At 45.1% G+C, this 288,358-nt stretch overlaps 1 protein-coding gene across 2 annotated transcripts; it reads right to left on the bottom strand.

Moving 5' to 3' along the window:
* Positions 1–94,861: 94,861 nt before the first annotated feature.
* Positions 94,862–278,680, bottom strand: ZDHHC24 (zinc finger DHHC-type containing 24). 2 transcript variants are annotated; one of them, XM_069207842.1, is made up of 6 exons: positions 277,733–278,680; positions 238,750–238,922; positions 225,590–225,890; positions 175,048–175,325; positions 158,538–158,850; positions 94,862–95,196 (listed from the first exon to the last, which is right to left on the bottom strand). In XM_069207842.1, exons 3-5 carry the CDS (start codon positions 225,865–225,867, stop codon positions 158,540–158,542), a joined length of 867 nt encoding a protein of 288 aa, XP_069063943.1. In that variant the 5' UTR covers positions 225,868–225,890; positions 238,750–238,922; positions 277,733–278,680; the 3' UTR covers positions 94,862–95,196; positions 158,538–158,539. The 2 variants fall into 2 exon arrangements, with proteins under 2 accessions (XP_069063943.1, XP_069063941.1); XM_069207840.1 differs by lacking the exons at positions 238,750–238,922; positions 277,733–278,680 and adding an exon at positions 238,012–238,148.
* Between the last annotated feature and the right edge of the window lie 9,678 nt (positions 278,681–288,358).

Here is a 288,358-nt window from a genome sequence, read left to right as displayed (position 1 = left end):
CATACTGGAGTCCAAATCAGGCGTATCTGACACTTTGCCTAACAGAGATGGTGCGGACACTCCTATCTCAGAGTGTTGCGGACATCTTTTTCAAAGCCCTTCAAAGCAATCTGTCCTGCACATAATGTGCCACCTCTGCACAGGGGACTCACTCCATGAAGCAGAATGAATGATGTCCTCTGGCGTAAAGAGGAGATGTTGACCACCAGGGGCAGAGATCCAAGATGATAAATGGTGAGATTTATGCTTCTTTTCAGAGGTCGGGTGTCTTTTTGCGAGTCTTCCCACTCCAAGGTTGAAGTAGTACTCCCATGTGAGTCATCTTGAGGCCGAGGCTGCATGGGGAAGAGGTACACCGCATCATGAGGAGTAATTCCCCCATGTTTGTGGTCATGCAGCACAGAGGCTGTGATCTGAGCCAAAATCTCAGCTGGTGAAGGACACCCTAAGCGTTGTAATTGGAGATTGAGGACCTCCATAGGCATGTGTTGTTGTGAATGTGCTGACTGACTGGCTTCGCCCAGCAACTCTCTCTCGCCAAAATTAGTCAAAGACTGAGTGAATGGCTTTAAGGCCTTTATCAGGGCTTGCGAAATATCTTGATATTGGTCCTCCTCATCGGCGTAGTATGCCATAATTGCTCAGCTAGGAAGTAAAGAGGAAGTTCATGGGGGGGTGAACCCTGCAACAGGTGCGAATGCCAATTCACCTTCAGATGGCAGTAATACCACTGCCTAGCCAGAAATATTATGTGTGTTGAGGGAGCTTACTGCTGCCAGACACAAGTATTCAAATTTTAAATTAATCCCCCCCTGGTCCTTGCCCTCAGTGATTACTTTAGCCCCGTCTGGCGTTCAATGAGGCCAACACACTTGCCGGTCGCACTTGAGCACGACGAGTCAATCTGAAAAGGAAAATATTCCAATGGGACCTGATGCACACATGCATCAATGGCAATAGAAAGAGCACTTGCTCCTCAGCAGAATATGCAGAGAGAGCTCCGCTGGCCTCTCTTCTGCTCCACTTCTGGCTCAGCGTTCGGGATTGGAGATCCCGATACACCCTCAGCAAGCGCAAAGCATGTGTGGTATCATGAAACAGTTATGAAAACAGCACTATGCAATTCAGCAATAATAACATGATAAGCACTTAACTGGCTGCTGCAGCAGCAAAGAAAGAGAACTGACTTGTGTATTGCATTTATAAGGCCTTGGGGAAAGGATATGATTGGATAAGGTTATGTCTCATGGGATATGTAGTTTAACATTGTGTTCTTTTTATTGGCTGCTGTTGGTCAGTAAAGAAAGGAGAATGTATAATCTAAAGCCTCCAGTCCTGCCATAGAATTGATGGCTGACAGTCCAGCAATTTCATGGGAGGATCGATCGTTAATGATTAAAAAGGATGCATAGGATCTTGGCAAGCGCTCAAGAAGACTTGATAGCCGTCTTTGTTTGCCCGTTACAGATTTATTTGACTATTTTCTTCTCTAATGGTTCATTTGCAGGATAAGCTGATATAAAGTGTTGATTACCCAACTCAGTTTTCAATGCTGACCTAAGTTGATTTTTCACTATTATATTTTTATCTGTTTGATGAAATTGCTTGTGTTGTTTAATAAAAGGTTCTACATAGAAATTCTCTGAACCTGCTTGCGCTTTTTTTTGACTGAACCACAAAGAGGATCATAATAGAGGATTCATTGAATGTGAAGAAATAGTCCATGGTTGAACACATAAATACAGTATCTGTGAATGAGTTGCAAAAAAGTTGGTCTGGTAACTGGGTGGATGTATGAAGAAAGATCCATTACCAAAACACTGGGGAAGAGGCAGCTGCAGGAAATCTGCATCATCTACCTATTTTCTTGACCACTGTAAAATGTGATCAGGTGTAAGAGTGAATGTCCCAGGTTATTGAAACCTTTAGGTAACGCAGCGCAACACCCAAAGTTGTAGCGCTGTGTTCCATGAGAGGGAGAAAGCAAGAAAGCACATATCTAACAGGACATGGCTGTATCCTGCTCTCTCTCTTGACTTTGCACACAATTATGCATCTGAGAGCCATGCACATAACTTTGCACCATTGTGCAAATGTGTCTACGTGAGCCTAGCATACTTTTGTACTGGAATCTTACCCCTTCAGTACAAAATGCTATGCCTCAAACTTTTAAAACTTTTCCCACTTTGGATGTGTGCTGTACAGTGCAGGAAATGAAGAAATAAATTTATTTCTCCTTTATAATGCTCGCTTTCAAGTGGTGTTACTTTTCTGGGGCAAAAACTTGTCTACTATCGTTAGCAGGTAAGTATTTGCATCAAAAATCATGGATGGTTGCATTGATTGCTCATGTACCTCCTATGAAACAACCCCATGAAATAGACTAATGCAAATGCAAAGCAGTACAAATAAATAAATAAATAGATAAAAAGAAAATGTAAAAAATGTGCAGGTTTGTGACAGAAATCTAGCACCAAATGTTTGTTAATCTGGCCCAAAGGGCCATCATTGGCTTTCTAGTGAGGTTCACCATGTCTAGGAGGTTTTGACATCCCTTTTTGAGGCAGTTTTGATTTTGTGATTGTCAGGGTGATGAGTTTTGCATTGGTAAGTGAATGGAGGTGAAGTGCCCTGGTTTGATTCGATTGCCAGTGTTGGATAGTTGGTGTCATGGAGCTGATGAGCAGAATGTCAGTATAGTGTTATCAGTTCAATTTCATTTGGAAGACTACATGGTTGTGACAACCAGATTTCCAAAGTACACTTTTGTATCGTTTGATTCAGTAGGCTGCTTGATGTTTATGCAAAAATATTGAAGAGTGGCTCTTTAAAGGTCTTACTGGAGGAACTATCAGTGGGCTTGAAAGCCAAGAAAAACATATTATTTGATTACATGGTGGAATGAGGTGCTAATTTGGGTCGCTGATTTTCTCAATTAAGGTTTTGCAGGGATTAGGTCTGCTGATCAAGTTAAAGTAAAGACAGTTGGCTGAGAGGGGCAAAGGCCTAGAGTAGTTACATAAAATTAATAAGAGGTTCCTACATTGGCATGGCCATTACAGTATGTGGATGAGAACAAGGCCCTGGACATATGTAATTGTAACACTTTATTTAGGAGTCCCCAAAATCCTTGGAATTTCTCTCAGTGAGGGGTGTACAACAGACATTAACCCAAAAGAAAGAAGCCCATTTCCATCTATCGTCTTTATTTAGGTAACCTACTGGACGGAGCTGTATCTTGCTCTTTAACTTGTTATGTTATATTAAAGGGATTTGTAAAGCACAGCTTCTCACGCAGGGAGTATCCAGGCACTGTTCTGCTTCATAATTTTTGAAGAACATCTTTCAATATCTTTCCAGTACCAATTTATATTGCATGCCATAAAAATAATTTTTTTAAGGGTCATTGATTTTGATTCACTCTGCAGTTCTACACTGAGATCTTTTTTCTAGTCATTGAATATTTTGTCATTGCTGGATGATATATCAAGTTACAGCAGTTAAATAAAAAGTAAATCTTTAAAGGTTTTTCTTTCAAAGGAAAGCATAACTTTAGGGAAATCTAGAAAATCAGCAACAGGGGAGTTTATGATTGCCAATCCAGCAGAGAAAGCAGATTTAGGGGGTCATTCTAACCCTGGCGGTCGACGACCGCCAGGGCTAAAATGACGGGAGCACCGCCAACAGGCTGGCGGTGCTCCCATGGGCATTCTGACCGCGGCGGTACAGCCGCGGTCAGAAACGGGAAACCGGCGGTGTCCCGCCGGTTTCCCGCTGCCCTAGGGAATCTCAGCGCCGCCATGGGGATTCCGACCCCCTTACCACCATCCTGTTCCTGGCGGTAACGGGTGTCGTGGGGCCCCTGGGGGCCCCTGCAGTGCCCATGCCAATGCCAATGGCATGGGCACTGCAGGGGCCCCCTAACAGGGCCCCACTAAGATTTTCAGTGTCTGCATAACAGACACTGAAAATCGCGACGGGTGCAACTGCACCCGTCGCACCCTTCCCACTCCGCCGGCTCCATTCGGAGCCGGCATCCTCATGGGAAGGGGTTTCCCGCTGGGCGGGCGGGCGGCCTTCTGGCGGTCGCCCGCCCGCCCAGCGGGAAACTCAGAATAACTGCGGCGGTCTTTTGACCGCGCAGCGGTATTCTGGAGGTTCCCGCTTGGCGGGCGGCTCCCGCCGCCCGCCAAGCTCAGAATGACCCCCTTAATGTGTTGTCGCTCCAAAAGGTACTGAGGGACAGGTGAAAGTTGTTGCATTGTCCTTAAATGAAAATACGTGGGTGATTTGTTATAAACTGGCCTGTGAAGAGAAATCCATGATTAATCAAATCGTGCCAGTGGATCTTTTTTTCCTGAACTATGAAATGATCGGAATAGCCGCTCATCTCATTCTCACTACTCCCTCTGGGGAGTGCCACATAATGCCCTGCTGGGCTTTTTCTTTTTTTACTTTTAGAGCCTGGTGGTGCCCCTAAAAGGAGTAAGGGCACCATTAAGCATTTTTTAAATGTGTGGGGCTGCAGGAAGTGCAGCAGCCCCCCCAAGAACATTTTTAAAAAACTGGCACTAAATATCCATTGTCATTGAATACATGGCTTCAGGAAAGCGTATCTTTTTTTATAGCACTCTGAGCTGGAGCTATATGCTGTTTAGCTGGAGTGCAGGAGCTGCTTGTGGGTGGTGTTATGGCTGCGCTTTCTGGCTTGAAGTGTGTGGAAAGAAGACTTAACATACGTTTATGGTTGTTTGAATTACCTAGTCATTGTCAAAGTGGAGGAAACATTTGTCAGTGAGGAACCAAGACAGATGTGCGAAACACATCAATAAAAACACTGAAAACAGAAGAATCAACATCACCGCACAGGGTGGCTCCTAATATATGCTAGTGACAACATACCTGGTGGACTGAGTTGTAACTGGAGAGGTAAGGTTCCACTTTGTGGTGCTGTAGAGTGATTTCTTGGGAAATTGTTTCCAGACCAATCTGAAGCCTGGAGGTATATTTTTAATGTGAGAAATCTGCAGGAATATGCATCCATTAGTAACAAGTGTTACAGTTAAACATTATGTTTGTTTTGCAAATAAACATACTGTAAATTTGCATGCTGTGAATTGTCTATTAGTATCTCTCCTAGAGTAGAGGATGTGAAGAGAGAGGAGCATTAAACAGACGTTTCAGTACAATTAGTCTGACTGCTGCCTCTATTTGTGACTGAACACCTACACAATATCGTTTAGTAAAACTATGCATAGAGGACCTTGCCTCTGCTGCCCAAATATCTTTTATCAATATATTACATATTCTGCCTAGCTGAATGAGGTCATTGAAATGGTCTACAAAATGTTACCAGTCAACAAATAAAGTTGAATTGCTTTCAGAATCCTTCGCACAATTGTTCTTTTAGTGGCTGCCTTTCAAAATAAATGAGAGGCACAGGATTCAGACAGTTGTTGAGTACTTCAAATCAACCTTGTCCACTTGATAATTAGATTTGTGTCTGACATATAATACTGCATGCAAAGCTCTTTCTGGCAAGAAGGTTGGATCTTTTAAGAGGACAAGCAACTGTGTAGACTAATTAATGTGAATAGATTAATATACTTTTGCAGTGAACGTGGGATGTGTTCTCATTACTAGCTTAACTGAATGTATCTGTACATTTAGGCCCTCATTATGACATTGGCGGTAAATCCCGCTTACCGCCATGCTGACGGGCACCAACTTACCGTCGCAGTGGCGAATATCTGTTCACCATATTATGACACTCCAATCCGACAGAATACAGCCACATACACAAATCCGCCAGCCCAAAGGTCAGTGCAAAAGTGGCAGTCCCAAAACCCATACTGTTACGGCAACAAAACAACGCCCACCACATTATGACCCACAAATCACCACGGCGGACATTCAACGGTGGTAAACCACTGGCGGTACATACCGCCGTGCTCAAAATGGACACCCCTATACAAAACAACACAACATTGGCCAATACCAAATACAAGCACCTGACACTCATACACACACCACACCACACACCCACACCACTATAAAACACCCACCCACATTACCCACAACCGCTTACGAACAACAATTGCCACCAGGAGACTGAGAAGAAGAGCACAGAAACAACTAAACACACACATCACATACACCCCTCACGCACTCCACATCACACACCCCACCACATCACCCAACACACCCTAACCAACACACATCACACATGGCACCACGAAGGCACCCCTGTTTCACTGAGGAGGAGTTAAAGGTCATGACGGAGGAAATTGTCAGGGTAGAGCCACAGCTGTTCAGAGCACAAGTACAACAGATATTCATTGCAAGGAAGATGCAGAGAATCGTGGACACGGTCAATGCCGTGGGACAGCACCCAAGAACAAGGGACGACATCAGGAAGAGGTGTAACGACCTACGGGGAAGGTACGTTCCATAGCAGCAAGACACCGGCTTGTCATACAGAGGACTGGCGGTGGACCCCCACCTCCTCCCCCACAACTCGCAGCATGGGAGGAGCAGCTACTGGCAATACTGAATCCTGAGGGACTCGCTGGAGTAGCCAGAGGACTGGACACTGGTAAGTCAACATTTAACACTTATCACCCCAGTACCTGCATGCCATCTCACCCTCACCCTCACCCTCACTCCCATCACTCCACTCCATCCCACACACTGCACCCACACATCTCACTATCCCAATGCCAAGCCCTGCATGCCATACCAATGCATGAACACCCCTCCCAGCCCTGCATGGACACCCATCATCAAAGCATGCACAGCATAGGGAAACTAACAATCCCACAATACATCACAATACACAAGCAAAAGCTGGCAGGGCAAAACCTACCATAGAGGGGAAGCTAGGGAAGTACAAATGTCATACACTTGAAGCATAATACATCATTTACATCCCCATAGGTACCCCAGCCAACGTCAGTGGAGAGGAGGTGCCACCACTATCCAGTCCCCCAACAGAAGAGGCCCACAGTGATGACAGTAACTCTGGACTTCATGATCTGGAGGACCTACCTGACCCATCAGGGACCACTGGACAGTCAGTCACCCAAGCCCACTCACAGACCACCACAGATCCTCCCCCATCAGGAACCAACACCACAGCACCCACGCAGCGTACCCACACCTCTGTCCCCAGGACACGTCAACCAGCAGTGAGCCCACCTGTACAGGGACCCCAGGCCACATCTTACAGCCAAGACAATCTGGGACCTGGGGTCAGTGGCAGTGGGCACATGGTTCAGGGGACAGAGGCACAGGCCAACAGGGACACTGGGAGGACTGCTGTGCAATAGGGGAGGACAGAACCAGGGAACTGACTCTCCTGGAGGCACTCTACGAGATCCTGGGAGCCTACCAACATTCCCAGGACATGATGGGCCACATCCTTGACAACGTGCAGGAGAACAGGCAGTTGCAGGGAGGACAGTATCAGGGGATCAGGGAGGACTTGCATGCCATCAACACCACCCTGATCTCCATATCAGGGGTGCTGGTAGACATGGCCAACATCATGAGGGAGGCAACAGCACAACAGCGGGCCCCTATCACTAGCCAGTCCATCAACCAGCCCTCCACTTCCGCTGCCACTAGTGGGCAGGAGGCTCTGCCACAGGACCCACAGGCCACCAGCATCCCAACATCATGAGGGAGGCAACAGCACAACAGCGGGCCCCTATCACTAGCCAGTCCATCAACCAGCCCTCCACTTCCGCTGCCACTAGTGGGCAGGAGGCTCTGACACAGGACCCACAGGCCACCAGCATCCCTCGCCCTGCAGAAGGTGAACCACCCCGCAAACGTTACCTGTAAACCAGACAGAAGCCAGAGACAATTACCAAAACCACCGCCAGGAAATGAGACTCTCCTGATTGTCCCCCTTGTGCCCCACTCAGTCACCTTTTCCACCTTGAACTGCCATTGCTCTCCTTCCTATGTCCCCCTTGGACACTGCACCTTTGCTACAAACAGACTGGAAAAATACACTGGACTTTCCTCCATCATCACCCCATTCCATTGCACTTTCCCCTCTATTTTTTAGCACAACAATAAATACCCTTGGCTAAAACTCGACTACTAGTATGTCATGTATTGCAAATTGTATTGACTGAAACAGCTACAACCATGGCAAATGAACTGTACATAGTGAGAGTATAGGATGAATGACCTGTTGCTGGCTGTTGTGATCACATCAGGACATTGTTGTCATATCATCAGCATCTGTAAAATGACAATCCATAGGTAACAGTAAGTAGGCGAAACATGTGGGTAATGCCAGCATGCCAATACCACACAGAATACAACAATAGTCATAGAAATGTGAAGTTGCACTGTCTCATCTGTGTGTTGCTGGAAGTACTGACGGATCACTAATGTTCTGTTGTCCACATCCTCATCCTCTGCCTCCTCATCCGCACTGTCCTCAGGGTCCACTGCTGCCACAGGGGCATCTCCAGTCTCCTCCTTCTGCAGAAAAGGTACATGGCATCTGAAGCCCAGGTTGTGCAACATGCAGCATGCCACTACTATCTGGCAGACCTTCTCTGGTGAGTAGCACAGGGATCCACCTGTCGGATGGAGGCACCTGAACCTGACCTTCAGGAGGCCGAAGGTTCTCTCAATTATCCTTCTGGTTCACCCATGTGCCTCATTATAACGTTCTTCTGCCCTTGTCCTGGCATTCCTCACAGGGATCAACAGCCACAATAGGTTTGGGTAACCAGAGTCACCTGCAAATATTGAGGGACAACATTGAGCCTCACACTATCCTATTTGGCCAACAGCATAGGCATACACCAACATACAGTGGTTGGGGACCAAGGCTCATCTATAAGCCACACCCTGTGACTGTAGTTGGGCCACCACATTTGGGATGCTGCTATTCCTCAGAACAAAGGCAAAAGCACCGACCCAGGATACTTAGCATTGATGTTGGAGATGTACTGGTCCGCCAGGCACACCATCTGCACATTCATGGAGTGGAAACTCTTACGATTCCTGTACACCTGTTCATTTTGCCGGGTGGGGGACAAACGCAATATGTGTCCAGTCAGTCGCCCCAGTAATGTTGGGGATATGTCCCATTGCATGGAATCTGGCCTTCACAGTGGCCAAATCTTCCACCTGGGGAAAGCATTGTAGCTGCAAATGTGTTTCATCATGGCGAACAAGACTCTTGCCAGCACTATTGAGAACAATGGCTGTGACATTCCTGCTGCCAAGCCCACTGTCACTTGGAAAGAACCAGTTGCCAGGAAATGGAGCACTGATAGAACTTGAACAAGAGGGAGGAATCCCAGTCGGATGACAGATAGCTGATATCAGGTCAGGCTCCAATTGGGCACACAGCTCTGTGATTGTGGCCCTGTCCAGTCTGTAGGTGAGTATTATGTCAAAAAAGGAACGGTGTACCCTTTTTTGATGTGTTCAATATTATGAGAGACTGTTCACTGGACCTTAACTAATCTCCCTGTCCCCCCTCGTTTTTTGACGGTGAGTATTATGTGCCTGTCCTCCAGTGTAGCTAAGTCCACCAGGGGTCTGTACACAGGGGTATGTATCCATCTCCTATTCATCCGCAACGGTAGGTATCTAAGGGACACAAGAGGGAGTAGGCTGCCACAATTTGAACATCTATACCACAACAGCAGTCCACATCGTGCAATCATGTTTTGGGACAGTGGAATTTAAAAGTATGTGCTTTTTATCCTGTGACGCAGCAATTATCGATAGGCCTGTTCACCCCCCCCCTCGAAATGGCGACCACCTGTCCTGTGTGGAGGGACAGGTGGAAGGGAGGTAATTCTGCCGACGTTGTGCGCCGTGGCGGTATGCGGTCGTGAACCACCATGCAATTCCTCATTCGCTAATATTGGGCCCTATAGGGTACAGTGGCCAATGGGGATCTACGCCGGCGGTGACGGTATACACCGCCGCGGACATGACCGCCATTTTATTTCACATTCTTCATTTGTTTCCTGACCTTCCACAGGAGAGGACCTACACTACATGTGCTGCTGAGGAGTTGGAGCGACTGGTGGATGGGGTCCTACCCCAGTACGGACTGGTGTATGGGCCTCCAGACCAACAGGTGAGTACATTGTGGGCACGATCAGTGTGGCATGAATGCATGGAGTTGTGAGTGAAAGCATTGTGTAAGGGTGGGTGGGAGGTGGGTGGATTTCCTCTTGGCGATGTACATGTTGTAAGCTGGCCTATGTGTTTTGCAATGTTGATGTGATCGGGTATGGTGGGCCATGTGTGTGATAGGCTGGACTGTTTGTTTAATTGAGTTCTTCTGTATGTATTACCTCTGCAGGTCAGAGCCCATCAAAAAAAGGGATTATGGCGTGCCATCGCCAAGGAGCTGCGGACCCTGGGGGTCTATGGCAGGCGGAGCACCCACTGTCGCAAACGGTGGGAGGACCTGAGACTCTGGGCACGGAAGACCGCAGAGGCCCAGCTGGGGATGGCCTCCCAACAAGGGAGGGGTGTCCGTCAGACCCTGACGGCCCACATACTGGCGGTGGCCTACCATGAGCGCTTGAGGGCATCACAGCAGCCACAAGGAGGTGAGTACAGTGGGTATCATTACAACTTATGGTTGGTGGGGTGGTATCCAGCTGGTGTTTGTGTGTTAGTGTGTGCCCCTGAGGACAGGCCAGATATAGCAGTGTAGGTCCTCTGAAGGGCAAGGGTTGCATGGCAAATACAGGTATCCTAGCTTTCTAGTATTCACTGATAGGCAAGGCTGTGTGGGTCCCAGGTGTGATGCAGTTGGTGGTGTGGGCTCCTCCTCATGCCTTCGTGACTAGCCATATCACTGGTAGTGCAATGCATAGTGCGTAGGCCTGTTCCATGTGTGTGAGGGTGCTGTGTACACCAATGGGGGTGTTGGTGCAGTCATTGACCTGGTGTATCCTGTGTCTCTCCCCCCTTTCTTGTTTTGTCATCCTGTCCTTATGTGCATTAGCATCATCTGCCGGAGGAGCAGAGGCACTGGCGACAGAGGGAGCTGCATCCCACAGGAGCCTGGAGGTAGAGTCCACCGACGCTGAGGGAACCAGTGGGATGGAGGGCGAGGGGAGCACCACAGTGGAGACTGGAGGGGACAACACAGACTCTGATACCTCCTCCGAAGGGAGCTCCCTGGTGGTGGCAGATACCTCTGTGACCACCCCAGCTGCTGGTAAAGATGCCACCCCCGTACCAGCACCACCCTCCCAGTAGCCCCTCAGCGAGTTGCCCGTGCCCGCTTACCCAAGAGGGTGGGCATCTCCTTCATGCCAGGCACCACCTTAGGCCCTGCTCCAATGAGCCATGCTGCCCTGAGTGAGGAGGCTATTGACCTCCTGAGATCCATCTCTGTAGGGCAATCGACCATTGTGAATGCCATCCAAGGGCTGGCATCCCAGATGCAGCAAAGCAATGCATTCCTGGAGGGCATTATCAGTGGATTGGAGGCCCAACAGAGATCAATTCAGGCTCTGGCCTCCCCTCTGATGGCAGCCATTGTCCCTGTTTCCACCGTCCCCCCTCCAACTTCCACTTCCCAGTCCCATTCTCCTCAACCCCAACCCATCCCAAGCACACAAACAGATGAGCATGTACACAAGACAAAACCCAAGAGTGTCACAGGCAAACACAAGCACCACACTTCATCCCACAGGCACTCACACTAACACCATACTGTTGCAGACACAACAACATCCACTGCCTCCACTGTCTCCCCCTACTCCTCCTCCTCCACCTCCCTCCCAGTTACATCCACACTCACACCTGCATGCACTGCATCAATATCCACTACCAGTATCACCACACCTAGCAGTATACACACCTCACTGGCACACACCTCCACAACATCCATGAATGCGTCCCCTGTGTCCTCTCCTACCGTGTCTGCCCCCCCTCCTAAAGGACACAAACGCAGGCACTCAGACACCCAACAGACATCCACCTCATGACAGCATACAGCCCATGCACCTGCACCCAAATGCAGCACACATACACCTCCAACAACCACTCCCTCATCCTCCACTCCCATTACTCCTCCCGCCCCAACGTCCCTAAAAGGCTTTTCCTTTCCCAAATTGACCTCTTCCCTACCTCTTCCCTACCCCTCCGCCCCACTCCTCCTCCACGTATGGGCAGGGTACCAAGGACACAGCCCAGCACCTCAGCCAACCAGTCCACGAGGACAGTGGTAGCACCACCTACTCGTGGTGGTGAGCAGTCAAAAGCTACAACACTGAAGGGGAAGGAGCCAGCACCACCTGGGATAAAAGGGAAGAGTCCTGCACCAGCTGTGAGGAAGGGGAAGGAGTTTTGCACCATCAGGCAGAGAGGGGAAGAGCCCATCCACCCCTGCCAGGAAGGGTAAGGGATCCCCGACCCATGAACAGGAGGACAAGAGGCACTCTACGCCAGAGTAAGCTGTCAAACTAACACCGCCACCACCACCAGCTGTCACTTGGCCCCCATCACCAGCCGTGGATGTGCAGCCATCAGTGAGTGCAGGGGCTGCTCAGGAGCCTCCCCCAATCACCACCACCATGCAGCCATCAGTAAGTGCAGGGGCTGCCCAGGAGCCTCCCCCAACCACCACCACCATGCAGCCATCAGTGAGTGCAGGGGCTACACAGGAGCCTCCCACAAACAACACCACCATTCAGCCATCAGTGAGTGAATGGGCTGCCCAGGAGCCTCCCCCAAACAACACCACCATACAGCCATCACCGCCGGCAGACCCTATGTAGTCCACCCTCCAGGGGCTACTGTGTCAGCAGACCCCTCTATAACCAGTGGGCAAGACACCCACTCCAGAGACTGTGGCCTTGCACTCCCCAGGACAGAGCAATGGGCATGTTCCCCCTTCCATAACCAGTGGGCAAGTCACCCACTCCAGGGACTGTGGCCCTGCACTCCCCGGACAATGCAATGAGCATGTTGCCCCCTCCAGAACCATTGGGCAAGACACCCACTTCAGAGATGGTGGCCTTGCACTCCCCAGGACAATACAATGGGCATGTTGCCCCCTCCAGAACCAGTGGGCAAGACACCCACTCCAGAGACTGTGGCCTTGTACTCCCCAGGACAAAGCAATGGGCATGTTGCCCCCTCCAGAACCAGTGGGCTTGTTCCCGCATCCGGCCTAGGTGCTCCCCCTCCCCCTGAGGTGCCTGCCTATTTGCAAACTGATGCCCCTTCAGTGTTCTATCCTGATGTGATCAGAATTTGAGTTGGGCCTTGGACTTTGCCCTGTGGCCATTTGGGCCCTTTGAAATTTGGACTGGACAGGGTTGCTTTTTTGTACATGTGTACATATCTGTTTCACTGCCAATTCAACCTATTAATTTTGATGTTGATCTGATTACAATCACTTTCATCAATTCCTGTTGTCCTTGCATTATTCTGCCGATTTTCGGGGACAAATTGTTTTGTGTGCAGCTATTTGTGTGTATGGTGGGTGTGTGTCGGGTGGGTGTCGTGCGTGTGTGTGTCACTCTCTTTTTCCTCCCTCCCTCCCTTGTGTGCTAGACGGCTATACCCACCGTTGTCGTCTTCATCCGTGTTGGTGTTCCAGGTGGAGCATTACGTAGAAGATCATCGGGAACACTTGCAGTTCGGGTCCCATGGCGATGTGGTTCTTCCCTGTGTCTCCAGTGGTGAGTCCTTTCACTTCTGCTCTCTTTTCCTGCCATGCTTTTGTTGGCGTTGGTACCGCCCCGGTAAAGGTATCGTTTTCCTGTGTCAGAATATGGTGGGCGGAACTTTGTCTTCCACCTGGCTGTTGGTGGCTACTGCTGTGGTGACTGTTGTTTCCACCCTGGCGGTAGCTGTGGTACATTGGCTGTCTATGGGAGGTATCTCTGCCATGGTCATAATTTGGCGGTAATTACCGCCAGCCTGTTGGCGGTATTACCACAACTTTATCACCCACCGCCGGGGTCGTAATGAGGGCCTTAGTTGCTTTATCGTCAGCTTGGAACTCACTCACCCTTTTCAAGAAGGTAATTGCTAAAAATGCAGACAAAAAAAGTGAGATGGTTCAAAGCTGTTTTATGCATTTGTTCAGTACATGTAAAATAAGTCTACTCAGAATTCTGTTTGAATTCCATGATAGTGCTGTGAGGCGTGGGGGATAATGATGCTTCATTCCCTCCAGCAAAGTATGGCTAACATGTGAAAAGTTAATCATTTTGTGTTTCTTGCATGTAAGCCAAGATAGCAGATTAACAAACTCTGACGGAAGAATAAATGACACGTCTGTCAGTCTTATCCAGTATTTGATCTTTCATAGATTCACATGCTTGAATCATTCGCTGTCTTCGAAGTGAGTGTCCCACTGTACCTTAGAAAACAGTATGTAAGAAACACAATAGGCTATAATGGCAGGAGGCCCTCAGTTTACTAGCCTAACTAGATCCTTTTTAAAAAAGGCCCAAACTTAAACTATGACTAATCAGGTGCCTGCACTCTCTAGAATACTCCCAAAAGAGGCTCTTTCCCCAGTTTGTCACCACATGTCAAGTGTGAAGGGAGTCTCCCGGGGCTCTGCTCAGTTTCCCTCTATTTCAAGCAAGGTGTTGGATTTTATCTTACCTACCATGTCTGATTCAAAAGGCCTTTTTTGTCCCTGCAAGACCTTTGGGGGAAAGAGGGTTAATGTGGATGATCCACATAAAAACTGTATTTACTGCCTTTCCTCAGACCATAAGGCAAAAGAATGCAAAATTTGTTGTACTTTCTCTACCAAAACTTTGAGAGATAGAGAAGGAAGATTACTATAGTGGCTAAAAAAGACTAAAGCCCAATAAACCTCTTCAAAAGACATTGACTCTTCTCAAAACTCACACAAAAGAGCCAGATCTTTATAAGGCACTTCTGAGGACAGCAGAAAATCCTTCAAAACTCACCATGAATAGAGAGACTCAAAGAAAAAGGAAATTTCAGCTGCTCCTACCACACTTTCAAAGCCACTGAAGACATGCCTCAGGCATCTTATTTTGACCTGTCGACGATGAAAAAAGAAATCCCCCTTCAAGATTCCGTCAACGAGAACATCACAGTCGACAAGATCATCGACGGATGACCATCACTAACATACTGTCACCGAGACCATCTACGGTATTGACAACGATGCCAACCTCCATTGATACTTCCATCTCGTCGGTGAAGATTGTGGAGACGAAGGGTGCAGCTGCGCCACCACCAACGACGACCCCGTCGATGAAGATTCCTACATCGACAACCTCATTTATTACTATGTTGACAAGGATGTTGACGATGACAGCCCCGCTGTCAACGACTCCACTGGCAAGTCACATTTTGCTGACGATGACACCATCTACAACACCGTCAATGACACCATCGATGAGGGTTAAAATCGCAAAAACACTTGTCAAACCTGAATCTTCATCTCCCACCACTATCTCTCCTCTGATCCCAAGCCATCTGTTATGCAGGGACGATACAGACGATAAGGGACCAGCTCACAGCCCCTGTGAACTCCATGTAAAATACCAGGAAGAGGACTATTATAAGGGTGAACAGGAGTGTCAGGGTTACTATTATCAACCTCCTGCACATAAACACCCAGAGCGTTTCAGACATCATCCTGAGCCCCAACACAGACAGGATGACATTTTTATGCCTAGTTCTTTGATTCAGAACCCTCAGGCTATGCTGTCCGAATATATGAAACATTTCCCTCTACACCAAGAGGAACCACCAACAACACTGCCACATTCTGTCTCTCCCCCTCCACCAAACTTTCCACCAACTGCCACCCCTAGAATGACACCTCTATCCCATATAGTTCCATCACATGGAAACAACTCTTTAAATTTAAATGACAATGACAGAGAGGAAGGCGAGATCTACAAGCATCCACCCCAACCAGATGATTTGGATGACTATGTAATTCCCACACCATCTCCAGCACAATATCAGCTGGTTGAATCTCCTCCAGAGGACATTGGAGGATTACATAGCCTTCTAGAAAGAACAGAAGAAAGAGTTCACCTTCCTATAGCAGTCAAGCAATCTGACTGCTTTTACTACGACTTTAAAAACCAGGCACGAAAATCTATCCAGTCAATACCTATTATTGACCACATCTGGCAGGAGGGTATGACAATAATGAAAAATCCTGCTACAGTGGCAACGGTCCTACCCCGAATTGACAAAAAGTACAGATTCACATGCATGCTTGACGGGGCATCCCAAACCGGATTCCATTGTTTCCCAAGCAGCCCAGAGAAGATTGAAGAATCCATCCACCCCAATATCAGTGCCATCATTTAGAGATGTACGCTGCCAGGACACTATAGGGAAAAGGTTTTTCATTATGTCAGCCGTCACAGTCAGAGCTGCCAATTCTTTAGTTATTCTGGCATGCTATGACAGACAAATGTGGTCAGACATCAAAGATATAATTGACCTCATTCTGGAAGATCAAAGGCCAGAGGCAAAAAAGATTCTCCGGGGGGGGGAGCATACCTCTTCCAAGATCATTGAATGCACCATAGATATAGCCTCCACAGATTTCAGGCAACTGGCAGGTGCAGCCGTCTTGAGATGCCAGAGATGGCTCAAAGCATCATAATTTCGACCTGAGTTTCAGTTAAAGATATTGGATATGGCCTATGATGGGGACACACTATTTGGCAAGCATATAGACAAAGCCCTTCTTGCCATCAAAACAGATACGGATACGGCTAAGTCCCTCTGAACCTTCCAATATAGAAACCTGCCCTTTGTTGGTACACAAAGCTTTCCTGCCTAGAAATGAGCACCAGTGCTCACAAAAGTTCCAGCCTTCTCAGCCTCAATACAGGTCAACACAAGGTTACTGCCAACCACCCATAGCTGGTTTCTCCAAGCAAGGAACATGCCGGAGATCATCACATCAGGCCAGAGACAAAGGTTGCAAGAAATGACCTAAGCCAGGTACCAGTTACATCACACACCCCAACCCCCTCACCCTGTGGTGCGAACATTTCCAAACATCTCCACCATTGGGAAAACATCACTTCAATCAAATGGGTGTTGGAGCTAGTCACTTACACTGGAGTTCACGGAGAAACCACCAAACAATCCCCCAAGGGGTTTGCACCCCCTTGTTTTCACTTATTACAGAAAGAAGCCCTATTGATGCTTTCCAAGGAAGCGATAGAGAAAGTGCCAGTGGAGCAGAGAGGAAAATGATTCTACTCCTGTGTTTTCCTCATATGCAAGAAATCAGGGGAATGGAGACCTATCCTAGACCTCAGCCAACCAAACAAGTATCTCCGCAAACAATCCTTCAGTATGAATACCCTCTCAGACATCCTGCGCCTACTGAACAGCAGAGGCTCTATGACATCTCTAGACCTGGAGGATGCATATTTTCATATTCCTATTCATCTCAAACACTGCAGATATCTCTGATTAATGGTAGCTGGTACCCATTATCAATTCAAAGTTCTTCCTTTCCGACTCAAGTCAGCCCCCCACATCTTCACCAAGTGCTTGACACCGGTGGCAGCTGCTCTCAGAAAACAAGATCATCAGGTATTCCCTTACTTAGAACATTAGCTGCTAACAGCTTCAACTCCACAGCGAACACTTCGCATACTGGGTCTGACAGTCGACAAACGAAAGTCCTTACTTACTCCTACTCAAACGATTAAAGTTCTAGGTGCTTTCCAGAACACAATTCAAAACAAAGCCTACCTCTACCAAGAAAGACAATAGAGGCTAACAGCCTTTGCCAGCAAAATATCAAGAAAAAAGTGGGTTTCAGTGAGATTGTTCAACTCACTCCTGGCATGATCTTTTCGGCAATAAACCTGGTCCCATTTGCATGTCTCAAGATGAGATCATTGCAAGACGTACTACAGCTCCAATGGATTCAGTCTCAAGGCACTTCGAAGACTTGATATCCATCACACCAAAAATTATAGATGTGTTAAAATGGTGGTCCCAAAAACCACATTTGTCTCAAGGCCTTACGTATCTACCATTAGTTCCTGATTTCATCATTATGATGGATGCTTCAATAGACGGCTGGGGAGGCCACCTCCAAGACCTACAAATCCAGGAGAAATGGTCAACACGTAAACCGTTAATGCACATTAACAGCTTGGAGCTCAAAGCTATTTTCCTCACACTATAAGCCTTTCTCTTTCGGATAGAAGGATCTTCGGTCCTTGTCCATATGGACAGCATGTGTTATATCAACAAGCAGGGAGGCACGAAATCTCTGACACTCTCACAGGACACCCAGGAATTATGGAACTGTTTCAAAATACACAACATCTCCTTGAAAGCCGAACAGGTCTCAGGAGTGCACAACACTCTTGCAGATGCTCTCAGAAGGGCCAAGGACAACTGCCACGAATGAGGACTAGACCATACCCAACTAGACAAGATATTCTCACAACAGGGAAAACATACCCTGTATCTCTCTGCAGCAGACAGCAATGCCAAATGGCAGTTTTACACCAGTCAATACCCCCTCCCAGGAACATGGGGGAATGCCCTTTTGATGCGATGGTCCAGAATTTATGCATACACTTTTCCTTCCATCACGTTGATTCTCAAAGTCCTCTCCAAGATGAAGACAGAACACTGTTGCCCTTATTCTTGTCGCTCCTAAGTGGCCCAGATGGTTGTGGTACACGGAACTCATTCTCGTGTTGGAAGCCAATGAACCAGGGCTAGATACTACACCCGAAACCAGCTTCGCTACATTTACATGCATGGCTCCTGAATAATATGAATTTACACATTTAAACATCACTCAAGAGTGCAGAGACATAATATCTAAAGCTAGAGTGGATAGCACAAATAAAACGTACGGATTAAAATGGAAACAATTCTGTTTCTGGTGCCAGCAGAGTGACTTACACCCATACGAAGCCTCTCCAGAACAGATCTTTCTGTATCTCCTATCACTAGCACTATCGCTAGCAAAATTGGCTTGGTCCCTTCTTCATTAAAAGTACACTTAGCAGCAATTTCCAGATACAGGTGATCGAAAGACACAATGGGGGTCATTCTGACCTCGGCAGTCGGTGTTAAAGCGGCGGCCAACCCGCCAACAGGCAGGCGGTAAAAAAAATGGAATTCTGACCCTGGCAGGAACCGCCAACACAGCCCGCCACTTTAACACTCCGACCGCCATGGCGGGGCAAACAAACAGCGCGGCGGTCACCGCCAACAGACAGGCGGCAGACAATGTACCGCCCACCCTATCACGACCCACCAATCCGCCACCTTTTCCGGGGCGGGAGCCCCGCCGATAAAAACACGGCGGAAACAGACCACGAACGGGAAAACGCTCACCTCTATACACTCCACGAGGAATCTGGACAGCATGGAACCCGAATTAAACATCCTACCAGCGATTGTCTACCTGCTCCTCTACCAGGAGCACGAACGCCGCCGCAGGAGACAACGGTGAGTACTGCACCTACGACACAGGGGAGGGGAAGGAGAAAAGATTACGGGCACACACATACGTGACACCCCCCCCCCCCAAATCCCCACACACCAATGCAGAGCAACAAGTCAGATTTACACCCCCCAAACCCCCTGGAATAATTCAAAGACAAAATAAAATGATCATTAAAATAGAAGTATATTAAAGCATATTTGAACTTAAGTGAAATATGAGATTTTTAAAACAAATAAATCACAACATGAACAATGTATACATAGTCCAAAAGTCCGGCACATATTGACTACATGCCATTGTTCGTGGGCCAATGTGCATAAACACATGGGCAAAGCCCACACACGAGACCCGATTCCATTGGAGAGAACACTGCTGGGGCATCAGATAATAAAACCACAGGCACCTCAGGGGGAAGGGAAGGGGGGGCACCTCAGCCACATGAGTCCACGACGCCAGATCCACGAGGGGCCTCCATGCCCACTGTACCATCCTGGGGAGTGCAAAGCCACAGTCTCTCAAGTCTCTACAGTGGGTGGATTGCCCACTGTACCATCCTGGGGAGTGCAAAGCCACAGTCTCTCAAGTCTCTACAGTGGGTGGATTGCCCACTGTACCATCCTGGGGAGTGCAAAGCCGCAGTCCATCTGGTGGATTACAGACTCCAGTGGTTATGGAGGAGGCATGGTGCCCAGAGTGCTTCGTGAAGCCCTGCCCGACACAGATCCGGCCCTGCCAATGGGCCAGCGGTGCTTGAGATGAAGGGCCCAGCGGAGCGATGCTTGAGATGAAGGGCCCAGCGGAGCGGTGCTTGAGATGAAGGGCCCAGCGGAGCGGTGCTTGAGATGAAGGGACCAGCGGAGCGGTGCAGAGACGGCGGGGCCCAGCGGAGCGGTGCTTGACAGGAAGGGCCCAGCGGAGCGGTGCTTGAGATGAAGGGCCCAGCGGAGCGGTGCTTGAGATGAAGGGACCAGCGGAGCGGTGCAGAGACGGCGGGGCCCAGCGGAGCGGTGCTTGAGACGAAGGGCCCAGCGGAGCGGTGCTTGAGATGAAGGGCCCAGCGGAGCGGTGCTTGAGATGAATGGCCCAGCGGAGCAGTGCTTGACAGGAAGGGCCCAGCGGAGCAGTGCTTGAGATGAAGGGCCCAGCGGAGCGGTGCTTGAGATGAAGGGCCCAGCGGAGCGGTGCTTGAGATGAAGTGCCCGGAGCGGTGCTTGAGATGAAGGGTCCAGCGGAGCGGTGCTTGACAGGAAGGGCCCAGCGGAGCGGTGCTTGAGATGAAGGGCCCAGCGGAGCGGTGCTTGAGATGAAGGGCCCAACGGAGCGGTGCAGAGACGGCGGGGCCCTGTTCAGCGGTGCTTTTCACGGCGGGGCCCTGTTCAGCGGTGCTTCTCTTGGCGGGGCCCTGTTCAGCGGTGCTTCTCTTGGCGGGGCCCTGTTCAGCGGTGCTTCTCACGGCGGGGCCCTGTTCAGCGGTGCTTCTCACGGCGGGGCCCTGTTCAGCGGTGCTTCTCTTGGCGGGGCCCTGTTCAGCGGTGCTTCTTACGGCGGTGCCCTGTTCAGCGGTGCTTCTCTTTGCGGGGCCCTGTTCAGCGGTGCTTGTCTTGTGTTCCTAGGGAACCAGATCTGGGCAATCATTCCTGCTCAGTTGCCATCCGACCTATCGCTTGCGGGGCCCTCCTGTGCTGGACTCCTGGGCCCGGGGGTGTCCTCCGTCACACCCCAAATGGGGCTGGTGGGGCCCTCCTGGGCAGCTCGCCTGCTGCCGGACTTCTTCGCCCTGCTGCCATGCCCTCCTTGGAAGAATCTCTGGGGCCCTTGCCTCCCTTGGAAGAATCTCTGGGGCCCTTGCCTCCCTTGGAAGAATCTCTGGGGCCCTTGCCCTCCTTGGAAGAATCTCTGGGGCCCTTGCCTCCCTTGGTGGATGGGCCAGGTGACGGTGCAAGGCTGGTGTCCTTGGGGGCAGCCGTCTCAGGCCTGTGGCGCCGGCCCTTGCCTTTTTTGCTTCTTTTCCCAGGGGGTGGGCTGGCTGTCCCCTTGCTGCTGGCCGATGTTCCTGCCCTAGGAGCTGGTGGACTCCAATAGCCCTGAACGATGGTCCTAGTAGGTGCAGGGCTTGTGGTGGCTGAGGTGCTGGTTGGAGTCTTACGAGATGGAGGGGGTGGGTCAGTTGTTGGAAAGAGGTCAAGGTTGGAAAGGAAAATCAATTTAGAAAGACAGGGACGGGTAGTTGTAGTGGGTATGGGAGTGGAGGAAGAGGATGTGGTTGTAGGAGAGTCAAGTGTGCTGTCTTTGGGTGCAGGTGCTTGTGACGGAGGCTGTCGTGAGGTGGATGGCTGTTGGGTGGGTGGCTGCTTGCGTTTGTGTGGTTTGGAAGAGGGGGTGACAGACACACTGGGAGAGGACACAGGGGACGTGTAAATGGTAGTGGGGGTGGTGACTGCACGTGTGCGGACTGTTCTGGTGGGTGTGGTGGTGATGGACGTACTGGCTGATGGTGGTGTGCATGCAGGTGTGAGTGGAGACGTCACAGGGAGGGAGGAGGGAGACGAGGAGGAGGGGGACACAGTGGAGGCAGTGGGTGTTGCTGTGTCTACATGTGGATGTTGCTTGGGTGAATGCTTGTGTGATCTGTGGTGCTTATGTCTGGATGAGCTGCCCTTGGGTGTTGAGGTGTGTGCAGGCTGGTCTGTAGGTGTGTCTGGGATAGGCAGAGGAACAGGGGAGTGGGACTGGGTTGAGGACGTTGGAGGGGGGAGGCTAGACACAGGGACAATTGCTGCCGTCAGTGCTGAGGCCAGAGCGTTGAACGATCGCTGATGGGCAGCCTGACCCGAATGAATGCCCTCCAGGTATGCATTGCTCCGGTGCACCTCCCTTTCTACCCCCTGGATGGCATTCAAAAGGGTAGACTGCCCAACAATGAGCTTCTGGAGGAGGTCAATGATCTCCGCACTGAGGGCAGCAGGGGTAACTGGGGCAGGACCTGAGGTGCCAGGGGCGAAGGAGATGGCCGGCTTCCTGGCCGAGCGGGCACGGGGCGAAAGCTGAGGGGCTGCTGGGAGGGCAGAGCTGGTGCGCTGGGTGGCGGCTGTATCTGTTGTTGCGGTGGGCACGGATGTTGCCGCCACCACAAGGGAGCTCCCTTCCGAGGACGTGTCGGTGTCGCTGACGTCTCCACGCGTCCCCGTTGTGGAGCCCCCCTCGCCCTCCGTCTCACTGGTGAACTCCGAGTCGGTTGCAGGGCCCTCCGGGGCCATGTGAGATGCAGCTCCCTCGTGCGCCGATGCCACTTCTCCTCCGCCTGATGATGCTAATGCACACATGAACAGGAAAACCAAAAAAAAGGGGGGGGGAGAAGAAAGAAAGACATGTTGAGTGCATGCATTGGCGGCACCGTTGGCGGAGAGGACAGACACAGAAGCCCCCTGCACTACGCCGCGCACTCGGGGTACACTACTCAATTATAGTGACTTGGCCTACAAGTCTATGGACGACAAATGCACCCATAGGTGAGCCCGGGCCATGGATGGCTGTACTTAGCACCATACAGAGGTGGGGGGCGGGGCACAGGGCCAAGTCTAACGGAGGGGCCTAGCCTACAGAAACCGCCCTGGCCTAGAGATAGCCACAGCCCTCCTCCCCCACCCAGACGCCTCCACTGTGCGCTAATATAGCAGAATGTGCTAATACTCACCCCCTTGTGTCTGCTGTGATGTCCTCACGCGCCCATCCAAATCGGGGTAGGCCACCGCCAGGATCCGGGACATCAGGGGGGTCAATTGACGACTGGCACCCCTCCTACGTTGGGAGGCCATCCCCAGCAGAGCCTCGGCGGTCTTTCTGCTCCCGCGGCGGATGTCCTCCCACCTCTTGCGGCAGTGGGTGACCCGTCTGTTGTGAACCCCCAGGGCCCGGACGTCCTTGGTGATGGCACGCCAAATGTCGATCTTCTGATGGGCGCTGACCTATGTGACATGTACAGGGTTGAAAAATAAATATCATCACTTTTCTGCATGGTCGATGTGCGCGGCCCCCCCTCCCCAACCTTGCCATGTGGCACATGCTCTCATCTGTCGTGCGTTGCACTCCTCATTCGCTCCCCTCCCCACCATCCTACATCCACCCCACTCAACACAGGCATAGCCCATACTACGTGCTCCCAGTGTACTTACCTGTTGGTCTGGAGGACCGTAGAGTAGCGCATACTGGGGGAGGACCCCATCAACAAGTTTATCCAATTCCTCAGATGTGAAGGCAGGGGCCCTTTCCCCAGTCGCAGCAGCCATTGTCTCTTCCAGACTGAGTTCACAGCAGCACTTGCAGTATAGGTCCTCTCCTGTGGATGATCAGGTCTCGAGTGATTAAGCAAGTAGAAAATGGCGGTCATACCCGCGGCAGTGCGTACCGCGGCGGTGCGTACCGCGACCGCCGGCGCACATCGTCATTGGCTGCTGAGACCCATAGGGTTCAATGTTAACCAATTCTGCTTTGCGCCGCGGTCTTCGACCGCCTACCGCCACGGTGTGCCACACCAGCGCATTGACCTCACATCCCATTGTCACACTTCACAGGTCAGGCAGCCGCCATTTCAAGGGCCCACATGGCTGAATTTCTACGGCGTCACACAGGCCTAGGCCTTGCATTGCCACTCATACAAGCCATTCAATGCATAGCGAATCGTGTAATGTGCAAGCTGTGGTTACGTACCTGTGGGTTGCTTGACTCTGTGCTCCATGTTGTCCTTCCTAGGCACCGTCCGCTGGGACTTGCGAGGAGATGGAGGAATCCTCCCGTGTACAGACCGCTGGTGGACCTGTCGACAATGGAAGAAAGACATGTCATACTTACATACAGACTTGACCGAGCCACTATACAGGAATGTGTGCCCAGCTGGAGCCAGACCTGATGTCCCCAATTCGCCAACCCACAGGGATTCCCCCTCTGGTGCAGGTTCTGTCAGTACTCCATTTTTTGGCAAGTGGATCATTACAAACAACAGTGGCCATATGATCAGGGATGTCTCAGCCTATGTTTTCTAAGGTTTTGTCCAGAGTGTTGTCTGCCCTGATGAAATACATGCAGAGCTACATTGTTTTCCCTGAGGTGGCCGATTTGGCTACAGTGAAGGGTGATTTCTATGCCCTTGGACATATCCCCAACATCATTGGTGCCATTGATGGGACCCATGTGGCCTTGGTTCCCCCCAGTGGAAGTGAGCAGGTGTACAGGAACAGAAAAAGTTATCATTCTATGAATGTCCAGGTGGTCTGTTTGGCTGACCAGTACATCTCCCATGTAAATGCCAAGTTCCCTGGGTCAGTGCATGACGCGTACATCATGCGAAATAGCAGCATCCCTTATGTGATGGAACAGCTACAGAGACACCGTGTGTGGCTAATAGGTGACTCTGGTTACCCCAACCTGTCGTGGCTACTGACCCCAGTGAGGAATCCCAGGACAAGGGCAGAGGAACGCTACAATGAGGCCCATGGGCGAACTAGGAGGATTATAGAAAGAACCTTCGGCCTCCTGAAGACCAGGTTTAGGTGCCTGCATATGACAGGGGGATCCCTAATGTACTCACCAAAGAAGGTGTGCCATATCATCGTGGCCTGCTGTATGCTTCACAACCTGGCTTTGCGACGCCAGGTGCCTTTCCTGCAGGAGGATGGTCCAGATGGTGGTGTTGTAGCAGCTGTGGAGCCTGTGAAGAGGAGGAGGATGACGGGGACGACACAGACAACAGGGACACAGTGACACAACAGTATTTTCAGTAGCACACAGGTACGAATCAACCACGCCATTTTACATTTACTTAAAGTCTCCTGCCTCTCTACTGTCTGAGTTCCCCCCCAGTTACTGTTAACTGAGTTGTGACTTTCCCTTCCGTTTTCAGAGCTGTGGGCCCCACTGCGTGACGTCTGCTTTGTTTGCCCATGGACTACAGCTGTGTGACAGTGGTATGTTGTCATCACAATGTAACTGAACATTTTGGCACCGTTATGTCTAATACATTTGTTCAAAATACAAGCAGACTCCAGATTTTTTTAGTGCAAGAAGTGATTTAATTCAAGTGCTAAATTTAAGGAACATGATTGTAAAACGGGGATGGGTGATGGTGGAGTAATGTCCATGGCAGAGTCCAGTTCTCAGTCGCACAGGTGCATTGTCCATATGCCTGTGGAAGGATGGAGCAGGGGCAGTTCAAGGTTGGACAGGGTGACAATGTGGGACAGTGGGATGACATCAGGGGGTATCGTTTGCTGGCGGGGGTCTTGCAATCCTACTCTGTCTTCTTGTGAGATCTCAGGTTCTGCTTGTGGGGTGGTTCTTCTTCTGCAGGAGGTGGGGTTCTGGTGGCCTGTCGTTGTGTGGGGGCCTCCTGTCCACTAGCGCTGGCGGAGGTGGTAGGCTGTTCCTGGTCCAGGCTAGTGACAGGGGCCCTTTGTGGTGCCACATGGTCCCGCAATGTGGTGACTATCTGGGTTAGGGCCACGACGATGGTCCCCATTGCGGAACTAATGTTCCTCATTTCCTCTCTGAACCCCATGTACTGTTGCTCCTGCATGACCTGGATCTCCTGGAACCTGGCCAGTACCGTAGCCATCGTCTCCTGGGAGTGGTGGTATGCTCCCATGATGGAGGAGAGGGCCTCTTGGAGAGTCGGTTCCCTGGGCCTGTGCCCCCCCTGTCGCACAGCAGCCCTCCCAGTTCCCCTGTTTCCCTGGGCCTCTGTCCCCTGGACGGTGTGCCCACTACCACTGCCCCCAGGTCCCTGTTGTTGTTGGGGTGGTGGGTCAACCTGGGTGCCCTGTAGTGGTGGACACACCTCTGATTGACGTGTCCTGGAGACAGAGGCATGGGCCCGCTGGGTGGGAGCTGTGCTGGTGTTCCCAGAGGGGGTTAGGTCTGGTGTAGCCTGTGGCTTTCTGTGGGGAACCGACTGTCCCGAGGTCCCCGATGGGCCGGGCTGGTCATCAGGGTCCAGGGAGACAGAGCTGCTGTCATCACTGGGGGCCTCTTCTGGGGGTGGGATGGACATCTCTGGACCCTCCGTGGCGGTGTGGTGGCGTTCGGGTCCTGCAGGGGTATAAGAGTATGGTTATTGCTTCTGTGTGTGGCATTTCGTGTAATAGGTGGGTGGCTGTGTCCCCCAGTGCTGGCATTCCCTTGTGGGGGCTTTTGTGACGGTGGCTTGTGGGGGTGATGGGTGTGTCCAGTGGGCATGCTTTGGGGATGGGTGTCCATGCTTTGGGGACGCACGCAGGGCTAGGTTTTGGGATGGGTGGGATGTGATGGTGAGCCATTTGCAAGGAGTTGGTGTGATGGGGGTGGGGGTGAGGGTGGGGGTATGATTTGGCATGCAGGTGGGGTGGGGGGAATGGAGTAGTGAAGATTTGACTTACCAGAGTCCATTCCTCCGCCTACTCCTGCGAGGCCCTCAGGATGCAGGATGTGCAAGACTTCCTCCTCCCATGCTGTGAATTCTGGGGGAGTAGGTGGGGGTCCGCCGCCAGTCTTCTGCACCGCAATGTTGTGCCTTGATACCATGGAACGCACCTTCCCCCGTAGGTCGTTCCACCGCTTCCTGATGTCGTCCCGATTGCGTGGATGCTGTCCCACAGCGTTGACCCTGTCCACTATTCTTGGCCATAGCTCCATCTTCCTGGCAATGGTGGTGTGCTGCACCTGTGCCCCGAAGAGCTGGGGCTCTACACAAACTATTTCCTCCACCATGACCCTGAGTTCTGCGTCAGAGAACCTGGGGTGTCTTTGGGGTGCCATGGGGTGGTGTGGATGAGGTGAGGGGTGGTGTATGTGTTGTAGAGTGTGGTGAGTGTGGTGGTGTATGGTGTTTTGTGCGTGGAAATTGTGTGGGTGATGTTGTGATTTGCCTCTGTGTGATGGTGTACTCTATGCTGTGCTCTCTCTCTCTGTCGTTCACTCGCAACTGTGGTCGTAGGGGTTTGAGGGTGATGTGGGTGTGTGTTTTATATTTAATTGGGTGTGTGGGAGTGGTGTGTGTATGTGTCTCAGGTGTGTGTATTTTGAATTATCCAATGTGGTAGTGTTTTGTAAAGGTGTGTGTATTTTGACCGCGGCGGTGTGTACCGCCAATGGAATACCGCGGTTGAAAGACCGTTGCAGGGATTTGTGGGTCGGAATGGTATGGGCGTATTTCTGTTGGCGTGACGGTGGAGGTTTGGTCATCGCCAGTTTCCCGCTGACCTTTGGTGTGGCGGACTTTTGTGGATGTCGGGTTTTTGGCGGTTTGCCAGTTGCGGGTCAGAATGACCGTGGCGGTTTACCGCGGCGGTGTTATGGCGGCCTTCTGGCCGGCGGTAAGCGACTTTTACCGCTGAGGTCAGAATGACCCCCAATATCTCTTTGTTCCTCATGACTGATTCAACAGTTCATGAAGGTTTTGTTCAGGGTGTTTCCTCCAGAGATGGCTCCTACCCCAGAGTGGCATTTTAACGTAGTCCTCTCACAATTAATATTAATGAAGTCTCCATTTGAACTTATTCATAAAGCTGAACTGAAGTTCCTGACTTGGAAGGTGGCTTTCTTGCTTGCTATCACGTCCACCAAAAGGGTTAGTTAGATTAAAGGTTTCACTACACAAGAAACTATGAAAGAGATCAATACTGGATATCTGCAGTTACAAGTAAGTAACTAAGTTTGAAAGTCAGCAAGTACCAAATAATAATGTGATATCTCATGGGCAATGGTGGTGCTCATTAGAACTGTGGGCCTGATTTGCGTTTTGACAGATGGTACTCCGACCATCAAGGTGACCGAGGTCATTATCTCCGCCAACCTGATGGACCACCATCCATCAAATTTAGAGATAACCACTGGCCCAGTGGCCATTTCTGACATTGAAAGGATACTTTTTAATTTACAAAAAGTTCGGTGGACAGCTGACGTCCGCGCTGACGGACGATCACCAACCTTCCCCAAAGTTTTTGTTGTTTAGAAACAGACTCCCAAAGTGGGAGTTTCTGTCAGAAAACCATTGCTGTTTTTTTCTGTTGCTCACCCAGCAGAATAAAATTGACATTGCCGCGTCCACCCTATGCAGGGAGGGTGGTGTAATGTCCTTCCTCCAACGGTTTCTACGCCATTGCGTTGTTGGAAAAAGCTTTCTGTTGATGGAGTTGACAAGGCCTATGCTGACGGAAAACTTAGGGCCTCATTTCCAACATTTTGGCCCAGGGCTGCGCTTCCCTGTGTCAAAAAGAAAGGGCAGCAATGTGCTGTATTAATGAAATACAGCGCATTCCATCCCTTTCTGCCTGCGCCAGCTAACACATTGTGCAAGGGTGTCAGGGTTGCTGGCACAATAGCTTTTGTGTAGGATGGGCACCGTCCTGCACAGAAACAATCAATGGAGACGTTTTCCTCTTTCTTTGTGTGCTGTACAATGCAGCAGACATAGAAAGGGTGAAAAACAAGGAGAAATAAAAGTTATTTCTCCTTGTTACGCCTCCCCTGGGCAAGTGCACAGTTTTGACGCATTACCAGGTTTATAGATCCTCATAAATTTGTGAATGTGTCAAAACCCATGGGCGTTGCATGGGAAAAACCCATTGCAATGCCCATGGAATACCTTCTTGACATAGAGTAAGGCAAGGCAGCACATTGCACTGCCTTGCCGTACTCCATATCTATGAGATCATGCAAAGCCATGTAGGGTGGCTTTGTGTCACCTCACAGATATGATTTAGAGGCCTGCACCACCTCAGTATTATAAAAGGTGACACTCCAGTGGCACAGGCCTCTTGCAAATGAGGCCCTTAAAGTCTATCCGTCTAAATGAGGCTGGCGAACTGAGAGTTTGGCAGACAGGTTACACCATCATGTTTTTGACAGAGTACCCTATCTTATCTGCAAACCATAAATCAGGCCCTAAATCAAGAAATTCCGTGTAGTTGGCCTGCATGCTTACTTTAAATTAGTCATACACCAATATGTTGTTTAAAGCTCCAATTTCTAAGTTCAATATGTGTGGCCTTCAGAGGGAGACATTCCTTTCTTAAACTTCTAAAAACCGTGTAAGTGATTGAAAATGTTGCTGTGGCACCACAGACATGCTTCTTGTGAGAGAATCAGGTTGTCTTGCCCATGTTGATGGTATGATGAAGTGCCCGCAAATATTTCTGCTCTTGTTAACCTGTAATGGAATCAGTCGAATTGGGAGAAAAGAGTATGAAAAGAAGCCTAACCAACTAATAGACAGTAAAGTTGACCTTGTTGTAAGTAGTGAGAATCCTTACACTGTCACGGCATTTTGTGTGTCCTTTAGTTGTGAATACATCTATGCAGGGGTGTCCCTACTGTGTGAACATACTGGCTACACGTGGCTAATGCAACTCCCATTTGTGCCACCCCTAAATGTCAGTTTCTAGGGTTTGCTAGAACGTTTGTTTTTCCTAGACAGTGAGATGCCACTATATTCACTTGTGACCAAATGCTCAATTCCATATATTTTAGGCAGTCATGGTGTGACCTTGCTCATGCTATATCCCAACCAACCTGTTAAGGTAAAGCTTTGCAATTGTAGTGTCTGTGAGACCGTACACCAATGATTTCCTGAGAAGTGCCTTCAGTGCCAGATGAGGAGACTTGAGCACCAGTAAATTGACGTGCTTTAAACTCTAATCTGTTTCCACTGATACATCACATTAAGGCGAATCATATGTGCTCCCCACTTTGTGTCAAGAGCATCTGTGCTAATGATAAAGGCTCTACATCCTGTCTCTAGTCTACAGATTTCACCAGCGTAGTACTTTTACAATTATTAAGTAGAGCAACATTAGAATACCCCCAGGCCCACTTCACTTACAACACGACTTTTAAAAAATGCCCCCCTTTCCCCAACTCTGCTTGGGACAGACTTTTAATTGTGAATAAATATCAGTCCGAAGAACTTTGTATATTTTTATTACATCTATTAACTAATTGTTGATTATATAAGCCATTATGCTTTTGTTTTTTACACATTTTTTCCCTTATCTATTTACAGGTTGAAAGATGTGTGTATTGGTTCCACACATTTAGAACTGTTTGTTTTGCCACAATTCATCAGCTTATACAAAAGCAGTGGTCTCTAATGTACCAGTAAAGAACAGTTCATAACACATCCAAATGGAATTTATTCATAAAAGGTAAAACAGAGAATGTATTACGATGATGCAGTGGGTATCAGTGACTAAAACATGCTCCATGCTCTCTTAAACACAATACACAAGTGTGATTATAAAATATTTATCTATAAGTTATGAGTGATCATGGTGCATATCAAATATATATAAGAACAGCAGAGCCTGTTAATATATGATATGATACAAAATATTTTTAAGAGTCTGTGCCACAGTCAACGACGTTTTGATCCAGTCAGAAATATGGGATCATCAGCAGGACTCTGAATGGCAGAGCCTGAGTATAGAGTTGAAATTTGTACAAAAAAGAAATAAAGGAAGATGGCTAATATGTGTGACTAAACGCCCCATACATAACTTGCACGTATTAAAAGTCAGAAGAACTAAAAGGAAAAAGGAAAATCAAGAAAAAGAGAAAATATGAAAACAGGTTCTAACTGAAAATTTTCCCCGAAGAAAGGAGCAGTGGATAAAGAAAACAATGGGGAAAAGGCTCACCAGATGTCAGGGTGTCAGATGGCCCTATGTTTGGTTAAATAGTGTCACAAATAATAGTTGAGCCCTGAAAGCATAGAAAATGCTCCTTAGCTCCACGCCTGCATCAATGCGGTGGGATTCTTTTTTTTATATAAATCTTTTTATTAACATTTTGCATCATACAGCAAATATGCATTATGAGCAGCATTTGATATTCAACTTCAATCCCTCAAGGGGTTTACAGAAGGTATAATCTGTATAGCTATCTTACTTTCAGCGCTTTTACGGCCTCTGAGATTTCCATAAACTCCTACTGCACGGCAGGTTAGTTAAATGATAGTCATTCATGGGTCCTTTCCATGGTGTTCCTTTCACCTTCAAAACCCTCTGTAGTCCCTCCAGGCTCCCCATATTTTCCTACTTCTTTGGGCACCCCCTACTCCAATATATCACCTCCCCGGCCTGCTGACACCAATCGAGGGCTACTTCCTAGTCCTCTACTTTTGGGGGAACTGGTGTGCCCCATGCTCGCGCCATATCACGTTTGGTCGCTTCTGCTTCCAACATCATCCAGAGTTATTTCTGCATTTTATCATTTCCCGTAATGGCTAGTAGGAGACATTTTGCTGCTGTGGGGACTGTCCATGAGAGTACGTTAGTCATTACCCTGTGACTTGTTTCTATTATTCTTGAATTCTAGGGCATTCCCAAATAATATGGAAGAATGAGCCTTCTTGATTACATGACCCCTTATTGTCACGTTGCCCATTCGATGTAGTGTTGTTCTTGGGTAATAGGATCTATGTTGGACTAATTGGAATCTGGTTCTGATTGCTATTACTCTGTGGGCTTGAATAGCTTCCGTCGAATCGTCGTCGTCTAAGTTTCCTAAATCGTTAGTCCATGACTCCCCAAGTGTTCCCAGGGGCTCTGGGGTGTTATTTATTATTTTCCTATAAATTGAAGAAATTATTTTTTTGGATAGGGGTTTTGTAAGGAGTCTGTCCTCTAGGGGATATGCCTCTAGAAGTTGTCTTCCTTCTGGAATATGTCTACTCAAGGTGTGTTTACGTTGTAGGTACCGATACTGTTCAGTATCTGCCAAGGCATATTCCTGATGTAGATTTACAAAGTTTATGAGTGCTCCTCCTCTCCATAAATCTCCAAGGTGTTAAATCTCTATTATTCCCCATTTCCAGAACCCCTGTAGGTCTCTAACTTTTCGGAGTTGGTCGCTATATCATAGTGGAGTCATAGTGGTTAATTTGCCCCTCCAACCCAGGTGGCCTCCATACAGGCTGTAACTGCCGTCGGCGTGTTGGCTGGCAGAGTTCTCTCCCTCTGGGTACAGTATAGGATAGCTTCATGACCCACTCTGCCCATTGCCTCCCTGTGCACTCTTTAGGCTGGGTCTGTCTACTCTGAAAAGACCCAATCAATATTTATTATCAGTTGCGTTGCCCAATAGTATTTACGGATATCCAGTATTGGCAGCCCTCCATCATATACTTCTCTCTGTAATTTTGTCATGCTATCCTTGGAGCATTACCATTCCAGAGGAGGAGTCGGACTTCCTGGTCTATTCTTTTAAATATATCAGGTGGCATTGTATATGGGGTGTTCTGCAGGAAGTATATCAGGCATGGGTGAGTCATCATCCTATACAATGATGCCCTGCCCACAAGTGACAGAGGAAGTTTCCTCCAGTGCGTCACATCATTACTCAACCTGGTGATATGAGTAAGTATGTTCCTATTAATGAATTCCTGGGAATCCTGTGTCACATATATTCCCAAGTACTTAAATCCGTCCTGCCTCACTGGTGCGGTACAGTCTGTCGGTAGTCTGGGGATTCCACCAAACAGGGGAAATATCACCAATTTGGACCATTTTATTTGGTATTGCAAGTAGCTGCCAAACGTATAAAAGACTTAGAGCACTCATCAATGGATAAATGTGGTTTTGTCATATAAAGCAGGATGTCATCCGTATATAAAGATATGCGTTCTTCCCAACTGTCCCCAATCCTGAGACCCGAAATCAAGGGGTCTTGTCGCACCCATGCAGCGAGGGTATCCAACTTAAGTGCAAAAAGCAATGGGGAGAGTGGGCACCTCTGCTAGGTTCCCTTATAAAGGGGAAATGTGCAGGATAGAACCCTATTGACTCCAACCGTCGCCAATGATGCCTGATAGAGAAGCCGCACCCAACCACAGAACTGAGGGCCGAAACCAAACTTGGTCAACGTAGCAAACACATAATTCCATTCTATATGATAGAATGTCATTTTGGCATGGAGGGACATCAATGCTACCTGCCCCTCAGTGAGTTTCCCGGTCTTGTGCAATACACCGTACAGCCTCTGTAGATTAAGGTGTGTGCTCCTAAAGGGCATAAAGCCGAATTGGTCCAGTGTATCAGTGTGGTAATGATCCCGTGCAATCTAGGTGCTAATATCGTAGCGAGCACTTTAGCTTCTATATTGAGCAGGGAGACGGGTCTATATGAGCTACAATCTGTTGGGGGCTTCCCTTTTTTATGAATCACAGTTACGATAGCTAACCTATGTTCAGGAAAGAGATAGCCACCCTCCCATGCCCTAAGAAACATGTCCAGCATGGGCTTTGTGGTCTCCGAGCCTAATATTTTATATAACTCCACAGGTAATTTGTCTTCTGTTAAAGCGGCGTCCAAGGCAATGTTATGTCTTTTAGGAGGTCAGTGCAGTCTTCGTCCATTTTAAGTGTATCGGAGGTATAAATCTCTTCATAGTAGGACGCAAATGCTTCTGCTGTGGATACATTAGCTAAGTCTTTTCATGCCTGATCTGCCCTCTGTCTCTAGTGCCCAGGTCCTATTGCGGTCTTTTTTATCTAACCAGGTTAGCAGCTTCCCTGTTTTATCTCCCACATCGTATAACTGACGCTATCCTGCCACTGCATATTGCCTGGCCTTATGTTCCACCAGTGAGCAGAGTTCCTGCTGTTTAAGTTGTAACTGGTGGATTAGTCTGGCCGTCCCGTCCCTAGTCACCCATTCTTCTAGTTGTATCAGGTCTTTCTAGGTTTCAATTTACAGTCTGTGCTCTTTCTTTTTTCCCCCTATCAGGGCTTATGCTTGGTCCCCCAGCGCCGTTTTAAAGGGTTCCCAAAGGGTGCAGACTAATCCCACTGTTCCCTGATTTTCTTTAAAATAGAGTGCTGCCCCTTTCTTGACCTTGTCTTTCATGTCGTTGTCCCTGAGGAACCATGTGTGTATCCTGTGGATGCTTGTATAGTCTCTAATAGGTCCCTGCAGTCGTACCCCTACCGGGAGTCGTCAGGTATGTCTCTAGGATAGTTTTGTGCTCCACTGAATCTTCCAGCTGTCAACTGGTGTGTGAATATATGGTCTAAGTGGGAGAAGCTTCTATGTGTGGCTGAGTAGTAAGTATCTTGTCTACCTGGGTTGTGATCCCTCCAGAGGTCGGCCATCCACAATGCTGCTGTAAAGGACTGTAAATGGCTCTGTGTCCCTCACTGGGTCACCATACTCAATCTGTCAATTCCCGAATCCATTACATCATTTAGGTCCCTTCCCAGCACTACTATCCCTGCTGGAAGGGCCAACAGTAGTTCTCCAATCTATGTGAGGATTATCTTGTGGAGTCTTGGTGGTACGTAAAAGGAACAGAGGTTGAGTACTTGACCCTCCCATAGTCCCAAGGACGCTACATATCTGCTGTATGTATCATTGCAGACATGTTCGATTGTGAATGGTAATGTTTTCCTAATTAATATCCCCACCCCTCTCGAATCAGTGGTAGATCCGGCATGTGCCACAAGCCGGATTGGGTGCCCCGTAGGTGTGTCTCCTGGATCAAAACCAGGCCGGGGCCTATCTTTGGAAACATTGGAGTACTAATGTTCTCTTAATCTTTTGCCCTGATCTGTTAACATTCCATGACCAAATGTGTAGATCTCTTTCCTGTGTATGTGCCATAGGGTCATGGTATGGAGTGGATACGCTTTAGATTTGTTGTTCCCAGGGAGAAAGTAGCTATTATGGCTCTTGCTTTGAACTACATAGCTTCCAATATTTGGGTCGATTCTGACTTGTTATGATTCAACAAATTAAAAAAACATTTGAACTAGTCCCCATAACTCTCCCCCATGCTACCCTGTGTTGTGAGCCTATAACCGCTCATATTGCCATCTTGCAGAGTGCCTGTTGCCCATTAAGTAATTCAGTTCACATGGGTGGGCCACTTACGCCCCTTCTAATCACCAGTAGGTGGGTGACCTAGCCACTTAATCCCAGTACGAACATCTCACATGTGAGAATGATGACCTGTACCAAAATACATTCTAACCCTTGGATGCTTTAACATTGTTCCTTCCGGGGATCTTTAGGCTTCTATTAGTCTGACATCCACCCCGAACATGTGAATTCTTCACTTCGCATTCCCAGTAGTTCTCAAGTCTTTCTTGTGGTAAAATCAGATTTCGGTTGGGTGTCTGGAGGGGATGCTGCTCAGTGTGGGGTGGGTTCTGTGGATCTTGATTTTTGATTATCAGGGAATGATTCTTACTTTTTGCTCCCTTTCGGTTCATTGCCCTCCAGCCCTCCAACCAGTCCCATGCCTCCTCCGGGGTCATGAAGTGCCATGCCTTACCCTCTGCTACCACTCTGAGTTTGGCTGGGTACATCATCATATATTTGATTTATTTGCCCCGAGGCGCTAGCTTGACTTCTTCAAAATCTCTTCTCTGTTTTTGTACTTGTAGAGTAAAATCAGGGAAGAATGGAATTGTGGCATTGTCAATGTGAAGATCTCCCTGTGAGCGGGCTGCCTGCAGGATTGCGTCCCTATTGTGGACGTTAAAGATCCTGGCTATTATAGTCTGAGGAGGTGCACCTGGTTTTAGTGGCAGGCCCGGGTCCCTGTGTGCCCTTGCAATCCAGAAGAATTTCGATAGTCTCCTGGGTCAGAGCATGTTTGTTATGAGATCCTCCAGAAAGAGTTCCACACTTGGTCCCGCTGACCCCTGTGGGACCCCTACCACCCTAATGTTATTCCTGCAACATCTGCCTTCTTGAGCCTTGAGTTTGGCTGCTACAGTTGCATTTTGTTCCATCAGTGTATGGACCTGATCTTCTAGTCTCTTGGTGGTAGATTGCAGGCCCGTGATTTGAGACTCTGCCGTTTTTACTTTGTCGGACATGTTGCCCAAGTCCGCTCGTAAGAGGTTCACTTCTGTCATGACGGCATCCAGCTTTAGTTCAACTATGCTACGCATAGTTTGGATCTCGGCCATGATCTCATTCAATGAGGGTTTATCCGGGGGTTGGCCAGTTCGCCTCTCTAGTGCTTCTGCTGAACATGGTGACCCACCCTGGGCTGTCATTATCACTGTATATTTATCTAGATTGTTGATTTGCGAGAGTTTAGGGTCTTGGTTTTTTACCATGTCTTTGACATGATAGTCCTCGTCTTCCTTTGTGTCCCGCGCTCCCTCCATGCCCGGTCCAATCCGGGTGGTGGCCCTGGGGTTAACTGAAGAAACTGCGATAAAACACAGGAGGCCTCGATATGTGCATTGTCACCGGTTGCAGGACCTGTGGTCTTTTTTAAAGTGCTCCGTTGAATGACAGGCTGACATGAGAGAAATATGGTGGCAATGTTGCTTTTCAACCTAATGTTGTCCCTTAGATCCCACTTCCACGAGACTAGTTGCAAGTCTTATTCATCACATTTATCAATTGGGAGGAAGAGACTGTCTTAGGTCGCACTTTCAGTGTTGTCTCACCTCCCTCAAGCTACCTATGTGCTCTGAGCGTTGATGATGGTGTTGCCCCAGCAGTCTCCCTGTTCTGTATATCTTCAGGGTTTCACCTATTTTGCAGGCCCTCGTCACTATGTCGTACTTGTGTGCGTGTCGGTATGCTTTATTTTCTCCCACTGGCCGATTCACACTACTCTCTGGGGCCTGTGATCAGTTATAGAGAGGGGAAAGATGGGCGAGGAAGAAAAAAATGTCCCACTGTTTATCATCCCCTTCGCCAATGAATGTGCCTGTGTCAGCCAGGCACCAGAGGAAAGGGGAGGCTCTTCACCCAGTTCCTGATTCTACCTGCCATGATCTCTTCCAGGCAATCGGGTCCAGTGTATGGCTCGCCACTGAATCCACTGCCTCTGTGCTCGTCTACTCCATTGGTTATCCCTCAGGATGTGGGCCCTTGAAGAGTGGCCGCCAACCTGGGCAAAGCTCCCTTAAACTGTAAACTTCGTACTTGTATAGCGCACTACTCACCCGTTAGGGTCTCAAGGCACTGTACGCATACTGCTGTGGAACCCCTCCTGGCTTTTTCCCTGTGAGGTGCCCACTCCTGGGCAACCTCCAAGGTGAAGCCAGGCATCCCAGCGCTGTTGGGGCCGTTGTGGAGATTAAGCAAGCTATTGCCCAGAGTTACAGAGTGGGACCCATGAATTAGATTAGGTACCAATGCGAGAATTATCAGGTCTGAGGAAATTGAGCCCAAGACCCGCCGAGGCGGGAATTGAACCCTGGTCCCGGGCCAGATTTCTGCATCAGGGTCTGCCGCTCTAACCTTTGAGCCACACTTCTCCACTTGCTTGCTTCCTGTTGTCAGGTGGCCCAATCCAGGTTGCGATGCTCAAAGCCACCCTAGTTCGTCCTGCCACCAGCCGCCGTTGCAATCTTCTCCCCACTCAAAACTACTCTGCACTTATTGGAAATATCGAGTGGGTAGCTCTGCTCCTTTTGTGACCAGCTGGTTTTGCTCAGCTCTGGCGGCCTTTCTCTATTGGCTACACTACGCTGATGCAATCACCACCACTAACTGGCTTTCCATCGCTTTGCAGAATCACAACTGATTAGGGGTTATGGTGGGTTAGTTTCTGTGAGATACAGTCATGTCTGGCACAAGTGATGAGGGATGTAAGTGGCAGCAGTTGCAGAGCTAGCCTACATTGTGGCCATCTAGGTCAGTGAATAGCCACACCCCCTGTGGTGGGATTCTTCATCAAAAAGGTGGCAGACATTCATCTTCATCTGTCCAAAGATGCTAAGATCAATCCCTTATTTAGTGTCACAGCCATTTCTAACCACCCCTCGAATCACTCTCAACAAGAGCAGATCTGGCTCACCCCTGCTATGTCTTCTTGCCCCCCCCCTTGACTTTTTTACCTTCTCTACAATCCTTCAATTCATCAAGTCAGGTTCCCCATTGGACTTTCTACCACCTTCCAAGCTTTGCCTGTTGCATCCTACACTACTACTGATGATGGTGGACATCTTGACCACTTTTTTACATGAGGGCCATGTCCCTCACAGCTGGAAGCATGCCATGGTTCTTATGCTCTTAAAAACAATCTAACCTGGATGGGTTGATTTGGTCGAATTTCTGACCAATCTCTAGGCTATCCGTGCTCTCCAAAATTTAGGAGAAGCATGTGAATGCTCTGCTTAAATCCTATGTGAAGGTTCAAGAGGTTTTTCATCCCTCCCAGTCAGGCTTCAGGGCTAGTCACAGTACTGAATCTGTCATCCTTGGAGTCACCGAACACCTCAGGTGACTCCTGGATGGGGGCGGTACAGCTGTGCTGATCTTATTAGATCATAGCGCAGCCTTTGATACTGTGTCTCACTCCATCTTGTTCAAATGTTTGTCTTCTCTGGGTTTGGAAGGCAAAGCCCTTGCCTGACTAACATTGTTTTGTAAGGACCTCACGTTTCAAGTCTCTTCAGCCAAAGCTAGATCCAAAACCTGAGTCTTAACCTCTGGTGTCCCCTAAAGCTCTGTTCTAAGTCCTCTGCTATTTAATATCTACACCCACCCTTTGGCAGACGTAGCGGATATTTGCAGTTTGACCCTTTTTTCAAAAGCAGATGACACCAAAATTATTTTTCCTTTGTCGTCTGCTCAGGATCATGGACCTTCTGATCTTAACCTGGGCTTGAGCCAAGGGAGCACTTGTTTGAGTGCTAACTCTCTCAAGCTTAATGGTGACGGACGTCATGGCCCTGGGCAACTAAGTCCAGTTTTAGGGCCCCCAACACTTGCCCGATTCCTTAGGATCTCTTCCCATTCTGTCCTCTAAGGTTAAGAATCTTGGTTTTGTTCTTGATGAAAAACCATCAATGAAACCTCAGGTGTCTAAAGTTACCTCCACCTCTTTTGCTGTGCTGAAATTGGTGAGGAAGATCATCTGGCTGATCCTCCAATCTGCCGAAAAGATTGTGATTCAAACCTTAATATTATCTAGATTGGATTACGGTAATGCCATATATTTGGGAAAGGGCCAGGCATCTAACAGGCGTCTGCAAATGGTGTAGAATTCGGTGGCTAGACAGCTGTTTTGGCTTCTCAACCACACCTTAGCCTCTCACCTTTTTCTTGAGCTGCACTAGATCACTATCTCTAAATGAATCCAATTCAAGGCTCTCTGCTACATGTTTAAGGCCCAAGCTAGAACAGGTCCACGCTACATCCACGACCTAGTGACATCTTAAATCCCTTCTCATTGTTTGAGATCTTCCAACTTGGCTTTCTGCACTGTACCTAGGTTTCACCTGACAGTGATGGGTGTGCATTCTTTTGCAGTGTTAGGTCTGAAACAGTGGAACTCCCTTTCCAAATCTCACAGGGACTGTACCTCTCTTCTTGAGTTCCGCAAAGGCCTGAAGACATGACTATTTTAAGTTGATAGTTTGGCTTTTGTCATGCGTAGCGCCGGAAAAACCCTTTAGGGTATCTGTGCGCTCTACGAGACTATAAATAATATTAATAATAATAGAGAGAGTGAAACAAGGAAAAGGGATTATCCTAGAAGGGAGTCAGAAAAAAACGCCCTGTGATAGTGCCACCCTGTGAAGAATGTATCGGGTTGTGTGGGCTCTGTGGTGGCAAGGTTGCATCTTGTAGCATGTGAGGAGCGCGTGGGCGCTAAGCTGAGCACACTTACCAGAATAGTTTACTCTACATGGCCTTCTGTAGTTGCTGCTGAGAATTGCCTACTGTTTAGTTCACTATCTCCTCAAAAAGAGCAGACAGCTGCAATCCGGGGGAAGCAGACGCGGTCCAGAGGTGGGCGTACAAAAAATATGGAGGCTTGGGCAGTAAAATCAAGGAAGGATCAATTGTTAGAGTCAAGCAGCAGCAATCTTTAAATGGACAATCAAGATGGAGCAGAAATGGAATGTGAGGGGAAAACAAGTTAGACCTTAATATTTTAGGGCAGGCAGAAGTGCCATAGTAAAAAAAGATAAAACAAAACTCCCAAAGGGCTGAATAGGGAGAACTGAGAAAATTGAAAAAAAAGAAGAGGGAAAAATTGGAAAAATTAGCCATAACCAACACAGTCATATTAAACAACGAAGACCAATCATGCAACATGCAGAAAGCACAAATTCCCTGAACATTCTATGAGTCTTTAAGGCCCATTGGGGACACATTAGGGCTGAACAAGGTGTCATCACAAAGCAGGTGTATTGGAAAAAGTCTGATATTGTCAACCCATGGGGCAATCCCTGAAAGTCATATTCACCACATGGAAGCTATACGTTTTTGTGGCGGTCTTTTGTTTTTGGAGAATGTCCAAAACTGGATGCTTTTAATAGATAATATTTTCTTCATTTGGAGGGATAAGGAGGAGGTTTTAGAGGAATTTCTCTTATAGCTCAATTCTAGTAACCAGAACTTTAAATTTACAGTGCAAACTGACAGAGAAGGTTGAATGTCTTGATATCTGAATTATAGGTTCGGTTGGTCGAGTGGAAGTGGATTTGAATAGAAAGCCTACTGCAAGGAATATGCTCTGTCACTTTTGAGTTTTCATCCAAATAGCGAAATACTCAGTGTAGTTTAGGCAGGTCCTGAGAAGCAGGAGTAAAAGATAGTGGACTATGTAAGGAATGCAGGAGAACTGAAAAGAAAACTACACCAAAGAGGATACCCCAAACGTCTAGTAAATAACTTTTTAAGAGAGCTAAATGCTATAATTGAGAAGCCCTCTTGCAAGCCAAGGAGAAACATTTGATAATAGATTGGTAAATGTCACCAACCATTCAACTATCAATAATAAGATAAAAAGAATATTGGACTCCAACTGGAAGCTCTTAAACACTGACGAAAATGATGGTCCCATTGAGAAATCCTTGTTTGTATTCAGGAGAATGGTAATCATGGGAACAAACTAGTTCATACTTTCATGATGCAGCCATTGGGGTGGGTATAAAGATCTATTGGAGGTAGCACCCCTGTGAAGGGAAATCATTGTGGTGATACTCATCATGCTTGCAAAGCGGCCAGTATTGCTGATAAATGGGAGTATCAGGGCTAGAGGATGTCCTAAGGGAAATTACTAACTGCAGGAGTTAAAATGTTGTATATCTCATTTTGTGCCTATGTGTTTTGGGGTATGCTGGAGAGACGGGTAGGGAATTTCAGATGAGATTTGGAGAGCACAAGTCAGTGGTGTGTATTAAGAAGATACAGGCACCTTTGGTTGAACCATGCCTTAAAAAGGGACATCTTGACTCCTCACTGAAATGGCTGATCTTTGAGAAAGTTAAATCCTATGGCAATAGAAACTATCAAACATAATGAAAAAGAAACGTATTGGATCTTTACCCGCAGGACCAATGAAATGGGTCTTAACAAAGAGATTACTTGGATAGGGCTTTGATATAGAGAGTCCTTACTATTAACATGTATAACATTGAAGTTGTGTTCCCAGACTGCTTATGAGAAGCTATTTTTTCTTGAAGGGATTAGGGTTATAGGCTCATTGTATTGTGGATTGGTGGTTTAAATCTCATGTTTTGATATTGGACAATGTGTACAAAAAGCTGTTCTTTTTTGAGGATACTGAAGTATAGTCTTATTGTATTATGGTTATATGGACAAGACCTCTGACTCAATTTTGGACAATGTATTCTAGATTATTACAGTTGTATGTCAGAACTACGCTGGCATTTACCACGCCTATCTTAACAACGCATTCCGAACTATCAATGCGTTTTTACAACACATTCCTTTACCATGCAAGACATTACAACAACTTGCTTTAGGGAAAGCACTAGACTTTGGAATAGTATAATTCACTATTCCAACTACAGTCTGTCAAGAGTAGAGAAAGTGTTAGACCTAAAGTCGAACATCAATCTGACAACGCTTCCCTTAACGCGAGTCATTGTAATGACGTGTGTGGTAGAGGCATGAGTTATAAAGACGCATTTGTGGTTCAGACCGCATTGTTGAGGGACAGTTTGGTTCGAGCCCCGTTGTAAAGGCTGTTTTCCAATTATTACAAGAGAGGAGTAAGTGTAGTGGATCCTATTTAGTTTTAATGGGAATCAGGTGTTTAGCGTAGCCTTCTGGCTTGCAGGCCTCTGCCCCGTCACCTGGTGAGTTTTAACCTACTTAGCCAACTCTGTTTTAGGATATTTATTTAATTATTTCTTCCAAGATGGGTGCTATGTCTATAGTTAGGAAGATGTTTTGATTTCACGTTATCAGTGCCACTCTGTGAAGCCATCACTATCAGCATCAAAACAAGTGATAAACCTAGGTATTCACATCATGCTCCTTTCCCACTTACGTGTGACAGGAACATAATGTACTTTTGGAGGGAATTGTTTATGTAATTGCCGCCCCAAGCATGCCTTCTTAGCTATTATTTGGGAACATACCTGCATCAAGGGTCCTACAAGATCTGTATAAATACATCTCACCCAGACATGGTTATAAGAGGGATTCCTACCAGATGCCATCAACACTATCTATGCTGCATGTCACCTTGATGCAGACCCAGCCTTCATCTCCCCACAGAGTCTGATCTAGAGACCTCCTTCCAAGGTAACGAGGATTTGGGGGCTCCTCACCTGGACATGGTTGTGGCAAATTAGGTATAACACACTTAGGTCTCTTTAGGTTACAGATTAGGTTCTCCATGCTAGGGTTTTAGGAACATTTCACATCTCATGTTGTTGCAAGATGGTGGGGGTCTTTATATTCACAACTCTTGTTTTTACAATTCTCTTTCTTGCATTGTTCATTATCCTAATCATTGCAGCTCATGCATTTTACCGGAGATTGCAGTCTTGTTAATAAAACCTATTGAAAACTTTACTCAATCTCCTTCATTGCCTGTGTGTAACTGAGACTTGTTGCTCATGTGAGATAAGGGTAATCTCCGTTTAACCACGACTCCCCCGGGATGTTACACTCTTGAGTCCATGCGTAAAGGCTGCCACCAATCAACTTTTAGGGGGTTATTACAACTTTGGAGGAGGTATTACGAGTTCCATAGGATATAATGGACTCGTAATACGGCTGGTGGTATATCCGCCACTTTACCGTCACTTTTGGGATGGATTAACACCTCCTCCAAAGTTGTAATAACCCCCTTAGTATTTGAGTTTTGGTGAGGTACTGCTTGTGAGCCGGGAGGGGTGGGCTATAGTTTTGACTTGTTGTAGGATTGGCCTAGTCGCCTACAAACAAAAGTGCTGTCATCCCTAAACCAGCAGTCGTGCCTAGAGCAAGAGTCCCAACTATGACATAGGTATGCAACCATATATATGTGTGACGTAGTGTGATAATGGTTAACATTGTAAAGTCCCCTGCTTCTTTGTGGCCTTTGGAATGAATCTTGAACCACATTAAGACGGACATATTTTGAGGTTTGACACTTATGAACATTTGGCTTGATAAGCGAGGACAAGTGCTGACATCTATGCAAGTGCAGCGTGAGTTGCTTTAGACTGATGCTGTTTTGCACTGGAGTCCCTATGGCCAAAGGGTCTCTTTCAATCTAACTGATTATACATGGTGGCTAAAATGTGTATAGGTAGGCTTATTTTACCTTGATTTTTATGTCAGCTGTAGTGTTTTACTTCATTGTACATCCAGCAAGGTCAGATTGCATGGGATGAAGTGATAATGCGTCCCTTTATGACAAATGTATACACTCGGGGGCTCGTTTTAGGCCAATTAATCTTTCGACCCTGATTGAAGACACCTTAGGACGAGATAGCTAATCAACCTGTCAATCAATATGCCAATAATGTCATCAATATTTATTATAACAAGGCAATTCACTTTAGTCAAAGACATTTAATAAGACTCAGGACAACACCATGACCTTTCAGTCATGAATAACCACACCAGTTTAGTACGATTTTGTGATATTTATTCCCTATTGACTACAATTCTACTAGCAAGTTTATTAATCTCAAGACCAAGAAGCATAATAGCATAGTCACAATATGGCAAATCTGATAAGACTTCATCAAAGCAAGTATCACGAATATTAGAACATAACACAGCGTCAGCATAGATCAACCTAAGCAGAGTAACATTAGCGCATTGTTCAACAAAGTATAGATTCAGTCATTTGTCTATTTGCGTCTGTTTAGTGAACCCCTTAACTAACCTTGAATTGGCATTGGCATGCTGGACTTCATGCAAAACAATTTAGTAACATCAATTTGGAAAAACCTCTATCTATGGTCTCTGTCAAAATAGCAGTTGGTACCTAGAAAGGAAAAGCAAACAGAGAATCACAACATCATTGTCATATAGTTACCCTCCGTATTGGGTCAGCACTCAGATTCTGTCTTCGTCCTTATGACATCAGTTGATTCGCCATCGGTCAGGACTCAGCTCATGCAGGAAGGGCAAAAGGGTACTTCCCTCCTCTTAATGCCTCCTGGGTCATTACTCCCTGATCACACAAACCAGGCTTATCTTGCGCATACAGCGGTATTGGTGGACCAACCGTAATTGGCAATGATATAGCAGCTGGTGACTGTCCAAGTCCCACACCGTGCGGAGCATTAACTCCCATAGCTTGATTCTTCATGGGTGCTGTAGCTACTGACTGTGATCCTACAACAGAAGTGTAACTCTGGACAATCTGTTGCTGCGGCTGGGGCAGCAATTGTGGAGTTGGCTCAATCTGCACTAGCTTTGATCTAGTGTATACTGGATCAGGCGGCACCATCAGACTCGTAGTTGTCTCTAGTACTGGGACATCTGGATAGAGCCTCTGAATCGGCAGAGGTTGCAACTGTATCTGCGTGTCTGGCGCAGTGGGTACACTGGCACCATTTTGTATCAAAACTGTATCACTTGTCTGCACTGTATTTGTAATTCCCTTATTCTGTGCTGGATCTTCAGGACCCACACTAGTGCTCGGTGCAGTGTCATTTATAGCATATGGTGGCCGGCGATCATGTAACAACTGATTAAGAATCTCTTCATCGTCTGAATCATCTTCATCTACCCAAGACCTCCACATCTCCCTTGTCTTACTAGAGCCCTTGTCTGTCCTACAAGTGGCTTTCTCTACCTGTGTCTCATCTTCTTGTGTTATTGCCAGGAACAATTTAAGTCAGTCAACTATACCCCTTCTCCACATCTTGGTCTCATTATCCCATCTAGCCTCAGCTAAAGTCTTTTCTGCTCTTTTCATTCTCCTCTCAAATTTCTGCTGTCTTTGTCGTATGGCCATCAAATCCCAGATTGCCAATCCCTCATACTGAGCTGGTCTCGGAGGCGGTTTTTGTACACTTAACATCATTCGCAAATTCTCTAAAATTCTTGTATTAAACGTTCCGTACTCCGGAAACGCTAAACATCCCTCCTTCTCTGTTAATTTGCACCACTGCTTCATCCAAAGACATGGCGTGACTCCCTTTTCCTCCATTACAATATAAGATGGAGTACTCTCAGGCAATGTGGCCTCCCCTTCACTTGCCATAACATATGTATCTCCCTTCAAAGCACTCTTTAAAGCCTTGAAAAACTTAATTTTTGCGTCTTTTATCTTGTTCAGAATCTGATCAGAAAGTGACTTTAATTCCCAGAACACTCTTCACTCACTTTTCTCAACCAATTGCCTCTCACGGACGACTGTCAATCGATGCGCGACCCCTCTCGGCAACTGACCTATCCCAGCGGGGCTCAACTGACGTCACACTCACACACACTGCGGCTGACAAAGTCTTGCGGCTTGTCCTCCTTACACTGGATTCACACCAAACTAATGCAAAATTATTGCGAGCACCTTTACCAACAAAAAAAAAAAAATTTGCCTGTTTACTACAGGAAGGGTGCACAATCGCTTCAGAACTTTACAGAGATTTCACTTGAAGCCTCGGCCGCTACTCTCTCCTTCTCAGCTCCCACACTCGCAAGCAGAATTCGACCCGCAAATCCTACTCTCGACTTGTCAATGGTTCGTTCTAGTGCACTTTAGAACTTGCCAAATCTCCATCGAAGGTTTCACTTACACACTTTGACTCAAACTCGACTTGTCAACCACGCCCGATTGACCTATTAAACCGCACAAATTACAACATAAACCCAAGTGTCTCCTACACTTGTCAATATACTCCGGAGTCTTAGGCCACGACGGGTCCGTACATCAGTAACAACCACGTGGATTATTTTTTAGCACAAAGCGCCACACTCACATGAAGTTCGCCGACTTCCCTACTCTCATACTGCAGAGTATGCCCACTCCTACTAAAACAACATTACCTGGCCTAAATTCACACAAACTTCACAAATCACCTGCAATATGCATAAGATGAGCAAGCGCAAATTGTACACCACACATGCTAGAACGCCAAGAACATACCCAACTTACTTAAGCAGGCTCCGAGATTCCGGGAAAGTCATGTGGAATTTAGAAACACATCATACCTCCAATTTGCATTATTTTGAAAAAAACAAATCTTAAACAATGATTCTCTGTCCTAGGGCCCCCAAAGGGCCAAACCGTCACTCTGCTACCAGAACTGATAACACGTCCCTTTATGACAAATTTATACACTTAGGGACTCGTTTTAGGCCAATGAATCTTTCGACCCTGATTGAAGACACCTTAGGACGAGATAGCTAATCAGCATGTCAATCAATATGTCAATAATGTCATCAATATTTATTATACCAAGGCAATTCACTTTAGTCAAAGACATTTAATAAGACTCAGAACACCACCATGACCTTTCAGTCATGAATAACCACACCAGTTTAGTATGATTTTGTGATATTTATTCCCTATTGATTACAATTCTACTAGCAAGTTTATTAATCTCAAGACCAAGAAGCATAATAGCATAGTTACAATATGGCAACGCTGATAAGACTTCATCAAAGCAAGTATCACGGATATTAGAACATAACACGGCGTCAGCATAGATCAACCTAAGCAGAGTAACGTTAGCGCATTGTTCAACAAAGTATAGATTCAGTCATTTGTCTATTTGCGTCTGTTTAGTGAACCCCTTAACTAACCTCAAATTGGCATTGTCATGTTGGACTTCATGCAAAACAATTTAGTAACATCAATTTGGAAAAACCTCTATCTACGGTCTCTGTCAAAATAGCAGTTGGTACCTAGAAAGGAAAAGCAAACAGACAATCACAACATCATTGTCATCTAGTTACCCTCCGTATTGGTTCAGCACTCAGATTCTGTCTTCGTCCTCAGGACATCAGTTGATTCGCCATCAGTCAGGACTCAGCTCAGGCAGGAAGGGCAAAAGGGTACTTCCCTCATAAGGAGGTAAAGTATAAACGGGCAATCTAAGGGCAAGGTTGGCTCCAAGAACCAAACAGCAAAGTCTCTATGCAAAGTGACAAATTTTCTGGATCATAGCAAATCGCATCAGCATCCCCCTAACTAACTCATTTCCGTGTGTCAAGGGGTTTTATCCCTTTTTCGATGTCCATTCCCCTAAAAGTTAATTGGTTAATGGGTTGCACCCCACTATCTCCCTCCAATAGAGTTTTGATTACTTCATCAAATTTGTCACCCCATAACTGTTCTCACGTAGTTTATTGGTCCTTATGATTGACGTCTTCAGGGGGTAGAGTGTCCGGTATGATTTCATCCTCTTGTGATTCTTTGCACATCTTTAGTCAGTGGCTCCATTGTCTATACCAGTTCAGGCGACCTTGTACCAGGTATAAATCTACACTGTTGCATTCAGCTAAAATGATTCTACAAGTAAGTCGAATTTCATGAGAACGGATCTACTACAGTTACATTCAGCTTCTAGCTTTGAAAAAAACAAAAGTTCATGTCCTTTAGCAAGTCAGCACACTGCACATTAGAAAAACACATTTAATATGAGAGCCAGGCAGCTAGGCCTCGACTCATGCTTACTAAGGCCTAATGATTTATTAGCAGAAACTTTAACATCATAACCTATAATAATTAGTGTAAAACTATGTCTTAACATAATAATTCATCATTATTAGCCATTTTCATTAGTTCCCTTATATATTGATGGCCACTCCCCGTGGGCACATTTCAAGCATGCATTTTGCAAAATACATTAGTACATTTTCTATGTGGAATTATTATACATTAGTTCATAAACATTTCATGTTAATATTGATTATATAAGCTACGCTCTCTCAGAAGAACTAGCTTAAGGCAGTGGCGTTCCTGAGCTCCGCGGACGTTCATTACATATAGAAGCTACCCAATGTTAATTGTGCAGGTACGTTTAGCAGTTCCTGATGATTATTAGTAGGCTTTGGGCAGTATTGTACAGTCTTATTAGGGTGGTAAATCTATGTCAAGATGTAGAACATATTTAGTAAAAAAATACCGGTCCAAAATGGCGGAAAGCTTGAGCTTGTTTAACACGTGCACGTGAACTCAGCGCTCTGAAATGCATACACACATGCCCCCCACCCCCTTCAATTCAATGTGACAACAGACACAATTTATATAGGCACCAGTATTTTTCTTGCATTTAAGACACAACTTAGGACAATGGGTATTAAGGGGGACCGTGTTTCACAGGTATGTGGGACACATATAACAGTGATGTAGCAATATATGATTCAAGTGTGGCGAGCTTCCCGAGTTGAAATACCCTGCATTCTAGCTTTAATCTGTAGAATTAGCAGGGCATGTAGTGAATAAGGTAGTGAACTGGGTAGTCTGTAATTTGTCCATTAGTTAGGGGTTTCATCTCAAATTAAGATGACTGTGTTTAGATACTGTGCTCCATATGATTGAGTTGTACCATTGACAAGTTTATAGACTAGCTTCGCCCTATATTACGTCTCCCTTGAATGGTAAAATTAGAGTAATTTTATAAAATAGTAACATGACGAATTATGTGCCAGTAGATACGGATATTAAGAAAATCCTATATAATTTTTTATCTTGACTTTTTAGGTGCTATGGGGCATATTTACACTCTGTCTGCGCCGAATGTGCGTCAAACGTTTTGACGCACATTCAGCGCAAACGTTGCCCCGCATTTAAACTTTGACGCCCGAGCCCGTGGACGACAAAATTCCGCTGTGTGCGTCATTTTTTGGATGCGGCAACCCGCCTTGCGTTAATGATATGCAAGGTAGGCGTTCCCGTCCAAAAAATGACTTAAACAGCTGTGCGTCGTATTTATGCTTTCGGGCAAAAATTACGCACGGCCGGGAGGCGGAGCCAGAAAATGACGCACAGCCCGATTTGCGTCAAAAATTAACGCCTGGGTCAGGGCAGGCCTTAAAATGGGGCAAACACACCTGTATTCAATCAGAACACACAGAAGCAACAGCAGAGCAGCAGAGCAGCAACAGGGAGACATGGAGGTGATTCTAATCCAGCGTACACACAGACACAGAGCCCAGCAGCAACAACAGCAGCTACAACAACACCAACAGGGACCCCAAAGGCAGCGCAGAAGGCAGGAGAGAATATTCCGCCCCAGAACAACCCTTCATGGCCTCAGGGAACACGACATCATCCAGAGGTACAGGTTGAACTGGCAGGCCATTCAGCAGCTGCTTCGAAACATTGAACCGCAGTTGGCACCCACTTTGCTGACACCCCGCACCATCCCAACAGAAACCAAGCTGCTTGCCGTACTTCACATGCTGGCAAGTGGCTCATTTCAAACAACTGGTGCCCTGGTTGCCGGAATTTCACAACCATCATTCTCTGCCTTTTTGCCCAAAGTACTACATGCCATCATTGGACTTACACCCCGCCACATCTGCTTCCCTAACACACTGCAGAAGCAGCAGGAAACAAATCAGGGGTTCTACCTCATCAGTGGCTTCCCACATGTCCTTGGTGCAGTCGACTGCACACATGTAGGCCTTGTGCCACCTGCTGCAACTGAACACCTCTACCGCAACAGGAAGCACACACATTCCATCAATGTGCAGGCCATAGTCGATCACCAGGGATTGATCACCAACATCGTGGCTAAATATCCTGGGAGTGTCCATAACTCATTCATCTTCCGTCACTGCACCATCAATGAACACTTCCAGGATGGACGGTATGGCAATGGACTACTTGTTGGTAAGCACAAAACCTACTTATATACACACTGCACAGCAAGCCTCTAGGACACACAACACATACACCGCAACATGTGATCAGGAACACACTGAGGTCGTGACATCGCTAGCCATGTTTCTTAGGTCTGCAGTGAACCTGTCACACATCTGAAATGAGTGTACAGTCTAATGTTAAAACGTCAGTGATCACAACGTGTGGAGTGGGTTGCCTAAATGTCACCTTGCAAAATGTAAGTGTCCCAATGACGTTTACATTAATCCATTGCATAAGTCTAAAGATATGGGATATCCAGGGTACATTGATATGAACGTGTTAACAACACTGTCAATTTTAACCTGTGTATGGAACTATCATCTCACCCCCAGTGAAGACACAGGGACACTTGTATCACAAGTCACAATGCTAGGGAGGGCACACTGTACTGCAAATCCCAAAACATACTGCTGACAAACGGTCAGCAGACAAACACTCATTCAGCCAAGGAAACAACACAATGCAGATGGTACATCCTACAAGCCTAGGATGCAACATTATAACACAAAAGAGTCACAGACAACACAAGACAACTACTGCCATGAAAGGTCATTTCAATAGGGCCAGCTACATCAACATGATCCCATTAATTTTCTCTTGCAGCTGATCAGGGGTATGGCATCCAGCCATGGATAATGACACCTATTGGAAACCCGAGTACTGCAGCAGAGCGTGCCTACAACAACGCACATAGGAGGACACGCACCATAGTCGAGAGGACCTTCGGCATCCTCAAGTCAAAGTTCCGGTGCCTCGACATCACTGGTGGTAGCCTCCTATATTCCCCGGAGATGGTCTGTAAGATCATCCTAACGTGCAATATTGCACAACATTTGCATCAAAAGGAACATTCCCCTCCTGGAACCAGAGCCACCCATGCCTGAAGAGGAGGATGCTGGCCTGCAACATGAAGGGGAACTACAGAACACGGGCACTGGTATACGCAGGCGGCAACATATCGTCAACAATTTCTTTTAAATATAATCACCATCACCACTTTAATGAACTAATTTAAATAAACACCTATAATAATCACCATATCATGGTCTGGCTAATCATTTTTGCACACCTTCATCTCTACTTATCAGAATAAGAGTGTTGCCTCTTGGAGCATTGCTGATATACTGATTAGGACACTGAAAATCCAAGAGCTAATGTGATGCCTAACATACAATGGTCACATACACACACACTGTAAATGACATATATCATGTAAATTTCTCCTTTGAATGCCAATAGCAGAGGACCACACCTATTTCACACATACATGTTGAAATCAAGGCCCAACGCAGCATATGGCACACAACTAGGACACCATCACTCAATAAGGGGAAAACAAGCCTCATACATGAGGCAGTCAATGTGCTTTTGCATCAGTAACAGGAATGTCTGACCAGACCCTTGACAGTAGTAAGTCCAACTGCATCCAATATTTGCAAGGACTATCTGTGACTAGAGTTCCATAGAAGCAGAACATAGACAGCACAAGTGCCACTCATATGAGCAGCATTGCACACATGACATTCCATGTACATGTCAGCCCATTTCCTAACTCCTGACACACCCATGCACCTGATCACAACCCACCTGTCTGAAGAGGTCCCTGGAATACTAAGATGTGTACCCTGATATTACCTCCTCTACACACACAGACTAACAATAGCAATCCAGTGTGCTACACCCTTTCCTATGGTATGCCATTGTCATAGAACATCTGACTGCATGGACGTCAGGTCAATTTATACACTGTCTTCTAGTTTCTAAGCCCTGTTAGCACCTGTAGATTGCTTCCCGTGTGAAAATGTCTGTTGGCCCTTAGAATGCAAATCTCACCTACAGGACTTGTGAGAAACAGATGCAGCCCACACCTGTGATCACCTCCATGCACACCACCCATTTCAACAAGCACTGCACCTGCTGATGCCTGGAACAGCATAGGAGTTGCCATTATGTCAAATACACTGTTAAGCATTGATACTAAATAAGCCGTGTAACACAGCCCTTGGGTTCATTTGTCACCTTCAAAAACACAGGACATACACAGTTTGACATGTCAACTGTCTAGTTCGTCCTCCAAACAGTCTGAGTCAGACCACTGATTATGTAACTTGTCAAATTGCTGGATCCTGATTCACCCTGCATTCTGTCAGCCTGACTGGCATCTGTCTGTGCGTCACACTAAAGTATCCCTGTGTCTACATATGTACCACACTTGTGTTAGCAAACCTCTCATTCATCAGGGGGTATTGGGCATGGGCTTCTTCAATGCATACACAAATACATTGTATAGCATCATCTGCCTTTTAACTGTACCATTTGAGTTAAATCCTCTGTGAAAAGCAAATTTCATGGCCCATCCCTTGTCTGGGTCTCATTTATGCATGAATGACAAAGTGTGACAGTGTCCCAGGGCCGTATGCAGGGATTGGGTACGGGGCCTTCAGCAGAACTAGCAACCTCTGATAATGTCCATGAAAAATCCACACATGTCAGGACCCTGACAGTTCACACACAGAATCACAGTGCTCACAACATATTGATGGGCCTTGTGTGTTTAATAGCTGCGAGAATAATCAGCACAGAGGCTATGATGTTCCCAGATGCAGTGGGAATTGCAGAGGCCAACCTGTGTGCAAATGTTGTAATAACATCTGCCGGAACATGACACCTGAGACATTATCTCACTCAGCACACCAAGGTTGCCCTGTTGACTGTCTCATTACATGTCTTTAGTGACAGGGTGGGACCATCCCCATGTAGGTTCACATGTCCTCATCCACTTTACTCACATTGATCAACCAAGGATACTCAGTCGATACAGGAATAGCTGCCACTGACTCATGATGAGTCCTGGACCGAACTGTTACAAATTACACACCAAACAATTTACAGGATCATCATTGGACTACACGCATGAACAAGACACCTATGTGCAATTGATCACTGGAAATATGTGGACACGTGCTGCCTCGTATGCTGGTCCACCACAGCCACTTGAGAGTTGTGGCTCACTTCTATGACCTCAACTGTGGTGTAATCATACATTTGTGATTCACCCTTGTCTGTCTATGCAAACAACATGGTACCCACTTCCTCAATGCATGTCTATGACTCACTGTGGGATTCACCAACTAGTGCCTAGGAAGCTGTTACCAAAACTCTAGGACATAGGATTTTGAAAATGTGGACCATTGACATGAACAAGCATCTGCCATCTATCTGGTGCATGCTTTGTCACATGTGGTGTCTACATTACCCTAAATCTTGGAGGTCCACATTACGGATGTTGCTACATGTATGACTAACACATGCCCTCTCTCAGTTCCACAATGACTTGCATCTAAGGATTGGACACATGGACGTCACATTCATACAAGCATATGTGCAATAATGCTTCATGTGATACACACACACTTGGTCAACAAATACATTAGTTGCCAAAGCACACACTTTGAGCAAAAGGCATTTAGGTATTGTACATATGTGCGTCACATTGCTATCCTCTCCTTATGCCAAACATGCCCAATTTGTGCAACACGTATATGTAGGCCACACTTATGACCATCTATTGCGTCAGCCAACCGTAAAAATACTGTGAAGGGAGTAGTGGATCATGGTCCGCTGCAATATGATCTCACACATGTGAACATACACCATCAACACCATAGTGGGTGCAATCAGCCTATCTCTGATGTGTTCGAAATGTAACATAACATAAAAACAGAATAAATGCCCTAAACCAGTTCATGCACTGAAATTTTGACGTTCCTAGCGTTACGCGTCATTTTTTGCCGACCAATACTGTATTTGCGTCATTTTTTTTGACGCACAGGAGTGAACATTAGGCCGCATCCAGATATTTGTACAGGCCATGTACTATTATTTGGATGCAGGCTAATTTTCACTCCTGTGCGTCCAAAAATTTTACGCAAATACAGTAATGGTGGCAAAAAATGACGTAAAAAAGGGTGGACATTTCATACAGGAAGTGATGTAATAGGATATCCTGTTTACAGATCATGTACAGTGGGTGTACTTTCACTTTGCAGTCTATGATTCTTCTAGCCTGTGTGGCTATGTAGAGAGTGGTGTCCTAAGATTATGTGCTTTTTTGTCCTGTGTGCTGTCTCTATTGTCAATTTGTGAAATAAATATTGTTGGTGTATACTGTCCTACTGTGTTTTGTGTACATTTGTCCATTTACCTAGTGTTTTTGTTGTTTGTGGGAGTCTGTTGTGGGTAGTGGTAGTTTGGGGATAGTTGGGCTCTTTTAGTGGTTAAGTTTACTTTTCTTCTGTATTTGTACCCCTACTTTCCCCATTTTCCCCTTTCTATATCTTTAACCCTATTCCCTTTCACATTTCTAATATGTCTGGTAGGCCACGTCTTGGCAGGATGGGTGAAGAGGAGTTGGGGGGCTTCATCTGGCTTGCGTGCCATTTCTTGCCACTGATGATCGAGGCAGGGGGCAGAGTGATACAGGGGTATCACACAGAGGTGGCAGAATCCGGTGGGGAAAGGTGCTGCATCACCTGCAGCGTGTGTATGCCAGCCAAAGGAGTGACCACCAGCTGAAGCACCGGTGGGCTGACCTTATCACCAGGGAGCAGGATCTCTTGGACCACCTGGGAATCGTGATTGGTGGCCCTGTTGGTGAGTACTAATCATGTAAATGTGCACGATTAAATGCTCTGTAGTGACATCAGATGATTTGTACTATGTCTGCCAGCTAAGTTACTGACTGTGTGAAATGCTGGGGAAGCATACAGGGATAATTGATGCATTATGGTAAGGATCACAATTGCTAGCTGTCAGGTAGCACGTGCTCAGCAAACGTACAGGATACTTTTCCATGAAGTAACTTGGTGCGGCCTTTGTGTCAGACAACCAAATAAAATAGGAGCCAATCATGTCTATATAGGGCACTTTTGCCAGAGAAGTATAGATGTACCAACATATTGGCTAACTTTGTTGACGCTATAGCTAGACTGACTTTAGAATCACTACATGATGCAGAAAATTAGTGCTGGCTTTACGTCAATTGATTATAGCAAGTGGCTCGGACATATGTCTCATGTGAGTCTGGTGAGTGTGGAAGGAAAGCGTTCACGGAAGTACTATGAATGTTTGGGATTATTGTGGTCCTTTATCTTTGTGGATACATGTCAGATCTGGATTTGAAAACATCGTGAAAAGGTGTAAGGTGCCCTCAGCTAACATCTTAGAATGTTCGTTTGAGTTAGTTGTGCCACATTCCAAATATGGATGGCAGTCCAAAGGTATGCACATGGGTTCACATCTCCATGGTTGGTGCAAATCACCATAGCTGGGCCACATCAATTGAATAAAATGTAACAACAGGAGGGCTTACAAAAGTCCCTGTCCCTCCCTCTGTACATTGTACCTATGTGTAATAAATGTGTCATGGCCCCAAGGCATGTTTGACTGGTAATGCAGTCCTCAAGTAACCAGGCTTTGGATGTCTCTCTTGGATGCACATGATGAGACGATTATACTCCATATTTTTTTCTGGTCACCAATTACGGGGCATGTTTGCCACCACATGATAGTTAGGGCCAATGTATGTGTGCAGATATGTGTGTAACTGTCGCAGGAGACCCATGCTATGTACAAGTTGGCCGTGATATATCAGATGCAGTATCATCATGTCTGAATGGCTGCCATTTCCTTATTCAGCCTACACATTGTATATGTTTATGAAATTGTTGCTCTGTGCACAGAGTTTGAGCACATTTCTTCCTTCCATGCCTTACAGGTGGACCGGCACCCTACACTGTGGGAGAGGTGGCGACATTTGAGGACCCGACCACTCCAGTAAGTGTTGATATGTCTGTTATGTGTTGTGTTTGCTGTTTATGGACTCGTGTGTTGAACGCATAGCAAGTTGTGATGCGTTGGGCAATCATTTCTCTTGTTCCATGAGTGGGATTTCAGTTCTCAAATGTTTTGAGTTGGCCAATGCGTATCCAATGGTATTATCTAGGGATTGTAGGCCATTCCTGTAGGCCCCACTGTGAGTACTGGAGTGAGTCATGTGGACGACACTTGTATCAACAAGAGTCACACTGGAAGTCAGCTCCGATTTAGTCAGCCTTTCAGACCCACATTCTCCAAGATTGGTACAGCAAATTGTTTTCCAATAGACTTCTGCTTCCCTATTTACCAAGGTACTTATGAAACTGTAGGTAGAACCTCCTAGCAGCATGTACTTCCACATGAAGTGCTACAAGTATGTGGAACTTGAGTGCAATGGCCTAGGTGTGCATGCTAATCATGATCATGGGTGTTTTTGCAACTCTGTGTCTGATGTAAGTCAAGCCTTACTGGAAGTATATGTTGTGTACCAAGTTCTGCATTTCCTGACATGTGTGGCCCTATGATTGGTCTAGGGTTTGCTGACTCCTCATTGTTGATAGACCTTACCTGTGGTGTGTGTGTGTAGAGCCAAACACGTGCAGAGTTTTCTATACACTCCTCGGTCTACATGTTGTTGGAAACTGATAGTTGTTTATCCATCCCCCCACTCTCAAACACAGGCATGGGTTTGTGAATGGGGTACCTAGTACTGATGCTACCAGTATGTTACACATACATGTGACTAAGTGACTGTTTGGTTGGAACCTAGTATACACACTCAGGTATGGAACTTGGTACTATACTGGCAAGTCCAGTTACAACTTGCAGACCATGTGGCTTTAGTTTAGCATTCCATACACTGACATTTGTAACCCAGGTCTTGGCGGAGGATATGCAGCATGATTCTTAGCTGATAACTGGCAGAACTCAGATGGCAAGTCAAAGCCAGTTTTTACCCATCTTGTAGGTTATGGATGTGCTATGTGTTGTGACCTTTGTAGGCTGGCCTGCCATGTACTTCCTCAGCGACATTCAATGATCTGTATTGTGATATGAGCTGTTACAAGTACAGTAGATGTATTGTCTGATTAACTTCTTGTGCCATTTCACACAATGCAGTTACAAATGTAGAATATTTGCATTTGTCTTCACAGCTGCAAACATGACTCTAGACCAGGTCCGTGAATTCCAGCGCCGAGCCATGAGATACCAGCACATCCTGCTGGTGGAGTCGGGGGTTCAGGAGGATGGCCCATCGATATCGCCATGAACGGGCCTCTGGGGCATGGAGAGCCTTCCCACAGGGTGGGCCTACTTTGCCCAGCACAGCCACCACCAGCACAACTACCACTTCAAGCCAGGTGGCCCCACCCACAGCTGGGACTGTTGTGCCTACATCTGCTGGACTTCCAGGCCCCAGCATTGCTACAGGTGCAGGACAGCCCACTGGCCCTGGCTTCACACACACACAGACCTCCTCCACCGGTACCCAGGCTGCCACAGCTCCATCTGTTGACCCTGCAGCCTTCCACAACATGGAACGGAAGATGGACCGTGTGCTGCGCAAGTTAAGCCACCTGAGCCGGGATGTGCGCCACATTAACCGGCGTGTTAAGTCTATCAAGAGGACCCTCCGCAGGGCCAACCTCTAGACTGTTTTTGAAATGGACATGATTCCCTCCCCTCCCTCCTCTTTCCTTGTTCTTATAGTTAGTGGGCTTAGGGGGCTTAGTGTTAGGTTAGTATAGGCTGTTAGTTTAGTTAGTGTTAGAGGGTGGGAGGTCCTGATTCTTTCTATTTTTACTTATTAAGTGTGTGGGTGGGTGGGGGGCTATGTTGGGGTTCTTGTGTTTTAAAAAAAAAATATATATATATATATATATATATTTGTTTAGGATAGAATAGTATGTGTTTAGGTTAGTATGTGTTGTCCTCCATGTGTCCCGTCTCATAAGGGGGGTGGGGGGTGGATGTTTAGAACATTTTGTTACATGTGATAAGTAAGTGTAGCTTAGGTTAGTTAGGGACAGTTGTGGGTAATGAGTAGTCAGGGTAGATTAGGGTAGGTAAGATTTTTCCCTCAGTTTCCTCTTCTGTGATTAGCATTTAATAAATATTTGGTTAACCCTTAACAGTATGTGTTAAATGGTACTTGATCCTGGGTTTGGAATCAGTATGCATTAATTTTGTACTATTACATTTGTGTCCTAAGCTACAAACAAATCCCAACTGAGCTGTACGATTGGCAGCTACCCCAGAGCTACCTTGCAAAGTTTCCACAATTCGTTGCAACCACCAATCACAGTTAATATGGATGACAATGTGTTTCTGTTGATAAGTGTGTTTTCTACGTCACAAACTGTGCTTCCAGACTTGGTATTGGGGGAACAGTTTTAGGTCTGACTGCAGTGTGATGATCAAGGACACCCTTATAAGATGAGTTCCCATAGGCACTCTTGTATTCTTGTCTTCATGACTCTGATATGTCATTTGTGACACAGTTCAGCATGATTACCTAATTGTATGTAAACTCAGACACCTTAATTTATGCAGTTTTTGTAGTGTTTGCTTAGATTAGTGTGCACTGTTATATGTGTAAGTATTGCATGGTGACAACATTTTGCGGCCACTATTTGATGACTTAGATATCCCTTGAGGAAGCATTCTTCTGTCCAACACAGCATGATGGTGTATGGTTTCTCACTTCATCAGTTATGTCCCTCAGGATGGGCAGAGTATGATGCAATCATGGGCACTGTGCTGATTTATCTAACTACATAATATCAGGACAGTTGTATTGACAAGCTACGTAATTTGACAGTAGGCACATTTCAGTTATCTACTTCACAGCTGATATGTCACATTACCCAGAGACAGATTTGTTGTGTAAGTGCTATTTATTGAAAAGTGCTGTAGTGCTATCTGTACATTGTCTATGATTGTGAGTCCATTATAGTGACATCTTACATTGTGATCCTACACAAGGGGTTCCGGAAATGCTTTTGACATGCTGGGGTTGATGTTTCAGACAGTGCAGAGGGACAGGATTTGCCAATGAGTAGGATAGAGACAATCACTGGGCAGGCTGACAAGATATACAGTGGTAAGCAGAACAGTCATTAAGTGGAGTTGTTGCAAGACTGGCAAGTTACAAAGCGCAGGACCTTGGTAATAGTTGGCCATGTGGCAGGGACTAGTGCTTCCGGGTACTTTTCCTTGTGAATGTGATCTGTTCCATGTCTTCTTCTTCTGATGTGTGTGTTGCCTCCTCTGTCCTTGTTGGTGGTGGTTGTGAAGAGGCAACACACACCTCAGAGTTAGAAGACGTGGAGTCAGAAATCCCGGTCGCTGCTCCCTGTGAAGGTCTTAAGGGCAGTACTGCAGCAAGGAGGATCTGCTGGTTCTTGAGAATAGCAACCACATCACGATGGTAGGCAGCCAGGTCGGCCCTGAGGGGTTCAACATTGCATTTGTGCACGTGTTGACAGGATTGTTGTTGTAGGTGTTGGGTCAACTGTATTACAGCTGTGCTGATTTCCTTCTGGGTTTTTTGCAGTTCCTGCAAGATAGATGTTAGGGCTTGCATAGCTGCTGCCTGATCTGCAGATGACATCATGCACGAACGCACCCCCTCTAGGCTGGCTGCCATAGTTTGCATCACCACGCGCACCTCCTTGGCCAGCTTCCACTGTACTCCAACTACAGTTCTCTCAAAGCTGGTGCCAGTGGCGTCTGAGTCCTCAGCTGTATTGGAGCTGGCAGGTCTTACAATTGGGGTGGTGGGTGGATCCTCTGCGATGGCTGCTTGTTCTGTGCTCCTCCTTGTGACTGAAGGTGGGGTCTGGAGGGTTTCAAGGACCTTTTGGATAGTCTCCTGGGGAATGTTTATCGGCTCGTCATCCATGTCATCAGGGTAATCTGGGACAGGCATATCCGCAGGAGATCTATCTTCCTCTGCAATGAAACAGGGTACAATTAGTGTGTCTGTGTTGTGGCATGGGTGATGTGACATGCGTGCCTTGTGATGAATTCACATTGTAATCTTGTTTTGTGTTCATTGCTCCAGTCCTTCAGATGGGCATTCTCCCAGGCCTATGGCCCACCTGCTTGTCACATGTATGTTATTGAGTTATTAGACTTGTCGGCATCATCTCCTCTAGGTGTTGATTTTGGCCAAATAGAGAATTGCCACCTTCTTGTCCTACTCAACCCTCCGTCTATATCCATTCTCATGGTGAGACCTTTCACTGGCTGTGGGTGTTCTGATGGCCCTGGCAGCACACTTAACAATCTGGACCTGCCCCAATCTCTGATCTTTCACATCCATTTAAATGTATTTGACATGTGGCATATCCTATGCATAGCAATGTTATGACACCATATGGATGTTGGCATTGGTAATGTGTACTGCTGATGTTGGGGAATGTGTGGTACATTGGATTGCCCTGATAATCGTATCAGTGTCCTATTTCCTCCTCTGACTGTGCAGGTGTATTTCAGTGACCAGTTACATGTGTCCCCCCCCTCAATGCTGTTGTCTGAGCAGTATGACTTTTGGGATGTTACATTGTGACCCAGGCACAGGATGGACCCTGACATATGCAGCATGGGTGTGTCCTTAGTGCTGTGTAGCTCCTATTGTTGTTTACATTGGCTGATGTTTGCGACAACTATGGGCATTGACATTTGACAGTACTGGGGCCTTTGTCTTGTTTCAGGGGATTGTTGAAGTTGTCATCCTCAACCCCCTAATTTAGGTGTGTATGATCCATGGAGAGGTTACTGCCATTGGCTATTTGAGCTGCACACAGAGCGGAGGTGGTAGTGGCAACTGTTGGCGCAGTTACATTCCAGTTGTCGGTATGGCTAGAGGTTGTTAAGAGGGCCCTAGTTAATGTAGGGGGTATGGTGGCTGATGTGTGCCGGGATGTCAGTTTGACGTTGTGGCCTTCCCTCCTGGCGTGGATTTCCCTTTGCTCCATCGTTGGCATGACAGCATGCCCCCATGGGACTGTTGTTGGTGTAGTGAAATGGTGTGCCCCAGCTTCTGTTTGTGCAGGCCATGCTCCCATGCCGTGCCCCTTTACCCATGCCACTCCATGTATATGATGACTTCCATGCATTTTGTGGTCGGCATCCCCCGCTGCTCACAGTTGACATTAGTGCATTTTAATTCCCCATGCAACTTACCCTGCATGTGCGTTGTCTCCTGGTAGTCTTCACTGTCCTGTCCTTGAATCCATGTAACGATCTCCTCAGGGATGACGGCTGCGACCATCTCCTCAATGTGGTCCAGGGCCTCCTGGTGTGCTGGACTCCCCCCTCCAGTTTGCAGTGCTGCCTTCCTGTTCCTGGCCATCTTTTCCTTTGTCCTGCACTTGCAGTCATGCCAGCGTTTCTTGCACTCAATGACTGTTCTGCGTACTTCTGCCACACTGTTAATCTTGTCGACAATTTGTTCCCATATAGCCTCTCTCCTACTGATTGGCAACTTTGAGGTGACAAACAGTCGGTGCTGGTGTACCGTCACCTCTTTAACCAGAATTTCCTGCTCCTCTGCACTGAAGCGACACTTTCTTTTCTTCTTATAAGTGTCCAGGTTCTTGTGTGGGTCCTCCTGGCTGTTTCCTGGTCTGTTGTCATCTTCCTGGGGTCTGTAGTGGCATCTGGAATCCATTTTGGCTCTCCTCTGGTGAAATGGCAGTGTTCGCGGTTTTTTTTTTATGCTATTGCGTCAAAAAACGCCGCATATCCGGTTTGCGTTGTCGTAAATAAACCCACAGTCATTTCCGCCTCGTTTACGTCGTTTTGCTTTACGACTTGACGCTGCGGTCTGCGTCAAAAATAATGACTCCCACCTGTGGTTTGCGCCGCCGTGCGTCAAAGTATAAATTTGACACCCGAATGGCGCACCAAAATGGCGTTAGCCGGCGGTAATATTTTTGATGCAAAACTGCGCCGGCGCAGTTTTGCGTCCAAAAGTATAAATATACACATTTTGTCTATCTTTTTGACAGTGACATATGAGAAGAACAGTAGTGGACACCGACGTGTTCCATATAGACTTGTGATGTGATAAATATGTGTTTTTTTTTAAATGATAAAATAGTAGGCTGGAGCCCTTTCGATTGGAGACTAGGAAACTAATCAGAGTGCTTGCTGTCCTTTTTAGGTCGAGTGTGCAAGCACTCCGGCGTGTTGTAATCTATCTATGGGCTTTTAACCATGCCCACCGAACCCCACCACTATCACTCATTCATGGGCCTGCCTCTCAAAAATCCTTTGTTATCATTCGTAAATGCTTTACATTTGTCCCTCCTGGGGGCAGTTTTGTTACCAACTTGGCTATCGACCCTGTTACATGGATAATTGCACGTCTGCTGATATGTTTGACTGCGAGCGAACTTCTTTTGCCTTTTGTGTCTCTCCTCACACTCATGGCAGCCGTGGCGCTTTGAATCGTCTCGCTTATGTCAACTGTTTTACTTTTTCTTTTCAATTTATGTGCCAAGAAAAGTCCAGTTAGAAATTTACAATGCTAACAGCTCTAACTCGACCAAACACGAGACCCATTGTATTGCAAATGCTTGTTTTCTGTAGGTAAACCTGCAAATTACAAGGTTTTACTGCCTGATATTTAAGTGAGGGCCTCAAAAATCATACATATGGCTTAGATTGATGAGGCATACCGGATGCAGGAATTACAGAATGGGACATCTAGTGAGTCTTTTATGCATATAGACAGTGTGGTGGTTTTGGCCTATAAAACACATGAGCTGGAGCACCTATAAAACAATTTTGGTGTGATGTTTTGGCCCACAACAAAGTAAAAGATGGAGCACAAATAGGACAATCTTAATGTTTAGTCACTTAATATATGGGTGCTACTTGTGACGGTGTTCTCAGCACCTGTTGAGGTTTTAGGGTGTAGTGTATTGAAGCTATCTAGTGCAATCTTTTTATTTGCTGGTCCTTAAAAAATAAATAATTTGTTGACATATTTCTAAACCACGTGCATAATAAAGAAATTAATTTATTTTATTCAGCACAAACCCTACATTTTCGTAAGAAAAAGGACACTGAAGAAGGCTGTTATGAATCATTGAGGCCACCGAAACATGCGTTGACTGTGTGCTGATCTCCCTGATCAAGACACATTGATGGAAGACTGAACATGGGTCTCCTCTTTGTGTTGCGATGAAGAATTCTGGAGGGGGGAGGGTTGTGCTTGGAGTATGTGTTATTGAGTGGTTGGTATGAATGGGTGAATGATTGAGGTTTGTGGTTCTGTTTTAATTTATTCTTTCTTAAGGTTGATGAAATTGTTAAAATGAAATATTACATTTTTAATTTAATTTTGGAAATAGAAGTAACTACACTGAATGTACAAATCAAAGAAGTGTGTTCATGGGATTGTTATGACTTTTTATGAATAATCAAAGTCGATGAAATAAAAAGTTTTTTTGAAATGTTAGTGGGCTAGTAATGACTGAAGATTGATTTGTTGTAAATGAACTCGCTAGCGGGTTCTTGAGTAAATATTGATCTGCTATCCCCTGTGCCGAGCCGCAAATACATTTTTGGGGGTACCCTTCATTAAATCATCATATCAGTGATGTTCAGTCCTATTGTCGGTTTAATCCAGATTTCATAGTGTCCATTTTGAAAACCAACTCCATTCTTCTCTGTTCAGGAGCTATGCCAAAATATAATCTCTTCCGGGGACGGAGACAGTCGAAATCACCTGCCATCTGATGTCATCCTCTGTGTGGCCATATTCAATTAAATGCGTGACGAATGGTTCAGTCAAGGCTTTGCGTCTGAGCATGCTTCTGTGTTAAAAAATGGGGATTTTCATTTTATCGTGTTGTTTGGCCGATATAAAGAAGATTACATGGGCCAAATATTGCAGGAACAACATTACATGTGTTGCTCCTGGAGAATCTCTTGAGAGGCATGTTCAAATTATTGTGGCTAAACACATTTGTCCCGATAGTTAAGGAACATACAAAACAATGTCTACATCTGAAATGTCTAATCAGGGGAAGAATGCCCCAGTGGTCAGTGACAGTGATATGGTCCTCCCCATGGGAAGGCCTCAGAGACAAGGTGGTTTTCAAGGGCCAGATGTATGAATCTGGCCCATTGCGATTCGGTAATTGCGATTTTTAAGAAATCGCAATTACCGACTCGCAAAGGGCCATGTATCACATTTGCGATTAGGTAATTGCGATTTCTGAAAAATCGCAAATGCAATTACCGAATCGCAAATTGCGATAATGGCCCCATTCGCAGCTATGGGCCTGTTGGCCCATAGCTGCAAATTTTTTGCATTTCCTAAATTGCGATTTCTGAAACAGAAATCGCAATTTGGGACATGCAAAAGGCCAGGGTGCTGGGGGCCTAAGGCCCCCTCTCCTGCACCCCAATTTTTTTTTTTTTGTCCATGTAAAGTACACACATGCCGAAAGGGCATGTGTGCTTTACATATTAAATTTAAAAATGCAGTTTTACTGCATTTTTTAATTTTGCACCAGGTTATCACCTGGTTGCAGACAATGGTATTTTGCAAGTGCAAAATACCATTCTGCGAAAAATCGCAATTTGCGATTTTTTGCAGAATTGCCTTGCGACCTGGATTTTGCGAATCGCAGATTGCGATTTGCAAAATCCAGGTCGCAACGCAGAAAATCGCAATTTTTGCGATTTTCAATTTGTGGTCTGCAAATGCCTTTGATGCATTGCAGACCACGATTTTGCACTCGCAAACGGACGATTTCGCAGTTTGCGAGTGCAAAATCATTTGATACATCTGGCCCATAATGTTTACCTTTTCGGATGCAAATATTGGGGGCTCAAATGCCACATTACCAGCTGCCAGAGTTTTCTGATACATTTAGAGACCTTTGAGGCTGGGGAAAATGCAGTACCACATACCATCCTCTCCATTTTTCTTTTGACTGTGGTATCAATAAAGTGTCCCCAAGGCAATACCAAGTTCATTTTGCTGAGTTTTACCAGGTATTTAGGGTAGCTTCGCACCAGGGGTTTATCAATTAGAATCTAAGCCTCTCTAAAGAAATCTGTCTTGTTCCTACAATTGCAACGGATTCTCAGAAACTGGTTGTAAGGCAAAGAGTCCCGAAGGGAATGTTGGTGACAACATTGATAGGAAAGGAGTGTATTTCTTTCTGTAGTTTTCCAATACAGAGTAGTGTAAAGATGATTGTGTTCCACTTCCCAACTTCCAATTTAAGGACAGTACAATTTTGGTTCAGCCAGCTCGGGAAACGAGTGAAAGAGGAATGTGTCCCTCCCCATATGTTATGTTATGTTATGTTATGTTAAAAGCATTTTATATAGAGCAAAGGCTCATTCTCATAGGGAGCTTAGAAGAGTCTGGCCAAAGAACCCAGATAGAATGACCAGGTCTTCGGATGTTTTTTAAACATTCTGAGGTGAGAACAAGATAGAATATGATAAGGAAGCCTGTTCTAGTGATAAGGGGCAAGGTATGAAAAAGACTGGCCACCAAATCCCGAGGTACAGTTATGGCAAGGACACAATAGCAATTTACCTTTAGATCTAACATTTCTGCCAGGGTAGTAGTGAATACGTTTCTTACGCAAGTTGGACCCTTGCTATACAAAGACTTACAAGTGAGGCAGAGAAAGTTGAACAGGGATTGTTTCCTTACTGGGAGCCAGTGAAGGCTTTTAAGCGAAGGAGTAGATGGGGAGCCTAGAGGAAGCGTATTAAGCAGGTATGTAGTTGTATTTTGAATGACCTGTAGATTGGAGAAGAGTGACTGAATGGCCGCTACCAGTAAGGCATTCCTGTAGTTGAAACAACTCATTATAAAAGCTTGAATGAGAGTTCTACTACGCCTTAACTGAAGCCACTGGAATACTTGTTTTAGCAGAAGCAAATGAGAAAAATATTGTTGTTAGACCTGACAGCCTTAGTGTAGTCATCCCGCAACTTTTTGCCTGCCTCCCTCCATTTTTCTGACCCTGTTTTGCTAGTTTTAGGACTCTGCACACTTTACCACTGCTGACCAGTTCTAAAGTGCCTGTGTTCTCTTCCCTAAACATAGTAGAATTGGTTCCCACCCAATCAGCATATTTAACCTGTATGTCTCTATTAAAGTGCACTACATGTGCCCAGGGCCTGCAGCACTGATTGTGCCACGCATCTAAGTAGCCCCTTAACCATGTCTCAGGCCTGCCATTGCAAGGCCTGTGTGTGCAGTTTCACTGCCACTTCGACTTGACATGTAAAGCTACTTGCTAAGTCTTAAACTCCCCTTTTTCTACATATACGTCACCCCTAAGGTAGGCCTTAGGTAACCCACAGGGCAAGGTGCTATGTAAGTAAAAGGCAGCATACGTACCTAGATGTTTTACATGTCCTGGGGGTGAAAAACTCATTCATCTGTTTCCACCACTGTGAGGCATGCTCCTCTCATAGATTAGCATTAGAACTGCCCTCATATACTTTTAAGTGGTAGATTCTGATCTGGAAGGAGTGGCCCTGTCATATTTGGTACTGTCAGAAAATCCTACTTACTGGTGAAGCTGGATTACATATTACTGTTTTAAAAATGCCACTTTTAGAAAGTGGGCATTTCTCTGCACTCACTACCATCTGTGTCTTACAGCCCTGTCTCCAATCCACGTCTGGTCTGTGCTGGTTGACAGCTACCCTGGTGCATTCTGCTCAGACAACCATAAACACAGGACAATCAGTCACATCTGCATTCATCTGCATATTGAATGGGTCTCCCTGCAAAAAGAGTGCAAATGATGGGCGGAATGCAGAACCAATTAAACTTTCACCCCCAGTCACATATCAGTGTTTAATCCATCAATTCTTTTTTCAAACTTAATGGTGTTTTTGTGTTACTGTATGCAACTGAATTCCTGTATCGTTTTCTCAATTTTCACAATAACAGTATATGCGTCAGCAATTGCATCAGATTCTCTTATTTGTTTCTCTAGCTCAGATTTTTTTTTACAGAATTGTTTTTTTATGTTCTAGTTCTGTGTCGATACCCAACACTATCCAGTGAACAAGTGGTGCCAATATAGCTGAACCGCTGTTTTTTACATTTTATCGCAAGTAAATACCACTGGTACGTTTTTTACTTGTAGTTTAATAGGAAAGACATAGCCTTAAGATATTCTGTCATCATTTTAATCATTAACTACATACAGGAGTATTTGTTTCTTGCATTTTCCTTCTTGTCCAGACAAGTTGGTTGTACGAGTATCAGTATCATATGTACTTTCTGTGAACAAAGATGGTCGGTCCCTTAACAATGTTCTTGATAGAGTCCTCTAAGTAAGATGGTGTGAAATTTGACATAATAACTAGGTCTAACAGGAAAAAGCGGAAAGTGAAACTGGATCCAATCTCGGAAACAAAGAAGCCTTGCGATCCTGCGATTGCACACAGGTAGTTTTAGTGACACAAGTGTAAACCCATAAATCATTAGGGACCTGGGGTATTAAAGCTAGTACAAAAACAATGGTCCCTAATATACCAATAAATAACAGTTGATAGTACATCCAGATCGAATTTAATCCTAAAATGCAAAGCAGAGAATGTATGGTAACAATGCAGTCGGTGCCTTTTAATAAAACATGCTTGGTACTCTCTTAAGCTTGATTCACTTGTATGATAAAAGTGATCATAGTATGTGTCAAATATACGAGAACAGCAGGGTCTGTTAATATATAATACAGATTATTTTTAAAGGTCTGCACCACAGTCAGCAATGTTTTGATCCTTTCAGAGGCATGGGATCCTCATCAGAACTGTAAATGATGGCTTGTACTTTAGGGTTTCACTCAATATCTTTAGTTAAAGTTACGAGCTTTTAGCGTTAATGTACATTATTTGGTTTTGCTTTAAATATTTTCTTTTTAAAATCTGTACAGACCCATGGCTATTTCTGTATTAGTCTCCTGTAGGCAGGCATGTGGCGCCAGTTGTATAAACAAAGCTGCCATTCCCATTATTCTTATTGTAGATCTTATTATAGATCTCACTATCAGACATTACAATATCTGGTAAAGGCAAATGCTTCAGTTTATTGCTTTCTGATGCAGTTGATGCCCATTTGCCAATGCAGTGTTTAATAAGCAAGTCATTGCTATAATCCCTATGTGGCCCGACGTACTCCGGATCCCATGGCCCAACGTACTCCGGATCCCATGGTCATGCCTTACATTTTCTCTCCACCCTTAGTATCACTAGCAGCCTTGCCAGTGGCCGGTGCTTTAAATGTTTTCTTATCCTTTTGAATAATGGCAGGCAACTCAGGCATAAATTAACTTTTTCTTACTTTGTGAGAAGCATCGCTGATTAAAAAAAAATCGATATCTTGTTCCTCTAAATGGACAACATATACATCAGCAGCTGACCTTAAAACCACATGGTAGGTAACGTTTTCATCAAGGGCCTACATGGTCCTGTTGTGTTTATGTCCTCCAAAAACTTCATCTCCTTGAGAGGGTAACTGTGACCCAACTTCATTCTCTCTCCACTTTTGGTTTGTTTGCTTCTGCATAGCTTTTTCTGGATGACATAAGATTTTAAGGTATTGTCAAAATACCTATTCTTGGAATGATCTTCCTCTCTAACTGCACAACAATGTAGCTCTCCATCGTTCAGAAAAGCTTTGAATTATTATCTTTTCTGTGAATCTTTCTGTGGGTTCATTTTGTGAGGTTCACATATACATAAGTTTGGTTGTCGAGCACCAAGATGCTCCTTGGAGTGCAAAGTTGCACTTTATAAATATTAAAAATAGTAATATAAGAGTGAGAAAAGTATTTCTAACATCAATTGGTTTTATGAAACTCACTACCATAAAGCGACAATCAACATATTGGAATCTCGCAAGGGCCTGTCTGACACAGTCAAAAAATGGTTCACCTACTCGCTCTCCAAACACCACCAGTTTAAACAAATTAGACTAGCAAGTTCCCAGAATGTAGAGTGCACATCCTGCTGAGTACCCAAGGGATCCATTCCCTCCTGCATCTTCAACCTTTGCATCAAACCCCACCAAGTTATACACACCAACATCAAGTCAAACAAATAGCCAGACACTCAACTATACCTCCTAATCTCCCTAACCAACAACCGGCAACTCAAAACCTGCCTCGAGCTAATCCAAAATTGCATATCAACCCCCTAACTAAAGCAGGGAGTCTGGCTGAATTCCTTTTGCTTACCAACAGCTACAAACCCAAGTTCATTTCCCAGTTGGCAGACAAACTGAAATCTCTTGGCTTCAACCAAGACAACACAGAAGCAGCTTGCTCCTTCCTGATTCAGAGTGAAACCCATCCCTTTGGAAGCCAATTTCTAAACAGCTGAGTAAGCCCTGGTTCTCTCCTTCCTATACTTAGCGTAACAGAGCACCAACACCACTTTTGCACCAATAGGCTCCCTACAAGGTGCTGAATACTTTCATGAAGAGGTATAAGAAGTTCAACCACATCACTCAGTGGTGAAGAAACTACATTGGTCCCATCTGTCTGCATCATCTACAAGCCATCTGAAATGATACTCCCTCATCTTTGGTCAAGAAACTAACCACCTCAGAGAGCACCACACCAAGGAGCGTGGGCATTGCCAGCCTGCAGACGAAATGCAAGATGTGTAAAAAACAGAAGGCATGTGTGCTCCATTTACATACTTAAGACCTGGAGCAAAATCCCCATCAACATACTCTCCTTGAATTCCTAAAGAAACATGAAAGCACCTCTCCTTAAGAAGCACAAACCTCCTACACAGAGGGAACTTACCTGTCACGTGCCTCTTTGTAAACAACTCTGAGTCGAAGACGGGGATCCCACCCACTGTGCCAGTACCTGCAGGTAGATTTGCTATGTCATTGGTACTATACATACATATGACTTAAACAGTTATAGCTGACTCTGCTGGTTATGGACACTAACAATTTTGAGCTTACTTTGTTTTCTTAACTAATTTTGCTACATGTTGTTTAAAATGTTTGTATTAGTTTGTTTCTATGCACCTAGAAGCTAAGGTTAGTTCTGCTATTTGGTGCTCCTTATAAATAAAATAAACACACAAGAAATAAAAAATAAAAACCATGTTAAAAATACAAACCTGAAAGCATGCCAGTTCAGCATTTGCATTGGTGGCAGGCTGAAGCATGAGTCCCTGACACTAGAAGAGATGAATTGCAGTCGTACATATCGAAATCTTAGACAACCCCGCACAACACGTATTACAGAAGTAGAAATGAGAATTGGGTAGCTTTGCAGAATTTGCAAGCAAAGTAAACAAGCATTTGCAATGCAATGGGTCTCGCGTTTGCTCGAGTTAGAGCTGTCACCATTTTAAACTCCTAACCGGACTTTTCTTGCCCCGTAAATTGTGGCAGTATTCTTGCACTTTATTGCCTCGGGCGCCTTGCAAGCGGCACCGGCACGCTCTACCATCACCCATGGAAGAACTGTTTTTACCTGTGTTATGTGGGGCACACTGGCTACGGCATGGGCCACCGATAAAGGAGGCCAGGTATGTGACAGGCTGCCACCGCGCTGGCTCGCACCCCCTACCCCATGTATTTTTTGTGGTGCTTTTCAAGGCATGAAATATAACGAAATGTTGTTTATGTACAGAAGTTAGATGCCACCGATTTAACGTTTGATAGTGCTACAAGGAACAGGTAGTACTATTAAGCCACCAAATAGTATTCATGTTATCAGCCTTAGAGGGATGAAGCTCTGAGGTGGCCCAGTCAGGATTGGAATCTGTGACCTAGTGATTGCACACACATCCTGCTTAGGCGGACAAGTGCATAACTCACAAATTTGTCTCAGTCACTGGACGACTCAGAGCGCTATGTGAATCTTAGGAGAGAAGAGACGGCGGGGTAGAAGCGCGGTGGCAACGGAGGAATGGTGCAAGCGGACGACCATGCATTAACAATGCACCTACGTGTAGTTTTAGTGCAGCAGTGTAGGGGGCATTACTCCGTTCATTGGTTCTGTTGAGAGAGACTGTACCCTCTAGTGACATAATGCATTGCTTTGCCTATATTTAATGTTTACTGTGATATTCCATTGCACATACTTGCATCTGTTTACTGATTCGGGCGAAGTTAATAATATGCAGTAGATCAGTGGGTGCTGCGCCTGCTGCGGATGGCTGTGACCTTGCCATCACATGTTTTAAAGCCGCTGGTCAAAGTCTGCCTTTCATCTTTTCTGGGTTGGTAAAAAAAAAAAAGTGCAGTGGATCACTACATGACGTGGAGATGGGGTCGGATGCAGAAAAGATACCCAAGTAACATCACCTCTACTTACAAAAAAAATCTTACTACTTCCCTTAATGAACACACAAAAAATGAAGAGCGCAGACCTAACACAACTAGTGCACAAAGGAATTACAAAAGTACTACTTTACTATTAACCTCTAATGTTGGGCTCCGAAGTAGCGTGTTACTCGCTGAAAAACTCTTCTCGTCAGGGGTAGTAAGCGCTATACAACTACAATTTACAAAAAGGGATGGACGTGCATCGCTTGGCAGTACACCTTCAGTCACTGTGTGAAGCTTTATATCAACATTTCCGATCTCTTTGTGGGAGTTATTTTGCTAATAATGTGTTATTTCCATGCCATTTAGGGCTGCATATTTGCAGGCTCCAAGTGCTGTTCATTACAGGTGTTATTATTTTGTGGCATCTAGTAGTACGGTTTTCATTAACATCAGCTGATGAAAGGCTGAGTTTACACGTGACTTGCTGTTTGCACATGGAAGTGAGAAGCTACTGAGTTTCTTTCACCGTACAGTCTCAGTGCTTGAACTGACGCTTGTTCTGTGCACTGCATTTTGCAACCTACTCTTTTTTTGGTTGGGCAGGCTTCTCTGTTTTTAAAGGCGCTTTAAGCAGCCAGGCAAGTGCTCATCGCTGCAAAATGTGACACTTCCAGCCTGTCATACAGTGTGTCAGATCGACTTGGTTAAATATTATACAAACCAACTCATTTATATGTGCGATTTTTACCTGTTTTGGAACAATTAGAATAACCAATTTTTACAAAAATACCAGTTTCTTGTTTACATCTATAAATTAAGCATGCAGTGCTGATTATAATAGTAATAACACGTGTTGGCTTATGCTGGGGTAAGCATACCGAAAACACGACATAAACAGCAGGCGCTCCGGGAATATTCCCCAGACCAGCACACCCGACTGCAATTACTTATTTTTTTTGTCAAATATTTTATTGGTTTTATATCTCAGATATACGTTACAAGCTATACAATTGTTATCAACAGGATCCCATTTATCTGCTTAAAAAAAACATGTAACAACCCCGAACCCCACACATTAAACACGTCTCGGAACACTACTTAACCTTCAGTATCATTACTTGCTGCAATAGCTGAAAACTTTAGCGTGTGATAAATAGCTGAGGGGGTACTCGCGTGTGACCAGTGTGGGCACTTTACTGCTGGAACTGTACAGCGTGTCGCCTGGTGGTGGCCTGGCATGGGCCTTGTAACAACTGCAATTACTTATACTCTTTGCAATTGTGAGCAATGGAGACAGAGAACAGGAGTTAATAAAGAAAGGGCCAGGGATAGACAAACAGCATTTTTTCAAGGCATAATATAGTCGTCTGTGTGAAAATTGTGCGCAAGGCCGTATCGCGCGTACTAAAGTAACACAAACATTTTCAATGCAACGGGTCTCGCATTTGCTCGAGTTAGAGCTATTAGCGTTGTAATGTCACAAGACTTTTACAAGGAAAATAAACAGCGCGATCTCGCTGAAATCAAAAACGGAAAAACCGAGCGATCGCGCTATGTAAACCCGAGCGCGATCGCGCTGCGTGAAAAATAAACAGATAAAGTAGTCCGGACCTCAGGCTGAAAAATCGAGCCCCAAATGTTTTCAGTAGTTTACCGGTGCTGTGTAGGTGGGCTAAACACCGGAAAAGGCATGACGTATGCATGCCTTTCACAAATGAAAGCAAGCGGATTTTAAAAGGCAAGCCCACGAACCAATGTAAGTGACTGACGTGAGATGGGTGTGGTTTGAAGCCCAAAGAGAGATTACAGAATGGACAGAGCGCTTTGTGCTCGCCCATAAAAAGTACTTACCTGCAGCCAACTTGTTGGAGCTTGTCGTGTTGCAGATCATATGCCTTCAACTATATTGCCTTCTAGCGTTGGGTTTGGAATATTACAGCTTGTTTACTTCAAAGACTGAGTTTCGGTTTCAAGAGTGATCCGTTAGCACAAAGTCAGACCCAGAGGGCATCTACAAGCAAATTAAACCTTAGACTATTGTCTTTTTCTCCACCACCACAGATGTTTTTGCATGTGTGGTTTGAGAAATTAAACAGCTTATTTAAGCAACTCCGATAAAGATTTGGAAAGTAGTGCACGTGAATCTACAACATGGTGCTACAAAAAACTGATTACAGTTAAGTAATGTTTTCCATTTGTCTCTGTGGTGTTGTAGATCACGTGCTGTCAACAATCTAAAAAGTAGTGCGTCATTCCCTCAAGGCTGAAGAGGACGAGCATTAGGTGAAGAGAATGCTGTTTTAGAACAGTTTGGACCACTTGGGTTTATTTGCTTGCACAAACATCACACTGTGATGTTTGATGAATGTATATGTAGATGACTATGTCGCTTTCTTACAAATATACACTTCTGGTATATTTCTTCAATGGCATCTTTCTTCTTGTGGAAGGAGCCCACGGATTTTCCATCAGCTGGCTGTCTGCGTATGCACAACTGACCTAAATGCATTTTACAATCCCATCTTACTATATTCCTTTTTGAAATAGGCTTAACCAGCTGGGTTTTGGAAGAGAAACAGCCTTGTATTTGCAATGCAGTAAATGAGTGCATGTTTGACATTGAGAAAGTGAAGTGCTTTTTTTGTCCCAGTTGAAGGATTTTGATTAGAAGTTCAAATGTTTGCTTAAGGTAAAAAAGTGGCACTATTTTTTTTGAGAAAGCGCTGATATGTATGTACTACCTTGCCTTTTTGAGACTATTGAAAGGTTTGTCTAAACCTAGGGCTTGTAATTTGCTAACCTTGCATAAGAAAGTGACTTCGACCAATTAGCGCTTGAAGTTAGCATAAATCTAGTGGCTCAAATGCAGATCCATTAATCTTGTTAAGACAATTTTAAGATACTAATTGGGCACCCAGATTTTTGTTAGGATACCCCTTCTGAACCCTTTAATGAGGGTTGTGAAAACAGGAATGAATGTTCCAAGGTGTAAAGGATTGTCTGTTTAGTACATAGGGAGCTACTGTCAACAAATGAACTCAAATAGAAGTAAAGGCTACAACTACGTTTCTGAGAGAGAAAAAAATTACAGTATGGGAAGGACTTGGTGAAAGAGGAGGCATAACATTTTGTTCACACTAATTTACAAACTGTTTATTTTGCTGCCTTGCACACCCTGTAAGTAGGATGACAAGCCTTCTTAAGAATAGTCCTTCATTTTTGCATATGAAGACGTGCATTGGGAACAAGGTTTAAGCGCAAAGCCATCAGGTGCAACATCGTCAGCTTCAATCTGTCACATATGATAATGTCTAGAAAATTGGAATTGGTCTTTGATCTGGTAGTACTGTCCCCATTACTAGGCAAGCCTGAAGTAACTGGATGTTTAGGGTTGCCAACTGATAATTTTGTGTCTACTGATGAGGCTTTTTGGCATTAATGGTCAACCATGTGTCATGTTGTTGGGACAATGTTTCCTATTGTGTAGGAAACAGGTATTGTAGAACTGTTTTCACTTATACCAACAATCGTCTTGATAAGGATACATACAAATTCACTGGAGGCGAAGGTATGCCACCATCACAGCAAGCAATCTGATAAACACTTGTGGTACAGATTTTATTCAGAATAAACTGTGAATTTGCAATGGTTTGCATCTACCATAAATTGACAGCACTTGCAATGACTTGTTTACATCATAATAGGAGAACAGGCTACATGCCACCAGGAAGTTACCTTCTTGCAGGAGTGGGATCACCTTGTATACTCATTATGTTTGCTTGAGGAAGGTATTTAAGACTGGCAGATATAAGAGAGGAAGCAGCATGCCGTTCTTCTTTGGTATGAGAAAGCACGTTATAGACTCCTTGCTTATTCAAAAGTGTTTGCTATCCCACCGGATTGTAAATCTCTTCTAGTGACTGAGGCATATGGTCTTTAATGATCTGTTTTTGTGTGTTTTTCATGAAAGTATATATTTTGGGGCAGGTGGATGAACTTGATAGAGTATCTGTTCAGCACTGTTGATAACACCCACTTATGTGTTGTTATATTGCTACATTCCTGATGATAGTCACTCATCCTTTCCTCAACAACTTTGGGATTGAGGGATATGAATACAAAGTGACTGGTAGCGACAGAGGCTCCTGTCGACCCACTGATTTTGAAGCATCTATGTCTGTTTTGACTTCTTCCAAGATCTTATCTACATTAGGCCAAAAAAGGTGAATACCATCAAATGGTATCTCTAAAAGATGTTATAACTCTGTGCGGAAACCGGAAATACGTAATCAAAGAGTGACAATATGACACTGGTGTTATTTCAACAGCATGCCTTATCAGAAGCACCTAAACCAACGAATAGTAGCATTTTAAATATTTTGTTCTTCAATAAATTCTTATTCTTTCTTCTAATATTTCTTAGAAAGGCAGTCAAGAAGTTCTTCAATTTCTACCCTTTGGCAGTGACTGTGTCACTAAGCAGTGCTTTTGAGTTCACAGTGCATTGTGAAGTACCCAGGACCATAGCCACCCGTTTTCTGGCATTATTGAGGAGTTTTACTTTCTTAACTGGTGATGAGCCTTCTGTGACACCTTGGTTAGAAGATCGTTTAACAACTATGAGAACCACCATGAAATCTCGAGTAACATGGCTCAGAATGTGCAGTAGGTCTTGTGCAGCTGCTGTCTACCACTGTTGCACTTTCGCAGGATTTTTAAAAACCGTGGCTGTGCTTCTAAGAACAGTCTTTAGACATGGATGATGTTGCATTGTGTGCTCAGTTTTGGACAACGGTTTCATAAGCAAATACGTTTTCTTCTGCTCAGGTGCTATGGTGATGCCATATTCCACTGCTGCCTTTTGTATTACTGCATGGTGGGCAGAGATTTCGACTGGCATTGATGCTCTATTGGTGAACAGTTCCAGTGGCTTTTCAATATCTGACTAACTATGAACTTATTTCATGAGTCTTCCTCGTGTTAGCAGAGGTCATCATATAGCTGGCTGTGATACTCTTTATCATCCGTGTGGTTTTGGTGGTATGACAAAGATGATGAATATACAGAGTCATCTCTAGGGGTAGGTTCTATGGGTGGCGGAGGAATAATATGCTGGTACACTTTTGATTAAGTGGTCTGTGTTTAAGAATGCGATAGTGGCACATATCTGGTGAGAGATTTTGCGTTTACTAGCAGTCCTGCCTGAAGCTTGTTAATGTGATGAAGAGCGTGTTGGCTTGGACGAGTCTGTGGATATAAACATATCCTTTTGATGTTTTTTTCAAAATATAACCTATGTCAATAAAAATATGTTTTTATTTGAACTGAAATTAAATGTTTACAGGATTCACAAGTGTTTCCAAATGCAATAGGAAAAGTGGTTATAATGGCAAATCCAGTTCAGACTATCATTGGTTAGCCTATGTGAATGAGAAAAAGAAACCTTTTGAATGCGTGTTTATTGAGAAAATAGTAATTTTAATTACAAAAAAGTCCATCTAGTGCAAGGACCTAAAGAGGTAAATATGGAGCAAACCAGAAAACCAGGAGAAGGTGGGAGTCTTTTGCAGTCCCGCAGCCAGAGATAGATGTTATGGGGGTCATGGCTCCAAAGAATAGCTACAGGAGGGTTTCGGTTCTCAATGTTTGACATTGGGTTGTTTCTCTCGCAGTATTTTGTTTTTTAATTAAAGGCATAATATGGTGAGATTTTAAAGAATGCAGCATATATGCATTTTTTTAAAGTGTTACCATTATTCCACATTTACAACTATTAGTGATAATAAATAGTAAATTGTATCATTTAAAGCACAGTGGGCAAGGAACCCTGGGAATTGTTCATGAAATCTATGTTAACTGGTAATTGCCACATTCTTATATCCAGTAAAATTGTAGAAAACTAAATAGGGCACAAATACAATTATGGATGCACCTCTGTACCCTCCCTCAAGACACCTTTGGGGAACAGTAAGGCAAATTCAGCTTTTCTAAATACATTTTCTAAACAACCATTGACAATAATTGAATGGGTTTTAAGGCAGTTCTAAATCATCTTCAGCGAGAGGGACCTCAATGGAACAGGCAGTAGGAGAGATAGACAAGGTAAGTGTAGGAAGTAGCCTTTTTCTAGCTTGGATACCCCCCACTTTTGGCCTGTTTGTCAGTGTGTTTGACTGTCTACTGGGATCCTGCTAACCAGGACCCCAGTAGTTATGCTCTCTCCCTTAAATGTAGTTGTTGGCTACTGTTGTCACTGTATTTCTCCCACAATTGGCACACTGGGGCCCCATTATAAGTCCCTAGTATATGGTACCTCGGTACCCAGGCCACTGGGGTTCCAGGGATCCCTATGGGCTGCAGCAGTTATTCTGCCATCCATAGGGAGCGTATACAAATGGTTCTGCAGGACTGCCATTGCAGCCTGCATGAAAAGGTGCAAGCACCCTTTCACTGCCATTTTTCACTACACCAGGTCACTTAAAAGTCCCCCCTATGGCAGGCCTTCTAGCCCAGAGTGCAAAGTAATTGTGTGTGAGACCACCCCTGCACTAGCAGAGGTGCCCCCACAGACTCCAGGCCCATTTTCCCAGGCTTCTTGAGTGCAGGGACGTCATTGTACGCGTGTACTGGACATAGGTCACTACCTATGTCCAGCTACATATTGGTAACTCCGCACAGGCATGTTTGGTATCAAAAATGTTGGAATCATACCCCAAGGCTTTTGCAAACATTGGTTGTATGATTCCACGCACTCTGGGAGCTCCTTAGGGGACCCCCAGTCTTGCCATAACAGCCTTCTGAGGGTTTCCAGGCAGCCCAAGCTGCTGCCACCTCCCAGACAGGTTTCTGCCCTCCTGTTCTTGAGAAGCTCAAGCACAGGAAGGCAGAACAAAGGATTTCCTTTTGGAGAGGGGTGTTACACCCTCTCCCTTTGGAATAGGTGTTACAGGCTTCGGAAGGGTAGCCTCCCTGAGCCACTGGAAATGCTTTGAAGGGCACATTTGGTGCCCTCCTTGCATAAATCAGTCTACACCGGTTCAGGGACCCACCAGTCCCTGCTCTGGCACAAAACTGGACAAAGGAAAGGGGAGTGACGACTCCCCTGTCTATCACCACCCCAGCGGTGGTGCTCAGAGGTCCTCCAGAGGGTCTCTGGGATTTGCCATCTTGGATTTAAGGTTGCAGGGAACTCTGGGAGCATCTGAGTGCCCAGTGCGAGAAGGTGGCGTCAGAGCCCCCCTCCTAATAGGTGGTCAACCAGCTAGGTGACCAACCCCCCCGTTCAGGGCTATTTAGGGTCTCTCCTTTGGGTGGTTTCTCAGATTCGGATTGCAAGACTCCAGCAGCCATTCTCTGCAACCTCTACTTTGACTTCTCACCGAAGAAATTGCATCTGGAGTCTTTAGGACCAATCAAGCTGCAAAAAGTAGCAAGACGCCTTTTGCAACATTGTATCTCCTGCTCCTTCCAGCAACTGCAACATTTCCCCAGTCATGCATCCTCTGAGGACAGCCCGTCTTCAGCCTGCAACAGAAGAACAAAGGAATCTCCCTTGGAATGAAGGAGTCACGCCCTTCCTTCTGTTCTGCAGGCACCAACTACGACGACGACCGGCTACGTGGACCCCCTCTCCTGCTGAGCTGCATGGATCCTTCATCACGGGTGGTGGACTGAAGTGGTCCCAATGGTCCTCTCTTCCAACTGACCAACTTGGGTGGAGGTAAGCCCTTGCCTGCCCAAGCAGGATAGTATCCCCGTGCACCACGTCATTTGCAGCTGCCAAGGCTAGTTGGCATCCTTCCTCCAAGATCTTCATGCTTCTTGAAGCTCAGGCCCCCAGCACTCCGTCCTGCGACGCACAGCTCCCGGAGTGGTTCTCCGGCACTTCTTGTAGTGCTGCGTGGGCATCTTCTGCGACTCTCCTGTCCCCATCCTGTGGGTTCTGCCTGGGCTTCTGTGAGCTCTCTGTGTTGCGGAAGGCCCCCTCTGACTCACCCTCCTGGGTACAGTCCACCTGGTCCTTCCTGGTCCCCGGCAACTCCACGTTCCACTAACCACGGGTTTTGCGTGTGCCAAGGCTTGTTAGCAGAACCCAAAGACGCAAACAGGTCTGCAATCCTCCTTCCGGCGTGGGACATCACCTGCATCCTCTAGGAACCTGACTTTTTCTTCTTGGGTGCAGTACCGACTCTTCTTCCTCACCCTGTGGTTCACTTCTTGCACTTTCATCCTGGTGGGTAAGGACTCCTGCCCTTCTGTAGGAGGCTGGCCTGGTTTGTAGTGGGTACCTAAGGTACTTACACCTTATACCAGGTCCAGTTATCCCTTATTAGTGAAATGTAGGCAGTGTTCGAGCAGCTTAGGCTGTCTAGGGGTAGCTGTAGCAGAGCAGCCAAGGCTGAACTAGGAGACATGCAAAGCTCCTGCAATACCTCTATAGTTACACAGTACTTATACACAATAAAAGACAATACTCAGTGTTACCAAAAATAAAGGTAATTTATTTAAGTGACCCAAGGCCAAAAATATCTTAGAGGCAATACTCCTTCTGGAGGTAAGTATTAGACACAATATATACACTAGTAACCAAAATCAGTTAAGTAAACAGTCATAGAATAGTGCAAATAGTAGAAAATACAATAGATTGCAATGGACCTACGGGCAACACAAACCATATACTAAAATAGTGGAATGCGAATGTCGAATTCCCCCCTAGGCAAGTGTAGTGTGTAGAGGGGCACTGGGAGTGTAAGAAAACACCAAAGGTAAGCAAAGTACCCCACCCCAGGGCCCAGGAAAGGAGGAGTAAAGTACAGCAAGTTTCCTCAGGACACACTACAAGTCGTGATAAAGGATTATGCAAGAACCAAGTAAGACTGCAAGCAACAAACGATGGATTCCTGGACCTGAAGACCTGTGGAGAGAGGAGACCAAGTCCAGATGTCGAAGAAGAGTCCAGGAAGGAAAGGAGCCCCTGCCAACCTAGAAGAAGGTGCAAAAGTGGATTCTCCAGTTAGAAGAAAAGTACAGAAGTGCACCAAAGAAGTTGGCTGCGGGTTCCTGCTTGGTGCAACAAATGTCCCACGTCGAGTTGTTGCATGCAGGCTGTTTGCCTCGCTGGATTCCACCAACAAGCCTTGGTTCAAGCAAGTACGCGGTTTGCGTCAAAGAGGAGCTGCCTGGACCCAGCAGGGACCTGGGGGTCTCAACTCGGACTGAGGAGACAGACAGGTCTCTCTGCACTTCAGAGAGCCATCAGAAGACCAGGCAGCACCCACAGGAGTCCCAGAACACAGGGACAAAGAAGATGCAAAGTGCAGTTGTCGCAGCACTACACTGGTGGGTCCCACGCCACCGGCGAACAACTCGGAGAGCTGTGCATCACAGGATGGAGTGCTGGGGACCCTGGCTACGCTGTGCACAAAGAACATTTGGAAGAAGTGCACAGAAGCCCAAAGAGCTGCAGAAGATGTGGTGCACAAGGGTACTGTTGCAGCACGGGGAGGCAAGCTCTTACCTCTACCAAATTTGGACAGTCCGGGTCACTTCGGTCCACCACGTGTGTTCCAGGGAGCACGCTTGTCACCAGGAGAGGAGTCCTAGAGTACCGATTGTCATCGCAGAAGGGTACCTGCTGAAGCAGGGAAGTGACTCTGTCACTCCACAGGAGATTCCTTCAGTTCTTCTGGTGCAGGGTGAAGACAGGCAGTCCGCAGAGTGTGCACATCTTGGAAACTGTTACAAATGCTGGCTGGAGCTGAAGTTGCAGGTCACAGGAATGGTCCTGGATACTCTGTTGCAGTACAGCGGTTCCTGGAGCAGTCTGCGGTTTATTCGACGATCAGAAGCTGAAGCAGAAGATGCAGAGGAGTCCTTGAGGAATCTTGCAAACCGAATCTGAGGAAACACCCAGAGGAGAGACCCTAAATGGCTGAGAGGGGGATTGGCTACCTACCCAGGTATCCACCTATCAGGAGGGGCCTCTTGACATCACCTGCTGGCACTTGTCACTCAGAGGTCTCCAGAGGGTCCCCACACCTTGGAATCCAAGATGGCTAACGCCAGGGACACTTTAGAGGAGCTCTGGGTACCACCCCTGAGGTGGTGATGGACAGGGGAGTGGTCACTCCTCTTTCCTTTGTCCAGTTTCGCGCCAGAGCAGGGACTGGGGGTCCCTGAACCGGCGCAGACTGGATTATGCAAGGAGGGCACCATTTGTGCCCTTCGAAGAATTTCCTGAGGCTCTGGGAGGATACCCCTCCCGTGACTTTAACACCTATTTCCAATGGGAGAGGGTGTAACACCCCTCTCCTAAAGAAAATGCATTGTTCCGCCTTCCTGGGATTGAGCTGCTCAATCCCCAGGAGGGCAGAAACCTGTCTGTGAGGTGGCAGCAGCTGGAGCTGCAGTGGAAACCTCAGAGAGCTGGTTTGGCAGTACTGGGGGTCCATGGTGGAGCCTTGGCTGCTCATCCACAGCTACCTTTAGAGAGCCTGGCTTCTAGACACGGACTGCACTACACTAATAAGGGATACGTGGACCTGGTATAAGGTATAAGTACCATAGGTACCCACCACACACAAGGCCAGCCTCCTACAGTAAGCATGGGATGTTGGGGGAAAATTGGCATAATTGAGGAAGGGAGTATGGTGATAGGCCCCCTTTTACTACTTAAAGCAACAGGAACTTGCCAGGCAGATGCCCAGTCATCGTTTCAGAGCCTTGTACCCAGTACTTCATCAGATTTTGACCCAGACCAAAAGCAAGATGGGCAGAAAAGAAAGGAGGAGGAATAGAAATATCAGAAAATGATGACAAGGACAGAACACGGGGTGAAAAAGAGCTTGCAAGAGTAAGAAAAAGAGGTAGAAAGTGTAGGGTGATGTTTCTGTTTCGGTAACCTATGTTCCAGTGCCCTAGTGTCAGTGTTGATTTGCCTGTCTCATTATCTTACCGACAGTGCCCAGTTGCTACTGCCCTTATGCTAGTGTCCCCCTGTGCCAGTGTCCGAGTGTAAGTGCCAATTTGTCACTGTGGGCCTTAATGCCCGCATGTTATTGTTGGCTCTTCTGTGGCAGTGTGCTAGTGACAGTGTTGGAGGCCCTTTGTAAGTGCCCCTGAGTCAATCTTGGTGCCCCTGTGCCAATTTTCTAGTTTCAGTGTAGGTCTCACTGTATCACTGTACTAGCCTTAGTGGCTCACATGATGGAGTTGTTAGCTTATAAACTACTTATCCCATCCTATGCCCACTTTAAAGCACCAAGGGAATAGAGAGTCACAAGTCCTGGAATACAGATGTACGAGTGATTTGTTGATATAAAAAGTGGATCAGAGACGATAAAGTGTACTCTGAAGTATAAATTGGAGAAAAAAAAAAGAAATTAAATAGGATTTTTGGAAGGAGACCCTTTAAAAAAAGGGAGAATTGAAATGCATACCAAGCATTTTAATAATAATTTTAATAATTTTTGAAAATAGCAATGCAGGAGAAGTTTCAAGGATCATTTGAAAATTAAAGAAACAGTTTGAGGTTTTGTTTCACAATGCAGTGGAGCAGTGCTTAATTTGTAACAAATAAATAAGTACACGTCCAAACTTTTTCATAGGAGGCCAGCCACTCCCTTCTATAGAGCATCCCACTTCTACTATTGTCACCATCCATTTCCACTACTGCACGGATAATGATCAAAATAAGACTATGGCAAGTGTGCCTGCCTTCCTCAAGTGGGTCAAGTAGTGCAGTGTTATGCGTAAAATGGGTCCATATTTACGAGGCCATGGAAAGCCACGCAAGGCCTTGTAAATATAGGCTGGCACACAGAGCCACTGGAGTGTCAAAAACTGACGCTCCAGTGGCACAGTGTGCTGTTAGGGCCTCGTAAATGAGGCCCCAGTGCTTTGATGCCCAGTTTTTGTTGGGTGGGGAGAGCAATTTATTTTACTTCACTGCTGACTCAACAATCGTGTGTATTATTATTGAGAGCTGACTTATCAGGATTAAAAAAGTCTTAGCCACTGTGTGTGGTGCAACATGTGTGAAAGTGATTTTCTCAATGACCTGTTGGGGCTGGGAGTCAAGATTGGTACACACATAGATACTAATTGCTTCCTTTTTTACAGTAAAGGTTCACTGCAAATTGAGGTACTGTGTGTAAACAATAACAATCCTCACTTTTCATTGAAGCAGGAACAACTGTTAACACATAGGAGCACTTTCTGCACCTGCACCAGTTAGGGAGACCGACAAAGTGCAACTGAATATATAGCTGTGCATGAGGTGTGTGTGTTGTGTATAGTTTTGTTGTGACCTGTGTTCTTTATGCTCTTATATATTCATGGCTTCTGTCGATGTGTTGTAATCATGATGACTTATTTTTGTGTCCGCCATCTGTAATTTTGCTTAATTTGTGGTGTGCTTTGTGTTGTCTGTATTGTGAAGTCTGTGTGCGCTGCATTCATGATTTGGTATGTAAAGGCTGGTTGACAGGATTAGTTGTAAATTCTTCAACGGTAGCTGGTTATCCAGCAGCCAAAATAGTGTGCTTCTTATAAATTCTGTCTCTCCTGAGGTTGATGAGCTGGATGTGAAGCCTGCAGTGCGTACTATTTTAAATAAATGTCAACTCCTAAATATATTCTTACCAAGTCCCTATAAACTCTGCCTGCTGCCAGTGTCGTGCAATATACAGTGCCCAATTGTACAATGTACTGCACCTTACTGATGTCCAAATAGGTTTGAACATAAGTACCAATATATTGGAGACGGCTTTTTTCCCAAATCTGTAGAATTCCACATTGGTGCAATGTTGGATTGACCTAGAGTTGTTCTTTGTTTGTTGAAGTAGCTTTTCTATTACTGTTTCCCTTTGCATTCTGGTATTTGTAGCCCTGAATATATAATACATTTCAATCTACTAGAAACAGGATTGGATGAAAAAATCTAATTCATAGGTTACTTATATTTCTAAGGTTGACTTTAGAGCTCCTAGGTTTCAAGTCTAAATGTAAATACAACCTTACAAATAACAGATCCAGATCAGGAAGCTGACACCATTTTACTGATTGTCCTGGACCACCGTGCCTCTTTCAAGATGCATCAGGCCTAAAACGGAAAGGGTGATTTGGTGTAACTGGTACCACTGCAGCCTTTCCGGTCATGAAATAAAGTGTGTCTGTCACTAAAAATTAGCTGTGGTGTTGTGGTGGTTTATTCTGTTAACAGACACTGAAATGATGATTCAAGAACCCCAGTTTTGTCCTGGTGCTCTAAAATGAATTCCTGGCAAACTGATCAACTTTAGAGCTGCTAACACTTGTCTCATATTCTTTGCCATCAGACCGTCTTTGGTTCTCCTGCAAGGTAAGAACAGTGCAAGGCAGATTTTTTTCTTGCATCCAGGAAAGGGAATAAGGCGGTTGAAGTAGACAGTCAATTTAGCATGTTCCTGCATATAGTGGCATATTTAAGCACCCCCCTTTACCTTGCAAGGCTTCAGGGGGAGGCTGGGCACTGGGAGATTCTGGGCATCCTCAAGAGATTTAATTACTCCATCATCCAAGAAACAGGCACACCAGTGAGCTGGGCAGTGACTGCTAAGAAAGTGGACTCTTGACCATACACATTAACATGATGGAATAGGTAAGATGAAGATGTACCAAAGAAGTCATAAACATTGTATTTTCTCCATTAGTTCACATTGACCTGGAGGATTTTTTCAAAGCAGAGGAAGCAAATATAAAGGCTCTTTTGCCTTAAAAATGCTAAACACAACAAAACTGGTAGTGTATATCTGGGGAAACATCCGGAACAACGAAGTCGTGACCAACAAAAGCGGAACAACGCTTGCGTGAACGACAACTTTGTTTTTCTGTTCCTTACTACGCATGTGCTGAACAATGCACATGTGTGGTTAAGGCACAGAAAAAGGGAGTCAGCATCGGGAGAGGCCGCGGTCAGGCAAGTGGGCCTGGGGCAGGGTTGGGGGTAGTTTTTAGGGGTGAGGGTAATTTGGTTTTTAGGGGTCGGGGTGGGGTAGGTGTGTTTTTAGGAGCAGGGGTGGGGTAGTTTTAGTTTTAGGGGGTGGGATGAGGGGGTTGAGGTAGTTTTAGTTTTAGGGACAGTGGTGGGAGGCAGGGTTGTTTTAGTTTTAAGGGTGGGTGGGGAGTCTGCGTAGTTTTAGGTTTTTAGGGCAGGGTGGGGGGGTCAGGTAGACTTAGTATTAGGGGTGGGGTAGTTTTAGTTTTTAGGAGCGGGGGTCAGGGCAGTTTTGTTTTTAGGGATGTGGGTCGTTTTAGTATTGGGGTTGGGGTTGTTTTAGTTTTTAGGGGCGGGTTGAGGGTTCGGGTAGTTTTAGTTTTTAGGGGTGTGGTGTCGGGGGAATTTTAGTTTTAGGGGCGGGGGTTCAGGGTAGTTTAGGTTTTTAGGGTCAGGGTAGTTGGGGAATGCAGGAAAGTATTAAAACACAAAAGAGAGTGGCAGGAGTAATACAACCCCACACGTACTCCCAAAAGGAAAGAGCACATCCATATACCACTGGAGGTGTGGGGTGATCAAATGAGGGTAGAACTGGATTAGTGAACCCTCACTAATGGTGCTGATTCAGCACATAATTCATAGTAGGCAGAGAATTGGCCCTCTGAAAAAACGAGGGAAAAGAAGAGGGTGATGAGATAAGAGAGAGGTACCATCTTTCTTGGCATGTTACCCCCATTTTCACCTGTATGTCAGTATGTTTTTGATGTCTCATTGGGATCCTGCTGGTCAGGATCCCAGTGCTCATAGTTTACGGCCTAATGTGTGTATAGTGTTTGACTGTCACTGAGTCTCTGCTAATCAGAACCTCAGTGCTTATGCTCTCTCTGATTTTAAATTCGTCACTATAGGCTAGTGACTTCATTTACCAATTTCAATTGGCACAACGGACCCCCCCTTATAAGTCCGTAGTATACGGTACCTAGGTACCCAGGGCATTGGGGTTCCATGAGATCCTTATGGGCTACAGCATTTCTTTTGCCACCCATAAGGAGCTCAGACAAACCCGTCCACAGGCCTGCCATTGTAGCCTGTGTGAAATAGTGCACACACTAATTCACAGCCATTTTCACTGCACTTAAGTAAATTATAAGTCACCTATATATCTAAGCTTCACTTGCTGAAGGTTAGGTGCAAAGTTACTAAGTGTGAGGGCACCCTTGCACTTGCAAAGGTGGCCCCACATAGTTCAGGGCCATTTCCCGGGACTTTGTGAGAGCGGGAACGCCATTACATTCGTGCACTACATATAGGTCAATACCTATATGTAGCTTCACAATGGTAACTCTGAATATGGCCATGTAAGGTGTTTAAGATCATGGAATTGTCCGCCCATTCAAATCTGGTATTGGGGAGGCAATTCCAATGCCCTGAGGCCTCCACCATGGACCCCCCAGTACTGCCAAACCAGCGCTCCAAGGCTTGCACTGCAGCTACAGCTGCTACCACCTCACAGACAGGGTTCTGCCCTCCTGGGGTCTGAGCAGCTCAGTCCCAGGAAGGCAGAACAAAGCATTTCCTTTGGGAGGAGGGTGTTACACCCTCTCTCTTTTTAGATAGGTGTAACAGGCTGGGGAGGGGAGCCTCCCTCAGCCTCTGGAAATGCTTTGAAGGGCACAGATGGTGCCCTCCTTGCATAAGCCAGTCTACACCGGTTCATGGACCCCCAGTCCCTGCTCTGGCGCGAAACTGGACAAAGGAAAGGGGAGTGAACACTTCCCTGTCCATCACCACCCTAGGGGTGGTGCCCAGAGCTCCTCTAGTGTGTCCCAGACTCCAGCCATCTTGCTTTGCAAGGTGTGGGGGCACTCTGGAGGGCTCTAAGTGGCCAGTGCCAGAAGGTGACGTCAGAGACCCCTCCTGATAGGTCCTTACCTGATAAGGTAGCCAATCCCCCTCTCAGGGCTATTTAGGGTCTCTCCTGTGGGTTCTTTTCAGATTCTACTTGCAAGTTTCCAGCAGGAATCTTCTGCAACTACTACTTCATTCTCTGACCTCGGATCAACCGCAGCCTGCTCCAGGAACCGCTGTAACAGCAACAAAGTATCCAGAAGGGATACTTTTCCTATGCAACTTCAGCTCCAGCTAGCAACTGCAACAGTTTCCACGGTGTGCACGCTCTGAGGACTCCCTGTATTCACCCTGCAGCAGAAGGACTGAAGAAATCTCCTGTGAGGTGACAGAGTCACTCCCCTGCTCATGCAGGTTTGTTCTAAGTCGACGACCGGTTCTCTTGGACTCCTCTCCTGGCGATGAGCATGCTTCCTGGAACACAGAGGGTGGACCCCATCGACACAGGCTGTCCTGCTGTCGCAATTTGGAGGAGGTAAGACATTGCCTTCCCCCAGAACGACAGTACCCCTGTGTACAGCGTCTTCTACACCTCCTGAGGCCTCTGTGCACTACTTTCAAGATTCCTTCATGCACACCCAAGCCCAGGTCCCCAGCACTCTATCCTGTGATACTCAACTTGCTGAGTTGTTCTCCGGCGGCGTGGGATCTTCCTTTGTAGTGCTGCACCAACCGCATTTTGCACCTTCTTTGCCTTTGTCCCCGTGTCCTAGGATTCCTGTGGATGCTACCTGGTGCTCTGAGGGCTCTCTGAAATGCTGAGAGCCCCCTCTTCCTCCTCACACAGAGTTGAGGCCCACAGGTCCCTCCTGGGTCTAGAGAGTGCCTAGTTGACACAAAACGCGACTTTGCCGGAACCAAGGCTTGTAGAAGAAATCCAGTGCCAAAACTCACCTGCATCCAACTTCACGACTTGGGAGATCCTTTGCATCATGCAGGAACCCGCTGGCATCTTCCGAGGGTGCATTTCTGCAGTCTTCATCCAACCGGGGACTCTCATTTTGCACCCTCTTCTGTGTTGGTAGGGGCTCCTGTCCTTCCTGGAACTTCTTTCGACTTCTGGATTTGGTCTCCTTCCTTTGCAGGTCTTCAGGTCTAGGAATCCACTGATTGTTGTTTGCAGACTTGGTTGGTTCTTGCAATAATTCCAATTACGAGGTGTATTGTGTCTTAAGGAAACTTGCAGTACTTTACTCCTGCTTTTCTGGACTCTCGGGGGGGGGGGTAATTTACTTACCTTGACTGTATTCTTACTCTCCCAGCGATTCTGCACACACTACACTTGTCTAGGGGGGAATTCATGATTCGCATTCCACTTTTAGTATATAGTTTGTGTTGCCCCTAGACCTATTTTCTCCCATTGCATTCTATAGCATTTCCTATTGTTTGCACTATCCTATGTCTAATTACTTGCCTTATTTTGGTGTCTAGTGTATATATTGTGCATAGTACTTAACTCCAGAAGGAGTATTGTCTCTAAGATATTTTTGGTAATGTGTCACCCAAATAAACTACTTTTATTTTTGGTAACACTGAGTATTGTATTTACTTGTGTATAAGTACTGTGTAACTATACGTGGTATTGCATGAGCTTTGCATATCTCCTAGTTCAGCCTAAGCTGCTCTGCTATAGCTACCTCTATCAGCCTAGGCTGCTAGAACACTACTACATTTCACTAATAAGGGATAACTGGACCTGGTATAAGGTGTAAGTACCCAAGGTACCCACTACAAACCAGGCCAGCCTCCTACAGGGAAGTTTTAGTACTAGGGGCGGGGGTCTGGTTAGTTTGGTTTTTATGGGGTGGGGGGTCTGGGTTGTTTTAGTATTGGGGAGGGGGTCGGGGTAGTTTCAGTTTTAGGGGTGGGGTGAGAGGTCAGGGTAGTTTTGTTTTTAGGGGTGGGGTAGTGTTGTTTTAGTCTTTAGGGGCAGGGGTGGGGGGTCAGGTAGTTTTACTTTTTAGGGGTGGGGGTAGTTTTAGGGACGGGGTGGGGGGGTCAGGATAGTTTTAATATTAGGGGTGGGGTACTTCTGGGTGTTTGGGTAGGTTGGGGGTCACAGGCTGTAACCATAGATGCCGTCCCACACATACCTTTACTAGGCATGCCTTTACAACGAAAAAATCATTGTTACGGCATGCATGGTAAAGTCATTTGTGGTAACAACGGGGTCGTTGTTCTGACCGTGTTGTTTAGGCATGTGTGGTTCCAGGATGCGTTGTTCAATCATATATTCGTATATCTGTCTTAGGTTGGGAATATAAAGTCAACTTACCCTCCCCACATCCATCACACAGAGAAACTCACCCACCCACTAGCATACATATCAGTGGACACATATGCAGACACAAAAATGCATGTTGTTTGGCACCTTGGTGGGCATGAAGTGCTATATCATTACAGTACAATACAGTACAATATACAGACTTTGTCACTGCCATTAGTTCTGCTTAGTGCAGCTACCAGCCCATAATTTGTATTTTCTGCACTTGACACTGTCTCCCTCCATGGTTCCAATGCAAGCAATGGCCTTCATGTCTTTATCCAGACATTTTTAATGCTGCCCTTTGAAAAATATTCACCGTACAACTGTAAATACATACAGGCATGTATGTCTCTGCTATAATACATTGCTGGAATGAGCAAACATTTTTTCTAAGACCGTGGGAGTGGATTACTTCTTCAAAGAGAAGAGGTCATGTCAGGTATTTTTGTCTCTTCAGGATCAAACAGAAGGACTCGAATGCTTAGGGGGTTAAAAACATATTCACTGAAGCACTACAACAAACCTATCTCACCAACCGATGTTCTCATAATAATGCAAAATAATTTTGGTTCCTCGCTCATCAACTCGCTTTCTAATACCTGCTTCAACTTTTAACAGTTTTTTTAGGCCATAGTCATAGGACCACAGAAGTTGGAACCTCTGCTACCCTTCTCAGCCCGAGGATTGGACTGTGACAGAAAATGGCCTGAGCACCAAACTAAACATGGGCACACTAGTAAATTAGTTTGCTAGAAAACATCACATTTGCAAAACAGAGCAGTTTTGAGCTTGCAGAAACGCACTGTATGGGTACTTTGCACGATACTGGAGACTGCATGCACTTGCTCAATTGTTAAAAAGCAGCCCTCCAGACCAAAAAACAGACAACAAACGGCCAAAAATACTCATCCTACTGACCTGTCAGACCAGTCCTACTGCTACTGGTGAATTGTTCCACAGGTCGGACATACCGTGCTCAGACCCCATATACCAGCAACAGGCACCCTGAGTGTGACTGTTTATTCACTAAATCAATGCTACTTCAAACACAGAGAATAGGTTTGATTTAATTTGCTGTGTAAAACACTAAATAGAATTGAAACTGAACTGACCTTCAATATGATTCATGGCCAGCGTGTCTTGCTGCTGTAGTCTGAAGAGGAGCAAAGTCTGGGGAGAAAATGTCTTGTTTGGCTTGGGGGCGTGTTGGCTAGGGCTTGGGAGGAATCTGCTTCCTCCCCTGCCCTGTGCAAAATCATTACAATGTTGCTGCTTGACCTATGTAAAAGCCTCCTTGGCTCTAGTAGTTCTTTCCTTGCAGACAGTTTCTCACTCCTAAATCCTCAGCAAAAGCGAAAGGCATCTCTGTAAGAAGTGAGGCCCCTTTTCATGATTTTCTTTATACTACTTCCTGCGGGAGGACCTCATCAGTCCCGTAAGCATTGTTTTCATTCTGAAAGCAATCTCTGACATGCTGGCATCTGCTTTTAGGTGGGGCCAGGCATTTTTATGGGGGTGCCCGGCCCCTTCAGGCCCCCCCCATAGCTACGGCCCTGGTCTTGTGGGAGCCAGCTGACATTTATGCATAGGGCATCAAGCTCAGGTTCATGGTGCACTACATAAGATGGATTAACTTCAAAGCAATGTGCATATCACATCAAGCCATCCATAGCAGTGGTTCCCAACCTGTGGTATAAATAATATTAATGGATTAGGTCCCCACCGTACAGTAATGGCTCAGTGGGGGGTCCCCGGTTTCCAATAATGATTCATTGGGTTCCAGTAATGATAAAGTGGGCGTCTACGGAAGTCAAAAGGTTGGGAACGATTGATCCATAGTATTCGACAAGTTTCTTCAAAATAAACTCCATACATACCCTAAGGCGCTGCACTATACATTAGTTCCAGTCTTGGCCATCCCTTCATTTAAAACATTATGAACTGGCAAGAACTGCTGTTCAGTTCAGACAGCCAAGATATGGAAATCAAAACTTTCCATAATAAGAATTATTAACAACTGCTTGGAATATTGGAGAGCATTAAGAAACTAGTTCTTTCCTTGCACTGAATTGTTATTAAAAATACATCTCTCACTTTAAACGGTTGGTATCCGCATACATGGCTATGTCCAACAGCCATTTTCGGCAACAACAGATGCATATGCATATTGGAACCTCATGTATTTACGATACAGATTTCACAACAACCAATCACACCATATCAACTATGCAATCTAAAAGGTCACCCTAGTGTGAATCTTAACACCTTAAGGCATCATCATGCGAATTAAGTACCATACAAATTCTGCAACAAACTGCTTGCCAATTGTGTTTTATACAGGATATACATCAGAACGGAAAGTGGATTCTTGGCCTGGAGACATATCTTTTTGGGTGATATATACATCTCATTAGTACTAGAAGTGGAGTTATTGTTTGGGAAACAAACTAGTAGTAGACGACAATTAGAAGGAGCTTACGTAAACATTTTTCTAAACTCCTTTAATAGAAAGGCAATTGAATATAGCTGCATTGGGTAATTTTCTAGTCTAGATAAGGGACAAGTGGTTTGAAAACTAAGGTGTATTTGCACTGCAAAAATCACTAACTACCGATTTATTATTGAAAGAAATAACATATTGTTTCAAATACAAAGAGCCATTAGTGATGTGATCTTAGGGATCTTATCTTTTAATGCAAGTGTAGCAGAGGGCTTCCTTAACTTAGTGTGAGTTAGATCTAATCTAGAGTAGGCCTACCTCTACTGTTAAAATGAGTTTCCAGGCAAATGAGACCGCCATGCCTCCTAGGCTAAGGACCCATAATGGTAGCACTCCATCATACTGCCTGGTCAGTAACACATTGGTTTTGGGAAAAAGGGGTAGCCTAATTAGTTATGCCTCTGTGAACAAGTACGCCTAGTGAGGCCAACAAGGTGGGGGTGCTGGATAATGTGACTTTAACTCCACCATTTGTATATTTTTATAAGAAAAAGAAGGGGGCTTGCTCTGAAAGTAATCATGGAATATTCATCAATAACTCAAAAACGGTCAAATTAGTCAAACTTGCAACAGAGAATTCTTGGAAAATATGCTATAAAATTCGCTCCCATATTTTGAGCTGATAGTACAGCAAAATGTATCATTGCAAGTATACTTGTAATTTTGTTGTTCCATGAGAAAAGTTATAGCTTATTGACTAGACCACCACAACAAACTGAGAGTAAGAAATCTGAAGATGGGATGTCTTACTTCCAAAGAGGCTTTATGGAGGTTAAAGAGTGGATGAAGAACATGGGGACTGCTGGCTCTGATTTTACTGTACAATTAATCTACTATAAAAGAAGAACAGCTCAAACGAAAAGGGTGTATGAAATAGGAATCTGTGCTACTTTTAAACCATTAGGTCCAGGGATTTATTGAAGCCTGTTGCTGATGGCAGCTCCTTTTTTAGCTTGTTCAAGATTTCGCTATAAATGTGGAGGCCTTCTTTGGTCCTTCATACCACCTTTGTTGTGCTTGCTTTCATAGCAAAGAGTGGTATGTAGTTATGTTATTAACAGGGGAGATCTCCGTATTCAAGCAAAAGCAATAAATGTGAAATCACATTATTTAAATCAATCAGGACAGGCCCACACACCCTGATAGGATACCAGCAAATGTGTTTACCTTCCATCCTGATAGCTGAACTCCAGTTCTTCTAAGGCTTTTAACATAGTGGTAAGTAATCTAAAATGCCCGGACTCATGGCATAGGGCTGAACAATAAAGGCAAAGAGGACCTGATACTAATCATAATATGTGAAAGCCCTGTTAGGTATGCTTGGTAAATTAGTTCGGAAACACTAACAGAAGATACTTATGGACTGTACTGAAGAGATGACCATACTTGTTACAATCAATATAAATTGTAACCAAAAACAAAATATACAGTCGACTAGTATATGCACATCAATGCAATTGCATTACATCAGGGTTTTAGGAAGCACTACATTGATCCTTTCATTTGTGGATTTAAAAAAAACAGTGACTTGAGGGCTGATGTGGTCCTCCTTCTTAGTGAACTTCAGGATAGATTGAAGCCTTTTAAATTGTGACCTGGTGTTGCGCCATGATTTAGGCAAAATGATTAACAACAAAGAAACCTTAGGTAAAAAGAGATGCAGAGTATGTCTTCATTCTCCCGGACCACTACTCTTTCTTTTTTTTTGTAATGAAACTACATTGGCCAATCTACGCTTCAAATAATGCCCAAACTCTACTCTAGACAAATGTAGCCCTACTTTTGTATAACACACCGTGGGTGCTCTGTAAGAACCCCTCTCAAATTTGCAAACAACAATCACCACAAATGCTGCTGAGGTGAGAGGTAACAAGTTGGATTTTACTGAGACTATAATAAAAATATGATTCTGTCCTTTCACATGTAATGGGATAATTTCAATGAGATCTGATGGGTCAGACACATCACACTGAAGAGACAATTATACCTTCCTGCTTAACGGGTTAAATCAAGACAAAAAGATTCTTATTTATTGGCAAAGTATATTTAATCTCTTGGATATGAAGATCCCTTGGTTGGAATATGTTTACAGGGTTTATTTCAGCCTAGAATTGGGAAGCTGGTATACAAATCATAGGAGACTTCCAAAGGAGCTTTCCAGCCTCAGCGTATAAATTATGTAAAACTACATCTCCTCAAGTGTTTTGCAACTCAGATGTTCATATGAAAGGATACCATTGTAAGCTCTGCTTTCTGTTAAAGTGAGTCTGTGTCTGATGGATTAATGACCACTACCTAATATCATGCCCTTCTGTTGTTGTTGCTGACCTCAATGGTATACCCTCGTCCAAATATGCAATAGTTTTCTGTGTGATAAAGTTCGAGGCCTACACTGCACAGTGATATTATTTAAACATAAACCCATAGCATCTGTCCAAGGTCCACACCCATGCATGAAGTTGAGATCATTTAGATCACGACCTTTGAAAACGCTTTTACGGAATACCTTTAAAAAAGACACGATGCCGATAGGATTACTACATATTTTAGAAAATGAAACAAAGAACCTGTAAAATATAAAAATAAAACAGACAAACATCTGCTAATGTTATCAGCATTTCCAAGGCACCATCCTGAAGTGAAAAAAGACAAATCACAGATCTAACTGCAAAACAGAAAGTCCATGTCTGCTCTCAGTGCAACGCTTCAAGAGATGAGGCAACGAACACTATCAAAACCGAGGCTTCTAACCCTGCCTTGCTGAATTGTCCGTCGTTCCTGTTGCAAGATGAGGGTTAAACCTGGGGCAGCCATTCAAATCTGAAGCCAGGTGGAAGTGATGTTCGCACAGCTTTTCATAGTCAAGCTGTAATCAAAACAAGGAAAGGCAACATATTTAAAACAAGTTTTAATTATTTACAACATGTTCAATACAACACACAGTGCGCTTATTCTGGTTGCACGTACTGAACTACTGAATTAAACAAGCATTTGCAAAGGAATGGGTGTCGCGTTTGTTTGAGTTAAAGCTATTAGCGTTGTAAATTCCTAACTGGACTTTTCTTGCCACATAAATTGAAAATGAAAAGTAAAACAGTTGACATAAGTGAGCGAATACAAAGTGCCATGGCCGCCATGAGCATGAGCCCGAAGGAAAGACACAAAAGCAAAAAGAAGTTTGCTTGCAGTCAGGGGCGGCTTTAGGGTGTTGCAAGCGGTGCAGCCGCACCGGGTGCTGACCTGAATTGGGGAGGCACTGAGTTTAGCAATAACTTAGAAACTTAAGATTTAAAAGCACATGCTGAAAAGTTCCATGTGGATCCAGGTTTCAGGAAGAATTCAAATGCCAAGATACCTCTTGTGATTAAAGTTCCTGCTAGGGAGACCAATGGGATTTTTGCCTAGCAGCGGTTTGGCTCGCCAAAAAGTAGCACAGGGGGTTAAAGTGCCTGCTGCAAAGAAAATAACTATATTTTATGGGGATAGCTAAGTGGAATAGTAAAGCCAGTCTTTACAAGCCCTTTAAAACTAATTAATGTATCTGAAAGGGGGGCTACGGGCAGGTGAGGGGCACATTTACCGGGTGGTAGTGAGGGAATCCGAGGAGGTGGTCATAGGGTAGGAGGGCGCCAAAAAAAGACTGTCGCACAGGGTGCCACCATTGCTAAAGCTGGCCCTGCTTGCAGTCAAACATATCAGCTAACGTGCAATTATCCATGTAACAGGAGGGATGGTCAAGGCGGTAACAAAACTGTCCCAAGGAGGGACAAACGTAAAGCATTTACCAATGATCACAAAGGATTTTTGAAAGGCAAGCCCATGAACGAGTGATAGTGATGGGTGTGCAGTGGGCATGGTTAAAAGCCCATAGATAGATTACAACAGGCCAGAGCGCTTTCAAGCTCGACCTAAAAAGGCCATTCACGCTAGAAAGGGCTAAGACTTCACTATCTGCGCCCCAACAAAAGGACACTGGTGAGTTTTTAAATTACAGTGCCATAATACATTGATGGCATTTAAATGTCTTGGCAATGTAATCGACTTGACTAGAGGGTTATATATACTTCATTACCTTCTCATGCTGGTGTTAGTCTACTGGGCTACGACTTCATGCTAATGGCTCAGAACATGCCTGTAATATGTGGACCATGATACACCTACTGTATAGTGTGAGCACCCTGCAAATTACCATGGATGTTTTGGACCACTTAGACACATGAGGCTGCAGGCTGAGTACTCGCAGAACTCCAAAGAACTCCAAACTGTTCCTGAAAAGAATGTTGAACGTCACATAAGAGTTCTGTGACCCTATGAAGCTACATAGCCTGTACAGTTACACAACCCATCCATGGCTGGAAATATTCTTTTAAGGTACAGTTGGGGGTATTTTATGCCATATCTCATGTATACAATAATACAAGTCCCTATGGTTCTGGAGCTATGCAGTACTTTTAACAGATCATAATGTACCATTGCTCGGAATAAGATAAATATGTCTTGCATACCTTAAAAAGCAGAGAGTGTAATACAATGCTCCTGGCATCTGTATCATGATGGCCTCAAAATCCAAATCGTGTCTGCCTCATTTAGTCTGAGAATGGCCAGTAGTTGATGAATGAAACTTCTCCCCTGATTTATGTCCACAAGACCTCTGGATTAGAGTCTCTGATCTGGGCTGAACCATGCTAAACAAGGTTCAGCCAGTTTTACCACTTTGGTAAAAGAACATATCCTTCGCTCTCAAGGTAAACCCTGAAGGCTTGTTTTGTTCAAGTTCAGAAGACTAAACTGGGACTGATCTATCTATAGACTGAACAATCAAAAGGTTAAAGCAATGTTATAGTTATGTGGGCATTTTAGTGAAAATGTTACCCTTTAAACTAAAAAAAAAAATCACTCAAATTCACCAGGTATAGTTTTCTGAAATAACTATAACACATGCAAGGTAACAATAACATGCACCCCCTCCATGCAGCTTTCTCAGCAATAATTTAATTACAAATGTTGCAGTGATATTAATAATGATGTCATAGAAGATGTTATGAGTGATGTAACGTGTGGTAATAAGCAGTGAATGGCAAGAGCAACAGTTATAGTTACCTTAGGGCATGTGTTATAGTTATTTGAGATCACTACAACTGGTGAATGTATAGTTAAGTTTATAAAAATGTTTTTAGTTCAAAACATTACATTGTCACTGAAAATTTCACCTAACTATAATGTGACTTTAACCTTTGCTTTTTTCAGTGAACTTCTATAGTTTGTTTTTTAATGTAAAATCATTTTTTATTACCATGGGTAATGCCAACCAGCCACACTGCCATGTGCAGCATGGGATTGGCCACAGGGCTGGTAGCTGCATACGTTTTATTGCAGCAATCCAATCCTCCCATTTCCTCCCAGGTCACTGACATTTGTTTTGGCTTCATTCCAGTGCTGTCCTTGCTTACCTCTGGCTCCTAAAATAAGCTTATTTTACAAAAGAAACGCCCAGTTGTTTAGCTCACTGCTCACCCAAGCCACAATATGCCCCTTCTGGTAGAATCTTGCTAAACCTAGAAGCAAAGATGTGAAACTTGCTTAGCCTTGCATCTGTCTCACTCTCTCTCTCCCCAGGGCCCCTTCCTGCCAGCATTCACTAGATCGCACACAGGGCATTGCTTAACTTCTTAATTGGGGCCATTAATCTTCTCAGGCAGCTCTGCTCCAAGACTTTTCATTCTGTTAAAATAAAAATAAAATACTTTTCCAGCCTTATTTTCCAATTTCTGTTCAGACGTTTACACAACACGAGGTAGTGCAGTCATCTTCTCGTCTCTTCTCAAGAGCTTGTGATTTCTGATGTTAGTAGCTGCCAGTGACCACCAAAACATGGCAGGAAAAGATTCAATTATGAGTTCTGAATTTACAATGCCAATAGCTCTAACTCAAGAAAATGTGAGACCTATTGCATTGCAAATGCCTGTTAAAGGTCCCATCAACGGAAAGCAGATATGCCTTCGCCAGAGGCTTGTCTGCTCACACTCAGCAGGGCCTTTAAAAATGCTCCCGCCAGTTGGGAGCAGACATAGGTTTCCCTGCCCACTTAATGAGGGCAGGGAAATTACTGTGTCCTGGGGTAGGGCTCCCTGGGACACAGTAATTGAGCTGGCCCTGGGGTTTTGGGTCCACGGGACACTTGAAGGCTTGGGGAATTGGACCACGCAGACTTCCTTCCCTTATTACTGAGCTGTAGCTGTGTCTAAAGTTCCTATGGCAAACAGATTGCGGAAACGTGTTTTGGAACCTCCACCCCCCTATGTTTCGTGTCCCCACTTAATGGGACCTCCCAAAGCTTTCCAGGAAGAAGCTGAGGTTGAAGAAAGGTTTGTAAAGATTCATCAAACAACACCAAAATAAAAAATGTAGGGTGGATTGGCATAGAATGGAGTGGTGTATAGTGTAATAGCGTACAGTGGATGTCAGAGTGGAGTGGCGTATAGTCGAATGGCGAACAGTACAGTGGCGTACCCTGGAGAGGCACACAGTGAAATAGTGTACACTTGACTGGGATAGAGTTGAGTGGTGCAGAGTGGAATGGCAGAGTAGAATAGCATATAGCGGAGTAGAGTACAGTAGAGTGGGGTAGAGTGGAGTGAGGTAAAGTGTAGTGGTGTACAGTGAAATAGCCTAGACTGTAGTGGCTATAGTGTAGTGGCTTAGAGTAGAATACCATACAGTGGAGTGTTGTAGAGGGAAGCAGAGTGGAATGAGGTAAAATGTAGTAGTGAACAATGAAATAGTGTAGACTGAAGTGGCATAGAGTGGAGAGTTGTAAAGTGGAATACCATAGAGTGGAGTGGGGTAGAGTGTAACAGTGTATTGTGTAGTGGCGTAGGGTGTGAGTGTTGTAGAGTAGTGTACAGTGGAAAAGAGTAGTGTGTAGTAGCAGAATGGAGTGGCATGCAGCAGAGTAACGTACAGTGGAGTGGTGTAGAGTGCAATAACGTTGTGTTACTTGCATACGGTGTCGTGACTTAGAGTAGAGTGGCATATAGTGGAATAATGTACAGTAGAGTGGCAAAGAATGGAGTGTTGTACAGTGGAACAGGGTAGAGTGCTGTAGGGTAGAGTTGATTGGGGTACGTGCTAATCTCAGGAGGTGGACTACATATCCCAGAATGCTCTTTAGCCCCAGGAGGCGGCCATTTTCTGGCACAGCTGCTCCCACTTGCCGCACTAACGAGCACTATAAAGTGCTAGGGAGCCCACTGCAGCGCAGGATGCACCCAGGCCAAGGGCGGGCCCCTCCACTCCCATCGGAGCCCGAAGGAGGCTGGGCTGGGCCATCCCCCAACATTGACTATGAAGTAGGCCTTGCTGGTGTTTTTGTGCTGCTGGTGCCTCTTGTGGGTTGTTCTATTGATCTAACTGACTAGTAAGCGCTTATCCATTGTTCAAAGCACTTTTGATGGGCAAAAGGAAAACGATTGAAGGTGGGGCAAGGGTGGTGCTAAAAAAAACCCAGAAAGGGCAAAAGCATGCAGCTAACAATTTTAACCTCTTCCCCAGATAGCGTCTCCAACGATATCGTGTGCAAGCGCTCTCCAGTCAGGAAGGGGGCGTGTCATAAGAAAATCCCAGATATGTTTAAAAAATGTGGGCCAAAGGTTTTAGCTAATACAGGGCAGGGCAGGGCAGAAATGTTATCTCCCACGTTCCCTAAATATCAGTGAATGAGCCATCACTCACTGATAGTGACTCTCTTCAAAGTAGCAACCGTTTCAGCCCCCTAAACAACATTTCAGACCCATATGACGACTCTGATCTAAGTACTAGGGTGGGTGGGACAGTAGATATAAACATGCACTCAGATCAGTCCAATGCACAGTACATCTCATGTATACAAGATCTAAAGAGTGAGGTGTCAGAGCTTAAATCTATGATAAATTCTTTAATCTCAATAGTCAAACAGTTAATTCCTTTAGATGCCACGACCATCATGGATCGTATTTGTAGTCCCACGGTTAATTGCTCTGGCCCCCGGTGAAATTGTCCAAATTGCCCTTGACTAGCTGTAATAAGAGTCACATTTGTGTTTTCTGTCCTGCTCCTGTTGATTCAGCACCTTGTGCTGGCCAATCTCCAGTAGGCACAGGACTGGGAACTCCTATCAGGCTTCCACACATACCAGCTTAGGCGTGGGGAAGGAACCAAGGTTCCGCTGTCAATTCTCTAAACCTATGAATGACAATGTCCCAAATCGCGCTGTACAGCCTGTTACTGACTGGCCCCAATTTAATAATACTGTTCTAATGGTCAGCGTCCCTAAATTACACCCATTGGCCCAAAGGGAAAGGGGGAGATTCTTCCAAAAACAAACCAATCCATTGGATTCGTCTTTTGCGAGATTGCTATTCTGTAATACGTGAGGATATAATTGATGAGGTTAGAAGGCCTGATCCAGACACACGCTATGACATGATAAAGTTGACACTCACAGACAGGAGCATGGTGGATAATTTGGTGACCCTAGATGCGAGGACAAGTGCCCCTGGGCAATCTTGTATTCAGTTCAAATACCCTAGGTTCCCCTCGTATCATGGGACCCCACTTACCCACCACTCAGCAGGTAACCTATCTGCTCTTAATATGAACAATTGGCTTGGAGTACCATCTGAAACCCTTGTTGATTCACCATCTGACTCACATGAAAAAATTGTCTCTGGTTTGGATGCTTCTTCTAACAACGACGCCACAAGGATTCACGCTCCTCTTTTTGACAGACTTTATCAGTCCACTCAGGACCAATTGCTCAATTGTGATAATATTCACACTTTCTTCCCCTCATCACCATTATCTGTTAATACAGGAGGAGGGAGCTAATTGTGAGAACATTACATCTATGGTCAGGCCAGCTCCCTTAGATAGATTTCACCAGCCAACCCAGGACCAACTGGCCAATTGTGATAGCACTGCATCTCCCCCCCCACCAATTTCATCTGCCAAATCAAAATCAGGCAGACAATCATGCGAATATCACATCTATGGTTAGAGCGGTTCCCCAAAGCGTTGGGGTAAAATATTTTTCTTGGAACATGGCAGGTTTGCGATCTGTCCTCCCCCTTCCAACCTTTACCTCTTTTATTGAGGAACATGACCTATGTCTCCTCCAGGAGACATGGTTGATTGATCCACTGTTTCAGTCTGGTTATTTAAATGTTTATATTCCTGCTCTTTCTAGTACCAAGGCTAGGCCTTCTCGAGGCTTAACTATTTGGGCCAGAACATCTGATGATCTTGGGTTTACTCATAAGGAGATTCGGCTATGGTCTGTTCCCGCCTTTGACATTCTGCCCATCAAAAGGTGGTTGCAAGTTGCCGTTCAGGCAAAGTCTTTTTATTGAATTTGGGCTCAGAGCACTCAATGGTAGGACAAAATCCGATACAAAGGGTTGCCATACTTATAACAAGGTCAACTACACTAGCAGAATTGATTATTGCTTAGTTGATATAAGATTGTGTCCCCTAGTCATCGATATGATGGTTACTGAGAGAACGGAGAGCGATCATAACCCAATCTCAGTCCATATGTCCGCCGCTCTATGCAATCATATGTTTATGATCAATACCCCAGCTATATCACCCGTGAAAACTGGTTTGGCTAGAGACAAACGCCACCTGCAATGGAAAAAGGTTTTGGTCCGACCAGATATTATTAGTGCTGCTAATGACGTTCTGAAGTCCTCATTGTGGTAAGAGGCGGGTTCCACAATTCCCAATGAGCAAATAAGTTTAACTCATACCTCATGCTTTGAGGGTATTGTGACCCATTTTACAGTAGATATAGTCTCTGGTGGTGGGAGGCCTAAAGGCAGACATCGCTGGTTTAATAAAGAATGTCGGTTGTCGAACAAGCGGTTAATCCAAGCTATTAAATCTAAGGATGGAGATGCCATTCGTTCAGCTAGGAAGTCTTATAAATCAGCTGTTTGTAAAGCCAAGTGTGAGCAAGATAAGTGGTGGGCTGCACTTAATGACGCTTCACGTGAGAGGAATTGTAGCGGATTTTGGTACCTGGTGGCACGCAGCCCAAAAAATAACGCATTGAATATTACAACGAATATTGCTCCAATGGAGTGGGTAGATCATTTTAGCAGATTATATTCTGACGATCACTGTAGTATGGTTTTTGAACATGATAAGAATTCTTGTTCAATTTTTAACCCAATCCCTAGCCCTCCATCAACGCAATTGTTTCCCCTTGTGCATATAGTACATTAATTGGGTACTCTAAAGCGCGGGAAGGCATCTGGTCCTGATGGTGCCCCGGCAGACGTATGTCTAACTGACACTGAAGTATGGTCAAGATATATTACTATTATATCAAATGCAATAGCCACTGGAGCACCAATCCCTGAGTCATCGAAGGGTGGTATTGTAGTCCCGATTTTTAAAAAGGGTAATAGAGGCCTCCCTTGTAATTATAGGCCAATTAGCCTATTAGACTGTGTGCAGAAAGTGTTTTGTCACTGCCTTTTGGGCAAGATCCAAGATTGGATGACTGAATGTGATATACTTAGTCCACTACAGGCTGGCTTTCATAAGAAAATTTCCACTATTGAACAAGCCTTCAGGTTCTTGCTTTTATATTGGAACACAGTTTTTATTGGCAAAGGGAATTTGTATGTTGCCTTTGTGGACTTGAAATCCGCGTTTGATCTAGTGCCTCGTAATAAGCTGTGGGAAGTTCTTTCTGAGATGGCAATCCCCAAGCATATTCTTGCACTATTAATATGGCTTCATGAGGATAATTATGCGCGTGTTAGGTGGGGTGACAAGGGGCAGCTCACTGACAAAATCCAGGTGTCAAGGGGCGTACGTAAAGGGTGTGTCCTTGCCCCCACTTTGTTTTCTTTATAGATTAATGATATTGTTTCCTCTTTACTCAGAGTGGAGGCTGATGCACCATCATTAGGTACACACAAAATTCCGGTCCTGTTATTTGGGGATGATATACTTTTGATATCTAAAACCCCAAGCAGATTACGAAAACTCCAAACTTTTTTGAGGAATTTTGTTCTGCACGGGGTCTGGAAATCAATACTTTCAAAACCAAATTGATGATGTTCAATCCTCATAGATCCTTCACAGGAACGTTTATCCTCGAAGGTACTCCATTTGAAAAGGTGAACGCATTTAGTTACCTGGGCCTAATGTTAACAGAGAAAATGTCTTGGATGTCACATATTGCAAAGCTTGCGTTAAAACTAAAGCAAACTACAGGGGTTTTAATTAAGGATTTTAATCTTTCATACACTAAGCCAATATGCCCTACGCTCCAGATTTACAAAGCTAAGGCTGTTAGTTCAGCTCTCTATGGGGCCGAACTATGGGGCTATGCTAAAGTTCAAGAGCTATCAGTTTCGGAAAACAATTTTTAAAGAAATCTTGTTTCTCTTTCGTCAAGAACTCTGTTGTTTCCTTTCTTTAAGGACCTAGGCATGAAGAGCATAGGCTACAGGGCTCGCCTACGTCCTCTATTGTATTGGCGGTGTCTTTGGACTGCTCCAGAGCTTACCTCCTTTACTGCAGCCCTGCAGGTCATTTTGAAAACTGCTCGCTCTCTTAGTATTGCTTGGCTCAGGCTTATCAAAGAGTCACTTTATTCGCTTGGGCTCAACGAACTGTGGGACTCTCCAACTACTGCCTCCTTTCCGTCAAAACTCGACCTCAAAAAACAGCATTGGAAGGTGGCAGACTCTGAGGAACTGGGGGTAGCACTTCACTCTACACTGTCATGTGATTTTGCTGACCTAAAAGATATCTGCAAATAGGAGGCTTTCTGGGATATAATCTCGGTGCCTAGAGAAAGGAATTTATACTTCCAGTTTCGTGTTGGAACCTTACCATTTAGATCATTTACCACTGTTGGTCACCTGGGGGGGTAATTACTTGTTCAGCTTGTAAAGCAGCTATTGAAAATCTTCCTCATGTATTATTTGTTTGCCCTGCCTATGCTGCCTCTTGCAGGAAATGGCTGGCCCCGGCCTGTAGATTGCTGGGAGTCCGCAGGTCTCATGCTGCCCTTTGAATTCTTAGATCAGACACTCGCTCAACTTTGGTCACTGATGTTGCCAAGTTCTCTGGGGTAAGCTGGGCTCTTAGAGCAAATTTTTTATCTGTATGATTTTTTTAGTAACTATGTATTGAAATTGCACTGGAATATGTACTGTATATATTTTATATATTTATTGTGTATTTATTGTGTTGTTGCTATGTGCTTTTATAGCCATTGTAGCCTAAATAAAGTTCTTTGAGGATGATGATTGGGGTAGAATGGAGTGGTGTAGAATGGAGTGATGTACAGTGCAGTGGAGCAGACTAGAGTGGCACGGAGTGGAGTAGATTAGAGTGTCATGGAGCGACATACAGTGGAGTGGAGTACAGTGGGATTGCAAAGAGTGTCATACAGTAGAATAGAGAACATTGGGGCGGTGTACAGTGTAGTGGCGTAGACTGAAGTAGCGCTGAGTGGAGTGGCATACAGTTGAATAGAGTGGCGTAGAGTGACGTACAATGGAATGGCCTATATTAGAGTGATATACAGTGGAGCTGCATAGAGTGTAATAGCCTAGGGTGGAGTGTCGTACAGTGGGGTTGCATACAGTGGAGGGGTGTACAGTGAATTGGCATACAGTGTAGTGTACTGTGCAGCGCAGTGGTGTAGACTACAGTGTCATACAGTTGGGCAGCATACAGCTGAATTGGGTACATTGGAGTGGTGTACAGTGCAGTGGCATACAGTGGAGTGTGCTAGAGTAGAGTGGTGTGGAGTGGCCTATACTGAGTGGCATACAGTGGAAGTAGCATACACTGGAGTGGGGTGGAGTGGAAAATTATAGCGCTGAATAGCATAGGTACAGTGATACAGAGTGGAGTGAGGTACAGTGTAGTAGACTGCAGTAGAATAGCATCATCTAGAGTGGCATAGAGTGCAGTGGCATGGATTGTTCTAGACTGCAATACTGTAGAGTGCAGTGCTGTAGAGTGGAGCGGGGTAGACTGTAGTGGAGTAGACTGCAGTAGCATAAAGTGTAATAGCGTACCGTGGAGTGCCGTATAGTGGAGTGGAATGGCATAGAGTAGAGTGGCAGAGTGGAGGGTTTTACAGTGGAGGTGCTAACAGTGACGTTGTGTACAGTGTAATAGCATTCAGTGTTACTGGCAAACAGTGTTGTGATGTTGTTATAGTGGAATAGAGTGGTGTAGAATGGAGTGTCCTACAGTGAAACAGCTTAGAGTGTAGTACGGTAGAGGGTATTGGCACACAGTGGGAAACGGTGAATGGAGTGATGTACAGTGTACTAGCATACAGTGGATTGTCACAGATTGAAGTGGGTAACAGTGGAGTGGCATACAGAGGAATAGCTTACAGTGGTGTGGCATACAGTGGAGAAAAATAGAATGGATAGCGTAGATTGTAGTGTTGTACAGTGGAATAGCAGGAGAGTGGAAGGGCATACAGTACTTTGGCGCACACTGGAGTGCCATATAATGGAGTGTCGTAGAGTGTAATAGCGTACAGTGTAGTGGTGTACAGAGGAGTGTCAATGTGCAGGGAGGTCCAGTAAAGTGGCATAGAGCGTAACAGTGTAGAGTGGGGTGGCGTAGAATGGAGCAGCATAGAGTGTAGTGGCGTGCTGTGGAGTGTGGTAACTGAAACAGACATAGCGTGAAAGTGTGTTAATGGATGTAGCTGTAATGTTGGAGGACAATAGATTATTTTGTGTGTGTTAATATTTATTAGTATTGTGAAAAATTTGAGCAGCGTTAATGTTATACTTTTTAAATTACTTGGTTTTATGTTGTGCCGCAGTATACCGCTGTAACTCTGCAGTATCCTGGAGAACGTGTGCATGATAAGGCAGTATGTGATTGGCTAATGGCTGTGTTTACCAAACGTAAAACATAGCCATGTTGTTTAAGATACATTATGTCTGCGTTCTGGGTTAGGGTCTTAGATCAAGGTAAGCAATAGGTATCATTATTGTTCCCCATTTATTACCACTTTATTAAGCTGCCTTGTTATTACGCAAGGATGAAAAATTTATCATACCCCTACTTCTGAACAATAGTTCTGAAACTGAATAAATTGCAAAGTTAAGTTTTGAGGTTAAAGGAAGTACAGCTTTTACTTTCAGGTACGGTTCTTCACATATGCCCAATTTTAAAATAATCCGTTTTTAAGCAGAAACAAATAAAACAGAATAATAACCGAGGAGGAGGAGGACTTTAGCTTGAGTTAATGCGGCTGAAGAAAAGTTCAGTAAACATTGACAGAACAAAAGCTTCTCTTGACAAAAGGCAGTACAGAGTAAAAGGTCACTAAGGGATTATCTCTTTGTCAAATAGGTGTTTAAGGACACTTATGATTAACTTCTTTCAGCAAAGAGGCCTGCAGTTACTCATTGTCTCCAACCAGTCACTGGAGGGCCTGCCTTTGTTTAATGACACGTAGTGAACGTCTTTCATTGTCATCAAAGTGTAGGAAACGTTTGGCTTTTTGGGGGAAGGAGGGGTGAAGGGCGAAGAGGTTAGGTTTGGCAATTTATGGTCTGAGTTTGGGAATCATCTGAGTATTTGCAATGCTTTCCAAAATCTTTAGTTAGATTTCGAGTACTTGGAAGAAAATCTCACAGAGCTAGGATAACGTTTTATACACTATTTAGGAGTGGGCCAGTAATCAGCCCAAAATTAGAGGTATACCTGATATCAGTAATACCTGATATCAGTAAATCCAAGGGAAAATTACTCCAGATTATAAAACAATGGGGAATAATGTGGAGACTAGTGATTTCACGCAAAATCTGCCACGTGTTCCCCCACATACACGTTTACAGCAGAACATTTCTCCTTCTTTGAGAGGCATAAGTGTCCGTGTGAATGATTAATGTATTCCAGATTACTCGTAATCCTGGTCATACTAGTAACTCCTGTTACTAAACCCATCAAAATTAATGTGGCACTTGTAATCAGCACCATAAAGTGATTAAAGGGGTGTCTTCTTATAGGGAAATTATGTTTGCACTTGCTGGTATTCCCGAAACACAAAAATCCATTGTTTGTGAACTGGGTAGGCAATAACTTGGAATTTGCCAGATAAGACACCTGTATTCTCTGGCTCGAAAGCCCAAGGACTGCTTCGAGACAATCGTTTAAACTGGGCTCCAGGCACAATAAGTATATTTCCAATGGCAAAGTCTGACTGCATGCTGGAAGACTGTTTTGCTCTACGACCTATATCACACAGCCTGTTCGAGCCCAGTGGAAGAAGCGACTTTGTTCGAAATACATGTAACTGGAAACTGTAGACACCTGTAGCAGACTGTACAGAGTAGTGGGGAAAATTGTCCCACGATCGTGGATTCTTTAGCGGAACACCCTTACTTCATTTCCTGTAAGTTAACAGTCATCGGACCTGTTGTGAATGTTCATGAAAGAAAACAAATTTTGAATATCGCCACCGAGGAATAGTGCATCTCAAGGTAACTATACCCAATTTGTCAACAATGGAACAGGCTTCGATTGAGCTTGTTTAGGGAAAATTCTGGCTTCACGGCGATGCTGCTGTTAAAACGGCTGTTTTGGGGTTCTGAAAGTTTGCATCCTTTCCCTTTGCTTTACAAAGTTTGTGGACTTCTTAGTTTAACAAAGTCTTTTCCCTGAGGCTTTTGAACAGTTTTGTTTCTGCTTCACCTGCTGGAAGCAAAATGGCCTAAGAGCTATTTATGCTGTCAAAATAAATATTTTATTTCTCACAATAACTATTTCTTGTTTCCTTTTCTATCAATTGGGTTTTAGCCATAGGTTCTGAACTATTACCCAGTTTGCCTCACCGTTGCTGTATTTTTCTATTAAATTGTAATATTTTAGCTTAGTTCTAGTCTTTGATGTTATTTATTATGTACTAGATAGATGTGATGGGGTAGGCCTGCACTTGCAAACATTTTCTCCTAAATTTATCTTGTTGTCCAGGACAAGTTACCAAAGGTAAAAAAGTTACTATCAATGAAACCTCATTATCCGTGTGTACAGTACTGTGGGTGATTAACAACAGGACAGTTTCTCACATTGCTTCTTCCACAGGTTGGTATCAGGTGCTTGACAAACATCTACCACACAGTAATATTATTTTTCAATGTGTCCTTCCAGAGGACCTTACAGTCAGTCACTTCTGGGTATGTCCCTGACCTAAAGTTATTTCTCATATATTACCATTGTATCTTTTTATATGCTGCTAATAAACCAGTAGAGAAGGAAATCAACTTCTTGGCTCCTTTGAACGTCCTAATGAATTTATCAAAGGGAGTCAACTGTTTAATCACCACTAGCATGAACCCCAATTGGGAAACTGTGAGATGCATCTTTGTGCAGTGTTAATCTGAACTTCCTCTTACAATACTCAACGTATAACATCGACAATTCTGTAATACACTCCGGGGCCCCTGCAATCTTTCTCCAAGCATTAAATGCCCTCCTGTCCAGCACCAATGTAAACAAGCATTTGCAATGCAATAGGTCTCGCATTTTTTTGAGTTAGAGCTACTGCAATTGTAAATTCATAACTAGACTTTTCTTGCCACATAAATTGGTCAACCTTGTCTCATAATTTCGTCTTTGCCTGCCATATAATTTAAGTGGCCCAGAATTTAACTAAATCACTTCCATTTACCTTCTTTCTCTATCTTAAAACATATACAACTATCATATAAACCTTTATCAGAAATAAACGTTTGGCATTAGACTGTAATGCTCAAAACACCATAACAAAATAAGCATTTGTGACAGATTGGAGGGTGAAAGGAAAGAGGGAGTCAGGAGTAAAGATGGAGAAGACAAGTGGCGTAGTAACGGTGTCATGGGCCCTGGAGTAAGAAAGGAAAATGGTTGACTGCAATTTCTGTAGGAAAATACAGCCGTAATTAGAGCTGAGAGAGTTCCATAGGTCTCTGGGCCCCGGTGCCACTACACCTGTTGCCTCATTGATAATTAGGCTTCAGGAGAGAAAGCGGATGGGGCAGAAAAAGAGAAGTAAAAGGAATACAACAGACAAATGGAAAAAAGAGAAGGAGCTGCAAAGAAATAAAAGAAAGAAGGGAAAGAAAGAATGAAAAAATGAAAACACAACTAAAAGAAGAAATAGAGCAAACATGTGAGACAAAAGAAAAAAGGGAAGGAAGCTAGCAAACGAAAGATAAAGAGGAAAAAATAATGAAAGAAATGTGAAAAGAAATAGAAAAATTAACATTATAGAAAAAAGAGAGATGGTGAGAGAAAAAAGTAGCAAAAGAACCAGGGCATGTATGTACTGACACATTTCCCACAGACACAGAACAAGAAAACCACTTTGCCACTTCGGGTCCCAACAAGTAACTTGTGGCTTCCACATACAGACTGGAAAGAGAGAGATTTATAGTAAAATGTGAATTGACAAATAATGATAAGAAAAACACCAGAGAAAGGAAGAAAGAAAGATCTAAAAAAAATTGTGAAAGGACGCATGCCGAGTCAAAGGAAAGAGCAAATAAAAAAACAAAGAAAGAATGAAGGCAAGAGGAAAAAATTTTTGAAATAATGAACGCCTGATTAAGAAAAAAAGAGAGGAACGAAACAAGGAAAGAAGTACCCAAGATTTTGCAAGTTTGAAAGAGGAGGTAGCAAGAAGAAGAGGGAAATTTTAAAAAAAGGGAGAGGAGTAGAAAAACAGTTGATAGAAAGAGCTAAACTGTTAATGTGTTGATTTTAACAACTGGAAAGAGAAAAGTGGGGGAGAAAGAAAACATTGAGAGTAAACAGAGTAAAGGAAAGAACAGAGTGAGATAGGTACAACAGACCCTTCCAAATAAAGATGGCAGCTAAGAATAGATTACATTGGCTCCCCCACATCCTCAAATAGAAGTCAGAGTGTGGAACAGCAGGGGGCACTGCAGAACAGCAGGAGGTGCATTAGCCGAGTTTCTTGTGAATCCCAATATAGCAATGCGCTTCGCATCAGGATTGATGGTATAGACAGAGCTGAGTCCCAGTCTGGTGCTCCAATAACAGAAAGCAGGGGGTGTGGAATTAGAAACGGAGTGCTGTGTGATTCCTGGTATTGGAATAATGGGATGCTGCGGGTTAGAGTTGAGGCGCACTGGCAGTTGTATGTGGGCTGCAGTACTGGAATAGTAATGGGCACACAAGGTCAGAAGTGAGGTATGTTAATGGAGCTATGTGTGGAACGTGTATTGGCATGCCAGTGTTGCTGAGTGTTCGCCTGGAGGTGCCCTGGTGAAGCTGCAAGTGGGGCCCATTATGGGAGTGGCATTGCCTCTGAACCACAGAAGTGAGGAGACCTGAAGGGCGTGTGTGTGAGCATTAGTACTGAGAAGAAATGTGCACTGAATGTTAGAACTGATGGATTTTGGCAGAGCTGTGTTGGTTCCCATCAACAGTGGCGTTGGATGTTAGACTTGAGGTGCACTGGCTGAGCTGTGTTTTGCTCTTTTGGGTCCAGTATTGGCTTGGCAGTGGAACTTAATATTAGAATTGAGCTGCTGTAATAGAACTGTATGTGAGCGGGGCCTCAGTATAGGAAAGGAAGTGATCTCGTGGGGGTAGAACTGAAATGCACTGTTGGAGCTGTGCCTGACGTCCTAGTACTGGAACAGCAGAGTGAACTGACTGTAAGAACTGAGGCGCTCTGCCAGATGTGTGCGTGTGGTTCTGGCACGGGCAAAACCGTGGGCTTGGAGTGTGTGAACTGAGGTGCACTGATGGAGCAGCGCCTGAGGTTCTAGTAGTGGAGCAGCAGAGTGTACTGACTGCAAGAACTGAGGTGCTCTGGCCGACAGCAGGTGTGGGGTTCCTGGCACAGCTGAGGGCTTGGAAAGTGTGAACTGAGGGGCACTGATGGAGCTGCATATGAGATCCCAGCACTGGAGCAGCAGAGTGTACTGACCGCAAGAACTGAGGTGCTCCTGCAGACAGCATGTGTGGGGTTCCTGGCACTGGTACGGCTGAGAGCTTGGAGTGTGTGAACTGAGATGCACTGAAGGAGCTGCGAGTGGGATCCCAGTATGGAGCAGAAGTGGGCACTGTTCCTAAGGATTGCGGAGCCCTGGTAGAGCAGGGTGCCTAGGCTATAAGCAATTACAAGCGATCCTCCACCTGGCTCTCAGCACACAAGCAGGCACACCTGGTAAAGAAAATCCAAGCCAAGGAAGGACAGGAGCCAGGCATCTTAGAGAGGGTGCAGAGAGCCCCCAAAAAACAAATGTGACCAAGATAACAGCCTGAATCGTTGCCTTGTTTACAACTAAACTATGAGGAAGAATGCTCTGCAAATAAAAAGGGAAGCTTCCCTGGACAGGAGCAGGAAACAAAGTGAAAAAAAGTCCCCTACAGACCACGTAAATAGGACAAGGTGTAATTATACATATATATATTTTTGTATTAGGTATAAGATATTGCTTACAAATGAGAATTTTTCTAAACTTGTTCTCTTGCTCAGATTACTATTCGCAAATATTGACAATAGATGCCAGAAGTTTTCTCACAATGCCTTGAATTGGGTATGTTACCAATCCCTTAGAGCTTATTATTTCTATCATGTAAATCTCTCTTCACAGGGTGTCTTTACTAGCATTTGCTCGCATGCATTCCTTCTGAGTCATAGTTAAAATTAAAATTAAAATTCACATCACGTGAGTGCCAGCATGCGTTTTCCTCACCCATCACTTAAGATTGGTTTATAATAATATCATTTTTTCTTCTGTCTTTGAATTTACCCAAAAGTGGTCAAATGTGTTCTGCTAATCTCACTTATGGCCTTATTTCACTTACATTCTATTTATGACTCTAGCACTTGGCCCGTTATTGGAAGTGTGTTATGGACCACATCGTTTTATTATAGTTTTCACCAAGAGGGAGCACATTTTGCTCTGCATGACTTGCATGGATAGCAAGCCTGTAATTTGATAATTTCATTGCCTGCTTTGTGACTTATACTGTACATATACATATCTTTCACAGCCTTGAAAAAGCCCCCGCTTACCCGCTTAAGGGGCGAAACACGTGTTGGCTGTTCCTCCATCGAATTGTACCACTTGATCTTTTTCTAACCTGGCTGTTTCACTAATGAAAACTTTCACGTGATATTTTTCCAACCTTGGAACTGGTTGATTGGACTACAGAGGTGCTGACCTTTGGATCTTACTTTCTGTTTAAAGACTGTTACATAATAACAAGAATTATAATTTCATGGAACTGACTTCTTTCTCTTGATGCAAATAAACTACTAGTGAGGCATTGTGCTCATTATTAATGATTTTTCAAGTGAGAACTCACCACCATTTTACCTAGTAATTATACAGTAGTTGGTCCCTGTACCCAGACACAAGAAGGAGGAACAAAGAGGCATGACAGACCACTAGACACTGAAACTAACAAATGAAATGGCTGGAAGCCCACAGCAGAAGTATACTTAAAAGTGTACAAGGGGTCGGACGCTTACGCTTGACCTAAAAATGAAATGCCTTTCCAAAAATACATTTTGGGAAGCATTGTTAATGAATTTGTTTTTAATCTGGACAGGTGGTTATCACATGCCTTATCACATGACAATTAACATAACAACATAAAATAAACATCAAAGACATTCCATCAAGGTAAAGTATGAGTAAGTATCACACTGGCTTACTTACATCTACCAGGACATAACAGTTGTAAACTCATATTATCCCCAATTAGTCTTTGAGAATTTAAGGCCGGTGTGTAGTACGTTCACATCTGAGCTTGTAATATGCAACAGACTAGAGGTCTGGCTGAAAACTAATTTATTTCATCCAAGTATTTGAGGAAATCAGGTAGGTCCCGTACCTTTCAATCGGAGCCCTGGATTAGACAGTGTTTCAAGAAGAAACATTTAGTTGCACAACACTGCATTATTCAAAGCATTAGAAGCATAGGAATGTTGCATTTGAAACCTGGTAGGGCAGCAACCAGATTCCATGCAAGCCTACACGCTGCATATATTTAAAACAACGAAGAAAGTATTTTGTTCTTTCATTCAAACAGCAGCAGAGCTAAGGTGTGTAAAAGCGAAGCGCATCTGGCAATACACGCACACATTTAAAACAGAGCATTCTGAAGTACTGCTTTGCAAAGCAAACTCAAATGCATAAAATACAAATCAAAACAGAGTACATTAGAGTTTGTCAAAGCCTATAGCACATATTAACATCATCAAAACACATAGGGCCCCATGGCACTCTACACTTGGACTGAATGACCAACTCATGCCTGACATGTGGCAATTGGAGAGCTCCAAGCTAAAGAGATTGTGCTAAAAGAAAACGAACCATGTACAACCATATATGCACCTATTACTGTTGCATCTATATTGTCAATGTTTGGCCATTGTGTCACTGTAGTCCCTTTCCCAAGAGGGTGCAAACACTTTATCTTCCAATTTGTAGTCCTACATCTATGTCTGTGATCACCTGTTCCAGTGTGTGAGGCCATCCAATGCTTCTGTCTCCTTAGAGAGCAGCTCATACCCATATGGAAGAGGTACCCTAGCTTGCCAGGTCTTCCACTGCAGAGGTGACAGGCTCTGACCCAGTGTGTATGTTGGCACTGGAAAGTAATGGAGTAGTTATGTAGCACCAGAATTTGCTGAACTTCTGCCTCTTTATCATCTCCATGACTTGCCATGCTTCAACTTCATACTTCCCCTATGCGATGGAGATAAAAGGAAGAGGATTCCCCCTCTTGCGGACACATACAGCTACTGTTCCAATAAAATGGTGCATTCAGGGAAAAGAAGATAAACTCAATGTCTACCAATCAACCACACTGAATGACACAACCAGTGTCTGAGGGACGCTGACCTTTTGCTCTCCATCTTTATGAATGGTATAATCTCAGGTAAAACAGGTAGAGCTGTCACTGGCCAGACATACACAAGCAATTACGACTTAATTTCGAATCTCTATTGACATAACTAGGTTTCACAGAATTTCAAGATTATAATTGTCACATATACAGTGGAAAATATGCCACTATTGCTGATTTTATCACCATCATAACTTTAGGAATAGGGGTGGGTAACAAGTAATATCAGAGAAGTAGTCATGCAAAATGCAGGTAACGCCCACAAGCGTGTATGTTTGTGGGTAATCACAAACGTTTTGCATACCCAGACTTATGCTGAAAAAACTCATAGGTACTACCAAAGTCTTTGAGATAACTACTATCAAGGAGGAAATAATCTCCCATAAGGAAAAACATCACTGTGAGGTAAAAAAAAGCAATGTTAATTGTGCAATACTTAGCAATGAACAGTGTCCACCAAGTGGACAAACCACATGTCTACGCACAGAGGAGGAGGAGTACTACTTCTGGAATTTTACAGCTGTCACAGGTTTCCTGGAATACTCCAACGGATTTTGTTTAATCACGTAAAAGTAGAAAAACGATTTCAAACTAACACTTGAGAAAGGGAGACGGTTTCTAGGTATTTCTGGCACCAGGTAATTAATGGTACTGAGAAGAGAAGAAGTTTTTATTGTCATGAAAAAGGCCAAGTGACGGATATAATGTTAAGTGACTTTTTTGCAACACCCGTGTATGTGGCAGAGGCCTTATTCCACTCTCCTCTAGACAAATGAAAGGTATCACCAGGTGGAAACATATTTAATTGCCTCGTTAAATCATAGAGATTTCTTGATTAGGTTGGGAATATGTAATTATTGTTTTTTGAACTTGTTATGTTAGGTCCTTAACTAGCTCAATAGACAAATCCCTGAGTCTGAAAGTCAGAATTCTGCTCCCCTAGTATACATTCCAGATTTAGAAAAAAATCCATACTTTTTAGCGATTAGTCAGACAGACAGTTTTCCAGGAGTACTTGGATTTGTAAAATTGTTTATGCAAATCTTCAAACAGGTGGAAAAGTCTGTAATTGTTAATGCAAAACAAATAAATATTTGCTCACGTTCCCCTGGAGGGGCGGCCATCACATCACAGTACTGACTTATTGAGCTGAAATACCTGCATAGAGTACATTACACACAGAAAATGCTATGGGAAATGGAAAAGATGGATATGCCAAACAGTCTGTGATGTGGAACACTGATCGATGACTGGCTACACGGTATTCAGACCTGTGGGTGATTGATACCCTTTTGGGAGGGAGTGCTCGCAGGTATGGAGAGGGTGTTAGGCTGGAAAGTCCCTAGTAACCCCAAATTGGCACTACTGCATGAGACTGTTGATCTGGACTTACCTAAATACCAAGCTGCACTGCTGTGGATGGGGTTGGTCGTAGTGAAGAGGGACAAAGCCAAAGAATGGACAATAGCCGACCCCCCACCCCCTTTGGAGGGCTGGAAGAGAGGCCTGGATTGTTGCATGAGTCTGAAAAATCCTATCTGTGTTTCAAAGGGTTGCCCACAGAAGCATGGCAAAATATGGTCAGACTTGTGCCAATAAAGAGGCATCCTCCTAGACTCAGAGAGGACTTAAGCCCAAACCCCGGATGAAGAAATCAGAACCTATGGTGGTCAGGCTCATGGAGGAAGGGTGGCAGGGAAAAGGGAGATCAATGTTGGAACACTGCATGTGTTGATGGCAACAAAGGTCCACACTTGTGGTTATTCAAAGGCTGTGATGTCATATTATTGGTCTTCATAGACACTAATGTCTTTACCATTGATATGTCTGGAACAAAACCAATAGAAATGTGCTATAAAAAAATACTTGCTCACAATACTTATGTTTTTTGTTTTACAGTAAAACAATGTTTCCTTATGGAGGAACCCTTTTTTATTCTCCTTTTATATATGAGCTATTCCCTTTCTATTTCCACCCTAGAAATGCATGTGCTTGTACGTTTGCAAATTTGTACACATTTCAATGTTGGGATACTACAAAACTGACATGTTTGGGGGTATTCACCCATATAAGCAGAGTGCCCCATCCAGAAATACTCACAATTCTACCCAAAACCAAAATTGCAGTTTATGCAATTCTTCCTTTCTGGCAGAAGTGCGACTTGTAAATGTAAAATAACACCAGTTCTAAATCTGTGACTAAAGACTGGATATTTACATTTTCAAAGTTTTCTTTTTGCACACCTAAATTGGACTTAGGTGTGTACAATGCTTTGAGAATCGAAGCCAAAATATTTTGTCCATGTCCCTCTTTTTTCACCTGGAACAGTGCAATCCAGTAGAGCATTCAGCTCTTTAGGTGTCACTTTACATAGATGCATTACTGGCATTGGTAATGAAATAGTTGTTCCCTTGTAAACTGTCATGAACTGTTCTAGTCTGCCAGGCTGTGAGACATTAGTGAAGAACTTTGAGTTTTCTGAGGCACAGCACTCTGCAATCTATAAGAGATTATAGGCACATACATTCTTTTCTTTTGTGGAAAAGATAACTCTCCCGTCCCATGTACTGTGCCAGGCTCTGAGTTATTGGACTATTCCATGACTTTCTCTTCAGAATTGCCTATAAAACAAATGACTTTTGAGACAATATACTTGGAAAATTGTGCACAGTGCAGGCCAATACTGAAAGAAAAAGTTTCCTTCAGAAGAGATAAACAGGACAAAGCGTAATTACACAGTACTTTGTGCTGCTCCCAAAGTGAAAAAAGGCAGGACAAAGAGGCAGAACTGACCACTAGCAAGCAAGGATTTTTAAGGACACTGCAACTAACAAATCAAAACACTGGAACTCACTCTATTGTATACTTTAGTATACAGCAGACCGAACGCTAACGCTCGACCTAAAAATCACGAATGAAATGTGTGTGGTTCACATGAGACGGTTGAGTAATCAATGTCTTGTGCTTTGCTAGGGAATGCCAACTTACTTTGAGGAACTTAGCTATCAGTTTGGGCAGTTCAAATGCTATATCAGTGGACTATTACTATTTGAGACTTAGGGGGCCTGGCTGGGACCGCCAGAATACCGCTGCGTGGTCAAAAGACCGCAGCGGGTATTCTGGGTTTCCCGCTGGGCTGGCGGGCGACCGCCAGAAGGCCGCCCGCCAGCTCAGCGGGAAACACCCTTCCATGAGGATGCCGGAGTGGAAGGTGTGCGACGGGTGCAGTTGCACCCGTCGCGATTTTCAGTGTCTGCATGGCAGACACTGAAAATCTTTGTGGGGCCCTGTTACGGGGCCCCCTGCAGTGCCCATGCCATTGGCCAAAACCGCCAGGAACAGGATGGCGGTATGGGGGTCGGAATCCCCATGGCGGCGTGGAGGATTCCCCAGGGCAGCGGGAAACCGGCGGTACACCGCCGGTTTTCCGTTTCTGACCGCGGCTGTACCGCCGCGGTCAGACTGCCCATGGGAGCACCGCCAGCCTGTTGGCGGTGCTCCCGCGGTCGTTGGCCCTGGCGGATTTTACCGCCAGGGTCAGAATGACCCCCTTAATTCCTTAGAGCTTTCTCCAGTCACTGAGCTGAGGTGTGAGACTGGAGGCAACTTGTACCACTGGCCTATGGTCATCATTTTGGCAATGACTGATTTTCAGGGTGCTCTCGTTTGTAAACTGGAGGTGTTCTCTGGTCACAAAGGTTCGCTTGGTAGAAAGAGGTCTCCAATTTTAAGTGGCAACGTGAGTAGAAATTATAAGAATTCCCTCACTTAGAAACTGGCAGACTCCATACGAGTTCATCTGGACTGTCTCTATGTTATCTCCATGTCATTTCCACTACTAATTTTGGCTAAGAAAATATACATTTTTATGATGAGAAGGCTTGTGAGTAAAAAACTGTGTTTTTTCACTTTTTGGACCCTTGGATTTCAACTTTGGCGTTAAACTGAGCCTTATGGAACAGTATAAAAAGTATTTGCTATTTACTTTTAATGCTATCCCTGCTCATGCGAGCCTAACTTGCAGTAAGATGGAACCGCTACACGTGGTTAACGTTATAACTGACATGTTGAAAGTTAACTGTCTAGAGCTCTAAAGATTTCACAGTTAGAGAACATTGTTTAGGAGATCCATTGAATACCCTGATCGCCCACCCATCTGATATTATGGGCCTTATTTACAGGAAGATTTTAACAGGCTAACGATCCACACTATTCATGGTTTCCATACCCTAATTTAAGCTGCAATTATTACCCAAGTCAACTCTGCCCAAATTTACTGGGTGGAAAACACAGTGTATTCTGTTTCATGTGGAATTTAGTGTGTAAAGTACCAAATTCCACATATATTACCTAATTTTCACCATGTAATCTTGAAATGTAACATATTCCACATACCCAGGTATATAGCGCACAGTATTTACTGAGTGCAGTAAAAACACATACCCTTATCCTGTCCATACCTAATCAGGTCCTTAGATCCCAATGGAGGAGACACAACTGGTTCCACTGTCATATCAACTGCCACAGGTCCATTAGTTCCACAGCGTTAGGAGACCCAACCTATTTAGGCAGGAGCTTCTAATGCTGGTTTTTCTTGCCTAGGCTCGCTATTCACTTCTTGGTAGACAATGAAAAAGGGGCACCAATGTCCCCTAGTGCAGCAAAGACATTGCTTTCTTGTATTTCAAAAACAATCCCTTGCTATTTCTATTTTTGCGTTATGTTCCTAGCAAAATTAAAGGCCCCCGAAAATCCTGATCACTGAGCCATGGAATGCAAGCCTTCCTAACACTGCAGGTTTTTTTTGCCAAAAATACACTGGTCATGGTGGCAGAAGCAATTCAGATGAAAACCTCCTGTCAACAAAGTGGGGGTCTCTGCCCCAGTACTTCTGGCCCTTCTGACAAACACAAAATGTAGCCTTCCTATCAGAAGAAAAAGGAGTTGCTAATGAATCTTTGTAGGATACTCACTGGAGAACTACTGTTGTAAGTAAACTACCTTTTGATGATACTACGCATATTCATATCCTTAGCATTGAGGAATTACTAGTAACCTCAGCAGTGATATTGGGAGAGTAGGAGGCAATATGAGAAATCAACCCCATATTAGGTTGGCCCGAAATACCTGTTCATTATTCTTATAATTCAATCAGAATATAGGCAACAAAGCCTTCCATAATGTAATCTTATAAAGTTCTGCTGTGGAAATAGTGCTGCAATAGCATTTTCCTTTTGTTTTTAACAATCCCTTTGGCAACCTAGCAGAGCACTCATTTTCGTATAGGGTAGTTTAATGCAAAACACAATTCACAAACGGTTTTCTTAGACATTCCCCATCCCTTGTCATCTTAAAGAAATAAAAAGACACTAACTACAGATTTCTCCTATTTTGAATCTCTGCTTGGCACCAGATTGGAGCTGGAGAAATTCTTAGAAGTGCTCCTGCACATGGCGTCTTGTGGTTCTGCTCTGGATCTGTACTGCCCTGGAAGTGAAGGAACAGAACCATGTAGAAGCTCACACTTGCGCAGTGAAGTCGGTTTCCTGTCTTTCCCCTTTCTGCACCCTCATATACAGATCAAAATCATTTTTGGTGACAGTGAGCTGCTGTCTGACTTGAGACCATTTTAGATGGTAAAGAGACCACTCTACAGAAAGGGGGAGGTGGAAGGGAAGTGAGGCATCTTTGTAGAAGGGTGGCCTGGTTTGTAGTGGTTACCTTGGGTACTTACACCTTATACCAGGTCCAGTTATCCCTTATTAGTGAAATGTAGTAGTGTTCTAGCAGCTTAGGCTGATAGAGGTAGCTTTAGCACAGCAGCTTAAGCTGAACTAGGAGACATGCAAAGCTCATCCAATACCACTTATAGTTACACAGTACTTATACACAAGTAAAGACAATATTCAGTGTTACCAAAAATAAAGGTAGATTATTTGGGTGACACAGTACCACAAATATCTTAGAGGCAATACTCCTTCTGGAGGTAAGTAATATACACGATATGTACACCAGACACCAAAATAAGGTAAGTAATTAGACATAGGATAGTGCAAACAATAGAAAATGCTATAGAATGCAATGGGAGAAAATAGATCTAGGGGCAACACAAACCATATACTAAGAAAGTGGAATGGGGATCACGAATTCCCCCCTAGGTAAGTGTAGTGTGTACAGAATCGCTGGGAGAGTAAGAATACAGTAAAGGTAAGTAAATTACCCCACCCCAGAGCCCAGAAAAGCAGGAGTAAAGCACTGCAAGTTTCCTTAGGACACACTACACGTCGTGATAAGATTTACTGCAGTAACCAACCAAGTCTGCAAACAACAACTGCTGGATCCCTGGACCTGAAGACCTGCAAAAGAAGGAGACCAAGTCCAGAAGTCGAAAGAAGTTCCAGGAAGGGCAGGAGCCCCTGCTAACCCAGAAGAGGGTGCAAAAGAAGAGTCCCCGGTTGGACGTAGACTGCAGAAATGCACCCTAGGAAGATGCCAGCGGGTTCCTGCATGATGCAGAAGATGTCCCACTAAGTGAAGGTGGATGCAGACCTGATTTTGTGTTTGAAGTCGCCAACAAGCCTTAGTTACAACAACTATGCGTTTTGTGTCAAAAATGGCGCTGGCTTGACCCAGGAGGGACCTGGGGACCTCAACTCTGTGAGAGGAGGAAGAGGGGGTTCTCAGCACTTTAGAGAGACCTCAGGATGCCAGACAAAACCCACGGGAGTCCCAGGACACAGGGACAAAGGAGGTGCAAAACTCAGTTGGTGCAGCACAACAAAGGAAGGTCCCACGCCACCGGCGAACAACTCAGCGAGTTGAGTGTCGCAGGATGGAGTGCTGGGGACCTGGGCCAGGCTGTGCACTAAGGAATTTTGCAAATAGTGCACAGAGGCCTCAGGAGGTGAAGAAGACGCGGTGCACAGGGGTACTGTCGCTCTCAGGGAAGGCAAGGTCTTACCTCCTCCAAATTGCGTCAGCAGGACCCCAGGGCAGTCTGTGTCAAAGGGGTCCACCCTCTGTAAATCCAGGAGCATGCTCGTCACTGTGAGAAGAATCCAGGAGTACTGTCGACTTGGAAGGTGCCTGCGTGAGTAGGGGAGTGACTCCGTCACCCCACAGGAGATTTCTTTGGTCCTTCTGGTGCAGGATGAAGACAGGGAGTCCCTAGAGCGTGCACACTGTAGAAACTGTTGCAGTTGCTGGCTGGAGCTGAAGTTGCAGAAGAAAAGTATCCCTTGTAGATACTTTGTTGCTGTTACAGCAGTTCCTTGAGCAGGCTGCGGTTGATCCGAGGGCAGAGGATGAAGTAGTAGTTGCAAAGGATTACTGAAGGAAACTTGCAAGCAGAATCTGAAGAGAACCCACAGGAGAGACCCTACATAACCCTGAGAGGGTGATTGGCTACCTTATCAGGTAAGGACCTATCAGGAGGGGTCTCTGACGTCACTTGCTGGCACTGGCCACTCGGAGCCCTCCAGAGTGCCCCCACACCTTGCAAAGCAAGATGGCTGACATCTGGGACACACTGGAGGAGCTCTGGACACCACCCCTAGTGTGGTGATGGGCAGGGGAGTGGTCACGTCCCTTTCTTTTGTCAAGTTTCGTGCCAGAGCAGGGGACAAGGGGTCTCTGAACCGGTGTAGACTGGCTTATGCAAGGAGGGCACCATCTGTGCCCTTCAAAGCATTTCCAGAGGCTGGGGGAGGCTACCCCTCCCCAGCCTGTAACACCTATTTCCAAGGGGAGAGGGTGTAACACCCTGCTCTCAGAGAAAATGCTTTGTTCTGCCTTCCTGGGATTGAGCTGCTCAGACCCCAGGAGGGCAGAACCCGGTCTGTGAGGTAGCAGCAGGTGCAGCTGCAGTGCAAGCCTCAGAGAGCTGGTTTGGCAGTACTGGGGGTCCATCGTGGAGCCCCCAGGCTGCATGGAATTGGCTCCCCAATACCAGATTTGGAATGGGGGGCAATTCCATGATCTTAAGACATGTTACATGGCCGTATTCGGAGTTACCATTGTGAAGCTACGTATAAGTATTGACCTATATGTAGTGCACGCCTGCATTCACAAAGTCCCGGGAAATGGCTGTGAACTATGTGGGGGCACCTATGCTAGTGCAGGGGTACCCTCACACTTAGTAACTTTGCACCTAACCTTCAGCAAGTGAAGGTTAGACACATAGGTAACTTATAAGTTACTTAAGTGCAGTGAAAATGGCTGTGAAATAACGTGTGCGTTATTTCACGCAGGCTGCAATGGCAGGCCTGTGAAAGGGTTTGTCTGAGCTCCCTATGGGTGGCAAAAGAAATGCTGCAGCCCATATGGATCTCCTGGAACCCCAATGCCCTGGGCACCTAGGTACCATATACTAGGGACTTGTAAGGGGGGTCCAGTGTGCCAACTGATATTGGTAAATGAAGTCACTAGCCTACAGTGACAAATGTAAAAAAAGCAGAGAGAGCATAAGCACTGAGGTTCTGATTAGCAGGGCCTCAGTGACAAAGTCAGGCACTATACAGACACACATATTAGGCCATAAACTATGAGCACTGGGGTCCTGACCAGCAGGATCCCAGTGAGACAGGCAAAAACATACTGACATACAGGTAAAAATGGGGGTAACATGCCAAGGAAGATGGTACTTTCCTACAATCTTCAGTTAGACAGAGTATCCACCAGAAAGAGTCTTACCAAAAGCAGCTAACTTGGGCTTCTGATGGATTCTTCTAAGCACAGTAACATCACCTATTGATTAACTAGCAAAGCAGCACTTCCTTGTAGTGGTGGTGGGGAAGCTATTGGAATGGGCTAAATCAAAATGTTCTACTGAACCGAGTGGGTGAACTCTCTGTCCTGCTGGACCTGGCTGTCAAGGCATGTAGGTATGTACAGACACCCAGATTGCAGCCTGGCTGAAGTCAAGGACATGCATCCCTTGCACCAATGCCTTCATAGCAGCCTTGAGACCCTTATGGAATGGGCTCTCGGACCTTCAGGGGCTGCTTTTTAGCCAGTGCATAGCGATTCCTGATGCAAAGGACTAGCCACCTCAATAGAGCTTTATTCAGCACAGCCTTTCCTTTCTTTGCTCCAGGAATCTCACATAGAGTTTATCGTCCACTAATGGCCTTTGGTATGATTTATATATAAAGCTCAAAGCCATATTCTCGTCGAACCGTTGGAGCCTTTTCTCTTCTTTTAAAGGGGGATAGGAGCATAAAACATTGGTAAAATAAGAGAAAAAGACCATTGATGCTCGGAGCACCAATTAGTCCAGAAAGAAGGTGGTGTAGGTAGGTGCACAGAAAGAGCATACAGGTCACTCATACGACAAGCTGAAAAAACAATCGCAATGAGGAAGACTGTTTTCAGGTTGCACCAACACCAGAGATGCACCAAGCAACTGTGCATGGGCTCAAAGGTGCACATACGAGAAATGCCAAAACCAAGTTAAAATCCAACCGGGCTATCACAAACTGTTTGGGAGGAATGTTGTGTCAAATCTTTAATAAGCCACATCACAGTTGGTGATTTAAACAAGGACAGCTGGTCTGGCAAATACAAAAAAGCGCTCAAGGCAGACTGTAAGGTCTTGCTAGAGTAAAGATAGAATGAACAACAGAATGTCTGAAAGCTTAGCCTGGAAGAGGAGCCAGCATTTTGGGCAACACACCAGGTTACAAACTTGTCCCAGCACATAGGTTATATGGATTTTGTGGAAATGGCATGTGGTAGCAAGGATTACATCCACCAACCCAGACAGCACTCAAATACAGTCAATTGCTTCAGCTCAATCTCATACAGGAGTCCTTTTAACAGGTGGAATGCATCAAATAACATGTTTTCTTGCACAAATTCGAACAAGCAAAACCACTCACTCAGCACAATCTCAACCACGGTCTATTCAGTGCTCTCCTCAGTGATCGAATATGCCCTGCGCCACCTCGGAATGCAGGCTCCATTTGTGATGTGTCAAGTGACATCTGCTCAATTTGTCCTCTCTGGTATTTAGGGTTCCTCCCAACTAGAAAGATGCTCTGCTGCTACAACTACCAACAGAGGTATAAAGTCTCTTGGCGTAGGTCCGAGGACCAGAGTCCCCTGCTTTTTACCTTATCACAGAACAGTGATGTCTGTGATAACCTGCACCACCCTCCCCTTAATGGACAGCAATAAAGCCTTTTGGGCGAAATGAACAGCCTGCACCTCCATTAGGTTGATGTGGAGCTGGATTTCTGCTGAAGATCAATGGCCTTTGATCTCCACCTTCTCTAGAGGACAACTCCTCAGTAGCAATGCACCATCACCAGTGTCAAGTAAAAGCGGTAAAAGCGGTCTGCCACAGGACAAAATGTCATCAGTCACCCACCACTGCAGAGCTTAGGTCGTCTTTTTCAAGGCCTGGATGAGATTGGAGGGACAGTATTGATCCTGGGCCCACTGGGATTTCTGGTTTGAATGCAGAGTCGGCAAGCGCCATTTGGCCTTGCTGACAAGGAAGGTGCACAAGGCCAAGAAGCCTTAGAGCAATTCTCACCGAGATCCAGGACCAAATCCAGGACTCGCAGCAGGGGGAGGAAAAGCCTTTCACCTCACTATATCCTGGAGCACCCTCCTCTATGCAAGCCTCTCTGAGAAAGTCAGCTGAGACTTTGGCTTACTTATGCTGAATCCCAATGATTTGAATAGGTCCACTGTCATCAAAAAGTGGTCTCCGAAGGACTGCAGTGAGACTGCCTTCAGTAGCCAGTCACTGATTTACAGGAATACAGGAAATCCTGACCTCTGAAGATGTACAGTGACCACTGCCATCACTTTCATGAACACCCTAGGGGCAGAGTTGAGGCCAAAGAGGGGCATGGCAAATGAAAGTGTTACTAACCTATCCAGAACGACAGGTAATACATGTGAGACTGTAGGTCACATGTATGAAAATACATGTCCTGCAAGTATGGGAACACCATACAGTCTCCCTGATACAGGGCACATAGGATATGAGCCAATGTGAGCATTCTGAATTTGTCCTTTCAGAGGAAGGCATTCAGGGGGCGAAGGTTCAGGATAGGCCCAAGATCTCTGGCCTTTTTTGGGATGAGGAAGTAGCGTGAATAACTCTTACTTCTCTCAGAGCCTGGTAACTGTTCAATGGCACCTTTAAATGCAAGAGATGTACGTTCTGCAACAGGGTGGAGAGAGGATCTTCTAAAATTATTTCTGGTGGTGGAGGAAGGTGGGGTAGAGAGGAACTGAAGGAAGGGCATAGCCCCTTTGAACAAACTGTAAGACCCATCTCTCTGGCATGTTTAAGCATCAGTAAAGGCCTGGTAAATGGTCCCAGGAAGCAGACGGCGTTCAGGGAAGACTTGCCACAGGTAGGCAGACTGGAGACCCCTTTGGCTGAATGGGACCCAAAGGCATGCCACGGGGAGCTGGAAGAGCACTTAGGAATTCCAGTATGGCCTCTTGAAGGGGTCAGTCTGTTGCATGATCAGTGATAGTTCGGTGAACTTGAGGCATGTCGTGACCAGCTGAAATATCAGATCTGTAGCCAGGGACCTCGAGTAAATGCAGCCTAAATCTTCATCTCCATGTGTATTCCCTTTGGACCCAGAGTGGTAGGATGGGATTTCGTCCCATTTCGTTTTCTTGTGCTGGCATTTGGAGTTGGATTTCGACTTACCTGAAGTTTTTGAGCAGGAAGCGGTGCTATTGAATGAATGGCCATGTGACCAGGACACATGGTATAACATGGTATAAAAGAGTGACCGGTGTTAAGGCTGTAATTTATGCTTTGCATCCCAGTATCAAATTGCCTTCGGGTGCATTAGGGCATTGGTCACATGACTTGGCATTGTGACCCGAGCCCAGGCAATAAAGTCACACCTAGCGGTGGTCAGTGACCAGCACCTGCTTCCAGCAGTCTCAAGGTGGTGTAAGACTTGTCATTTTCGGAAGGGACATGTGCCCCTAGCACATTGCCTTGGTAGACAATCCAAACCATTGGAAGCCTGGCAGAGTTGAATGTGAAGCTCTGGATCCATGTCAGAAGGCACAGAAAAAAGAAACTGACATTAGCACTCAGGGGTTGCACATATATGCACAAAGTGTAGGTGTTTCACTGTGATGATTTTCTTTAGAAGTATTCCTTTTGACGAGGATACTCTCTTTTGATATAGTATGTATTTGTACATAATTGACATGGATAATATTAGAGAAACGTTGTCTATCAGAGTGGGAAACAAATCATATACTCACATATGTCTGTTAACAAATGTAGGACAGGGAAGATTTGAAGACAAGATAATGGGACAGACTAACCCCCACATATTTAAAATGATAATATGTACTTTGTACTGCATATTCTCTTGGCAACCAAAGCTGAATGAAAATATCTACTGCTATCTAAAATGTAATGTAACATTTAATTTGTAACTTGGAAAATTCTATGAGATCTGAATTTGCAGTATACAGAGAATATAGTCTGGAAATACCATTTGGGAAGGTTGAGTCCAGTTAACTGCAAAACTTGTAGTAGTTATGAGATGTGAAATATTACTGAGTTGATTTACAGTTTGGCCGAGAGGGTACCCTGTTGCAAATGTAATGGAGTACCCTCACTGCTGAACTGAAGGTCTGTCTGCCTAATCTATGGAGAGGCAGAACTTAAGTACGTAAGGAACTTCTCCCTCGCTGACATACTCCTCCAATGGCCCAATGGAGTAAGGGCTGTCGGAGGTTTGGTTGTTTGCCCGCCCACTCGATTGTGAGTGGCCAGTCAAATGGCATGCTTCCACTGTCGGCGCTGGGTAAAACTTGGTGGTATGGGGCAGTGAAAACTGCAAAATGACCACCACACCATGGGAGACAATGCCCCTGGGGTCAGTGTCATTAGTTATGGTGTTCTGAAAAACAAAATCACACTTTGGGATTTTGCTTTTGAAAATACAAAAACATGTTAAATGTTTGACAAACGGTACCATTATGTTGATGGGAGCTCTCCGTCAAACTTTTAATACAATGACAGGAACCGCCATGATGGCAACTCCTGGTAATGTTAAGAGTGTCTGCTGTGTCAATAGACATCTCTAAATTTGGAATATGGTTACTCAGTCAGGTGACTGAGTTTTTAACTTCATCACCCTAACGGGGTAGTTACCATACTCTGGACTATAAATTAGGCCCAAAGTCTGTCTATACTCTGCTGCAGAGCATGTCAATACATAACTGTGCCTCAAAAGAATACAATAAAAGGCCCATGGTCGATAAAGCCTAAAATTCAAACTCTGCTGAGTATTCGGAATACCAGAAAATCTACAGTATGTGCATTTCAGATCACATTTATGGACTGAACTGAAAGGGTGCATCACGTTTATGACTACTGGGTTAAACCTTTTAATTAGGAAACTGTAGGGACTTTTTAAAAATATACATAGGACAAAGTCGTCTGATGAGTTACGGATCCTCTGCACAACAGCATAGTATGCCCATAGATCTATTACGAGTATCAAGCCCCCCACCCAGCACAATGTGTTACTGCTGTATGGGTTCTACTTTAAAGGGCTCTCACACAAAGTACAAGATGGATAGAAGGGGGTGATGTGGAGGTGACAAGTGCATTTGTGTATGAACAGGTTTAACAACAGTTTTCTCCTTTCATACAGGCCCAATGAGAATGTCTTTTGCATGTGAATGTCTTAGACCAAATGCTGGCAGCAGGAGTGGTTTTGTTTTTTTATAATTCTGGTGGCTGAAATGGAGGACAGTAGTGGAAGTGGGAGGCAGTTGACAGTTCTGCATAGCTGAAACAAAGTTTCACCACCCTGGTTGAAAATCTGGGAGGGGTTTGGGATTACAAGGGGCATGCTTCTAATAGAAAGTGCACTATGTTCCTCTAAGTTCGGAAAAGAGATACAGGAACCTTTTTAGGTTTGGCACAAAGTTCACCACCAATATGATACAGAGATTTACCCTAAAACACACCCCTATGAGCTACTGCAGGGATAGAACCTACATCAAAGAAAAACAGCTTCAGTGGTCTTGACAGCCTGTCAGAGACACTGATGAGAGTTGTCTCCAGCTTTATTTTGAACTTCACACCAAAACCGCCAGTGCCAGTTTCTTGCCTTGCAGCGCATCTCTTCTGGAAGACTGTCCTCCATAGGTCTACATGTGATGGAGCTGAGAACAGCCTTGTTGCTGAAAGCTGTTATTTCTGGTGGAATTTGCCCTGAGGATTCTGCAAGAACTCAAGTTAGACAAATAAAGGGGGTTACTTTGGTTCAATGGAAATGCCCTAGAGAAACCAGCAAAACTTCAGGGGTCCCCAGCCCACTTCCTATCACTTTGGTGAGGAGGTCCCCTGGAGCTCGGGGGCCCCCTGCAACTTGGGGGCTTAGGTTACGCCACTGGATTGTGCAATTTGTCAAGTATTCAATTGTTTGAGCAATGGAGACCTTTCCAAGTCGAGTCAGCATTTGCCCAGGACAAGCCTGGCAACCTTGTGGACTGCAGTCACAAGATGTACCTGCACATGATCATATACTTTTTTCACAGCATGATCTAAAGCCCAATCTCTGATCTGCCAGTGCCCAGGATTGATCTGGTCTTCCCAAACAATTTCTTCGGTTTTTTTACACTGCTACTAGATTATTTTTACAGCATTTCACCAGTTTTTCTCTAGTATGTGACTAGACGTAGCTTCATTATTTTTCATATTTTTAATTAACTGATTTTACATCAGTAAATTCTTTATATTGTACCAGCAATTCTTTTGTCTAGCTTCTGTACCACATGCACTTTCACTTCAGTAAACACATTAAATCTGCATGAAATGGAGCAAAGCTTCCATGAATACGTGGTCAAATATAGATTATGACAAAGCTGCATGCCTATCTGACCCTGCTGGTTACTATACTGTCCACTAATCATACGTTGTAATACTTTGTACTTGTTTACTGTACATGGCTATATCAGGGGATATAAGGTATGAGTTGTTTTTTCTGTGTTAACTGCACTATAAAATAAAAAAATATTACTGTATATTATTTCTCATTTACTTGTAAACTGCTGTAGTCTTTCCCCATCTGTTGTTCAGTGTCTTGCATGTTTTAGGATGGAACATTTTTAGCTCTAGAGGACTCTGTATCAGTGTGACGTAATTGCTAGAATATAATGTAATGAAAGCTTGGTGTAGAATGTTGGGGAGTTCACAGGTACAGGCAGAGGAATAAAGACATGCGATTTACAGCTCCTTGTGTTGCCTAGTCATTGGAGGGTACCAGGCTAGGGATGACACTACAACTAGCAATAAGATAGGGGAGAATTAACCTGAAGAAGGACAGTGCTCTCCTGGATTGTTTGTATTATCCAAGCAAATGGCTAGTGCATGCCACGTGTGCCTTCGCCAAAGTGCTGAATCGACGGTTGGGGTATGTGGAGTCAAAGTGCAACTGTAAAGCACTGTGTAAAGCACCTGAGTTCAAAGAAAGCTTCACTGAGAAGTCTACGCATCGTTGGTCAAGAAGCTTTTGTCCAGGACACTATTAAAAGGTACCGTGCTGCCATCCAAAATAAAGTTATACATTGTCGGAGTGTTATCGCTAAAGGCGGATAGAACCAGGTTTACAAAACGCTGCAAGGCAGAGATCAACCAGGGGTCAGAAAATACTAACAGATAGTGATCCGTTGATGTTAAAAGACCCGATTACTCATCAGTTGTGGAACAAACACACTCAACCTCTCACAAATGATGGTGAATATACAAAAATACAAACATGTAAATATGAATTTTCAATAACTATATTGCGAGGGTCAAGAATCCTGATTCCGAGGAGTCTGTGACAGAAAATAATCAAAGTGGCTCCCGAAGGACATCATGATATCGTTGCCACAAAAAAAGCTCTCTGAGACTGAGTTTGGTTTCCATACTAAGATGAACGAGTTGAAAAGGAACTCAAAGCCTGTCATATATGCAACTTTTATGAGAACACTAAAGAAAGCAGTACAGTGTGTAACTCTTGAGAAGCTCAATTTGAGATTAGTACTAAAGTCTACTCTAACAGCTTATCTTTCAACACCCCACTCAACCACAGGTGAAACTCCTGCTACTCTGATGTTGAGGAGAGCAATGACAATCAAGTTAGCTCAATAATTCACCAAGAAAGATAACAGCGAAAACATTTTTCATACAAGGAACTTGGTTAACAAACAGAAAATCAAAGGGTATGCAGACAGAAGGCGACATGCGAAGAATATCTCATTTAGAAAAGGAGAACTGGGGATCGCGCAACAGATGCATAAGTAAAAATCTGATGTTCCCTACGGGGCTGAACCTTTCCAAATGGTGTCTACCAAGGGACTCATGGTGACTGCCCAGCGCCCTGGAAGTCTGTTACCAGAGACTCTTCTCACTTTAGGCCTGTGATTCATCGGTCTTCAACTTGAAACAGTGAAAGAAAGACTGTACCTGAACACTCACCGACTACTGCTACCTCTTTACTATCCTCGGCAATCTCATCAGATACTGAAGAGGACAGCTTAAAGCATCCAGTGACCAGATGGGGTTGCATAATCACAGCACCAAGAAGGCTGATTGAAGAGATACAATTGTACATGTTTCTATATATGTGTGTATGTCTACTGATTTTATAAAAATGAAAATTTTTCATTTAACAGAGGGGTGGGGGTGTAGTGTCTTGCATGTTTTAGGATGGAACCTTTTTGAATCCAAAGAACCCTGTCAGTGTGATGCGATCACTAGAACAGAATGTATTTAAAGCTTGGTGTAAACTGTTGGGGATTTCACAGGTATACGCAGAGAAATAAAAATGTGTGACTTAACAGCTCCGTGTGTGGCCTAGTCATTGGTGGGTACCAGACTGGAGATGATGCTACATGTTGTACCCTGATTTAATGTTGAATCGGAGGTAGGGGAGTATTTCGATCTAGGCAGGATGGAAACAGTGAGCTATAACAAAATAACTAACTCACAATGAACACCACAGTCTGAAGGAATGCATAAAACACAATACTGAGCCTTTAGGGACGACAAGCTGAAGAGGGTGATGTTTGACCTAGCTAATAGGAACACTCCCCTTCATTCCACTAGGTGCTGTGATGTCTGAGAAGTCAGGGGTGTGTAAGGGATGAGTTGGAATGGTCCTCTGGAAGGGGAAGGCTCTATCCTGGCTCTCAAATCCCTTCAGGTGGCCTGGGTTAGGATATGCAAGTTAAGAGAATAATCCTGTTTTGAGTAAATGGATGTCATAGTGGGGCATCTATGCTTCTGGCCCGACAAGGGAGTGGGTTGCGCTTTTGAGAGATACGAAGGATGCAAGGTTCAAACCACTGTCTTTATTACTCTATATTAAGGTCTTGTGTCAGTGTGGGAGAGTCATGTAGAGTGTACTGTGTGGTGTGTTGTAATGTGCTTGTCTGCAGTAAGAACGTAGCGCACAGAACATCTGCCTGTTTCACTCTGAGATTTCAGGAACTTTGACCGATACAGACAAATGAATGAGTGAGATAGAAAGTGGGTGCAGTGCAATATTATACAGCACAGAATAAAATGTGGGGGAGGAAGGATACATTGTGAACTGGGTAAATTGAGATCTGATTCCGGACAAACTCAAAAGGCTTTTCCTTGAAATCCAGCATGCATGGCAAATAAACATAAGAAGAGTGACATTTTGGTCCTCTCTTCATGGTAAAGAATATCAAATTAATTCCTAGAGAGAAAATGTTTTGTGTGCCAGAGGGGTTTAATCCATGTTAATCCTGCACCCAAGGCTACTAATGGAATGAACATCTTATCAGTCTTGATTTGGAGACTGCCATGGCAGGTGTTAAACGTTCCCTTGGCCAGCCTCAGGATGGATACTAAGATTTGGAGGGACTCCAAGGCAGAAGCAAAGCAAAATATATTATAAAAGGACCTGCCTTAGTGAATTCAAAGACCTTTCTCCAGCAGCCATCCCAAGGCCAAAATAAAACAGCCTTGAGTTCCACACCCCCATATTCAACTTGAAGCATCTATGTAGGGGTGCAACTAACAGCTGTTTTTATCAGCTGGGCAATGTGCTGCAGATATGCCAGGGAAAAGCATAGGCCAATAGCATGCCCATTCTTACCTATCAGAACTCAAAGCAGGACGGGCTGAACACCTAATTTTAGCTTTAGTTCAATTATTTTATGGGTTGTGTTTAATTGAGGGGGATTTCGGAAAGCTGCAAAGCTGACAGTAGAAACATGCTTGTTTCCTTTAGCAAACTACCCTTTTCTCATTGAGAATCATGGGAATAGAAAAGTAAAACAGTTAACACCTCCTGTTGCCCTTCTTAAGAAACAATGACAAGACCATGGAAGATTTCTCTAAATGTGGCAGGTGTGAATAACGATGAAACAGCTTTGGAGGAAAGCAATTATTTGAGCTCTTTATGGCTGCAACCTGCACATAGAGGTTGTATATATATAACTGGTCTAATTACTAACCCTTCTTTGCCTGCACAGGTTATAGCCTATATTCAAACTTAAAATGAAGAGCTGCTGTTTTATTCCATTGTAGAGAGACTGTAGTGTACTGAAAAACCCATAAACCTCATCAGAGGCAACAGAGAATGACATTTTATTTATCTATGTGATTCATAACAAGGACACTTTCGCCCTTTCGCTGCTAAGCCTTTTCCCCCTCCTGTGCTAAGCCTTTTTGTGGCTATATGGGGTAGTTCGCGCTCAGGCCCCCGTAACCTTTTGTCCACATAAGCTGTCCATGCCAAATGTGCATCCTTTTTTCCAACATCCTGGGGATTCTAAAGGTACCCATGGTTTATGGATTTCCCAAGAGGGGACAGAGAAATTAGCCAAAATACAGCAAAAAATTGGGGGGGTTTGGAAAAAATGGGAAAAAGTGCTGCAGAAGAAAGCATCTGTTTTTTCCCCTGTAAATGGCATCAACGAACGGTTTGCTGTGCTAAAATCACCATCTTCCCAGCTTTCAGGATCAGGAAGACTAGAATCAGAGAACCACATGTTTTGGCATTTACTAGGACATATCTAATTTTTCCTATTTTTGTCTGCTTTCAAGCTCCTTTCAATTAGTGACAGAAATGGGTGTGAAACCAATGGTGTATACTAAAAAGTCATACACTTCTGAAAGATAGCCAACATTCTGAATTCAGAAAGGGGTCATTTGTGTAGATCCTTCAAGGGTTTCCTATAGAAAGCAAACAGTTAAAATGAAAAATATTGAAATTGAGTTAACAAAATAGCCATTTCTGTCTACATTTTCATCTATACCTTCTAATTATGGCCAATTCTCAAAAGCAACATACCGTTACATCTGCTGGACCCTTCTCATTGCAGGGATATATAAGGTTTGTAGGTTCTCCAAGGACCCAAGCCAGTAACAGAGCTGCACCTTGCAATGGGTTTTCATTGTGTACTGGGCATCCAGCAATTCATTTGTTAAAATATAAAGGGTGAAAAATAGGTATCAATAAAACCTAAATATTTCCAAAATGGGCACAAGATATGGAGTTTAGAAGCAGTGGCTATTCGTACATCTTTGAATTTGTGGGTACCTATGCTAACATGTGAATTAAAAGGCATTTTTGAAAATAACTTTTGTCTTACACAATTGGAAGGAGCAAATGCAGAGAAAGACAATTGGTAATAACACTTGTTCTGCTATTGTGTCCCCCAAGTCTCCCAATAAAAATGGTACATCACTTATGTGCGTAGGCCTAGTGACCGCGATAAGAAACGCCTCAAAATGCAATGCAGGCACATCACATTTTCCCACTGAAAAGTGACTTGTTTTTTTGCAAAGTGCCTAGCTGTGGATTGTTGCTACCTAGGGAAAACTAGCAGACCTGTACATTTTTATCAACTAGACACCTAAGGAAATTCATGATGGGGTGACGTGTGAGGCTCTCAACAGGTTCTGTCACCCAGAATCCTTTGTAACCCTCAAAATGTGTCTAAAAAAACATTTTCTTCACATTTCGGTGATGCAAAGTTCTGGAATCTCAGGGGAGTCTCAAACTTCCTTCCACCCAGCAGTCCCCCAAGTCTCCCGATAAAAATGGTACCTCACTTGTGTGGGTAGGCCTAGTGCCAGCGACAGGAAACGCAACATGGATATATCAATTTTTTTCCCACTGAAAACTGACTTGTTTTTGCAAAGTGCCTAGCTGTGGATTTTGGGCTCTAGTTCAACCTAAGCACAAACCAATCAAATCAAGCACAATGGGAGCACTTGTGTGGAGACTCTTACTGACCCTGGTTGTATCCGTTCCTGTCACTGGCATGTGTGGCCCAGCCACACATGTGGGGTAGAGTTTTTATGGGTAGAGGTGGGACAATGGTGGGTGGTAGTAATTTTGTGGATTCCTGTGCATTCCAAAATTTTCTATCACAGTAATATAGGGAAAATGTGTCACTTCAGGCAAAGTTGGAAGGTTGCGAGGCATTGTAGGTAAGAAAATAGTGTAGGGTGCATGTGAAGCACACCACCCTGGACTCCGCCAGATGTCTAGTTTTCACAAGTGTATGGGTCTGGTAGGTTTTTCCCGGCAGCAGCCTATCCAAGCCCAAAAAATGCAGCAAGTCACCATTGCAAGTGGGGCAATATATGGTGTTAACAAAGCTCTCCTGGCCCATATATAAAATCAACACCCAAAAGAGTCAAATGTCCTCTTTGCTTGCATTTGGGATGATATGCTTTAGTCTTCAGGGGAGCAGAAAGACTGTTGCCTCCTTCATTTAGGGTGGGGCATAACCATGCCTATTGTGGACAGCCCGATCCCTCTCTTATATTTAAAAAAAAAAAAAAATACTGGTGTCTAAAGGGCTTTCTGTCACCCTTAGGGCCCACTTATATTGGGGTGGGGGCATTGGCATGCCCATTTTGGGGAGCTCCCACCCCAACACATGTAAATCAAAGTAGTCCCTGGCGCTTAGTGCGCTTCACCTTCCCTTCCCCCCCTCCCGGGGAGGGGGGGCAGAAAGACTGAATGTACTCAAAATATAAGGGGGGGAGACAAAGCTCCTGCCCATGGGGCTGCCCCCCCAATCCCCATGCAGGGATCCATTAGGGAGATTTTCTCTTTTCCAATGATACCTCTCCCGTCTGCTTCAGTGCTCAGGTGGCTGAGATAGCCCCCTGAGCACCTAGGCAGGGAAAGTGAAATTAAATTATGTCAGTGTGGCGTGCATGCTGATCGTCATTTCACTGAAAACCCAAAACAGCCTTGGGAGCTAGGGAACGAATCCCCCTGGGGACCATTTCTGCACTAAGCAATCCTGCAACAGATACATGTCTAGTCTTGCGTGAGGTACTATTGCAATAGAGGATGCCATCATGACTAGAGGGCATGTGACAGTCCTGGCCGTGACTTGGCTGTCTGGTCAAAAGAGTGGAATGAGTGCCTGGAAAGACTATTTTTGCAGTGCTGGAGTAGGCCAGCCTGAGTTCTGGATTGCTCCTAAGTAAGGTACACTGTTCCAAAAGAGGCAGTAGGGGGCAGGAGTCCTAATTATAGGCGCAAGAAACCTCACACACCCGAGTGGATGTCATGCTTCATCATCGGAATTGCTCCTCGTCAGGCTGGCACTGCAATGCCTGACGGGCACCCCCGTAGGGGGACTCTTTGCCGGAGATCTTTACTCGATAATGCCAAGACCCCAAGGTGAGCTTGGATGAGAGGAGAAAAAGAAAGAGAGTGACAAAAAAGAATAAAATTGGCTCAGAACCCTCCATCTAGGGATAGCAATTTTATTCGACCACGGAGGGTCAAGGCCAAGGCTAAAACTAATGAGGAGAGTGGAATGAGTATAATGGTCAGAACACTCTCAACCACATATCTTGGAGAAAGGAACGTGTGGAATTACCAAACCGTCCCTGAGACAAGGGTCAACATGTTTCGCGTCTTTAATGGTCCAAATGGATCCGGCGACGCTTCTTCAGGACCAGGATGGGAATATACTTCTCCTTCTATACAACTAGAAACACTCCTATACAGTGAGACTGTCAGTTATCTATACTCCAGTGACTTACACTGCTTGCGTGTAGCTAGAACGTCCTATTTCTAACTGTCGCCCTGTAATCAAAAAAAGAAAACAGGTAACAAACGAAAACATATAATTGCAAATAAAGATTAAAGGTAAGTGTGATTTTGTTGAAAAATACACTGTGATGGTGCATGACGTGGCAGGCTGTGCATATAAAACTGATCGTAAACTTACCCTCCCACTAGAGGAACAAGCATCATGGGACAGCAGCGGCCCAATGGCCAGGCATGAACTTATCTAATCAATAAACAAACAAGTGTGGCTGTCATTTCTAGGAAAACATTATTTCATACCACCAAAAGACAATAGAGTAAGTACGTCTAAATTAGACAGCAAGCATGGTGTAAAATACTCTAGCGGTAACGAGACACACTTATCCCTTAGCTCTGAAGCCTCTTTTAGGCCACGGCCGGGGCAGAGGAAGAGGCAGAGGCAGAAGGAGAGGAAGAGGCAGAAGAGTTCACTGGGCTCCAGAGGAACCACAGATGGTAACTTGGAGTCAAGGGAAGAACCAGCCAAATCGAACCTGGTAGTGAATTTGTCCTCCAGGACCCTTTCCTCAGATGAGAGTCAAGTCCTGAATAGGGGATTAGACTTTGTCCCTACCCCCAATGAAGATTTTTTTCGTCTCCACTGTGAGCTCTCCCAATTCTTCAGAAAAATCAGACTTCAGGTATTTTTCCAAGATAGACCAATCACCGATCAGCCCGTGGATTCGGGCATTAAGAAACCATCTACTTTTATGCCCCCCTCAGCATCCTTACCATGTGAGGTATTGGCATTTGAGAAGGCGGTCACCTCCAGAGTCTACACCCCACATGGAAGTTTGTCAACTTACCTAATACAGATCGGAATGCTCTTAAGACACTGGCATCCGATACTAGCATTGTGATTAAACAGGCGGACAAGGGAGGTGCAATAGTAGTCATGAATACAACAGACTACAGGCAGGAATGTTTACGGCTTGTTGGGGATTCTACCTACTACTCTCGGATCACACGAGACCCCACCAAGAGACTACAAACTGAGATACGAGGAATGATAGAGGAAGCATGCAGCAATGCATGGATCTCTCAAAAAGAATCAGAATACTTAGACACCAAGGATCCACATGTCCCATATTTTTACTGTCTCCCTAAGATCCACAAAGGGAGGACACCTCCCCCTGGTCGCCCTATAGTGTCAGGGATAGGATCAGTCCTTGAACCGCTATCCACTTTTTGCGACCATTTCTTACAACCTCTTGTACAAGAGTCAGCCACTTACCTGAAGGACACCAAGGATGTCCTCAATCTGATAGGCACCATCAATTCAACTGTTCAGGTACATGCCCTTATTACTCTTGATGTGGAAACTCTATACACGAACATACCACAGGAAGCAACTTTAAAGGTAGTTGAATCTGCCCTTCTATCCACTACCTGGGAATCAGCTACTCCCGTTCATTTCATAATGCACTGCGACTCCCTAGCCATGACAGAGAACTTTTTTCACTTTTAAGACCGCCTTTACCATCAGGTGCGAGGTACGTCAATGGGGAGCACCTTTGCCCCCAGTTTGGCTTGCTTATATATGTACAATTTTGAAAAGCGGTTCGTATTACCCCCCACTAACCCTTTTTATGACAACATTAAACTATGGCGTAGTTGCATAGATGACATTTTGATCATTTGGCAGGGCCCTATTTCTGAGGTCGATACCTTTACAACATGGGTCAACAGTTTAGACCCTTTCTTAAGGTTTACTTCAACAGTGTCTTCTACAGAGATCTCATTTTTAGATCTATTGATTAACATTGAGGATGGCAAACTAGTGACTAGAACTTACCATAAGACCACTGATCGTAATAGCCTATTACTTTATGAAAGCCATCACCCAAGAGCTTTAGGGGACAATTTGCCTTTCGGTCAGTTCCTTCGTTTATGTCGGAACTGCAGCAGTTCACACACATTTAACACTCAAGCGAAGGATCTTTCCAACAAATTGAGTGAACGCCACTATCCGTCCCATGTGGTGAAATCAGCTTATAATCGAGCCAAACACTAACCGGGACGCACTATTGTCAGCTACATCTCGACCTACAGATAATAAACTGACCTGCGTGTCTACATTCACCCCTTTGTCAAACACTATCAAAAAAGTAGTCAACAAAAGATGGAATATTTTGTGTAGTGGAGTATTAGCCATACCTAAACCTCTTTTTGCCTTTAAAAGAACAACCAATATAAGGGATTTACTGGTCCACACTCGACCACGTCCGCCGGTAGCCGTTTGTAAACAAAGGGCGTTGTGGGATTTTCCACCGTTCATAGGTCATTTCCCCTGTGGCAATTGCAACGTGTGTACATTCACGAAACGCACCGATACCCTTGTACTGGATCCAATCGGCACTTGACGGCTATTAAAACATACCAATTGTAACACTCGCAACTGTGTTTACCTGATCACGTGCCCGTGTAATTTACGCTATGTAGGTATGACTACGAGAGCAGTTAAACTGAGAATCAACGAGCATCGGAGTAACATCAGATGTGGGCGCACCACAACCAAACTTAGCATACATTATATTGATGTGAACCATAGCCCAGATGATATGTGATGGGTAAATCTGCAGACTAGCCCACGACAAGACACAAGATCCCTTTTTGAACTAGAACAACGGTGGGTGTTCAAATTTAACACCCATATTAGGGGACTCAATTACGATATCCCGTGGATAAGCCTGTCACAAAGATAATCAGGTTCTGGGTGAGTCCATTTTACATTTTGTTCTGTTACCATTCCTGACCTACCACTTAAATGGGCCCTCAGTGTGTGTGCCCTCTGTCTTTTTATGACTGAACTTTGTTGCCCTCTCGAGGCTGAGCACTTTCAATATCGAATTGGTCCTCTGCCAATCAACTGAATCTAGATTGTAAAAATGTACTTTCTGCTCATTTATACTCTTGTGAGCGGTTTTCACTAACTTTTTGGTTATTCCTCCTTTTTTGGTAGGGGTTCATCGACTTTTATCAGTACATGTTTGTTTTCCTCTTAAAGAATTGTTTGAGATATCCTGACTCTCTGGTCTCTAATGTGACTCTTCTACCTTCATTGTTACCGCGCCGCCCTCGACATTGTCACACACAGGCTTGCAACTTTATCAGCCTGTACTTTAGACGAGCTGAGGTTTCGTTTTCTCTACACCTATGGGTGACGGCAGGCAACCCCTTTTCTACCTTGCACTTTGTTATTTCTTTGACACCATGTTATTACGATCCCGTGTTCTCGTTGTCTTTTACTTAGGAATTCCTTTGACACCATGCAATGACGATCTTGTGTTCTCCCAACCTTGCTTAATAGCTGTTGTGAGGGAAGTGATTCATTAGTTTGACAACCGTGCAAACCAGAGTAGGCCCACTCCGTAAAGCTTAGTGTTTACTTCTCCTCACACCCTGCATTATTTGTTTAAATGGCGCTTTATCATGGATTCCTGCCTAGCTTCAGAGCTAAGGGATAAGTGTGTCCCGTTACCTCTAGAGTATTTTACACCATGCTTGCTGTCTAATTTAGACGTACTTACTCTATTGTCTTTTGGTGGTATGAAATAATGTTTTCCTAGAAATGACAGCCACATTTGTTGTTTATTTATTGATTAGATAAATTCACACCCGGCCATTGGGCCGCTGCTGTCCCATGATGCTTGTTCCTCTAGTGGGAGGGTAAGCTTACGATCAGTTTTATACGCACAGCCTGCCACGTCATGCACCATCACAGTGTGTTTTTCACCATAAATCACACTTACCTTTAATCTTTATTTGCAATTATATGTTTTAGTTTGTTACCTGTTTTCTTTTTTTTTATTACAGGGCGACAGTTAGGAATAGGACGTTCTAGCTACACACAAGCAGTGTAAGTGACTGGAGTATAGATAACGGACAGTCTCACTGTATAGGAGTGTTTCTAGTTGTATAGAAGGAGAAGTATATTCCCATCCTGGTCCTGAAGAAGCGTTGCCGGATCCATTTGGACCACTAAAGACGCGAAACATATTGACCCTTGTCTCAGGGACGGTTTGGTAATTCCACCCGTTCCTTTCTCCAAGATATGTGGTTGAGAGTGTTCTGACCATTATACTCATTCCACTCTCCTCATTAGTTTTAGCCTTGGCCTTGACCCTCCGTGGTCGAATAAAATTGCTATCCCTAGGTGGAAGGCTCTGATCCAATTTTATTCTTTTTTGTCACTCTCTTTCTTTTTCTCCTCTCATCCAAGCTCACCTTGGGGACTTGGCATTATCGAGTAAAGATCTCCGACAAAGAGCCCCCCTTCGGGTGGTGCCTGTCAGGCATTGCAGTGCCAGCCTAACGAGGAGCAATTCCGATGATGAAGCATGACATCCACTCGGGTGTGTGAGGTTTCTCGCTCCTATAATTAGGACCCCTGCCCCTACTGCCTCCTTTGGAACAGTGTACCTTGTTGTTAAGTGCGTTTCATTAGGGAGAACATACACTGGACCATTAATTGCTCCCTGTCCCTCTATTTGGTTTTGATTTGCTCCTAAGTAAGACTGAAAGTAAGACTGAAGTTGTTGGGGTTGGAATTTTGTGAGAATGGTGGTAAACCTCATCTCGTGTAGAAGGTGTATGGTGGTTTGAGTGTGTAGGAAGTTGTCTCTGTATATACTATTTCAAAGTAAGAAATAGTGTGCACAGAGTCCAAGGGTTCCCCTTAGAGGTAAGATAGTGGTAAAAAGAGATAATTCCAATGCTCTATTTTGTGGTAGTGTGGTCGAGCAGTAGGCATATCAGAGGGTAGTGTTAAGCATTTGTTGTACACACACAGGCAATAAATGAAGAACACACACTCAAAGACTTACTCCAGGCCAGTAGGTTTTTATATAGAAAAATATATTTTCTTAGTTTATTTTAAGAACCACAGGTTCAAGATTTACAAGCAATACTTCAAATGAAAGGTATTTCACTCAGGTATTTTAGGAACTTTGAATAATGTGAGCATGTACAGTTTTGGCAAAAATGGCAATAAGCTATTTTAAAAGTGGACACTGCAAAAATCAACAGTTCCCAGGAGAGGTAATTGTTAAGTTCACAGGTAAGTAAAACACTTACAGGGTTCAAAGTTGGGTCCCAGGTAGCCCACCGTTGGGGGTTCAAGGCAACCCCAAAGTTACCACACCAGCAGCTCAAGGCCGGTCAGGTGCAGAGGTCAAAGAGGTGCCCAAAACACATAGGCTTCAATGGAGAACAGGGGTGCCCCGGTTCCAGTCTGCCAGCAGGTAAGTACCCGCGTCCTCGGAGGGCAGACCAGGGGGGTTTTATAGGGCACTGGGGGGGGACACAAGCTGGCACAGAAAGTACACCCTCAGCGGCACAGGGGCGGCCGGGTGCAGAGTGCAAACAGGCGTCGGGTTTTGTATTGAAAGCAATGGGGAGACCCGACTGCCTCTTCAACGATGCAGGCAGGCACGGGGTCTCCTCGGGGTAGCCACCACCTGGGCTAGGTAGAGGGTCGCCGGGGGGTCACTTCTGCTTTGGAGTTCAGTTCCTTCCGGTCCTGGGGGCTGCGGGTGCAGTGTTGGTTCCTGCCGTCGGGTCCCTTGTTACAGGCAGTCGCGGTCAGGGGGAGCCTCTGGATTTCCTCTGCATGCGTCGCAGGGGGGTCAACTCTGGCTACTCACGGGCTCAAAGTCGCCGAGGAGTCCTCCCTGTAGTGTTGGTTTTCCGCAGGTCGAGCCGGGGAAGTCAGGTGCAGAGTAGAAAGTCACACGCTTCCGGCGTGAAACGTGAAGTCCTTGAAGTTGCTTCTTTGTTGCAAGAAAGTTGCAGATGGTTGAACGGAGCAGCTGTTCACGGGAGTTTCTTGGGCCTTGGATGCAGGGCAGTCCTCTGAGGCTTCAGAGGTCACTGGTCCCTGTTGGATGGGTCGCTGTTGCAGTTTTCTTCGAAGTTGGGAGACATGCCTGTAGGGCTGGGGGCAAAGCAGTTGTCGTCTCCGTCTTCACTGCAGGGCTTCAGGTCAGGAGTCCTTCTTCTTCTTTAGGTTGCAGGAATCTAGTTTCCTAGGTTCTGGGGGCCCCTAAATACTGAATTTAGGGGTGTGTTTAGGTCTGGGAGGGCAGTAGCCAATGGCTACTGTCCTTGAGGGTGGCTACACCCTCTTTGTGCCTCCTCCCTGTGGGGAGGGGGGCACATCCCTAATCCTATTGGGGAAATCCTCCATCCACAAGATGGAGGATTTCTAAAAGTAAGAGTCACCTCAGCTCAGGACATCTTAGGAGCTGTCCTGACTGGGGGGGGTGACTCCTCCTTGTTTTTCTAATTATCTCCTCCAGCCTTGCCACCAAAAATGGGGGCAGTGGCCGGAGGGGCGGGCATCTCCACTAGCTGGGATGCCCTGGGGTGCTGTAACAAAAGGGGTGAGCCTTTGAGGCTCACCACCAGGTGTTACAGTTCCTGCAGGGGGAGGTGAGAAGCACTTCCACCCAGTACAGGCTTTGTTCGTGACAAAGGCACTCTCCCCATGTGGCCAGCAACATGTCTGGTGTGTGGCAGGCTGGCAAAAACTAGTCAGCCCACACTCAAAGTCGGGTATGTTTTCAGGGGGGCATCTCTAAGATGCCCTCTGGGTGTATTTTACAATAAATTGTACACTGGCATCAGTGTGCATTTATTGTGCTGAGAAGTTTGATACCAAACTTCCCAGTTTTCAGTGTAGCCATTATGGTGCTGTGGAGTTCGTGTTTGACAAACTCCCAGACCATATACTCTTATGGCTACCCTGCACTTACAATGTCTAAGGTTTTGCTTACACACTGTAGGGGCATAGTGCTCATGCACTTATGCCCTCACCTGTGGTATAGTGCACCCTGACTTAGGGCTGTAAGGCCTGCTAGAGGGGTGACTTACCTATGCCACAGGCAGTGTGAGGTTGGCATGGCACTCTGATGGGAGTGCCATGTCGACTTAGTCATTTTCTCCCCACCAGCACACACAAGCTGCGAAGCAGTGTGCATGTGCTGCATGAGGGGTCCCTAGGGTGGCATAAGACATGCTGCAGCCCTTAGAGACCTTCCCTGGCATCAGGGCCCTTGGTACCAGGGGTACCAGTTACAAGGGACTTACCTGAGTGCCAGGGTTGTGCCAATTGTGTAGACAAAGGTACAGCTTAGGGAAAGAACACTGGTGCTCGGGCCTGGTTAGCAGGGTCCCAGCACACTTTCAAATCATAACTTAGCATCAGCAAAGGCAAAAAGTCAGGGGGTAACCATGGCAAGGAGGCATTTCCTTACACAACCCCCCCCCCCAAACGAAAGAGGATGAGACTAACCTTTCCCAAGAGAGTCTTCATTTTATAAGTGGAAGAACCTGGACAGGCCATCTGCATTGGCATGGGCAGTCCCAGGTCTGTGTTCCACTTTAAAGTCCATTCCCTGTAGGGATATGGACCAGCTCAACAGTTTAGGGTTAGGGTTTTCTCCTTTCATTTGCATGAGCCATCTGAGAGGTCTGTGGTCAGTCTGAACTACAAAGTGAGTACCAAAGAGGTATGGTCTCAACTTCTTCAGGGACCAGACCACAGCAAAGGCCTCTCTCTCAATGGCACTCCAACGCTGCTCCCTGGGGAGTAACCTCCTGCTAATAAAAGCAACAGGCTGGTCAAGGCCATCATCATTTGTCTGGGACACGACTGCTCTTATCCCATGTTCAGAGGCATCTGTCTGCACAATGAACTGCTTAGAGTAATCTGGAGCTTTTAGAACTGCTGCTGTGCACATAGCTTGTTTCGGGGTGTTAAAGGCCTGTTGGCATTCTACAGTCCAGTTTACCTTCTTGGGCATTTTCTTGGAGGTAAGTTCTGTGAGGGGTGTCACTATTGATCCATATCCCTTCAGAAAACTCCTATAGTATCCAGTCAAGCCAAGGAATGCCCTGACTTGAGTCTGGGTTTTTGGAGCTACCCAGTCCAGAATAGTCTGGATCTTGGGTTGGAGTGGCTGAACTTGGCATCCACCTAGAAGGTGTCCCAAGTAAACCACAGTACCCTGCCCTGTCTGACATTTAGATGCCTTGATAGAGAGGCCTGCTGCTTGCAAGGCCTGCAAAACCTTCTTCAGGTGGACCAGGTGACCCTGCCAGTTGGAGCTAAAGACAGCAATATCATCAAGATAAGCTGCACTAAAGGACTCCAAGCCAGCTAGGACTTGATTGACCAACCTTTGGAAGGTGGCAGGGGCATTCTTTAAGCCAAAGGGCAGCACAGTAAACTGGTAGCGCCCATCAGGTGTAGAGAATGCTGTTTTCTGTTTTGCTCCTGGTGCCATTCTGATTTGCCAATACCCTGCTGTCAAGTCAAAGGTACTTAAGTATTTGGCAGCACCCAATTTGTCTATTAACTCAACTGCCCTTGGAATGGGATGGGCATCTGTCTTGGTGACAGAATTAAGTCCTCTGTAGTCCACACAGAACCTCATCTCTCTCTTGCCATCTTTTGTGTGACGTTTGGGGACTAAGACCACTTGGCTAGCCCAGGGGCTGTCAGAGTGCTCAGTCACTCCCAATTCCAGCATCTTGTGGACTTCCACTTTGATGCTTTCCTTAACTTGATCAGACTGTCTAAAAATGTTGTTTTTGACAGGCATGCTGTCTCCTGTGTCCACATCATGGGTACACAGGTGTGTCTGACCAGGGGTTGGGGAAAAGAGCTCAGCAAACTGCTGGAGGACTTGCCTGCAGTCAGCTTGCTGTTGGCCAGAGAGGGTGTCCGAGTAGATCACTCCATCTACTGTGCCATCATTAGGGTCAGTGGCGAGGAGATCAGGGAGAGGTTCACTCTCTGCTTCCTGGTCCTCATCTGTAACCATCAACAGGTTCACATCTGCCCTGTCATGGAAGAGTTTCAGGCGATTAACATGGATCACCCTCTTGGGGGTCCTGCTAGTGCCTAGGTCCACCAGGTAGGTGACCTCACTCTTTTTCTCTAGCACTGGGTAAGGGCCACTCCATCTGTCCTGAAGTGCCCTGGGAGCCACAGGCTCCAGAACCCAGACTTTCTGCCCTGGCTGAAATTCAGCCATAGCAGCCTTTTGGTCATACCACATCTTCTGGAGCTGTTGGCTGGCCTCAAGGTTTATGCTTGCCTTTTCCATGTACTCTGCCATCCTGGAACGTAGGCCTAGTATAGTCCACAATATCTTTCTTAGGCTCATGAAGAGGTCTCTCCCAGCCTTCTTTCACAAGAGCTAGTGGTCCCCTTACAGGATGGCCAAACAGAAGTTCAAAGGGGGAAAACCCTACTCCCTTCTGAGGCACCTCTCTGTAGGTGAAAAGCAGACATGGCAAGAGGACATCCCATCTCCTTTTGAGCTTTTCAGGGAGCCCCATGATCATGCCCTTCAATGTCTTGTTGAATCTTTCCACAAGACCATTGGTTTGTGGATGGTATGGTGTGGTGAATTTGTAAGTCACCCCACACTCATTCCACATATGTTTCAGGTAAGCTGACATGAAGTTGGTACCTCTGTCAGAAACCACCTCCTTAGGAAATCCCACTCTGGTAAAGATACCAATGAGTGCCTTGGCTACTGCAGGGGCAGTAGTGGACCTAAGGGGAATTGCTTCAGGGTACCTAGTAGCATGATCCACTACTACTAGGATATACTGATTCCCTGAGGCTGTGGGAGGTTCAAGTGGACCCACTATATACACTCCCACTCTTTCAAAGGGGACCCCCGCCACTGGAAGTGGAATGAAGGGGGCCTTTGGGTGACCACCTGTCTTACCACTGGCTTGACAGGTGGCACAGGAGGTACAAAACTCCTTTACTTTCTGGGACATGTTGGGCCAATCGAAATGGTTACTAACCTCTCCCAAGTCTTGGTCTGTCCCAAATGCCCAACAAGTGGAATGTCATGGGCTAAGGTCAGAATGAACTCCCTAAACTCATTAGGCACTACCACTCTCCTAGTGGCACCAGGTTTTGGATCTCTTGCCTCAGAGTAAAGGAGTCCATCTTCCCAATAGACCTTGTGGGTTCCACTGACATTTCCTTTTGTTTCCTCAGCAGCTTGCTGCCTAAGGCCTTTAAGAGCGGGACATGTTTTTTACCCCTTGCACAGTTGTTCCCTTGTGGGTACCACTGGGCCCAAGAGCTCAACCTGATAAGGTTCCAACTCTATAGGCTCAGTTCCCTCAGGGAATAGAACTTATTCCTGAGAAGAGAGGTTCTTTTTCTTTGTCTGTGCTGAAGCTGTTTCCCCAGTCTTCTTTCCTTTTCTCTTGGAGGGTTGGGCCATTATTCCAGACTCCAACACCTCTTTTGCACCCTGAGCCTTGCACTGTGCCCTTGTCTTGACACACACCAGTTCAGGGATACCCAGCTTGGTTGCATGGGTTCTGAGGTCTACCTCAGCCCATGCTGAGGACTCCAGATCCAAACAGACAGTCTACTGGTATCTGCAGAGGAGACTACCACCTGTTTCAGGCCATTGACCCCTTCCCATTCTAAAGTTACCACAGCCATGGGATGTACTTTAGTCCGATTGTCAGCGTTGGTGACTGGATAAGTTTGTCCAGTCAGGTATTGTCCTGGGGAAACCAGTTTGTCTGTCACCATTGTGACTCTGGCACCTGTATTCCTCAGGACTTCTACACTAGTCCCATTAATAAAGAGATGCTGCCTGTATTTTTTCATGTTAGGAGGCCAGGCAGCTAGTGTGGCTACGTCCACCCCACCCTCAGAGGCTAATGTAGCTTCAGTGTGGACCCTGATTTGCTCTGGGCACACTGTTGATCCCACCTGGAGTAGTAGTAGAAGTGGAACCTTTCTTGGGACATGCCTTGTCTCCAGTTTGGTGTCCCTGCTGGTTACAGCTATGACACCAGGCCTTTTTGGGATCAAAGTTTTTACCCTTGTACCCAAATGAGGATTGTGAAGAGGCTTTGGACACTCCCTCCTGAGCAGGTTTTTGGGGCCCTGTAGAAGACTCTTTACTTTTTCCCTTGGATGTCTAACACTCTTCCCCTGGGGAGTCTTTGTGACCCCTTTCTTTTGGTCACCCCCTGAGGAAGTCTTGGTCACCCTAGTCTTGACCCAATGGTCTGCCTTCTTTCCCAATTCTTGGGGAGAAATTGGACCTAGGCCTACGAGATGCTGATGCAGTTTATCATTGAAACAATTACTTAAAAGGTGTTCCTTCATAAACACATTATACAGCCCTTCATAATCATTTACACCACTGACATTAATGCAACCATCAAGTGTTTTGACTGAGAAGTCAACAAAATCAACCCAGGTCTGGCTCGAGGGTTTTTTAGCCCCCCTGAAGCTAATCCTGTACTCCTCAGTTGAGAGTCCAAAGCCGTCAATCAGGGTAGCCTTCATGAGGTCATAGGATTCTGCATCTTTTCCAGAGAGTGTGAGGAGTCTATCCCTACACTTTCCAGTGAACATTTCCCAAAGGAGAGCACCCCAATGAGATTCGTTTACTTTTCTGGTTGCACAAGCCCTCTCAAAAGCTGTGAACCACTTGGTGATATCATAACCATCTTCATATTTTGTTACAATCCCTTTGGGGATTTTTAGCATGTCAGTAGTTTCTCTGACCCTATTTAAGTTGCTGCCACCATTGATGGGAGCTAAACCCATCTCTTGTCTTTCCCTTTCTATGGCTAGGAGCTGTTTCTCCAAAGCCAATCTTTTGGCCATCCTGGCTAGCAGGAGGTCATCTTCATTGAGGGTACCCTCAATGCTTCCAGAGCTGTTGGACTCCCCTCTGGGAGAAGCAGCATCTCTGACTTTCACTTGTGGAGTCAGGGTTTGAGAAACCCTGGTCTCCCTAACTAGGACAGGAGGGGGGAAATTATCCTCCTGGTCACTAGCTTCCCCCTCTGTAAGGTTGTCTTCAGAGGGGTTGTCTCTAGCAAACTCTGCCAAAAGCTCCTGGAGCTGTACTTTGGTAGGGTTTGATCCAGTTTTTATCTTTTTGATTTTACAGAGAGTCCTTAACTCTGACATTTAAGGTGCAGGTAAGGGGTGAGGTTGAGCTCCACTACCATCTCTTCTGTATTAGACATTATGGGGGTCATTCTGACCTTGGCGGACGGCGGAGGCCGTCCGCCAAGGTACCGCCGTCAGAACACCGCACCGCGGACAAAAGACCGCGGCGGTGATTCTGAGATTTGCCCTGGGCTGGCGGGCGGCCGCCAAAAGACCGCCCGCCAGCCCAGGGCAAATCAACCTTCCCACTAGGTGGCCGGCTCAGAATTGAGCCGGCGGAGTGGGAAGGTGCGACGGGTGCAGTTGCACCCGTCGCGTATTTCAGTGTCTGCTAGGCAGACACTGAAATACTTTGTGGGGCCCTCTTACGGGGGCCCCTGCCGTGCCCATGCCATTGGTATGGGCACGGCAGGGGCCCCCAGGGGCCCCGCGGCACCCCCTACCGCCATCTTGTTCCTGGCGGGAGAACCGCCATGAACAGGATGGCGGTAGGGGGTGTCAGAATCCCCATGGCGGCGGAGCGTGCTCCGCCGCCATGGAGGATTCTGACGGGCAGCGGAAAGTCGGCGGTACACCGCCGGCTTTCCGCTTCTGGCCGCGGCTGTACCGCCGCGGTCAGAATGCCCGGCGGAGCACCGCCGGCCTGTTGGCGGTGCTACCGCCAACCTCCGCCATGGCGGTAATTACCGCCGGGGTCAGAATGACCCCCTATTTCTCTAAAAGTTGGGATACTTTTTAAGAATCTAAAACTATCTCTAGAACTTAATCCAAACTTTTACAAAACTTTTAAACTCTAAAAGAAATGCTAACAGGGACTAACACAAGGCCCTAGCAGGACTTTTAAAAATTTAGAAAAATAGCTCAAATTTCAAAAATCAGTTTCTAATGACAATTTCTGGTATTTAGTCGTGTGATCAGGTATTGGCTGAGTAGTCCAGCAAATGCAAAGTCTTATATCCCACCGCTGATCCACCAATGTAGGAAGTTGGCTCTGTATATACTATTTCAAAGTAAGAAATAGTGTGCACAGAGTCCAAGGGTTCCCCTTAGAGGTAAGATAGTGTCAAAAAGAGATAATTCCAATGCTCTATTTTATGGTAGTGTGGTCGAGCTGTAGGCCTATCAGAGGGTAGTGTTAAGCATTTGTTGTACACACACAGGCAATAAATGAGGAACACACACACAAAGACTTACTCCAGGCCAGTAGGTTTTTATATAGAAAAATATATTTTCTTAGTTTATTTTAAGAACCACAGGTTCAAGATTTACAAGTAATACTTCAAATGAAAGGTATTTCACTCAGGTATTCTAGGAACTTTGAATAATCACAATAGCATGTACAGTTTTGGCAAAAATGGCAATAAGCTATTTTAAAAGTGGACACAGTGCAAAAATCAACAGTTCCCGGGGGAGGTAAGTAATTGTTAAGTTCACAGGTAAGTAAAACACTTACATGGTTAAAAGTTGGGTCAAAGGTAGCCCACCGTTGTGGGGTTCAAGGCAACCCCAAAGTTACCACACCAGCAGCTCAGGGCCGGTCAGGTGCAGAGGTCAAAGAGGTGCCCAAAACACATAGGCTTCAATGGAGAACGGGGTGCCCCGGTTCCAGTCTGCTTGCAGGTAAGTACCCGCGTCCTCGGAGGGCAGACCACGGGGGTTTTGTAGGGCACCGGGGGGGACACAAGCTGGCACAGAAAGTACACCCTCAGCGGCACAGGGGCGGCTGGGTGCAGAGTGCAAACAGGCGTCTGGTTTTGTATTGAAAGCAATGGGGAGACCCGAGGGTCTCTTCAACGATGCAGGCAGGCACAGGGGGGGCTCCTCGGGGTAGCCACCACCTGGGCTAGGTAGAGAGTCGCCTGGGGGTCGCTTCTGCACTGGAGTTCGGTTCCTTCCAGTCCTGGGGGCTGCGTGTGCAGTGTTGGTTGCAGGCATCGTGTCCCTTGTTACAGGCAGTCACGGTCAGGGGTATCCTCTGGATTTCCTCTGCAGGCGTCGCTGTGGGGACTGAGGGGGGTCAACTCTGGCTACTCACGGGCTCGCAGTCACCGGGGAGTCCTCCCTGTGATGTTGGTTTTCCGCAGGTCGAGCCGGGGGTGTCGGTGCAGAGTAGAAAGTCTCACGCTTCCGGCGGGTAACGTGAAGTCCTTGAAGTTGCTTCTTTGTTGCAAGAAAGTTGCAGGTGGTCGAACAGAGGCGCTGTTCACAGGAGTTTCTTGGTCCTTGGGTGCAGGGCAGTCCTCTGAGGCTTCAGAGGTCGCTGGTCCCTGTTGGATGCATCGCTGTTGCAGTTTTCTTCGAAGTTGGGAGACAGGCCTGTAGGGCTGGGGGCAAAGCAGTTGCCGCCTAAGTCTTCACTGCAGGGCTTCAGGTCAGCAGTCCTTCTTCAGGTTTCAGGAATCTAGTTTCCTAGGTTCTGGGGGCCCCTAAATACTGAATTTAGGGGGGTGTTTAGGTCTGGGAGGGCAGTAGCCAATGGCTACTGTCCTTCAGGGTGGCTACACCCTCTTAGTGCCTCCTCCCTGTGGGGAGGGGGGCACATCCCCAATCCTATTGGGGGAATCCTCCATCCACAAGATGGAGGATTTCTAAAAGTAAGAGTCACCTCAGCTCAGGACACCTTAGGGGCGGTCCTGACTGGGGGGTGACTCCTCCTTGCTCCTTGTTTTTCTCATTATCTCCTCCAGCCTTGCTGCCAAAAAGTGGGGGCAGTGGCCGGAGGGGCGGGCATCTCCTATAGCTGGGATGCCCTGGGGTGCTGTAACAAAAGGGGTGAGCCTTTCAGGCTCACTGCCAGGGGTTACAGTTCCTGCAGGGGGAGGTGGCAAAAACTAGTCAGCCCACACTGGAAGTCAGGTATGTTTTCAGGGGGCATCTCTAAGATGCCCTCTGGGTGTATTTTAACAATAAATTGTACACTGGCATCAGTGTGCATTTATTGTGCTGAGAAGTTTGATACAAAACTTCCCAGTTTTCAGTGTAGCCATTATGATGCTGTTGAGTTCGTGTTTGACAAACTCCCAGACCATATACTCTTATGGCTACCCTGTACTTACAATGTCTAAGGTTTTGCTTAGACACTGTAGGGGCTTAGTGCTCATGCACTTATGCCCTCGCCTGTGGTACAGTGCACCCTGCCTTAGGGCTGTAAGGCCTGCTAGAGGGGTGTCTTACCTATGCCACAGGCAGTGTGAGGTTGGCATGGCACTCTGAGGGGAGTGCCATGTCGACTTAGTCATTTTCTCCCCACCAGCACACACAAGCTGTGAAGCAGTGTGCATGTGCTGAGTGAGGGGTCCCTAGGGTGGCATAGGACATGCTGCAGCCCTTAGAGACCTTCCCTGGCACCAGGGTCCTTAGTACCAGGGGTACCAGTTACAAGGGACTTACCTAAGTGCCAGGGTTGTGCCAATTGTGGAGACAAAGGTACAGTTTAGGGAAAGAACACTGGTGCTGGGGCCTGGTTAGCAGGATCCCAGCACACTTTCAAATCATAACTTAGCATCAGCAAAGGCAAAAAGTCAGGGGGTAACCATGTCAAGGAGGCATTTCCTTACAGAGTGCGTTTGAGGGTATAGTTGGAGAGTGGCACTCTTGATGGGGCAGTCATCCAGATAAGGAAAGACGTGAATGCCCTGCCAACGTAGTGTGCGACTACTACTGCTAGATACTTTGTGAACACTCAGGGAGCTGTAGTGACCCCAAAGGAGAGTATCTTAAACTGATAATGTTTTTTTCCACTGACCACAAACCTGAGGTAGCGTTGATGCACTGGGTGTATAGGTACTTGAAACTAGGCCTCCGTCAAGTCAAGAGCCTTCATGAAGTTCCCCTGCTGTAAAAGAGGTATGACATCCTGAAGGGTGACCATATAAGGAAATAAAGAGAGTACAACCCTGTGCCTTGATGTTGCAGAGGCTCTGGTTTGATGGCGCCTTTGCACAGGAGTGATTATACGTCTTTTTTTTAGCAGTTTTATGCGGAAAATGGGATACACAATCAAAAACACAATACCAACTGTTAGGAGTGACCTTTGGGACCCGAAAAAGGACAGATGAGGGTCTTGAACTAGAGCACACGTCCAAATCTGAAGGCAGAAGAAAACAATCTAACAATGGACTTGATACCCATACACATTACCATCAAGAGGAGGAGTCACCAACCCTTGTGACTCGAAAGACTTCTTCGAAAAACAACTTCCACATATCTGGACCCAACAACAGATGGCAGGAGTATGCATAGCATGTGTATCTATATCCAACATGCCTTGAACAAGCAGTCCCCCTCCCCCCAAAGCGGTAGCTAGTAGGCAGATGATGCAGATGTGTAAAATAGCATTCTTAACACAGTCTGGCCACAGACTATTGACCAGCTAGTATATCTACGGAGTAATGCTTTGGAAACGTGTGTGGGGCTGGACAAGTAGATGCTTTGCACGTGTCTGCTAATGGGATGTTATATATGAAAGCCAAGATAGCACCGTCCTTATAGGTAGTGTGTGCCCCGGACATTGCAGTGAGTACAGGTTTAGCTTTGGGGTCTGCTGGTGTCGATTCTATAGGTGCAGCATCTTGATTTTCTTCCTCTGAGATCTTACTGGACAGGGTCTCAAGACTGGGTGTTGGTTAGGTCACTGGGATGCCGGAGGTGGCCAATGTACCCTCTATGCAAAACAGGATCAGTTCACAGAAGATGTCAGGCTTCACGGAGGATAACTTCTGATACATTTTTTTGGCGCATGTAGGAAATTGTGTTATCGGTTGTGGAAAGTGCTAATTCTACTCAAGCAACAACCACAATCCTTGACATGGTGAACCTGAAAAGTCACTAAATTAAACTGTCCTTGCCCCTCGGGTAGCTCGCATAAAAACAGTCTGGCTCAACTTAGATGTCCTATGTTAAATATTTATGCAGTACACAAACAGTAATGAAGTGAAAACACAAAAGATATCCCACAGCAATTTAGAAAAAGAAGAGAAAATGTAATAAATAAAATGAGACCAAAACTACAAAAATCAAATTAGTGGAGTAGGAGTTTTGCAATTTAAATGTTGAAATAAAAATAGCAACAAGAAGCAGAAAGCGCTAACTGTGGGTATCTGGACGTACTAGGACAGGACAAAGTCACAAGTTGAGGCTGACTGTGTTGGAGTCCTGAATGGATACTGGGACCAGGTTAGTCCTGCTAAAAAAGTTACTGTCTCAAAGTCCGGGGCACAGATTAAAACTTCAGAATGTCACAGGAAGCGCTTAACTGGTGCCAGCAGGGCTCAAGCACGTAGAGTTGCAGGGCCAGTTGCTGCTGGTCAGTTGCTGGGAGGCCTCTGGAGCTTGTTCTGTCCCGGCAGCTCAGAACAGGAGGTCACCCAACTGACTCATGGGAGCACTCTGGTATTCCTGAGTTCAAGGAGATGGCCCGGTTTCCTTCAAGCAGCAAGGCAAACCTCAAGATGCAGGGCAGTATTATGAAGAACAAGGCAGGCCTCAAACAGCAGAGCAGTCTTCTGATGAACAAGGCAGGCCTTAAGTAAAAGGCAGTCCTCTGGTAGCGGGGGGGAGGCAGTCCTCTGAGAAACAAGACAGTCATCTGGAGTATAAGGCAGTCCTTCTGTAGTCTTCCACAGGCCCAGGAATGTACTGAAGAGTTGGTCTCGGGGTCCACTATTTATACCTGGTGTCAGCTTTGAAGTGGACAAAACTTCTAGAGTTGTTCCCTCCCAAGTTGGCTCTGGAATCTCCTTCCTTCCTACCCTGGCTCCTTGGTGTTTGGGATGACAAAAAGCTAGTGTGACGTCTTTTGTGAGTGAGCTCCTTTAAAGTGTAAGTGAGGTTGTGCAGAGTTCCTCATTTCCCATCCTGCCAATAAGTAGTGCCCATTTGTGTCAATGTTAGGGAGGAATACACAAAGGCCAACTGCCAAGCTTATCACAGACATGTGACCCAGAACACTGGTTGCAGGCACCAAATGGTTAGGACAAGAAAATGCCAATATTCTAAAAGTGGAGTTTTTTTAATTGTAATCTAAAATCCAAATTTACCATTAAAGAAGATTTTGAAAAATACATTTAAGTCCAAACATGACACTCCAACCTGCTCCCCATCAAATGTTATCATCTATTATATGTAATAAGTTAACCCAATGTTTTGCTGTGTGAGAGGCAGGCCCGGCAGTAGTGTAAAACTAATTTGATCTACCAGGACATGTGAAACTTAAAAGTACATGTCCAATATTTGAAATACACTGCAGCTGTATTAAAAAGCTATGTTTTCCATATTTTAAGGAGTGAGCACAAGCGCTTTGGTACTGGTTAGCATGGGTAAAGCGCATAGAATCCTAAAAGCCAATAAAAGGAAATTTTCAGAAAACAGGCAGGTGGAGGCAAAAATTGGAGGGTAACCATGCAGAGAGGGCCAAGCCCAATAGAGCCTAGCACTTTTCTCTTTGATACCTAAAAGTTTTCTTTAAAACCAAAATGTGAGACAGAACTGGCATGAGGTCTTAATGTGTTCAGTGGAGAGGCAAAGGTTGGAAACGCTGTGCTGGTACGCCCTTGAATATTTTGTGTTGCACCCTGAACACAATTGGAATGATGGGCATTCCTGCCCCACTCCTTCTCTCTGCATTTTTCAAGGTTACTCAGAGACTTAAATGACTTGCCTGAGTTGAGAACTGGAATGTTTGCATCAGCACTGAGTCAAATCGTTCGCATTAGGTAGTCATTAAGAGGTGCTCATGTTGGGAGAACTACGTACAGTGACTGTACAGTGTACAGTGATTGTTACCCGAGCCATCAGTCCAAAGAGTGGAACAGTTGAGCTTGAAAAATCTACAAGAATGCACCGATTTCAAAGCCTTTGCACAAAACACAATGGCAGAAAAAACAATTTAAGCTGAAGTCGGTGCCCATACACACTGTAGGCTAAAAGAGGAGTCAAAGCACACCCTGACACTCGAAGCTTCTTTGAAGAAAAACGAGTTGTAATGTCTGAGCAAAACACTATGGCGGTCATTCTGACCGCGGCAGTCGGCGGTCGCCGCCCGCCAAGCGGTTCCCGCCGAAAGACCGCGGCGGCCATTCCGGCTTTCCCGCTGGGCCGGCGGGCGACCGCCAGAAGACCGCCGGCCGGCCCAGCGGGAAAGCCCCTTCAACAATGAAGCCGGCTCCGAATGGAGCCGGCGGAGTTGCAGTGGCACCCGTCGCGATTTTCACTGTCTGCACAGCAGACAGTGAAAATCTTTGTGGGGCCCTGTTAGGGGGCCCCTGCACTGCCCATGCCAGTGGCATGGGCAGTGCAGGGGCCCCCAGGGGCCCCACGGCAGCCGTTCCTGCCATCCTGGTTCTGGCGGTGGACACCGCCAGAAACAGGCTGGCGGGAAGGCGGTCGGAATCCCCATGGCGGTGCTGCAAGCAGCGCCGCCATGGCGGATTCCCTGGGCCAGCGGGAAACCGGCGGGAAACCGCCGGCTCCCCTTTTCTGACCGCGCCAGGAAGCACCGCCAGCCTGTTGGCGGTGCTTCCGCCGCCCTCCGCCATGGCGGTCATGGACCGCCAGGGTCAGAATGACCCCCTATATCACAGGAGTATGCAGAGGATATGCAGCCAAAGCTAATTCATACCACTCTTCATTCATGCCTGTGATACAGTGCTATTAAAAAATAATACAAATATCCTCACAGATTTATAGATTTGCACGTAGTTTTTATGGGCTTTCTAGAACTAGTGCCCATCTTTTTGAAATCACGTGATGGTCAGAAGAAATTAAACACAAAAAAATGAGCACTAAGGAGATCAATGTTTTCTTGGGTAACATTTGACGCTGCTGTGAGTTAGATGCCTGCAATAGCTGACACATAAGTATGAGTGTTTTTCGCAGGTGCAGGCAGCAGGTGGACTATCTAAAGCAAAGCGTGTTGAAGGTTAAAATATGGTGCCTGCCTTTATGACTATGTAAACATGACAGTTATACAACTAAGGAGAATATGTTTCTAAGATGTTTGCTCAGTTTCCCTTCTATATATCTATTTTTGCAACCGATCAGGAATGACTCCTAAAACATATTTAGAAGACAACATCAAACTGGCTGTACTGTTTCTTTGAATCACCATATGGCCTAATCTTTAATCTGTCCATTCTCCTATGTTAGTTACTGCACTGAGACTGTGAGTTCTCAAAATAACACCTATGCCAAAAAAGTGTTTCTTCAAATTGGTGAACAAGATTCCCAGGAATCAGTGAAAGCAGAAGTCTGGGGGAATATAGCCTTGTATAATACCTTGAACTTAGAACCTTTTTTATCTTGAGTAAGGAGCTTATATGAGAGAAGTTTAGTGACCCATCATAGATTTTGTCTGGAAGAGCATTTTTTGTGCTTTTCTCCAGGAGGCAGACAATGACATGTATACACCCCCTGTGAAGAAACGTCATTGCAAACAAACATGCACTTTGTCAATTTTGTGAATAACCTCATCAAGTGTTTGTAATGCTTGCATTGTAAAGAGGAGTATTCAGTCAATGCAGGTGAGTTAATCTTTATTTCACAATGCTACAAAACCACATAATATGTTTGGTACTAAAACATTTTAGAACTAGAAGGATCAAAATGGAGAATCTGAATCTGTTGTTCTCTTGAATGAAATGTTTGTTTCTTAATAATAGAATATATAATAATACAGCAGTATGTTTTATTAGCTGCAGTTTCAGTTTCAGAATTAATTTTTGAGTGATTCAACTTGCAGGCAAAAGAGCAGCAGAAACAGGACACACTCAGAGGAAGAGTTTTCTCCTCAGAGCTCTTTTAAAATTAGAACATTGTGGCTTGGTGACCGGAGCTAACCTGAAACCCATATTGAAAATATACACTTGCTATCAAATCTGAGGTTCCGATATTCATAGCAGCAAATGTGATATAAGATAATAAACCACCCTCGTAAAAGTGTGTCAGCCACATGGAGGGCGCTTTAGTCATTTTATGCGGAAGCACAACATGGCTGAGGCAGATTTACAAGCCTTTGAATAATTAAAATATTAAGTCCAAATTAAAAGTTTAAAAAAATCAGGGGTTCATAGCAAGATAATGGAATTCACTATATTATGGCTAAGGTCTTGCCATGTACCACCTTATATGCCTACATTGCTAAATTGCAGATACTCTTGTCAAAACAGAATAAGTAATGATTTTAGTTAATTTCAGATTGTAGTTGAACTGCAAGCTATGATTTTATGTGTGTACGTTTTTATGTCATCAGTACATCATTATTTTTCCATTTACTAAGTTTCATGTCATGTGTCACTACAGTATCCTTAACCCAATTTTAGACTCTCTGTTTTTATGCTGTTACTGATGTACTACGCAAAATATATGTTATGTACAAATGTGGTCAGCGTGTTACTATAATAGTGAAATGTTGGAAAAGTTTTTAAATTGTACAATTTAAATTGTAAAAATGGAACAACGGTTTGTGTTCCTGCTGGACCATGATTTTAACAAGCATCACGGCACCGTATTGCCAGCCTGCAAACCTGTGTTGGGTTATAAACTAGCAGATACAACAAACTGTGTGAACCACGCCAAACAGACAGGTAATTGGAAATGCCGCTTTAAGTAGCAATTTATTGACTGCTGAGATTTGCATTATCATAGTGGCGTTCTTGCTCAGGGCAGGAAAGGAACAAAAGGCTTGCATTGGTTGGTTTACCCACGTGAAATGTGAGCTGCAAAGTCCTAAATATTTGATTGTTATCTCATTGGGGAAATAAAGAGAATGTTTGCGCTATTATGGGTGAAAGACAATAACAGCAGGGCTCTTTCAATATATAAAATCCTATAGAATATCAATGGTTTTAATTCAGTTTTTGGTCTTGAAGAAGGTTGGATAAAGGTCAAGGAGCCATGAAAAAGCTGCGTCAATACAATACTTTTTTAGTATTTTGATTGTATACAGTTGTTTTCAAGTTATTTTTGGACCAAATGTTTTTGATGATGTATCTGGTCCAATGGATATTAAACTATATTAAAAAATATCACTAGTATTTTATGTGTATTTTATTTAATATTTATGAGATTCTAAATATTGTGGTTGGAGCACAATTGGTTATTTTGTTGCATCAAAATTATACCTGTTGTTGATAATTATGCATCCACATAGCGAAGGTTTGGATTTTGGGAAAAAACGTTTGTCAATTTCCATTCCTACCATAGTACAACCATTTAATAAATCTTGTTCACCTTCAGAGGTCAGATGACTTCAGTGGCGGCTGGACTGGAAGTATCCTTGTTTCAAAATGGATTCCATCACCTGGCAGAGGGGAGGTGATCCACGGAAATAGCAAAATCAGGAACCACCTCATGCCAAGAAACTCCCTTACATTGCGTTGCCATCCCAGGTCATACAGATGTTTCCCAGCGAACCAATCTTTACAGGTGGCCCCTTTGAAGAGTAGTGCAATGTTGAGGATCAGGAATGCAGAGCAGAATAGAAGACCCACCACACAGGTGTCAGCTACAAAGGCAAAGACGAAGGCCGAGGCGCTGACTTGACCTGGGACAAAACACAACATAAGTAGATTTATTGATTTAGTGGAAACGAACTTTGCAAGGAAAGCAGTTCAGTGATAGATGAAGATATTCATATAGCATAAATAATTGTCTTTTGTAGTACATACACCTTTTAATAATGAAAATTCCCCGTTTCCTAATACTCCTGACTTGGTACATTAAGTAATTCTGAGAGATAAAGCAATCCGGGTGGGATCTCACAGATTATTCAGCATGGAACCTCTAATTAGAACCAGTAGGTTCAGGGCTTCAAGAAAAGAAAATGATCATGCATCTACATGCAGACAATACACAACCATGCCTCAAAACCTAAAATACAAATTAAGATAAAAAACTTCTTGGAACAAATCACACATTGAGTTTCCTCCTTCTCCGTGAAACTAAACGTAACAAAAAACATGAATTCCTCCTCCTACACTCCAAAGAATCCTCATCTAGTTTCATCTATTTTTAAGACTCAGAACAATCATAGATCTTAACCCGCCTTGGTCCCATTCTTAATGTCATTTGGCATCATCATGGACCCCAATACCTCAAAAATAAACTAAGCAATCTACACCAAACTCATTCTTCTAAGTAAGCAGACATTATCAGTTCCTCTCACAGACTTGAACAGCTGCACAAAATAAATTGTACATATAGAAGGTTGTAAGCCTTAGATCGTCTGGCCTGCCCAAATCAACTGTCGCTCCTCTGAAGATCATATTTTATACAAATGCCTGTCTTGTTAAAGGAACTAGGAAATTAGATCACACCTCACACATTTGAAACACCTCCATTGTCTACCACTGGAAGTTAGAACTCACTCCAAAATGGATCAAGTCCTTCACAAAGCCCTCCATCTTGCCAAAACCAGAACAAACTACACCCCGCAAAAGGATAAAACACACTAGAATTCTCTCTTTCCTTCCTTGCCCTCTTCAAGTCATCCGTCATGTATATAGTGCTGCAGTTTAATGTTAAGCACCCCATTTCCCATACACCTAAACGAAAGCCCGAAAAAAATAATCATTTAAAAACAGGGAATCTCAAATTGGAGCTCAGGTTTCACAGTTAACATTAGATCACTAGACAAGACTATTTAGACCGCAAAATCTACCCAGTTGTTTATTTTTTCTTTTTATTACCTGACTGCAGAGGCTTTATTTAATTCTCCTTTGAACGCTAGTCATCCAACTCAGAATTTGGGTACAATACACTACTGGAGGAGAGCTAAATTGTTAAAAATGTCTGCTGTGGTATGCCAGTGAATGAAAACCATTAGCAAAGCCAATAGGTCTCGGCAATCTGAGAGCTATAGGCGCTGTCAATGTTAATGTCTATAAGCGATGTCAATGCTAATGGCACAACAGCGCTGCCATGTGCACTCAGTGCAGCATCACCAGGGGAGCATTTAATCAACCCTTTGCATAAGTTGGCCCTCCCCTGCTATATAATTCCAGTGGGCATGATAGATGTATATATATATATATACACACACACACACACACACACACACACACACACACACACATATTATAAAACACATACACTTATATAGTGTTTCAGGCAGCTTTCTTTTCATCCAATGGTCTGACCTCTATAACACATGGCATGGGGCAATAGTTGCATATTAACATAGCATGAATTGTGTGCATGTGTTGTAAGCGAGAAATCACAAGAATGGAATGGTGCAAACACTGAGAAAGCAAATGGACAGCCAGCATTGAGTGTGCTGGAACGGCTAACCCCAGTAAGACTGAAGACCTTGTATGTCATGGTTAAACCAGATGTTATGTCATTGTGAAGTGTAGGTAGTGCTTAATTTGAGCTGGTAGCTGCCAGAGTCCACCAGCACTCATTTTTCCTTATCAGACATCCCTGAGGGCAACAAAAGGAAAACACACAAACGGGAAGGAAAAGACAGAAAAACTGTCAACAAGGGAGAAAGAAGCCTGCAAGAGTGAGTTAAAAGGGCAGATAGCGTCTGGCAGTGGATTAAAGAGAGATGAGGTGGAGTCTCGACTACGCAGCCTTGGTATTCAGCATGGGGACATGTAATATCACCGGCCGCTGACTTGTAAGCAGTGCTTTGCGCACCTGCACTCAGGTCACCTAATCACTACAGTCTGGCTGGATGCTTTTATGGGATCTCTATTAAAGCAGTTAATGGTAACAAGTCAGTTTATGGGGGAATGCACTTATTTACAGGCTCTTTGAAGTTTATAAAACTGTGTCAGGTGAAGTCCTGTGTGAGCTGCCTGCCCCATGGAGCCCTGATACATTTTTACATACCAACAAAGTATTTGCGGTGTTGTTTGTTTCTCGCTTTTAGAAATGGAAGGTGATACAGATGAAATAATAAAAAGCACGAGCTAGCATTAAAAGTCTAGCTTGTACCGAAGCCATCAAAATGCTTCTTCCGACAAGAGTGCACAGAACAGCTACCTAGGGGAAAGTAAATAATATAGTAAAATGAACGTGATTGAAGAACACGGCAGAGATAATCAAGCAGGGCTGCTTGGGTGACTGGCTGGCACGCAATCTGTGGTGTGGGGGATCTATTCATAGACTTGAAATCAAAGGATGTTGTTAAGCATTGAGGAGAACCCGCCCCCCCACCCACCACCCCACAGCATCTGCATCCAGTTTGTGTTTCACCTTCTCAATGTCTTTCTTGTTTAATAGCTGTGACTATGAGGTCAGGTTTAGGCAAATATTTTAATGGCAGGCTTTATGAAGCCAACGAGGCACGCCGGGCCCAGGCTTGTGATGTGGACAGGACACTAAGGGTAGCGTGAGGTGGTCTTAGCCGAGGCATGGAGTGGGACGGATCTCCGAAAAGGCTGCCTGCCTGTAAATGACGCTGATAAGCATAGCAGGATCTGTCCTTGGAAGACATGGTGTGAAGGAGTTTTCAGTTTATGGTTACAGGACAGTGAGTTGTAATGCAGTTTAGGAATACTTGCAGGGAAAACAGCTTAATTTAACTTTTACCATCTATTTAATTATGTTCTTTTGCACAGCGTGAACCAGGCTACGGTGGGCACTGGAGTTCCACGCTGCGCATGCTATGTGGTGATGGGATGTTTGATTCTATACCCTTTGTGTACCATCAGAGGGCTAAAGGGTAGCTTCAGAGATTTCACCAAGAAGACAGAGAGCTCCGAATGGCGACGTACCCCGTGGTTCTTCACCCTTCCACTGGTACTAATGGAAGTGGGGAAATTGGGCCTACATCCCCATGTTAGGTAATAACGGAGGAGAAAGAAAGACAGGAAACCGTTGACAAAAGGAGAATACATAGATGAAAACCGGATAAGATCACGAAACATTGCAGTGCAGCGCTCGTAGCGAGTGAATACACCACTGCTCCTGAGGTGGGTTCTTAAAGAAAGAAAACAGAAGTTCCTAAAATGGTCATAAAATGAGAGCAGTGGAGGGATAATGTAACTGGTCCATGCTCTCAAGGAGGGGTAAACACAGGAAGAGACATGACAAATGCATGCCATGAACAAATGGAGAGGAGGAATAGGAGAGCAACAATGAAGCCATCAATGGGACGCCTATGGGCGGGCTGAAGCGCAGAAAGTATATACAACATGTCTCTTCGAGACAGCACATGCGCTGTCTAGCTGAGACCTGAAAAATGGGCTAAGAATGTTGTTATATTCTATGTTCTAATCAGATGTTATTCAGAATCTTACTGTGTCATAGCGTTGGAATGTTACTGTGTCAGAGCGTAGTTGGAATGTTGCTGTTTGAAGAGCGTGCGATTCGGAATCTGGTGTGGTGAAGAGCAGCAGCTGTTGGGGTTAACCGAGGCTGGGATGTTTCCTCCGCATTAACTTGAAGATGTGTAACAGATAATAAAAGAACAGTTTCCGTCATTATCTCCTAATGGCCTCGTGTGGAATTTCTTCTTCGTGACACTTCATGTGGAGGTTCACCTTTATAACAAATGTATTCTTTCATTGTTCCCTTCAGTGTACTTTGTGTGGATGAGCTTTAACCAACTTGACATGTTTGGCAGCCTTTCAGGCAGAGAGATAATTTGGCTGCGTCTTGCTGCACTGGGTACTGACAGAGGAGAAGGGAAAGTAAGCTACTGCATTCAGACAAGACAGCGCAGTTAGTGGAGTTCACCACACAAGCAATGGTTATTTCTCATGTAAATGCTGGTAATGCTAGATTATTTGGCCTGCCAAAATTAACTGTACATCCTTTCAAACAAATACTTCATGTAGCTGCTTTCTTTCTTAAAGGCACTAGGAAATCAGGTCACATCACACCCATTTAAAAGATACTGCATGAGGTTCTGCATCGACTAGTCCCTTGATCATATTACAGGCAGTGGGTTTGGGTTTCAAGCAGACTACAGGCTCATAGGAAATGACAGCCTGCACAGTTTCTAAAAACACTGGACTTATCAACTGCTGGTTTAAAGAACTTCAGTGTCAAGCTTAGTACATTATTTACCACTACTATGTTTCTAATGCGGGTACCTTAGTGTGCTGGTCTCTGTGACTATAGTTTTCCCAATAATTTCACATTGAAGATAAGAGGACAGGGCACTGCTTGCCACAGTGAAAGTGTTGCTGACCTTTGTTACATGGCATCTTGTCCACATATAAAATTAAAGTTGTTTCTTTGGCTTTAGCCAGGCCACATCATAATGTGCATAATACAGTGGCTGTGATCAGGAAGCACTCATGTGATATGTGTGTGCCATATGAAAGTGCATCCTTGAGAGGTTGATGCATTTTTGTATGCATAGGCTAATGCGGAGTAGGGTGCCATGTCTTACTGCACAAATAGCTTTCTTTTTGTCTTCGGAATGAAAGCCAGTACAGCTGGGGTTTTGGTTTCTCAAAAAGAAAAAACAGTGACACATGGGCAATGAGTTTTCAACCTCCTTGTGGGAAGCATTGTTTATTTTCACTGCCCACATCCAGTGTCTGATGCATGGTGGCCCTGGACAGGGAAAGTATTCACCAGCAGGATTGTCCCAAAAAGAATGGATGTCCTGATGCATTAAAGACAGTAACTATGTGGGGGTGCAGGCTACCACTTTTGAATAACTAACCAGTGGCGGCTAGTGACATCTGAAAGTGGTGGGGCGTAAACGTTTGAGATGAGTGCCCTGTGGTGAGTGAACTTAGCGAGCCCGACCTCCAAAAGGAGGATTTGGGTGGAGGGAAAGAGTGGGCAAATGGCGATTTTCAAGTAAAACTGAGAAAGCAAGAAGGTTAATAAAGTAATTGGGAAAGTTTAGTTATGACATCAATAAAGAGATTTCATATGATAATGGCGTAGACAGCTGCTTATAACCAGAGAATTTCACAGACTTTGAGATAACAATGCAGTGAGTACCTCACAGATTTGCAAGCAGTGACCCTGCAAGCATTTTTACAATTTTAATGAACCTCCTATGGAGAGAGAGGGCTTTTTAACCTTGTGCTGTAATTGGCTTGGGGTGATTTATGTCCACTAACCTTGTAACTATCAGTCTTGCACTCTTTGTTGTGCATCATGCTAATAAAAAAAACAAAAGTGTAAAACATGTCAGACCCTTTACACGCTTACACACTATACTTATTTTTTTCCTTGACCAGCACTACTTGATAGAGCGAGGGCTGAAGACACAGTGGGGTACACTTACAGCAGGCTCCTGAATGGAGACTAGGTCTGTCCTGCAATGCTAATTGTTTCATTAAATTCCTATTTCAAGTACACGTGCATTAGCATGACCAGTTGATAAGGAATTGACTATACTGAATGGGAAGCGCCAGCCCTGGAGGGTGAGAAATTAAGAGAGTCTGGAACCCCCAAAGAACTCCCCTTCTCACACAGAGCAAAGGAGACCCCAGATCGCAATTTCAGCTCATTATTTTTAAAATACAGAACGTTTTTTTTGCTTTCCACATGAGAAATGCTGAACTAAACACCCGGTGACTGCCAGAAATGTAAAAGTAAATGTTCCTGGGTCGAAGGGAAGAGATCCAGGGTTAAAGAGGAAAACTTAAGCCAACAGCCATAGATTCTTTAAAAAAAAAAAACATACGCAGGGGGCATTAAGAACCCCACTGCATTCACATATTTTGTAGTTTGAAAATACGCTACTTATAATGTACTTGATGTGCAAAATATGTGGGTGCAAATTGGTGCCCGCATATTATGCGACACGCATTTGAAAAGATCTAAGCTTATAATTACTTAAATATCGGCTGCTTTACATATTGACTAGTAGACTTCCTGCATATGTCTGAACTGTATAAAAATACCAGTGATATGAAATACTCCGTCAGAGGGATTGAAAGGAGCACGGCTATGGGAGGGAGAGGTTTATTTATTTATTTATTGGGGCAGTTTTATAAACCACAAACTCTATCCGAAGGTATAGGTGCACTCTCAATGAGCACCTATTACATTACACACAAGGACACATTATTTTTTTTTTTTTAGGCATAAGGCACCGAGACATTAAGGGGCATATTTATAAGACCCGAGCGCCACCTTTTACCACATTAGCATCATGTTTTTTTATGCTAATTTGGCCCAATGAGGCCAAAATCCCCGCACCACATTTACAAAGTGGCACAATGCATGCATTGAGCCACTTTGTAACCCTTTGCGCTACATTATGCCTGCACCAGGCATAATGTATGCAAGGAGGGGCCTTTCCCTTAAGGGAGCTGAAAAAATGGCGCAAGGAAATCTAACAGATTTCCTTGCATCATTTATTACGGCACTTTTAACGCCTGCTTAGAGCAGACATTACTATAATGGGATATAATTATTTATTATGGGCCCTATGTACTCTGCAGAAGTAGCGCCAATATTTTGGTACTACTCCTGCAGAGTACATCAATAGCGTCATAAAAAATTTCACTATTGCCCCCTACCACGCACCATGGTGCGCCGTATTTAAAATACGGCGCACACATGGTGGCGGTAGGGGGGTGGTAAAAGGCGCAAGAAAAATGGCGCTGCATGCAGTGCAAAGCCACTTTTCTTAAATATGCCCCTAAGTGATTTGCCAACAATCACAGGATGTTGAGCAGCCGCTGAGACTTGAACCGGGTTCTAACCTCCAGGTCCAAAGTCAGTAACTCAGGCCATCCTATCGCCTTGCAAGCACCATGCAGGCAGAGGAGGCAGACGGAGGCGTGGATGGGCCAAGTGAGTCTCAGAGCAGTGCGATCAGACTCTCCTAAAGGCAGCTTTCATCCAGCTTTCTTTCAGAGCATGTCCCCTTTAAAGCACTCTTAGCTTGGACTTGCGCAGCAAGGCGCAGACAGGAACATTGTCAGCAAAAGCCCAAGTGAAGAAAATTATAAAAAGTGACTGTTAGAAATGGGGTTTTTGGTTGGCAGTCAGATTACCCTCTGTCCAAGCAAGAACCCTCACTCTAGTCAGGGTAAGTCACACACAATCCAAATTATCCTGTGCCCACCCTCTGGTAGCTTGGCACGAGCAGTCAGGCTTAACTTAGAAGGCAATGTGTAAAGTGTTTGTGCAATAAATCATACAATAACACAATATAGCACCACAAAAATACACCACACAGTGTTTAGAAAAATATATAATATTTATCTGGGTATTTGCAGGTCAAAACGATCAAAGATGCAATAGGAATTTGTAAAGATATCACTAAAAAGTGATATAAAGTGTCTTATGTCTTTAAAAAGCAAACAAAGTCTCTTTCAAGCACAAAGTCCCTGGTTTAAAGTGGAAAATCTCCGCAAAAGGCCGCAGAGGAGGAGATACGTGGAAAAATGGTGTGTGCATCGGTTTCGCACCTTCACACACGGACTTGCGTCGTTATTTTTCATGCGGGGAAGTCGTACATCGTTTTCCGGCTCGCGGACAGTCTCCTTCTGTGGTTCGCAGGATTACCAGATGTCCCGGGGTCTGTGCGTGGAATCCTAGGCTTGTTATCCAGCTGCACGTCGTTCCGGTGGCCTGTGCGTGGAATCTTCTCCCTCACGGCAGGAGTTGCGTCGATTTCCAGGTGAGGCCGTGCATCGAAGTTCCGGTCGCACTGCAGGCGTCGCGTCGAGCGGCGTCTTTCCGGATCGGCGTAAGGTGAATTTTTCACAGCGGAGCAAGCTGTGCGTCAAATTTTACGGCGCACAAGGCGTCCAGTTGAAAAAGGGAAGTCTATTTGGTCCTGAGACTTCAGGGAACAGGAAGCTAGCTCTATCCAAGCCCTTGGAGAGCACTTCTGCAGCAAGGCAGCAGGGCAACAGCAAGGTAGCAGTCCTTTGTAGAAAGCAGTAAGGCGAGTCCTTTAGGCAGCCAGGCAGTTCTTCTTGGCAGGATGCAGGTTCTGGTTCAGGTTTCTTCTCCAGCAAATGTCTGAGGTGGTAGGGCAGAGGCCCTGTTTTATACCCAAATGTGCCTTTGAAGTGGGGGAGACTTCAAAGAGTGGCTAAGAAGTGCACCAGGTCCCCTTTCAGTTCAATCCTGTCTGCCAGGGTCCCAGAAGGGGGTGTGGCAGTCCTTTGTGTGAGAGCAGGCCCTCCATCCTCCCAGCCCAGGAAGACCCATTCAAAATGCAGATGTATGCAAGTGAGGCTGAGTACCCTGTGTTTGGGGGGTGTCTGAGTGAATGCACAAGGAGCTGTCAACTAAACCCAGCCAGACGTGGATTGTAAGGCACAGAAAGATTTAAGTGCAAAGAAATGCTCACTTTCTAAAAGTGGCATTTCTAGAATAGTAATATTAAATCCAACTTCACCAGTCAGCAGGATTTTGTATTACCATTCTGGCCATGCTAAATACGACCTTCCTACTCCTTTCAGATCAGCAGCTACCACTTCAATAATGTATGAGGGCAGCCCCAATGTTAGTCTATGAAGGGAGCAGGCCTCACAGTAGTGTAAAAACGAATATAGGAGTTTTACGCTACCAGGACATGTAAACTACACAGATACATGTCCTGCCTTTCACCCACACAGCACCCTGCTCTAGGGGTTAACTAGGGCACACATTAGAGATGACTTATATGTGAAGAAAGGGGAGGTTTAGGCTTGGCAAGTACTTTTAAATACCAAGTCGAGGTGACAGTGAAACTGCACACACAGGCCTTGCAATGGCAGGCCTGAGACAAGGTAAAGGGGCTACTTAAGTGAGTGGCACAACCAGTGCTGCAGGCCCACTAGTAGCATTTAATCGACAGGCCATAGGCACATATAGTGCACATTACTAGGGACTTATAAGTAAATTAAATAGTCCAATCAGGTATGATCCAAGGTTACCATGTTTAAAGGGAGAGAGCATATGCACTTTAGCACTAGTTAGCAGTGGTAAAGTGCGCTGAGTCTAAAAGCCAGCAAAAACAGTGTCCAAAAAGTGGAGGGAGGCAGGCAAAACGTTAGGGGTGACCACCCTAAGGCTGTCAGGTCTAACAGTGACTCATAAAATACACCTCTTTGTTTCTGAAGATGCAGCAGGACTTAATTGAAATATATCTTTGTGGCACCGTAACCCAGCTTTCAAATGTGGGGTATTTGTTTTAAAATCTGTAGAGGCACCAGACTTTGCACATCTACAATGCAGAAGTCTTGCTCAGTACTGGTACTCTCTCTACATGGTTGTAAAGATAGGAATAGTGGCAAGACGCCAGTGTGGCACTAACCTGTGAAAAAAGTTAGAAAACAGCCCTGGAACAGGCACAGTGGCTATGGCACATGCAATCACCCGAGACTTCCCGCATAGATTACAGCATCATCTGACATTCATGAGTATGTCAAAATACAGCGCGATTGGTTAACCCTAGCCCCACAGAAGTTTCTTTTTTAACATGTGAATTACTGGTTATTGCTAATGTTAACACATGAATTGCAGACACGATCTTTGATTGTTTACTTTGGCAGAGATTCCACTACCAGTCCACTAGTGAAGCGGAATCCGCGGTTGGACATCTTACTTTCAAAGCGCCACAGGCATAACACAAATTCCAGTAGGCAAACAGCACGGTAGATAATTCGAAATCCGTTTTGTGATGTATATTACATATATTATTTTCCACTGTCAAAAATTATCAAAATCACCTGTAGAAGCTCAGATCTTTCCAGATGGGATGGATGCCACTGGCCTGTAGCAACTAAAGGCTGAAAGACAGCCTCCTCCTACCCCGTGCTGCCTCACCTGCACACGGCACGGAGACCCCAAGTGACCACGCATCTCTAAGCCAATCCAGACACTGACTCTGCTTTTGCAGCAGTGCCTGGATTGGCTGGGGCAGGCCACCTCACCGCTCATTAGTGAAACTGGGGGCGGCAGCTTTGACTCACCCCTGGCTCAATAATGAGCAGGTGTAAGACTCTCAGAGAGACCTCTAGTGCGCATGTCTGACTGGCCGGAGAAAGGCAGCCGTCCAACCAGACATACGCACTAGGGCCCAGGCTGCCTACTCATGTGAGGAATACATGCTAAAGGTGTCAGTCATCGTTAAGCCCCACCCCCTCGGACTCATGCTGCACTGGCTTCTCCAGGACTCGTCTCAGCTTTGATAATTGCTGCAACTGGCACGCACCTGAAGGACTTTAAGATGTGTAGTAGTTTATTAGGTCTATCGTTTCATTGGGGGGGTTGGGGGGGAGCTAAATTATGAGTGGGGCAACACCCCAGCGCCCTAAGGGACAGACCGCCCCTCTAACTAGCAGTCATTCAGCTGGTGCCCCACCTCCAAATGAAGAAGGAGAACTACAAGCTCAGCAGGGCAAGAACATTGCTGATTTACAGTGGTTCTCTAATGCCAACAAACTCTAAATCACCCACATGTGTACATACTGCACAAGGAAACACCATCAGTGGCCCTGTAGTTTCCCTCTAGGAACATTTGGCGGGGAACAACAATACTGTCAAGAAAGGATCGGACCATGTGAGGATATTTATACAGGGGCCTGTGGAGTTCCTCTGCCCAAATGCTATGCCTTTGCAAATAAAACATACTCCAAACAAGAAGAACCAGACAAAGCCCAAGCTTGCAAAGGAGCAGTTTCCTAAACGAGGATGCACGCCCGAAGGATAACTTTTCTTCGTATTTCATGAAACCAATAACCCGGATCTGTCTTTAACCAACACTTCTCTCTTGTATCTGCACTTCTGTAATTGGGAAGAAGTGTGTAAACGTAGTAGCTTTTCAATCTGTTGGGTGTCACCAAGAAAGTAGATCTCTTGAGAGTGGAGACACAGTGTCTCAAGGGATATTCGCAGGAATGACTAAACGTACTAGAATTTAAAGAACGATGACAATCAGACCAACATCATCACTTAAATCAAAAGCATATTCTGAGGTGACTTTTCAGAGTCCTCTCAGAATATGCTATAGTTAGTGCATGACACTAAAATAGCCGAACATCATTTGCAATGTACAGAACTGTTACAGAAATCTTTTGGTGCTGATGTCTGAAGAGTTTAAAACCAGATTGAAACTGGGCTTCAGGGTCCCCTGCAATGGCAAGCAGTAACTGAATACTGCAAGTCTGTGCAGGCTCGGACAAGGAGAAAAGAAGGAACAAGCTCGAGCAACAGTGGAACCAAACTGTCAAAAACATGCTTTGCAAGAGCCAACTTCTCTTTAAAAGTCTTCTATGTTCAACTTTCTCATCTATCTTAATGTATCTGGAAAGAAAAGTGCTGGAGCTCTAGATTTCTTTATATGCAAACTCCACTGTGAAACCACCGACCTGGCCCTGGAGTTTCTGCATCTGTGTCACTGGGATTAAAAGGCAGGGTTGGGCCATGGGCACACTGCTGTCAACAGTGCAGTACTTGGGACCATCAACCTGATTGTGGATTTTCATTTCCAGTATCTTTGTTAGGGTATGCTTTAGAGGAACAGACTGGTTGAGTTGTTATGATTGTCATCTGTTGGAAAACGTAGATGGAGCACAGAGTGTTTCACTCACTCGTAGCAAGTCGGGGGGGTGCAGGGGCACAGAATGCTTCTGCTTCGAATTGAACAGATCACCTTCAGGATTATAGGGATCTCTGAACGAATTACTGTTCAAATATTGATCTCTAATCTCTATACTGACTATACTTAGGAGAGAATAAATGGTAGGAGAACTTCCCTTAAGTTACAGATCAAACTTTTGATAAATCCAGTGCTCCTCGGAAGTCTGCACGCTGTGCCAGATATATTCTCCAATGTTTTCCCAGGCCTTGCATTTGTACTGGACGTATACTCCCTTACCATTTGGGGATCGTGCCCAAGACCTGAATATAATGTTCATAAATGTGTACTTGGAACACCTTTTCATTACGTCTAGATACATCAATACCACTGTCTTGGGAAAAGAGGGTGAAATATGAATCACTATGTTATCAAATCCACTTACCCCCATGCTGATGCAATGGACTGTAGGGATGTGCATTCTAGCCAGCCCAATGTATACACAAGAACAACTATTTTCACAAGGAGAAAACCTAAACTGGTGACCTACAGATTTAATACAATATAACATGCAAGGTAAATAGAATTATTGCTTAGAATATAAGATTTTCATGCCTCTTTATTCGGTAATAGACCTAATACTGGCATATGCTACCAAGGGGCATCATGTTATTATTACACATTACATATTGGACTCATAATTCACATCTATTTAATATTACAGAATTTAATATGAAACAGTCAATTCATATTAGTTACAGTATAATATTAAGTCACAATTGTCGGTCCGATAAGACATTTATTGCACACACAAATTGTCCAAAATACATAAGTAGCATGTTCAATGCTTAATTTGAGCCAGCACTTAGTTTTTGGGACAGGCGCATATTATTCCTAATAAGAGATTTCCCCAGATCAAGAGAGTGAAAAACACACTAACAAGACAAAAAGAGGAAGAGAAAGACGGCAAAACTGTCACCAAGGGAGAAAGCGCGGACTGACAAGGATGTGATAAAGCGGCGGAGATTAGTACTGAATTAAAAAGGGCAGAGGAAGATACAAGACTATGGAGAAACAATTAATAGCAGCAGCCGAGATTTTTTTAGCACTGCTTTTGGAACTAGCACTGCTACTTTACAAATTAAGCACTGGGTGTAATGCTGTGCACTGTGTTCACAAGAGCACATATACTATTCAATGATTCTTTGCGAAAGTGTATGGGTCTCTAAAATTGACCATATAGTGTTTTTTTAGCTCCATTATTGATTTCTCAGACCCATCCTTACAACATGGGGTCCACAGTCGCTATCAGATACTATCACCACCAAAAAGAGACACCAAGACAAAGTGTTTAATTTATATTAGCGGTTGGGTTACTCCATCACAATGGTGATGGATAGCCCATCTGCCGAACTCTAAATCCTATTATATCCCATTGGTTTTAGATTTCGGCGAACAGGATATTTTTCACCTTTGTGATAAAGGAACCCATCCATCGAAATCTAAATGAGGCCCAAAAGCACTAGTGGACAGCATTGTTCCAACAGTAGCAAGGAGATCTTGACCATTAAGGATTTCACCTCACTCTCAGCTACTGTCATCACCATGGCTGCCTCCCATCAACTGTGCGACAAACTATCCAAGTTCTTTCACACCAAAATTGTAAACATCCACAGCAAATTTGCATACCAACTCATTGCTAACCTAACCTCCACCAACCAAGACAGCTACTTGACTGAACGGACGACCCTCACCAGAAATGACCCAGCAGCAATCATGTGGACCATCCAATCAGGGACCCCAACTGACCCATGCCCCCACCACATCTACAACCTGGGAACATCACAATCAGCACCACCCTGACCCACATCATCAAAACCTCCAACACATCAACCACTTCCCTCGATTAATGGAAACTTGCAGAAATCAGTACCGTCTTCAAGAAACCTACAGTCAACCTGCATCAACTGAGCAACTTCCAACACATCTCCTTGCTTCCCTATCCAGCCAAACTGATTGAGAAGGCCATCAACAAGCTACTCACAACACATCTTAAACTTCATCACCTTCTAGACAACACACAATCAGGATTCAGAAAGAACCACAGCACAGAAACAGCACTCATCGCAGCCGCTGACATTCAAATCATCTAGGACTGAGGAGAAGCAGTGGCCCTCATCCTACTCGACCTCTCTGTGTCCTTCAACACTGTCTCCAATAACGCCCTCATCAGAAGAATCTACAAGATAGGCATGAAAGGATCCACTCTCAAATGGATCTTTTCCTTTCTTACAGGAAGAACCCAATAGGTCAGGCGTCCATACTTCACGTCAGAGACCAAGAAACAGATATGCCGAGTCCAACAGGGATCGTCCCTCAGCCGCACCCTTTTCAACATATACATGGCACCCCTCGCCAACATCATACGATCAAAAGACATCGCTGTCATCTCCTATGCCAATGACACCCAACTCATCCTCTCCCTCCCTGACAGACCAAACAAGTACCTGCAGAACCAACTTCACCAACTGCATTACCATGGTAGCAACATTTATGCGAACCAACTGCCTGCAGCTCAACTCTGACAAGAATGAAGCAGTGGTCTTCGGCAACAAGATATCCCCATGGGACGCCACCAGGTGGCCGTCGGAGCTAGGATCGACACCACAGACGAGGCAAGAAATCTAGGGATCATCCTAGACGACAATTTCAACACAAGGGCTCAAGTCAACGCGGTGTGCACCTTCTGCTTTTAAATCCTAGGCAGGCTGCAAAAAATCTTCAAATGGTTGCCTCAGAACACCAGAGGGACCGTCACTCAAGCATTCACAACCAGCAGGATGGACTACGGCAACACTCTACGCCGGAATCTCCAAAAAACTCCTACAAGGACTCCAGACCATCCAGAACACCGCTCCAAGAAAAATACTTGACCTCCCATGCAGCACCAACATCACACCACACCTCAGGAAGCTTCAATGGTTCTCCATTCACAAGCACAGCTAATTCAAACTTCTCACGCACACATACAAAGTCCAACACAACACAGAACCAGAGTACCTGAACAGCTGCACACACTTTCACCAACCCACCAGACAGCTACACTCTGCCTCACTCTCACCAGCACACATTCCCCACATCTGCAAAATCAAAACTGGAGGTCTCTCATTCTCCTACATCGTACCCAAGACATCGAATGACCTCCCTCAACACATCAGAGCCTCCTCCTCACTTCTTGAGTTTCAGAGGAAACTGAAGACTTGGCTCATCTTATAAGCATCTTGGGGACCACAAAACCACACACCTCCCAATGTGCCTGGATACCCTCTCGGGGGATTAGTGCGCTATACAAATCAATAAAACATAACATAGCCTATTAAAAATACAATTTCTAGAAGGAACTGATTGGAGTGCTGAGATTCAACACAGGATTTGTGTTCAAGTTAAAGAGGGTACAGTAGTGCCTAATTCAATATAGTTCTGTTGTACATTAATCTCCATATTGTTCTGGATGTTTTAAGGGATAATGGTTTATTTAGAAATGTTTTTTGTCGGAACCAAGTATTTTAGTTCTGTTCTTTAGGGAGCTTGCACTTTACCCTCGTTTTTCATTAAATTGATTTGGCTGGTAAAGAAAAATACTATACTTGTTTGCTTCTTGTTTCTTTCTAGCCTTAACATGCTCATGGCTGCAAGGACTGAACTAAAATTCTGCACTCTTTCTTTCTCTTTAGTGCCATGCATCCAATTGATGCCTCACAGACCTGGCACAAAAGAGTGAAGAAGAAGGTGTGTCAATAAAGAGCACTTTGAAGCTGTAACATTACAGCTAAAAAAAGACAACACAAAGCCAATAGTCTTTATTGCAAGTATTTGCCACACAAAAAAGAAAAAAGTGGCAGCACCACTTGTGTGAAATAAAAAATGTAATTATTGTATCATGTATGGATGCTTTGCAGCACTTGGTTGTAATTGGGAATGGTAATTTTGTTTATAAGCACATTACAGGAAAATAGTATTCTAATTAGTGCAAAGAAAAGGTACTGTTGGGTTTGATTTACCGGAACCTGAAGACATAGTGTAAACACACAAGGATGCCTGATAAATAAAAAATACAGAAAGGGAAAAAAATGATGCATTGGTAAATTAAAGAATTGGCCCATCAGCCATTGCCACTTAAGTGCATTTCTTTGTAGGCGAATGTGCATATGTTTAGGCAAAATGGTATCCCTCAGGGTGCAAGCTACTCAATGGCTAAAGTGGGCTAAACACCCGACCTAAAGAGTACACTACCTGTCACCAGCATCATCCATGGCATCAGCAGCAGGAAAAGGCTGTGGGCGCTGAGGCCTTCGTGAAGAATGCTCATGAAATTCTCAGCATTGAGTATCGTGGCATAAAGCAGTCCAGTCCAACCGTAGATCAGGAGGCCGATCAGGTAAGGGTAATTTGCATGTCCCACGCATTGACCCAGCAGCACACAGTGGTGATCTCGCCGCAAAACACAGACATTGCAGTTGTAGCAGTGCTGGCAGCGCGGCGGCACATGAGCCTGGCATGAGTAGCAGTACCTAAAACAGCAACATCAGTCATTTAGGAACAATTCTGGCTGCAACAAAGCTAACATATAAGGAACACAACCAAACACAATATTCAGTGGAACTTGAAGCCTTAGTGCAAGAAACAGGGCTAATAGTGTGATGAAGTGTGTGTGGGGGAGTAGTCCCTAAAAGGGGTGTGGCTCATATAATCAATGGCTTGACAAACACAAACTACATCTCTGTGATTCCCATTCCCATGGTGTAAGAGCTGACTGTTATTTTGGTGCTCTTTGAGTTTTTGTTACTGCATCCAGATATAGAAACCAACTGACAAACGCCCAAAAAACAGCACTATTGACTTTGTCAGTGATTGTTAGCTGCTTATGATAAATGAATAACAACCATGATTTTGTTGCACCTAATTAATATTGAAAATATTTCAATTCTGAAATTGTGAGACTGAATGAAACCTTACAGAGGCCTGTGGAAGCCGTAATTGTTTTCAGAATGTCTCAGTCACCCCAGTTATGTTGACTGTATGTCAGACATGTACACCCTTTTTCTCTCCACATCAAGACAATCTACATATCTTACATCTCATCTCTTTCCACTTCAGCACTCCCTTTCCACTGACTGCACTTTCTCGCATCTCCTTCACTTCACCACCATATGTACAATGCATCCACTCACCTGTAAGCACTGCATTTTCTTTTACTTTGGTCTTCTCGACATTTTGACAACTGTGTACCTCTTTCACACACATTTATACAGAATCACAATTGCAGCTACAAAAGGCGACATTTTCTCTGCATAGAGGCCAAAGATTGGATGGCCATGTATTCTGAACACCTGTTTGACCCACTGACAGGCAATGTACGAAATTGGCACTGCCATCAGCCTCAATTCCACAGCTATCAATTGCGACTCATTATATACAGTAGATAGCGACTCAGTTCAAAGAATGCACTATACTTGAGCAATATGTTACAGAAAAAAAATACAGAACCAAAATACCCTGGTGTAGCTAACACTCTTAGGGAAGGAAAGATTAAGGAACACATCTTAAATATAAACAAGAACTTATTCGCTGGCATCAATTACCTTATATTCCTTGTTCAGAAATCAATCAGTGTTTTAGTCAGTAAAATTAAGGAACCAAATATAGGGCCCTATAAGGAACCCGTTTCAATATCTGTTATTAATTACTACCAAGTATGACACCCAAACCCGGTCCATTTAAATCCCTGGTGAGAATCATTTGCTCCCTCTGAGGAAATGATGCATGGGAGGAACGCATCTGGTCTTTAGACAAGGTTTCTCAAAGCTAGAATTAATTTGTATTTACATGGCTAAAATTCCCTTTTAAATCTCCTCGAAGGAAAAAAGGCTTCTTCTCAATGGGGTGTACAAAAAGAATACAGATACTACACCTCGATGCAGCTATAAATATAGTAAAAGAATAAAAGACATCTGTAACTTTTGAGAAGTACTACCTAAAGCGAAGGGGCAGGGAGGAGGGAGGAGAGAAAGAGGGAAACTTCATCATGCACATATTTTTTTTTAAATAACTCATCTGACTGCAGTATCTAAATTTAAAAAAACTAAAGGGGAAAAAGCTTGGTCGAAAAGAATCGAACAGTGAGCTTCAGATGGTTAAGACTTAAAATATGACATCCCAAGAAGGAGTCGGATCTCCCAGACGTCACAAACACACACACTGCCAATAACATAGCTCCTCGTGTTCAGGATGTTGTTCAGGTAAATACATACAGCTCCATACTGACAATGGCAACCCAGGATGAACTTACCCAGAGGGCCAGATGTGAAAATACTTATGGCTCACCTAGCTGCTAAGAAGGAGCCCTCTTGTACAACCATTCTCAATAAGCCACTAATAGCCCGGCCAAGCTGCCCAGTGCTGGGGTGTATTTTCAGGGGGCCCAGCCAGAAGCAGAATCTGTGTCCCGCCAGGTCTATCCACCAATTGACTTCAACGAAGGAGCTGGTTGAGGGTTATGGGGCTGCGGAAGCGGGACATACAGAAGCTGGGTTGGGGTGGATAGATCCCAATAGAAACCGTGATGCAGAGGATCATTTGGTGGGGGGGCTACCTACCCAACGCTTCCGGCTGTGAGTGGAGTGGCAGAGCCCCATCACACTGGGAACAAATGCACAGGTGGGTTGTTCTTTCTGGTTTGGCAAAGACGCAGGGCCTTGGGGATACCTTACCCTTGAGACGCCCATTGCCAAAGTCGCGAGAGGCCTCAAGTACTGAACAGACTCAGCGTTCGGTAGTGGGGGGACAGCCTCTGCTGCTGACAGCATCACTATGGGAAAAGTTAAGCAACAAAGCATCCAGTCTTCACAAGAATGTATCAACAAATTCACAGAAGCCCTTTGCAGGATCAAAGAGATTCAATCTTTAAAGCCATCCAAAACTTCAGATCGTCCCTGGAGGGCAAAATAATTGATTTCAGAGTGGACCCATCGTTGCTGCATAAAGAGCTCAACAACATGACCAAGAGGGTCACTAAGGCAGAGGTGCAGCTTTCAGAAACTTATGACTGCGGGAGACTCCCACGTCAAGATGGTCCCCGATTTTGAGTTAAAGCTCCTGCGTGGCCGTTTTGCAACAGACTATATATGCCGATTTAATAGGGCATTTTTCGTCCTCTACACCTATTTTTCTTACACCCCATTTCTTACATCCATGACAGCTTCAAAACCCAGACCCCCGTCAACCAACGAAACCACAGACTCACCGCCCCCAGCCACATCAGCCTCCTGCTCTCCTGGGCCCACGTCAACGATGACAACACCATCAAAATTATGAACACCATCCACTCCGGCTCACCATCCGACCCCTGCCCTCACCACATCTTCAACAAAGAGAGCTCCGTCATCGCACCACAACTTCGGAAGATCATGAACAGTTCCATTGAGACCGCCACCTTCCCGGAGAGCTGGAAACACGCTAATATCAACGCCCTCCTAAAGAAACCCACGGCTGACCCAAAGGACCTCAAGAAACTTCCGGTCCATCTCCCTGCTCCCCTTCCCGGCAAAAGTAATTGAGAAAATTGTCAACAAACAACTGACCCGCTTCGTCAAGGAGAACAACACTCTGGACCCGCCCCAATCCAGATTCCGCAGCAACCACAGCACCAAAACTGCCCTCATCGCCGCCACCGACGATATCAGGACCATACTTGACAATGATGACATTGCGGCCCTCATCCTTCTGGACCTCTCGGCTGCTTTCGTCACCGTCTGGCACCACACCCTACACACACGCCTCAATGACGCAGGGATTCGCGACAGAGCACTGGACTGGATCACCTCCTTCCTCACCGGCAGAACCCAGAGAATTCGCCTCCCTCCATTCCGCTCTGAAGCCACCAAGATAATCTGCGGCGAACCCCAGGGATCGTCCCTCAGCCCGACCCTCTTCAACATTTACATGGCTCAGCTCGCAAACATCGTCCGATCTCACAACCCCAACATCGTCTCATACGCCGATGACACCCAGCTGATCCTCTCCCTCACCAATGACCCCGCCACTGCCAAAACCAACCTCCATGAAGGAATGAAGGCCATCGCCGAATGGATGAAGAACAGCTGCCTCAAACTGAAGTCTGACAAACCTGAGGTCCTCATCCTCGGCTCCACCCCCTCTGCCTGGGACGACTCCTGGTGGCCTGCCACATTGGGAACCGCACTGACACCCACCGACCACGCACGCAACCTGGGATTCATCCTGGACTCATCACTATCAATGACCCAGCAAGTCAACGGCGTCTCTTCCTCCTGGTTCAACACCCTCTGCATGCTTCGGAAGATCTACAAATGGATCCCCACCGGAACCAGAAGGACGGTCACCTAAGCCCTCGTAAGAATCAGACTGGACAATGGCAACGCCCTCTACACAGGAACCACGGCCAAGCTCCAGAAAAGAATACAACGCATACAGAACACCTCTGCATGCCTCATCCTGGGAATCCCCCGCCACAGCCACAACACAGCCCATCTGAGAGGCCTGCACTGGCTCCCAGTCAACAAGAGAATCACGTTCAAACTCCTCACCCACACTCACAAGGCACTGCACAACACTGGACCAGAATACCTCAACAGAAGGCTCTCCTTCTACACCCCGACCCAACAGCTTCACTGACCTTGCCCTCGCCACTGTCCGATGCATCCATAGAACGACCGCTGGTGGCAGATCATTCTCCCACCTCGCCGCCAAGACGTGGAACACTCTTCCTATCCACCTGTGACCGACCCAGGACCTACTAACCTTCAGGAGACACCTCAAGACTTGACTGTTCGAGCAGTAGCAGCCCCTCCCCCCCCCAGCGCCTTGAGACCCTCACGGGTGAGTAGTGCGCTTTACAATGCTTTGATTGATTGATGTGGTGAGGAGCTTGCTGGTTTCTTTTTGTGGCTGTGTCTTCTGCCAGTGTCCTCTGGCAATTGCCAGAACTGGCACCGAGGCTCCTCTCTCCTTTATTCTCAGAGTTCCTGTCAGGAAGGCAGGGTTATCTTCGGGAGAGGGCGCGGTTTCAGCTTTGAATCCTCCTAGAGTCTGTTCTAGCTGCTGCACCTGGAACTTTTCACGTTAGCTACTTTTGTTTGACTTATTTACTTACAATTATATTTTCCTGGTATTATGGTAATTTGATAACATGGAAGGCAAAGCTTCAACTTCATCAGCTCATAAGCGTAAACAAAGAGTCTTCACCACCTAATAAGCCAAAAACTGTAGATTACTCAGAACCCTCATGCTCTACTATTTTGGAGGAACTGCAAAGCTGTTAGGTCTGACACTGGCAATACAGCTATGGAAATCAAAAATATTTGTAAAGATACAGCAGGTCTTTCAGTGATGGTTTCAGATAACTAAATTAAAATAAATGACAATACAGCAAAAATTGGAAAGCCATTGTGACTTTCCACAAAAATTCAGAGATCACCAAATTCCTGGGCACCTTCGATATTGTAATGCTGCAGGAAACATGGGCACTTACAAATCTTCCTTTAATTAGTAACAAAGAGTACAACATTCCGGTGGTTAAACAAAACATGTTTGGAAGAGCAAAAGGAGGGCTGTCAATTTATATCAATACCAAGCTAGAGGCAAAATCATCTGGAGAGCAGACGGGCAATCAGCTCTTTTTATGGGTCCGCTTGGACAATTGGGCAAAAAACATACAGGACCCTCTAATCCTGATCAATGTGTATATTAACCCTAAAAAGAAAACGTTGGAAGCTGATATCTTGCTAAAACACCTGCTTCATATAGTAAACACACACAACTGGGCCTATTGGTTAGTGTCAGGAGATTTTAACCCTAATTTATTTCATGAACCAAGCGAGGACAACTAGCGGTTCCATTGCCCATTCACAAATTACCTCTTAGGAGAAAGCAGGAGAAAGTGGGCTTAAGGTTAATTAAGAGCTGTGAGCTATTAGGGCTCTTTGTACTAAATGGGCGGCTCCCATCTGATATACCCCAGGCCAGGACAAGAGCCACAGAAAGGGCTGTCTCACAGTTGGACTACACCTTGATAAAATCCCCTCTGTTCATACAGAAAGCGATCACAATCCGCAAATAATCACGATTTGGAGCCAGGTGCCCATTCCAGAAGAAGCAAAGCTCCTTAATAGGAAGTTATGTTCTGGAAATCTAAAACGGTTAAAATGGAGTTCTTCTAAGATCACAGCCCAAGCTGAGGATGCTGTAGGGAATTTGGAAAAGATGGCCAATGACCCATTAAGGGAAGTTGCCATATGGGAGTCATTCACTGAAAGCCTTGTAAAGCAATCCTCTGTGAGGGGGAGGGCAAGGGGGGGCACCCGTGGGGCAAAGAAAGGCCATACTCATGCCACAGACAATACGAAGGAGGAAAGCGGAAATAAGAAGGCTCCTGAGACTGTCACAGACACATCCGACTGATGAACTAATGTTAGAAACGCTACGGCAAGAAAGGAAACTGCTAAAGAAGGCCATATTGCTTTTTAGATGAACAAAGCAGGAAACATTATGGGCAAAACTTCACTATCCATCAACACAGGCAAACTTGAGCCGGTTCTGGAGCCTGATCAATAACATTGAGAAAGGTCCCCGAGCTGCAAACAATGCAAATGTGATGGAGGAGGCATGGGTGGGTTATTTGAGAACCTACTTTAAAGAAACATTTGTGATAGACACCAACATCTCCCCATGGGAGGTAACCGAGGATAACAGGGAACAGGAGGAGCCCATCGCATTCAGTCCTTTGGAAATAGCTAAGATAATTGAAAAATCACGCCGAGACTGTGCGCCTGGCTCCAATGGCCTTCCTCAGGCCCTATTTAAAGTGCAGGCATCAAAATGGGAGACCTTTTTTGCCATAATGTTCAATTATATTTTAACAACAGGTTGTTCTCCAGCTAGTTGGAAGCGCTCGATAATCCCCCCTATTTATAAGGGAGGGAAGGCCTCCCTACCTTCCAACTACCGCCTGATTGCCCTTTTAGACGTAGACCTGAAATATTTCTCAATAGGCATCCTGCAGTATTTAGAACGGTGGGCCATGGATAAGGGGAGGCTCCCGATTAACCAAACAGGTTTTACAAAAAAACAGGGTAAGCTGACAAACCTTATGGCTTTAAGCCTGGCAAAGAATAGGGCAAGGGCCACAGGGCCACCCCTTAAAATGTGCTTTGTGGATTTTAAGGCTGCATTTGATTGCGTCCCCAGAGACAAAGTATGGTCAAAATTACAGCAGTGGGGGCTCCAGATGAATTTATTAAATGCTATCATCATGCTCTACTCTGACATTTGGGTTAAAATCAAACTGGGCGACGGCTCGTTTTTATCTAGGCCCATCAAAACCACTGTTGGCCTGAAACAGGGTTGTGTATTAGCACCGCTTCTCTTTAATCTGTATATATCAGACCTATCCCCAGCATTGGATGAGCAGTTGGCTCATCCACCAAGTTTAGGGGGTTGTCAAGTGTCTAACCTACTCCACGCAGACGACCTGCTATTGCTTAGCAACACCAGAGTAGGCTTACAGAAACTCCTGAATTGCCTAGGAGGTTATGCGCTAGCCAACAACTTAGAAATTAACTATGGGAAGTCTAAAATAATCCCCTTTAACCTCAAACTGACCTCACGCCGTAAGTGGCTGTTAAATGGGCAGTACATCGAGGAGGTCACGGTATATACATATTTAGGGGTCAGGTTTGACTCCAGGGGCACATTCTCAGTGCACAAAAAAGCTATAAGAGAGAAGGTACAAGCTCTGAACCGGGCTTTTGGTACTCTGGCAAAATCCACTCTTCGGCGGCCCCTAAAACCAATGACCATAATCATGCGAGCAAAAATACTGCCAACCCTTGCATATGAAACGGAAATTATGAGGGCGGTGGAGGTAGCCATACTGGATAGGTTATTAGTGAAACCTAGATCGGCATCCCCGAGCCCAGGTCAGACTAGAGTTTTCCCTAACAAAGCAATCATTGGCAAGGTTAGCAGCTTTTGTTAATTGCTACTATAAACTCTATTCCGCGCCCGTGGGGACTTTAGCAAGCCTAGTCTGGCACGAAATCACCCTTGCGAGGGGTAATAATAACTTTAAGGACCACTGGGAAAAAAGTATAGCCCGGCTCACATTGGGTGATTTGTGGAACATCATATTACCAGCACTAGCGTTCAGAAAAGGAGCCAACAAATCGGCTAAGATCTTAAGCCGACTGGAAGATATGGAGGCGCTATCGAAACATTCGCAATTCATATGTGCGGGATAAGGAACCTCGTATCCTATCCGCTAAATTAGCACACACAAAACAGGCTGGCCCTTCTATGGATGAGGTTGGGAGATCTACCAACTCTGGATTTCCTTCAGAAATGGAAAAGAGAGGCAGGATGGCAAACACAGGTTTGCAGACTGTGGAATCAGCCCAGGGAGACCATAATCCATGTGGTTTGCATCTGCCCAGTTTTGGGACGCCAGAGAAGGTCCCTGTAAATCCAGCTTAGCAAAAGACAATTGTCCAGTCCCGAAATACTAGAGCTCACCCAGTGGATACCAGCTATCGTGATGTAGGGGCTCGGCCCACCCTGAAAGCATCCTCTGGACAATAGGCCGCCCGGTGCAGTGTTAGTTCAGCTCATTTCGTCTGCCTGCCCAAAAATATAGGTTTTTGGGGCCCAATTGCACTTGGGCACCCCTGCAAGAGGGGCTCACTCCAGTTCCATTTTTTTTTGTCTATATTTTACTGTATACATGTTTTAGGTAATTCTTTGGATGTATTTGATGTATCCTTTTGATGCATTTTTTTTTATATGTTTTTTTTTATTAACTAATAAAATAATTTTCTACCTAAAAATTCCTCCTATGAATACAAGATTGATAGATTTAGAGAATCGAAATACGCAATATATAACTTGCTAATTTTTAATATGCCTGAAAACATAGAGAGAAATGACTGTAGACGCTACCTTGAGAATCTACTACCTTGTCTCTAAAACCTAAAATTTCCAGAAATATTTGAGACTGATAAAGCATGTAGAATCCCATCTCATCATATTGGCCATGCCAAACCAAGACAAGTAATATTTAAAGTTCTGCATCACCAATATCTTGTCCTAATTCAAAAAGAGAAATTCCCTCTCTCCTGGTTCATGGTAATAAAATCGTCATTCATCAAGATTTTGCTAAAGAGACATTGCCACCTGTACAGACTTTACAGCTTTAAGACCATGGCTGAAAACCTCCAGCTTCAAATACAGGCTTTTTGACCCTTCCACCATGCACATTTGGGAAATTGACACCTCCAAATCATTTCATCATCCGGACAATCTTCAAGCACTGCTAGATAACCATTTCCCTCTTTCAATTGATTCACAAGGCCCATCAAACTGACATTGCTTCGACTGTGCTGAAGTTTATACCTAATAATTTTTATTAACCCGCTTAACACATATGACTTTCTGATTGTTATGTGCCTTTCTCCCTTGGCTATTCTTCTCAATGCACGTGTGTGTGTCACCTTTTTAATTTATGTTCTCGGTTGTCTTTTGTGTACAGTTTTATCTGTGTTTCTTCTTTTGCATTCTTATCTGTCCACGTGTTACTTCAGTGGTCTCCACTGCATCTTACTCCACATCTCTTTTCATACAGTGCTCTGTCTATCTTTCTTATTTCATTTCTTGACCTATGGATAATGCTCATAAAATAAAATTATTTCTTTGAATGTTAAGGGGTTATGTCATCCTGTTAAACGTTAAATAAATCTAGATTACTTATTCAAACGAAAAGCAGACATCTGTTTATGGAAAGAAACACATATTAATGACAAAATCTAGGCATACATGCAAAAGAAATGGGTTGTTCAGATAACTTCCTCCCCGGCATTAGATAAGAAAAAAGGTGTGGCAATTTTATTTTCTAAAAAGCTTCATACAAATTGTGGATAAATGCCCTGATTCAGAAGGCAGATTATCATTGGTTAAAATCAAGCTTTGTAATACTATATCTTAATAAGTCTGGCTACAATAGTGGATTGTAGGGGAGCAGTCTCATGATGTTTAGTATAGCAGCACTCAAGATGACAAACCCCTTCTGATGGTAAAGGCGGTTTTAATATAGAAGCCTGAGAAGTGTCACTTTTAGGAAGTGGATATTGCTAGGGTCTGAAGTGGTTCTGGTGTCTTATAAATCAGGCTTCATTTTACAGGTCATGGGGGTAGAATACACACTGCCAGAGGAACCTGTTGTGCCCAGGAGGATAACTGTTCGAGGAGGGGATCACCTTCCTGCTTAGAGACTGCCCTGAGTCTTATTGCTTGCTGCTGTGTAGCATCCCGAAGGGTAATCCTCCAAGGACAGGTTGGATTGGCCCCGGTTCTCTGAAGAGGTCTCCTGATCAAAGACTTCCTATGAGGGACTTACATCGACAACCGGTAAGATTTGGAGAGCGGTGCCGTCTGCTGTGTCTACATTGTATGCTGACCTTCACCTGGCAGCAGTGGCATTAGCGTAGCCAATGGTACTGTATCTAGGGTCCGGAATTGCTTGATGTGGACCTTGCCAAGGACTGCCTGCACTTCATGTGAGTGGCCCGTCATCAAAGAGACCACTGCACACTGAAATATCTTGTTGGTGTGAACAGGATCACCCAGTGCAGGACCCTGCAGGGCCCGCTATAGTCAAGTGTGTTGCATTTCTCTCGTGTGAGCTCAGCTGCATGCTCATTGTGTGTGGTGCCCTGTTCATTTGTTGCAGCCTTAGGCGGTAGGTGTGCAACCTGCGGTGTGCTGTACTTGGCCTTGTATGGCATGGATGAACTTGTGTCAAAGTGTATGACCGGTGAGTCTGGTGTGACTACAAGTCATTATGTACTAGACAGTGTGCTTCATCCCAGACAGGTATGGAAACCCAGTTCTGAAAGTGACCGGATGGTCTAGTGCGACTCAATTCATTGTGTGCTAGATGCTGTGCCTCCCAGAGGGGTGCAGGATTTACTTCATTTGTGGCAGAGACCAAGAGTGTCTGGTATGGTTCAAGTCATCAAGCACCAGACTGGTGCCTCTGTTCCAGGAGGTACCATCTTAGGAATTGGCTTGTGAATTAACATACAGCGAGGGCGACTCACATAAGTGGACTGGTGACATTTTGCCTCCTTTTTGTGGAGGTACAGCACTGAGCACTTTTCACATGGGATCGTAATCGTCTGGGGTCACTTGAGTCTTCATGCCCAAGACGCTATATCTTCTGGTACCGGAGGTGCAGGCCTAGTAAGTTGTTGTGTGCAAATGGAAGTGTCGAGAGCGACTCACGTCAACAAGTTCCTATGGAGCCCCTCCGTCCCAGAGGTGCTGAAACTGGTAACTATGTGGTAACATTGAACTGTCTGGCTGGTCTGGGCGCCTCCACGTCTAACCCAGTGACCCTTCACCTGGGTTTTGCAGACCTCTGAGTGAACCTCCTGAGGTGAACCCGAATGTCTTCTCAATTGTTTACTGGCTGTTGTCTTTCCTTTCCCACACCTTGACCCTGGAATCACGAGACTTGTGACTTAGCTACGAGCGGCCCAGTAACCAGAAAAAGGCTGATGCAATCTTTGGTTTGTGGAGGGGCGGGATAGCCAAAGCTAGTTGTTTCTGAGGGGTGGTTTAGGACCCAGGATGCTTGAAATCACAGTGGCATCCAATATCTGGATATCAGGGCACCGCATTCGGGAGACGGGAGTGTATGCATACAAATGAGTATGTGTGCATGCCAACTGATACCCGTGGCACTGCACGGCAGTGCAGATTGGATGTGCGGGAGTGAGTGCGGGTGAATGCGACTGCAGTAACATGGTGCTGGTGGTCAAGTTTATCCTGTCAAGGGGGCCCCTACAGTTGGCATTATACCTACTAGTGCAGCCTTGGCCACAGTGCTACGCAAAAGTGTTGTAAAACCTTGCATGTACATTTTGCTGTTAACGTTGGGAACCAGAGTGCACCCTGAATTTATGTTACACTTGTTGAGGGAAATTCTAGTGTGGATCTTGTGCTGAAAATATTTGGCACATTATGTGGGTGCGGGAAGGGAATGTACTGTTTCCCTCATGTGTACATACAGTAGTAGAGTTTAACACAGTTTGGCCTGATATCGTGATTGCCATTGCAAACTTGCTCATAGACCCAGAGTTACATTATAACCATACAAAGTTGACAAGGTGTATGTCGAACATAATCTTTTTGAACGTACACTGAGTGAGAAGTCTCCTATGTGCCGTGCATAGTGATTGTGGTGGGGAAGTGCTGTGTCTTTGCTTTACACATTGCCTCTGTGATAAGCCTGACTGCTATATGCCAAGCTACCCAAGGCTGAGCACAGGTTCTTCAGGAAGTGTAATCACCGACCCTTTCCAGCAGTGGTGCGTTCTGCCTGGCCAGGGTCTTGCCTCAGCCAACCAGAGTGTGCCACTTCCAACACTATACTACATTTAATTGATATCTACAGACCAACAGCTGACAACCGTAATTTTTAGAATCACATTTCTTCTGAAATTATCCAACTCAAAAATGTTACACTTATTGTTGGCGGAGATTTTAATTTGACAAGTAACCCTCTTTTAGACAGACTCTCATTTGCTAAATGCATTCCTCCGAAAGCTTTTTACTCACTTAGAACTTTGTTTAAAATCTGTAAATGTTTTGACATCTGGATATTACATTTTCCCAGTCATAAAGACTTTAGTTTTTGCTCCACCTTAATAATTTTCACTCATGCTTAGATTATTTATAATCATCCAGAGATTTGGTAAAATCTATCACTCAACCTTCTTTTGGAAACATTGAGGTTTCTGACCATGCAACCATTTCACTATGTTTGCAAGTTAATAACTTCTCAGTTTCCCATTCTCGATGGAGCATGAATGTTGATACTGTTCTTCAGGGTGTTAATAAAAACACAATATTAGAGGCTATGCACGATTAGTTTTCTTTCAACCCTGATAGTATAACCTATATCATAATGGGAAACTTTTAAAGCATTTTTATGAGGAGTGATAATATCTATAATGGCTCATGAAAATAAGATATTGAATGCAAAACTATTAGATTTAGAGAAACAAGTTGCTGAATTTGAAAGGCCATTTATTTTATCTAACAATATTACATTGAAAGGTATGTTTCAAAAACTTAGATATCAATGTAATTCAATATTAAGTAAAAGAGCTGAAATTCAGTTTTGAAACCATAAAGCAAAATTCACCTTTAATTCTGAACGATCTGGGAAACTTTTAGCCAGCTATCTTTGCATCAAAAAAACTAAATTCATGCTATTATTAGGGATAATTTTACAATTGCTCTATCTACTCCTGAGACTGTTGATAAATTCCTTGCATTTTATTCATCCTTACACAACAAGCCAAATCTCCTTGGACCTAAAATTATGGGTGACTTTTTAAACTCTGCTAACCTCCCAAAACTTTCCCAGTCTGATAAATCCAAATTCGATAATCCTATATCTAAAGAGGACATTTTAGCCACTGTTCATTCACTCAAACTTCAAAAGTCCCCTTTACCAGGTGGCATCCCTGCAGAATATTTTAAATGTTTAGGTACTTACCTTAATCCTCATTTATATCACTCATTTACTAACTTCAATCAGTCAGGCATAGGTGAAGGTCCCTTTAAAAGAGCCTTAATAATAGCATTTTCTAAGGCAGATAAAGACCGGACTAAAGCATCCAATTATCACCCTTTCTTCCTCATAAATCAAGATTGTAAAATGTTTCCAAACATTTTAGCTACTAGATTATCTAACATCTAATGATTACTCATACATAGAGATCAAATTGATTTTATGAAAAACAGATTCTAGGTCAATAACACATGACTTCTATTTCATGTAACATATAATATTCCAGCTTTACTTCACCCGCTGACCTTCTCGCTTTAGATCCTGAAGAAACCTTTGATAAATTTCATTGGCAATTTTTATTTAAGCGCTAGCCTCATTTAATTTTGGGAATAATATTATTAAAATGGTTTCAACATTATACAGTTCCCCTTCGGCGCAACTATTCATTAATGGTCAGTTTTCTAACATTTTTTTTCTTCATATAGGAACCCAACAAGGTTGCCCATTATCAACTATTTTTTGGTTAGCAATTGAATCTTTACTTTGTCATATCTGAAATTCCAATGATATCACATGAACAGACATTGCAAACATTGCACTTAAAACATCGGCTTAGGCAGATCGTGTTCTGCTATACCTTAGCAACCAGCCTACCTCTATACCGGCAGTTTTAAATATCATACATGAATACTCTATGGTTTCTGGTTACACTTCAAACATTAATAAAACTGAATTATTTCCCCTGAATGTTCATTGCACACCTACAATATAAGACATTACTGATATTCTATTTTTGGCAAAAAGAGAAATTACAATATTTAGGAATACAATGTTCAGACTCTGTAAAGCATTCCATTACATTAAATTGTGACATTTTAATTACTAAAGTCACAGATATAAATTTGACATTGGTCTCCATTACACTTGGAGGGAAAACTTGAAGCACTCAAATTGGTACTTGCTCCTATTATTTTTTACACTTTATCTATGATCTCATTACAATTACCTCTCTCATTCTACAAAAAAACTGGATAGAATTATTTACAAGTTTCTTTGGAAGCACCAACCACCACGTATTTTCTACACTAAGTTTAAACTTTCCAAACTTAATGGGGAATTGAGCTTATTAGATTTTTTCAACTACCATAAAGCATTCATTTTAAAACAAGGTCCTTTTCGGTTTTCTTGCATTGATCCTAGGCATTCTCCCAAATATCATTTGATAGAACAAAATTTAGTTTCGCCATTCCCTCTTCCAACATTATCTATGACAAATTCAAATTAAAATCTTAAGTCATCTTCCATTATAGCCTCTTATCTTCCATTATAGCCTCTTCTAAATTAATTATTACTGATTCTGACGCTTCATTATCTTCACATATTGAGATTCTACCAAATTATCCTTATGGCATAACCCTAAAATAAAGTTCAACAATAGCATAAAAATTTGGAAATTATAAATAAATGCTGGTATTTTGTACCTTAATGACTTCTATGATAAAGGAGTTTTGTTATCATTCTCTGAATTGCAAACTACATTTATGTTACCTGATGCAGAACCGATAGGTATGATATTTTATATAATATTTTACTTAATTATTTTCCAAATATGTTACCGCAGACTACTACCCCTGATTCAGAAATCTGTATTAAGGCTTTCTCTGCTTCCCCACATACTGTCCCAAATTTTTACAAACAACTAAACTGTATCAGTGCCACCAACTAGAATTTTATAACCACACATTGGAATACAGAAATCTCTACTGAGTTTTCCTTAAATGATTGGAGACGAATATGAGTAACCAATTTATCTGGATGGTTTCCTGAATCATTATCACAAACAAATGCTTTTATTTTACTTAATTGCTTATGGAGTCCGTGTAAATAATATAAGGCTAAACTTGTTGATTCGCCGCTTTGTTTGCACTGTAAACAAAATAAGGGATCTTTAAAGCATGTTTTATTTGAATGTATATGTAGGAAACTGGGTTCTGGTTGCAGTAGTTCCCCTGGTTTTTGCCTGGTTTTGATGCAACTTTGACTGAAGTGCACTGGGTTTCTGCTAATCGGGTCCCCAGTGCCAGTGTTTTTTCCCAAAAAACATCCCCAAGTGGCCAGGCCTTTAGCACCTCCGTAAGTCCCCCATGAGTGGTACCTCTGGTACCTATAGCATAGTTACTAAAGGGGGCCCCTAAGAGCTGCAGCATAACTTGTGCCACTCAAAGGAAACCAGCACCAAACTTATACAAACTGCCACTGCAGGCTGGGCGACAAGATGCTTTTAAAAATGAAAACACAACAACATAACACACAGTTATGTGCCATGTTTCCTAAAACTGCATGTAATTTTAGGCAGGATGCATTATATTGCATGTTTTAACATATCTGAAAGAGCAGATATAACCCTGATATGTCTTTGTTGATTCTTAGACATAGTAAGTGATCAGGGAAACCATGTGCTGGACACTGGTCAATAAGTGTTCCCCAGCTACATGATGGTTTCATTGAAACTAGGGATGTTTGGTATCAAACATCTCAAATTAGTAAACTCTCTCTCACCCCAGTGATGGATTTATTAATATATGCACCTAGAGAGCACTTCAGAGGTGCCCCTTGAAAACCTCCGAATTGCTGGTGTGCTGACTGACAAGTTTTAGCCAGCCTTCCACCTTGAGATAGGTTTCTGACCCCCAAGGGTGACAGTTTGTGCTAGGGCAGTCAGGAACAAAGCTTACTCTGGCAGGGTTGATAGCTCAGCCCTACCAACAGGACCACCGCTCTTGGTATGCAGATCTGGCATCCCTCAGAAGGGAAATGCTGACCTGACCCCCCCACCCCATGGGCATATTTGGTGCATGAACAGGTGGGAAAATTAGTAGTCCGAGAGGTGTGCCCTTCCTTAGGTCAATCAATTCCACCCCTGAGGTGAGCCGCCAGATGTGGACACAAAATTTAGAAATCTGCCATTTTGGTGATGGCAGAACTAGGAACTGTAGGACAGGGTTATGCCCACTTTTCACAGGAAGTGGCCATATAGGGGGCATAGTAATTACAGGGGTAAGCAGCCCATTGGCTACTACCCTACTCTCCGCTAACAACCCTAAATTCAGTATTTAAGGTATCTCCTGGCACCAGAAAATCAGATCCTGCTGACCTGGAAGAAGTAGGTGGACCCTGAAAAGTTGCAAAAACAAGAACAGAAGACCAGCAGATGACTTGGCCCAAACCCCGCTGGCCTGCCTCCTGTCCTCGACAATTGCCCCAAAGATCACTTGTCCTGTAACTACCTGTGCCTCCAAAAGCCTGGGAGGACTGTCAGCCTGCAACCAAGACCCAGGAGCTTCTGTGGAGCAGCGGAGTAGCTACCCTGCAACATGCAGGCACCCCAGAAGTACAAAGACTCTGGACCACCAAAACGAGACACCGGAAAGCACCGGTGCCAGAGTGGTCCCCTGACTCTCCAGAGACAAAATTCACCTTGGGTTTGCCAACTGTTTACTTCCCAACGCCACCTGCAACCTGTATCAGCAGCCCCCCTTCCTGCTACAAGTATCTGCTGCACCCGAAGTGGACCAACAGTGTCCATTTGTGCCCAAGTATCTCAAGGGTCGAGCCCCCATGTGGGTTCTCCTGCTTGCAGCCTCTTTCTGACCAGACTGTTCTCCATTGAGGTAACTGTGATACCTAAAGCCGCAACACACCTCTGCACCCGGATGTCCCAGTGGCTCCCGAAGTGACCTGTTGGTGCTCTTTTGAACCTTGCCACATACTTATGTGGACTCCAGAAGAACAGTCCTGTAAGTTGTTGGTAAGTGCCCAAATGTAATTTATATTCCCATAAGATGGCATTGGGGCACCCGATACTGAAAAGCACCTCTGCACCCGGATGCCCCAGTGCCACCTGAAGTGACCTGTTGGTGCTGCCTTGCACCTTGCCCTATAGTTAGCTTTCTTCCAGAAGACTGGTTCTATAAGTCACTGTAAAGTACCTGTATGCAGTATATGCCTTTCCTTCATAGGATAACATAATTGCTTTAGAAATAGCAGTGTTGATTTTTCAAACCTGTAAAAATTCATAACTTGAAACCTACTTACCTGATCATGATGATCTTGATGCCTAAAATTATATAAAGATAAGTGTTAGTTTTATAAATTGGTGTCTGATTTCTCTATTGAGTGCGAGTCTCGCTTACTGTCTATGTGTGTGCTGAGCACTACCCTCTGAAATGCCTAACTGCTGGCCCACACCACCACATTTAGGCTGTAATTCCTTTGGGGGTCTGCCTGGACTCTTTACACACTGTACCCCTTTTTGGTCCGCTATATAAAGAGCCACCTTCATACAGTGTAGTAATGTTACAGTTTTGAAAAAATGTTTGGGATATTATTGTTAAAATCCTTCCCATCACTGATACTCTCACATATAGTAAGATGATTTGTAAATTGCATTCATTATACTCTAACTTATCAGATCTCCATACTAAACTTTTTGATGTCCTAATTTCTATAACTATCAAACCCATCAAGTCTAATTGGTAATCCGCTGATGCAGTATCAATCCACGCTTGGCGGTCTTATGTTACATTTATTAGAGCAAGAGCCCAATTATCCTTTAAGGGAACATGTAAAAACACTTCTTTATTTCAGCAGGTATGGACTCCGATTGATGATTATATAAAGTGCATGTAAAGTAATTAATAATATTTATTATTTCCTATAGATGTAGTTGAAAGCCTACGACAAAAGAAGTAGCCCTTGTTTGTTCCTTATTCATAATTTAGTTTCTATTCAATTCAAGCAAATTACATATTTAGGTTTTTTTACAATGCAATAAGAGTATTTTATAGTTATGTACATGCTTATTACATATTCCATTAATGTAAAGTTGTTTTGCGTTGTTTTTTAACTTTCAAAAATCAATAAAAATATTTTGAACTAAAACAAAGAAACAGAAGACTCCCTTCAAGGTCTGCAGGTGGAGGTCACTGGCTTGCAGAAAACTGTGCACCAAGTGGAGGACAGAGTGGAGGATGCAGAGGGGCGCCTCCACTGCAACATCAGGAATGTGGAATTCCGGAGGGCTCATAGAAGTCCCACACACAATTTTCCGCACAATGGCTGAATCTTGGGCCCCTAAGGGCAATATTTCACCATACATTGCGGTGAAAAGGGCTTATAGATCATTAGCCCCCATACACTTTTTGGGCCCCCATGACCCAACTATTCAACTTTTCGGACAGAGATGAGGTTGTGTGGACCTCTAGGGAACAAGGGGAGCTAGTGTGCAATTCTGCTCAAGTCCTACATATCCTGGACTATATGCTCAAAGTCCAACAACAAAGGTGCATGTTCTTAGAAGTCAAACAAAAGTTGAGGTTGATGCAAAACCAATATAGGCTGTTATTCCTTGTATGTTTAAAAGTTATCTTCAACAATAAAACCCTCTTCCTTGATTCACTGGAAGCTGCCTTTGCATGGTTAGGGAAGTGGACAAATTTCAAACAGCATTAGAGTTGCGTTAACTCTTTACACTGCAATTATACAAAATTGGTATTCTAATGATTACTTATCAGACCTACATATGGTATAATGTGCTTTATAAAAAAGGAATGCTTATCAAGCTTGTAACTGACAACTGGATGATTATTGGCCATAGCGTTGGAAACTAGTAGCACTCGATAAAGCTTTGTTGCATTCTCACCATACTTGATGGGGATGTGATGATTGTTTTTAAAATGATATAAATGTTTTAATTGTATACAAATTTAATATTTGTTTGTTTATCTTGTAGCTCTGAAGAAGTTCCTAGATAACAAAACGTGTTGGCTACTATCTAATCAGTTTTATATGAAGAATGACAATTAAGAATTAAACATCCAGTTATACTCTGGACCATTCATAATTTTTCGAAATAAGATTAAATATTGGACATTAAACATCATCATGCTGTTATAAAACATATTAAAGTATTGAAATTACACATAGTGCTGAGTAGTACTGTTCTAGGATCTGGGATTTATTACTTGACAGGAGGTTTGGGGTGACTGTTCCCCCATACTTGTGTGCCTGTCATGTCCACTTTGTGTGTATTCATCTGCAAGTACAGTTGGGGAACAGTGGTAGATGTGGTCTTTTGTTGTTTTGTCACAGCTATCCACTGTAAAACATTTATTATACAGCCTCTGTGAGACCGCTTTGTGCACTAACTAGAACTCTGGTCGAACTTCCCATTGTCTATCCTGGGTAGTTCCTCAAATCTTCCAGATGGTAGCCCTACCCCACCTCCTATATCAGCTGCAAAACTACCCTTCCCCTCTGCTGCCCATTTTCTTTAACAGACTAGACGTGACACTGCAGGGTTTTTTATGGAACTACCAAATCCCTCAAATTGCCCTGGCCAACTGCTTCAGATAGCTGTATGAGGACAGAATTGCAGCGCCAGACCACGGGTCAAATTACAGGGCCTCTCACCAAGTTATTATTTACGAATGGTTGTTTGACTCCTCAGGAGATCTGGCGTTCTGATCAGAAAGTTGGTGATAAAAGACACATCATTGTTACAGCTGCTATATAGTGTGGCTGCCTCAAAATGTCTCCCTCCGGCCTCACATGAGGTGTTTCAGGTCTGGAACGATACAAAGAGGACTCTGGGGTGGCAGAGACGATTGGCCACAAAGACTCCCCTCTGGGCCAGGACAGTACTGAGACAGGTGGCAGCATTACAGGGCTTCAAATCCTGGGATACCAAAGGCATGACTATTTTGGGTAAAGTCACATCTGGAGTGATAATAAAGTCCTTTACAGATCTCCAAACAGAATTTGACCTACATCACAGCCAATACTACAGATGTTTACAGCCCCAACATGCTCTCACATGATCTGAAGGGATTACCTGATTTTAGCCCCATGGAGGCCAAGTTACTTTTAGACGAGTTCACCTCACACAAGATATCAAACATATACTGCTCACTGGTAAACAATTCAGATCATACTTTTGATCATCTGAGGAAGGCATGGTCCAGAGGCTTGGGTCTGTTGACAGATGACAATGGGAAGAAGGGTGGGCCTCAAACCCCAACCCCAACAGTCAGCCCCTAGACAGACAGCCACCGCCTTCCAGTTCAGACTCATCAAACAAACTGAAATATCTGTATAGAATATACTATGTAAGGGAAAGACTGTGGAAGACTGGGAGGATAGATACACCAACCAGCCTGAGATGTGGGGCGTCAATAGGTGATTGGCTGCGCATTGTATGGGCATGCTTTTGATTAGTGCCTTTCTACGAGGGAATGCTTGCGTGCATGCGGCGGGTACTGGGGGGAGAATCCTCAGAGAGCACAAGGTGAACCTGCTACATGCGACTGTTACAACAGACTGCACCAGATATCAAGTTGAGCTACTGTGTTTGCGACTGGAGGTGGCAAATGGAAAAAGGCTGATCCACCATCACTAGAGGGCTGAAGGATATGCTTAGACCGGAGTATGAGTTTATAGAGCGCTGTTTCTGTGGCTAGGGGCTGCTTACAGAAACTTTACAAAATACGGTCCAAATGGTGTCAACACAGGGGAATCCTCTTGGACCCGAGAGGGACATCAACACAAACCCTAGATGAAGAAGTCCGAATTTATGGCAGCTAGAAACCTGTTTCAGAGAAAGGGAGAGTTAGTTTTCTTGTAAAGAAATATCCATCCTTACAGCAACTGTTGTGCTGTCATGTTCAAATAATGGATTGTATAAGCATTGGTGCATTTGTGACTATGGCCCTCATTCCAACCCTGGCGGTCTCTGACCGCCAGGGCGGAGGGCAGCGGAAGCACCACCAACAGGCTGTCGGTGCTTCCAGGGCTATTCTGACCGCGGCGGTAAAGCCGCGGTCAGAAAAGGGGAACCGGCGGTTTCCAGCCGGTTTTCCCCTGGCCCAGGGAATCCTCGCCATGGGGATTCCGACCCCCTTCCCGCCAGCCTGTTCGCCAGAACCAGGATGGCGGGAATGGGTGTCATGGGGCCCCTGGGGGCCCCTGCACTGCCCATGCCACTGGCATGGGCAGTGCACGGGCCCCCTAACAGGGCCCCATACAGATTTTCACTGTCTGCTTTGCAGACAGTGAAAATCGCGACGGGTGCCACTGCACCCGTCGCACCCCTGCAACTCCGCCGGCTCCATTTGGAGCCGGCTTCCTCGTTGCAGGGGCTTTCCCGCTGGGCCGGTGGGCGGCCTTTTGGCGGTCGCCCGCCGGCCCAGCGGGAAAGCCAGAATGGCATCCGCGGTCTCCTGACCGCGGAGCGGCCTTTCGGCGGTAACCGCATGGCGGCCGGCGACCGCCGCCCGCCGCGGTCAGAATGACCGCCTATGTCTGCAAAAAAACACAAGAACATGTGTTATTAAAATAAACTTTCACATTCATAAGACCATTCTTCAGTAAGAGTTAAAAGATACTGTGGGCCTGAGTACCTAACTATGAATACTGGAAGAAAAATGACAGTGTAGTACTTCAATAAATTATGGAAGACCAAGGTACTTTAAAAGACTGAGATTGGTAAAGGCTGTTATCCAGCAAACAAAAGAACTACATAAACAGATCTCAGGATCATGTATGCGGGATGAGCACTGGGGAGACCTAAAACATAAGGCTATCAGCCTCAGGGTACAAGAAAGTAATCAGCAATGTAAGGGTGCGAGTCTTTACGATATTGGATTGCTTCCTGTAAAACCACACTCCCTTTGAGTAGGATAGAACGTCTTCTTCATTGCATTATCCACCAAAACAATCTAGGTTCACAAAGGATTAACGAGGATTCTGACTCGTTCATGGAGTGATATAAGCCCCCAGGTCAAAAGTGTCACCTATTAGGCGCTGGCTATCCTGGCACTGTGAATGGAACTCGAAAGTTATTTCTGTGAATTAGCCATATGCAGTTACCCATATGGCAAAGGGTTACTTCCAGTACTTTAAATGGGCCGGAACTGTCCGGTACTGAGTAATGGCACTTTTTTATTTGGAGAGGAGAGAATCTGCACTTCTCTAGAAAACCTAGCACTTCTCAGGAACAGGCAGGTACTCTGGTACAGAGTGCCTGCACTTCTGTTTTTCCATTTCAAGCACTGGTTACTTCGAACAAAAAAGTAAACAATATTCAAAGTATCTTTAGGGCAAAGGGAAATAGGCCCAGTAAGTGAAACAAGCAGTTGTTTATCTAATTATTGGTTGCATTGTCAGTGCAGCAACCAGTGATCTTAAGAACTCTGTGCAAGGCCTCTTTCTCTGGATCCTGGGCAATCTTTAGTTACTGAGTAACAAGTGTTGTGGATACTGTTGCTTAGCAAGCACTGGGTACTACTGTACTCCGCTTAAGTACCCAAGAAACTCCTTTAATATACTTGTGTCTGTAGACAATGAACAATCAAAGTTCATGCAAGCTGCCACATGCACAAGCAAGGGAAAAGACGTCCTGGAAGGTAACCAACACATTGAACTGGCACTACTGGTTCTGCACTTTGTCTCAGTCACAGAATACCCAAGTAACATGCCACACATATAGCATCGCTGTGGGAAAAGAGCCCAGTTATGGAGGGGGACTAAATCAATTTTCTAAAGAAGGACACACTTTGGGCATCTCGCTACCAGAGGCACAGGAAAAACGGTCTGTACACTCATGCTATTATCAAATGCTCCCAATTGTTAGTTTCCCTATATAATCGTAGGATGTGGTGCCGGACACCATTAACCATGGATGGGAGTATACCCTTGTTGTATTTCGTGGCCATTAGAGCATAGGGCTTTGATGGTAAATGACATAAAAAATGACTCTGTCCCTCCAGGAGACCCACAAATGCCTGATTCACCGGCAGAAAAACAGTGGCCATGTCATAAAAAAGTAAAGAAAAGGGGCAGGTCAGCACTTTCGTCCTCACAGCTGTACCTACAAACACCAATATTAATCAATTGCATATTCAATCAGGCGCCTGTTACTGAAATGTACGGGTAGACTTCCAGGACCCAACAGATGATCCTGTTTATACCTTTTGTCTCTAATTTTAAAAGAGGAGCCAGAAACAGCACATTCTGTGCATAACAAAAACGGGGGCGGAGGTCACTGTCATCAAACTTGTCCAGAAACCCGGAGAGAATGTTCTGGGAAACTGGGCTTATCTTCTTACACCATCTGTGCACAAGACACTTTGGCAGGAAATAAATACCTCCGACTGGTCACCCAGACCGCGTGAGATGTGGATGCTGCAACAGTCCAATTTAAGGCTGGTGGTATTATTAGGGCTTTGGTGAGGATTCGGGGAACTAAGCTCTGGTCAAAAGTCAACGCTTTGGGGCTGGTGTGGTACTCTACCAATTTAATGCTATTAGCACAAATTAAAGAAAAAAAGGGCTTCTCAAAACTGTCCGACTCTGCACAAACTATGTTCTCTGAAGCACTAGGCTCCATACACTACATGGGGGCGAAAACTAGGAATCTCTTGGATATTCGGTGAAGGCAGTGGGATGGTGACTGTACAAGTTACCTACCTGAAGGCAGCACCAATGTTCCCCTTTGTTAAAGCTCATAAAAATAATGGCAGAGGCTTTGAGCTTCTGTAAGGCTTCAGGGCAAATCTGTGCTTTAGGCCATATAGCACCTTGGAGCGTAGACATGGAAACAAACCAGCCTCTCATATGTGCGTTCTTTGGGTGAGTTGGTTAGGCGTGTCATGGAAAAACAAATCGCTGGGACCAGCCCAGTACTTAGACGAGCTACTTGAAACGGTAAACACAGGAACAAAGCCGCTTATGTGCGAGATCCAAGAAAACATTATACAGTGAGACTTAGTTCTTCCGATAAATGATAGAAACAGATAGGCAGTAGCTTCACAGTAAACGCATGTGGGCTCTGCTTCTTCAAGGCAGCTATGATGTTCTTGCGAGCCTATGTGCACTGCTGCGACCTCTTAATCGCGACATGTAGTGGTGCTGGAACCAGGGCGTGGGAGGCGCTGCAGCACCCACTGAAATACCTGAAGTGTTTCTGTTAAGGATGAACAATAAAGAAGGGTGTGGTGTAGCGTAACGACCAGAGCAGCCGTCCTTAGGGAAGGGGAAACACGTTTAAGTCTCCGCGTTGGCTCAACTTCATGTTGTTCTGGGCAAATCACTCAAACTCTCCTTCCAAACGAAAAATAAATGTGCACTTGTGTAACGTAACTGGGGCTCGTGTAAAACGCTCTAATAACTTAGGGTCGAGTTCGCGCTATATAAAAATGCAACCAAAAAAATCCACACGAGCCTTTGCGTTTTCATGCAGCATTTACCGTGCGTTCAATAACAACGTCAAATGCCAATGTTTTCTGACAAACTTAAGATAATTGCTTTAACATGGAGGTCTATGTTTACTTGTATTGAGAAGCATTTTTAGAACGTGAACCTAACTGCGTATGATTTGTGGTAAACAAAAGGCTTGCAAGCAGAAACATTTGACAACAGGGAAGAAACTGGTTGACTTAAAAACTAATCTTTACAAGCACCATCAAGTCTACTGTAGTCTCTTACTACGGCAACGTGTTGGAACAAAGGTTTATGTAGGTTCAAAACAAAGAAAAACATTGCATTTACTTAATACGATACACACAGTTAAAACCACTCTAGATGTTTTCGATACTTTTAACAGCCTAATTCAAATTTAAAATGGATACTACTCTCAAAGCAAAACCACTGGATTTTGAGACAAAGCAGGCAACTTATAATGCGTACAATGCCATCTAGCGTCCATCTTACACATTACCATATTTCGAGCGCCACACAAATGTTAATTAGATGCACAGCTTAATTGCCTTACATATTACAAATTGCGCACATACTTTTAGCAGTAAAATTGCTAGCATGATCAGGTTTAACATCATTTACAAGGACAAAATACATAATGGCATGAACCATCAAAAAACTATGGCGGTGAATCTGTTGTAACTCTCGCCCACTGGCCACACCACATTTTACCCGCTGGTTCCGTGCTGCGATCTATGTGAGGCAGCACAACTGTATTTCTTTTAATTTGGTATTCTTGGATATTCCATTTTTGTTTTAGTGCACTACAAGCTGTAGAATCCTGACCTATGATAATTCACCTTTTCCCTGATTTAGATATTACTTGAGACATCTGGCTGTCTGGGCAGTCGCTGCAACAGTCCACTAAATTATTGTAGTATCAATTGATGCTTGACAGTTGCAAAATTGCCAGATACTTCAACGCTTCAATGTTTTGATGGGCTTAGTTTTTTTATAAGTAAGGTGCAAAATATATATAGTATGTAGCATAGATGACATAATGATAGTCACTGCAAAAAATAAATCATACTATAGTCTTAATTCTAACTTTTGATTACGGTAAAGAAAACTCTTAATTTATAGACGTTAATAGGAATTTCGTTACAAAAATTTCGTTTCGATGACAACAAATGCCCTCTTCCATTACAAATAAACAATGTATATGAAATCCCAAACAGAAAATGCATTAAATAGTAATAACATTTAACAACACTCACTTGAGAGAATAGAGTTTGTGAGGGATAGCAGGCAGGGTAGAGTTCACTTTCCCATCATATCTACCACATCCCATCTACTCATGTTGACATTTCGAGGTAGCAACTCTGGTTTGGATTGAGGAGGATAATTCATTTTGAGAGCTGCCTCTGCATGGGTTTTGCACTTTGTGGCCTTTGCACAGCCATGTTAGGTACGATTGCCAGCTGATATCATGCACCCAGTCCTGGGTTTTCATTTAGCAAACACTGCCTTGTGCGAGTGATATTGTGGCTGCGTATAGTATTGTGGTAGCTATGGCACATTACTTCCAATCAGTGGCATACAGTGGGAATTTGTCATGTAACTGTGGCAATCACTGCCACCATGCTGGTTAAAACTGCCTTCCTTATGATAAATATCTCTAGTTTTTTAATAAACATAAATGTGCATGAAAGGCAGAATATGGAAATGTAAGTTGATGCTTGGGTGCAGACAAGTATTTTCTTAAAATTAAAAACCAGGTATTTCGTGACATACTATATTTTTAAAGAAAATGTTTCAGGGAACTGAGCTTACGTGTCTAAAGTGAACAATTTATATTATACGGTAAAATGTCAGTACTTTCATATAATGCTAAACTGATGTCTTGGAATAAATACTATTTTTGAAAAAACTTGAAAGTTGTAATTCAAATAATAATTTATTCTGAGTTCAGGCCAGCTTATTGCTGAGCTTTATTGAATCATGGCAGAGGACCTGGCTTTTACTTCATTAATCCACAGAGGCATTTTATCATATATTGAAATACCTTCTTATGATATTATCACTCCTTCATTTAAGCATGTAATACTTTTGTAACCTATATGCTGTCTACTCCTGTAAGCTCTATCTAATTAATCAGTAGCATTTTTGTATGACCCTGTAACATTTACCTAGCTCCTTTGCCCATGGCGTACAATTATGAAATTTGTACAAATATGATTATCCACATGTGAAACATGTCAACAAACATCTAGTGTCGAGAAGTCTCAAACCCTCCTAGATACCGGCACGGGCCCCAACAAAGCAGATGGATGCTACTACCCCAAGAGCCAACCTGGCTGGAAAAAATGTGATGCCATTAATTCGTTCTGTTAGACTTATGTTTCAGTATAATAAAAAAAATGGCCATAGTCTCACGTACCTACTCTGTCAGTAATGTATGGTATATTAGTAAGGAATATCTACCCAACATCCAACAAGATAATCAGTAACCAACCAGGTCAATATATTGTGGATTCCCATATCTTGTCACATACTCTTATCTCTTTAATTTAAAAAAAAATTGAAAGGACTGAAAATTAGAGATGCATGTGTCTCTGTAGTGTATGATGGGTAGGTATCTTCTGGCCCTGATTACAGGTATCATCACCACGTCATATACACAAGATGGCCATCTCTGCTGGGTTTATATACAGTCCCAGGAATACCTTTGTGCCATTTCCTACCTTTATGCGTCATGATAGGGGAAATAAACAGTCGTCCGTAATCAGAATCAGACGTTTATGTGTTGCTGAGAAACCGAACCTAAAAAGTCAGTACATCTTGTCTCACATGAGAAATAAATGCATGCCCTTGATTAGCAGTATGTCAGTTTAGAGCCTTCTCTACTGGTGTATCCACGTCATCTCTACGGGCATATACATGTCGTACATATCTTTAGGAGGTATCACAAAGTAGTCCTTCATTTTCATAGGATAGGTCTATGGGTAGACCTGGGAACTGACAGCTTCAACCCTTATTGTCTTGTATTTTGATCCCGAGTCGGAAACATGTTTTTAGGAAACCTGAGTATCCATAACAGTGAATCCTTCGTGTCGTATTAAGTAGTAAAATACACAATCTGTCCCCTTTTGTAGCAAAAAATGTCTATGTGTGGGGGAAGAACCCACCCTCGCTTCGTCCAATCTGAAGAGGATATTTACACTTTGGCTGTTTCCTTCTAAGTTTAAAATCAGGCCATTGTAAGTCGAAACTGACCTCGCAGTCCAGTTGGTTGTTCTGGTGATTTAGTGGCAAAAACACATATTTTCAGCAGAATAGCGCTACTTATAATAGCGCAAATGTTAGCCAATGTGAAAACATTTGTGAAAACAAAATGCTAAACTGGATATCCTAACAACACTCTCTCCCACTCTTCTGCGGAATGGGTGTCTCTCAATCGGTATGTTTGCTCTTCAAGCAGCTGTAGTATTTTTCTCAAATCCTATAACTTTAATGAGGTGACATCAATGGCCACCATCCCTACTCTAAAAATTATTCCACCACCACTGACAGTGTGCATACACCAGAGACCACTGATGATTTGAAACTGATAGCTCCAGATCATGATGACATTTGGAAATCTCTGTACTCAATGGCTCAGCCCTGAAATAATGAATACCGGTCAGTTACCAATTTGCGTCTCTCTTCTACCATTAACATATACAATTAAAGTACTGTCTCCACCAGCATTACAGTTGTGCTTACTTCAGAGTTGCACAGCTTCTGCTCCAATAAAGGTGGTGACACCATTTTATCGTCTACATAAAGACCAGTCATCTTAACTATTTCCTCTTCTTCTCCTTGGCATTTCGTTTTGAATTAAGGAGGGAAGGGAAGACAAATGATGAAAAACGTGGAGGCGTGGGGTGGAAGGGCTTGGATCAGCATGCCATATACTAGTCTGTGGACCTATTAAGTCAGCGGGGTATCTGTGCTTGTCTGGAAAATTAGACATGCTGGTCTTATCAAGCAGTGCTCAATGGGCTCTTTCCACCTCCCATGCGGTTGATCAGTACAATCATTAATCCATTGAACTGCTTCTTGCAACAGACTTGGGGCATTCCAACACATTTTCTATAGTTCTGGTGGGTAGATATATGCTCACAAGGTTTTCTAACTGCTCAAATAAGTCTAATAAGTATGCTGATGCATCAGACAAAAAACCTTTGATGGAATAGCAGGTACGCTGGCAAAAGCATTTAGAAATTCTGGTACAATCAGCATCTTGATCATCACTATCCTGCACATCAGTGAACTTGCCAAATTAATCAATTTATGTGCTGTACGCTCACAGTACTACAGCACATTTACTCACTTAGACTTTAGATTGTATTCTGGCGTTTTATATATTCCGATACACACATTTTTAATCTTGTGACGGGACAATGTAAAGGAATTCATAGCGATTACATCTGATAGAAACACTTCAGATTTGTGCAGATTTGCTGATATTTCACCCAATTGGTGTGAAATGCAAGAGGTCTCCTACTAAATTGTCCAAGCTCCTTCTTAGCGTTTTCAAAATGCTCCCCATTTAAGTGTATGCGAAAAGGTAATCAACAAACAAGAGCTGTGTATAATCAAACTCCAACCCACCCAGCAGATCAGTACATAGTGCACCATGTGTCATAACCATATGAATGCTTCACAAACTGTGGATTAGGGGAGGTTTGCTAATCCAAATTGTGATCACCATCCACCACAATTTTCTTTATGTTTTTTGGGCATCCATTCTCGTCATAAGTTGTAATTAAACCTATGCATATTGTTGAGCCAGTTCTGCACAGAGCACTCGATTAACAAGGGTACCAGCAGGCTCGTAGTCATCTAAAACATCTATGGATGGAACTGGGTTATTGGTTGAGAGGGGTGGAAGCAACACTGAAGCACCATTAAGGCAAAAACCACAATCCCTGTCAGGGTGAACCACAAAAGTAACTAAATTAACCTGTGCTTAACCCTCTGGTAGCTTGGCATAAAAACAGTCAGGCTTAACTTAGAAGTAATTTGTAACGTATTCATGCTGCGCGCAAACATTAATAAAGTGAAACCACAACCCAATAAAAATCCCAAACCCATTCAGATAAAGTACATTTTGAATAAGTAAAATTATATATCAGAATGACAAAAATATAATCAGTAGCACCAGAGATATTTGATTTCAAAGATTTATGTAAAAAATAGCACCCATAGGCACAAAGCGCCAACTGAGGCGATCTGGTCATGCTCTATAGGGATAAAGTCACAAATTCAGGCTTTAACCCACTGAGATCTGTACCTTATGTCCTCGCTGCGAGGTCTATGCTACTTTGCTCTGCGAGGCTTCGCGTTGCCCTGTGTCAGTTCTGGTGAGGCTATGGGGCGAGGCTTTGCGTGGCTTCACGTTGGATTTGTTAGAACCTTCAGTTAGGCAAGGTGGAATTCTCTCAGATACCAGTCAAGTGTCCAGGACCTGGAGGCAGTGTGCTACATCGCAGTCGGTCTGGAACCTCACCCTTGCCCCAGGCTTGTGCGACCAGCTGCCTGCGGCTGGAAATTTGTGCTCTTTGGTGTTATTATTATCTAAAGCCTTACAAATTAATATCTTTGGTTCCCCTTTTTTTTGGATTTTGTTGTTTTGACGCCATTTTGTTTATCAGTGAGATTTTTATTATGTCATGTTTTCAAAATGTTTTTTTTAACTATTTTGGTACCACTAAATGCTTTACACATTTTCCTAAGCTACGCCTGGCCTCTCTGTGCCAGGTAGCAGGGGCTAACCTCTGATTTAAATTAATGGAATCTTGACTTATCAACAACAGTCTATAATTACCAGTAGTAGAGTACCATCTATCCAACAAAAATTCCACTTTCTCGCATGTGTTTTCGTAATCATCACAGGCGACTTTAAAGCTATTGGGCTAGAACCTCTCATGCAGACTCAAGGTCCTCCTTAATTTTTCATAAAAGCAATGAAATCAATGGAGACACGATCCACAGATATTGCTGACCACTTTGAAAGTTTTCACCTTTTACTATTAACACACTACGAAACATTTGTAAGATTGCATGATTATATGTACTACTCACACCTCAGATGGGCGATTCTAGGCTACACATTTGCCTCATATTGACTCTTCTAAACTTGCACAGATTTCTTTGTGTACTACACAAATGAAACCAACCTTTTCCTGTATCACACAATGACAGCGCGCTAATGTACCTAGAAATCGAGCCCTGCAATACACAGTGCTGTTATCAATGATGTTATTTCAGATGGTGCACTGATGTTATCAATAATGTCATAATATATGTCATAGGTGATTTCATATCAACAGTACTTAGCAGTGCATGGCGAGGGTGTGAGTTTAAATTACTGTAGGACTCGAGTTTTAAGAGACAGCTATAACTGGTGAATAGTATGTTTTAACTGACATTTTCAGCTAATGATAACGTCTTTTTAACCTTTGTTTTTTTTTTAAATTTCTACTTTTTTCAGTGTAAAGTAATATATTATTATAGTATTAACTATAACAGCACTTTAACCTATGTTTTTTCAGTGAATGTCTGTTTTTAAACGGAAGGAAGGATGTCAATTGCCATGCATGGCTTTGGGTGCAGAGACTGACCTGTGGCCAAGGCCTTCGCACAGCTACTTGCTGGCACTCAAGCAACCCACTCCACATGGCTGCTATGTCATGGAACAATATATATGGTTTCATTTTGGTCAAAAAGTCACCAATGGCTATAATCAAATGTATATTTCATAAACTCATACATTGCAATTATTAATAATAGGGATTCCCTCAAGTTAATTTTAATAAAGCATTTAAAAAAATAAACGTATATTCAAGCCTTTTCTGAACATCTTTCTGGCCACAAATTGCAGCCAAAACCCAACAAGAGGGCCCTACATTCTAGCTGAAGAGCATATAGCTCCAGCTCGGAGTACTTCAAACATGTGACAATCTCTCTTGGACTTATTCATTCAATGACCCATAAGATTAACTGTATTTTAGATTCATGTTGCTGGGGGAGCTGCTGTAATCCCTGCAACCTCCACAACATTAAACAATGGTTGGTAGTGCCCTTGCCTCTTCTGGGGACACCACTAGGAAGAGAAAAATACATTTTAAAAAGCCCTAGGGCATTATAGGGCGCTCCCTGATGGAGCAGGGAATAAGAAAAGAGCGGCCCCTGCCAGTCGTTTATTATTATAAAAACAATTAAAAAAAACAAATGGGCGCCCCGGTGGCCACCCAGGGCACCCACACTTTTTGTTTTCATTTTTATAAGGTAGGAGCCATATGGAAAGCCCCAAGGCTCCTGCATGTTCCCTACCTGCACCCATATGGGCGCCAACAGGAACTGGCATTTTTTGTAAAGTGAGTGCCCACCTGGGGCACCCACATCTAACCAAAAACTGCCAGCCCTCACCAGCATGATATATACATATATATTTATATATACATAGCTATATATATATATATATATATATATATATATATATATATACATATACATATAAATACATACACACACACACAGATTTTCAGCCGAAAATATTTTAACAGTTATCAGGGATAAATATTGGATGGCACTTAGATATGGCTATTAAATCATTCTGGTGAGATTCGAGTCCATTCTTTAAGTATATGTTGAAATATATATATTGAACTTACCATCATACTGTAGATACAGTACTGATTTCTTAAACAAAATACAACACATCTCCTGGAAGACAGATTACACCATGCTCACTATTAACACTGTTTCATTGTATACCTGGGTCAACCATTAGGTAGGAATAAATACCTGTAAAAGTTTTGTCAGAGACAGATCCATATATTTGTACAACCACTCCATTATGCTGCTACATATGCTCAGGTTTTATTTAGAAAATATCATCTTTCTCTTTAATGATCAATGGTATAAACAACTATCTGGGACTGCAATGAGCAGCTGCTGTGCATCATGCTACGCTAATATTCATGGGGTGGCGGGAGGTGCAACATGTGTGGTCAATAGAGAATGAACATTTGATTAAACATATAGTCTATGGACCATGTAAGTAGACAATTTATTTGTTATATGGGATGGGTCCAGATAAAAATTACAAGAATTCTTAAACACTATTTCTAACAACATTTTGAATGTCAGATTTAAATGCACTGTTTGTAAGACAGAGGTACTCGCTTTTGGACATTACAGTAAAGACTGCGTATAACAACTTGCAAACAACTACATCGTAAAGCAAGTGCAGCGAACAGAATACTCCATGCACAGTCACCATCCCACTAGTCTGAAATGGAATACATCATACAGTGAGATCTTAAGGGCCAAACAGAATTGCATTAGACAATCCATTTTCAGAGAGGAAAAGAATGTTATGATGAAAAGATTTATACATAGAGGTAAGCCACAAAAGCACACAGGATAGCCAGCAACAAAGCATATAGAATTAAAACAGAAAGTTTGCTAGTTAAAAGAGAAAACATCTAGAACACACCAAGTTAGAATGATCAATACCGATAATACTGAGTTAGCATCAGTTAAACATATCATATCCAAACATTTTCATATAGTAAAAGAAGGTACACCGATAGGTAAACTTTTAACACCACATCCATTTATAACATTTTGCAAACCTAAATCTCCGAAAGATACTTTGGTACACAGCTATTTCAGCACACAGAGCCATAGCAGCTGGCTCGGAGATCAGCAAGGTTTTTATTGGTGCAGTAAATGTAAAGCTTGAAAATACAGCACAGACAAACTTGCAAAGTACCCAGAGGACATTATATAGGGATTAAAAAATTGATAATGTGTAATAAAGATCACTGGGTTAAAATTCAAGAATGCCCTCCCAGCCTATGGCACGTAGGCAACACTATTTTTCCCCATTAAGAAAAGGGTTCTGGAACATTTAAGGGCATTTAAAAATGAAGATCAGTCTTCCCTAGAAGCCAGGCACTGGCAAGCTAAATACTTCTAGAAGCCTTGTTTATTGTCTTTTTTGGCACTGTCAGGGCTGACGTTTCACCCAGAGGTAGAGACTGCGAGAAAAGACTTAGACAGATGGAATTGAAGTACATTATAACTTTGGATACCAAATACCCAAATGGTTTGAATACAGATGAAAAGTTATATGCACATATTGAATGATTGAGCATAATCAGATTTATCTCTTGTTAATCAACCGTTCTTGAAGATGGAGTTTTTAAGTAATTACATTTTTTGATCATCACATTCCACCATGATTATGTCTTGTACATTTTTCTTTTGCACTTAGATTTTTTTTTGCACATTTGAGGGTGGTTCTTTTATTTGCACTAATTGTATATGACCATGTGGACATATCTTTGATATAGATATGTCATGAATTAATTGTGTAGATTAGGATCCATGGGTCTGATTGCCAGGCTCTGAGCAATGCACGGTCTAGGGCCCGCCCCAGGCAACCCTGTGATTGGGTCAAGCGGAATGTCTCTCCGCAGATACCTACCCCCATGTGTCAAGTCCCCATTAGGCACAGGTCTGCCTTGCCGGAAGGCCCATTAGGCTACTATATTGGTGCACTTGCGGTCACATTGCTCCTACAGGGCTCCCCAAGATACCTGTACCATTTGTACCTGCTGTGAAGTGCTGGCCCTTCCTCTACATATTTATATGTTGCCTTTTGTTCCTTCCATAGGCTGCAGTAGCCACCGCCATCTTGGGTGTGTCAGGGTACATAAATCCGGCCGCGCCCTGGAAGACCCGCTCACTATTCTCTGTTCGCTGATGCAATTTGAGGTGTTAGTCCTGACTCAAGCTTCCTTCCAGAGTTTCCTGTTTATTGGGGGAATTTCTATAGTTGGGCAGCACTTGAAGCCTCGAGCCTTGTTCTGCTGTGCAAGTAAGGCTGGAAGGGCCTTAAAGGTATGAAAGCCTTTTACCGACGCACCACCTGATGGCTATCGGGTGAGTCTTTTTACCCGCTGCGCTTCTCCCGCATGGTATCCTTACTGCTGTGACACTAAGTGGAGAGCAATTTCTGCAGTGTTAGTGTACATTGGCATTAGTGTGTGCCATACTGGCCTTGTTACATTCCACAAGACTCCTATTGTCTCAACTGGCCATTAATTTGATAAGAATGGTATACTAAGCAATTTAATTATTCCCTGTATGGCGTTTTGAGAGTGTGAGAAGGATTTATGTTTCATGCTGTGCTCAGGATTATGCACAAGCCATGCATCATTTATACCTATGACATTGACTAAGGCACCTGAATTCTAATTGCTCATATACATATTTATATTGTGATAAATCCTTATTTGACCCTGAAGAGAGCAATTGCTGAATCACTCCTATGGAGCATAACTGTATATCTGTGCTTAACCTCTTCCGAGCTCCTTCCCTGGTGTCCCCATTCCCAAACCCTTCCCCTCACCTGGCAGCTGTACACCTCGGTGCATTAATAGCATCCCGAGTTAGAGCTGCCTGGAGGTGGGCCACAAAGATCGCTGTGCGGAACCTGAGGGAGAGGACACGTTTGACACCAATTTAGATGACTGTGGAGGGATTTTCTCTGTCACAATATCCCGCCCCTGTACCACGATCCCATTATATCCTATGGGGCATGTAATACAGCATTTTTGTGACAGAGTATTCCCTCGGCTGAAATCTATATCAGGTCCCTAGTCATTAGCTAGGTCTTTGATTAATGAAGCACTCAGGAATTTGTGATCATAACCAGGCACTTAATACTGCAATCACTTTTTGTAAAAAAGCACAAGTGGTGTTAATTGATGATCAGTACATGCCTCTGAGGATAAAAGTTAGTCACTTTCATTGACCACAATGTTGCTGGTTGAATATTCGATTTGGCGATTCTAATTCATTAATTTACATTTGTTAATTCACTAGGAATTTGAAATATGATAACTGCGACCATGTAAATATAGAACAAAAATATATTGATGATCAATTTTTGATACCACGGCCTCTAATGACAGAATGGAGTTTATTCGGTTTGAGGGCGTGGCTTACAATCCAAGATGGCAGACACATGACTAAGCGGCTCTGCATCGGCCCAGCTCCTTAAATCGCATTCACTGAAGCACCTCGACTCCAGGGAGGTCAACTGTCGACAGGCACCCTGGAGAGAGCAATACTGTAGACCAGCAGCCTGGAGCGCACTGACGAGAACCTACTGAAGCCAAGGGGCTTGGACACACAACTGACTAATGGTGGCTGGACCTCGTTAAGCTGCTAGAGACCAGGGCTGCAAATAACAGCCCACTGTCGGCCTCTGACACAGGCTGTGGTGCACAGAAGGTGAGTAGTTCAGCGGCCCTCCACTGAGAACCCCTGAAGCCACCCTGACACCATGACGACACAGTGAGGAGCTTAGTGATCTCAGGAGGTAGGCTGGTTGGGAAAACAGCAGCTCAGAAGCTGCCACAGCTGGGGCGCCAGGGCCCTGCTGGCCTGGGGGTGCTCCCACCGTTTCTTCCTCTTCCCCCCTGAAGGGACGACAACAGATGGGCACTGCGCCCTTGTTCAGCTCTTGGACCACAAGCAGTGGCGTGGCTCTGGGGCTGAAGGGCGTAGCAAGTGGCATAATATCAGAATAGATGGACTCCCCTAGGGCACAGAAACCGAAGACATTGTACACTATCTGGAAGGATGGCTCTGAGTGGAGGTAGCTGTAACATAGCTGTCCCCCTTCTTTGCACTGGAAGGGGCTCATTGCATACCAGCCTGACCACCGGCCCGGGGTCGCCCGCCCAGGCCCGCCGTGGCTAAGCTACTTCATTAAAGAAACAGGGATGCTCTACTACAATCTAAAAGGACAAGAAGCCCCCTCCGGGAGGGTAACAGCAGGGTGTCCTTGTTCCCAGACTACACAGCTGCAGTGTAAGCAAAGAGAGCCTCATTGATGAAGGTAAAGAAGGCTCTACAAGCAGAAGGGCTACAAAACTCACTGGTATTCCCTGCCAACCTCAAAATCATACTGGGGGAAACTGTGCATTTCTATACGAAGCTGGCAGAGGCATGGGAGTGTCTGTACTCATACAGATCATAGAAGAGGACGGGCACCGCAGATCAACACAAAACCAGGAACCGCCCTAACCGAGGCCATAAAAGGGAACCACTCCATTAGCTAACATGATCCCAGGCACACAAGGACTGGTTAGCACTATTGCTGGCAGCAGCACAGCTGACAACACTGAGATCCTCGGAGTCATAAAGCAGCCACTCATCAAAACGGCATTCAACGACAACCCTGGATGACAACTTGGCATCAGAGGATGGAGACTTCCCGGTGGTCACACCCCAGACAGCGGAAGAACTGCTCTGAACACAGAGAGGTCCTAGCTGGCAGCTCTTGTCAGTAAACACTGGGGTGACAAACTTTCCTCTTCTCTTCTTTATTCACCTCCAGGCACAAGAAAAGAACAACAGTGCCTGGACTGAAGAGCGAATGATGGAAGTACTGGGGCGCTAAGCCATTTATGCTCCTCAGAGGTCACCCCTCGTGACTCTCTGGCTGGTTGTTGCGGGTAGCCCCTCCCTCGCACGGACTCCTGTGCATTCCTGCATCTAAAAGGTAACTGTGGGTGCTCTTTTTCCTTGGGGCCAATGTGAGGTTACAGTGTACGAACAGCTTGACCCTTCAACTTGGTGGGCCACTGGACTACGGCTAGGTGGATCTATTGTTGACTTACACTTTAAGTTGCTACAGTCTGGCGTGGTCGGCAGTCACTGGGCTGCTCTTGTGAGTGGGAGTTTGGGGTGTTTTTTTGTTTGTTTAATGTCTGGGGGAACGGCTGTGGTTGTTAAATGAGGAGCCTGGGATTATGTGGGGAGTTTGGGGGACCATTACATACATGACTGACCCACAATGTTATACCACATTTCTGACTTGGAACATTCAGGGGATGGGCTCAGCAGCCAAATGTTACGGTATACATAAGTACCTCACACGCACAGGAGTGCAGGTGGCCATGCTACAGGAGACGCGCCTTACCATAGTGCAGGTGGAGTGCTTAGGGGGCACTGGAGCAGGCAGGTATATGAAACATCATTTTCGGCGTGTGCCAGAGGGGCCCTCTTATGGGTGAGAGTGGGGATCCCCTGTGAGGCAACTCACACCAAGATTACTGTAGTGATGTATTGGTTTGAATGTAAAAGAAGAATGCTATGACATCAGGGGCAGTGGAATGTTGGGGCAGTGGAATGTTGGGGCAGGCTGTGACTGGGGATTGGAATGTTTTCATATGAAAGGTTGGATTTGTGCCGGTTTGGGGATGGCGAGCACATGTATCTCTGTCTGTACATTATAACTGGAAATAAACTTGTAAGGAAAGAACAAGAAGAGCCAGTGTACTTACTTCAATTACCAAGGGGCAGCGCTATGTCCTAGTGACGGGCATTTATATATATATATATCAGGCAGGTCACGCTGGGGAGCGGCATTTGAAAACGTGATTCTACAGTGCACTGAATGGGATGGTGAGCGAGCCCATGAATGGTCCCAAAGACAAATGGGAGGCAGTGGTGGGCCACGAGATCCTGGACTCTGAATGGTGCAGGATATTAACATATCACCACAAGGTATATAGGAACACGCACCTAAAATATATATAATTTAATTACACCCACACAACATACCTGAGCCTGCACACAATATAAGCCATATACAGGGGCGAGCTGCGGGGATGCCCTAGGTGTGCACACTTGGACGCTAACTTCAGCACCATGACATGAGGATGCCCTGAGTGCGGGATTAATGCACTATGGTGCTGGACAAGCTAAACGGAAGTCTGGGTCGCTCCATTCCATACACAATAGAGCCCTGCATCCTAGGTGCATTCCCCAGTTCCCAAACCAAAAACATGGGCAATAGATTCTCAGATTTGGCATTTGCACTGGGCAAGCAACGTATAGCAATGATCTGGAAGATCTCCGTAAGCCCAGATTTCAGGGAGACGCATGAGAAAAACCCACAGATGATGCTGACCCGATCAAGGGAGGCTCAGACACAACAAATCTGATGAACTTTGAGACTAGCTGAGTGGAAGATAGAAATAGACCCTGCCCGGTGCCATGATGAGGCTGTGTCGTCATCGACTGGCGGAGGCTGACGATACCCATCCCTCTCCAGTGTAGGTGATACTTTCCGCGCCCAGACCACCCCCCCAGCCTGAATGAGGAATGGCTCGGCAGGAGGCACAGAGGCCCTCACTCAGAGACCCCTCTCTCCCCCACCCCAAACGTCCCCCTCACACATTATTACCTACTGTAGGCTGGAGGTTCCCTCAAAACATAGGTTAGGGAGTTCTTTCTCACATTCTAGTTCTTTATACTTTCTTTACCTTTTATTTTTCTGACTCTTTTCCTTGCCCCTAGTAGGGGTGGCTATTGGTTAGCAGACCAACTGACAACATGTAATGTTATTAACCACTTGCCACTAACTAAAATAACCCTACAAACAGTGGGGACCCCTGGTCACATGCTCCACATAGACTCCCCAACACAAATTTTATTCTGATATTTCCCACGCTATCACGCCCTCAAACTGAGCATGACATCTATTGTACAAGCGAAACAATAACCTATGGGAAAGTCAGAAATGTTACATGCAATATTCTGTTGCTTAAATGATAACTGCATTGATATGTTACTGTGTAATGCTGAATACGATTCAAGTAATTGGTTGTGACTGCATATATTAAAAACGCAAATAAACACAATTTAAAAAAAACCTAGAAGTTATTCTGCTTACAGCACTAGAGGAAAAGACACATGCCTTGGCGGAGAATTGTATCTATGTTCATGGTTGCACTTTGTTTTTAAAGGAAATTGGGCATCTGTTGTGTCAGACTTTGACGAAGATCATCTTGGTTGAAATGTATTGCCACAAACAAATCAGACCCTGGAGTGCGGTCTCTTGGTATTTAATTACAATGCTATGCTTAAGATAGCATGTGGATGCCTACTTCCATAAATGTGATGAATTTGCAGTTGAGTTGCGTGTTCTTGTCGCTCAGGTATTCTATAAGAGGCTGCCTGCAAGTTCTCGCATGTAAATCTATTAAATAAGGACATAAAAGCATCTTCTGTGATTCATTCAGAATCAAACATGTACACGGAATGTTTAGGATAGCCTCCGTCTTATGTCCACAAAGTCTGCACTTGTAGTTGGGCAGGTCCTTTACCATTTCAGTGTTAAGTCCTTCGAAGAAAAACAACCAAGTCTATATGTTATCAATTTTAGTTTTAGATATAACAGGAAGTCAGTGCTTAAATATCTTTAAGGGGCTAAGTTGACATACAGCCCTATCACCGACCAAGCAGCATGTGTTTTTTTTGCAAATTGGGCTTTGTCTTGATGGAGAAACACCGATTTGTTCACTAGAGTTTTGAAACAGGCGTCAGTTGTAGGGAGATCTCAGCTTTCTGAAAGTTGAAGCGTTGTCAGGGTCGTTTTTTCTTAAATAATTTCCAATGGTTACCTACTTTGGTAGAATGTATTTCTAAACAGATGCGATTGTTTACAGGGCTGTTTGGAGATTCAAGCAGTTCACTTGAGAGTTTAATAAATGCTTATTTTCTGACAACCTCTTGTCTGGTTCAACCAAATTGTTTCCGAGTCTGCGTAGTACGTTTTTGAAGGTGAAAAAGTGACCTGTATAAGTTGACTTGTAAACTGCCTAATAGTTTTGCATCACTCCCTCGCAGTGGCTCAGAACTGAATGTTAAGGATACAGAAATTTCCTATTCATCCCTTGTAGGGTGGGCTCTAGGGACAAATTATTTAAATTATTGTGCAGGGAGCCAAATGGAAAAGTCCAACTTCTTGCTATGAATCTTAGTGACTGGAGCTGGGGCTCGAGATTGTTTTTGCTATCAAGGATATCACCAAGATAATTATATGTTTTCGCCACAAGGATCTTTTTCCCTCCACAATGTACCAGCTACTAGATTTTTTGTATTTTGAACGAAGTTATAACCATGGTCTTTTTGAGACCGTTTCCGGAGATGTAGCTTGTCAGGGTCTTTATTAACCTCTGAAGACCTACTGGGGTATGGCTCTTTACCAGTGACTGATTTGCCAGCCAAGGTGAGACTGCCTTGTTGAGGGCGTTTTAATATCGGCAATGTATAGGCTGAATAACGTGAACGCTAAAAAGCAGCTCTGTTCTAGTCCTTCCTTTGTTGGTATTTTCGGAGTTGTCTTTTCATCTCTCAGTTCAACGTTTAACCAGGTATCCAAGTATAGCAGTTCAGTGGCATGCAAAACCTTTTCTTGCAATAGCCCACTGAACCAATTTTGACCGTGGCTTCCACATTAGTGCCTTGTCAAATGAAGATCTTAGATCTATAAAACAGGCACACAATAGCTTTTCTCCCTTTTGCTTCATTCAATGATGATGGGCAAGGCAAGTAGGTTGGAGAGGGTGCTGGTTCCTTGGCAGAAAAGTAGTAGAGCTATCAGTCTGTAATTTGTGGGGTCCCCATCCATGCTGTTCTTATGGGTTGGCTGCAAGACACTTCCTCTATATGAATCCGGGATTTGATTTGTTATTGTGCATCTGTTAAGCAATGGTGGCAAGATTTTACTCGAAAAGTCAGCACCGAATTTTAGGAGTGTTAGGAAGGCCATTCGGGCCAGGGGCACTGTCAGTTTCTGCTTTACGTATTGTTTTATGCAGTTCATCATTTTCTATGCTCAAATGCTTTAAGTTGTCCTTCCATGATGCCTTAGGTAATTTATCCGTAGTCAAAGTAGGGATCCAATAGAGCTTAATAATGTGATATATCCACGTTTGCCCTTTGATTTTAGCATTATTAGCTCTGGAGTGCCCATATGCCACTTTGATAATGAATTCCCAGAAAGCTTTTGCATTGTCATTTTTGCAAAAGTGATTGTAAGGTTTCCACAACCAGATCTGATGGTTTACTTTCTGCACTTTTCTACTGCCTCCTTAAGTCTTCTACTTTTGAAAGTTGTAGTTAGCCAAATAAAGCTAGATGTTTCAAATGATGTGTTTCTCTATTTGCATCCTTTTTGAGTTCTACATGTTTTGAAATACCATTTGTTTCTAGCTTTTGATTCGCCAAGTTTGTGATGTCTTGAATTAGATGATGTTGTAAATGTTTCAATCAGATTTTCTATTACATGTTGCGATTTATGCAGATAAGTTGGTTTCCTTTCCATGTGATTGTTTTTGTCTGTCTGTAGCCAAGTATCTGAAGCTTTTTTTGTATGTTGGATAAAACATTTATTATTTGATGCAGTCTATTTGAATCTTTAAGTTAGACGTGTTTGGTTGAACAGTTATACTATTTTCATTTTGCGCCATTTCGTGCCATTGCGCATATCGCTTATGAGAAGTTATTGCTTTTAATGTTACACTCTTTAGAATCTTAAACTCATTATATTGTTATACTCTTTTATGCACTGGAATGATGGAAGATGCATTAGGGAAATCTAATACTGATTTTGTAATATGGGAGATACGAGTTGGGGCAGCAGGCTGGTCTATTTTAAAATGCCCATCAAGTGTTCTATGCCCATGCAAATGTAATAAGGTACTGCAAGTTTCGCCCATCTGGTGGTTCTGTACACTTACAATTGCAGATTCCTCCGAGTCATATATTAGATTCATGTTGAGACACCCTCTTACAAGCCAGTGGGGAAGAGGGGTACGTTATGATCAGGTCAACTTTTATTTTTTCTGGGTGTTTTTAAACCAGTTTTATTTTTTTCTCAAATTGATGGATTAGGTAAATCTTTAATAACAGGAGAGGGTTTACTGAGCCAGTTTGTGACCGGTTCCAAACAACAATACCCAAAGCCAAGGTCCAGTTTGACTGTTTCTAGGGTCAGGCTTGACACAATATTCGGCCTGTGTTAGACTGGTGTCAGGCTTGCAGTCTGTACTCAGTATATTCTGTCCGAGGGAAGAATATTTTATTCTATGTATTCTGAAAGAAAGGGATATCCTAAGTTTGGCAGAATTTTTGTATGCCTTCATCTGTGGCTATCTGGGACAGACCATCAATATTCCATGAAAATATCTTAAGCGTTTGATTACAGAGGTAGTTATGGTTTTTATTTCAACTTTTGTTTTGGCTTTTTATGGTTGTGGGCAGCCAGCTCCAGGCTACTACCTGTTGGTTACTGGTGCTGCTAAGCTTACATGATCTCCCAGTTGGTGGATGGTATGTTATTGCCAGATTGGTGTTTTCCCCCTACTTTTGGTTCTGTGGGCCCTGTTGCCCCTTTTAAGTTCGAAAAAGTTGGAGGAGGATCTATTCTAGCTTGTTATTTTTTGGGGCTGGGTTTTGTATTTTGTGGGTCTTCTAGCAATATTACCAGGAACTACCAAGGGAGCTTTCTCCTCCCCGATACTTATCCCCCATGTGATAAATACATTTCTTTGTGAGAAAGCTTGACTTGCTACTTCAACTGTTGACTATATTACTAAAGTTGCTTTGTTTGAGTTTTGATCTAATTCTGGCTGAAAGTCAACTCGCTTTTATGTGGGCTGTTAAGTGTGCCCAACAATTTCAAGATGTATCCTTTGTTTAAGATTTTGAAATTGCCTTTAATTTCAGTACGCAATTTCTTTGTGGTTATTTCTGTTTTCCATGTAAATTGCAACTAACTTAACTTGTCCAAAGCCATTTATTAGGACAGGGGTTTCAGCATGGTCAAGAGAATTTGATACGTTGGTTACCACTATATTGGGGGTTTCAGTAGTGTTGTAGGTGAACAAGTTTGAAGTTCAGCCAATTTTACTGTTTCAGGTTCACTGTTGCAGAATGGTTAGTTCGTATCATGTGTTTGTGTTTTCAAGGAAATTGAAGTTTTTCTGTACTTTTCTTCTTTTTTATGATCTTTGTTTCTTTCGGGGATTTATTTGCTTTGAACAGTATTTTGTGCATGGTTCATTGTTGTTTCCACTTTACTAATCTATAGTGCTGTCTTAATATGTGATGCTGTTGTGATTGGTCTCATTTCTTGTTTACTCACTTCAGTGGACTTGTCATTTGAAGCTAATGTCTGTTTCCTTATTGGAGGGCAAAATATTGGAATAAGGCTGCTAGATGCTGATTGGAGGATTTGTTTGATGCTCCTTTCTCTGCCTCTTTATTATGGGCTTTTCTCAGTTTATTTTGTCCTCTTTTTCTTAAGAGATTTCGAGGTGGCATTCTGAAATTGGGTTGTGAGTATTGAACTTGTTGTTACTTCTCCGATTTCCTGTAACTTATTGTCCTTAGGTGAGCATATGGAGGGAATGTTCTCCCTTTCTGGAGGGTTGTGTGCAGGAGAAATGTATGCTGTATTTTTGAATTTGTGAGTTTGCTGCTCTGTCTCTTTTCCACATATTTCCTAAAAAGTAGAATGAGTGTTTTGTTTGGGGTTGCGGAGTTCTTCATTTTAGCAACCTGAGCATATAAATCGGTTTCCTTACTCTACTCCGAGGAAGCCGTTGGACCTATTGGTTTTTAAGACTTACTTGTAAATTTGATTTCTTTCGCCACGGCTCTTAGAGCCCTCAGAAGAGTTTCCAATTTACTAAGATGTTCTACTTTAGTGTCTATCCCAGTGACATAAGTTGCAAGAGTGTGTAAGAGGTCGATTTAAAATTCCAGTTCGTCAGATTGGAAGTTTAACACTTTTGTTTTGGCATCCAGGGCGTTAAATAAAGTGTTCCATAGTGGAAGCTGATTGTTACAGATGTCAGACTCTGTGTTTTGTTGACTATTGAAGTTGAGGTCATGTCCAGCCAAAGGATTGCACAACTTTTTGTTAGACATGGCCGCATCAGTACTTTGTGAAGGACTAAATTTGGAGCTGTGTCTGTCCCAAAAACACGCTGAGTTTGCAAGGAAGCCCCTCCGCCACCCTGTAATCAGAATAGAGAAATAATTATGAATAGTCATCCAGAACTGCCAGGAGAAAGGAAGCCTCTGTAAATTGATTATTTTGGGAGATTGAGTAGTCTTTTCTAAGTGGATTTGCAAGAAAACTAGTTTTACTCTACTCTAGCACTTTGTATCGATTTGTTGGGTGTCACTTTCTGAATTATCTTTGGACGATTCAAAAGTATCTCCACTTGAGTTATTTTTGCTTAGTGACATGTCCAATTGATTGAACAGTGGTTTTATACAAGTATTTTTTCGGGGCTGTGGAAGCTGAGGGGGTCTTAATGTCTTTAGCTGCAACTTTATTGCACATGTCCAGGGAGCCTTGAAATATCTCATTATTGTGTCTTTTCGTCATATATTTTGCTGAAGGAATGTTTGGGGTTCTCAATCGTCCTTACCACATAGATCCTGTGAAAAAGGTTCAAAACAGAGCAATAACTTTCTGCAGGAGTCTTTAAGTGTTGGCCTGGGCTTATTGTACACCATACGCCAATTACCATTGGTTTTCCAAAATATGTGTGGTGCACTGCTGAACTTCTTTCCTGCTATTTGTTTTGCTGAATGATGGGACAATGGACAGGATTATACGGATTCCACCGATTTCTCCTAGTACGGAGGCCCTTTAGCGCAATTAATGAGGCAGGGGCTGGGGCATTAAACAGCGCCAAGGCCCGGCAACGACTTGTCCTGATGAACGAAGGGACAACTTATTGGGAGGAAGTGGCACCCTCCCGCCCGCCCCTTTCTTTGAGGTGAAGGTGAGTGGGAAAGGCGAGAGCGCCAAAAGCTAGCAAAGTGGCTCGAATGGCCGGCCAATGGGAGGCCTAGCCTTTTTTTTTATTCTGCCCCCAGGGCACATTGTCCGAATAAAGTAGGGCAAACGTAAAGCCCAGTCACTAGTTTGGGGTGGTAAAGGTGCTGCTGGACTAGGCACAGCCTGATCAATTTAAGGCACCCAGAGTATTTCGCACAGGATGGGGTGCAACTAACAAGACGCTGGGCTGGAAGTATTCTGTTTCAACCTATGGGCAGCCATGGCGCTAGCCTGTTGTCAGTAGAAGGATCTCTGTTTTGTCTGGGAGAGCTGCCCGAGGACATAACCCCACATGCAGTATGGTGGTGAAAAAGGTAGCTAATTGAGCTTAAGGAGTTTTGAAAGGCCACGGAGGGGTGGCAGGACGGGTACTTACCTTGGAATGCCTCACAGCAGGGTAAGGCAGTCAGGGAGGATAAAGGGGGCACAAAACGGCACTCGCAGTCTGCCAGTTGGCGGAGCGTACTGGATAATCCAAGCTAGCCAATTGGGCCTAAAAATAGAGAGCTAGTGGAATACCTCTACCCCCGGCACAACTAGTGAAGCTCCAGCTCAAGGACCCCAATCATCAGCAATGACACACCGAACTGATACCGCCTAATGCACGAAGTTGACTCTTAATCATCATAAAAGTGTCTGGACATTTGATTTATAACTCATTGACCTGCCGGAATGATTTATGATTTGATTTATGTGTCAATGAGGCAAATTGCTTAATGCCTTAATGGACCTGCCTAAATGAGTTATGACCTCTTGGCAGTACGGTATGTCCTCGGTTGGGCACTGAGAAATATTGGGATTGTGTTAAAGAATTGAAATAAAGCTGCATCCGGTAACTATCAAACGTATCAGGTGTAAACTGTACATTTCTGAGTGGGAGTGGCCACGTGCAAAGTTTATTAGATTTTATGGGCTAACAGACAGGAGGAGTGCGGAGACTGTTTATTGAGTTTTGTCAGCGGGCAGATGAAGAGGACTGCCAGTCGAGTACCTTACTGGCACAGCAAGAGACCCTTGTGACCCGCCACTATAAACTGACTTCTTTCCCCCACCCCAACAAGGCCTGGTAATCTGTCCTCCTGCTCAACTCCTCATGCAGCAGGATGGAGGCCAGGAGGGGCGGCCCCGGAAGTCATTGGGTGGTCAGACTGCTAAGGAGCCCTAACACGAGCATGCCAGCCGCTCCCACAGCTTTGAGCTGTTATTGTACTCTCCTGTATTCCTATGCCTAACCCTAGGGCCAGGTCTCGGGTCTCTAAATGGTTATTTCTTGAGCTATTTTTGTAAAGTCCTCTGATATAGCAGGGATACACGTTATTGACAAGAATCCTTCATTTCAATGAGTAACTAGTATACTGTGGGAAATATGTGTATCAACAGTGCGATGGAGAGATGTGGACAAAGAAGAAATGTGAATACTAGCATGACTAGGTGTGAATCATACACGGAGGGTATGTGGAAACAGCAGAAGAGGAAATGTGGAAATAACAGAAGATGCGATGGGGAAACAGCCATTGCACCATGGGTTTTATATACTAGGTAATCGGAATCCTGGTATCAAGGCAGAACCTAATCTGATTGTTACGGAGGTTCCAATCTGGTGGTCAGTGACGGTAACTTAATGAACATCAATCCAAGCACCCTAACCAGCAACCTTAAACAGCTCCCTGGAACCGTAAATACTACATGCACCTTAACAACATTATTCAACCCTGTAGGGCAATAAATTGAGAGTACCTATATTAATATTCTTACACCAGTTCTGATGGGTCAGTGGATTGCCTATTATCCTCTCCAATGCTATGATATGTTTTTAATGCAATTGGAAAACAGGATGAACGTTTACTTGATTGCATTTTAACATTTTCATAGCAGAGCCTTTACAACATGCAGTCTTTTCCTTTGAGATATTTCACTTATATGCTACCATCTCTGCATTCACGATACTCTACATTTCATTTTGACATTTAGTAAGAAACGCCTCACATGATACTATAGGTAAATGAGGCTCTAATGTAAATGGCACTATAGAAATGTAATTTTATTGCACATCCTTCCAGCACCTAACTCTTTACAAGCACCTTTCATCCTTGGTGGAAAAGGGAAATGCGGTTCAGAACCTTGGTAGAAGAGGGAAAAAGGGTTTAGAAAGATAAAGTTGTTTACTCTGGATCACACACCATAAACCTGGGCAGGAAACTGATACAGAATCATTTGAATCCATGTATAACCACATTGACAAACTCGATGCTTGCTGTTCTATAGCGTTTAGAGAATATGAGATGTCTCAAAAGGCTAGTACCTTTGACTGGAGGGAAAGGATGCAAAAGAGCCAGTCAAGCACTTTTGTCTCACAAGCACTGCAGCTAGCCTTCCCGTCCGTGCCTAAAAGAGTGAGATGGGAGCACCTTTGCAAACATGCCCTGGCTTGTGGTATAAAATATTTTTCTTAAGTTCTATAGTGGCAACATGCAGCATCAGGCTGGTTCAAGTGAGAAAGAGAAGGCTGGGAAGAGGGAGAGCTAGTGAGTGATGCAAGGGAGTGAAAGTTGAAGAAATAGAACATAGGAGTGCACTTTCAGATTCGAAAATCCATTGAGAAGACAGACAACATCGAGGGCTCTCGTTATTTCTAGGCAGAACATGCTTAAATTTGAGCCAATGGTTGCAAATGGGGTCCTCTGGCACTCATTTTTGCGGGCCACCACTTATTTTTCCCCAACAAACTTTGATCCACAGCAAGAGAGAAAGCAGAAATGAAAGAAAAACTTGCAAGAGTGTGATAAAGAGGGTGAGAATATATGACATGGATTAAAGCGACATTAGGTAGAATCAAGATTAAGCATCCGTGGTATTCAACACTCTTACTTTGATGGCGCGCTCACAACCTGCAAGTCGCTGCCCCCCCCCCACTGAAACGACTCCCAAGGAGAGAGACAACCACAATTATGATGGTTCAAACACAGTGTAGCCTTTTATTCACATAGTCAGAAAGTATCAGTGAAAATGATAATCATAGCTAAGCAGACATTATTGTTATGTGCATACAGGACATAAGATCAGTGAAACATCTCAAATACTGCATGATTGTACAAGCAATACAAACAATCGTCTCCACTTTCCAGTACAGCACAACTCTCCAGAATGCAAAGTGCCAGAAGGCCCCTTTTCCTCATCCATCGCTCATGCCCTTAACCAAGCGCATCCGGGAGACTCGCAAGCATACCTCAGCAGCAATTCCCTCTCCTTCTCAAATAGGGATGGGTAATGCCCGCAGTTCCATACCAACAAAAAACCAGGGCACCGCGTAGCGCACTGTCCCTGCCAGGGTAACCGTCTCCAGGCATCTCAGGGTAGGGCAGAAAGGTCCAGGACCACAAGCAGGTCAGTCCCCCATCGTGCCTGCCCAGTGCCCACACAAATCAAAACCCCTCACAGGGGTCAGTTCAGTAAGGTCATCTCAGCGAAGTGTGCCTCCCCATTATCGCTGACATAGAAGTGAAAAAAATAAGGAATAAATCTTTCGAACTGCCTCGTATAAATCAGTCATTTTTTAGCTTACACCGTGATAATTGTAAGCATCACTGCAACATATACCGTTAAAAAAAAAAGTCCATAGAACATTCCTGGCCCTATGCTAGCAAGAGGGCTATGTGAATGTATGCTTTGTGCAAAACCTTATCCCCAGCTACGCAAATGGTAGTCCCCTCCACCGCGCCCCTGCATCTCCCCTGCTCCCTTTGGTATTGTTCCCTTAAGCATGGAGAACTCCGGGAACTGTGTGATCCGGTAGGCTGGATGCCAGTGCCCGGGTGGAGAGAAAAATAGGCCGACCCCTCACCTCTCGAGGTCTTAAATGCTCCCGACCTTGGCGCCCCCCGATGGAGTCACAGCCCTTCTTCCTGATGAAGCAGACAAGGGATTATTCGCCATGGTGGCTCCTGCCCGTGGAGCGACTAATAGCACTCTTCTGCTATTTGCAGGTGGCACCTGGCCAAAAGCGCCAACTGCGTGCTTCAAAAAAAAAAAAACTTTGAGCCTCTGCACTTATTTATTTTCTTTTACAATTTAAGCACTGTGGAACTGGGGGCAATGCCTAAGGTGGGAATATGGTGAATGTGGTGAATGCCACAGCACACAAAACAGGTTTCAGAACCGCTTGACCCCAAAGTATTTGCCCCCTGAGGTGAATGATCAGGCTATAGGCTGTATATCCTTCACAGGATGGAGTGCTAGAAATTGGACGAAATGTGGATTGTGAATAGGTTGGCCGGATTTTACGGTCGCACAGCAGCAGACTTATCAAGCCAAACTGAACGTCCTATATTATGGAGGATTTATATTATATAACATACAAATTAGATGGTTGCTCGATGCATCAAACAAGAATGCGAGTAGAGTAGGTGCAGAAGCAGGCTGTTACCTGATGACTGTTTCCTCTTTTATTTTAGAGAAAAGCACCTGAAAGTAATCTTGCTTTCAAGTCATCCCGTTCATTATGCTTAGTAGCACTAAAGTGCCCAATCCTAGACATAAGTGTGCTGCTGAATGTTGGTGGAAAATTACTTGACACTCAGAAGTGTTAATTAAAATATTGCCCTCACAAATAAACGACAGAAAAACGTCACTATAGTCAGAGTTTATGACGGTGGTAATGGAAAGACAAATTGTACCAGTAATATGAGATGTCAATACTTGAATATAAATGGAATACGAGTGGATGCAGATGGGCTGAGATACGCCTTGCTGCTTACTTGTTAGCCATCTTAGGTGTAGAATTATGATATGAGATTGAAGATGAACCATGATTGAAATGGTTAAGGTTACTTACTCCAGGGTTGGGCCTGGAAAGTCCTAACAGTAACATTGTAGAAGCAGATGATTACAGAATTGATACATCTCAACATACATCATGGCATGATCAGAACTTAATTACTGTTATTACAGCATCAATCGTGAGGCAAACAAAATAGGCAAATCCAACAGATAGCGGGAAGTACTAATCAAGTTGCACATGCCTTTGGCAAAAGATATATTTTCACACAAAGAGTTGACTATCTGATTAATAAATAACACATACATGGTCATCAATGATTTTTGTCTACAAATTCCTGTTTTTTGTTCATACTCACTCCCAGCCCTTTCCCAACGAGCTGTCAGTCAGGAACACCCCTCTAATGCTGGGATTTGTCTTCATAAATGCCACTATATTTGCCAACAGGTTCAACATCAGGACAGCGAACAGGAATACGTGGACAACTCGAAACTCTTGCACAGGGCCTTGGTCTTGTAGGAGAATGAAGAGAACTTCCAGCGCAACACAGGCGATCATCCCCAAGGTCATACAAACAGGCAGGTGCAGTGTGGCATCAAAGCGCCTCCAGTAACAGGTTAGCAATGACACCTTCATGGCCACAGATGATTGTGTTCAAACTAGAAAGTAAAATCACTACATTAAGTGCAGCATAACAAACGTGTGTAAATCAATCAACTACTTATGCTTCAAATTATCAATTTTATTTTATATCTCAAAATATAAATCGTCAGTAGCCACACGAACAGAGTGTAATCCATGACATATGAAAACAGTGCAAATCAGGACGTTTTAAATGTATGGTTAACATGGATTCTAAAGTTGCGTAGCGGTTGTGCGTTTTTTGGTAATTTGTGTATATTGCAGTGCACAATCTGTCACTAATAGTCTATAGATTACCACGGAGGGAAGGTGATTTTTTTAAGAAAAAGAGGCCAGTTGTTAGTTTTAGAGGCAGTTGGTTTTCTCTTGTCAGGGTTTGTCAGCTAGATAGCAGAGTACAACGTTACATGCCTTAAAATGGATGCAGTCGTAGGTGCCACAGTTCGGATCTTATTGTTTCTTTACTGTGCCTCCAGAGAACCTGTTTCATTGCATTTCTCATGCCTATGTTCTTCAGTATTTAAGGCATGCAGATAATATTTGAAACCGATTAATTTAGAATGATGTACAACATTCTAGTTCACTGCTTAGGAGTATGGCTACCACAAGTATTCGATATTTACCTTTGATCAATAGCAATATGTCAATCAATAATTATTTGAAGAAACAAAGTTTACAGCAAAAAGCAAAATCTAGGGATAAAGCCCCGAAGCATATTACATTTATGACTGGATTTAACCTGCACATTTTGAGTTGTATGGGAAAAATAAAGGGCAGCTTCCTGCATATTTGTTTGCTATTTTTCCCACACAATTGCCACGAGATATTTGGTGGCGATGCCAGATGATTTTCCATTGTTATGCAGTACAACATCAAATATACGAGTTTTACTGTGATGTTTAAAAATGCACATCGGTTAAATTTGAAGTAACTGTGTTACCCTCTGTCTGTGTTGCAAAATCACCACCTAATTGTTTTATGGGCTAAATGTTATTATGCTGCAACAGTAGTCGGACATTGCAGTCAAGAGATAAGAAGACACACTAAGCAATCAGGCCGGTTGAGACAGGTTTTCCTTGACATTATGGAGCATATAGAAGGTTGGTTGCAAGTTTCTTCCCAGGTCTGTTGGGATGCCAACTATAGGATTTTATTGCATGGTGTTAATCAGGGTAGAGGTCTCTTGGTTAGAGTGCTACGCGATGTCTATGTGGGTGACTCATCACCATGTGCTTGGGTTATACATAGTCTAGCCTAACAGGAGGAAAAGAAGTTGGCTTTAAGTTGAGAAGAAACTCCTTAAAGTTCAATGGAGATAAAACTGAAATTCTTTGCTGCTCGTTCAGTAAACCTTCTAGCAGACTTCCTCCCAATTTGTGGCTGTGGACAAACCGTGGCAGTCTAGAAGTATCAGTTTTGGTCTGCAATCTAGGGGTTTTATTTGGTAATAAGCTGCCCCTGGTGACTCATGTAACTAAATTGGCTGTAATGTGTTTTGCTTTGCTCTGTAAATTAAGGAAAATCTTACCTTTTCTACCTTCGTCTGCGAGGGCACCGGTAGTATTACGAGCGTACTATCCCAAGCAGGCGATTAATGTAGGATACTATCCTAAGCAGACTTGATTGCTGTAGTGCTTTTCTATTAGAGGTGCATCTGATTTTTTTAATTAAAAGACTTCACAGACTATAAGTAGCAGCTGCGAAGTTGGCAGTGAATAAGCCAAGATTTTCATCATCTTCTAGAGCGCTAACAAAGCTCCATTGGCTCCCAGTAAAGGAAAGGATGGCATTTAAATTCCTCTGTATAGGTTTTAGAGTAATCCATTAAAAGGCCCTATTTTCCTGCAAAGGAATTTCAAGAGTTATATACCTCTAAGAGAACCTCGCTATTCAGCCACACACTTTCTACGCATCCCTAAATTTCAGAAAGTTAGGGGTGGCGGGAGTTTCATCATTCTCAGTTAGGGTTTTTTTTTTTTTAACTCTGGAACAATTTACCAGGCTTTCTGAGAGCCAGTCAAGACCTGCTTCAATTCAGGAAAGCACTTAAAATCTAGTTATTCCCCGCATAAACCGATTCAAAGTGTCCGAGGGCCTGCAAAGTATCTTCTAAAAGGCAAGTGCCAAGATACTTTTAAAGTGGAAGTTGCGCTTTATAAGTGTTCTAGAATTATAAATGAGCTCTGATGCAATCACTGTGATGGTAGATCCAGTACCTCAAGGCCTTTGGGCGGTCAGGACGTAAGGCTTCATGGGTCCTATTCTATTACTGGGAGGTTCAGGAAAGTCATAAGGAGTACGGGCTTATGACTAGATGCCAATTATTTGGAAACCGTGTGGAGGCTCTGAGTTGTGGCCCCGACCAAGATGTGACCTGCAAGATAATTTCTCCTACCGGTCCACACCGGTCACTGGGCAAGACGACACTGTGCTCTAGTGTGAAGGGTAATCCTGCAGGCTGTAGCCGTGTTAGAGCTAGGCAGAGCTCCTCTGCTGGGAGGCAGAGGCAAGGCATTTTCTTACCTCACTGTCAAATACAGACAGTGCTTTAAATGGGAAAAAATAAGTGCCGGTACTCATTAGCATGAACTAGTAGTGTGGTGGGTGGGGCTTAGGGCGGGGCTTAGAGCAAGACATGAGGGTACTTTATGACTTATATACCAGTTGCAGCACATCCCAAAGGCCCATGAGAAATGTATTTAAATAAACAAAACAAGTTAACTCATTACACAAAACGAAAGCTAAACACAATGATATTTTAACATTTCTTTTGTTTTGTAATATTTGCAGCTTCTTAATACCATACTGTTATTTGCTGTTGTTTTGCACAATAGTATATATTCTTGAACGTGCACACACAGAAAGAAACAAGCAGACACGCACACACAAAGCATTCCACACAGTCCTCCTTAAAGTCTTCTGATTCTCTCCCTCTTTTGCTTTTCTCTCACACAAAAACACCCACATACAAGCAGGCAAATACACATACATAAGCAGACCCTTGTTCAAAAGACTCCGGTGGGATTAATGCCATTGTAAACTTCTTTCCTCCCAGGGCTTTCTTAGATGTCGCTGTTAGCGGGGATCCCTCCATTCCTGTGTTTGCACAAATGCATACGTAGTGTAAATGTGATTGACAGCACAGGGCCTGAATGGGCCCTGTTCTGTCAAACACAGCGTGATGGTGAATACCCGGACCTTAGGCACTTAATGCCTGCTGAATAGCTCAGCGGGGGTCAGTTTAGGGCTACAGAAGCACCTTAGCTGTCAGAGGCAGGTTCAACTCTGACAGCCTAGTGCTCACCAGCACTAGCAGCTAATGAGCCTACCGTTCATGAGTACCGGTACTCTCCTTGGCAGCAGAGAAGTGCCGGTACTCAGAGTGGAAAAAATAAGAAGTGCCGGTACTCAGTACCTGTGAGTACCGGCCCATTTAAAGCACTGAATACAGAGAAATGGGAACGTAAGTGTCAGTTTACTGGTGCCCTTTCTTCTCAAATCCTCTGCATGATATTCGTTGGTGTTAGGCTTTGCTTGGTTGGACGGGTCAAGGAGTGAGGGAGGGCTGGGGTACCAACAATGGTAGAAAATCAGGAGGACTTACAGATCAGCAAACAATGGTGCCTGGCTTGATTTCAAGAGCAAAAAACATAAGGCCAACCATAGTAAATATTGCCATTTATATAATAAAACAGTCAATTTCTTTAACAATAACAAGTCAATCAGTTAACTATAATGCACTGTATTTCTGCTGTAACCAACACATTACAATGTGATCATGTAATGTGATCATGTTTTTGCACAGTTCACAATCTGAACGTAATAAATAACCAGCCGATTTTCCAGTCTTGGAAAATGAGGCACACTGAAGGAAGGTGACTTGTCTAGAATCACATAATTTAGTAAAAACAAAGATATGGTTTGAGCCTCCCCTCATCCAGAATCCAGCAAACTACACATACTAAACCTCCGTCCCTATTGTTGTCCACAAAGCATAGTTAAGTGTAAGGCAGCGCACTCTATGTGGCAACATAAACGGCCTACCCTGACTCAAAAAAACACATTACGATGCCCCGCGTCTTGTTTTAAGTAAATCGAATTCAGGTAATAAATCAACCAATCAAAGGACAGAAATCTCATGGATCTGCGCTTAAGGATACATACAAGCCTTCAATTAACATATTTGAAACGGGTCCCCAGTCTGTGGAACTGCCTTCACTGGCTTGTCTTTCATATAAAAGCCAATTTGAAAGAAAGAGGTTTAAGAAAAATCACATTTCTCAGTTGATTTCAGTCACAACATATCACATACCTGCCTACTATTATTCTATCAGCAGCACGCTGCCTCTTTCGGGCTGAAAATGAAACGACCACAAACTCACTGTAAGGGGTAAAAGGCCGCTTTAATAGAACAGGTCTGGCAATAAAACCTTGGCATAATAGCCTCACAAAACTACCCAAACCTCACTAATACAAAAACCATCACCTAACCCCTCCCCCTCCCTCTAAACTGACCCAACCGCCCCACCCTTTGTCCCATCCCCACCTTGACCCAACCACCCCATTAACCCATCTGACCTGCAGTCACCTTCTCCAATTACCCTTGACCAGTGCAAATTCCCTACCCTCTCCTCTTTCTGAACTACCCCTTCCCCCCCGAAAGGCCACAGCAATATAATAAATATACAATTGATACCAGACCTGACTATCAGCGGCAATAACATAATAAACCCCCCCCTCCCCTCAAAAAACTCCTAACCCAAGCTAATTAGCAACCTCACCCTAAACCTATAATCAAAACAAACACAAAATACAAAAAAAAAAAGACCTGCCCTGTTAAAACATGTCTTCCACAAAAACACAAACCTATTGAAAGAAATGAAAACCACGCTAATGGTGGCATTGTCCTAAAAATTAGACCCATTAAAGAACCTTAGGTAAAATATAATAAGCTAAAAGGGAGGGCGGGAGGGCACGAAAACCAAAACGCCCACTGGGTGTGACAACGGCCAAAGAGGCCGCCCACACCCAGCCCCTGCCCTTTATACCTCCCCTGACGTCACCAACCCAGTTCCCTCCCCAAACCAATCCCTAGTCGAGTCTGTGGAACGCTCCACCACAGCCCGATAAACCCGGGGGGAGACGGGCAAGCCCTGTGCTCCCCCCAAGTCCCCATCGGGCTGAAAATGAAACGACCACAAACTCACTGTAAGGGGTAAAAGGCCGCTTTAATAGAACAGGTCTGGCAATAAAACCTTGGCATAATAGCCTCACAAAACTACCCAAACCTCACTAATACAAAAACCATCACCTAACCCCTCCCCCTCCCTCTAAACTGACCCAACCGCCCCACCCTTTGTCCCATCCCCACCTTGACCCAACCACCCCATTAACCCATCTGACCTGCAGTCACCTTCTCCAATTACCCTTGACCAGTGCAAATTCCCTACCCTCTCCTCTTTCTGAACTACCCCTTCCCCCCCGAAAGGCCACACAGGAAAACCCAAAGGTGTTTTCCTGCCCCACCCAAAATATTATCTATCCCACAAACGCTCCCCCAATAATTCGGCAATCATCAACCTCATATCCAGTAAATAGTGCTCATTGCCCAAAAACGTCAAATGTACCCCATCCTGACGAAACAAACCTACCTCAGAAAGCCCGATATCCACGTGACACAAAAACGAAAAACCCTGATCTTTACAAAAACTTTTCATCTCCCTGTTAATTTTACGCCGTTGCTTTTCAATGCCCTTAAAAGAACGAGCACCCCTCCATACTCTTCTCGGCATCAAACAAGTCCAAACTATGTGTGTACCCGCCCAACGTTCCTTAATCCGACAAAGATCCATTTTCATGACTTTAATCAATCCGATGCCTGACAGAGCTACCAAATCATTTTCCCCCAAATGCAACACCAATAAATCTGGACAAATACCACTTTCCATTTTCTTGGCTAAAACATATAGCAACTCTCCCCATCTCATACCACCCTTACCCACCCAACTAACCCTTATCCTTGAACTATCTAACCCCAATTGTCTCCCAAAATGTCTTGATGCTGCTTGCTTCTCCGCCCATCGAACAAATGAGTGTCCCACAATCCACACGGCGCACACCTTGTCAGGACCCCCGACACAACCTACAAGAGAAAATATGTTAAGTGATGTTTTACCTGCAAATAACCAAACTTAAAAGGAAAAACAGAAACAGCAAACAGCAAGTGAATAAAGTGAAGAGAAACAGATATGAGTATAAGGAAAAATAGAGACCATCTAAAAATAAAAATAAAACGGAACCTATTTAAAAGAACGCACATACCTCTTAAAACATCCCGATTTCCATCTACCCATATGTTTAATCAACTGATCAGATTTACCTTGTTTCCATGCTTCCGTTGCGGCCCCAATCCTAAATGAATGTGTACCAAATTTAGAAGGATCCAACCCCAATCTCCTCAATGCCATCCTCAGTACTGCTAACAACTGCGAAGCTAACAGCCGAGTTCCATCTTGATGAACAAATACATACCTGGAATTATACGATCCCAACCCTGCAAAATAAAACCAGCAGCGCACCGGGCAATCAATGGAATGGACTGCCTTCAAAAACACCTCCTGACCCCTCCCCAACTGGTCCGTTTTTGAAAAAGGTAACCAAATAGCCACACCCCCCTCACCTACTTGAACGTTGCTGCGAATAAGACCTTCTTTGCCCTTCACCCCTAAAAGCTCTGAAATGCGAAAAACACCATGAAACAACCATGACATACAAAGAGAAATTAAACCTACCTCCCAGACCGAGAAACAGACATTCCCCAAAACTTCCAATAAAGCTGTCAACATACTAAGAGTGATAGGACGCCTACGATCGCACCTCACACCCCCTGCCCTAGCCCAACCCGCTAAAATCCTCCTACATAATTCCCCGTCAACAGGGTCATACCCCCAAAAATACTTACCGTAAAAAGAAACACCCGATAACTTACCCGATATAGTAACTGCCGCCAGCCCACCCTCAATCTGCTGCATTACAAAATTCACTGCATCCTCTTGCCTGTAATAGAGAACGTCATTACCTCCCGAACGCCTTACCGCACCCGAATCCAAAAATTCCAACCATGCTTGCCAATAAGCCCTTCTAGTTGACGGAGCTATCGACTGTTGAACCAGCTCTAGAATCCTCAATCTCCTAGGGCCCATAACTCTGGAGGAATAGCCGTCTTCAACGCGTCTGCTCCCGGCGCCAGACCACGGAATCTCTGCCACTGAAATCGAGATAACGCATCAGCTATGTCATTCTTAACACCGGGCACATGACGAGCCTTGAACAAAATGTTGAACTTCAAACACTTCAGCAAAAATATCCTCAACAACTTAAGAACCTTTACATCCTTTGCCTTCTGACGATTAACCAAGTGTACTACTGACTGGTTATCGACATTGAAAACAACTCTTTTGTTAGCCAGAAATCTGCCCCAAACTGCCAACGCTACCACCAACGGAAAAAATTCCAAAAATGCAATGCTAAACTTTGCCTGCTTCCAACTCGCAGGCCATGCCTCCGCCGCCCAATGACCATCCCAAAAAAGACCAAACCCATGAGCACCAGACGCATCAGAAAAAATTTGAATTTGCCAAAACCAATCGTCCTCATCCACTAGCATCGTCACACCATTGAAACCCATCAAAAATTCTATCCACATCTTCAAATCCTCTTTTATACCCGCCCGCAGGCGAATATGATGATGCGGCAAAAATGCTCCCCGCATTGCGAAACCAAGCCTGCGACAAAATGCTCTGCCAACCTTGACCACTTTACAGGCAAAATTTAAATGACCCAGTAAAGATTGTGCCTGCCGCAATTCCAACTTAGGTCTTTTTATCGCATCATCTAACAAAGAAATCAACTTTTCCACCTTATCCCGAGGCAGCCTCACTTCCATTTTTTTAGAATCCAATTCGATGCCCAAAAAACTGAGACAAGTCTCTGGCCCTTCAGTTTTATCTCTCGCCAAAGGTACACCCAAATCAAACATCAAACTTTCAAAATCCCGAAGTGCTCTGCCGCAATCACCAGACCCGGCGGCTCCCACAAATAAAAAATCATCTAAATAGTGGGTCACTAAGCCAGCACCTCCGAGAAACACAAAAACCCATTCTAAAAATGAGCTAAACATTTCAAACAAACTACATGACACAGAACACCCCATGGGCAACATCCTGTCAACGTAAATGGCATCCTCAAATTGCATACCTAGCAATGAAAAATCATCAGGATGTACAGGCAACAGCCTGAACGCTGACTCCACATCAGATTTGGCCATCTCCGCGCCCCTACCACACCTACGAACCAATGCAATAGCCTCATCTATGGAAGCATAATGTACCATTGAATCTTCTCCTGCAATAAAATCATTAACCGAGGCCCCCGCGGGCCAAGACAAATGATGAATCAATCTGAACTCACCCGCCTGCTTTTTGGGGACCACCCCCAAAGGAGAAATAGTCAAATTTGCCAAAGGCCACGCTGAAAAGGGGCCCACAATCCTTCCCAAATCCACCTCCTTCTTCAATTTCGCTCTCACCACTTCAGGATGTTCCCTTGCTGACCTCAAATTATTGGCCCATCTTCTCAATCTCGGGCCCTGATAGCGCAATCTAAAGCCCTCCAAAAATCCACTTAACAAAACCTTGGCCTCTTCCTCAAGTGTATAAAATTGTAACCAGTAAGCAACAATCTCAAAATTAATAGGCGTAGGGCCCTTTTCCAGCAACATGCGGTGAAGAAAATCTACCTCTGTCGACGCCTCTAGCCTGCGGCCCATGCCAGGTCCACTGTAAACCTCCGAGACACTGGAAAACCGGGTGTTTTCCCCCACAGTTGGAGCAATCATGCCTGAACTTGCACTGCTGTCTATTACAGGTGCTACTATTATAAGACCAGCATGCCCCATTCGCCTGAAACTGCCCTCGGTGCCCAAAACCCACCCCAAATTGGGTGGGACGCCCCTGAAAGGGCTTATACAGTACCGGTAACCCACTCGCGGTATGAGTTGTAGGCGCATTCCTCGCCGACCTCAACCATTGCATCCACAATTCCTGATCAATTTCCCCCCACATCTTCGAAGGGTCCATAGCTTTCCTCGCCCTAAACTCCTCATCATACCTAAACCACCCAAAACCACCAAAATCCATCTGAGCCCTACGCACTACATCCATATACTTCATCAATGCTATGCAAGAATCCTGATGCTTCTCACAATATACGCTGGCATAAATTAAAAAGGCTGACGTTCAATTCTCAATCGTAGTAGGAACCCTAGGTCTTCTAGCTAGTTCCCATTCCTCCTCTTTTGAACCTTCTTTTGCCTGAACCTCCCGATGAAGCAACTTAAAAACGTCCACAAATTCACCCTTCCAAATCCTCTCCCTCAAATTCGGAGTGAGATGCGCCCCCAAAGGCATCGACACTCCCATATAAGGCAACCTTTTTGCCTTAACACCTCCCCCGATGCCCTCCCCACCCGTGTGCTTAGACCCCGCCTGTGCTCCCTCACCCTCCTCAGCCTTATTCGATGACCCTTCAGACCCAGCACTTACCTCCAACTTACCGACCTCCGTGACCACATTAGCTTGAATTGCAGCATCCACCTTATGACTTATTTCCTTATTACCTCTGGGACAACCCGAAACACCGCGACCAACATTCCCACCCTGTGGTAAACCGAAAACCCCCAACCCTTCCTCACCTCTTGGAAAACCGCTTGCCGACAATATATGTGACCGCTCTGGCACCTGGCCGCCCTGGACCGCGCCAGACGTTTCACTCTGACTTTGTTCAGAATGCTTGGAAGGAACTTGAACTTCCACATCTTCTTCATAGTCCAGCAGATCGTCACACCAGTCATCCCAACCATCCCCAGCGCCCTGGCTAGTAGATGGCTGCGCCTCACGAACTCTATGTGTCTCCCTCGAAGTCAGGCGGACCGCTCCGGATCGCGCCCTCCCTTCTGGCCGGTGTGCTGAAGGCGCTCGGACCTTCACCGGTGTGCTCTGGCCACCAGCCATCCGCCCAGATGGCCGATAAACCGCCTTCACCCCCTGCCCGCCCAAAACAGGAGGCGTGTCACACCCTGAGGGTCCCTCACCAAAACTCGCCTGCAGCAGTTGAAGCTGAACCATCACCCTGTCCTTTGACCCATAACCAGAATACTCGCCACATACCTTACCACTCAATACACGTCCACTAGAATCTACAACCCCCACCTGCTCACCCAACTTAAAAGCTTCATTATCTAAATGCCATGTCTGGACCTTACGCATCATAGGACTAAACCCCCTATTAAAACCTTGCCTCCCTCTACCCCCCCCTTCCCTCCCAATATTACCAAAAGCACCAAAACTATAAACCCCAACCCCTTCCTGGCACCCCAACTCCTCTTCATCTGTATCTGAAATCACTAAAACTTCGTCCTCCTCGGTCAAAACGGGCGCGGCCATCTTGCCGGCCGTTCTTAACTGCCTTTCCTCTAAAGCCCGGTCATCCGACCAATCAGAAACCAAGGGGGCGGCCATTTTGCGCGCGCCTCCCAAGGCTCTTTCCTCTAATGAGGAGCCCTCGCGTTCCCCGCCTGTTTCTACAGGCGATGGGGCCCTCTGAGACCTCCGAATCACTCGCGCATGCGCGAAAACGGCCCGCGCCCCCTTTCTACTAGTAGTGCGCACCGCACCCACGGAGGCCGCACCCCTACCCCCAGCCGCCACTCGCCGAGCCAACGACACACCCTGCCTGCGAGGAAAACGGCAAACACCTCGCCGCTTCCCCGCAACTCCTACAGCTGCCGCCTGCATCGAAGACAAAGGCTCCTCACCACTCTGAGGTGAGCGCGACAGTTTTCTCCCACCTACGCTCTTCATTTTAAATTTTTTTTTACTCAGTTTTACCGGCGACGTACACGCCGCTACCGCAGCTGACACACCATCAGCTGACAACCTTTTAGGGCGTTTTATACCCACCCACGCTTGCTCCAAAATCCCCTCTTTTAACAAATCCTCTCTACCCTCGTCATGAAGTACCTTAAGCGCCTGAACTACTCTATTCGGTTCCATGTTACCGAAACAAGATTTTTAAATACACACTAAAACTCCTCCTAAAACAGCAAAGCCCACCTCCAAATTCAAAAACTCACAGCAATAATCCCTGGCACGAAAACCAAAACGCCCACTGGGTGTGACAACGGCCAAAGAGGCCGCCCACACCCAGCCCCTGCCCTTTATACCTCCCCTGACGTCACCAACCCAGTTCCCTCCCCAAACCAATCCCTAGTCGAGTCTGTGGAACGCTCCACCACAGCCCGATAAACCCGGGGGGAGACGGGCAAGCCCTGTGCTCCCCCCAAGTCCCCATTCTAACCCAAGATCGGCTCTGTAATGGCTCAGAAGTCGTACAAACCAATACAGGTTCACTCCACAATATGATGCGGTCTGTGTGTGCCACAGGTCTGGCCACTCTCTAGTCTAAGGCATGCTGGCCGCATCAGAGAGTGAACGAGTGTCTAGGCTGGTTCTGTGTGTGGCATCCCTGAGGCCATGGTGGGGCTATAGAGTGGAGGCCAAACTGGCGACACGAATGTTCAGAAAACGGCCTGCAGTGGCAGGCATAACCCAAGACGGTGTAACAAATAACATTGTGTGGGGAGCGCCCTTCCTTCTGGCCATTACATTCGGGAGACGGGCTGGTAAAAGAAAAGAAACATGGGCACGCAGTAGAAGCAACTGCAAAGATTTGTGCCCAAAAGGGCAACAGCTTCCTCTTTGAGAGGTCGCAGCGCACACATTAGGGAACCGTGCGTACACATTACAATACCTTCAAAACATTTACAAACAGAGTACGCGTCTTCCTTCTTTAAAATACTATAACGCTCTAGTTGGGCTGTATACGGCTTTGTCCCAAGTGGGAGAGTTTACCACCCCGTCACTAAATCACTTTTCATACATTGAATGTCCTCACTTCCCTAAAGATGATGTTCTTTCCCGAGAACATGTGTATTAGTCAAATCTAATTAGTGTCATTGCTGCTGCAGAGAAACGAGAGCCCCTGCACGGTAAGGTTACCACCTATCTATTTACTACGTACCTGGACCGTCCGTAAATTCACCCTAATAATCTTCATACGTTGTTGGGCTGCCAAAGGATATAATTTGTTCGTAATTCGGGCATTTCCTGGTCACACACCAACCAATCTAAAGCCTTAACATATGGCTAACGTGTAAAATGACACTGATCACATCGTTGGGAGTTCCATAACCAATCCTAGTGCGACACACAGAATTCCGATGTGCTGACTGGCTGTGCAAACCGTCCGTGCAGTTATCCGAGCAGCCCTCCGACAGTCAGCTGCTGCCGTCTAGTTTAGAAGAAGGCGTGGTTCACCTAAAATTTATAGTCTCAAACTGGACTATGAGACACAGTACCAGTTTCGGGCAGGGGTTTCAGTAGATTAGTTACACCGCTTCCCTGTGCAGTTCTGGATTGGGTGGAAAGAATGTAGGAGACGAGGTGAGCGGGTGGGTGGTAAGCTGCGGGTCAGCGCGGGGCAGGGCCCGGATGGTGGGAGCCATCAAAGTCCTCTCAGGGTATGTTCACGACTTGACGGCAAAGGCGACCCTTTGGTTGCTTCTCACGTTTCTGCGAAGCACACCGGACGTGGCAACCATGCAGGGTACCGAAGGATACCCGTTGACGTCTTTAAGTCACCTCAACCCCTCATCATCAGTAGTAAGCGCTATGTAATAAATACAATTTAAATCGGACATTTCTACCATTTGTGACAATGGGTGTTCGTTATGTAATGTGATAGTGTGTCGATTCTTACCCTGCTGCCACACTGACTGCTCCACAGCATAACAAACGTTTGTTACACGACTGACTCCCAGGTCCAAATCGTCACGGCACCCATGCACGGGCTGCATTTTTCTTGGCACCATCACAACGCGTGTCTCGATGGTAGAGTGACCACCTGGCATTGAGGCAAATTCTGGACAGTGACTGTGAAAATTCAGGAAAAAGGGTCAAAATTCAGAACAAAAGGTTAATTTTACGGACACATTAGAGTAAGTCAGGTCAGAGTAGATTCAATAATATGAAATTAAATAAATAGCCCGTGGATACAAGTAAACGTCAAAATAGGTTTATTTTCTTTGGCTTGTGTAATACATAGCAATACTTTGCAAACATTCTCATCGAACTTGACTTATTTAAAGTTTAAAAAATAGCAAACATGCATGCTAAGCAAAATTCAGTTTTTCCTAGCTTTAGTGAAGGAAAGTCCAGGTTTTAATAAATACACAGAGGTGAGTATTATGCTTCCTTTTCTTGCTTTAATCTCAATAGCAGCCAAGACAAAAAAACATTAACATAATAACTACATATCCCATGAACCAAGAAACTAGATGTCATACATGAAGTCATAAAGAAATAACTAATAGCAAGCCCGCAACCCCAATAACTGTCTTAACTGCGAGCAACAATCCCTCTTTTCTTGCGAGAGCAGGTCAAGGGAAACGAAACAAAGGAATGATAACCAAAATAATGGAAAAAGCCATCAATAACATAAAAAAGTATTTCGCAAAGTCCAGGGCTGATGGGGAAACCGAATTCGGGTGGTCTTCATAACGACAAGAAAGCATTAACCGATGATCATGAAGAGAATCAGATGCAGAGACTTCCTGAGGAAGAATCTTGGAAATAGAACAAGCATCTTCAAGACGAAGCGAGTGGTGCAGGGGGAGCCGGCACTGAAATAGAAATGGGAGGGTTAATAAAAGCGGTGGGATAATACTCGCCTCTGTGTCTTTAATAAAATCTAGACTTTCCTTCACTAAAGCTAGGAAAATCTGAATTTTATTACAAGATCGGAGGCTCCTATTATGCTTGTTTAAAGCATGTTAATAACAGAATCGGCAACAGTAGAAATTGGTTTACAATAAAAAGTTCTAAAAGTGGAAACATTAGACCAGTCTGCCGATCTAAGAATGTCCTCCAAACGAGCCCCGGCCCAGAGGGCATTAGAAGCCATAGCACCTCTGGCAGAATGTGCCCCAAAGGAACTGGTGTCAACACCCGCAAGAGTCATAAGCCACTTAACCCAACAAGCAAGGGTAGGAGAAGAGACGGGTTTATGATGTTTGAAAAAGGAAATCAGCAACTGGGAAGAGGAGGACTTTTTAAATCTGCAGTTTTTGCAATGTAAACTTTTAAACAGTTACCAAAACAGAGTTTAGGATGTGAAGGGAAATACGGGTATTGAATCATGGAAATATTTGTTTTTGTCCTTCTATGAATTCTGATAGACACAGTAGGAGAGAACTGGACAGAAGATACATCTAAAGCTCTAACATCGGAAACACGTTTCAAAGAAACCAAGCATAGCAACATTGTTAACTTTGCTGAAAGGCATTTCAGAGAGAGAAATTCGTTATCGAGCCAAGAATTAAACAAATTTAAAACCAAATTTACATCCCATGATTGATTATATCTAGAAGCAGGAGGATTGGAAAATCTTACTTTCTCCAAGAGACGGCACACCAAAGGATGTTCACCAACAGGTTTGCCATCTATTTGAATATTTTTGGCAGAAATTATATTCACTGTTCTATATGCCTTTCCCTGGAGGCTAGAGAAGCAAAAAAATTAATGACTAAAGTCACATCGGCTGAAAAGGGATCTGAATTCCTGTCCAAGCACCAGCCACTCCAGACCAACCAGGCGGACTTGTAAGCCTTAGCCGTTCCTGGAGCCCAAGAGTGGCGGATGTATTGGCCAGCTTCTTCAGAAATTCTGGAGGTTCTCCAGGCTGACCCGAAATCTTTCATGCTACCAGAGTTAAAGTATGGTCGAGAATCATATCACGAGGACGACCCTCCGGATCGAGAAGGAGCTCGGGAAAGGTTGGAATCAGAACCGGAAAGTCGATTGACAACTCCAGAACCGAAGGGAACCAAGGCTGGGTTTGCCAAAAGGGAGTCACTAGCACCAGGGAGGCTCATTGACGACGAACCTGGGCCAAGACCCTGGCTATCATCATGAAAGGAGGAAAGGCATAATTGAGATGGAAAGACCAATCCTGGAGAAAAGCGTCTGTGGCAAGAGCTTGAGGATCCGGTCTCCAACTGTAAAACTTTGGAAGGTGAGAGTTCAATCGGGAAGCGAACAGATCTACCGTCATGGCACAGAATTTCAAAGAAAGTTTGTTGAATACTAAAGGATGAAGACGCCAATCGCTGGAATCTTTTAGATGCTGTGAACACCAATCCGCTATTGTGTTCAATTTGCCTGGTAGATATTGCGCCCTGACCGACAATTTCCGAAGAAGGCAAAACTCCCAAAAGCTTTTGGCTAGATCCGCAAGAGGTTTGAATTTCGTTCCTCCAAGATGATTGATGTACTTTACTGCGGAAATATTGTCCGTCTTTAAAAGAATAGAGCAACTTAACTTGTCCTTTGCGAAAGTCTTCAGTGCAAAGGAGCCTGCAAGCATCTCTAAACAATTGATGTGCAGTGCAGACTCCTTCCCTGACCATACGCCCCCAGTCTAGATGTTGCCACATCTTGCGCCCCAACCTGTCTGACATGCATCGGATTCTAATACTATATCTGGGGCCGAAGAGAAACTTGCTCTTCCGTTCCATGCTTCCAAATGATCGAGCCACCACTGTAACTCTGCTCGAGAGTCCTGATCCAACTGAATTATATCCGAATAACGAAGACCTTTGCCAAGATGTTGAATCTTCAACCTCTGAAGGGCTCTGTAGTGTAAAGGACCTGGAAATATGGCCTGAATGGAAGAGGCCAGGAGGCCTACAATTCTTGCCAGAGATCAAAGAGAGAGAACGGAAAGATTGAGGACTTGCCGAAGTTTGTGTTTTATACAGCTCACTTTTTGTTGGGGTAGAGACAGGGATGTTGTTTTGGAATCTATAAGAAACCCCAAAAATTCCACTTGAGTTGAGGGAACTAGAGAAGACTTTTCCATATTTATTAGAAAACCTAGGGACTGCAAAAGAAGAAGGCAAATATGTAAATGTTCTAGCAGTGTGTCCTTGTTCTGAGCCATAATGAGAAAATCGTCTAGATAGATGATCAATCTTATTCCCTGAGCTCTTAGATGAGCTACCACTGGCTTCATCACCTTTGTGAAACGCCAAGGAGCGGAAGCGAGGCCGAAAGGAAGAGCTGTGAACTGGAAGATCAAGCCTTCCCACTGAAATTGCAGGAATTTCCTGTAAAAAGGATGGACAGGATATGCAAAATAAGCGTCCTGGAGATCTAGACGAACAAACCAATCGTCTTCCATCCAAATGTCTCTGAGATGAAGAATAGTCTCCATTTTGAAATGATTGTAAACAACATAGTTGCTGAACAATTTCAGATTTATCACTGGACAAAACTTTTTGTTTTTCTTTTGAACCAGAAAAATAGTACTGAGAAAACCCGAGGGATGAAAGCGTGTTTCCTCTATTAGTTTTTTTAAAATCAAAGACAGAATCTCCAGTTTGATTAAATGTGATTGTTCCTGGGAAAACCTTAGTGGGGGAGGAGGACGAGTCTGGCAGGGAACTTGATATAGGTCTATGCAATACCCTTGAATGGTCTGAAGAACCCATGGATCCGTAGTAATTTGGTACCAATTTGAAAGAAAATGCACCGATCGACCTCCCACAGGAAGAGGGACAAAATTTTAATTTCTTAACTGAAACTTGTCCTCCTCTTTGACGGTAACCTCTGCTCCTGAACCCCCTCCCTCTTTGAGGGTAGAACTCAGGTCTGAATTCAGGGAAGTAGAACGAGGATCCTCTGAGGGAACTGCCTCCACGGGAGGTGAAGCAGCCGGTAAAGCGGCTCCTCCCTTTACCGGCCCTGCCAAAAACCCTGGAGCTGAAAATCTTCTTCACTGAGACCTGAGCCTTATCCAGATTCGCGAAGGTAGAAACTTATTTACTCAGTTCTTTTATAAACGAGTCCCCAAAAAAAAGACCATTAGCTTGCTGTCCTTCCTCCCTGGAAGCAAGGCTGCCCAACTTAGGATCCATTTTTAACAAAATACTCTTTCGTCTCTCCTGGGAAATAGCGGTGTTCGCAATGCCCAAAATGCATACTGCCCGTTGAGCCCAATTAGAAAGGATAGCTGGATCAATTTGTGAGCCTTCCAACCTCGCCTCTTCTGCCAAATCAAGAATTCTGGTCAGAGGACCAACCAGGTGTAAAAGCCTTTCCTGGCAAATGGACCACGCCCTATCGACCCCTTTTTCAGGATCTTTACGATATTTGGAGAAAAACAATACCATATTAGGGTCAATAACGGGAGTGGAAGGGATGTTATGAGCAAGGGAGGGATGGGACATTCAGAACGCAGTTTATTTCTCGTGGATTTGTCAAAAGAATGTCTTAAGTGAAGCGAAACATTCCGCCACATGTTTAGACGGGAGCCATTCTGTAGAATTTGGATGGTGTATTAAAGTGGGATCAAACATTGGTTCCCCCCAAAGCATCAAGAACAGTAAAATCATTTATATTAGAAGAAAGATCCGAATCAGAAAGATACATTTTCCACCTTTTCTCTCGAGGCCCTTGCCAGATGTCATCAAAACCCTGGGTTTCATCATCTTGCCCATCATCATACTCCAAATCATCATCTGTGTCCCTCAACAGTGAAATATTAAAAGGAGAGGGACCCTTATCCACCGTATGAAATTCCTTACGGGTGGGAAGGACCAGAAAGTTGGGGAGACTCATCAGCGCCAGACATAGCCTGTAATTTGGACAGAGTACGCTTTTTCCCTTTAATTGGCTCAGAAATGTTAACATTTTGGGCAGCCAATTTTTTAAAAGATGTTTCCAACTTTTTTTGACATCTGCAACATGGACGTTGACACAGCCTGTTGAACAGTATCTTGTATAAAATAATTTAAATCGGCGCAAAAATCATGAATATCAACATCATTAGAAACTTCAGAAGTATTCTTAGACATTTTTAAAAAGTTCAATAATTTCCACGGACAGAAAACTCACAAATTGAGAAAAGTAGGCAAAAATGAAAAATAAATTGTACACCAAAGTCCAAACCAGTAAAGAGAGGGTTAAAGTGTGTTGTGGGCAATGGGCGTAGGCACAAATCTTCCTGTGTTTGTGGCTGTCTAGAGGGAATGAACAAAGTGTAGCTGTCACCCACCCCAGAAATGTATTGGAGACAAGAGGCAGGCACATAGAACTATAAGAGCAGAGAAATGCCCACTTTCTAAAAGTGACATTTCTAAAATAGTAATGTTAAATCCAGCTTTACCAGTAAAGGGGATTTATCATTACCATTCCAATTATATGAAACATGAGATAGGTACTCCTTATCAATCAGGAATTACAGCTTAAAAATATAATGAGGTATTCCCAGTGTTACCTTACGGAAGAAATAGGCCTCACAGTAGTGAAAATGAATGTAGGTATTTTTCACTACTAGGACATGCAAAACATAAAAGTGCATACTGAGGAGTGGTATCCCCAGAATACATAACAGGCAGGGCACTTGTGGCAGCTGCCCCACCCAGGTCTCCCGACACTGTGTGACTGACACCAGTGGATGGTGTCATGGTCCAGACCAGGTCTCCCTGCTTGTGTCCCTCTGGGAACAGTCTAAGCTCTGGGGCTGGTAATAGGGCACACTGGTCCTCTGCCCACCCCCACCTCTTCTCCAACTCTTAGAAGAGACATAGGATCCCCCACCCCCCATCCACTATACTGGGACCTGTATGGAGCACTGCGTACCTCCCTCTTACTATGTTGAAGGGAACCTGAACAACCCTCCTTAGGATCCCTCCCCAATGCCTTCTCAGACTCTCCCTTGCAAGTTCCCTGGGGTCAGAGAACTTACAATCCTCCAGATGTTGGCATTGCTCTGGAAAACAGTGACTGAACTTGTGCTTTCTAGCAATCAATCTGTACAGCCTTATAAAACTGTATACGATCCTACCCCTCACCTAACCATCCAGCACCTTGCAAAAGTAACCCATGAAATCCCCCTTAGGCTGGTGAGACAGTTTCTGACTGCCCTTGAATCTCAACTTGCACTCTTCTGGGGTGAATCCATACTGCTTGACAAGGGTCTCCTTTGTGGTGAGATACCTCAACCCTTCCCCCTTTTCTAGGGCTAGCAGGGTGTTCCTCCTATCCCGAGGCACATGACTTTAAAGACCAGCTCCCCAAAGCTCCTCAGGGATCATATGTGCTTCTAGAGCTACTTCATATGTCCAAAACCACTTGTCTATGTCACCCTCCTTCTTGAAGTCAGGGACCAAGTCTCTGGGTATGTGGACTCTTCTTTCTACACTGGGCACAGTAGTTTTGTTGCCAACATTTTGCTAGACTCTATTAGCTACTTGGCCTTCAAGTCCAGCTCTTTGAGGCTCTGTTCATGTCATGAGCCAGCAAGCCCCTTTTCTCCCCCAAGGCTCTCTCAGCCTAACCTTTTCTCTCCTCTGCAGCCAGCTAGGTCAACTACAGCCTCAGGTTCCTCTCAGCCATCTGTCAATGAGCTCCTTAGGGGATAAGATTTGAAAGGAGATACTGCTTCCTGTGTAGGATCCAGCAGTGGACTCTCTCTCTGGGGGCATCACCTCTGTCTCCTGGAGGCTTTTCCATTCATTTCTCTGCTCCTCTTCTTCCTTCTCAGGGCCACTGCCCTCATGGGACCTTAATTTTGAGGTTAGGTACAACCACAAACTCCATTCTCAAGAGTACTGAAGTAGTTTTCTTCAGACTCTTCCTGTGGTGCAGATTGCATTCTGTGGACATCCTTCCAGGCTTTATGGGCTATCTGGTACTCAAACTTTGGTTCATCCTCAGGGATTTTCAGTCCTCTCTCTCTGCACAACTTCCTCAGCTCAGCTATGATGGAGCTCTCAATGGTGTTGATGTCCAGCTCTATATGTAACACCCCCTGGTAGATACACTTCTCCCTGCTCCATCCTGGGTATCTTGTTTTCCCTTCATGGGGCAGGAGGGTGTTCCCTCAGCTCAGGGTTTCCTCCTCTGTTGATGCTTCTAGCCTACTGACTTTCTCGTGGGCTGTGAGGGCTATCTGTAGGTCTATTTTAGAAGCTTTCAGGCCAACATTCAGCCCTTCTCCTTGCAGAACTTTTTCAGCTCATTCCCAGTGTACTTTGCTAGGTAGCTGAGATCCGTGGACATTCTTACAAGGTACCATAAGTGCAACAACAAAAAGAGTTCCAAGTTGATTAAGAAGATGCAGGAGTCAAATTGAGACAAATTACCAATTGAGAGAAATATGAAAATTAAAACTTGGAATGGTCTTAGGTTATGATGGTTGTATACACCAATCACTGTATGGCACTGCACAAACACAAGTCCTACCCTCACTGCTGATCACCAACGTTAGAAACCAAGTTTCTGGTTGTCAGAGAATGCACATTGTACAGGCAGGAATTACAGTCCTAGTCATTGCAAATCAAATGCACACTAAAAGATTAGCTGTGCTCACCCTTTCATAGCTTGTCACAGATCAATCAGGTTAATCTAAAAAGGCAATGTGTAAAGTATTTGTGCAATTCAAGACACAGTAACACAATTAAAACACCACAGAAAGACTCTACAGCAGGTTAGAGAAATAGACAACAGTTTTATAAATAAATCAAGACCAAAACAACAAAAATCCAATAAGTAGTGGTTATGAGTTTTTACAAAAAATTTACAAATTCTAGCACTTAGAAGCGATAAGCGCCAATGGGGGTTATCTGGTCACGCTGGACGCGGGCAAAGTCAACAGTTTAGGCCTACCGCAATGGATCATAAGCTGGGGACTAGAGCCATGCAGGCACGGTTAACATAGTCCCTTTATCCTGGTGGCAACAGCAAAATGTGGGGTGCAGATGAGCGATGCGTCGAGCAGTGCATCGATGTTGGGCCCACAGATGAGGTGATGTGTTGATTTTCTTCACGTAGTGGTGGAGATGCTTTGGTTCCGAAAATGAACAGCTGAGAAGCTATGGTTCCGAAGTGCGATTCTCTGAGTTTCTCCGCCCAGACGAGGTGATGCATTGGGTTCCCAAGCTGCTGCAATGGTCATGTGCGGTTCTGAGCATCGGGCTCTCAAGGCAAGGCATTGGTTCCAAGAGTGATGGTTCGGTTGTACTTTGCAACAGGGTCGATGCACTGGTTCTGCTCCAAGCAGATTGGAGATGCATCGATTTTCCTGGCACCTCCAGTGAACTAAGCACCGGAGCAGGGGTAGAAATCTTGATATCTCAGCGGCTCAAGCAACAGGAGGCAAGTCAAAAAGTCCAGAAGTCCAGCCCTCCCTCAGCAGGGTCAGAGAGCAGCAGGCAGCAGAACAGCGCAGCAGAAAAGCAGTCCTTCCATATCAGCAGTCCAGCAGAGTAACAGCCCTTGATGCAGGAGAGCAGTTGTTCTTCTGACAGTCCAGTTGTAAGCCTAGAAGTGTCTGATTTGGTGGGGTCGAGACCCAGTACTTATACCCAGTTGTGCCTTTGAACTGGAAGTGAGTTCAAAGAAGGGCCTTTGAAATGCACAGAGGCACTTTCTTTCCAGTCCTGGCTCTAAACTATCAGTCGGGAGTAATCAGCCCTTTGTGTGAGGACAGGCTTTGCCTGTTCAGGTGAAAGTGTCAGCCCCTCCCTCCCTTCCAGCCCAGAAAGAGCCATCAGAATGCAGATAAGTGCTCAGACACACCTACCCTTCCCGTGTTTGTGGCTGTCTAGAGGGAATGCACAAAGTGTAGCTGTCACCCAACCCAGATATGTATTGGAGACAGGCTGCAGGCACACAGAGCTGTAGGAGCAGAGAAATGCCTACTTCCTAAAAGTGGTATTTCTAAACTAAAAAACTAATGTTAAATCCAACTTTAACAGTTAAGAGGGTTTTTCATTACCATTCCACTTATATAAAAAATGAGAGAGCTACTCCCTCTCAATCAGGAACTACAGCTTAAACATGTAATAAGGAATTCCCAATGTTGACCTATGGGAGGAGTAAGCCTTGCAGTAGTGAAAAACAAATTTAGGTGTTTTTTTCACTTCTAGGATATGAAAAACTTAAAATACATACCCTATCTTTAACTTACATATCACCCTGCCCCATGGGGTACGTAGGGCCTACCTTAGGGGTGACCTATGTTTAATAAAAGGGTGGTTTTAGGCTTGGCAAAGGATTGTAAATGCTGAGTCTAAGTGGAAGTAAAACTGCACTGACAGACTCTGCAATGACAGGCTGGAGATATATTTAAAGGGCTACTTGTGTGGGTGGTGTAGGAGGCTGGACTGGCTTGTAGTGAGTACCAAGGGGTACTTGCACCTTGCACCAGGCCCAGTTATCCCTTATTAGTGTATAGGGTGTCTAGCAGCTTAGGCTGATAGATAATGGTAGCTTAGCAGAGCAGCTTAGGCTGAACTAGGAGACGTGTGAAGCTACTACAGTACCACTTAGTGTCATATGCACAATATCATAAGAAAACACAATACACAGTTATACTAAAAATAAAGGTACTTTATTTTTATGACAATATGCCAAAGTATCTTAGAGTGTACCCTCAGTGAGAGGATAGGAAATATACACAAGATATATATACACAATAGCAAAAATATGCAGTATAGTCTTAGAAAACAGTGCAAACAATGTATAGTTACAATAGGATGCAATGGGGAAACATAGGGATAGGGGCAACACAAACCATATACTCCAAAAGTGGAATGCGAACCACGAATGGACCCCAAACCTATGTGACCTTGTAGAGGGTCGCTGGGACTATTAGAAAATAGTGAGAGTTAGAAAAATAACCCTCCCCAAGATCCTGAAAAGTGAGTGCAAAGTGCACTGAAGTTCCCCTAAGGACAAAATAGTCGTGTTAGAGGAATAATGCAGGAAAGACACAAACCAGCAATGCAACAACTGTGGATTTCCAATCTAGGGTACTTGTGGAACAAGGGGACCAAGTCCAAAAGTCACAAGCAAGTCGGAGATGGGCAGATGCCCAGGAAATGCCAGCTGCGGGTGCAAAGAAGCTTCGACTGGACAGAAGAAGCTGAGGTTTCTGCAGGAACGAAAAGGGCTAGAGACTTCCCCTTTGGTGGACGGATCCCTCTCGCCTTGGAGAGTCGTGCAGAAGGGTTTTCCCGCCGGAAGGACGCCAACAAGCCTTGCTAGTCGCAAATCGTGCGTTTGGCGTTTTTGGACGCTGCCGGGGCCCAGGAGGGACCAGGAGGTCGCAAATTGGACCTGAAGAGAGAGGGGACGTCGAGCAAGACAAAGAGCCCTCACTGAAGCAGGTAGCACCCGGAGAAGTGCCAGAAACAGGCACTACGAGGATGCGTGAAACGGTGCTCGCCGAAGTTGCACAAAGGAGTCCCACGTCGCCGGAGACCAACTTAGAAAGTCGTGCAATGCAGGTTAGAGTGCCGTGGACCCAGGCTTGGCTGTGCACAAAGGATTTCCGCCGGAAGTGCACAGGGGCCGGAGTAGCTGCAAAGTCGCGGTTCCCAGCAATGCAGCCCAGCGAGGTGAGGCAAGGACTTACCTCCACCAAACTTGGGCTGAAGAGTCACTGGACTGTGGGGGTCACTTGGACAGAGTTGCTGGATTCGAGGGACCTCGCTCGTCGTGCTGAGAGGAGACCCAAGGGACCGGTAATGCAGCTTTTTGGTGCCTGCGGTTGCAGGGGGAAGATTCCGTCGACCCACGGGAGATTTCTTCGGAGCTTCTGGTGCAGAGAGGAGGCAGGCTACCCCCACAGCATGCACAAGCAGGAAAACAGTCGAGAAGGCGGCAGGATCAGCGTTACAGAGTTGCAGTAGTCGTCTTTGCTACTATGTTGCAGGTTTGCAGGCTTCCAGCGCGGTCAGCAGTCGATTCCTTATCAGAAGGTGAAGAGAGAGATGCAGAGGAACTCGGATGAGCTCTTGCATTCGTTATCTAAAGTTTCCCCAGAGACAGAGACCCTAAATAGCCAGAAAAGAGGGTTTGGCTACCTAGGAGAGAGGATAGGCTACTAACACCTGAAGGAGCCTATCAGCAGGAGTCTCTGACGTCACCTGGTGGCACTGGCCACTCAGAGCAGTCCAGTGTGCCAGCAGCACCTCTGTTTCCAAGATGGCAGAGGTCTGGAGCACACTGGAGGAGCTCTGGACACCTCCCAGGGGAGGTGCAGGTCAGGGGAGTGGTCACTCCCCTTTCCTTTGTCCAGTTTCCCGCCAGAGCAGGGGCTAAGGGGTCCCTGAACCGGTGTAGACTGGCTTATGCAGAATTGGGCACCTCTGTGCCCAACAAAGCATTTCCAGAGGCTGGGGGAGGCTACTCCTCCCCTGCCTTCACACCATTTTCCAAAGGGAGAGGGTGTCACACCCTCTCTCAGAGGAAGTTCTTTGTTCTGCCATCCTGGGCCAGGCCTGGCTGGACCCCAGGAGGGCAGCTGCCTGTCTGAGGGGTTGGCAGCAGCAGCAGCTGCAGTGAAACCCCAGGAAGGGCAGTCTGGCAGTACCAGGGTCTGTGCTACAGACCACTGGGATCATGGGATTGTGCCAACTATGCCAGGATGGCATAGAGGGGGCAATTCCATGATCATAGACATGTTACATGGCCATATTCGGAGTTACCATTGTGAAGCTACATATAGGTAGTGACCTATATGTAGTGCACGCGTGTAATGGTGTCCCCGCACTCACAAAGTTCAGGGAATTGGCTCTGAACAATGTGGGGGCACCTTGGCTAGTGCCAGGGTGCCCTCACACTAAGTAACTTTGCACCCAACCTTTACCAGGTAAAGGTTAGACATATAGGTGACTTATAAGTTACTTAAGTGCAGTGTAAAATGGCTGTGAAATAACGTGGACGTTATTTCACTCAGGCTGCAGTGGCAAGCCTGTGTAAGAATTGTCAGAGCTCCCTATGGGTGGCAAAAGAAATGCTGCAGCCCATAGGGCTCTCCTGGAACCCCAATACCCTGGGTACCTCAGTACCATATACTAGGGAATTATAAGGGTGTTCCAGTAAGCCAATGTAAATTGGTAAAAATGGTCACTAGCCTGTTAGTGACAATTTGGAAAGAAATGAGAGAGCATAACCACTGAGGTTCTGATTAGCAGAGCCTCAGTGAGACAGTTAGTCACTACACAGGTAACACATTCAGGCACACTTATGAGCACTGGGGCCCTGGGTTACCAGGGTCCCAGTGACACATACAACTAAAACAACATATATACAGTGAAAAATGGGGGTAACATGCCAGGCAAGATGGTACTTTCCTACACAACCCCCCCCCAAACGAAGGACAATAAGACTAGCCATGACCTGATGAGTCTTCATTGTCTAAGTGGAAATATCTGGAGAGTCCATCTGCATTGGAGTGGCTACTCCCAGGTCTATGTTCCACTGTATAGTCCATTCCCTGTAGGGATATGGACCACCTCAACAATTTTGGATTTTCACCTTTCATTTGTTTTAGCCAAAGTAGAGGTTTGTGGTCTGTCTGAACAATGAAGTGAGTGCCAAACAGGTATGGCCTCAACTTCTTCAGAGCCCAGACCACAGCAAAGGCCTCCCTCTCAATGGCAGACCAACGCTTTTCTCTAGGGGTCAACCTCCTACTAATAAAAGCAACAGGTTGATCCTGGCCCTCAGAATTAAGTTGTGATAGGACTGCCCCTACTCCTAATTCAGATGCATCAGTTTGGACATAGAATTCTTTAGAGTAACAAGGGCTTTTCAGGACAGGTGCAGAGCACATGGCCTGCTTCAGCTCCTCAAAAGCTTTCTGACAGTTTGCTGTCCATAATACCTTTTTAGGCATTTTCTTGGATGTGACGTCATTAAGAGGGGCTGCAATGGACCCATAGTTCTTAATGAACCTCCTGTAATACCCAGTGAGGCCTAGGAAGGCTCTCACCTGAGTCTGAGTGTTAGGGGGAACCCAATCAATAATTGTTTGGATTTTCCCCTGAAGTGGTGCAATCTGTTCCCCACCAACAAGGTGTCCCAGATAAACCACCTTACCCTGCCCTATCTGGCACTTTGAAGCCTTGATAGTGAGGCCTGCCTTTTGCAGGGCCTCCAAAACTTTCCAAAGGTGGACCAGGTGATCATCCCAGCTGGAGCTAAAGACAGCTATATCGTCCAAATATGCTGCACTGAAAGCTTCCAGCCCTTGCAGGACTGTGTTCACCAACCTCTGAAAAGTGGCAGGTGCATTTTTCAAACCAAAAGGCATTACAGTAAACTGGTAATGTCCTCCAATGGTAGAAAATGCAGTCTTAGGTTTAGCATCTTCTGACAATTTGATCTGCCAATACCCTGCAGTCAAATCAAAAGTGCTTAGATACTTGGCAGATGCCAGTGTATCTATGAGCTCATCTGCCCTGGGTATAGGGTGAGCATCAGTTTTGGTTACCAAGTTGAGACCTCTATAGTCTACACAAAACCGCATTTCCTTCTTTCCATCTTTAGAATTGGGTTTTGGTACCAGTACCACAGGAGAAGCCCATGGACTGTCAGAGTGCTCAACCACTCCTAGTTCCAACATTTTCTGAACTTCTTGCTTTATGCAGTCCCTGACATGGTCAGGCTGCCTATAGATCTTACTTTTGACAGGTAAACTGTCTCCAGTATCTATAGTGTGCTCACACCAAGAAGTGGTGCCTGGCACAGTAGAGAAGAGTTCTGAAAATTGTCCTAGGAGATTTATGCAATTGTCTTTCTGCTCAGCAGTAAGACAATCAGCCAAAACTACACCTTCCACAAGAGCATCTTGATCTGTGGAAGAGAAGAGATCAGGTAGAGGATCACTGTCTTCTTCCTGTCCCTCATCTGTTGCCATGAGCAGGGTGAGATCAGCCCTGTCATAGTAGGGTTTCAGGCGGTTGACATGGAGCACCCTAAGGGGACTCCTGGCAGTGCCTAAGTCAACCAAGTAGGTGACTTCACCCTTCTTTTCAACAATTGTGTGGGGACCACTCCATTTATCTTGGAGTGCTCTTGGGGCCACAGGCTCCAAGACCCACACTTTCTGCCCTGGTTGGTACTGAACCAAAACAGCCTTCTGATCATGCCATTGCTTCTGGAGCTCTTGGCTGGCCTGAAGGTTTTTACTGGCCTTTTTCATGTACTCAGCCATCCTTGATCTGAGGCCAAGTACATAATCCACAATATCCTGCTTAGGAGCTTTTAAAGGTTGTTCCCAACCCTCCTTTACAAGTGTGAGTGGACCCCTAACAGGGTGTCCAAAAAGAAGTTCAAAGGGGCTGAAGCCCACTCCTTTCTGGGGTACCTCCCTGTAGGCAAAAAGGAGGCATGGTAGAAGGATATCCCATCTCCTGCGGAGTTTTTCAGGGAGACCCATAATCATGCCTTTGAGAGTTTTATTAAATCTCTCCACCAGTCCATTTGTTTGTGGATGATAGGGTGTTGTGAACTTGTACGTTACACCACACTCCTTCCACATGGCCTTTAAGTATGCAGACATGAAATTGCTTCCTCTGTCTGATACTACTTCCTTTGGGAAGCCCACCCTGGAAAATATTCCCAGGAGGGCCTTTGCCACTGCAGGAGCTGTAGTGGTCCTTAAAGGAATTGCTTCAGGATATCTTGTGGCATGGTCCACTACCACCAAGATAAACCTATTGCCTGAAGCAGTAGGAGGGTCAAGGGGGCCAACTATGTCAACCCCTACCCTTTCAAAGGGAACCCCAACCACAGGCAGTGTAATAAGGGGTGCCTTTGGGGTGCCACCTGTCTTGCCACTGGCTTGACAGGTTTCACAGGGCTTACAAAATTCCTTTGTGTCCTCAGACATCCTAGGCCAATGAAACAGGGGAACAAGCCTGTCCCAAGTTTTCATTTGTCCTAGGTGCCCAGCTAAGGGAATGTCATGTGCCAGTGTTAGGAGGAACTTTCTGTACTCCTGAGGAATCACTAATCTCCTGGCAGCTCCAGGTTTAGGATCCCTATGCTCAGTGTACAAGAGGTTGTCCTCCCAGTAAACTCTGTGAGAGTCACTGACATCCCCATTAGTCTGTTTGACAGCTTGCTGTCTGAGACCCTCTAATGTGGGACAGGTTTGCTGTGCCACACTCAGCTCCTCTCTGGCAGGCCCCCCTTCACCCAAAAGCTCAGCAGTGTCTGCTTCCAGCTCCTCTGGTGTAGGTTCTGCACAGGGAGGGAATTCTTCTTCCTCAGAAGTTGAATCCACTGTAGAGGGAGGGATAGTAGGAAGTGGTTTGCTTCTACTAGCCCTAGCTTTAGGGAGCACTTGGTCCATTGTTCCAGGATCCAAGCTTCCCTGTCCTTTTTGCTTTTTGGCCTGAGCCCTTGTCAAAGCAAAAATATGCCCTGGGATGCCCAGCATTGCTGCATGGGCCTCCAACTCCACATCTGACCAAGCTGATGTCTCCAAATCATTCCCTAATAGACAGTCTACAGGTAAATCTGAAGCTACCACAACTTTCTTTGGACCAGTTACCCCCCCCCAGTTGAGATTTACAACAGCCATGGGGTGGCTTTGTGTTATGTTGTGAGCATCGGTTACTTGGTACTGGTGTCCAAGTATGTGTTGTTCAGGGTGCACCAGTTTCTCAATCACCATTGTGACACTGGCACCTGTGTCCCTGTAGGCCTGGACCGCAACACCATTTATTAGGGTTAGTTGCTTGTACTTCTCCAAGTTATGGGGCAAGCAACCAAAGTGGCTAAATCAATAGCCCCTTCAGAGACTAAAGTAGCCTCTGTGGTCTCCCTAATCAGACCAACCCCAACTAAATTACCAAAAGTGAGCCCAGCTACTCCCTTAGATTGGCTATTAGTAGGTTTGCTCCCACCACCACTGCTATTAGTAGGGACACTAGGTGTAGCAGTAGGGGTTGTAGTGGTAGGAGCAGTGGTGCCTTTCTTTGGACAACTGGGATCTGTTGTCCAATGGCCTTTTATTTTACATAAATAGCACCATGGTTTCTTTTCCTTGTTCTGATTAAAGGAGGATTTGGACCCACCACCCCCACCAGAGTGTTTTTGTGGGCCTGATGAAGACTCATTTTTAGATTTGTCCCCACCCTTGTCAGAAGACTTACCATCCTTCTTTTTGTTGCCATCTTTGTCACCCCCTGTATGAACTTTTCTGTTCACTCTTGTTCTGATCCATTTGTCTGCCTTCTTTCCCAATTCTTGGGGAGAGGTCAGATCAGAGTCCACCAAGTACTGGTGCAACAAATCAGACACACAATTATTAAGAATATGCTCTCTCAGGATTAAGTTATACAGGCTGTCATAATCAGTAACTTTACTGCCATGTAACCACCCCTCCAAGGCCTTCACTGCCTGGTCAATGAAATCAACCCAGTCTTGTGAAGACTCCTTTTTGGTCTCTCTGAACTTTATCCTATACTGTTCAGTGGTTAAGCCATAACCATCCAGGAGTGCATTCTTAAGAACTTGGAAATTATTAGCATCATTTTCTTTCACAGTAAGGAGCCTATCCCTACCTTTTCCACTAAATGATAGCCATAGGATAGCAGCCCACTGCCTTTGAGGGACATCCTGTACAACACAGGCCCTCTCAAGTGCAGCAAACCACTTGTTAATGTCATCCCCCTCCTTATAAGGGGGAACTATCTTGTGCAGATTCCTGGAATCATGCTCTTTTGCAGGATGACTATGGGGAATACTGCTGCTGCCACCATGGGTATCTAAACCCAACTTCTGTCTTTCCTTCTCTAATTCAAAAGACTGTCTATCCAAATCCAGCTGTTGCTTTTTAAGCTTCAGTCTGGTTTGTTCCACCCTCAACTTATTGAGTTCCCTCTCTAACATTCTGTCATCAGGGTTGGTGGGAGGGACATTTCTAGAAACAGAGCTATGATGGGAATGAACAGAAGGAGACCTGTCCCTTACAGAAGCCACCCTAACAGCTTGGTTTACAGAAACATTACTACCAGTATGGTGAGAATAAATGCTTTTGCTATGATGTGAGACAACACTATTTATTTGGTGTGGCTCATCATCATTACCATCTATGCTAGATTGTCTAGTAATGGGCAGGCTAGGAAGTTTCTTTCCTGAATCTTTTCCTGGGGGAGTCCCTGAATCAGATTGGGAACTATTAGGTACTTTTTCAACAGATGGGGCACCTATGGCCTTATCCTGTTCTCTAAGCATGTTAAGTAACAGTTCCAAGGAAGGATTTTTCCCTACACTCAAACCTCTCTCTATACAGAGACTCCTTGCTCTTTTCCAGCTAAGGTTGTCATATGCAAGTTTGGACAGATCAACACTTTGGCCTGTGCCAGACATTTTTTAGAGAGAGTTAAAGTGATAGAAAAAGAGAAAAAAGTTTTCAGAACTTTTTGGAAAGACAGAAAAAAAACTTTTTAAACTTTTAAGAACTTTTTGAAAGTTTAGGAGTACTTTTCAGCACTTAGAAAAGAGTGAAAAGAGGAAATGCAAAACATTTTGGCTATGTGTATATACACTGACCTTGTTTTGTATATTTTACTCTTATGAAAAGTACAATGACAAGAGTGGTAAGTAGTCTCAAGCACTTATCCCACCACTGCACAACCAATGTAGGAGGCTGGACTGGCTTGTAGTGAGTACCAAGGGGTACTTGCACCTTGCACCAGGCCCAGTTATCCCTTATTAGTGTATAGGGTGTCTAGCAGCTTAGGCTGATAGATAATGGTAGCTTAGCAGAGCAGCTTAGGCTGAACTAGGAGACGTGTGAAGCTACTACAGTACCACTTAGTGTCATATGCACAATATCATAAGAAAACACAATACACAGTTATACTAAAAATAAAGGTACTTTATTTTTATGACAATATGCCAAAGTATCTTAAAGTGTACCCTCAGTGAGAGGATAGGAAATATACACAAGATATATATACACAATAGCAAAAATATGCAGTATAGTCTTAGAAAACAGTGCAAACAATGTATAGTTACAATAGGATGCAATGGGGAAACATAGGGATAGGGGCAACACAAACCATATACTCCAAAAGTGGAATGCGAACCACGAATGGACCCCAAACCTATGTGACCTTGTAGAGGGTCGCTGGGACTATTAGAAAATAGTGAGAGTTAGAAAAATAACCCTCCCCAAGACCCTGAAAAGTGAGTGCAAAGTGCACTGAAGTTCCCCTAAGGACAAAATAGTCGTGTTAGAGGAATAATGCAGGAAAGACACAAACCAGCAATGCAACAACTGTGGATTTCCAATCTAGGGTACCTGTGGAACAAGGGGACCAAGTCCAAAAGTCACAAGCAAGTCGGAGATGGGCAGATGCCCAGGAAATGCCAGCTGCGGGTGCAAAGAAGCTTCGACTGGACAGAAGAAGCTGAGGTTTCTGCAGGAACGAAAAGGGCTAGAGACTTCCCCTTTGGTGGACGGATCCCTCTCGCCTTGGAGAGTCGTGCAGAAGTGTTTTCCCGCCGGAAGGACGCCAACAAGCCTTGCTAGTCGCAAATCGTGCGTTTGGCGTTTTTGGACGCTGCCGGGGCCCAGGAGGGACCAGGAGGTCGCAAATTGGACCTGAAGAGAGAGGGGACGTCGAGCAAGACAAAGAGCCCTCACTGAAGCAGGTAGCACCCGGAGAAGTGCCAGAAACAGGCACTACGAGGATGCGTGAAACGGTGCTCGCCGAAGTTGCACAAAGGAGTCCCACGTCGCCGGAGACCAACTTAGAAAGTCGTGCAATGCAGGTTAGAGTGCCGTGGACCCAGGCTTGGCTGTGCACAAAGGATTTCCGCCGGAAGTGCACAGGGGCCGGAGTAGCTGCAAAGTCGCGGTTCCCAGCAATGCAGCCCAGCGAGGTGAGGCAAGGACTTACCTCCACCAAACTTGGGCTGAAGAGTCACTGGACTGTGGGGGTCACTTGGACAGAGTTGCTGGATTCGAGGGACCTCGCTCGTCGTGCTGAGAGGAGACCCAAGGGACCGGTAATGCAGCTTTTTGGTGCCTGCGGTTGCAGGGGGAAGATTCCGTCGACCCACGGGAGATTTCTTCGGAGCTTCTGGTGCAGAGAGGAGGCAGGCTACCCCCACAGCATGCACAAGCAGGAAAACAGTCGAGAAGGCGGCAGGATCAGCGTTACAGAGTTGCAGTAGTCGTCTTTGCTACTATGTTGCAGGTTTGCAGGCTTCCAGCGCGGTCAGCAGTCGATTCCTTATCAGAAGGTGAAGAGAGAGATGCAGAGGAACTCGGATGAGCTCTTGCATTCGTTATCTAAAGTTTCCCCAGAGACAGAGACCCTAAATAGCCAGAAAAGAGGGTTTGGCTACCTAGGAGAGAGGATAGGCTACTAACACCTGAAGGAGCCTATCAGCAGGAGTCTCTGACGTCACCTGGTGGCACTGGCCACTCAGAGCAGTCCAGTGTGCCAGCAGCACCTCTGTTTCCAAGATGGCAGAGGTCTGGAGCACACTGGAGGAGCTCTGGACACCTCCCAGGGGAGGTGCAGGTCAGGGGAGTGGTCACTCCCCTTTCCTTTGTCCAGTTTCCCGCCAGAGCAGGGGCTAAGGGGTCCCTGAACCGGTGTAGACTGGCTTATGCAGAATTGGGCACCTCTGTGCCCAACAAAGCATTTCCAGAGGCTGGGGGAGGCTACTCCTCCCCTGTCTTCACACCATTTTCCAAAGGGAGAGGGAGTCACACCCTCTCTCAGAGAAAGTTCTTTGTTCTGCCATCCTGGGCCAGGCCTGGCTGGACCCCAGGAGGGCAGCTGCCTGTCTGAGGGGTTGGCAGCAGCAGCAGCTGCAGTGAAACCCCAGGAAGGGCAGTCTGGCAGTACCAGGGTCTGTGCTACAGACCACTGGGATCATGGGATTGTGCCAACAATGCCAGGATGGCATAGAGGGGGCAATTCCATGATCATAGACATGTTACATGGCCATATTCGGAGTTACCATTGTGAAGCTACATATAGGTAGTGACCTATATGTAGTGCACGCGTGTAATGGTGTCCCCGCACTCACAAAGTTCAGGGAATTGGCTCTGAACAATGTGGGGGCACCTTGGCTAGTGCCAGGGTGCCCTCACACTAAGTAACTTTGCACCCAACCTTTACCAGGTAAAGGTTAGACATATAGGTGACTTATAAGTTACTTAAGTGCAGTGTAAAATGGCTGTGAAATAACGTGGACGTTATTTCACTCAGGCTGCAGTGGCAGGCCTGTGTAAGAATTGTCAGAGCTCCCTATGGGTGGCAAAAGAAATGCTGCAGCCCATAGGGCTCTCCTGGAACCCCAATACCCTGGGTACCTCAGTACCATATACTAGGGAATTATAAGGGTGTTCCAGTAAGCCAATGTAAATTGGTAAAAATGGTCACTAGCCTGTTAGTGACAATTTGGAAAGAAATGAGAGAGCATAACCACTGAGGTTCTGATTAGCAGAGCCTCAGTGAGACAGTTAGTCACTACACAGGTAACACATTCAGGCACACTTATGAGCACTGGGGCCCTGGGTTACCAGGGTCCCAGTGACACATACAACTAAAACAACATATATACAGTGAAAAATGGGGGTAACATGCCAGGCAAGATGGTACTTTCCTAAAGGTGGCACAAGCAGTGCTGCAGTCCCGCTAGTAGTATTTAATTTACAGGCCATGGGTATATGGCATACCTGTTTACAAGGGAGTTACAGGTAAATGAAATAGGTCAGTTGGGTATGAGCCAATGTTACCATGTTCAAAGGAGAGAGCACATGCACTTTAGCACTGGTTAGCAGTGGTAAAGTGCTGACAGTCCTGAAGCCAACAAAAACAAGGTCAGAAAAAGAGGAGGAGGAAGGCAAAATGTTTGGAGGTGACCCTTCAAAGAGGGCCATGTTCCAACAATGACTATGTGTGATGCTGATATCACCCTTATTGTGGTCAAGAATGCCATTATCCTGACACTTTTGCTCATGCTTTGTCATGCTGCTCCGTATAAAGTTTTTTTACAGTTTCGATTTACCTTTCACGCATCCAGTTGAGTCATTTATGTTTCTACACAGTCTCTAAAATTGTTTTGTTATGATGTTTATTTGTTAAGGCAAAACAATGTGCTGTAGCTTTAGGGCAGCTTGAAATACTATAACATTCCACTCTTTGTGTTTATCCTGTGCCAGTGTTCTAGACTAGCAGTTAGACTAGCTGGTGGATTCTGGAGGACACCACAGCTTTGCTGTTCCATTAAAGCTTCCTGCATCATCGTCGTGGCTCCTGCTTTTATTTTCAACAATTATCCTTCCTAAACCTTCCAAAATGTCCCAATGTGCTAAGTATCCAACACTAAAATATTTCAACAGGCATTTGAAGGCACACATTGTGCATAATCTATTGCATGAAGCTCCACTTCTTGATTATATGGCTGTTTGCATAGTAAAACATATTTCGTCCTAATCTCCTTAATCAGCTCTGATCAATCTCAAGGGCCAACACATCTGCAGAGCATGAAATGGTAAAATGGCCCCATATCAAGGCAGCCTCCTCTGGCATTGAGGGGAACATGTTTGATGGCATGTGTGGCTGTAGGTACACCTGCTCTGCGTACTCCTTCTATCTAGTGTTGAGTCCAGAGTGGTGAAACTTGTTTTTCTTCGAAGAAGTCTTTCCAGTCACAAGATTGAGTGACTCCTCCTCTTGGTGTTATTGCACATGGGTATCAACTCCTTTGTTGCATCATTTTCACTCCGCTGTTGGGTTCAGACGTGTGATCTCTGCTCTGTGTCTTCAACTCCGCTTGGTTCGGTTTTCTATCTCACTTTTCGGTTCCAACAGTATTGTATTCAATCTCACCTTTCTGTCTCAGCGCTCCCTATGCTTTTCATTTGTTTGGGGTTAGACCAACCACCCGTCGGACCGTTAGCGCCAGTCTTAGGCCTAACGTTTGCGTGGCTTAGGCATCTATGGAAATGCTACTCTGATGTAACGTACTCCCTTCTTCTTCTGTCCTCTGTGCCATCCTAAGTTCCCGCACTGCCACCAACACCTTGTGTGCAACCTTTGTCTCTCTCCAGGCCACCGTGATGCCAACTGTGAGGCCTGCAAGTGCTTAGATCCAAGAAGATCCTTCAGGACCAAAGGGTTTGTTGACTTGAGATGGCCCAAAAGGCATCGAACAACACCCCAAATCTTTTCAGGGAAGAACTCACTCAGCAGGAACCATCAGTGAAGGAGGAAGAAACTTTTTTCATTCAAGATAGTTCAGAGTCTGATGTGGAGTTCGACATCGACAGCCAAGATTTTTCAGCTGCCCATCTCATGAGCACTGTGGCCCCTGCACATTCAGAGAAGCACTCCAAAAGGCCCTACAGCAGTGGTTCCCAACCTTTTGACTTTTGTGGACCCCCACTTTATCATTACTGGAAGCCAGGGACCCGAGCGAATCATCATGTAATCCGGGGACCCCCCCACTGACACATTACTGAAAGCTGGGGACCTAATCTGTTGATATTATTTAATTTTCTAAGCTGTCGGGGACCCCCTGAAGAGGCTTTGCGGACCCCTAGGGGTCCCCGGACCACAGGTTGGGAACCACTGCCCTACAGCATATCGTAGAGGTCACCGGTCCACCACTACCTCCTACCCGTGGTTAGCACCGAAAAACTGTTTCAACTGCTTCCCCTTCCATTTCGGCGCTGAAAATGGCCACAAAGGCTCAAGCTTCAGCATCAGCCTCGACCACTTCGGACCAAGAAATCGTTTCAGTGTCGATCCCAACTTCAGGGCTGCTCTGGCAGCCGACTGCTTCGACTTCGGCGCCGACCAAGATCCCGAAGCACAAATCTTTGGCAACGAAACCCTTGGAGCCAAGGGCCTCCAGCCAGCCTTCCACCATCCCTTCTCCAAGTATGCCAATTCTTGGAAAGATGGACTCTAGACAGTGCAGACATCATATTCAAGAGGGCACAGGCCACATCATAGCGTAACCTCCCTCTCCAGTGCTTTCACAGAGGAAATTGACATCTGAGGAGGCTTTGGACATTCCAGTACCTCCAAAGAAAAGGACAAAGGCTAAGGCTACTAGCCCAGCCTGCTGTCCTTTTCCACCACTTCCACCTCTTCCTCACCTCCTCCTCCATCACCTCCATCACCTCCACTTCCTTCCCCTTCCCACTCTCCACACCAATCACCTATACAAGGGGATGACACACCTCAGGGGTCACCGCAGTCTTACACTTGAGGGTTAGGGGGTCCACCTGATGATACTGATCCATGTGATGCTTATGACCTTGATCCTATTACACCTAATGACCCGGAACTTTATGCTGATTTCCCCTCACCTCCAGAGGGCACTACCTCATATCAACGGGTAGTTTCAAGGGTGCCAGCATTTCACAACATATAGCCTCACAAAGAGCACATAGAACAGGACTTTTTGTTCAATCCACTCTCCACACACAGGGGCATGCAGTATCTTTCTATGCTCCCTAGTATGCTCAGACACGCGGAGGACATATTTAAAGAACCTGTAAGCTCTAGAGTTATCACACCATGAGTGGATAAGAAATATAAGGTTGACCCTTCAGATCCCCATTACATCAGAGCACAAGTTCCACCTGACCCTATAGTGTCCACCACTGCCTGTAAATGGGCTAATTGTCAAGCAGCCGGGGACTGAATGGCCAGGGCCATAGACAGTGAAAGCTGCCAATTCAGGCCTCTTGTGAACCAGAGTGCTCTTTGCTTCCTATAGCTCTGACCTGGTTTCAGGCCAGGCCCGTAGACAGCGAAAGCTACCATTTCAGGCCTCTTGTGCACCGGCCTGGCCGGCTGTGTGCACAAGAGAAAGTGAAACAAGGTCTTACTTGGGTCCTCCCAGGGGCCTAGTTGCCAGCAGTCTGGCTCTCTGGCACCCTCTGCCCCCTGCACCCGGGCTGCTGGTGAGGTCGGAGAAGGCCTGGATCTGGAGCCGGAAGTAGCTCCATGCTGCAAACATCGGGCCGAGTGCACACTTCAGCCCAGTTATGGGCCACACAGCGCAAACTCGGACTGCCTGCGCTGTGTTGTGGAAGTGGTCATCAAGGACATCAAAGAGTTCCTGGGTGGAAGGGATGGAGTTTTCAGTGGCTGATTGTGAGAAAACTGGGCTAATTACAGAAGCCCCCTACGTTTATGCCCCCATTTTTCACTTTTTGCTTGTGTTTTCCTGACTATGATGGTGCCCTGGGTACTACTAACAAGTCGAATGGCCTATGTAAAATGAGTATGCAAATTAGGCTTATTATAATTGGCTATGTCAACCTACATATAAGTCCCTAGGGTATGGTGTGACATGTAGGTTTAGGGACCCCAGCATAGGTAGAGCATACATAGTTACACTGCTGATGTGTCCAGGGTCATCTTAAAGGCACTTCTGCCTAGCTGGCTGATTAAAAATTAAAGTTACATGCAAATTCAACTTTGGAATTAAAAGTACTTCTAAAAGTCTTAAACTACCTTATTTTTACATATAAGTCACCCTTAAGATGTGCCCTAGGTGCCCTCAGTGTGCCCCAGACAGGGACACAGGATGCTGCAGTGAGCCCCTAAGACACAAGCAAAGACCAGGGACTCACTTCTGGTGGGGGAGGTGCACCTGGCAGAAGGACAAGCAATACCAGGAGCCCCATGCAAAGTAGTCCCCCGTAGAGGGGAGAGAAGAGGCGTAGCAGGGAGCCATGAGACAGCGCTCCCGCCTGCCCTGTGGAAGCCAGGACTTCACGGCAACGCCCGACACTAACAAGGGACCAAGGGCAAGAGAGAAATTGTTGACTTAGCAGGCCCTCATCCATAAAATAGCCAGCGTGCTGACAGTTCGCGGCAACACAGCTGGAGTCCACGTGTGATCAATCTCAGAGCCCCAAGAAGAACCAGAATCCTGGCGTAACCAGACCGCAACAGTGAGATTCCTTGCGGAGGTTTCAGGCAGAACGCAGTCACGCAGCATAGAGGAAGGTCGCACATCTTATCATTGTGAGCACCTGGGAACGGGAGACTACACTGCATGCAGAACCAAATGGGGAAAGCAACTAAGAAGAGAGGCAGAAAACTGGGAGGACTCCCACGGGCGCAACCAACCAATGAAATGGCTGAGACACTACCACCTGCCACAACGGAGCTGACGACCACTGCGCCAACACTACAAGATGTACTTCAGGCCATAGCAGCCTCATGGATAGCACTGGAGGTCAAAATAGACTCTCTGAGTATAGACTTGGGCTTCCTTTGAGACGACCACCAGCGCTAGGGGAAGAGAGTAACTCTGGCGGAAAGGGAACTATCAACAGCAACTCCTGCCTTGGCCCTAACAGATGGGCGTTTGACAACTGTCGAAGCCCGTTTAAAAATACTAGAACATAGAGGGGAGGATGCAGAGAACAGAACAAGGCGCAACAATATCAGAGTGATTGGACTCCCAGAAAAAGCCGAAGGCCCTGACACGATGGGCTATCTGGAGGAATGGCTCAAAACCATAGTGGCCCCGGAGGGACTCTCACCCTTTTTTGCGCTGGAGAGAGCCTATAGAGTACCCGCTAAGACACCTCCACCGGGAATGCCCCCAAGGCCAGTGATAGCACGCTACTGCATTTTAGAGACCGGGATACCATACTACGCCAAGCATGACTTCGGAAAGATCTGAAGGTTGAAGACAGCATAGTATCAATATTCTCTGATTTCTCTCGAGAATTTCAATGTCAGAGAGCAGTTTTCACTTCTGTAAAACAAAAACTCAGAGAGTTAAAGCTCCCATACTCCTTGCAGTTTCCAGCTAGGCTCTGGGTGGTCACCCAAACAGGAGTAGAATTCTTTAACGCACTGCAGGAAGCATGGACCTGGCTCGAACTCTTGCCAGACATCGACACAAACGCCACTGTCCAACACAGAAAGAGGAAACGCCATCCTATATCCCGTAGAAGACAGCCACCGCCCAGGATTGATCCACCCACACCAGCAGAAGTACAGGAGGAACGACAGAGGGTGATTGCGGTGGTCGCATCACTGGGCGGCGCATCGCAATCCACCATATCCCCGAGTCGACAGGTGCGCGAGACCACAGCTTTGACTCGTTCGAGTATAGTCCTACCAATGGTTACCCCAAGCACTGCAGATGAACTCATATAGATAGTCAGCAGAGGGTCACAGTTGCACTCAGTTAAAGCTCTTAACCACCAACCTCCCAGCTGGCTTCTACCAGGAGACATTAAGTTTAATACACCCTGCCCCCGTAACATCAGCAACGGTGCTGTAATCGCATGTTTATGACTAATTCCTGCATGGCCATCAACACGATGAGGGGCGGGATGGGAGCTGGGGGTACCCAGAGCACCCTGCCACACAACAACAGAATCGCAACTCCCACTCACGGCGTAGCCTGAACGTTAGAGGGTATGCATATTTTTTACTCTCAGTTCTTTGACTGTTTGAGTGAGAATATTTTGTTTCTTGCCCTGGGGAAGAGGAGTTGGGGAGATTGTTATCTGGTTCCAGTACTGTTTATATCATGTTGCCTAGATGTGTCTTATATGCACATAGATAAGGACATGACTCTCCTTGGGTGGGACTGGGACCCCGAAATCCACCAATGTGTTATCTACTATACCGCGTACGGATACTACACTGAATCTCAAGTTCCTCACATGGAAAGTTAGAGGAATTCGATCAATGTCTAAAAGGCGCAAGGTATTTTCCTATTTCAATAGACAGGGAATCCAAATTGCGATGCTTCAGGAGACGTACTTAGATGTCATTGAGAGCTGCGCCCTTCAAAGACGATGGAGAGGCCAGGTCTATTGTACCACTTATTCGGCTTATGCCAGGGGACCTTTAATATGGATCAAACATGGTGTACTATACCAACACACGGCGACTATCATAGACCGACTGGGACCCTACACTATAGGTATCGGAAAGTTAGACGGGAGGAAAATAGTGTTGGGCAGCATTTACGGTCCCAGCACAGACCAGGTGGGATTCCTCCCATCCATCTCCAAACAACTAGCAGTGCACGTATCAGGACCGGTATTGTTTGGGGAATACTTAATTGCATAGCAGATACCACATTAGATAGGTCACATCCCCCCCTTACCCTCTTCGCCAACCAACAGAACAGCTCAAGGTTAAAGCACTTGGCAGATGGACTGGGGCCTGTTTGACTCTTGGCGCATTCAGCACCCAGATCATAGGGACTATTCCTTTTACTCAACAATGCATGATCTACATGTAAGATTGGATACATTCCTATGCTCTCCAGATATACACGAGCTGACACCCCTGTCCGAGTATTTAACCCAAACACTCTCAGATCATAACCCATTGCTAATTAAGCTGGGGTGGCCACGGATCCGTGCACCGATTCCCAGCTGGCAACTCCAGCCAGCTCTGTTAGAGGATCAGGCTTTTACGCACACCATTGGTGCAGTGATAGATGCTTACTTCGAGGTTAATGGAGGCTCGACAAACTCAAAATTGACAGAGTGGGATGCGGTCAAGGTGGTCATTAAAGGGAACTGCACCTTGGCAGCTACAGGTACACACCGGACGCTACTACAGGACATAATGAAAGCAGAGCAGGCGCTGTGCATACTTGAGCTGCAATGCCCTAAGGTCCCCAATCTACAGACAGCACTCCTCGAAGCACGAGAAACAGCAGCAGTCGAAAGACTACACTGTTACAACTACTAAGCCTATATTGCATGCACACACTCAAAGGGGGAGAGTGCAAGCTCCTTACTGGCATGGCTAGCAAATCCTGCACATAGGGGCTCAACTATGAACTAGCCCAACCCATGGGGCACGGTATCTCCACCCAGACTGCAATCAATTGCGAATTCTATAAATACTATGCCAACCTCTATATGAACAAAGCCAGACCTACGACCAAAGAGATTTACGAGTTTTTATCACATAGTGCACTCCCAACAATCTCTGAACCCGAGGCGCTGGAGCTGGGGTTAGCGATCACTTTGGCCGAAGTGAAAGCGGGCGTCAGCAGTATGGCACAAAATAAAACCCCGGGATCGGATGGACACCCGATTGAGTTTTACTCAACATATATAGAAAAACTGGGCCTGAGACTGGTCGAAATAAATGACAAAGCTAAGGAATATCATACTCTCCCGGCATCAGCCCGGGAAGCCCTTATCATTCCTCTGTTGAATCCGAGGAAACTGCCCAAGAGTATGGCCTCATACCGTCCCCTATCGATGGTATCGGTGGATTATAAGATACTGAGCAAAATTCTAGCGACGTGCCTCTTGCCGCATATGCCTTATCTGGTACACATGGACCAGGCTGGGTTCAGCCCAGGACGGCAAACAGCGATGAATATAAGGCACCTCTTTTCTCTACTTCATAGTTATGCCTATGATAAAAAAAGGGTGATGATTCTAGCAATTGACTTCGAAAAAGCCTTTGACAGCCTTCAATGGCAATATCTTTATGAAGTGCTTCGCAAGTTCGGGCTGGGTGACCAGTTCATCGCATGGACAAGACTGCTCTACACTAATCCGAAGGCCAGAGTTCACACAGGCTGTCCCCTCTCCCATTGCTTTTCGCTTTGGCTATCGAACCGCTGGCTTGTATTGCCAGGGCAGGAAGAGCATATGAGGGCGTAATGGTAGCATGACAGACTCACCACATCGCTCTATATGTGGATAATCTCTTGCTCTTCCTGTGGGATTAGGGAGACACCCTACATGGGGCCCGCAGCCTGTTGGAGTGATTTAGGGGTATATCTAGCCTCAGAGTGAATTGTCAAAAATCCAGTCTATTCCCCATGTTCGGGGTAAGAGCTGCCCGCCCCCCCCATGTGCCTTGGGGACCTGCAGTGGGAAAACGAAGCCTACCATATCTAGGGGTTCAGGTTTATTATAATAGCCTAGACATGCTGGAGGGAAACTTGGAGTGGACTTTGAGAGGACTTTGGAGTAATATGACTTTTTAGGCCACACTACCAATATCCGTGGCGGGATGATAGCACTACCCTGTCTATTATACCTTTTCACCACTATCCCAATATGGTCCCAAGAGCCTTCTTCAAAGAACTGAACTCCATGATTATAGGCTTCCTGTGGGGGACAGGCAGGCGACGTTTGGCGCTTTCGAAGCACACTATTTAGCGGACCAATTACAGTGGCTGACTCGCTGGCTAGCTGACTGAACAATGCCGGACAGGGAGATTGCCCCTTTTACCCTGGACCTTCACTCCCTGACTAGGGTTGCGCTACAGCTAGGCCCCTGCCTGCTGCTAGGCCCAATGAACTGAAAGTGATGCACAAATGCTGGCTGCGACATCTCCGCAGATGACAGTGTGTCGCGCCCTACGCACCTGAAATACCACTGAAATGCTTGCTGGTGTTGCCACATAGAGGGGACTGGAGGAGGATCTCAAGATGGGAGACGGCGGGGTGACCACTCTGGGGATCCTATATGAAGCAAATTCTCTTTTACTCTTCGAGGACTTCTTCACTCGACATCAGATTCCCGCAGGGCATTTCCTGCTTTACAGAGCAGTCACTGAGACGAGCGTCCAGCACTGGCAGGTGGGACGTATAGAGCCGCCCATTTCAGAGACGACTCAGTATCTAGCAACCGCCACAGGTACCCATAAGGCAGTGGCATGCCTTTATAAGAAAATAAGATCCACATCATGCAAGCCGCTAACCCTCTTTGAACAGAAATGGGAGACAGACTAGGGGGCCCCTATTCCGGATGCCGTTTGGGAGGGAATATTGGCTCAGGAGGCACTTTGTTCTCGCAGAAGCCAGGTGTCCTAGATGTGGTGAGGAGGACGCAGAATTTCTCCACATGTTTTGGTCTTGCCCAAACATACGAGAGTTCTGGAGGTTGATTACACACCAACTTGCAGAGACGATCGAACTGGAAGTACCAATCAACCCCAGACACTGCTTATTAGGAGGCTGCCGCCGACATGTCCGGCACAAAGTCACCGACAAGTTTCAGGATTTGGCCCTGGTTTTGGCTAAAAGAGAAATAGCAATGACTTGGAAGGCGGCACTGGGCCCCCGAGAAAGTGCATGGAAGAGAGTAGTGTTGAAATGGGAAAAGGCAGAAGAGACAGTTAGGCACAGGGAAGCAGGGAGAGGCCAAAGGCTACTGGAGAGGGCATGGGGTGCTCTGGTATACGAGTTGGAACACCTGGGGGAGGGGGTCACAAGATGGTGCAATATCCCCCTGAATACTCTGCACCGATACACACTAAAGAGACCAAAACCAATGGCACAGGACACACGGCATAATAATACATGGACTACGGGTCTGCAGTACTGAAATTGTAATTGAAAGGCAACAGCCACCATATGAAACAATTTTAGAACAAAGATACAAGTCCAAAGTACATAAGGCCCACATGGCCACAGGGCACAGTCCAAGCCCCAACTCGAGCCTGACTAACTCCACACAAAACTGTGCAGGGGCAACATCTTGGAAGTGGACAGGTACCTCAGGGGGAAGGGCATGGTGTGCACCTCAGATGAAGTCAGGAACTTGCTCACTGCTTCTGGAGGGGACTCCATGCCCATTTCCCGATGCTGGGGAATGCAAGGTCACAGTCTCTGAGGTGGGGAACTTCCCACTGCTCTGGAAGAGGCCCCATGCCCATTTCCCAATGATGGGGAGTGCAGGGTCACAGTCTCTGAAGTGGGGAACACGCCCACTGCTTCTGGAGGTGGCGTCTAGTACAACAGTCCCTGGAGGGTGGCCTACATGCCCTCTGCTGCATTGTCTCTGCTGGGGGAGGTGTCTCTTGGGCAACCACTGCTGGAGGCAAGGGCTGCATTGTCTCAGCTGGGGGAGGTGTCTCATGGGAAGCCTCTGCTGAAGGTGAGGGCTGCATTGTCTCTGCTGGTGGAGGTGTCTCCTGGGCAGCCTCTGCTGGAGGAGAGGGCTGCTGTGTCTCAGCTGGAGGTGAGGGCTTCTTGCCTTTCATTGGTGGTTGAGTGTGAACCTTTTCTGTCATTGGTGGTTGAGTGGAAACCTCTTCTGTCATTGGTGGTTAAGTGGGACCCGCTGCTGTCATTGGTGGTTGAGTGGGCACCTTACCCCTCCTGGCTGGTGGAGTGGGACGCTTCCCTTTCCTGGCTGGTGGAGAGGGATCCTTCCCTTTCCTGGCGGGTGGAGTGGGATCCTTCCCTTTCTTGGCTGATGGAGTGAGATCCTTCTCTTTCCCGGCTGCTGGAGTGGGATCCTGCACAGTCTTGCCTCCATGACTGGGAGGTGCCTCCACTGTCCCCGTGGACTGTTTGGCAGAGGTGCTGGGCTGGGTCGTTGGGCCCTGCTCTTACGGGCAGGTAGGGGGGGAGAAGGAGGAGGGAAGAGGTCAAGTTGGGCAAGGAAAAGCATCTTAGGGACGGTGGGGCGGGATAAGGGATGGGAGTGGAGGTTGAGGGAGTGGTTGTTGGAGGAGTACGTCTGCTGGACTTGGGTGCAGGTGCATGTGCTGATGTGAGGTGGATGGCTGTTGGGTGTCTGGGTGCCTGTGTTTGTGTCCTTTAGGAAGACAGGGTGGGAGAGGATACAGGGGACGCATGGATGGATGTTGTGGAGGTGTCTGCTAGTGAGGTGTGTGTGCTGCTTGATGTGGTGATGCTGGTGCTGGCTGTTGAAGCAGTGCATGCAAGTGTGAGTGTGGACGTGACTGTGAGGGAGGTGAAGGAGGAGGGGAGACGGTGGAGGCAGTGAATGCGGATGTGTGTACAACTGTCTGTTGTTTGTGTGAGTGCTTGTGGACTCGAGTGTGGTGCCTGTGTTTGACTGTGCCACTCTTGTATCATGTCTTGTGTGCATGCTTGTCTGTATGTGTGCATGGGATGGGTTGGGGTTGAGGAGACTGGGAAGTGGTAGTTGGAGGGAGGACCATAGGAACAGGGACAATGGCTGCCAGTGGAGAGGAGGTCAGAGCCTGAATCGATCTCTGTTGGGTCGCCAATCCACTGTGGATGCCCTCCAGGAATGCACTGCATTGCTGCATCTGGGATGCCAGCCCCTGGATGGCATTCACAATGGTTGACTGCCCTACAGAAATGTATATCAGGCGGTCAATAGCCTCCTCACTCAGGGCAGCAGAGCTCACTGGGGCAGGGCCTGCGGTGCCTGGGCCGAAGGAGATGCCCACCGTCCTGGGTGAGCGGGCACCGGTAACTCGCTGAGGGGCTACTGAGAGGGTGGTGCTGGTATGGGGTGGCAGCTGTAACTGCAGCTGAGGTGGTCACAGAGGTGTCCGCCACCCCCAGGGAGCTTCCATCGGAGGAGGAATCAGAGTCTGTGTTGTCACCTCCTGTCGTCGCTGTGGTGCTCCCCTCGCCCTCCGTACCACTGGTTCGCCTGGTGTTGGTGGACTCTGCCTCCTGGATCCTGTGGGATGCAGCTCCCTCTGTTGCCGGTGCCCCAGCTCCTCTGCCAGATGATGCTAATGCACACATGGACAGGATGACAGAAGGAGAAAGGGATGGGGGAGAGAAAGGGAGCACTGGGTCAATTACAGCACCAATAACCACAAGTTGGCATACACAGCACCGCCAAACACAGGGATCAGGCTTGAGCACTATGCATTGCACTGGCATTGAATTGAATAGATGCCACGGCAAGATGAGGGCCAAACACCGCCATCTGCACACCTCCTGGGACCCACAAAGCCCTGACTGACTGACATGGAATGCTAATGAGCTAGGTTACCTGCATTTGCCATACACCCATTACCCTTGAGCTGGATCACGCTGCAATGTCTGTCCTGGCATTAAGGGGCACCCACTAACTCACACCCACCACCCGGATCCCATGCCACCTACCAATTATTGTATTTATTCCCACTGTACTCACCCGTTGTGGCTGCTGTGATGCCCTCAAGCGCCCATCCAGCTCTAGGTAGGCCACCGACAGTATGCAGGCCATCAGGGGGGTCAGGTTCCGACAGGCACCCCTTCCTTGTGTGGAGGTCCTCCCCAGCTAGCCTCTGTGGTCTCAGGTCCTCCCGGCGTTTCCTGCAGTGGGTGCTCTGCCTGCTGTAGACCCCCAGGGTCTGCATGTCCTTGGTGATGGCACAACACAATCCCTTCTTTTGATAGGCACTGACCTGCAGAGATAATACAGACAGGAGGACAGCATTACACATACAATCCAGCCTGTCATACAAAGCCATTAGCCCACACATCGCCCGGTGCATCCATGTACACCACCACTAGACATACCTCCCCACAAATGACACAATGCCTGCACACACATCTCCATGCATCCCCCCCCACATGCATCGTGCCCAAAGTGTACTTACCTGTTGGTCTGGAAGCCCATACAGCTGTCCATACTGGGGCAGGACCCCATCCACCAAGTGCTCCAACTCCATTGAAGTGAAGGCAGGGTCCGTTTCCCCAGTCACAAGGGCCCTGGTATGTTCCAGACACAGGTCACAGCACCACACGTAGTTGTGGTGTTGTCCTGTGGAAAGTCAGGAATCAAGTGAGGTTATTGACAGAAAATGGCGGTCACGTCCACAGCGGTGTACACCGTCACCGCCACCGCTGATCCCCATTGGCCACTGTACTCCATAGAGCCCCATACTAGCCAATGAGGAATTGCACGGTGGTGCAAGACCGCTTTCTGCCATGACGCCCAACGTCGGTGGAGTTACCTCACTTCCACTTGTCCCTAGATACAGGACAGGCAGTCACCATTTCATGGTGATGGACTACATTCAGATCTTCCATAACTGTGTCATTGCCGAAAATTACACATACATTGCCATTCCCACTGTCCCATCACATTAATGCTGTATGCACACTGAGGTGGTGGTTCCATTGTTCAAATTGTGACTCAGTCTTGTGTCCCTTTGATACCTACCACTGCGGATGAATAGGAGGAGGAGACCATCCCCGTGTACAGACCCTTTGTGGACTTGGCTACACCGGAGGACAGGCACATAATACTCACCTATAGACTGGACAGGGCCACAATCACAAAGCTGTGTGCCCAATTGGAGCCTGACCTGATATCAGCTATCCGTCATCCCACTGGGATCCCCCCTCTTGTTCAGGTTCTATCAGTGCTCCATTTCCTGGCAACTGGTTCTTTCCAAGTGACAGTGGCTTGGCAGCAGGAATGTCACAGCCAATGTTCTCAATCGTGCTGGCAAGAGTATTGTCTGCCTTGGTGAAACACAGCTACATTTCTTTCCCCCAGGTGGAAGATTTGGCCACTGTGAAAGCGGGATTCTATGCAGTGGGACACATACCCAGTATTATTGGGGCGATTGACGGGACACATATTGCGTTTGTCCCCCCCGCCAGAATAAACAGGTGTTCAGGAATCAGAAGAGTTTCTACTCACTCAATGTGCAAATGTTGTGCCTGGTGGACCAGAACATCTGACAAGTCACTGCCAAGTATCCTGGGTCGGTGCATGACGCCTTCATTCTGAGGAATAGCAGCATCCCAAATGTGATGGCACAACTACAGAGGCACAGGGTGTGGCTAATAGGTGAGCCAGAGTCCCCACCCACTCTGTCAGTGTATGCCTTCAAGTGTTATCCCCATAGCATTGTGTAAGGCAAATATTTGTCCCTCAATACTTGCAGGTGACTCTGGCTACCCAAACCTATAGTGGTTCCTGACCCCTGTGAATAATGCCAGGACAAGGGCTGAAAACCGTTATAATAATGCACATGGGCGAACCAGGAGAATAATCGAAAGGACCTTTGGTCTCTTGAAGGCCAGGTTCTGATGTCTGCATCTGACAGGTGGATCCCTGTGCTTCTCACATGAGAAGGTCTGCCAGATAGTAGGGGCATGCTGCATGTTGCACAACTTGGCCCTCAGACGACATGTGCCTTTTCTGCAGGAGGAGGAGACTGGAGATGACCCTGTGGCAGCAGTGGACCCTGAGGAAAGTGGGGATGAGGAGGCAGAGGATGAGGATGTGTACAACAGAACATCAGTTATACTTCAATACTTCAAATGACACACAGGCAAGACAGTGGAACTGATCATTACTCTGACTATTGATTTATTTGTGTGGCTATAGCATGAAAGCATTCACTTCCTTTGCATCTCAACTTACTGTCACCTATGGCTTGTCATTTTACAGATGTTGGTGATAGAACAACAGTGTCCTGATGTGTTTACTACAGACAGCTAAAGGTCATTATTTGTATGCTATCACAGTGCTCAGATCATTTGCACTAGATGTGACTGTTCCCATTAATGCACATTTTCAACACATCAAATTGTGTTCAAGGGTGTTTATTGTTGTGCAAATAATTGTCTGAAAAGTGCAATGGAATGGGGTGATGGTTAATGAAAGTCCAGGGTATTGTTACAAGTCTGTTTGTAGAACAGGTCCAGTGTCCAAGGGGCCATAGGAAGGGGAGCAAAGGCAGTTCAAAGTGGACAAGGTGACAGGGTGGGACAAAGGGAGACAATCAGGAGAGTCTCATTTTCTGGTGGTGGTCTTGGTCTTGGCAAGTGTCTCTGGCTTCTGTCTGGGTCGCAGGGAACGTTTACGGGGTGGTTCACCTTCTGCAGGGGGAGGGGCAATGGTGTCCTGAGGGTCCTGTGGTGGGGCCTCCTGCCCACTAACTGCAGCAGAAGTGGAGGGCTGGTCAATAGACTGGCTAGCAGTAGGGGCCCACTGGTGTGCTTTCGATTCCCTCATGATGTTGGCCATGTCTGCCAGCACCCCTGCTACGGAGATCATGGTGGTGTTGAGAGCCTGCAAGTCCTCCCTGATCTCCTGATGGTGTTCCCCTGCATGTTGGTAAGGATCTTGCCCATCGTGTCCTGGGAGTGTTGATAAGCCCCAGGACCTTGGTGAGTGCCTCCCGGAGAGTTGGTTTCCTGGGCCTGTCCTCCCCCTGGCGCACAGCCGTCCTCCCAGTGTCCCTATTGCCCTGTGCCTGTGTCCTGTGAATGGTGTACCCACTGCCACTGTGCCCAGGTCCATGATTGTTTTGGGGGCGAGGTGTGGACTGAGGTCCCTGTACAGGTGGGCACACTGCTGATTGACGTATCCTGGGGACAGAGGTGTGGGTACGCTGGGTGGGTGCTATGGTGTTAGATACTGAGGGGTAGGCTCTGTGGTTGACTGGGAGTGAGCTGGGGTGACCGACTGAACAGTGGTCCCTAATGGGCCAGGTAGTTCACCCAGATCCAGAAGTCCAGAGTTACTGTCATCACAGGGGGCATCTTCTGTTGGGGGACTGGGTTGTCGTGGCACCTCCTCTCCGCTGACATTGGCTGGGGCACCTGTGGGGATGTAGGTGATGTATTATGCTTCATGTCTGTGACATATTGTACATCCCTAGCTTCCCCTCTATCACTGCTGTTGCCCTGTCACCTTTGTTTGTTTATGGTAATGTATTGTGGGATTGTTAGTTCCCCTATGCTGTGCATGCTTTTGTGATGGGTGTGCATGCTGGGCTGAGAGGGCTGTCCATCCGTTGATATAGCATGCAGGGCTTGGCATTGGGGATAGTGATGTGTGTGGGATGGAGTGGAATGATGGGAGTGAGAGTGTGAGATGGCATGGAGCTATGGGGGGTGATAGGTAATAAATGTTGACTCACCAGTGTCCAGTCCTCCAGCAACTCCAGTGAGTCCCTCAGGAAGCAGGATTGCCAAGACTTGTTCCTCCCATGCTGTGAGCTACGGGGGAGGAGGTGGGGGTCTACCGCCAGTCCTCTGGATGGCAAGCTGGTGCCTTGCTGCCACGGAACGCACCTTCCCCCGTAGGTCGTTCCACCTCTTCCTGATGTCGTCCCTTGTTCTTGGATGCTGTCCCACGGCGTTCACCCTGTCCCCAATTCTCCATTCTCCATAGCTCCATCTTCCTGGCAATGGATATTTGCTGTACCTGTGCTCCAAACAGCTGTGGCTCTACCCTGACTATTTCCTCCACCATGACCTGCAACTCCTCATCTGTGAAACAGGGGTGCTTTTGTGGGGACATGGGTGTTGTGTGGTGTGAGTGTTGAATACTGTGGTTGGGTGTGTGAAGTGGGGTGCGTGAGGGATGTATTGGTGTATGTGGTGTGTGTGTCTAGTTGTCGCAGTGGCCTTTGTGTCAGTGTGGTGGCAATAATTTGTATTCGTAAAGGGTTGTGGGTAATGTGGGTGGGTGTTTTATACTGCTGTGGGTGTGTGGGTGTGGTGTGTGTATTCGTGTCAGGTGTGTGTTTTTTGGTACTGGCCAATGTTGTGTAGCTTAGTATTTGGGTGTCCATTTTGAGGACGCCGGTGTGTACTGCCAAAGGTTTACCGCCATTGAATGTCCGCTGTGGTGATTTGTGGGTCATGATGTGGTGGGCGATGTTTTGTTGCCGTAACGGTATGGGTGTTCATACCGCCACTTTAGCACTGACCTCTGGGCTGGCGGATTTGTGTACTTGGCAGTATTCTGTCGGATTGGTGTCTGTGTGTCATAATTTGGCAAATGGATGTTCGCCTCTGCAGCGGTATGTTGGCAGCCGTCACCGTGGCGGTAAGTGGGATTTACTGCCAATGTCATGATTAGGGCCTAAGTCTTCCTGGTTTAGGTCATCCTGATTCTCCTTGCTGTGGTCCTTGTGGTCCACCTTGTACTGCCTCCACTGGTTCTGGTCCTCCTTATTAGCTCCTCTTGAGCAGGCCCTGGTGTTTTTCGGTCCTGGCCTGGTCCCATTAGACCTTGATTCTCTAGTTCTCCTGATTCCCCTGTTCCTCACCAGCCTGACTCTATTACCCACGTTCTTAGTCTTCCAACTCCACTTGTAACTTTAGATCCCGCTCCCTTGGTTCTGACCTCTCTGGCCCTCCTAGCCCTGTTCCTGGTCATGCTTATTCTGATTCTTCTAGTCCATCTTATCCTCCCCATCTGGTCCCTTTTCTTAATGGCTATAGTCCACCTACTCCTGACTAGACGTATTCTCCTGGTTTTCTTCCAACATGTCATGGTATTCTTGGCTCTGGTCCTCATGCACATTTTCACCTTTGACTAACTTGACCACTTTGACCTAATCCTCCTTGTTCAGGTCATCTTGTTCATAGCCACCCGGCTTAGTCATTATCGCTACCGGTCTCCTGGCCTTCTTGGTCCTGATCCTCCTTTTCCTCCTCATCTTGATCCTGTTTGTCCTGGTATGCCAGGTACTGATAATCCTGGGCTTCTGTGACTTGAGCTTACATTTCCTTTTGGTTGTGGTCCAACAGGTCCTCATTGCCCAGGTCCTATTAGCTCTTGTCCTATTAGCTATGGTTTCCTGGCCATCTTCTCTTTATTCTTCAGGCCCTGTTCTCGTAGTCTTCCTTACTCTCAGTCTTGTTTGCCTAGCGATGGTTTTCCTTTTTCTGGTCCTCACAGTCTGTGTTCTCTTCCTGGTTTTGTGCCCACTAGACTTGATCCTTTTGTTTCTGGTCCTCCTTATTTGGGTTGTTGTATACCTAATCCTTTTGGATCTGGTTCTCCTGGATACCCACCTTTCCTTCATTTCCTTAGTTGTTATCTCCCTGCTCTGGATCATCCTTGTTCTCCTGGCCCTGTGCCTTGCCCTCATGTTCCTTCTGGCACTGTACCCAAGGGTCTGGGCCCTCTTGGTCCTTGTTCTCTTTGTTTGGGTCCTTCTGAGCCTTGGCATTTTGGTCCTGGTCCTCCTGTACATCCAGGTCCAGACTTCTTAGCCTTCCTGGTACTGGCTGTTCTGGTCCTCCTGATCTTCCTCACCCTGGTCCTGTTACCCCAGGACCTGTCATTCTGCTCCACTTAGTTCGGTAGGCCCTGGCCCTATGCCCCCCTGGCACTACTAGGCCAGTTACTGGTCCACTTCTTGCTGATCATTCTAATCCTCCTTACCATGGTCTGACTCTTGTCCTCCTGGTATTCTTGGTACTGATCCCCTCATCTTCCTTGCTTATTCTGGCTTCTGGTCCTACTGGCCTGGATCTTAACTTCCTTTGTCTGGTCCTCCTGGGCCTGGCCATCCTGTTGCTTATCTTGCTGACCATCCTGTATCTAGCCAGGTGTCGTGGACCTCCAGGCTATGATCATCTTGTAACTGATGTATCTGGTCCTGCTCTTGCTGATCCTCCTGTTCCTCCTCACCCATGTCCTCCATGTCCTGGTACTCAAGGTTCTGATCCTCTTTTCCATGATATAGCGCTGGTTGCCTGTGTCCCTGGTCTCAGCTATCTGACACTCCTAGCCAAGGTCATGGTATTCCTGTTTTCCATAGTACTTGTCCTTTTCAAGATTCTGTGCCCATTGTCCCAGATTCTCTTAACTCTGTTTCTAATAGTTTGGGGTTTCCTGTGCCTAGTTCTCCTGGGCAAGACATACCCGCTGTCCTACTCTTCATCTCCTTGGTAATGGTTGTCCTGTTCCTTCTTGTCCTATTGTGCTTGTTATCATACACCTTGCCTTTTGGCCTTCATGGCCCTTCTTGGTTCTCCCAGTATTGGTCAATCAGTCCCTGTTCCTTTGTGTTCCTCTTGGTCCCGGTCACCTTGTCCTGGACCTCCTCATTGTCAACCTCCCAGCCCTGGTGCTGCAGGCCCTGGTCCATCTTGCTTCTTATGTCCTGGCACTCTTAGTCTTTGTCCTTGTTTGGGTTGTCCTGGTTTTTCTGGATCTGTTCCTTGTTCATTTAGTCCTACTGGTATTGCAGTCATTGATCCAAGTCCTCAAGGTCCAAGTTCTCCTTATTTGGGTCCTCTGAGCCTGGCCATTTGGTCATTTCCTCTTTCTTATTGCGATAGTTGTTACCCAACCAATCAGTTTAAAAGTCTTGCTTCTGTTCCACTTCTAGAGAAAGAAGACACAAAAGGAATAAGTTCTGAAATCATGTCTTATTTATTACAAGCAAACTTAAGCACTTTAATCTTCAACGCATAAAAATGAAAGCACTAAACAGTATCAGATCATCGTACCATTGGTAAATATAATTATCCTCAACATTGTGAGCTTCATAGTTGTGAGGGAGGGAATTCTGAATGAGAATGAGCGGGAGGGTTAATCCTCACCTCCATGTCCTTCAGAGAATTTAAACTTTCCTTCATGCCATTTAGGAAATTGTATATTCTATATCTATACCAGAGGCTTGGATTATGTTAATTTAAAGCTGGCAGACAACCAGTGATATCTTTCCTGGGAGTGGTTTAAAGAAGAAAGTCTTAAATGTAGAATCAAAGTCCTCATCCGCCGCCCTGAGAATATCCTCCAGGCAGCCTCCCAGACAGAAGGCTTATGACACCATTGCACCCCTTGTGGTGTGTGCCCCAAAAAAGGATGTATCAATGCCAGCTTCTTTTAAAAGCCCTCTCCCCCTACGCATGTTAGTAGCAGATGAAACCAGCTTAAAAGGTTTCTTGAGAGCTATGAGAAGTTGAGCTGTCGCTAGAAGGCGGTGCTGTCATGGCCTCATAGTCCCTGAGGCATTGAACTACACTGAGTCTAGGATGAGAAGGAAAAGCTGGATAGGGGACCACTCTGGAGTTGGACTTGGAAATAGTGAACAAGACCCTGTCCAGGGTAAACTTATGAGCTGTAATGCCTAGTGCCCTCACAACAGACACTCTCTTACATGAAATCAGACATAGAAACAATGCCAACTTACCTGTTAGTTCTTTATGTGATAAATACTCATCACCCTGCCACGATTACAGAAGTTACAGAACCTCACTGATGTCCCAAAGGTAAGAATAGCATGGTTCTTAGGAAATGGACAAATGAATGACCCACAGATATCTACAGGTAAGAGGATGTTCTAACCTTGGTTTGTCATGAAAAGCCATATGCCCCGCCAAAAGAGCTGATTTACATACATTGATTGTGCAATATGCCAATCCGGCACCCACCAATTCAGACAAGCAATTCACAAAGTAGACTCCATCTTCCCCCACGCGATCAAAGTCCAGTTGCAAACACCTTTGTGACCACCAACTCCTAGCTGAGTCGTATCAGTTGACCATAGAGTTGCCCCATGCTCTTTAAATACGAAGGACAGATTGCGTTGAAAGGCCTGGGACTTCCAAGCTGTTCTGTGCGAGCCACTCACCTGAATTCCAGGCGTTGAGATGGGGAGATGACAATTCCCCAATCCCAGTGTGGACTAATATGATCGCGATGAAGAGTTCATTGCTCCCTCCAAAGTCCTCAAAGGCAAGGGGGTTTTGGAAGGGAAAAAAGAAAATATCGGCTTCTGATTCGTGGACTGCAGAATCGCATGCTAGACCCTGGACTGCATGTCTTGTTGGGCGTCAGGACGTATAATTTCTCAAAATACTGCGTTCTTGGTTTTTGGGATTTTGGGGTGCAAAATAATTACTTCGTTAATACATTGGATTTGCATAAACTATTGCACATTATACATTGCATAATGTCAGTTATTGTTGACACATTGTGTGTTATTTACATATGTTTCTAAGGCTTAACAAGTCTCTTCCTCTTTTTATGATACTTTCACAGAGTCTCTGCAGCAATGTCCAAACTCAAAAAACAATTGAGTCATCTCAAGGGCTTCTGTGTATTCTGGCGTAATCTCTTGTCAATGGTAGTTTTGATAAACTTGCTCTTTTTCGGATCTCCTAATTCTCATGGAAGCACTTTTTATAAGAAATACGTCTTTCCTTAATATCTGTTTAGCGGTATCTTGGATTCCCACTCAAACGATAAATCACGCTAGTTCTTAGTGTCTTAAATTATTTAAAAGTCAGAGCTCTGCTTTGTTTCATGGATTTCAGTGCAGCATGCAATAATCAACTAATCTTTCTTTACTTTGAAATTAAGTTACTTGTTGAAATCTTCAGAAGAACCCAAATGTTTTTTTTTCACTTTTCTAATTCTCTCTGCTTTACAGGAAATAGGGGGTCATCGGCAGAAGCCGGAAAAGGTGAGCCAAAACTCTGCAGGATGCCAAACAGAGGGTGAGGATTGCCGGAACTCGACTGGAAGCTGTCCAGAGGACAAGAAATGCTGGAACTCGACTGGAAGCTGGTTGGAGAATGAGGAACACTAGAACTCGACTGGAAGCTGATCGGGAAACAAAGAACACTGGAACTTGACTGGAGGCTGGCTGGAGAACAAGGAACTTGACTTGACTGGAAACATGTGAGCACCACAATAGGTACAAAACCAAGCAAGGCCTCAGAGTCACAGGCATCCTTAAATAAACAAGGGTGCACATGTGCCTTTTGGCAGTTGATTGCTTGTTAAGGAAATGAGCAAGTATCCTTCTAATTGTGGCACATGCTTAATACAGATCACATTGTGAAGAGCACATGTTTTGGCAGTTACAGTTGGTACGAGTTTAGCAGGTGGGATACAACATGCATAATCAAGAAGCATTGGTTATAATAAATGAGACATTTAACAAGCCTTGGTTATTGCAAACTTGATATTCAAGGATGTAATGAATATACCCAAGTAAGTCTGAATGTTGCAAGCAACAGCACCTTCCTGAATCGAGATCTTGGAGGTGGTAGTGTAACTACAAAACCAATGTCCCCTGTAATCTTCCATGCCATCAGCAGCAGAGCTCCATCCTGAACCAGCTGGTGCAATTTGCAGTGAGAGTACTCAGAAGCTTCAGAGTCCGGGGGCGTGAAATTGGAAAATCCATGGAAATTTCCAGAAGAGCTGGATACCAAACTGGCAATTTCTACAATGGTGTCACCAGGATCACCTCTGCTTTCTGATGTCTGACATGCGCCGTGAGTCTGGCAATCTTTGAGAAAGGAGGAAACGCGTACTCTCAAATTTGACTACAATCTTGTAAGAAGGCATCCGTGACTTTCGGTAGAGGGTCTGGGTGCCAGCTGAAGAAGTGCGGTAGTTGATGATTCAGCCATGAGGCGAAGTGGTCTATCTGACATGGACCCTGTCTGTCCATAATCCTGTGAAACTACACTGGGTCCAACTTTCAATGCACTGGAATCTCTCAGGTGCTTCGAGTGCCAATCTGCTGTCTGGTTCAGTTAGACTACAAGGTTCTCCGCAATTACCGAGATCCTATTCTGCAGTCAATAATTCCAAAAGTCTCTGGCTAAATCCGCTAGCACCTTGTATCAAGTAAACCGAAGCGGTCTATATAGCGCACCGCTGAGATATTATTGATCTTCAAGAGAATGGAACAGGAGAAATTGTTGGGTGCCAAACTTCACACCACAGAGGACCCAGCCTGGAGTTCCAAACAACTGATGCGTAGAGCTTCTTCATTTTCTGACTGCGTTCCTCCTGTGGTACCTTCCACACACCAAACTCCCCATCCCTGACGACTTGCATTGGACTCGAAACTAGATCCAGGGCCGTTTCAAAGATGGCCCTTCCGTTCCAGGCCTGCATGTGGTCAAGCCTCCAAAACCTCCATCTGAGCCTCCTGTCATAGACTGATCTCCTGAGCATACATCAGACCCCTCCTAAGGGAGGACATCAACATTATCTCCTAAGCGGACGACACTCGGCTCACGCTGTCGCTCTCTGCTGAGCCAACTGCACCCAAGAAGAATTTCCACAACTGCATGAAAAGCATTGCAGCTTGGATGAAGGACAACTGCCTAAAGTTGAACACAGACAAGATGAAGTTCTCATCTTCGTCAAACACTATGCCCTCTAGAATGATTCCTGGTGGCTGGTGGATCTTGGCAACACCCCCACACCGAAAGACCACGCCCGCAACTTCTGCATCATCCTAGACCGCGAGCTCTCTAGGAGACGTCAAGTCTACTCCGTTGCCTCAGCCTGCTTCTACACGCTCCGTATGCTCAGAAAAAAAATCAAATGGCTCCCCATTAACACACAAAAGACAGTTACTCATGCCCTCATCACCAGCCGGCTCAACTACGGCAATTTACTCTTTGCTGACACCTTCACCGAACTCATGACAGGCTCCAAACAATAGAGAACTGTGCATCCAGACTGATTCTCGACCTGCCCATATCTTCCAGCACCTGAAGGACCTCCACTGGCTCCCGGTCCAGAAGCGATGCCACTTCATGCTCCTCACCCATGACTTCAAAGCCTTCCATGATTAAAGACCTGCCGACCTAAATCAGCGTCTGTACTTCCACCTCCCCAGCAGGAACCTCCTGCTGCAAACAGGTCCTGCACAGCTCCCTTGCCCCCGTCGCCATGCGGGAAGACATTCTTTCTCCTACCTTGCCTCCAAGGCTTGGAACACCCTCCTCCTCCATCTCCGCATAGCCCCTTCACTCAGAGACCTCAAGAAAGGGCTCAAAACCTGGCTTTTGGAATGAGCCCACCCTCAGTGCCTGGATACCCTTGTGGGTGAGAGGTCGAGCTCTTCAAATACTTGAATTGATTGATTGATTGAGGGTGCATTGCCTTCGGGTGCTGGAGCACTCTGTAACGCAATGGACCTGGGAAAATAGCCTGGATAGACGAGGAAGGTAGTCTTATGATCCTGGCCAGATGTTGTAGAGAAACTTTGTCTCTCTCCAGCATCTTGCGCAATTCCCTGTGGATGAGGAGCATTTCCCTCTGAGGTAATCAGGGTGATTGCAGCAGTGTATCATTCTAGAAACCCAAGGAAACTAGTGTCTGGGTTGGTCCTAACTCCGATTTCTGTATGTTGACAATAAAGCTGAGGTTCTAAAGAATTGATTTTGTCAGCTGGTGTTGATTCAAGAATAGGTCAGTTTGTTATGCATTAGGAGAATGACGTCTAAGTAAATTATAAGCCTGAGCCCCCACATGCACAGCCATTCCATGTTTGGCTGAAGTACCTCGGTGAAACACCATGATCCGGAGGAAAGACTGAACGGAAGGCAGATGGATTTGAAGATCTGTCATCCCCACTCGAACTGCAGGGGTAAAAATCAGGATGGTGAGGTAAGCATCCTTCAAACCAAGTCTTAGCAGTTGATCGTTTTGAAGCAGTATATCCGTGAAGAATTGTATAACGTCCATTTTGAAAACCCAGTACACCACCTATTTGTTGAATTCTTTCAAATTGATCACAGGGCAGTATCCTCCCTCCTTTTTCTCCATCAGGAAAATGTTGCTGACGAATCCCCTGGGATGGAGAACAGAACGGGCCATCGCCCTATTCACCAACAGCTCGTTCACTTCCCAGTGCACCACCTGCATTCCTTCCTGTGAAATACCTGTGCCGTGGGGAGAGAGATTTGATGGGTGTTCCAGAAAATTCTATGTGAAAATCCCCCACAGTTTGGAGGACCCATGCATCTCCTGTTACTTTTGACCAATTGTGGAGGAACCTTGGCAACCTGCCCCCCACCTCTTCTAGGGAAAATGGGATAGTGCTTACCATTGGTACCACCTGGGGTGTTTCTGGCTCCCCTGAAGACTAATTTTCCTCCACACCCTCTGCTTCTGTTACAGGAGGGGAAGAAACCCCCAAACTTCTTTGGTCCTGCTACTGCATGGAATGTCTGTTCTGGGTTTTGTGGGGATTAGAATTGTAATCCTGGCCAGAGATACACCCCCTACCTCTTCCAGCCCCTCCAAAAACCTTGCACATATACTGCTGTGGCTTGTCGAGAGGGGAAAAAGTGGTGACAAACTTAGTGGTTCCATAATGAAAGGATCCCGAAAGAGACCTCCGTCCAGCTTCCGTGGTAGGCAATTCTCCCAAATTGGGATTGCTATTTATTAGTAACGAGCTTCTGCACTCGGTCGACAACACACAGTTAGCGTTACCTATAAAACAGAGTGCTCGTTGACCCCAACCAAAGAGCATTGTGGGATCAATTAAATCACCTGATTCGCAGGCCTCTTCCGTCATGTCAAGAAGTTTTGTGCAGGGACCTACAATATCAAGCACCTTGTCCTGGCAGGACTTCCAGGAGCGATCAAGGCCCTTCTTGAGGTCCTTAATAAACTTTGTAATGAATGTTGCCATCTTGCTGTCAATCTCGGGGGTACAAGCAACTTTGCTGGCTAACGAGGGACTAGTACATTCCGCCACCAGCCACCCCTGGACCTCTTTGTCCATAGCCTTTCTAATATGACTAGCCACATGCTGTGCTACTTTATCAGCTGGTACGATGTCCGTGGAGCGGGCTGGTATATGTCTTCCGGATTTAACATGTCTGGCACACAGGCAGCATCCTGCGGGGTAGGCTCACCCTTATCATCCAGCCTGGGTCTTTTAGTGCCACCCTCCGGCTGCCACAGTCTACTGGGACCTGGTTCATCGCCAGAGTCCGCATCAGGATTATGAGAGTCACCCTCGGTGTTTAATCTACTCCCTGTGTGGAATAGGAATTGTCATCAGTGGTAAACCCGGGTTAGGAATCCACCTCCTGGCTCTCAAGGGCATTGAGACTCTACTTCAGGAAAGCTTTGCATAATCTTTCGAAAGTGTCAGAGGGTGGCGAAACAGCCCTAGCCTTGGCGGCGGGTTTAGAAGTATTTTTGCCCTTAAGTGCGCCTGAGTGTCACCTGGAGGCGAAGGCCCCTTACCTTCCCTGCCAGGGGGTAAAGTACTGCTTCAGGTTGTAAGTTTAATAATTTGCCTACTCAAGGGCTCCAAGACTGACGCAATTGTTCTCTGTAGAGAAACATCAATAGCACCCACAAATTATTTGGGGATAGGAAGGAGTGTCTGCTCCTCTTCCACTGATTCCCATCAGTCATTCTCCACTCTTGTTATGGAGGATCAGGTACAATTATTTATAGGTCACAAGCTTAAAAACAGAAGCTCAGTGTCCACCTACATGCAAAAGTTGGGCTTGCTAATGCTTGATGAATTTATCAGCAATTATTGGCAACTGCCGAAACAGGAAGAGCAAAAGGAAGCACCACACCCCCCTCTAATTAAAATGGGCCTTGATATTAAGCTTTGTGGAGAAAAACGCTTAGATGGAACTAAGAAAAGATAGAAGCACAGAATAACCTTCTCCCCCGCATGCTCGTTCAAACACTCTTACAAGATGAGATGCACCAGCACCTTGCACCCTCTAGAGGGCCTGATAGCTCACTGCGAACCTCTCTGTGTGAGAGGGTTCATCACGGGGCTATCGAGTACCCTCTAGTGGCGACACACTGCCATCATGTTTCCAGAGATGCCAATGCCCGATAATAGGCTGCCACACAGCAGGCTCCTTGGCCCTGTGAAATAGGTTAAATACAGCAGAGTAACCTGATTCCTAAGGATATAAAAAACCATCACAAATATCAACGTATAAGCATAAAAAGACATTCACTAATGAAAAGAACTTGATGAATATATGGAACTAACTCTGTGGTTATTTATGCACCGAGTTCAACAGTAAAGACTCATGGGATATGTGGTATTTGACTAGTTTTAGTGATGCTTGTTATGAGATGCTCAGTGAATACAATGAAAGAGAAATGCATAATCTGCACATCTGGTCCTGACATAGAATCCCATGTGATGAATACTAATAGGCAGTATATTTTAAGAGTGTTTGGTCTGGAGAAACACAAACTTGGGAGTTAAAGCATACCACAGGGGTTGGTTTGGCTTTGCTAATAAGAATGTCGTTCTACACAAATGAACCCTTTTAACAACATTAAGATAGCGAAAGACTAGGCAATAAAATAAAATTCTAAACTATACTATGCAGTGTACATGCAGCCTTTTCATCACACTTCATAGGCCACTGTGCGTGTTGGAAATTGGGTCTCTAGTTGGTAGAGGTTTGCACTCTGTCCAAGTATGGACCACAAACCCAGTCAGGGCAAGTAAGATACACATTTGAAGTTTACCTGTGCTCACCCTCTCATAGCTTGGCACAGAGCAGTCACGCTAAACTAAAGAGGCAATGTGTAAAGTATTTGTGCACACACACAGTGACACAGTGAAAACAACACAAAAGGACTCCACACCAGTTTAGAAAAATAGCCAATATTTATCAGTGTCAAACAAGACCAAAACAACAAAAATCAACATACACAAGCTATGTTATGAATTTTGAAAGATTAAATCAAATTGCAATAATTAGAAGATAATAGCTCCAACTCGAACTATCTGGTCGCACTAAACCGGGGCAAATTCAAAAGTGCAGTCTGACCGCGATAGAGCACGGGCCGGGTACAGGAGTCTTGCAGACCCACTGACAGTACCTTGGCTGTGTCGATGCTCGGTGTCGATGCATTGATCCAGAGGAAAGGTTGTGTCACACCTGTAGGGGATGAGTTGTTTCCTGATCGGGCAACGTCAGTGATGCGTCGCAGTCCAGAAGCGATGAGTACTGGTTCAGATGCATCGGTGCAGCATTGGCCAAGCTGGGTCTGCGTTGTAAATCTGGGTCATTGCATCTCAGAGTCGGTAAGCGGTGTCTGTGGCTTTGGTGCAGGTAGCAGCAAAGAGATGTTTCTGCTGTGGGATGTGTTGGTTTCAAGTGATGCGCTGGTGTAATTGCAGCAGTTCTTGGTTTGCAGCACCACACTCCCCTCCAAGGCCTCAGGACTGGATTTGGCACCACTTGGCAGAGCAGGACTCACAGCCGGGAGGCCCAGGTGCTGGTGGCAAGATGAAGGTGAAGTCTTTGAAACTCTGAGACTTCAGAAACAGGAGACAAGCTCAGTCAGGCCTTTGGAGAAACTTTAGATTACAAGATGTAAAGATTTATGTCCAGTCCACTCACTCCCAGGCAAGAAATAGCAGGCAGTAGGCCAGAAAAGCAGAGCAAACAGCAAAGTGGCAGTCCCTTCTGACAGCCTGGCAGCCCTTCTTCCTGGTAGAAAGACCTCAGTCCAGAAGTGTTCTGCCTATATGGTGTCAGAGGCCCATTACGTATACCCAAATGTGCCTTTGAAGTGTCCCAGTTCCCTTTCAGCCCAATCCTGTCTGCCAGGATGTCTGTGGTGGGGTTATCAGTCCTTTGTATGAGGTCATGCCAATACCTTTTGAAGTGTAAGTCAGTATACCCTCTCCCTTCCTGCTCAGCAAGACCCATCAGTATGGAGATGGAATGCAGGAGCAATTGAGTATCCTTTATTTATGGCTGTCTGGATGGAATGCACAAAGATAGCTGTCACCTAACCTTACACAGACAAGAAGTGGATTGGAGGCAGGCGAAGGCTCAGGATGGTTAAAGTAAGAAAATGCCAACTTTCTAAAAGTGGTATTTTTGGACCTGCAATTTAAAAAACACCTTTACCATAGGATGTGTTTTTAAATTGTGAGTCCAGAGACACCAAACTCCATCTTTCTATATTTTCCCAATTGGAAATTACACTTAAAAGATGTTTTAAGGCAATCCCCATACTGGCCTATGTGAGTAATAGTCCTTGCAATAGTAAAAAACTAATTTAAGAGTTTTCACTACCTGTACATGTTAACCTTGAAAGTCGTGTCCAAGTATTTAAATACACTGCACCCTGCTCTTGGGACTAATTAGGGTCTACCTTAGGGGTGTCCTACATGTAATGACAGGTCAACATAGCAGTTTAAGCTGCACACCATTGCTCTGCAATGTCAGGCCTTAGGCATGCTAAAAAGGATACTGTAGTGGGTGGCACAACCAATGCTGC

Source organism: Pleurodeles waltl, chromosome 9 (assembly GCF_031143425.1).
Source record: "Pleurodeles waltl isolate 20211129_DDA chromosome 9, aPleWal1.hap1.20221129, whole genome shotgun sequence".
Taxonomy (NCBI): domain Eukaryota; kingdom Metazoa; phylum Chordata; class Amphibia; order Caudata; family Salamandridae; genus Pleurodeles; species Pleurodeles waltl.
Note: the sequence above shows the minus strand (reverse complement) of the source record. Positions and strands in the feature narration are given on the sequence as shown.

Bases quoted from the DNA above. Each gene is read 5' to 3' on its own strand.
- ZDHHC24 (XM_069207842.1), bottom strand. From the start codon at position 225,867: ATGAAGGTGTCATTGCTAACCTGTTACTGGAGGCGCTTTGATGCCACA. The intron at 175,326-225,589 runs GTGAGTATGAAC...TTGCTGTTTTAG, and splicing joins TCGTTGGGAAAGGGCTGGGA to GTACTGCTACTCATGCCAGG. The intron at 158,851-175,047 runs GTAGTGTACTCT...GTTTTGTCCCAG, and splicing joins ATGGATGATGCTGGTGACAG to GTCAAGTCAGCGCCTCGGCC.